The following is a 276,873-nucleotide window of genomic DNA, read 5'->3' as shown; positions in this document are numbered from 1 at the left end:
AAACACTGCTGGTTTCTTTTAAATTTAAGAACAGCCCTCAACAAGTATTACCATATTTCTCTAGTATATTTGCAGTTAAGATTCTGAACTATCTGGGACAAGTTGAGTCCGCTAAAACAGTCAAGTTTTTTAAGATTGTTCAGTTAGCACAGTTTAATGCATAATCAGAATTGGATCTGTTAAGAAGATACTGCAGTAGGGTAAAGAGAATTTGTTCTTATTGAACAACAAATCCTTGTAAAAATAATAGAAATATGGATTAGTGCAACTGTGTTCATTATAGAGTAAACTGCAAAGAAAATAATACACTTTTGGTTACTCTGAGCCTACTAATAAAATTCTGAGAATTTGTCAATGAATTTAGGTTATCTTGAACAGGCTCTGTAGTTATGAAACACACACTGATGTAATAATTAGTGACATACTTGGAATCAGAGAATTGCTGTTTGGACCATTGCCATCAGCAGATTGTTTCTGTGTCAGGATTTCAGCTCTCATTTCCATTCATTCATCAAACACTGGTTGAGGGCCAGGCACTATGCTGATCAACTGGTGATACTCCCCTGAACAAGATGCACACACTCCTTTCCCTTGCAGACCTTAGAGACTAGTGGAGGATACAGAAAAATGGGTAAGTGATGGTCATTGAACAGAATTAGTGTCATGATAGAAGAAATATAGGATACTGTGTTTGGGAGCTTTGAGAGTCACGTAATTCAGTTTTGAAGAGTGGGAGATGCTTTGGAAAGGAAGTGTTCCTTCCAGACAGAGGAAGAAGATGTGCTGGGCCTGGAGCTAAGAGCGGAGCGCACTCTGACGACTAAAGCGGCTCAGTCTGGCTTGTACAGGAAGCGTAAAGGTGTAGTGCGTTTCTTCAGGGAGTGTTAATGTGTCAAAATGGTATTTTTTGGCACTTTAAAAAAATGAATCCTTAACACAAAAGGATGTTTTAAAATGGTGTTTAAGAGTTCCTAGTAAGAGCTTGGTAAACAGGTTGATAATTTACAATCTACATTTTTACAGTAATTGTTACCCTTTTACTTCTGTGCTATGAGACAAACGCCTCTGCAATTTAATAGCTGTACGAGGTGCTTTGACTCACGCTATGAATTTCCATACTGTTAGCCCTCAGAGCTGCTCAGGCTGCTTAGTTACTTAGAGAACCACTTGAGTGAAGCTTTTTTCCCCAAAAAGGAAGCTCTAGCCAGCTTAGGGGACCATTTATTAAGTTGTGTAAGTCCAGACTTAGGTTTTAAAAGATCGTACAAAACATTCAGGTCAACTTTAACAGCAGCTAGAAAGTAGGCTTAGCAAAAGGGAAAGAGTGTGGGTGTTGGAGTGAAATTGTCCTGGGTTCAAATCCACTCTTCCTCACATACTGTGCCCTTTGAGCTTCAACTCAAGACGTCATATAAACTGCCATTATCTTATTAGTAAAATGGGATTAATAATTATGCCACCTTAAGGTTACTGTGAGGCTTTTATAGCAGATGTTATCTTGTATGTTAGGTAATTTTTAGGGAAAGGCTTGTCACAGAGTAGAAGCATCCTGTAAGTGTGTTTCCCTGGTTAACACCTATCCAGACTGCAGGCCTTGTGTAAGACTGTGTACCAGAGATACCTCTTTTATATCCATGCTCTGTTCTACTTACCAGTCCTATCTTTCACCCTCTTTAAAATCAGACCCAGATCTAGGTTTAACCTCACCAGTCAGTGTATATTTTTATCAGAACCTTCTGCTTTCTATCAAATGAATGTTGATTATGGTTACCCAGTGATGTACAGTAGTCTTCGAGAATGCTAGGGTTCAAAGGTTTTTCTGCCTTTGTCTGCCACAAATCCACCACAACATGTGGGCTCGTTCTTATGTTTATTGCTTTTTATTTTAATGAGGTTTTGTTTGTTGGGGGGGTTGGGGTTTATTTTATTTTGATTTTGGACTTATTTTATAAAGTCATAGGCTTAATTTCTACTCAGGTAAAGGCCCATAGGTTCTTAGGCATGGAAGAAAAGCTTGGGAAGCCTATTAATTCATGGTGCAATTCAGAATTATTTACATAAACTCTGTGCCCCTGAGCTTAATCTAAAGGTATAGTAACTTGAAGGATGCACATAGGAACGAAATAGTAGACCTGGAGATGATTGTAGACCTTTTACAAACAGAAAAAAGTGATTGGATTGTCTCTACATCTGTCCTCAAAGTAATTAACCTAAGAGGTCATTGCGTTAAGTTGTCTTTTATGGTGCTAATCAGAAGGATACATACTGTAGGAGATTGGGTCCCAGAAGTGGGGATGTGCCTCACTCTGGTAACATGAGAAATAAGAAATGTGAGGCCAGGGTCGCAGTGGGTTGGAGTGCGTCTTCGTAGTCTGCTGTCGTCCTCCGCTGAAACAGGAACAGGATGTGAGTGAGGACCTGGTGATGGGAGGACATTTCTGAAACACTGGAGACAGTGAAGGCGCACAGGGCAAGAGGCCGCGGCTCTGTCTGCCCAGAGACAGAGGGGCCCAGCTTGTCTCCATTGCTGTGCTGACAGGATTCCTCCAAAATACCTTGCCTAGTCCTCAAACACCTGGAAGTCTGAAACACATTGCCCTGGCACGTGGCATCTCGAGTCTGGGCGAGGAGCCACAGTGATAGATGACTTTGCAGTCTGACCTACAGCCAGCTTTGCCTCCGCCCTTCCTCCAGGTGATAAAGTGGCTCTGACCTCTCGGTGAGACTCAGCTGGGGGAGGGGAAGTTCTACGCACACTGTCACTTCTCCCGCATCCTCCTAATGGGGAAGCCTGCTCAGCAGGGAAGTGTTCTCAGTGTGAGACCCCCAAGACAGGGCAATGTCAGCATCACTTAGGAGCCTGTTAAAAATGCTGATTTGTATTTCCAAGTACTATGTACCTTTTCATGTACTTACTATCCTTTCAAAGGGCTATAGAACTAGTCTTAGGTCTTCTGTGTAACATTTTTAAGAATATTTCAGCATAAAAACTGAATTCTGATCTTTACTGTGTTCTAGCACTGATCATATAATTACTTTCAATAACTTTTTTAGTATATATTGGTCACTCTAGAATGTACATTCCCTGAGATTGAGGCTCTAATTCTTGTGATCACAGTTAAATTCCAAACTCTTAGTACAAGACCTAATACATAGTATGTCCTCAATAAAGATTTGTCAGAGAGAAAAATGCAATTCTTAAGCCTTATCCAAGATCTGCTGACTCAAACTCTGGGGATAAGACCCAGCATTCTGTCTTTACAAGCCATTGAGGTGATGGTTAGTCTCAAGTTTGAGACTCACTTCAGTAGAACAAAGAAAATGTAACTTACCTTCAGGCCTGCTATTTGACATCACTTGGGAAATGCTCCCTGCCTCTGCCGTCACCAGCAACACTGCTCGCAGGTGTACAGCAGCCTTGCTGGGCCTGTGTTACACGTGGACGTGAAGGTACAAGGCACGCTTCGTGTAAGTGAGGAAAACACTGCTTGGAATGCCAGCACCTGGTTGCTGTGGAGGTTTCTAGGGATGAATCCCTTAGTCTGCAGAAGGGTAAGCACCACCACCAGCCACGCTTTCACTCGGCACAGGGACGATTTGACATCAGAGCCCCCTGACAAGCCATTTAAGCTGTGCCAGACTAACATGTACATCCTTGTGCCTCAGGTTGCTAAGCTCCACTCTCCCTACTTCAGAGGAGACTTTTTAAGCATTGCTAATGTTTTCTTTTTTAATAATACAAGGCATAGATATGTTGATAAAAAGGGTAAAAAAAATAAAATACAGTTTAAAAGATAAAAATCACCTGTAATTCCACCATCCAGGGAGAACTGCTGTTACTTAAGTGTATAGACTTCCAGATTCTTTGTGCATTTATAGGTTTTTTTAAAATGGGGTCAAGTTGTACATACTGTTTTGTAACCTTTTTCACGTGACAGTACCATGACTATCCTGCCATGTCAAACATATTTCTGTATCTCTTTTAATGGCTGCATGGCGTCTTGTCGTATGTGCCACATTTTATTAAACTACTGTTTCTAGGTTGTTTCCAATTTTTCACTAATAAACTGCTTTAAAGAACAATGTGTTGTTACATCTGTGGTCTAAATATTTCCTTAGGATGAATACTTGGAAGTAGAATTGCTGGTGGCGAGTATGCCAGTTCACAAAAAGCTATTGTTCCTGCCGCTTTACCCCTTAGAAAACGTACCAGTTTACACTTTTATCGACGGTATAAGAAAGAATACTATTTCTTGGAGGGCTCCCAACTGAATGTTGTTAGAACCTTCAGTTTAGAAATAAAGGACAAGGAAGATAAAAGACCCAGCAAAATTAAAACCAAGATCGGTCTTAAGTTACCCCGACATGACATCATTTACTGTCCTACCCTCTGCGCTGCGTGTCGTGTGATAATTCCGAGCGTTTGCAGCGCTAGCTTTCCCCCGGCCTTCATTCGTCTCCTCGAAGCACCAACACCTGTTCACTTTCGCTGACATGGTAGGAGAGCCACCCCAAGTAGACTGGAACCTCATGATGACTTTGACGCGGGCTTACTGTCAGCTTCAGGGGGCGTGAACGTGATGGGGAAAGCGGAATCTGGGAGGTAGAACATTGGCCCTCCCACTTGGTTTCTAGCATTTTGTCGGTCAGCCTTTTTGAGCCTGTTTGTTCATCTCTAGGATGAGAATAGTACAAACTGTAGGGTTGAAAAATCAGCCAAATGACGGGCAAAGTGCTCAGTAGTTGGTGACTCACTAGGACGTCCAGCCGAGTGTGCTGGAGCGGTCACTGTTACAGCCTCAGCAAACACCGCTGCCGCTGCCAGATAAACCTGCCTTGAAAGCTGTCGCAGTAAGTGGACGTGACCTGGTACGTCCTACTGTACCTAGAAAATCTAGTTTTTAAAGGATCTGCCTCATTTTCCCACACTTGGGTATTCAAGGAACCTAACCAGATAAAACTAGGCAGGGTGGCCAGGGGAGCATTTCAGCAGTGTGCCGAAGTGGGAGTCGTACTGTGCTACCACGGCCAACTGGGCCTGCCTGTCAGCCACGCCGAACTTCGCCTTCTAGTCGAAACTCCGCCTTGGCCTACAGCTGCTTTTGTGCTTGGGACAGCTTGTCTTCCACCTGTGAGAGCCTGACAACGGAGGTGCAGCCCAGTAAAGGTGACGGTGATTTTCTAAGCCCCGGTGGCCCCCCCAGGGTGAGAATATAGAATTGATTCGTGCATGAGGGAAGTATTTTTAGAGAAGTATCTGAATTCTAAAAGTTGCTCAGCGGTATTTCCAAAAGATAGATGTCCCAGAGTTAACATCTCCAGTAATCTTGGCAGACAAAGCCCCAGAGACCATCCCATTTCACTTGGATGACCCCTGATACATTTAAATTAGCATCTAGTTTGTAGATTATAACACAGAACTCAGCCAAAAAAAAAAAAGTGAGTAGTAAGAGAACTTAAGAGGGGGTACAAGGAAGGAAGGCTATAGAGGAAGCTCCAATTTGTGGGAAGAACACAAATGATTAATTACGAGGTGAAAGAGGATGGGCTACTATTATCAGCGACTTCTGGGAGCCATGGGTACATGTTTCTGCCTGTCCTGCGTTCCAGTGCAGTTGTCTTAAACGAACGGTAGGACCTAGTCCCAGCAACCGTATACCTGGATGCCTGCTTGCCTTATGTATGTAGTTTCCTCTATTCAACTCTACCCGAAGACCCTCACTTTTTAAAAGTAAGTTCAGAGTTTCCCTCCTCTACGAAGTTATCCTGGGCTCCCTCGGCCAGAATTAATCATTCACCTATATACATGCAACTCAGCTGCCGCATGTATCGCCTTGAATTGCAGTTACTTGCTAACCTAGCTGAACTGAAGGACAGGGATTTAGTGTCCCCTAACTCCTAGGATGCCTAAAGCTGAGTTTCAGCAAACCCCATAGCTGCTAACAGCATTCTAATTTCTGCAAACAATCTATCAATGGTTCAGGCTTGGCACTCTAACATGTGTTTGCCCTAAGAAATGTTGCCCCTTTTGGACAGTAATATCATAGGAAATTCATATCTCCTTTTCTTTGAGAGTAAACCCCAGAATCTTAGCAATCATTGCTTTCCCATTGACTCAGTTTGGTTCAGTTTACACAGTGCTCATCACTGATTTGTATTTTGAGAAACAGCAGTTAATTAGGGAATGGAGATTTTTGCTACTAACATCTATACTTCAAGTTAAATTTAGGATCAGTCACCTCAACTCAAGTCAGAAGTGGGTTATTTACATCTTAAGCTTTTCTGTGTAAATGTCCTCTGTAAAATGGGCTAACTTTCCTTCCATTCTCTCCTCTACCTCTTTTCTACTCTTTTTTTTTTTTTAACCATTTCTGTACATACTCCCTCTCCCTTCTTTCAGAAAGGTTAACGGGTTCGGAAAATGCATAGCAGGAGAAAAGTACATAAATGTACAAAGGAAAAAATGATAAAAATAGTCCAAAAATACATGATGGAAGATCTCTCTCAATTGCTATGTCTGACGCAGACTCTAGCAGCCAAAGCAAAGAAGGAAGCGTGGTCAGACTTGACACTGACCGTTCACATGTGGACTCATCCTGGCTGCTCAGAAGAAGGCCACTCACAAAGAGGGCACCGAAGGCAGCGCCAGGCACCAAAGCAGGGTTAGCTTCAGGGGCCAGAGCTCTTGCCCTGGTTCAAGGATCAAAGGTTACATGACTGCCGAATGGCAGTTTTCATCAACCTGGGAGTCAAGTGAGCACAAAATGACCCCCTTTCACACCCTGAAATACAACGGCTCTGGGGACATCAGTGTCCCTAAGTCAGTCCTCTTCTCCCTTCGGCCTGCTGGTGCCCTGAGAGGGCACTCGGGCCACCCGCCTGCCTCGTTCCAGGACAGCTCTGGCCCTCCACCCCATCTCACACTCCCATCCCAACTGTCTCAGAAACTTCCTGTGCCCACTGCCATTGAAGCTGGCCTTTAGCAGACTGTAAGCTGGTAAAACTGGAAGGTCATTATTGGCCTCGGGGGTAGCATTCCACAGAAGTGAGCATGAGGTGCTGCTTTCATTCATTTAGTTTTCATGGTAGGCAATAAAGTGGCTCATCATGACTCCAAGTCTTACGCCGCTTACATAATTGAGCTCTTTTCCTCACCTATGCAGTCTCATGGTGACAAGGATCTTACCGACCCCTGTGCTTCTTACTAACCCCGAACCAGCAAGGGGCTGGGGAAGGCCAATCCCACTGCTGCAAACCTTGCCGACCCGGAAGCACGATGCCCCTTTGTCCCTCTGCTGCTCACCCATCTAGTCTATTTCTACCTTCACGAGAAATTCCCTCTAAGGGGCCATATTATTCTACCCAACAGGCTGGCTTTGATTAGAACCGCCTCACAACATCCACGTTTTTTAATATATTTGAACCTCAGTGTTGGGAGCAATCGAGTCCTATCCCATCACTGGGCCCTAAAATGTTACTATTATGATGCTGCCCAGACAGAAAGTCTTATTGCAAAACCCCGAGCACAGAAATTTAGACTATAAACTTTGGAATCAAAGAGGCAAATTTTCAAATCCCATCTCTGCCAATTATTTGCTGTGTGTTGAGCAAGCTATGTAACCTCAATTCCTGTTTCTTCATTTGTAAAAAATACAGACTGAAATGCTTACCTTCTAGATTTGTGGCAGGCAGTGTTTCTAAAAACACGATCCTCACACAGCAGCATCCGCATCACCTAGGAAATGCACGTGATTTGTTAGAAATGTAGATTCTCAGGCCCCTACTGAAACAGAAACAACTTGTGTTTTAACCGGCCTTCAGGTGACTGGATGCAGGTTGAACCTGGGGGACCACTGGTTGTGATTAAATGAAACAAGACATGAAAGAACTCGACTCAGTAACTGGCACATGGTATATACTTAATAACTTCTATTTTTATTATTATCACTCTCAGAATTTGTAAAGTGACAAATGGACTACATGCTAAGTTCAATTATACATATTTCTCATTGCCAAGATTTTCATAAGTGTCTGACAGCTAAAGATCTGAAGTTCTCTGATGAGAATATGGAGCACAAATTCTTATTTTTTCACATAGAAAATGAGCTGAAATTGTTTTCATCAAAAATTAGTCAACTGAAATCTGTACAGTGAATCACTCTACCTTTTTAAAAAGGAGCACTTGGAGAAGGAGTCAATATTTTCCTCAGAAAACAGTCCAGGGTAAGCTTTTACCTAGAAAAATGAGACACTGAAGCTCCGATGTTCTGTATCACAGAATACAGCCATGATCATTTTGCCCTGAAAGTTTTCGAAGCATTTGCTACCAATCGCATGTTGAGGTCATGAAACAATTTCAATTATGCACTCATAAAATGGCTAACTTTATTCCATGGAACTTCCTAATAAATTCCTCAGGAGAAATTTGTTTCATAATGTAACCCCCGGAAACTAAATGATTTACCTCCTAGTAGAGTGTTTGGATATAAACCAATTACATGTTGCAAGAGACTAAAGTAATTGTGGTTTGAGAACGGTTCCTCATAAGCCATTCTTTCTGAGAGCCTGTAGACAGCAAGTCCAGTAGAAATTACATTTGCGGTTATGGACCCTCAAGCAAATTACTCACATAAACTCACAAGCCCACAGATTTCTCATCTGTAAAATGAAAGGATTAAACCAGATGATCTCTAACGTCCTTCAAGCTCTTCCATCCTAAGATGCTCTAAACAAGGCAAAGTTGCTCATGTAGTAACTAATGCATAAATAATAATGCGGTAACTAATGGTAAACCCCAAATTATTAATTAACTTATATGGCATACACAATCTATTGGCAGGTAGTCAAATGGGTTTTTTTTTTTAATTGTAGAGAACAAAATTTTCGGTCTGAATTTTCTAGAAAAGGCTGCATGGTAACCTGTTAGAGACTCCCTCGGAAACCCCCTTCTACCTGGACTGGCAGGTTCCAACTGACCTCGACTTCGGACGGAAGGATCCACTTGTGCTCAAGCTTCCCAAAACGTTCTTACGGACAGTGGCACTCACAGGCTTAGGCATTAGTGCATTTTTACATCCCCTTGGGAAAAAACGCTAACAAACATGAAGCAGTTTAAGAGCATTACCTTCTTTAAACTTGGGGAGAAGATGGGTATTTTTTTTACCCCATTTCACAGATGAGAAAACAGAGTTTAGAGGGCCGCAAAGCCAGAAAGCGGCAGAGCTAGACCTCACTCGTCTTCCCAACCCCAAAACCCAAGCTCTCAATCAGTGTGTAATACAGACACCAATTTTTTTTTGTACATGCCCCCAAAGTATGATCAATAGCCCATTATTTCCTGCACTTCTGCATAATTTTTGGGGGGGCAGAAAAAAATGTTAACATTAAGTAGCTATAAATTACTGTTCAACAAACTAAAAAAATCTACAAGTTCTATCAAGCCAAGCAGGGATCTTTCAGCCCCGTTGCCACCACAGCTGAAAGGGCAGAGAAATCAGCCTTGGCTTAAATCAGAGGTTCTGAAGGGCAGCGCCCAGAATCTCTGGGGCTGCGATCCAGCCATCCTGTGCTTCAACAAGCCCTCCGAGTGAGTCTGACGCCCAGGGTTAAATAAAGCAGAGAGACTAAAACTATCTTTTTATCTTTTCACTTTAAAGCTGACTTACCTGCAGAAGCAATAAAAGAGAATTATGACAGTCCCTAAAAGACTACTGCAAGCCATTAAATTAAGCTGGAATGTAATACTTTACTGACTATCAATTAAATAGGCCATTACTAATGAGTCATTTGGTGAGTAAGTGAAAATGTTTAGAATATCATTTTGCCAGGAATAGGGGAAAGAGCCCATGGATTGGAAGAGTTTATTCCAAACTTCAGCCGTAAGGGAGTATGCTCCATAAATTTATCCCTTATAAAGATAATAAATCTATATAATCTTCATTTTTCTTTCTAGCCAGAATCTTAGTTTCCTCGGAAGGGCTTAGATACCCTGTTTGGCAGGACAAGAGCACAGCATTTTCTTTTCTTTTTGTTTTTTTTAATGCGCCGTTCGTTGGCATTTACCATACGCCAGTCACTGTGCGGGGCGTTTCACGTACGTGTCCTAATCCCTAACAACACTGTGAAGCAGAGATTGTTGTCTTCACTCTGCGGGTGAGAAAACCAAAGTCCAGGTAAAGACATTAAGTTGTGACCCTGCTATGCTCATTTCAAGGTCCCAGAGTCTCACGAGCCAGTAAATAATTCCCTGAGCTGTACCGCCCTTTTCCTCTCCCTGTTCTAACACTAATCCTCTCCTTTACTCCCAGGACTGTCAGCCTTCGTGCTCCGCCCGTTCCCACTTTTCCCTTAATTCCCACAGGATGCCTACGGTGCCTAAGTTTAAGCTCAATTTCTGCAAACTCTAGCCCTCCACCCCCCCGACAGCTGACCTAAGGGGACTGCTGAGACTCAGGGGCTGGCCCACGAGGGCTGGAGGACAAGAAATGCTCCCCCGAAAGGGGAAGGAAGAGCAGCAGGAGACACGACTGAACAGAACCTGGGGAAATGGGGCAACAGTGATGCTGAACAGAGATGATGCTGAACAACCAGCAAAGCGAACAATTAAAAATATAGTTGGTCAGTAGGGAAATCGGGTAAAGCACGGTCATTGTGCAAGCAGCTTATCACACCTGCTTCACTACCACAGGGCAAAACAACTGGTGTGCGGATTACTAAGTGCGGGGATGGGGTGGGCGGGGCAGTTATAACACAGTAGTAGAGTGCGTACTTAGCACGCACGAGGTTGCAGGTTCAATCCCCAGCACCTCCATTAAAAAATAAAAATAATAATCCGAGGCTAACCACAAAAGGTCAGAGAGTGGGCGGTGGCCCAGTTCCTGGGAATCCCAGCCCCTTTCCCAGGGTGGTTGGAATGGTCCTCCCACTTGTTAGCATATGGAGCTGCCCAGCCCATAGAAACTGGCTGCTCTCTCACTCCCCTGTCTTCGGAGATGCCCACGCTCTGTCTGTGGAGTATGTACCTACTTCTTCTTGAACCCGAGCGCCCACCCCTCACACCTTGTGGCCTTTCTCTTGCCTTTTGAAATAGCTTACATTCTATGTAGCATGTATCTCTCTAAATAAATCTATCTTTACTAAAAAAAAAAAAAGATTATAAATGAATAAACCTAATTATTCCCCCCCCCAAAGAAAATTTACTTAATTCATTGGATTAACTCGGTGTCTTGTTTTGTTAGGACAGGACTCCTTTACTCTCATGACAACGCTACACTTCAGAGTTTGCTGAACGCACAGCTCAGGTGTCTGCTCAGTGCTTCAGAGCTGAAGGAACCACGGGTCATATCTGTACTTCCCTAAAACGGAGGACATATATCCATCATTGGCGCATGCATTTCAGTTCAAAAATGGAAAAAAATTTCCCTTAGTTTGGTAATGGACAAATATTGGTACTGACTCAGAAACTTGTTCAGCTCTTCGCAGCCATGTGTCTACCTGAGAAACCCAGCTGGCTGCGGGGAAGAGATGCCCCGCCCACTCGTGGTCACATGCTTCACTGGGGCAGCTCCGCCCCACTGATCACAAGACCCGCAGTCACAGGCAGGCGGGGGCAGCGTCGCTTCGCTGGTCTTCCCTATTCCTTTCCCAGCTTCCTCTCTCCTAAAAGACCTATCTGCAGAGATGTTGCAACTTTACCAAAAGATGGAAAAATAATAGCTGCGATGATTTAAGTGCTTCCTGCACGCCAGGCACTGTGCTGAAAATGATTTGCACCCACATCTCATTCTAAAAACCTGTGCAGTGGGTACCAGTCTTATCTCCATTTCACAAAAGGGGAAATGAAGTCTCTAAAACCACACAGCTGATGGAGTGGCGCAGCCTGGTCTTTGACCCGGGGTTCCCTAATTCTAAGAGCCTTGCTCTCGATTTCCACACTGAGTGTTCCCGCAGTGAACTATTACATCACTTGGCCTAACCAATATTTAAAATGGATGGGAACAGAGGCTTAGTCTTTCTGTAGCCAAGACAGAATGCAGCTTCTCAAATGCAGCTGGACCAACTAACTACTCAAGCACAGCTTGGTGGTTCCTGCCCGCTGGGTGCTATTCCAGGCAATTCTTTCTCTTTTCTCTTGTTCCTTAACCTCACGTAGTGCCCACCATTCTGGTGCCTCCAGGACAGAGAAAGCCCCTCTCGGGGTGAGCAGGGCCCCCTGCTAGTCTCATCATTAGTGGAGAAGTAAGTGTCTCTCCTATTCTGTCCCCAGACTACTCAGCTCGCCCCACTAACTGGGCTTTCCAAAAGGTCTTTGAAAGTCAGTTACTTGAAACCCAAAGCACATTTATATGTTAAATGGTGATGAGGGTCCCAAGTTAGTACACCCAAATCCCTTTGGCCTAAATAAAACATACCTGAAACAGGATTAATAGTTGGAGCAGCCCAGAACAATGCAGCATTGCTGAAGACCCCTAAATTCCTCTGATCGCAGGCTTTTTCACGCCCTTTTGGTCCCAGGACAGTGACAAGTATGCAGTAGGAAATAATAATAGCTAGTATTTACGGAGCACGTACCAAGTGTTTGACACTGCTCCACATGCATTGTCTCACCTGACCTTCACAGCGTCCGCAGACAGTAGGCATGATTATTAGCCTCCAGAAACTGAGGCACAGAGAAGCTAAGTGACTTTCCAAGGTCACAGAGAGAATAAGCAACAGAAACAGGAACAGAGTCCAGACAGTCTGGATCCAAAAATGGGTGTGGCTGACCAGTGTGCTGTATTAGCCCAGCGGGCCTTTATTTGCTGTCTGACGGTCGGGAGAGGACCCAAGGCTGAGTGCTGGCTCTGCTGTGACACGAGCAGGGACACTGCACAAGCAAGCAGGTGGGGAGTGGCTGGATGGGAGCCCTGGGGGGGGAACCTGCCTCAAAGGTGGGAAAGAGCTTGATCGGGACAAACACATGAGCTTCTGTGCCCCGGGGAGAGCAGGGGTCTGGGCGGCAGCCCCAAGAAATGATGGAGAATAGGCTGTTCTTCTTACCACAGTGTCTGCTGCTGCTCCTAGCCGTGACTGTGGGTGCGTTAGTTACTGCTGTGTAAAATACTCACCGTGGCAATTCTGATCTCTAGGGCTGTGGTGGGAATCAGAGAACATTTCTCCAAGATCTGGGCACGGTGCCTGGCACCTGCTTCCTGGATGTGTCCTCTTATAATTATGACCATTATCATTACAGCATGATATCATCTGACTCTGAAAAACACCCAAATCCGCTGGGCAGCCCTTCCCAGGGGACACTGCTAAGGCAGGCTCGTGGGCAAGGAGGCCTCTTCCCTGCACGGTGACATAGTGCGACCGGCCCTCTGCTAACAGGAGTCCAGACTCCAGCCTCCTTTCCGGCAAGTCTCTTATCAGCACCACCACCAAGAGGCATAGATACTGGCTTGAGTCCCTCCTCTTTGCTTCTGCTCCTGTGCGCTCAGGGGTCAGAGGTCAGAGCTCAGCAGCCGAGAGATGGAGGCACGCAGGCTGGCGGGAGGGAGAAGGCAGACAAGCCAAGCCGGCCTGGAATCATCAGGCTGGAGGACAGGCTGTAATTTATCCTGAAATGGACTCTAATGGTGATGGTGGGGGTGTGAGGGTGAGACAGAGGAGGGAAAACAGACGCCCCTTGAAATGTTCCATCAAAGATCTAATGAACCATGCTTTCTGAATGCAATGCTGATCTACGATCTACTCGGCAGTTCTTTGAAAGGTCTCAGTCCAAAGCTAGCTTGCACTACTTCCCTCCTCCCTGCTGCCCAGGGAAGGATTTTGTCTCTGCCACTGCTGAGTTATTCTTTGATTGGCAAAAAACGAAATTAAACAAGTAAAGTCAAGATGGATGAATCCTAAACCTAACATTTGGGTTTGCCGTCCTCATATATTAGCTGAGGAGGCTTTTGGAAGACACAACAGAGACGTTCTGTGTAAATCAATAACAATTTTTCTTTTGTGTTCGAACCATGAATACTGACTAGCTAATTTTCATGGCGTCTCCATAAGATAAGTGAGTTTTATTATCCTGTTCCAATTCAATTCTTCTTCAGCGTTTTAATCAGCCTAGGCAATTTTATTTTAATTTATCTCCATGAAATGATTTTTGCCAGCCCCCTACATTTTCATCAGATTTTCTTGTCATAGCCGGATACAGCTGGCACAGGCTGCCAAGTGCTGTGGAATGGGGCAGACTGATGAGGACGGAGAACCAAGCAAGTCATTGGCATGGGCCACCTTGGGTGATGGGAGGGGCCAGGCGAGGGGGCACAGCGCAGCTGAATGAGTCAGGAAGAACAGTCTCGTTGGTGTCAGTACCATCCATAAAGGTGCTGGCACAGATAAAAGAAGAGAGCCCTGGCACTGCTCGTAATAGCGGAGGATACAGGGCATTTGACAGATGTGGAGGACCGTCCCCAGAAGTGGGTGCACCCCGTTCCCTCGCCTCCACGGGAGGAGTGTATTCCTCCATCCCGCTGATGCCGGGCTTGGCCCTGCGACCTGCTTTGTCCAGCGGGATGCTAGCAGGTGCAGCAGAAGCAGAGGCTTGCGATGTGTTTGCACAGCTGGGCTTCTGCCAGGCAGTAGGAGGAGAGCCTGGTTCAAACAGCATGAGAGGCTGGTGGAGCAGACCTGGACCACACCTACAGCTCCGAGCAAGCCCGGGCAAACACGCAGGTACACACAGCACGTTCGCTGGGGCTTCAAGGTCTTCACAGGTGCTGTCTCCCGTGCCTGAATTACTCTTGCCTGTGTTTTTCCAATGGAAAGCTAATGCCTTCTCATCCTCCCAGTCTCAGCTTAGCCGTTGCTTTCTCAGAGACCCCTGCTCTGGCTCTCCTCCAGTCAAAATGAGAGCCTCTGTTAATTCTTACTAAATGCACCTGGCTATTTTCCTTCACTGAACTTACCACAATTTATTCATTTCATGTTTGTCTCTTCCACTAGGTTACACTCCTTAAGAGCAAGGGGCACACCGTAGACATTGTTTAGCTCTGGCATCGTCCCTAGCATAGAGAAGGTCCTTCATAAATATTTATAAGATGAAACATACCAAGCACTCTGCTGGGGGTGGGGCTGTAGCCGCTACAGTGAACACAGGGGCCTCTCTCCCGGGGGCTTTGAACCTGCATGGCCAGGCCATCAGCCATCGCACAGCGGTGGCTAGAGCTACTTACCCCCTTTCTGCCTGTGGTCGGCTTGAGAGATTGAGGCAAGAAGTTAGCTATTGCCATATAACAAATTATGCCAAAATTTAATGGCTTAAAAGAACAATTATTTTATTTTCTCTCAAGGTTCCTGTGGGTCAGGAATTTGGGAAAGCCTGGCTGGACAGTTCTGGTCCAAGGTCTCTCACACGGTTACAGTCAGATGGTGGCTGGCTGGAATAGCTGGGGCCACTGCATGTGGTATCTCTACACAGGCAAGGCTGGGCTTTCCCACAGCATGGCGGCCTCAGGGTAGCTGGACCCCTTCCATGGTGGCTCAGGACGCTAGTACAAGTTTTCCAGCAAGCAAGGCGGAGGCTGCATCACCTTTTCTTTTTAATTGTGGTTAAAAAAATTAAAACTTTATCTTAACCATGTTTGAGTGTACAGTCAGAAGTGCTAAGCAGAGTCGCATTGTTGTGCAACCAATCTCCGGAACATTTTCATCTTGCATAACTGAAATTCTATACTCATTTAAGAACGCCCCATTTTCTCCTCCCTCCAGCCCCAGGCAATCACCATTCTACCTTCTGTCCCTAGGAGTCTGAATACTCTGGGTACTTTGAGTAAGTGGAATAATGAAGACTTGTCCTTCTGTGAGCGGCTTATTTCAGTGAGCACAGTATCCTCAAGATTCATCCATGTGGTACAGGGATCAGAACTTCTTTCTCTTTAAAGGCTGAATCATATTCCATTGTACAGATGTACCGCATCTGTTTATCCATTCGTTAGCTGATGGACACTTGGGTTGCTCCCACCTCTTAGCTATTGTGAACAGTGCTGGTATGAACATGGGTGTGCAAACATCTGTCAGAGTCCCTACTCGCCACATCAGCTTTTATGACTTAGCCTCAGAAGTCAAATAACATCATTTTTTTCCAATGTCATAACCCACTCAGATTCGGAGGGAGCATAGTCTCCACCTCTTGATGAGAGGAGCGAGGGGAGTCTCAAAGTCACATTATAAGAAGGGCATGTGGAATGAGAGAGCTTGTTCCAGCCATACAAGGCTCCAGCTAGAAACAGAAGGTAGGGGCAGGAAGGAAGGGAAAGTTCTTCAACTTTGGGGAAGGTTCTTCACCTGCGGAAAGAGAAAAAAGCTATGGAAGTTGGTGTGCAGACATCTACTGCACCAATGCAGGTCATCAGCAAAGACCCTGCTGGCAACCAGCCTTCATCCCAAACGTCCCTCCCCACTGGAAGGTAAACTCCAAAGGGACCGAGACTTTGGCTTTTTGTTTGCTGCTGTATACCAGAGTCTAGTGTGGTGCCTGACACATGGTGAGTGTGCAATAAAATTGTATCCAGTGAATGAATGGATTAAAGAAAATGGAAAATGTAACTTGAGTTCTGTGTTCTAAAGTGGAGTCAAGGTTGTCTGATATAGTCAGATGGCCCTGCATATAAATCCCAGTCTCATCCTTACCACCTGTTTGGCCTTCAAGGAGCTATTTAAAAGGGGAAATAGTGGATAGCAAGGTGACTGATGCTGAAATTCATAATCAGTATAATCATGGTAAATAGCAAGTTGGGTTCAAGTCATAGTATATTCATTAGGGGGCTCCTCAGAACTTGTGCCATCTACCTCCCTGTTCCATCAGAGGAGGAAGCTGAAGCCCAGAGATGTGAAAGGTCCTGCCTGAGGCTGCACAGTGCCAAGACTAAAACCATGGAGTCCCTTGACTCATCTTAAGCTATTAGATTAGCCAGAGCTCAAGGCTGCAAGTGACAGAAACGTGTCCCCATAGCATTACATCATCCAAGTCACAGCTGCAGCTGTGGTGGGCAGTCTCGCCTCAGGTGTATCCCTGGCTTTCTCTTTTCTTCCATCTCAAGGCTTTCTCTGAAACCACAGGAGTCCACTCAGTCCGCATACAGTTTCTCCGGAAAGAAGGAATAGTTTACGTCCCCAGGGACAACTCTTAATCAGATGTCCTAGTCTCCTATTGGATGGCTGGACATTTCTGGAAGCCATTCTGTAGGCTTCAGTTGGTCCCAGCAAAGTCAAGCTCCTGTTGCCCAGACCAGTGACCTCAGTGACGTGTACCTCATTGACTTCTTCCTTCTCCCAGTGCACTCTCCCTCTTCCCTTAGGGAATTATTTGGAATCACTTTCCATATAACTACGTTTCTCTATAAATGCTTGACCTGAGCCATGCTTTTGGAGGAACTTAAATTAAGAAGTCAAGCTATTAGTGAGATAGCCAAAAAATTGCATATGTCTGGTTATGCAGAGACTGATCCTAAGTGACCCCTGACGCCAAGATCATCTGCCCCTTAGAAGTGCAGCCTGACCATGGTCCTGAGGACAAAAAGGCATGTGCTTAGGGATTATGAGCTTCAGGGGGTCAGAGCTGGGAACAGCCTGCCCTTTTAGCCCTTTCTCCTGGGGGATGAGATCTCAGAATCCATTTCCATATGGCATGGCCTTCCCTGGCCATGTAAAATGACCTCCCCTTCCTATCTACTACTCAGATTCCGTCTTTTTTTGAAGACCCAGGTACACAGCATATACATGACAGATCTATATTCACATCTATCCTGAATCTAAATCCTCCATTAGAATGGAAGCTCCATGAGGGCAGGAATGTTGTTTTGTTCACTACTGTATATCCAGTACCTGTAAGAGTGGTACCTGGCTCATAGGAGGCACACAATAAATATCTTGAATAGATGAATTACAGTTCCACGAGAGAATTAGGTCCTAATGTCCCACCATCCATGGTATGAGTTAAGTTCTCTCCCATGCCTCAGAGATGGCACTAGCACTGTACCATTCTTGCAATGAGAAAATGTTTGAGAAAACCATCACTCACTCAAATCACTTTTTGTGTGTGGTGGTTCAAAAGAGGAACCCTGGTTGAGAAAGTCTAAGTTCATGAGTGAATAAATGGATGAAAATGTCTGCTTCCTATGAATTTCCTCCTCTGACCATCCCATTTCAGGGTCAGTTCATGACATGTTAACAAAATTAAAAGAACTTTTTATTCCCTTACGTTTTTGTTAACTCTCCCTGCATCTCTTAAGAATGTCTTGGGGCAGAAATGGTTAAGAATGAAAGTCTCCTGCTTAATGACGGGTGTGCACTTAGGAGAGGCTGGCTAGCCATCCCTGTAAGGGGACTTTAGGGAGCCCGTAGTTAATGGCTCTGTAAGCAGATCCAGCCTTTTAAAGGTTTCACAAAAGGGCACACACACAATTGAGGCTGCAGTTCTGAGCACTGTCTGGCCCTGATAAGGCTGGCTGGGAATGCCCTGTTCTCTCTTTTCCCCAAATCAAATGCTCTTTGAGAGCCAGCCAAGCATTTGAGACCAACCAAGCAGTGCTAAGTGCATTATCTTGTCTAAGCAAAGCATGAGCAATAAATTAAGATCCTAGCTGACCTCACTGGCTTAAAAAAAAGATCTCTGCTTTTACCTAATGTCTGGCCAGTACCCTAAAGAAGGATCTTCTTCCTTTCCTTAAAATTGCATTTAGGCTAAAGAGATTCAGTCCTTTCTGCAGTAAGTCCCATTCTACAAGGACGCTTCTGTTTCAGCTTTCTCTGGTCATCAATAAACCAAGCATCAGTGAGTGGAATGGGATTATTATAATTAGCTTAGGATCTAATAGGATAATTCTAGGAGCTGAGGATGCAACCTGCTAAGTAATACAGGGGAAGAGTAGATACCTGAAAAGAAGATCAGGGTTCTGACAGGAAGGAAGGAAGCGAGGAATGGGTACCGAGTGCGCAGCCAGTGGTGTGGTGATGAAGGATTTCGTAGATAGTACAGACTCTTCGGTGAAGATAATTTAAGTACTAAATACAAGAAAAAAACTTAAATGTCTAGAATTGTGCTTTCAGATCATCCCCATCAGCTGCAGTGCCCCACTGGTTAAAAGAAAAACAGGTTTTAAACTTAGTTGTTTCCTTCAAGTGTTGCTTTTTAACTACCGCATGTCACCTACACGTGAATTATATACATGAGACTTCACGCAACAATTGCAGTGGGAATCAGTGACAAATAAGTGATCATACGTCAGGTCAAAAATGCAAACGTGTGGACAGAGCACACTAGCTGGTCAGAGGAGAAAGCGTTTACCTCCAGGTAGGGGGACCCCGGGAGACAAGCCCAGCCCCCGGTACATAGGATTGCGTGGCGGTATCAGTCCTCCTCTGCTATTTCATCCCTCTGCACTTTCCTCTTGGATGTCTATTTCATTATTTCATTTATTTAAAAAACAGTTTATTAAGAGCCTATCACAGGAAGAAAGATGCGCTGAACACCGGGGTTACAAAGACACATAAGATAGAATCCATGTTATTGAAAAGTTCGCAGACTGATAACGGGGGAGACCAACGTGTGAACAAGTCATTGCCATGGCAAGGGAGACATCCTACAACAGGAGAATCGAAATGATTTTATAAGAGTTCAGAAGAGTGGAAAAAAACATTCTAACCCCTGCTTAGAAAAGGTGAGAGATTAACCTTGATTAACTCCTTCTTTGTTCACGTGGCTTAAAATCCAGATTCCTTCATGGGACTTCCAAAGCCTTTTCCATCCTACCTTATTTCCTACTCACTTGTCCAGTCTACCTTCCTTCTACTCCCCAACAAGAAAGATACTGAATCTTTTCAGGCTAAGATAGGTGGCCAAAGGTGTTGTCCCTGTCATCCTGTCTGTTCCTGTCCTGAAGTGGAGGCTGGTCACATCGCCAGCCCACCACTGGACACATCTGGTACAACCTCGAAGTCCTTGCACACGCTGTCAACACTGAACAAATGGCCAGGTATCCTTTCCCTGCTTTTCCGCTTTGAGCCATTTGAGCATGCTGTAACACCCAGCCCAGTCCCACTCCAACAAACCTCCTCAGATGGCTCCAGCCTAGCCTGGTCCCTCCTGAATCCCAAGAGTCAGTTGCCTTCAAATTTTCTTGCATATTCCCTTACAATTTTCTGAAACAACCCTATGTGCACCCTAGATAATTTTAAGCTGATGTCCAAAAAAAATGTTCATCATATGTTTAATTTCCAATGTATTCTTTTGATGCCTATGGGTTCTGAATATATTTTTGTCAAAATCTTGAAGACTTAGTTCATTCAATTTGTGAACAACATCCACACATAAGTTGGCAAACCCAGTTCTCATCATCAAATCTATCATCCTGATCAGAATTGCTTTCTGTCAGAAAAAGTCTTACTTCATTTTTCCATTCAAATAAGCATTTAATGCCCAGTCCTGTGACAACCATCTCACTCTTGGATTCTAACTAGAAGGTGATGGATGGATGAATAGATAAGCAAGCCCTCAGAGCCTTGCTGTGAGTTTGTCTCAACCCAGAGTTTGTCTCCCTTCAGTATTTCCTGCTGGCGCTCATAGGATTTCCCTCAAGAGCAAGGCATCCTGGAATTGTCCCCTTGTTTGGTGCCCTGACACAATGCATGTTCATAAGATTTAGGATGGGTGGGAGGTTTGTCCTTCATTTAAAGAAAAGTATTTGAAAGAGAGGTAGGAAGAATCAGCAGAACACAGACTGGGCAGGTCAGTTTTAGGAAAGGACACAGTTGGAAATTGAGGATCTAGAAATTGATTCCCTTAAAGATAATGCAAAGGTCCCATGGAAAGTCACTTTTTCTCCAATGGGTGTCATTCCATGGGTTGGTGCCACCATCCTGAGGTCCTACGAGGTGGCCTGAAGTCTAATTCAACACATGAACTTGGCCACTAAAGCATTAGAGCTTTCTGATCCACGTCTTGGCTTTACGAAACTCCCTCACAGTTACTCACTTAATTCCTTGGTTTTCTGTTTTCCATTACTACTGTGATTTATTTTCACTTTGTTTTCTGAAAGGACTTCTAATCCTCTTGAATAAAGAGCTTGTGAAAAATGACTTCAGCTTTACCTTTTCTCCCCTTGAAAAAGAAAGTCCTGAGCAGGGCATCTCCTCCTTGGTTGACAGTCATCTGGAAAACTAACTGGGTAACTTAAGGGTAAGCTTCTAAACGCAGAACCTGACTTTGGACTTGGATGGTCTTACTGATGAATGATGGTCAAACAAGTTATGAACTGGAAAAACCTGAGTAACTCCCGCTCCCAGCACAGCCCACACGCCCCTCTGCAGAGACAGAACTATTTATGGGAAAATACGCTTCTTCTTGCAGGGTGGTTTTCAGCCTTCCACTTTATGAGGTTTTCCTCCTGGACTTTCTAGAAAAGTCGAACATGCTGTACTAGAGTCTACAGTAGTGGGAGGTGTCAAGCTGTTCACTGAGTTCAAGCCGGTTCAGCCACATTTATGACGTTCTGTGCATCTACTAAATAAATGAGAGATACAGGATTTCTACTCTCAAGCAGCTCACAGTTCACAGGTGAGGCTAAGAGTCACACGTATGGTGGCGGTTATAGCGGCTGCTGCTCTAATCACCTCCCCCAGGACTGTCAAATTTTCTGAAATTTAAACGTGATTTTTAGGAGGCACTGGGAGCTGGCCACTTGGCTCCACTCTCTGAATCTTGCCTGGTTTTCGCCCTGGTCTACCCACCCCAACAAACATTCGAGTAGTTGAATTTTCCCTTCAGTAGCTGATCACTCTATTGAAGAACCTCACAGTAGCCTCTTAGTGTGACTTTATGGTGTGTTCCTGGTAAATTAATCTCTAATCTACCCTGACAACGAGATGCTATTTCTTTACCATTCCATAAACCGAATCCAGATTTTTCATCCTGCTCTGTTATATATGATGAGTAAAGTATCCTAAGTGATTTCTGAAGCATTTTCCCCTTCCTGGGGGCTTGAGAGAGGCAGCTTTGGGATATAGTTCCGGAGCTTCTGGATTTAGGTGTGATGCAGTGATAGTTGCTTCGGTTTTCACTGCCCTGTGGGCCAGCTGACAGGGACGTTGCTGGCCTCCCAACCATGGGTGCTTGGTTATCCTTTGAGGGGAGGAAGGCTTGAGGAGGTGAAATTCTCTTAGCTTAAGAACCTAATCAGGAATTGAATAAAATACTATTTGCAGTACTTTCCTGCATGATTCTCTAAGGCTAACAAGAAAATTTTGAAGAAACAGGTGAATGGTTCATATTTTTATCTAGATAAACTTTAATAAAGACATTGGGGTCATAGTACAAAGTACAAGCCTTGCAGGAAATTTGGTCCTTTCTAAACTATCCATGAGCATGTGGTCTGTGCCAAATGGTTTCGGACAGGACCAAATATCCAGGACCTTTTGGCGAGGACCAAGTGCCTCCATGGACACTGTGGATAGGACCCAGGGCCTGCTGACCGAACACCAGTACTTATGATGCTGGACATCGTGTTAAAATGAGATCAGCACTGAGGGCAGGAGGGATGTTTGTCCCTGGAAGTTCTGAAACATCCAATGAATGAGCCAGAACCTGGGCTTTCCTTCTGGCTGCCCCTTTCTTTCTTTCTTCCTTCCTTCCTTCCTTCCTTCCTTCCTTCCTTCCTTCCTTCCTTTCTTTCTTTCTTTCTTTCTTTCTTTCTTTCTTTCTTTCTTTCTTTCATGTATCAGATCTCTCAGGCTACATTTGATCTGATTCAAGCAAAGCAGAAAAAGTTAGGGGCAGGGGTTGTGGGATGTGGGGAGAGGGATCTCAGAGCAAAGATTTTAATCTTCTGCCAGATTAACAGTCTGGAAGCAAAAATGGGATTTTTCCCTCCATGTTTTTGAGAATAAATATGTATCTGAGGGGAAAAAATAACTAAAACATTCTCTTAACCAGCAGAGGAGCTGAGAAAGAGTCAGGTGCAAGCTGTGGCCAAGACAAGCTTTATTTCTCTCCTCCTCTGCCACCATCCATCCTTTCTCCAATGCCTGCACCACGACCCTTTTCCTCCTCCATCCCCACTAAAAATCAACCAAAAAAAATTGCTGTGATTAATGGCTAAAGGAGAACAGATGTACGGTCTTCATACATTTTAGGTTAGGATCAAACAGACACTCGATTCCTCCTTCCTAAGGCCCCAGCAGTAGCCCTCTGCCACCTGCCCCACCTCCTCCCTCTTCTGTCCTGAGGAATGCTAATTGAAGTTCCGTGGCCAGCACTGAAGGAGGACTTGAGCTGGCCCTCCCCCATGGACCCCTAAACATCCCAAGCCCCAGCTTCCTAATTGGACATGCCAGCAGAAACCAAAGCAAAGCAACTTCTGTAGGAGCAGCTGCCGAGGTCCGCTCCCCTCCCTCCAACGCCCATCGCCCCTCCTCAAAAGAGGATATTTTCCTGTTGTCACATTCTTGGGCAATATTTCAGAAGCTCACTCATCCTGCCACTCACTTCCCCCGCCCCCACATGGCTGCCCCCAGACAAGACATTAGGAAAGAAACATGAGAGATTTTATTTTAGCCTAATTGAACAATAGCCCTTATTTCATCTTGAGTAAGATAAATGGGCTGTCCAACTTCACTTCTCACTTTGTCTGTAATGAGGTTCCTCTCTCGACTGTTTACTAAAGTATTAAAAAGCACTTTGCAGCGCCTGCTGGTACATTCCATCAAAGGGAGTCAATGGAACAGATGAAGACATATGAGAAAGTCGGGAGATAAGGTGCCTTTTATGAAAGTTCAGATTCCAGATCTATTAGAAAGAATTGCTTCCCCCTGTGAATTCAGTAGCAAGAAATGGCCTTTTCTTCTTTGGCAGCAAAATAGCTTCTGTGGGGCAGGACAGCACTTGGCAGATTTTCTGAGGCTCAGACCAAGGTGGTTAACTAATTGCAGCCGTTAATGTCCAGGTGGTAAGGAGTTGCCTGAGTTGTGAGGTTCTACTAAGCCGTTAGCATCTCCTTGCTGGATGCACTTTTGTGGACCCTTCTCTCACCAACAGAGATGAAACACACGTCTGTTCTTGCTCAGGCTCTGCCTCCTGCTGTTCCTTGAAGAGACACGCACAGTCAGATGTCAGTTGCTACAAAGGTGAGTCCCCAGGGATGGGGAGTCCTAGGAGCAGACCCCGTTTGGAGTTTTGGCACTGAATGCTGTGTGACCTGACATGAGTCACTAAACTTCACTGCGACATAGCTTCTCCCCTTGGAAAACAGCAAGGAAACGTGTTACACTGATAATAGTCTGGTCTGGGTAATGAACAGCTGCCTGCTTGATGTACTGAGATTTGTATGTAAGAATCAAGTGTGGCTGCTTCATGGCCTCACAGCCACAGGGCTGTTCAGGGAGTTCCTGCATCAGCAACCTGAGGACCGACGGTGCCTGTACGTGTAATGGGGAGCAAACTAAGTCATCTAGACAGGGAAAGGGAAATGAAAGGCACGACTGGATGAGAACGGGGATCTCTTCTGCAGCTTCCCATGGTCTCTATGCAACCCCTTCAGTAAGGGCATCATTCGTTCCTGCCTCACTCATCCTGGCTCAGAGCCGTGCCACTTTCTCTTCTTAGCCTTCTCAAAACTTCTGTTTAATAATCGTTCCAGAATCCTGCCAAACTTGTAAGTAACCTACGACTCATAGACAGAGACAACTAAGAAATATGTGCTAAGAACTAGCTTAACTTTCAGGCTTGATGCAATCAAGCCCAAGTTTTCCCGGGATTTCTTTATTTTATTTATTTCTCCAACAGCATTAAGGATGGGCCTAATCGCATCATTCCTCATCATTACCTGCTTGTCCTGGGCTTACAAACTCTGTGTCTGAGCAGAGGGCAGTGGCCCATGGGCAGTTAGAAGAGGACATGTGTAGGGAACAAAGTTCTTAGTACTCACGGCATCCTCTCTGCAGAGCCCTCGGTCTGTCCGTCAGATCCCCCCTCACGGCTGGGTGGCTGTGCCCATTACTGGGGATGTTAGAGCAGGCAGACAGCTAGATATGAGCAGACAAAGGGGGACGCAGGCCAAATGGCAGGAACTGGGCCGAAAGGAGGGGCACAGGCCAAATGCAGGAAACCACACATCATGTAAACAGGGGTCCCTGGTCAGAGAAAGAAAAGCAGGAACCTCTGAGCTAAGTGGTCACACCTTTTGGGGTGATGAGCGGCCTGGAGGCCAACAAAGAAAGGTGGGAAAAGGCGGGAATCTCCAGTGTCTGAATGTGACCTTTTGCTCATTATGCCCTCATTACAATAAAATTAGCCTTGCAGATTAGAAGTACCCATCGTGCACTGAGGCCATGACACTTCTGATCCAGACTAAATAAGGACAAAATTCCCTCCTCCCTTCGGGAAGATGGAGTTGGTATGAAAATCAGGGAATACACTCCAAACCCTTCCGTCCCCAGTCAGTATTCAGCCCATTCATTTCTACACCCCATGTAACCAACTTGCCAAAGAAACTCAGGGCAGCTGCTCGCCTGAGCCTGCCCGCGCTCCCCTTGAGGGTGTGCTATCTCTCCCCTAATAAATCCTCACTTTACTTTCTTAACCGCCGCATGTTGTCTCTGAATTCTTTTGGGACAGGACAAGAACCTGGACGCCGGCTACATCCACCAGCGACAGGGACGGTGGTTTTATCGCATTCCTGCTCCTGGATTCTGCCCAGCACTGTCCCCACGTATTGCTTCAGCCCCAGACTAGCCCTCAGTTCCACAGACACCCTGAGGCTCACACCCTAAGCAGAGCTCACAAAGACAGGAGCCACCTCCCCGGTCAGGCCTCTTTGGCCAGGTTCTTGTGGCCTAACCTAGAATTTCAGGCCTCTCCTGGAGGTGTGCTCGGCGTAGGCAGGGAGTGACTTTTCTCTGGACACAGCCTCTTGCCTTGTTTCTCGTTCGGAATTGGGAAGAACCGTATGCTCCAGGTGCCCACCCATCAGGTGCAGCAGACCATCAGAACCGACACTGATGCAGGTGTTCAGCTCATCGCACAGTTTCCCACGTAGTCGCAACAAATTCGCACAATAATTGAATTCTCATTTTTCGGATGCAAAAACCACCGTGCTGCAAAGTCAGCGGACCTATCCAGAATCACCTCGTTGGTAAGTGGCCGAGTGACAGACTCTGGTCTCTGACTCCAGGGTGATGCCAGGCCCCGGCCAGGTGCCAGGACGCACTAGTGAGCAAGCCTTGAGCTTCGGGAAAACAGTTAACGAGCACTTCCAACTGTTCCTCGTGCTAAGAACAATTGCCACATGGTGGTTAAAAGCTTAGGCTCTGAAACAGATTCCTGCGTTTGAATTAATTCTAGCTGTGTGACTTAGGGAAGGTAATTAAGCTTTGCAAGCCCTGATTTCTCCACCACAAGATGGGGATGACATATTCCTATGAACCTTATAGGTTTTGAGGTCTAAATGAATCTATGTGTGCTCAGTACTCACGGTGCCCAATTAACATTAGCTGTGATTACTGGAAGCTCTGAAAGAAAGGGGGTTTTAACCTATAGGGATGGTGTGGGTTGGGGGCTGGTGAGGGTTAAGAAAATTTTCCTGAAACAAATGGAGTTTAAAATGAGGCCTGAAGGGTGAGAAGGAGTAAAGCTTGCAAGGCTGAGCGCACAAGGGGAGGGGGGAGGGTGGGGCGGGGGAGGGGGGAGTGTTGGGGAGTGGGGGCAGGGGCGCAAGTAAAGAGAACAGCACACGCGGAGTGTTCATCAGACTGCAAACTGAACCGAGAGTTGCCATATCTCATGACTGGCCCGATCTCAGATCCTAGATCTTTCTGGAATACTTGTCAGGGTAAAGGGTGGGGAGTTTATCAGGGAGAGAAAATGTAAAGCTTTTAGCCTCTGTCCGATCAGTCAACCAGCTCCTCCTCTCTGGCACGCTGGCTCTCACCCTCTCAGCAACACACAATGGCATGAGCACCGAACTCCAGAGAAAACCCTGGGCTGCGGCTCCGGCCAAGCCCCCCACACCCCTCGACCCTGGCGCTTCCATCTAATATCTGGGCCACAGATTCCTTCACGATAAAAAATGGCAGCAACGATTTCTACCTCAAGTGCTGTGAAGTCACTTTAATACAGTGTAAAAGCTGTGTGGCCCGCCTCAGGTGGAGCCCCCAGCTTTGCTACTGTGTGCCCTAGAGTAAGACTTCTAGGCACTGTGAGCCGCAGTGCTCGCATCTGTAAAGTGGGGATGACCGGAAGGAATAACGTCTCATAGGGTCCCCCCCAACTTTTTATTTTGAAAATTAAATCTATTGACAATGTTAAAGAATATCTTTATAACCTTCACATAGATTCACCAACGGGTGACATTTTGTCATAGCTGCTCATGTCTGTGTGTTGCAGACACCATGGCATTTCCCCCTTAAATATTTCAGCCTGCATCTCCAAGGAGTAAGGGCGTGCTTCAGTATATTCGCCGTACCATTACCACACCTAAGACATTTATCATGGATTTTAAATAAGCAGAAGGTACCCAAATTCCTCAATTATCCCCAAAATGATTTCTGTGTCTTCCTTAAAGATCCAGAATCCAATCAAGCTTCAAACACTTAATCGACGATCATACATCTTTTGCCTTCTTCAATCTAAGCGCTCTCACTGCTTTTTTTTTTTTTTTGGTGGGGAGTAGGGGACTTTTATGACATTACCATTTTTGAAATATTCATGCTAATTGTTTTCAGATTTTCCCTGGATTTGTTCCTTTCCTCGTGTTTAGATTTAAGTTAAACGTTTTTAGCAAAAATGCTGCACAGATTATGGAGTGACATAAGCAAGATGGCAAAATGGAAAGCCCCAGACCTTGTTCCCCAATAGAGATACTGGCTGAATGACAGTATACAGTCAAAAAGCCTTGATGAGAATGCCAGAGAGCGGTCTGGAAGTCATAGTACCCAAGGCAGGTTCAAAGCCAAGAAGAGCCACATTGAAATGGGTAAGGAAAGCTGTTTCATTTCAGCTGCATCAACGGATCTAGTGATGACAAACCCCGCCAACTTTCGTTTATCTGGGAAGCTTCGTTGTACGTGATGAGTTGCTTCCCAAGAAAGGAAGGGAGGTCCCGTGAGATTATGAGCGAATTTCTCAGCAGAACTATCCCAGACCAGAAGGGAGTGGAATGATACAGTCAAAGCGCTGAGATTTAAAACAACTGCCAACAAAGAATGCTCTATATCTGGCAAAACTGTCCTTCAAAGCTGAAGAAGTAAAGAATTTCCCAGAAAAACAGAAGCAGAGGGGGTCATCATCACTAGACCTACACTTACAAGAATTGCTAAAGACAGTCCTTCAAGCTGAAACCAAAGGATGAGAGACAGCAACATGAAAGAGGAGAAAAATATAAAGCTCTCTGGTAAAGGGAAATACATAGACAAATACAACATATTAGAATACTGTCACTCTGAGTTATAAATCATTTCTATTTCACGTATAGAATTTAAAAGATAAAAGCACACCTACCTTTTAGAATGCCCAAAATTAAAAAGACTGACCATACCAACTGTGTATGGGAATGCTGAAGAACTGGGACCCTCACGCCCTTCTGGGAGGATGTAAAATAACGCAGTCCCTTGGGAAAGGAGTTTGGCAGTGTCTTTAAAAGTTAAACTATATGACTCAACCAGTTCACTCCTAGGTATTTACTCAAGATAAATTAAAACATCTGTCCATACTAGGACTGCTACATAAACAGTGTACCAGTCTTAGTAGGAGACGTATTTGTGGCATTTGTCTCCATAGTAGGTTTATTTGTAATAATACCAAGCTGGAAAGAACCCAAATATCCATCAGTAGGTGAAAAGAGAAACAAACTGAGGTATAGCACAAACGGAATACGACTCAGGAATAAAGGGATGAACTACTGATACACACAACAACATGGATAAGATGTGGAGTGAAGGAGACCAGATGAAAAAGGGCATGTAAGTCCACTTACATGAAACTCTAGGAAATCCAAAATAAATCCTAGTGACAGAAAGCAGCTGTGATCGCATGGGGATGGGGAAATGGGAGTTGAGGAAGGGCTGGCCGTGGAAAGGAGGACTTACACAGAGGCAGGAGGAAGCTTTTGGAGGTGACTCACCATCCTGCCAGTGGTGATGAATTTTCACAAGCATATACATATGTCAAAACTAATCAAATTGTATACTTTAATCATGCATAGTTTATTGCATCTCAGCTCTATTAAGTTTTTTGAAAAAAAATTATCAGAGGGTTTCAGTATTTCTACTGGAGAATGGGCTTCAGTGTGTTTCCCTTAATATTCAGCCTTTTGGCCTAATACATAATTTAGTATGTACCACAAGTAGGAGTCAACCCACTGCACCTTTTCTCTGCTTCTATTGCTGGTATTGGCCTCAGTAGTTAGTAACCAGAGTTCCAGAGATCTGCCTCCACCCACAGAATACATCTCGACAGCTGCCAGTGGGTGGAGGCCATCCATACTCTTCACAACTGCTCCAACAGCTGAGGGAATCTGGCGGGGGCGAAGGGGGGGAGCGGGGGCAAGCACAGTGCAGGAGGCAGTGCCTCAGGGGGCAGGGGAGTGGCCCACATCTGCCCCAGGGTGCTGGGCTGAAACTCCACCTCCACTTGGGGTGAGACAGGGAAGACTTGTGTACCATAATGAGGCAGAAAACCCATCTTCGATGGCAGTCCAGCTCTCTCTCTCTTCTGTCCTATTGACCTCTTGGACTTTACAACCTTTTGGGGAGCCCGCTGTATTTATCTGTCTGCCATTGTCTGAAACTTGCTTACAGACAGGGGCTGGTTAGCAAGCCTGTCCCTTTGTTTCTTAAAGTCTGAGAAAGAGGATCTTTGACCTCTGTTTCTAAGCACTGTAAACAAAGGCCTTCTTGGCTGCCAATAAGCTCAAAGTGCTCATTAAGCAAGAAGTTTGTTGGCCAGTGGTTGAAATGACATCATGCTTCCTCCTGGAATTCAACTAGAGATAAAAATCAGGTCATTCAATTTACAAAGAGAGAATGCTCCTGTCTCCTGCCAGCATTCAGAGATGCTGGCTTTCAAAAAGAATGAGGAAGAGAAGAGAGAGCCTATTTGAACTCAGGCTTTGAGAATGTCTCTTAAACTACCTCCTCTTAATTTCTGATAATATGCAAAGGTTTTCCACTCCAGATCCCCTGGTGTCTGAGAGCAGAGGATGCTCCTTGCTTATCTTTTCCGAGTTTTCCAACTGAGTGTTGCAGGTGGGTCTTGTTAGCTGATAATGGGACAACCCTTCAGGGCTCCCTAACAAGGTAGAGTGGAAGGAAGATTATCTTCATCTTTTTACGTCATTGATCACAATTTGACGTGAGAAAGAAAACATACTGTGATCTTAAAGAAGTCCATTTGGATTCTTTTAAGATAAAACCAAGAAAAGGACAATTTTCAGAGAGTGCTGATAGATGTCCTGGGTTATTTATTTACTTTTAGACCTCTATAGTGATCTCATTGGCTTTATTCAATGATTCATGAATGGAGTAGCACCCAACCTAGCAGACAGAAAGGAGCTCCGAGGAGCTGGAGAAAATGAAGGACTTTCACAGGCAGAGGGAGTAGGAACAAGGAAGTTATACTAGCCCCAAAAGGTGGATTGATTATTGCAAGATTACTTTCATTTAGGGGGTGGCAGGAATCTATCAGGCAAATTACCTCACTAGTGCTGATCGGGTGATTCCTGATTGACTGGTTTAAGATTCCATTTCTGGGAGGGCTGAAACTGTAATTAAGTTTTGGTTTGATGACATTGCACTTAGCATAAGTGACTTTATTTGGGATCTGTTGTCTGGTTTTTAAAACTAGTATAATTGATGTTTTCACAAAGACCCTGTACCAGTAAGGGAAATCTGGAGACAATACACCTGTAACCAGTTTCCAGATCTATAATTTACAGATAATTTCACAAAAATACTAGGTGCAATTAATAAAAATTGAAACAGAAAAGACCAAACACCTACAGAAGAGGGGAAGTTTGTTTTTTGATAGTCTATGTTATACTTTTTAAATATCTGTATCAAAATGTGCAGCATTTCTTATTTAAAAAAAATGTCTTGGAAGTATATTTTGGTCCCAAACAAGTAAAATTAACATTTTAAAATACATTAAAACCATGTACATTTCACAACTTACTGACATACCGCTAAGAATGTTGAATTCATTAGACCGTAGATTACTTACAAACCATCCTAAACATTTTCTTGTTGTTCAGAAAAATGATTAGAAACTTGGAAGTAAGTGAAAAAGATTAATGGGTGACCTTTTGATCATGTTCAGGCATTTTCTAATAAGCCCATGTGGTACGTAACATTATTTGATTAACCATTACTTTTGTGCAGGAAGACATTTTCCTCTACCCTCCTAGGTTCTTCTGGAGGCCTAAGAATTAAATTGACATAACATAGATTATCAGGAAAAAAATGAAACAAAAGGTTGATAACATGTGTGCATGAAAGAGACACAGGAAAACTGAGTAGTTCACGAAAATGGTTTAAGCCCTCACCTTAAATACCATCTTCAGCTAAAGACAAAAGAAGAGGTTGGGGGTAGTAGTTTGTGACTTCAAAAGGGAGGGAGGTAATTTACATAGAGACGGAAAAGTATGTTTGGTAAACAAATGTTTGCCAGGCCATGCAGAGATGGTGGGACATGGAAAGGAATTTTAGTAAACAGACTTTCTAGTTTCTTCTCTATAGTTCACACTATATATATAGAGAGAGAACCTAGCTCACACTATAGTTATCTGTGGCAATAGCTCCTTTCCTGCACAGGTCCTGTATTTCCCTTCTTTTAGGAAGTTAGGGGGAAGATCAAAGATTCCTGAGTCTTCTGGGTCTTAAAAATAATCAGCCTAAATTCATCTTCAGACCAAAGAGACACAATCTGGAATGGCAGATTCTGTTCCCCTACATTACCAACTGATCAGGGGCTCAGATCTCTTATAAGCCTATAAAGTTAGAGTTTATCTCTGCAGAAAAGCTGATGCTATGATGATATCTGTTCCTCTAAGTGATAGTATAACTCAAAGGTTATGAAGTTACTGCCCTGTAGCAGGACATTAATTTTATATCTAATTTAGCAGTCTTACTCAGCATTCCTTTTTCTACTGACACTATACATTGAATCAGCTTTGTTATTCTGCCAGTTCCCTCATCAATGAATTAAATAAAACCCTGACATATGTTATCTACTGTTTGAGAATTATCATCTTTTTAATAGTTTGAAAATTATGCTTTGACACTCTACCAGCATTTAACAGAATTTGAAACAGCGGAATGATCCCATTTTTAACAAATAGAACCGTCTTAGGTTGAGTTCCCCAGAAGTGGACCCTAGGACAAGGGTCTGAGCACAAGTAGCTTACTTTGGAGGTACAAGGACTACTGGAAGGGAAGTGGGGAAGTGACACAGCTAAGTGAAGGGGCCCCGAACATGCCCCTCCGTTAAAAAATAATACGCCCTTTTGGCAGGTGGGTGATTTTGAGCTGAAGGCAATCAAAACCCAGCAGACTCAGTAGACGTGCTTAACTCCTCTTTAGCTGTCTAAAAGAAAGTATGAATTTTCCCATTTGTGAGGGAATTCTACGTTTATAAAGGAAATTTCCATTAGAAAGAGTACTTGTACCAAGAAGAGAGCGACTGTCAGAGATAACTTTTTTCACCCAAGAGAATTATCTGCAAAGCAAGGCAAAATTTATTTACCATTCATTTCCTTCTCTTACCTTCCAGTGAACTGCCTCTTCCCCCCATCTTCCGCAGAAGTCCAAACCCCTATTGCTTTCCTTACCTCAGGATGGAATATAAGACTTGTCAAACTGATGTGCAGGTGGGTAATTTAAAAATTTTCCCCTGCTAATTCGTCTTCTGTCAATTTAATTCTTAGACCAGCCACAGAACCTAGAAGGGTAGATGGGAGAATTTTTCCTCTCCTATGGAAGGCAGCTAACAAAGGGTTGTTCAAACACAAACAGAGGCATATTCAAAAGTTTAAGAGCTTATTGGGGCAAAAAACGGATTTGAATTGTGGTGCGCCAAAACAGAAATGGTTAGGAGTGCTCCACTGACAGCTAGAGGGAAGGCTTTTATAGAGAAGAGGCAAAAGCAACTGCATGACTTGCCATAGCTTATGTGGCTGTGTTACTTGGGAAAGCCTGATTCACTGTTAGCAATTTGTTGTCTTTAGTTTCATTTTCTTAACCTTGGGGCATTGCAGCTTATGTTTTGATCTGCTAACAAAGGCCTTAAAACCACCTCAGTCTAATGACTTATTGGTTTAATTAATTTGCGAGTGGATCATTAAGGCAACTCCCGTCATGAGGGACCCTGCCGCTCAAGCCCACAAGGAAACCGTAAGCAACTGTACAAAACACCGATGTCAGAATTACCCCACCCACGTGGGCGCTGAGCCGGGGAGTTTACACGCCAGTCCCTGTTAGTCATGCGCTGAGGACTGTTCCCGACCACTGCTAATTCTCCCGCACTTTCTGCCTGCTCAGTGGCAGCTTTTCTCAGTTTTGGAGACAGTTCTCAAACATGAAGAGAGAGACACAGGCAGTTGGAAATCTTGAAGTTTATTGAAATAGAGGAGTCCTGTTGCTGGAAAGTAGGTTCTTGCCTTGCTCAGGAAAGAATTCAAGTGCCAGGCGTGGTAAAGTGAAGGTAAGTTTATCCAGGGAAACACACATTCAATACACAGAGTGTGCTCTGTCTCACCCAGAACGGAGAGCAGCTTAGGAGATACACACTCCACGGGAAGAAAGGGCCACCTCAAAAGGCAAGGGAGAGCGCCACCACGAGGTACAGGGTAGTTAGATTTTATGAGCTCGGTAATTTCATATGCTAACAAGTAGGAGGGTTATTCCAACAATTTGGGGGGAAAGGGTGGAGATTTCCAGGAATTGGGACCCCGCCCACTTTTTTACCTTTTGTGATTAGCCTAGGAACTGTCATGGCGCCTGTGGGTGTGTCATGAGGCTCCAGGTCTGCTGCAAGTCAGACCTCCCGCCATCTTGGTTCTGGGTAGTTTGTCCTGTCCTCAATGGCTGTGTCATTCCTCCAACAGTTGTGCCCTTCCCTCCTGTCTCAATCCAAGGGATGTGGGTGGGCAGGGCACTTGAGAACTTTTTCCTATTAAAAAAAAAAGAAGGCATTTCCTCCTATCAGGAAATAATGTCATCCTCAAGGTACCAAAACACAAGTTAAATGCACCAACTTCTTTATAAAACAAAGGCAAAATATCTATGGGAAAATATCCAGATTTCAATCTTTTCATCAAAGAAATTTTCCTCATCATCAGTCAAATTCAAACCACTCAGAGCACAATACAGTTGATTTTCTAAGAGAAACATCTATTTCTAGACCATTGTGGGCTCTTGTGTAACACATTTGCCACCAGAAGGAAATTTAACTATGTAAGATGGTAAATATTCTTTTGTAATCTGAATGGAAATTTCTGATCAAATATTTTATTATCAGTTATTTTTACAAGACATATATAGAATTTTTCAGAATTAAACAAAGACCTTTACAAAGTGTTGTCCTAAATTAATTTTTTAAATTATTGATTTAGTGCAATAAAATAAAAACTAATAAATATCATTTACTTTAAAGGAGATTTCTAGATACAAAAAAGAAGAAGAAGAAGGAAGATTATGGATCCCACTGTTAGATTTATAAAAGGAAACCTTCTATGTAGCTGAATTGTTGGAACGTGTCCTTGTGAGGTTGGGGAACTTTACCAGTGATCCAGCTCAGCTGTGCAGCCCTGAGGTATTTGGAAGATCCACACTGAGGCCACACTGGCAAGGTAGTGTGTCCTGCGGACCCAGAGAGTGAGCAAAAATACCCCCACATAGGAGACATAGGAACAAAGTAATAAATTCTTACTTTCCCAGTATGTTTTCTATAGGTTTCCTTGACCCTTGATTGTCTGGTTCAAAGACCAGGCCTCCAACCTAGGAAATGAGGTTTCTTTAAAGTTCTGCTCAAATTCCAAAGGCACACATAAACTTCCACCCCACCCTCCTGGTGTTCACACACACACACACACACACACACACACACACACACACACACAGAAGCAGGAACCGAGCCTTGTCCCCTGGGACCCTTCCCTCTCTCCCCAGGTATTTCTAAGAAGGGATCCCATGTGGGCCCATGAAACCCTCTAACAGCTGCATCTCTCACAGCAGCCACCATGTGCTTTTCCTGCTTGGCTCCCCCACATTTCCTGTGACCAGCTGTCATCTTGTCCTCATCCCCCACCCACACCTCACAAAGACTCACTGGGAAACAAGTCCTTCTGCTTCTTTTAACCGAAGACACCAGTTGGGATGGAGATCTGTATCATTCATCCCTCCGCCTGCTCCTCCTCCTCCCAGCCTTGCCCTCGTCCGTAACTCTTCTCTCCTTCCTGAGTGACAAAGCTAAATTTCCCTGGCACGTCAAGGAGTACAAACACTTACAAATGATGATGGGAGAGAGTACCTTTAATCTGTCTTCCAGGGGTGCTAACCTGCAGCCGGAATTTACTAGTCCGTCCCCCAGCCTAGCCTCATGGATTACCGAAGCAACAAGAAATATCCGAACCAGAGGTAGCAGCTCCGGTTTATCTGATTTCTGTGCTGCTATCATTCAGCAAACGTCCTAACCTACATCAGGCACTGTGCTGTTGTGGGTGTCCTAGGAGCCACACAACTTTTTTCTTCATTCTTCCTATTGTGACCTCAGTTCAGACTAGCAACCCCCCACTCACCTAATCACCAGTCTCGCCCAGCCCCAATATATTCTTCATATTGTTACCTCAATAATTTTCCAACATAAACATTTGATCATGTCCCTCACTTCTCTTTAAAACTCTGTGAGGCTTTCCTTCTGAACTCCCAGTAAAGTCTAAACACAGTAAAAAGTTTACAGGAGTCCTTATGATCTAACTTCTGCGCATCTTTCCATGCGCATCTGTCACTGACCTCCCTGAAATTCCCCAGACATGCTAGATCCTCTCTGCTCACGACTCTCTCTGTTACAAGAACCCTGTTGTCCCACCCCTTCACCTTTTTCGCATTCCCACCAGTCTTCACATGTTCAGCCCGTACATGGTGTCCTCTTGGAAGCTGCCTCTGACTCAAGGCTGAGTTAGAGTCCCGCTGGGGTTGACTCCTCTGGTGGTATCTGATCCACCCGTGAGCCATGCTTTCTTCTGCGAGAGCAGACACTGACTTGCCCACTTCCCCATAATTAACAGTTCTCCTGTGACCCTGCTGAGGAGAGAGAGGAAGGGAATGGGTCTCTCTCCGCTGCTCTTCATAGAATCTCAGGATTGGAAGCGGCTTTGCAAAGCTGACCCATACAACCTCTCTCATGATGTTCCTACTTCCTGAATCAGTTCTTTTCTTTGGACAATTCAGCCTTTGAAAATACGGGGATCTGAATCTGGATCCTGGTGGTGGATTCAGAACCCAGTCCAAGTTCGTTTAGAACAGACCTAATCTCTTCCCCGTAGGAACTCTTCCCGCATTTGCAGACTACCGGCCGGCTGCTTCTCAGCTGTTCCAGGCGGCAGGGTTTTATGGTCCTTCACCACCTATTTGGTTTGCTCCGAAGCCCCCAGGAAGCCTTTACATTGGCGGTGAGCTTCCCGGGTGCCCCGCCCACTCCAGCTGCTCTGGGCCAAGCGTCTGCTGGCTGCGGGCTGAGCTGTTTCTTGCTGCTGTGGCCCATGGGGACTAAATTGGGGTTTTTAATATCCCTGCCAAAGCACCCCAGGGCTGGCAAGTGTTGAGCTTCCAAAAGCGTATCTGTGGTTATTATCCACCTCGAAGTCATAGTTTTGCTCCCTGGAGGAAAGGGAAGGCGTGGCCGCAGTTCTCTCTCTAATGGGTGTCCTGGAACGAACAGAAATGTCTAGCTGTTGGGGAGAGTCATCCGAGGAAGGAAAACCATCAGTGGCTTCAAGAACCGTTTGCAGAGGGCCTGAGTGTAAACACACATTGCCCAAGTTCAGAAGCCCAGGACGGCCCTCAGTTTGCTCATCAGGACTGCTGCCCCTCCCGCGAGCCCTTCCTGGGCTGCAGGCAGCGGGAAGGGGGAAGAGCGTGGATGCGAGCGGTACAGCGCGGGGGCAGCCCCAGGTCACCAGGGGCGGGACGGCTGCGTTCTGTGCCCCGCGGTCGCTGTGACTGGCCAGTGAGATTCCCCTGCTGGATGCTGAACTTCTTTAGGGTTCCGGAGCAGGCAAGAAGAGGGGAGAGCGGGCACTTTCTCAGATGAAAGGAGGCAACAGAGGAGGTTTGTCTGCTTGAATCACCTCCATTCCTTTGAAAAAACTGAAATATAACAGTTGAAGACAAAAGCAAGGGTCTATTTTAAAAACTGGGCAACAGCAGGCAGGGGCCTCCTCCGCTGGTCCTGCTAATATTCTATTTACACTGGCTCTTTGAAGGTGTTTCCTGAAGAATCTCAGCCTGATGCTAGGATTCCTAACCCAAACTGTCGTATCCTGAGGCACACAGCGAGCGGGATCTAGACAGAGTCATGCTCTTTAGGGAACAAACTGAGGCCCCTCCTTTTCTTAAGAGTAGAAAGTTGGAAGGTCCCTGGGTTTATGAGAGAGACCTTTCTCATCCTTTACCTGGTTAAGACCCTCGCCTCCAGGAGCCTTCACTCACCATTGTAGGCACATCTATTTTTCTCTCTGCCCTTAATTACATTCAACATCTTAACATCTGACCCATCTTATCTAATTATTTCCCCTGACAAAACCTGTCAGCTCTCTGAAGAGAAGGGGCTGAGAGCGGCTTGAGTGCTCTCTAGGGACCAAGCATAGGGCTGGGTACTTGTAATCCAGTCTCTCACAGCACCTCTGTGTGGTATTTCCTCTTATCCCTGCTTCACAGACAAGGAAAATTTATTTCCAGAGTGAACGGGAATAAAGCCCAGGATTTCCACTCAGGCTTGAGGGCCTCTCTCTCCACTACACCAGCAAGAATGCTTTCCTATTTCTTATATTCTCCTTAGCATGTGCTAGATATAGAAGAATAATTGCTTATTAACTACACATTTACCATGCCAATTTAAAATCTCTGATTTGTAGTTATCTAAGAGTATTTATAAATGGGAGAGGATAAGACATAATCTACTCAATGTCTAATGGTATTTTGTACTTCATTTCATGATTTACTCGTCTACATATGCTTGTAATTCATGCCCAAGAAGAGCCTTTTCCGATGCCTTCTTTTGACAGCTTTATTCCAGTGCTTCCTGAGAGCGACAGAAAGGGTTCTCAACAACCCTACCTTGGAGATGAGGGATAGACAGGAACTTCACTGCAGTGTCACCAGATGTACACTCTGTCTGTGCGTGTGTGTGTCTCTGTGTGTGTGTCTAGTTAGTTTATGAAGCAGTTACTATGAGCTACACAAGGGGTACCATTGCTCAGTTTACCAGCTGTAGAACTTGAGGCTCAGAAGAGTCTAACTTCCTCAAGGTCACATAGCTGGGAAGAGGCCACACTGAGATTCAGACCCAGGCCTGCCTGATTCGGAAGCCGCGGGCTTAAGCTGTGCACACGCTGCCTCATTTCCCACAGGGAGTGGTCAACAGCCCCGTCAGGGGAAAGACACTGAGAAGGGTCAAAGATAAAGCAAAGTGTAACAAATAGGAGAGGTTGACAGACAGCATATTTAAGGTGAAGGGAGTCTAGGAAAACATTTCCCATGTATAAAAATATAAAATTACTTTATGAATATTAAGCCTTGTACAAATAGTTTTGTGACACCAGTGACTGATAGAAAACACATTAACATGGAGAGCAGACGGCAAGTTAATACTCTGAATGTTAAAGAGGCTTTCTTTTCTGACAGCTTAGAATTGTTTTATAAATTTTTCAGAAATGTTAATAGGTGTCTGACATGAACGATGAAAGGAGGACTATTTAATATCACAAAATGAATTAAAGCTTTAAAATGTCTCTACACAATTATGAGTGGAAGCAAAACTGCTAAAACTGGAATAATGAATGGAGAGATTGCTACTTCAGAAAAGAACCAGAAAGATGTGAAAGTCACTCCTCCACAAAGGAAATGCTCTTAACTGGGCTGGGCCTGGACGGCAGGGTCCACACCTTAGCACAAGGCACTGCGAGGAAATGCAGCCGGAGCCTCTTAAAAGGGTGAGTGTGCAAGAGGGCAGCGTCCTGACCGGCGCCACCACCCCTTCTTTCTTTCTCCCCTCCCCTGGCCCTCAGCCTCCCTCTTCCTTCTAGAAGTGCACTTTCTGCCGAGCTGCTGAGAGCACTCACTGCATCTCACAGCCGTGATGACTCCTTCATCATACATTTAATGCCGGTTTCCAAAATTACCACCTTGTCAATGTAGTGCTTCTGAAATCATAGCTCTCCGTGGAGAAGCACTCATGGCGGCGGGTCCTCAATGAGAACTTCACTCTTCCGAGAACATGTAATGAAGCGGGCTTGGGAAAACGCTTCTAGCACAAGGTGTTTATTTCCTTCATCTGTAGCCAAGCCTACAAGGTAGAAATACCACCAACTCCAAGAACTGCATTCTGTAATTTAGAACGGGAAGAAAAAAGCCTTCCGTAGGAAGACATCTTAGACGTTCACTCTCCGGAGATTTGCAGATACTAACTGCTATATATAAAATAGATAAGCAACAAGCTCATACTGTATAGCACAGGGAACTATATTCAATATCTCGTAGAAAATTCTGGTGAAAAAGAATATGGAAATGAATATATGTATGTTCGTGTATGACTGAAGCATTGCGCTGCAAGCTGGAAATTGACACAACATTGTAAACTGACTAGCCTTCAATAACTATATATATATAAAGTTTACTCTCTATTTTTGGAAGGATTATAGGGGTTCGGCCACAGTTCTCAACTCATTGGGAGGAGCAAAAATTACAGATATTTATTAAATGTCGTTGCTTTTCGTTCATCAAAGGCTTATTCTTCACAGAGTTGAATTTTATCAAGTATTTGATGGAGAAGGACACTGAGGTGTTAAGGAATCTGAGAGCTGGAGAGTTTAGGCTTTAATCCTAGTAAGATAAATGCCATTATTATTGGGAGTGTTTGAAAATCCCTCAAAATGATTCTCTATTATGGTCTTCTCCCGGGTAGCGCTCTGAAGAGCTCTGAATGTTTTAACAAATTATGCGCTCTCTATGTGCTATGAAGCCATTAGAAATAAAGATGCGGACAAGTCGTTTTCGTGCCTTTTTTAAAGCAGCTTTGTTTACCCCACTCGAAAATCTCACACAGAATCCTACATCATAGAGCGAATAACAAGGAACAGCTCTGGTGCAATCCAGGTGAGGGGCCAGGACCACCGTCCACGCGTCCTCTCGGGCGCGGTGGGCCAGACGCTCTCACGTTCCGAAGAGTCCTCTGGAGCAGTTTGAAAACCATGCTACGTATGTCAGTGTGATTAATGGGATTATATATGGATAGTGAGATTAAAGGTGATTCATTTATTTCACTTCTCCATCTATATGTTTTTAAATTCCCATAAAAACATTTTTATAAAGAGGAAAAAATAAAATTTATTTTTTTTAAAGCAGACATACAAGGAGGCTCAGAAAAGTATAGAACTCAGGTTTCTGACTCTTACTGGGGGACAAGTAGGGGACAAGATAAAGGGCTCACCTTGATCACTTCTGGGCCACTTGAGAACAGAGCAACGCAAGAGAGAAACGTGGTCTTTCTGTGCTCAAAGGCTTATGCTTTCTTTTCCTTTATCCAGAGACGTCAGTAATAAATAAACAATGATTACTTTGACTGGCCTGGATGCCCTGCGAGGGCTCCCAGTGTACAGAGTGGCAAACTCTCTTCTACTGCTGTTAAAAATCCCAAGCACATGTGTGCTTTCTCTCTGGGCATTCCGGAGCTCTGGTCCCCAGCTGTACGGGCGTGGAGGGTGGTCAGTTTCTGGGTGTTTTTAAACTGCCTACAGTTTTCTCCACCTGAAGCCTCTGCCCCTGGTTCTGCTGAGATGCAGCCGTTGGTTTTTTTTTTAAAACAGGTTTCTGTTTTATTTATTTATTTATTTACTTACTTACTTACTTAGTTACTGTTGACATATAGTTGATTTATAATGTTGTGTTAGTTTCAGGCATACAGCAAAATGATTCAATTATACATATACATATATCTTTTTTTCTTTTTCAGATTCTTTTCCAGTATAGGTTATTACAAGATATTGAATATAGTTCCGTTTGCTATTCAGTAGTTCCTTGTTGTTTATTTATTTTATATATAGTAGTGTGTGTATGTTAATTCTAAACTCCTAATTTATCCTTCCCCCCAACGCCTTCCCCTTCTGGTAACCATGGTTTGCTTTTTATGTCTGTGAGTCTATTTCTGGTTGTAAATAAGTTCATTTATATCATTTTTTTTAGGTTCCACATAGAAGAGAAATGATATTTGTCTTTCTCTGACTTATTTCACTTAGTATAATAAGCTCTAGGTCCATCCATGTTGCTGCAAGTGGCGTTATTTATTCTTTTTTATTTTTAAACTCTCTTTGCCAGCTCCTTTGTTCAGCAGGACTATCTCATCTCTGTGCCGTTTCCTGGGCTGGTTTTCCCCTCATCCTGATTTCCCAGCAGGCCCCAGCCAGACCACATCTATCACTGGATGGGGCGTAAGTTGACAGTGGGCTCAAAGAATCAACAGTGCTGTGGGGTCATCCCGAGAGCAAATGCCCCTTGTAGTTATAAAAGTACTAGCTTTGGAGTCAAGGAGTCAGACAAAAATCCCTGCTCTGCTATTTACTTGCAGCACAAATTCTGCCAGGTTACTAAACCTCTCCAAGATTCAGGCTTTTTATTTTTTAAATAAGGATAATAAACAGCACCTGCCTCACAGGCTTGAGGTAAGGATACAATGAGATCATTCATGTAAAACACAGCACAATGCTTGGCATATAAGAAAAACACAAATGAATGCTATTATTATTATTATTATTATTATTATTATTATTATTATTTTAATATTTAGGTTCTAGATTCCAGAGCAAGGGGGGTGATGACAGTGGGAGGGAAAAGCACTGGACCAGCCCAGGACATGTCTGTTCTAGTTGCTGTACAAGAACAGGCTGTCGCCAGACAGGTCCTGGCAAGACACAGATGGTTCACTCAGAGGGTGAATTAAAGCGAGTTTCATTGAGGGAGTTTTAACAAAGGTATGGGGCAGGGTGAAGGGAACCAGCGAGAGACCATGAAGCATCCAGGGACTCACACAGCAGGAAGCTGTTGCCCCCTGCCTTCTGAAAGGGGCAAGGGTAGCAAGCATTGCTGGAAGCTGGTGGGAGCTGGAGCCCTGGAGGAGAAGCCAGCCCACAGGACCTGTGGTCATAGAGGAGTTCGGGCACTACCAACCCCCCCAGCCTAGCAGGACGGAGACAAGGCATGTGTTCCAGACTTCTCCCTCCTCCCTACCTCCAGCGTCCTGATGGTGCCTCATGTTAGCTGAACCCAACGGGAACCCACAGGGCAGGGAAGCCGATGTGGTGCGCAGAGCAGGACAGAAGAGGGTAGGGAATGAGAGCAGAGGGCTAACAGAGAGTAGCCAGCCCAGCAGGTTTATAATTCCACAAGTCTCAGAAAGTCCCCCTCTGCATTGGCCAGGTCCTCCTGGACTGGAAGGTTGTGCTAAGCAGGTGCATTGGCCTGGTAATAAATGCCCTAACTCCACTAGGAAAAGAGGGAGCCCAAATTCCTGGTCTAGGGTCAGGAAATGAGGACCCCAGGTGATCCTTGGGATATGGACTATGAGAATGATCTGAGAGGTAGCTTCAAAAAAGCAAAATCCAAACTACAAACCAGGTCCAACAGAGGTGTCAGCCTGAGGGAGCTGAACAGAGAGTCAGAATCCCAGGAGAAGGAAAAAGAGACCCCTTGGGTGACTTGATTGATGATAAAGTTAGAAATGGAGGTACTCGCTGGGACTGGGGACTTTCTGAGACGCTGAAATGCCATCTTCAGGGCTTTTCTAGGGCCCCTAGGGTTCAGGCCTGGATGGCATGTGATTCAATTGCTCTTCCGTTAATCAATTAGTTCAACAAGTATTTATTGATTAGCTCATCTGTGCTAGGCTGGGTGCCAGGCACTAAGGATAGTACAATGAGTAAGTTGCAAACCCTGTCCTGAAGGAGCTCAAGTCTGGAGTCAACAGCCAGCCACAACACAGTATGTATGACGAGTGGTCCTGAGGGATCACATGAGAGACGCCCACCCGAGGCTAGGTGGGCAGGGAGAGTTTCCTAGGGAGGGGACATCTAGGCTGACCCCGCACACTGAATGAGCCAGGGAGGACAGGACAAGAGGGAGAGGCGGGGCCAGCCAGAGGAAGCTTTCGTGTATTTAGGGAACAAAATGCTACCAATTCAGTGTGGACAGGTGGGGAGCGATGGAAGATGAGGCTGCAGGGGTAGGCAGAAGACAGCACTGTTTGTCAGGATGAAGACATGGAAGACAATGGGCAGCTAAAGAAGAGCTGTAGGCAGGGGGTGACATGACCATGGTTTGAATTTCAGCAGGACCATTCTGGTTTCAGTGTAAAGAGCAGGTGTTCAGGTAGAGCCAGTGGGCAGAACTGGACAGACCCCAGCACAGTTAGGGAAGAGCTGGCGGGACTGGATGACAGCCTGGATGTCACTGAGATTAGAGCCACAGATGAATGAGGCCCCACTGGGTATAAAGCAATGCAGGGAAATAATTCTGCAAAAACGTGCATCTCTGTTTCTGGTGAGTCTGCATGCTTCATAAGACTGAGACTGAACTGTGAAACAGACTACACTTCATATATGTATTATAGGCTTGCTGGCAGGTTGAGGAGGGGAATGTATCCATTCTATAAGATTGGGAAACAAATAAAACGAAACAGTTTTTGCTACCTCAGAAATTCTGAGTCCTTAATAGCCTAGAGCTGTTGATGTCCTAAACTTGGGATATAATCTACTGCGTTCGTCAAATCTATTGGACTCCCCCCTCCCACCATACAATACTTAGCTATACAGCACCTGTAATGGTGTTTCTCAGAATGCTGCTTCTCCAGGTGAGGCCCACAGACCAGCTCAAGTCCACAAACTGTTAACAGCCTTTAAGAACAGAAATCAAGACTCTTTAGAAGCTTTCAGTCACAATGTTGTGTCTTTCAATCTAATAATTAAATTATCTGGGCTTGTGTTCTCGTATGTCTGCTTTTTATTTTTTATTTATTTATCTTTTAATTGACGTGTAGTCAGTTACAATGTGTCCATTTCTGGTGTACCATGTTTCAGTCATAGGTTTCAGTTTCATGTTTTCAGTCATACGCATCATGTTTCAGTCATATGTATACATACATATGTTCATTTTCATATTCTTTTTCATCATAGGTTACTACCGATACTGAATATAGCTCCCTGTGCCATACAGTAGAAACGTGTTGTTTCTCTACTTTATATATAGTAGTTAGTATTGTATGCTTTTCAAATCTCATTTTTCTAGTGATTTATTTTTATTGTATTTTACAAAAGGATCAGTCAGCAAAGCATGAAAAATTTAAAAACAAACAAAACCCTTGTCTTTCTCTGTAAGTTGTTTGGGAAGCACCGTCTCGGAAGACACTGGGAGGCACATGGAGCTCTGAGGCTCTCAAACTCAGCTGCACACTTTCATCTCCTAAGGAGTTTTGAAAAATGCAGATCTTGGCTCCCACCTCCAGAGATTACGATGTGAGTCATCTGGGGAGCAGCCTGGACACTGGGGGTTAGAAGGCTCCCTGGGTGATGCTAACGTGCTCCAAGGCGGACAGCCCCCGGCCTCACGCTCGCAGGCCTGCAGGAGGCCCAAGGCAGGGACGGTGCTGCTCAGACCCGGCTGCACAAAGGGATCCCTGGGCCACTTTTGAGTGGACTTGAGCCTGGGCCCCACCCGAACTAATTAAGTCAGAATCTGTGGTGCTGGTTCCTGGGCACTAGGACTTCCATACAATAATTCTGGGCAGCCAGGGCCGAGAACCATGGGCTAGAAATTCTGGTTGCAGATGGAGACAGTTAACAGTGGGGAGGGCAGTTCGGTGCTTTCGCCGGGGCCTGGAGTCAGAGGCAGCCCTCGGGATTCCTGTCTTTTACCTTATCTGGGTCTACACAGCCAGGCAGCCGGTGCTGTAGCTGGGATATTGGAGGGTTGCGGGGGGAGTGCAGGTTGCATTCATCACAGAGACAGTGAAAGGCTGCGAGGTCCTGGCACCAGAAGCATCCCGCGTGCTCGGGCTCGGCTCCTCTCCTGCGCTCCTAGCCAGCGCTCTCACTTCTGGGAGACAGCACCACCATTTATGCTCATCTTCCACCCACCCAGCATGACCCCCGACAGGCAGGTTCCCTGAGAGAGGGAAGAAAGTGCGGCTCTTAATGCCCGAAGTTGCAGCCCTTTGTGCTGAGCAGTCAAGTTCAGCGCTTACAGCAGCTGCGTTTCAGCACATGCCCTCACTTCCTAGGTGCCCTCTGAAAGGGTCAGCTGCTTATTTCCATCTGTCACTGAAAAGGACGCCTTTCACTTGGGGAAAACACAAATGCATTAGGACTTGGTGTCTGAGAGGAAAACAGAGACGGGGGAGGGGAGACACCATATAGTTCACGACTGTCTTTGACATTTGCTGGTAGAAGCTGGGGACATAATTAAAGCTATTAAAAAATGCTTGTAGGATCATGATGGGACAGACCTGGTGGGAAGAAGGGCTAGAAACCAAGGAATGCAGGTGGCTGTAGAAGCTGGAGAAAAAAAGGAAAACACATCTTCCCCAAGAGCCTCCAGCAGTAACACAGCCCCTGACACTGATTTTACATCAGGGAGGCGCATCAGACTGACCTCTGCAAGATAAGTGTATTGTTTTAAATCACTGAGTTTGTGGTAATTGATTACAGAAGCAGTAGGAAACTAATACAATCACAAAATGAAAACAAGTGTCTTCACAACAGAGAATCTGACAGGCACTTCCAAAATGAAAGTGATTAACACCATCATAAACAGATCAATATACATTGTGCACCGCAGGCAGCATACAGTGAGAGGACACAGCATGTGTTATATTTTAGCTCAAACTGAATAAACTGGGTTTTATTATGAGGCAACATCAGACCATACAAATTGAGGAGCATTCTACAAAATGACTGGCCTGTCATTTCTGACAAACGTTGGGTGTTCAGGCCACTCAAGATGGCTGCTCCCTTGCTCTCCCCTGTTCACCCCCTGCCCGCCCAGTCCCTGCCTCGCCCACACCTCCTTACAGGGCTGTGCTTGCCCGTGTGCCCTTAGGCCAGAGCAGCTCCGCCTGCTAGCGTAGTAAGTGGAAACACCTGCCCTTGTGGTGCCTGTTAACCGGAGGGGCTGTGCGGGACGTGCCCCAGCGGCTGGTTTCCTGGTAACCGATGAGCCACCCTGACGTCAGTTCCCCTTGTAAAGCGTAGGCGCCGCCTCCTCCCTCGGGGTAGCAAAGGTTGCTGTCACGCCCTGCCTGTCATTTGCTGCACACGATGGGGTGTCGCTTCAGGACCTTTCTTCAGACGTGTAAGACTTCCCCTCTATGAAACCATGTCTGGCTCTTTCTTCAGTCTCCAGGCTGGGCAACTACAAAGGTTGCAGGATGTGGCCCAAGGACTGTCAAGCCAGTCAGGAGGCCAAGAGATTCCCGGGAGCGCGGAGATGCTGGGACAGGAGGACAGGAAAGGATAGTTGTAGGCGTGATCAGAGGAGGCCGCCCACTGGCATGAGGGGCCCTGTGGCGGCTGACCCCCATTAGAGGTGTCTTTCTCTTCCCTTACATTAATGGCATTTGCTTAACCTCAGAGTCTCTTTCTGATTTAAACGTAGCAGCCCCCTGCTCATTGGTTCACCACCTGCACAGGGATGGCTGGTGAACACAGACAAAATGCAAGGACCTGGTTATCTATCAAATACGTGGGTGTTATCTGACGGGGTAAGGCAAGTGTATGCCTCACCCCCCACCCCTGAGCAATAAGCCTGTGGCACAGGCCTTCGGGATATTAACTCAGGGACAGGCTTGTGAACTGGATGTGGACAGTCACCTGGAAGGGTTTGGTTGGGGCCTGTGGCAAAGGAAAAGAGTGCCTCGGGCTTCTGGTCCCAGCTGTGGGCGGGGGCAAAGCAAGTACATGGTGTGATGGAGACGCAGCTGTGTGCAGCCTACAGAGCCTTACAGCAGGTGGGAGACAGCGTAAGAGGCCTGCCCGAGTTGTGCGACACAAAAACCCACTGCTGAGGTCTAGAACAGCTATGTGTGACATACGGGACCCCCGTGAACGTCTGTAGTGAACAAGGAACCCACATTACCGGCCGTAAAGTTCAGGAATGGGCTGATAAAGATGGCGAACACTGGCCTTTCTACCTGCCTTACAACCCACCGCTGCTGAGCTAACGGGAAGGACAAACGGGCACTTCAGCCGTGAAGGCTCCCAACACGTGGACACATCCCAGGAGCGATCGTCCCAGTGCCTGCGCCCTGTTCGCCCAGACGCAGCTAGTCCACGGCATCTGAGGCCAACTGTCGGCCACGGAAGGACCGCTGCCAACTATTGGCCGGGACAATAGCTCCCTTTTGCCCCTGCCCAGGACCTACCCCCAGGGGACACATCATAAAATGGCCCTGCAGTTTGGGTTTGCTGCCTTGTGGGAACAGGGTTAGAAACGGATTACAAACGTCACCTGCCTTCTACCGGCGCACCTGAGACTACAAAGGTGATGTATCGGGGCCTCCCACTGGTAAAGGCACCGTTTCGTTAACCTCCTGGTCTGCGTTTACACACCTCGCCGGCGTTCAGCCCCGGCTGCGGGGACGGAGCGTGGACGGGCGGTTTAGCTCTGCAGGTCAGGACAGAAACCATGGGCAGGGCTGGTGTCATCTCAGAGTGCTGCTGCTGCCTGCATTTTGATTAGTGGTCGTGATCTTTCCTGTATTGTGCCTGTTAGACATCGTACAGGCTGCCCAGTCTTGAGAACAGAGTCCCTCCGCTCAGACTAGGGACAAACACAGTGACCTCGCTGAGCTTGCCTGTGGGATCTAAAGAGAGATGCCGTTGTCCTCCGCATCTGGGCTTCCGTGAAAAACTAACCCAGCAAGTGCCTGGCTCCAGAGTTTGCCCACATCTCGCACTCTTGTTACTCTGTAGCTGCTGCTGTCTGTATTTTAACTGTGGTGTCTGGCTGCACCGCCCCTCGACACAGCGGACCCCAGGGGGATCACAGAAGGGGGCAGACCGAGACCATAAGGGCCGTGCAGGGTGTGGAGGAGTGGAGTGTATGATCAGGCCACTCCAGGGGGCTGTTCTCTCACCCTCTGCTCAGCCCTTGCTCGACCAGTCCCTGCCTCACCTACACTTACTCACATGCCCAGGCTCGTGCCTTAGGCCAGAGCGGCTCCATCTGCTAGTTTATCAAAGGGAGGCATCTGCCCTGGTGATGGTTGTTAACCTGAGGGGCTGTGAGGAGCCAGCTGCCGGCTCCCCTGATGACTGATACGGCAACTTGACGTCAGCTCCCCCTGTAAATGGGAGCCTCCTTCTCCCCGGGGGTAGCAAAGACTGTCGCCATGTCCTGTTCACCGTCTGTCCCACATGGTGGGGTGTCGCTCCAGGACCTCACTTCAGACATGTTAAGATTCCCTTCTATTAAACCACTCACGTCTCTGTCACTGCCTCCCAGCTCGCTCTTCAGTCTCCAGGCTTGGCAACTACAAGGCTTGCAGCCTGCGGGGTGTAGCCCAGTAGTTGCCAAGGTTATGAAAGTCCAGGAAAGAGTGAGGAGTGAAAGATACTAGGAGAACATGACAACTGGAGAGCAACTGACGCCACTGCTCTAAGGGAGCTCCGGAGACAACCGGGAAAACCTGAATGGGGCATCCAGGAGGACAGAGGGGACTACTTTGTACTCTTCTTGTACCTTTTCCAAGTGCAACTGTTTACCAGAACACTTAAGTAGATGATTGTTACGCTAACGCCAGGGAGGTTGGTGGGAGTGGAGGCGGGTATGAAACTTGTGGTTCTGGACAAAATGGCACATCTGCAGGGTGGGAGGAGGACTGGTTTAGGGATAATGGTTTGAGAGGTTCCCTGACTTCACTGGTGTAGTCAAAGAGATTCACCTCCATGTTCCTGAATGGAAATCAGCCGTCTTTGCCTGAGCGCCTTAGCTTCGAACCAAGATCTGAAGACTTGCCAAGTTGGTCTGTCTGCTAATCCCGCCTCTGGGGCAGCCCCTGAAGGTGACTTGGGAAGCAGTTCTGAGAGACAACAGGAGCCTCACCTGGAAACTTGGAAAGCATCGATGTGATTACTTTAACTTAATTTGGTCAGCAGATGGCAGCAGGCAATTCAGAGAGAGAACCGGAGACAACCCGAACTGGGCAGTCCCACGCTGGCTGCTTCAGCGTGGGCTGGGAGAGGGCAAAGGCCCTCTGGCTTGTTGAGTTGTTGGCTGGATCTGAATTAAAGGGCTCCTGCCAGACAAAACCTCAGGCAGTGCAACCTCACTTTCTGAAAATAATGGGGGAGGGAGGAGGAAGACTGAGTGAAAGTCTTCATTGTGTTTTAAAGAAAGACGCTTTTTCTCCTTCCTAATAATGCAAAAGAGAAAAAAGAGGCCATCGCTGAGGGGGCCCTGAATCAGACGCCTTGAGAGTCCCAAACTTTAAAAAATTTAGACTCACAAGTTTTGAGGCCTAAAGTGACATCTAGTATTTGGATAATAAAAATAGGGCTTGGATTTTCATCTGTAAAGTAGGGATGGGGGTTTGAGAATTAGGTGAACGAATATCCGTAGAGTGTTTTGAACAGGGACTGGTACACGGTAAACATTCGATAGAAATTAGCTAAAATTATTTACTAAGCACTGTCCATGGGCCAGGCGTTGAATTGTTTTGTATTGTATCTTTTATTTCTTACAGTAGTCTTGTACTATCTCAATTATTTAAATTTAAGCACAGAAAACTTAAATTTGGTTAAGCATTTACGGGCCACTGTGGATTCAGCAGGAATGAGGACAAACATAGTCCCTGCTCTCCGGGAACTACTGACTAGCTGGTGCCGTACAGCTAGTTAGGACCCGTGTCAGGGCTTAAACCCAGGGCTGTGTGGTTCAAAACCCTCGCGTCTGCTGCCTTCCATGATAGAGACTTTTACTGGTGCCTCTTTTGTGTCAGGAATTTCACGTATTCAGTTTTCGTACCAACCCAGTGAGGAAGGGGTTGTCATCACCATTTTACAAACGAGGAAACATTACGTGCATTACCCAGTGGCCATGCTAATACGGAGTGGTCAGGCACACTGTGTATTTGAAGCCCGTGCTCTTCCCAGGGCAACGCAGTCTAGATGATTCATAGGATCAGAAGACATCCAGACCAGCATGACCGCATTCTGTCCAAAGGTTACAGGAATTCCAGAGCCGACAGGCTATCAAATCAGAAAGGCATCTCTGCGGGAAGGATCATCTGAGATCATCAGGTCCAGTGTTTTGTGCATGTTGGTGAGATAGCTTTGGTTTCAGCGCATGAATTCAGAATCAAAAGATCCAAGACTGAGGCTTTGCTCTTTCGTGACCTGCACAATTTTAAGCAAGTCATTTAGCCTTTGGGGGACTCCCATCTCCTCATTTGTGAATGGTAGATAATACGAACTGTCTGGGGAAACTAGAAGATTCAATACAATAACTTACATAAAGCCACTTTGTCCAGCCTAAAGGGAAATCTAAGAGTTATGTCTACCATTGCTAAAATTTTTTTCCTATTGAATCTAGTTCAAAACCTGGTCTTCAAGGTCTTTTGTGCTCTGGTTTTAACCATCTTTACTGTCTTATCTCCTGTTTTCTTCTACATGCTAAGCAGACATAGAAATCTTAATTAAAACTGGCTTAGGAAATTAAGGGAATTCATTGATTGATGATTGATTGGTTAATGGAATACTCAAGGATTATTTCAGTCTTAGGAGTAGACTGATCAGAAACCAGATTCTTCCTACCTTTCGGATGCCTCTCCTCTGTGCTGGCTCTATTCCTAGCCTCTCACCTCACGATCAAAAACTGGCTCCAGCAGCTCCTGCCTCTACAGCCTCTGAATTTCAAATCCAATGGGAAGAGAACTCTCACAGTTGAATTCTGGCTGGAACTCTGCCACATTCAAACACAACTCCTGTATCCGATTCTCATTGGTCCGAATTGAATTACACACCCATCACTGAACCAATCACTTTGGCCAACGGGCTAGACTTTCCTGATTAACTGACACCAGTGGGGGACCACACTTGAACATGAAGGTTGTCGATCTTTCTCATACCTAATAGGATAACTGCAGGCAGGGGTTATTCTCCAAGTACAATATGGGATATCATTTCCATTAGAATAATGAATGGTTGTGGTTGTTGAGTGGCAAAAACAGATGTCTCCCACACCTACACTAGAGTCAAACTGAACTATTTATAGTGTCTGAAGCACATCCTGTAATTCCCTGCTGACAGGCCTATGGTCACATTGTTCTCTTCTTCTGGAACAGTTGGTCTGGAACATTCTTCCAAACTCTGCCAACCAATTCCACTTGGCCCTGACAATTCAAGTACTGTTACTTTACTGCCCTTTTCCCGAGCACCAATACTTCTCGTGCTTCTCTTGTCATACGCCATCTTATTTTAGTTATTTATGTTTGTCTTAACTAACCCTAAATTTCAGATTGAATTCCTCATGTTAATGAAAAAAGACTTCTGATAATCTGCGGAGGAAGGAATTACTATGCTTATCAATAGTGAAGATGAGTACTTTAATAAATCACTTAAAATCTGAGTTAGTAGAGTCTAAGTGCAAGAGAATTATATTTAGAGATAGATTACCTTTTAACAGTAAGTTTTATTTTCAGTTTAAAGTTAACCAGACAAGCTTGCTTTGCAACCCTTATTGAAAGACACTGAGGCACCTTTTACACTGCAGGATATCTCAGTGTTGGAAAGTGAGTCATTCTGGGAATGGGTGGGAAGGGGTATTTCCCCTTGAGTAAACATAATAGGTAAATCCCCCCTCAGATTGTCTGTCCCTCATGGGTTTGTGACATCCTTGACACTTGTGCTGGTCCTGTATCTCTAGCACCAAGTCAATGCCTAGGACACAAATACTCCATAAATATTAAATGGAAGAGTGAAGGAATAAAAGCAATAATGATTAGGAAAAGTAGGTGCTTTTAAAAATGTTTCAAAAGAAATTCCCAGGCGTCAGTTTGTTTTGCTATCTTTTGCCATTATCTGCTTAAAACAAGAGCACAAATATAACTTCTGATATCAGGTTTTGAGTCATAGTCCATTAGAGTGTAGCACTGAAGGCACTGTCCACTGTCGAATGTGTCTGCCACTTAGTAGGCATTCAAGTGGTGAGGGAATGGACATAAAAGTGGCAGGGTGGACTGAAGTTTACTATGTGTCGAATTGTAGATCCTGAAGTCCTAAAGACTATACCGTCAGAAGTCTGATGGTCCCCTCTAAATGGGTAAAGGAGAGTTTTTAACTAATTTTCACCCTTTGTTGAAGTATGGTAGACATACAATATTAGTTTCAGGTGTACTACATAGTGATTTGACATTTGCATATACTATGAAATGATCACCGTAAGTGTAGTAACCATCAGCCACATACAAAGTTATTACAATATTACTGACCATATTCTTACACTGTACATTACATCCCTCTGCATTATTTTATAACTGGAGTTTGTATCCCCTTCCACCTGGCAACCACTCACTTGTCCTCTGTACTTGAGTTTATTTTGTTTTTATTTTTTAGATTCCACATATAAGTTAGATAATATTATATTTGTCTCTGTCTGCCTTGTTTTGTTCAGTATAATGCCCTTTATGTTATCTATGTTGTCACAAATGGCAAGATTTCATTTTTAATGGCTGAGTAATATTCCCGCGAGTAATATTCCCACTTCCTTCATGTGTTCATCTATTAGTGGACACTTACATTGCTTCCATATGTTGGCTGTTGTAAATAATGTTGCAATAAACATTGGTGTGCATATGTCTTTTCCAATTAGTGATTTCTTCAGGTAAATACACAGAAATAAAATTGCTGGATTATGTGGCAGTTCTATTTAACTTTTTGAGGAACCTCCATACTATACTCCATAGTGGCTGCATTGATTTACAATCCTACCAACGTGCATGTCTCCACATCCTTGTCAACACTTATTATTTGTTGTCTTTCTGATGACAACCATTCTGATAGGTGTGAAGTGGAATTTTATTGTGGTTTCAATTTGCATTTCCCTGATAATTAGTGATTTTGAGCATCTTTTCATGTGTCTTTTGCCATCTGGATATCTTCTTTGGAAAAACATCTGTTCAGGTCCTATACCATTTTTTAATCAAGTTGTTTGTTTTGATTTCTTCAGTGATACATTGGTTGTTTAGTAGCATGTTTAGCGTCCACATGTTTTTATATTTGCAGTTTTTCTTGTAGTTGATTTCCAGTCTCATACCAGTATGATCAGAAAAGATGCTTGAAATGATTTCAATCTTAAATTTACTGAGACTTGTGGCCTAGCATGTGATCTATCCTGAAGAGTGTTCCATGTACACTTGAAAAGAATGAATATTCCACTGTTTGGGGTGAAATGTTTTGTATATATCAAGTCCATTTGGTCTAATGTGTCATTTAAGGCCAACATTTCCTTACTGACTTTCTGTCGAGATGATCGGTCCATCTATGCAAGTAGGTTGCTAAAGTTGCCTACAATTATTGTATTACTGCCAATTTCTCCCTTTGTGTTTAATATGTGCTGTATGTATTTAGGTGCTTCTATATTGGGTATATATTTATTTACAGTTGTTACATCTTGTTGCATTGTAATGTCTTATTTATGTAATGTCTTTCTTCATCTCTTTTTACAGTCTTTGTTTTAAAGTCTATTTTTGTCTAAGTATTGCTACCTTAACTTTTCATTTCCATTTGCATGGGTTACCTTTTCCATCCCCTCACTTTCAGTCTGTGTGTGTCTTTAGATCTGAAATGAGTCTCTTGTAGGCAGCATATATATGGGTCATTTTTCTTTTTATCCTTTCAGCTACTGTGTGTTTTGATTGGAGCATTTAACTCATCATATTTAGAGTAATTATCTATAAGTGTGTACTTATTGCTATTTTGTTAATTTTTTTTCTGGTTTTTGTAGTTCCTTTTATTCCTTTTTTCTTTTGCTCTCTTGTGATTTGATGGCTATCTTTCATGTTATGTTTGGATTCCTTTCTCTTTTTTTTTTTTGGTATGCATCTCTTACAGATCTTTGGTTTGTAAATACCATGAGGTTCATATATAACAACTTATATATGTGTGTTAAGCTGAATTTTGAATTGAAGATTTCTTAAGTTCAAGCACATTCTAACCATCCTACATTTTTTACTCCCTTCCCCCTCAACATTAATGTTTTTGATGTCATATTTTACATCCTTTTTGTTTTGTATATCCCTTAACTACTTATTGTGGATATAGATGATATTTACTAATTTTATCTTTAAACCTTCCTTACTAGGTTTGTAGTGGTTGATGTTTTAGCTTTATTGTATGTTTGCTTTCACCAGTGAGATTTTTCCTTTCATAATTTTCATACTTCTAGTTGTGACCTTTTCCTTCCCACTTAAAGTTTCTTTAGCATTTCTCACATGCTGGTTTAGTGGTGCTGAACTCTTTTTAGCTTTTGCTTGTCTAAAAGACTTTATCTCTCCTTCAACTCTGAATGAGAACCTTGCCAGGTAGAGTATTTTTAGTTATGAGGAGTTTTTGTTTTTTTTTTTCATTCAACACTTTGAATATATTATGCCACTCACTCTGGACTGTGGTTTCTGCTGAAAAGTCAACTGAAAGTCTTTTGGGGGCTTCCTTGTGTGTAACTAATTACTTTTCTTTTGATGTTTTTAAGATTCTCTTTATCTGTAATTTTTTCACTTTATTTAGCATATATTTTTTATTTCAGTTACTATAATCTCCAGCTGTTTGGTTGTTTCTATTTACTAACTATTTGTTGAAATTCTGTGCTGATCCATTCTTTCAAGTTCACTGACCGTCTTTATCTCTAAAGATAAGAGCATCTTTATCAAGTGTGTTGAGCATCTTTACCTTGAACTCTTTATTGGGTAGATCCACTTCATTTAGTTCTTTTTCTGAGGTTCTACCTGGTTCCTTCATTTGAAACATATTCCTCTGTCTTATTTTGCCCAATTTTGTGTTTATTTCTATGTGTTAGGTAGGTCAGTTACATTTCCCAGTTTCTGAGAATTGGCTTTATGTAGAAAACATTGTTTGGGACCCAGCAGCGTGCTCCCCTTTGGTCACCATAGCTATGTGATCTAGAGGTGCCCGCTGTGTGGACTGTGTGGACCTCTCTATTGTGGCCGGGCCAGCTGCTGCAAGCACGCTGGTGGGCGGGCGGGCTGGCCTCTGGCCCAGTTGGCTGTGGGGCTGTGCCTTGTGTAGTGGCTGCAAGCACACTGGAGGGAGGGGTAGGCTTCCTGCTTAGGTGGCTGTACAACCTGGGGGTGCAGGCCTGCTTCCCGTCCACTGGTGGGAGGGGCCAGGCCACTGGTGCTAAAAGGCTAGAGGAAGGATTCCAGAATGACTCTTTCCAGTGCCTGCGTTATTGTGGTAAGACAAGCTCCCCAAAAGGAGTGCTGCCCGCATCCCCATCCCCAGGGGAAGGCCCGGTTGCCTTCCGTCTCTCTGGGAGGCTCTTTGGGATCAGCATGTGGTTCTGACTCAAACTCCTGTCATACTGCTGCCTCTGCCCTGGGACCCGGAGCATGTGAGATTTTGCATGTGCCCTTGAGAGCAATTCTCTGGTTACTATAGCCTTCTGGCTCTTCAGAACGTAAGCCCTACTTGTTTTTGAAGCCAAGTGTTCTGGGGGACCATCTTTCCAATGTAGGACCCCCAGGTTGGGGAGCCTGACGTGGGGCTCAGTTTCCTTGCTCCCTGGGGGGGATCTGTACAGTTAGGATATTCCTCCCATTTGTGGGTCACTGACCCAGGGGTGTGAGCCCCAATTGCATCACATCTCTGCCCCTCCTATCCATTGCATTGTGATTTTTTTCTTTATGTCTTTAGCTGTGGAAAATCTTTTCTGCTAGTCTTCAGGTCATTCTCATAGATACTCTGTAAGTGGTTGTAATTTTGATGTGTCCATAAGAGAAAGTTAGCTCTGGGTCTTCCTACTCTGCCATCTCAGCCACCTTCTCCAATGAGGAGTATTTAAAGAAGGGACTTTTTACAACGGTATCAACATAACCCAGACACATTTTCAATGCAACAAGATTCTGGGGGATGGCAATGCATCCCAGGGCTAGTGACAGCAGTGAGCCATGACTACTCCTAGATGAGACTGGGGTAGAGAATAGACACATCTCCCAAAACCAAAAAGAGCTGGATGAGGGGGCCACACAAGGAGCTGTGGTCTTTGAACCCAGCCACTGAGCCAGGGGAATCAGTGCCTCAACCTCCCTCTACTTCCATTCTTTTTCTGCTGTTTTCCCATTGGCCAGAGAGCAGGGAACCTGCTGATGTGGTCCATCCACATAGGTCAGCCTCCCAGGACACAGACCGGGAAAGAGGGGTGCAAGAGCACGCAAAGGATATTGACAGATTCTGAAGGTCTTCTAGTCCCGTGGTTATTTATTTACTTACTTTAGCAACAGAAACTTTTATTCTTTATATATTAGCCTTAAGGAGCCCAACCGTAAGCAACAGATATGATGGATTGGATGAGTGTGGAGGGAGCCCTTGTAGGGGGCCCCTCACTCTCTACCGCAAACTCTAAGGCACTTCTGCAGAAGCCCCTCAACTAGAAGAACATAATTTGAATGTCACTGGCATTTGAGCTGTTCACTTTACAGATGAGGAAACTGAGGTTCCCAAAACTGATTAACTTGGCCAAGAGTCATCCAGTGAGTTAGTGGCAGAGACGATCATTAGAACTCAGGCTTCTTGATCACCAGTGCAGTGCACAAGCACTATTTAGACACAGAGGGTGTGGCTGGGAATCTCCAGAAATGTGAGGCTATAAGGCTGGGGAGGGAGGGCAGCATAACTCAAGCTCACAGTTAGACAGCTCTAGGTTCCAATCCCGACTGTGGGACTTTTAGGACAATTTATTAAATCTCTCATCCTTATTTGCCTCATTAGTAAAGTGGAAATAAAAATGCCTTGTGTTTATAGCTGTTGAGAGGGAAAACTAGATAATATCAAATACGTAGTATAGTGTCTGGCACTGAAACCTGATCAATAATAAGTGGTGGTTGTTATTAATAGTAACCCCTTAAGCTTCTCTAAAATCACCCGAATGTTTCATTGATAGACTTTGAGAAATACCCAGGACCAGAATGTGACCAAGCACAAGGTGGAGGGTACAGTTTTATAATGGACATTTGTAGATCGTGCCTTCCTAGCATAATTCCCCTTGGAGAACCTCTCCCTTATTCCTAGTCCCCGTTACTTGGGGGTGCCGAGCCAACCCCAGCACCAGGATGGTGTGACTCAGCCTTAGCCGATCTGTGAAAAGCCATCCTCCTAGTGATAAAGCATCAATCCAAGGATGGGTGCCTCGCCCAAGTTGTCAGTTTAGAGTAAACTCTAGGATTTTGGCAAGAGTCACTGAAAAGGAAGTGCTCTTCTCAACTAGGACTGTTACACCAAGGAATGATACCAGCATGGAGCTGCTGGAGATGCTCATAAAGCCCAAGAGGGAAGCCACCTCAGAGGAGGATCAAAGGCGGGAGCTCGAGAGCCCTGATGACATCATCTGGGCCCCCGGGTAGGGGGCTGGCACAACATTTTTCTCGAAACAGCCGTGTGGCAAAGATTTTAGGTTTTGCTGGCTATAAGGTCTCTCTTGCAAGTACTCAGTACTACTGTTTTTGCTTGAAAGCTGCTGTGGACTGTTGTCTACGTGAAAGAACCAGCATGACTGTGTGCCAATAAAACTTTATTTATGAAAACAGGCAATGGGCTATCATTTGCCAACTCCTGCCCTAGACCATACCTAAAGCCAGATGACCTTGGGAGTTAGATTTGCCACTAAATTCCCTTTTTGGCTTAGTTTGACTTAGATTTATAGCATTACAACGAGACGAGTCCTGACACAAGTTTCCATTTGAAAACATGTGACCTTAATTAATCTAGTAGTTTGCATAATTATAGAGAAATTGGTCATTTCTTTTATCAAATAGAAACTTCTGGGGGAAAAAAAAACCCTAAATCCACTCTGCAATTGCTAGTTGTTTGGGGTCATGTGTCTTTGTCACAGAAGGTGGAATTTAACTGGTGTTTATCTCCTTGTCAGGAAGCAGAAACAAGTACCCCCACGAGTCTCTGCCTTAGAACAAGTGGCCCATAAGAGACCAAAATACTCAACTGAGTGACTGCAGGACAAGACGATCCCAGAGGCTTCACCCACAAACACTTAGGAACCCCTCAGAAGAGCTCTTACTTGGTGCATGTAAAAATGGGAGCGAGGCTTTATTGTGTGGAGGGGGAGACTTGGGTCTTCAGAAAAGTTAGGTCCAAACGTTCCTGCTGAGGGAATTTCTCTCCCTTCTTTGGAAATGACTTTGCTGTAAAGTGCTCGTGTTCCTTGGATCAGGGCGGCTTGTTCTATCCTTTCTGAATAATTTCTTGCAGTTGCTCAGACTTCCCTGCAATTAAGCTGACTTATCTGAAAGCCAAGCACTGCAGTCCTGATCTCAAAACATTAAGTGGAGTTCCTTCTGGCAAGTTGCAGATATTAATGAGTGTCTACTTAAGGAGTTTCAGTGTTCACTGAGCAACCAAACGTGTCAGGAGCAGCAAAGAACTTAACAGTTGACTACGCCTTTTCCTGACAATTGAATGGATCTCACCAGTGTGGGATATATTCAGAAGCACTAAATTGTACAGAGCAAACTTGAAATGCCATTCGTGTTAGAAGAATGAGATTATCGTAGTCAGTTTGGGCTGCTACAACGAAGTATCATGACTGGGTGGCTTGTAACTAACATAACTTTATTTCTCACTGTTCTGGAGGCTGGGGAGCCCAAGGTCAACACATCTGCTGTCTGGTGAGAGCTGGCTTCCTGGGTCCTTCCTTGTTGTGTCCTCACATGGCTGAAGGGGTGAGAGCTCCCTTGGGTCCTTCCTATAAGGGCACTAATCCACTCACGAGTGCACCACCCTCACGCCCTAAATGCCTTCCACAGCCTTCACCTCCTAATACCGTTACATTGGGAATTAGGGTTTCAACAGATGAATCTAGGGTAGGGGGACATAAACATTCAGCCCACGACAGAGATTAATGTGGGCTTGAGACTTTGGAGATGAAAAGTGAGGACATTCTGGGTAGAGAGAATTACTGGGACAAGAACTGTGCTGTGAATGAACATTCCATTTACTTCAACAAATATTTATGAAGCATCTCTTTTGTGCCAGACTCTGGACTCGGCCCCGTGAAGACAATAGTAATAAGAACAGGGTCGCTGTCCTCGTGGCCCTTGCCCTCTAGTGGGGTAGGCAGGGAACACCGGTGTAAGGAGACAATTTATTTGTATCAATTGTTAGAGACAAAGGTGGAAGGAAAGAGCAGGCTGGATGAGCTGGAGGAAGATGGAAATGAGGTGACAGCTTAAAGGGAGGATGTGATCAAAATCCCGTGCATTTTCATCTGTGGTATGCTGGTGGGGGGGAAGGGTTGAGGTGGGGGAAGCAGGGAATGGAGTTCGACTGTGGGATGGTGGTGGGAAGCCTGAACTTCAGCCTCGTGCTTCTTCCTGTCTCTTTTGTCTAATACTTTGACAACCTAGATCCTCTTTCATCTCAGACTAAGGGCAGGGAGTGTTTCCCTGTGTAGAATCTTGCAAAATGAGGACCAGTGATTCTGAAGGCAAACTGAACTGGCTCTGCTGAGCTGCGGACAACACATCATGGAGAAGCAGCTGTATCTTTTTAGTCTCTGCTGGTGATGTCTCTGGCGTCTTTGCAGCAGCTTCAGCAAACATGAAAATTACTCAGATTATGCATCATTTAAAGAACTTTGTCAAGAAAATACTCTTTTTTTAACGTCTACTCTGAGTGTGCAAGAAAAATCATCTTCAGGTGTACGATTTTCATTCAGAGTCTTTAAAACTGTTTTCTCATAGAAAATTGAATTTGAATGAGAAAGGATGTTAAAGAAACAGACATTTGTGGTGCTAAGCCCAAGAGAATAGAATCTTCCAATACTGCACAGGCATAGAACAAAAAAAAAGATTTCTGGATGGAGAAGGTGAGTTGCATGCTTCCTAATGAGTTCTGCACAAGTTTCAGATGTGACAGTGTAAGTAAACTCTGGGTGGGTGACAGGTGGGAGAGAACCTAAGGATGCATGGAGGTGACACTTGTAAGTTAGAGAAATGGAAAAGGGCCCTGTGGAAAACATAAGATATGAATGATGTCACTGCCACTTACTAAAAGGTTGTTTGCATCATGTTGAGAAACCAATTTAAGTGAGCCTCTAAGGAAGTCTGTTTCATAGATCAAAAATAAATCAGGTTGGGTGACTTATCCAGGACCCGGGACTCAGAGTTAGGAATGATTGCTGTTTTATTGTGCACGGGTTAAGTGGTACACAAAACACCCGATAAACGGGCCCTGTCCTCAGAGTCCTGGAGGGAAAGACCTCGGTTCTGAGAATGACTGTCATGAAACACCTGTACAGTCTAACCCATGAAAGGATTTTTGGCCAAGATGTTAAAAAATTTTTCAGCTGTGGGTACTTTTATATGGAATATGCCTTTTCTCTTGGCCAGAGTTCTTATCATTCCCTATTAATTATATCTGACCTTCATGTTACCTACCTGGCCCCTGCTGCCATTCGAGTTTCTGACACTTGACAGAGAGGAGGGGCAACGAGGGACAAGGTGTATTATCTGTGGGGTAGGCGGAGGAGACATAACCAACAAAGGACAGAAGAGAACTAGGAAAGCAAAGGGTGTTCCACGACAGAAGTGGAATGGGTGCAGAAAGTTCAAATAGAATGAGAACGAGGGATTAGCAATTAGGAGATTGCTGTTCGAGGCTGTAACTGGGTTAAGCGATGCAAGGAATTGAGCTAGGACTAGTAGCCAGTGTGGCTTTGACCAAAAAAATTAAAAAAGAAATTCAGACTTAAAATCCAGCCTTCTCACTGATATGCAGCAATCATCACCAGGCTTATGTTCCTAGAAAAAAATAAACTTCATTGACAAATCTTAGCTACATTGTCAGAGTAAATGTGAGTTTGATAGAAGGTTCTTAACCAAAGTCACTGGTGGATATGAAAGAGATGCCAAGAATTAGGTTAATTTCTTGGCACAAGAAAGCCTGAGGTCTTCTAGGAGCCACTAATGCATTTTACATGATTGCTTAATTTCAGGAACTCCTGACTCACTGTCCCTATAGAGTGAGAAGCAAAGGCTGGTCTCAATTTACAATCCTGTAAACCAGCTTTGAGTTGAGCAGAGATTATTCTTGGCAGAAATATGTCTGTTCAGTGCTGATTTTAATTTGAAAATGTCTTGGTATGTGTATGTTTTATTTCCTTTGAGGAAAAACAGGCTGTATTTGGGATGTTCTGGGAATATTTAAGACTAAACAGGCAAGGCAACACCTCCTGGCTTAATGTTTGAATGGGAAATGAGGGTACCAGTATCAAATCTACACAATCAGACAAATGAGTCCTTGATCTGTGGCCCAGGAGAAGCTTGAATAAAGAAAATGAGAAATCAGAACCAATTTGTTCAACTAGGGTACAGTGTTGGGCAATGCAAGAACCAGAATGCTCCTAATGTCCCTGAAAATTTAACCACTTACTTAATCCTCAAAATAATGTGGAGTGTTCACCATAGCTGTGATTAACCCTATTTCACAGATGAAAATGACATGAGGAAGAATAAGTAGATAATTGAAGCCAAACGCACACAGTGGGCTAGTGAAGAGCCAGGGTTAGACTCGACTCCAAATAGGAAGGTCCATGCTTCTTGAGATTGGTTTTCCCTCTGCTTCCTCTTCTGTTTTCCTCAGCCGCTACTCCAAACCTTTACAAGTCCTTTGCTCAACTCTTTGATTTCTCCAGTCCTGATGAATAAGCTTGCCTCCTGGGTCACTGCGGAAGCAGATGTCCCTGAATTGTCTCTATTATCTTCCTACCCTGTTACCCTCTCCCCCATCCTCATCACTTGTCCTCTACACTCTCCCTTCTGTTTGAAACCAAATCTCTCCACACATGTCTGTGACCCATTGCCTCTCCCTCATTTTACTTCCTCATCACTGGCACCTTCCTCTCTGTTTATAACACCCTCAAGTTTCTCTCAGGCTAAAAGTACCTCCTCTTTTGACTTTCAAATCCAGCCTAGCTTCTTCCCATCTTATTCCAGTTTCTCCAAACAGTTGTCCCTACTTCCCACCTCCCAATCTCGGCTCAGCTCAATTCTCCTCTCACTTCCTTGAAATCTGGCTGCTGGTAGTGTTATGGGCTGAATTGAGTCCCCTCAGACTCATCTGTGGAAGCCCTAACCATCAGTACCTTGGAATGGGATGAGGGCACAGAAGAGACAAAGCTCTAATGTATCCAGTGATCATAAGAAATCAACATGGGGCAAAATGTTAAAAAGAGGGCAGAGGGGCTACCTCTATAGGCAGTTGGCATCAGAGAGTGTGAGACTGAAGCAAATGTAGTCTATTCCAAGAGACGTCACATGAAGGGGAAACAAGAGTCAAACGCCAATGGAAAAACTGACACGGAGTAAGAGAATCATCAGATGTCAGTAACTTTTCCCTGTCCCTTGGCTACTCACTGACAAGTACCGTGATTCTAGCAAGTCATACATGATGGAAACCTAAGACGCCACTTGCTTTTGTCCTGTTGATACTGAGCCATTGAAAATAACTAAGAACCAGTACCTCAGCATTCTCGAATGCGCCCAGTTAAGAACCGAGGTGTTCTATCATATTTTCACATAGTTTTACAAATAACTGTGTAATGTCAGACAGGAAGAAATACCTGGCTACATTGAAGACAGATTCATCCATCATTTCCCCCTGTTCTAACAGGCCAATAACTCTACTGAACATGATTACATTAATTTGACAAGAAGTATTTCTTCCAGAGCCATGCTAGCTTACTACCCAGTAACTTTTCCACTTCCGTTTGCAAATCAGCTACAAAACATATTTTTCCCTCTATTGTTTTGCTTTTCAGAAACTTCTGAACCAACTGACATCATTGTTTACACTCAAAAGATGATTTTTTTTTTCTGACATCTGTTAAACTCTTCTCCTGTAAACAGTGTTAAGTAACTCGTTTAATCAGCTTTGATGGTATGCACTGTATACAGTCAGACATAAACACAGTCTTGTATGTTACGGCTAATGAGGAAAACACCACCACCTTGACAGAGACGCTTTGGCTAGGTGGCTATGAAGAGGAGCCTGTCGAAATTCTGTTAACACTGAAACTCTGTCAGTCTGACAATCTCTGAACAGAGGCCGTATGAAGAGCCTATAATCTAGACTTATGTTGATCCTTTTCTTGCAAATCTTTATAAGTGAAAGTTAACCATTAACACAGAGTATTGCAAGAGGTATGTTAGAGTTCTCTACAGAAAAAAATCAACAGAATCTTTTCCCCTCTCTATATAGAGATATTCAAATTCTTAAAAAACATTAAGCTTTGGGACGGTTAGTTATGCAGCAAGAGAAACTAGACTAAAAGAGCTTCATTGGGATCTGAGCTGTGATGAGTTCTGATACTGAGCAGATCGGCAAGGGGTAGAGCTGGACAGAGATTCACTGTCTATGGGGAAAAATAGAACAGTTCTGTATTGTTGGGCTAAGATGAAGAGATATGTGAATTTAAACTGGCTGAGTTAGCCACTGTTCATAGGGTTAGCTGAGGCAGGAAAACACTGAACTTAGATCAGAGTCTGGGCTCCAGGTCAGTCCAGATGTTCAAGCCAGGAAGGAAGGCAAGGAAACACATTTCAGAGCAGAATAGATCCCAAAATCTGGAATAGCAGACAGAGCTGTCTAGATGGGTCGTATGGGCATTCATGATGTGGGAGATCACGTAACAGGAACTGGGGGCTTGGCTCAGAAGTCTACAGGGAGGAGGGAGAACCAGCCTCAAGTGCTCTGGGACTGGTTACGATGGAGGTGGCGATGGAAAAACTGTCGTAGCTATTAAGTCAAATAGTCCCAAGGCTGAGCTCCACGTTCATCTCTTGGAGTTAGAACTGAGATTAGCGCTCAGCTTAGAGGTGGGGCAAGGAGGACTAGGCATCTCCTATTAGTCCATGTAACCAGTGAATATTCTAATAATTCTTTGAGTATAGACACAAATGAATATTGGAATCTGATAAAGTCTTAACATTTTTGCTTAGGCTTGTCTTTTTTGTTCTCAAGGCAAATTGATAGGTAGTTTTAAAGAACGAAATGTACGCTAGAGGCTCCTGAAGAGGTTAGTAGTGTACTAGATAAAGCACGTAAGTGTTTACGTAGGCGTAACAGTATTTGCGGATTGTGACTTTGGAGCGGATCTTACTGGGCTTTGTCACTCCTCTGCTTGAGGTTTTTTCTTTTTCTTTTTTTTTTTTCCTGAAAGCAGCAGCTGAATTCTTAAGGTAGCATGAGCTGGATCCCCCTCCCTTCCCAGCCTCCAGACTTTCTGTTAAGTCTAGGTCTTCGCACGTACTCTTCCCTCTAACTGAAAGGCATTTCAGCTTACTCTTTTCCTTCATGGCTTCTGTTCATCGTTTAGACCTTGGTTTAAATGTCACATCCTTCAGAGATCTCTAAAGTCACCAGTCTCCTTTGTAATTCTCTTCTAACTTTTTTCTTCATTGCTTTTACCATAATTGCATATATCTGTACCTTTGTTTAATGGTTGTCTCTCACTCTAGAATGTGATCTCTATTAGATGTGGGGACATTATAGTTCTTTCCATGACTGAAGCTGGAAAAGAGAAAAAGAAGTGAAAATATGGTAAAGTAACAGAAAGCAGAAGAGGCAGGAAAAATTGAGGGAATAAAACATACCACCTAAAGAATTAAAAGAATTGCAGTTTTAAGACCATTTAGTGGAGGGAAATGTGCTTAACACATCTCAATGACCCCTGATGACTGTAAAATGAGTACCCTTAATGAGCGATGAAGAACATAGGTGGTTCAGAAATTAGAACTGTTGTACACTGCTGATGGGAATGTAAAATGGTGCGGCCATCCTGGAAAAGTTACGCAGTTCCTCCACAGGTTCAACACAGATAATATGACCCAGCAATTCCGCTTCTAGGTTACGTGTCTAAGAGAAACGAAAACATTTCCACACAAAAACTGGTATGTCAACGTATATAGCTGTGTTATTCATAATTGCCAAAAGGTATAAACAACCCAAATATCTACCAAATAATGGATAAAATGTAGTATATTCATACAAAGGAATATTATTCAGCCAAAAAAAGGAATGAAGGGCTGGCACATGAAATAATATGGATGAACCGTGAAGACAAACTAAGTGAAAGAAACCAGACACAAAAGGCCACATACTGTATGATTCAACTTATACAGAGTTCGTATAGAGAACAAGCAAATCCAGGCAGAAATCATACAGACCACCTACACAGACTCTAGGACTGAGGGTGGGTGGGTGTGGGACTCACTGCCAGTGGGCACAGGGATTTCTTTTTGGAGTGATGACGATGTTCTAAATTTAGACTGTAGTGATGGTTTCATTACTTTGTGAATATACCAACAACAACAACAAAAATCATTGAATTGCATACTCCAAGTGGTTGAATTTTAAATGTGAATGATGTCCCAATAAAAATGTTAAATTATTACTCATAGTAGTAATTATGTTCTGTAAAGTTGCTGCAAGTACTGAATTAGCGAACACCAAACCATTGCTCTTAGGGGACACATGGGGTTAGGTTCCTGGAAGCCTCTGGTCACATTTTTGCCAACCTATCAATACACAGCCTTGTTTTATGTGTTTCTGTTTAAAGACACTTAATTTAAAATGTTGACTTACTAACGCTGAACTCATGGCCAAGAGCACTGTAACTCATGCCTGAACAAAGCTTGTTCAAAACATGTATTTGCTCCCACGGGGCACATCACAGCTTCCTTGCACTCATTAGGAACACTAGATAGCACTTCAGTGCTACACTTGGGGGCCACTTTAAAGAGCTAAATCACCAGCAAAAAGTATAAAAATGCAAAAAATGTGGCACGAAACAGACTATAAAAAGGACTCTTGTTCACGGCAGGAGCTGAAGCAAGGCAGACTGTCACTTTGACCTTGGCTGGGAATGTGTGCAAGGCGGGGGGACTCAAAGTTGTCACTGCTCTGTGCACATCCGTGAATGGCTTCAAAAGCACTAAGAATATTGTGATCGTGGGGTTACACTTTTAACGAGTAGGTGAATTTGCAAATACGGTTTTTAAAAAAAGTTTTGAATTTCAAGATCTAAACTTCAATCTTTTTATAATGCTAGATAAAATGCTATATGTATTTGTAGTTTCCAGAGTGGCTAACGGGAAAGAACCAGTTTTAGAAATTTGAGACAGCTGTTAGTTTTATTTCTTTGGTATTTCTAGATAACCATGTTTCCTGCTACTGATTCCTGGGCTAAGGACCATTTTGAAGGTAAAATATTTATTTTAATCAGCAAAAGTCTAATTTGAAACCTGGATCACAAAAGTAGGCCCTCTCTTCCAAGGAAAAGTCCTCTGTTACCACAGAATGTAATTAAAAGCTACTTTAATTTTCAAGTAAAAGAAATACAAAGTTGGACTAATCTCTAATCTGTACTCCTACTTTCCATATATTTGTAGACATGCTTTCACATGCTAGCTCCTGCCAATTTAAATTTCCAAAGTTTTGCAGTGTTTTCTTTCAAAAATATTTTCTACATTTTTATTAACTTTAATTTTAGATTGGCTTTCGAGTCTCAAATCCTCTTAAAACAGGATATGTCAGTTCTTGCTCATAGCTTCTTGCAAGAGGCTTTTGCCAAATTCAGGAATTTAGAGATAAATTAACCGTTTTAGATTATAAGTAACATAATTTTGGCAGGGGAGCAAATTTATAAATATCAAGTGACTACTGCATATCCATATTTGTGAACCTGAGTAAGCTTAAATGTCAGATTTTGGCTGTAAAATTGTACTTTTTGGGATCAGTATTTCTATGCCCCTTTCTTGGTAATCAAGATTCATGTCTTTAAAAAGCTTTTAGCCGTTTTTGGATTGGAATTGGCAAAAAAACAGTTGGAATTGGCTAATTAACTCAAACTTCCCAATTAAAACAGTGGAGCTTGATAGAGATACTTGTTTACTCATCAACTCAAGAACTTAAAGCTTTAAGTTCTTCAAAGTTCAAGGTTCTTCAGTCTCTTTTGATCTCTAATAATAACTTGATACAATAGGCTTCTCATTCTTCAGTCTCAAGGCCAGATATTCATTTAACCGGCCCCTCTTGCCCACAACAAATTAGTTTTCTCTGCCAATCTCAGCAGTTCTGAAGTTTCATCCCTTCCATCCTGCTACTCTTGTGAATGTGGTAGCAACTCCTCTCCTGCTGTTTTCCCCACTGCCCATGACTGGCTTCACCCTCTCTTGTTCTGAAGTAAGAACCACCACTGGGGACTAGTCATCACCCAGAGCCTCGTACTGTCAAAGTGATGGCCCTCTCCATTACCACGGATGATCGGAAACAGACCACAGCCTGTCTGCCAGGATTTCCCATAGTATTTTATTTTGACTAATCAAACTGCCCAGGATTTATTCATTCTCGGGTTGGCTCTAAAATGTCTTAATTTTAAATATGACACAAAATGCTAGTAAAGATTAATAACTGACCTCTGTCAAAATAAATATTCCATAAACATTTTCTGGTAGAGCTGTCTTTAAAAAGCTTTCAAATATCTTTCATTAAGATAACTTAATTCAAAATAAAAAATTAAAGTTTCCAGATTGAAAGAACTTGCCCTAAAATTGAATTGACACAATACGATATTAGATCACTTGAGAAGTTAGTAAAGAGGTTTATATGACTCAAAGTCATTAGGATGAATGCTGGTCTTAGTGAACCACCTTTAATGAAGAAGTCATTTTCATCAGATGGAAAGCTAAATAAGTAAAGAAAATCATTTTAATAGCTCATAAAAATTCTGTATTTTAAGAGCTACTCCTTATATGTCAACGAAAATCTGTTCATAAATGAAAGCACTTTTTGAAAAATTAAAAAAAAATCAGACAAATATAAAGCAGTATATATATAACAATAAGAAGTTATATTTTAAACAAAAAAGCTATTTGTGTCTTTTGGCTAAAAAAAGGCTTATGTGAAAAAGATGAATTGAGAAATGTGAAAGGACAAAGCAAAGAATTTCAAATTCAGATTTTAGAAACCTTTTATTTATATTTGGTCTTACACGTATTCATTTTAAAATTGACTCTGCTGTAAGAACGTAAAGCACAAAAATTTGCTAAATATCAGATCCACACAAATCCTCAAAAAGGTTTTCTGTGTAGTCTTCATTAATGCGAATCTCTGTGTGAATGTTTCACTCTTACCATAGATCTTGAATCTGTTTCACAATAATGAAGCCATCAAGTTTTTATGCAGTGCATTCATTATAAACTATAACATTTCTATTAAAAGGAAAGCTGGGTAATACAAAAATGAGAGAGGATCTGAGCAGCAGGCAATCTGGTGAGGCTCTGTGTAATCTCACCTGCTTTGTGGTTTTCTGTCACTGTGTTCAAAGAGCGCACAGCACACGAGGCAGAGTATTCACCTCCCTTATTAACCTCCCTAGTTTAAAAATCTGTTGTTCGTAAAACTGGACCGATTATCACAAACTATCATTTGCATAATTAACCACAGGACTATTACGAAGCATTCTGTTAGTGGTATCGACAAACGTAGGAGGATGGAAATTTATAAAAAATGGGTTTTGTTAAGCTTGCTGACTCCTCACATATCATGGGCTGTGCTGCCACTTCAACTTTTAATTAGCGGTTTAATGCCTCACAGTAAAAGACTGATCGATGGAAGAAAGCAAAACTGTTTTCTAGGTGCTGTAATATTTCATGTGACAAGGTAACAAAAGGATAGGACAGAATTTAAGCAAGATTTATATGCGTTCCAACTTTTCACTCAGAAATTCTTCTACACTGTCTGTGTTCCATTTGAGGATGCTGAGCTCCTCAGCAATGTTCCCATTGTCGTCCAAAAGCTTCAGCACAGGGTCTGAACCACGAACATACTACAAAAAAGAGGAAGAGCTTAGTGTCTTTCCAGTTTCAACCACAATCCAAACCAATTCCAGCTTTATTAAATTTAATGGTAATAGGCTTTTAGATATAATATCATGAGAAGTCTTCAAGAAAGTCTTTCAAAAAAGTGTAATGGGATTTCATAAAAAATGAGAATTAAAAAAAAATTTCATTTTACTTCTGAAGAGAAACACCAGCTGGGATCAAGACAGTTTACTTCGGATGTAAGCTTATTCTTGAATGTAATAAATATTGCACACACAACACACTCAAGCTCTCAAATGAGTTGAATCTAATGCAGGAGGCAGACAAGTTCAAAATGATTAATGAGAGAATCATGTTGAAATGGGCTGTGCATACAAATTACCAGACAAATTATTATTCTGTATTGGACTTTAAATTTTTCTTTGATTTAAGAAATCTGACGATTTTGTTATTAGTTTATAATTCAACTGGATTCTTGAAACTTCAGATCTACTAGTGGGGTCCAATGTTTTGCCAGAAAGCCCTGAGGAATTCTGACTCAGGGTAAATGTGACACAAATATGATCCCATTCGTTAAGCGATCAATCTTCAATGATACATTAAGTTAGAGCTGTGTAACTAAAAATGTAGCAGTGATGAGGAAGGGGGCTTTCAGCAATTAGACTTCCGTTTTTCTAGGTCTTCCAGGGCTATGAACTCCAGAGATAGAGACAAGCTCTATGATTATGAGCATCTGGTATATTCTCACCCATTTGTGGAGTTAAGAAATAGGCCCTCTTAAGCTAATGAAGCAGTAACATTACTCCTTTAAATCTTTTGGGTCAGGTTATGAACATAGATTGCTTTAAAAAATTCAATTTTTTTGCAATTCGTTTATTTAAAAACTCATTTCAGTTCAAAAAAGTTAAATTATAGAACACAGTTGCAAAAATCCTCAATATTAAATCAATCCAACAACAGATTACAGAATTATATACTATGACCAATTTGGATTTATTCCACATATGCCAACCTGGTGCACCATTTGAAAATTAATGTAATGCATTACTATCAACAGGCTAAATAAGAAAAATCCTATGATCATATCAACAGATGCAGAAAGAACATCCTATCACATGCTACAGTGTAGATAGACCTCCAGGACATTATGCTGAAGTGAAATAAGCCAGTAATGAAAGGGCAGATCTGTACGATTCCACTCCTATGAAGTATCTCAAGTGGTCAATCACAGAAACAAAGTAGAAAGGTGGCTGCCAAGGGCTGGAGGAGCTCCTCAGCAATGCTCTGAGAAAGAGGGGAGAGAATTAGTGTTTAGTGGGCAGCGTTCTAGTTCTGCAAGATGAAAAAAATCGAGATATGTTGTAAAACAGTGTGAATACACTTAGCTATGTTAAGTGTACAGTTTGGTAGTGTTAAGATGCTTAAGTTCAATGTTAAGTTTTGTTTTTCAACCACAATTAAAATTTTAAAAAGTGGGCAAAAGATCTCAACAGATAAATCAAAGAACATATACAGGTGGCAAATAAGCTTATGGAACGATGTTCAAACAGGGAACTGCAAATTAAAACAATGAGTAACATTGCATACTTATAACATGGATAAAATCCAAAACAATGACAATAACTAATGCTAGTGAGAGTGCGGAGCAGTAGGAACTGTCATTCATCACCAGTGGGAATGCAACGTGGTATAGTCACTTCAGGAGACAGGTTGGCAGTTTCCTACAAAGCTAAACAGTCTTACTACACAATTCAGTAACTGTGCTCCTAATTACCCAAGTAAGTTAAACTTATGTCTACCCCAAAATACACAGCAGCATTACTCATAATTGCCAAAAATTGGAAGTGACCATGTCCTTCCACAGGTGAGTAGAAAAACAAACCATGGTGCAACAGAAGACTATGCCTACTGTTCACGATGAGCTATCCAGCTACAGGAAAGACACAAAGGAACTGCAAATGCATACTGAGTTCAAACTGAAATCTGAGAAGGCTATCTGCTGTAGCCTCCTGTACCTACTGCATGATTCCAACTATATGACAATCTGGAAGAGGCAGAACTACACAGACAGTAAAAAGATCAGTGGTCGCCAGGAGTTGGGAGGGCAGGGTGTGGAGAGGAAAGAACAGGTAGAGCACAGGGGCTTTTGGGGGCAGTGAAAACATTCTGTATGATACTGTAATGGTGGATCCATGATCTTAAGCATTTGGAAAAACTCCTAGAACTACACAGAGAATAAGCCCTCACGCAAACTAGGAAATTTAGTTAATAATGTAACAATATTGGCTCATCAATTGTCACAATGTACATCATCAACGCAAGATGTTAATAAGGGAAGTTGAGGGTGGGAGTAAACGGGAACTTTCAAATCAAGTTTTCTGTAAACCGAAAACTGCTCTAAAAAATTACCTATTAATCAAAATATTTAAGTATTTAAATTAATGCTGAAAAAAAAGAATCCCATTAAAGTTACATTACCTTGATTTGTAGTCCTCTGAATAGTTTGGGTTTATCACTCCTGACAAAAGCTTAAGAGAAAAAAAAAGATTCAAATCATTCACTCTCAAATCCAAGCTAGCTACAAAGATCAATACAAAAAGTAGAAATAAACCCAATAAAAAATTAGCTCCCAGATATGGAAAAACCAACAAAATTAAAACACATATAAATGGCAAGACATCCCATACTCTTCAGGGGAAGACTAAATATTTTAAGATGATAATTGTTTCAAATTAATCGAAGTCCTAAATTCCAATGGAATTTTGAAAGCTTGACAAAATGACAGTAAAGCTCAGTTATAAGAGTAAATGTCTGAGGATAGTCAGGGCAGTTTAGAAAAAGTAAAATATAGGAGAATTTGTTCAACTGTTTATTAATATACTATGGGATACTTATACCACAGTGGATAAAACAAACAGATTAGGAAATCTACAGAGAGAAAAATATTTGTATTTTTCAATATGCTAAAGCTAACAAACCAGAGAGAGAGGTGGGGAGGGAGAGATTACAGTTGTGTGTGTCTGGGGAGGGTGTGTGTGAATTATTCAATAAATACTTTCAAATATCTACTGTATAGCAGACAGCAGAGATAAAGCTATATAAAACAGACGTAATTCCTGCTCTGGTGGGAGTTTAAGTCTTGAGGGGAAGAAAGGTGCTAAACAAGTAACTGCATAACTGGCCATTTCAGTCATGATAAGCTGTAAAAAAGAAAAAGTTCAGAAAACTATCATAGCATTTAACACAGACAACCCAGATACGTAATATAAAATTCTTTTCCTGTGCATGAGCCTAAAGAAAATGCTTTATAGATGTGCCTATAGAAAAAAGGAAACTTAAAGGAAACCTCAGTGCAGCAAAACACCACTATATGCAAAATTAAAACTAATTCTCCCCAATATGTTATTTTTATCTCTAAGACAGTATATAAAAGGGCTCCTATTAATAAGAATAAATAAATACTACGTAGAGAAATGAATGAAGGACAGAAGTGTACAATATACAAACACACAAATGGCCACGAACATTTGAAATGTCCAACCTCACAAATAATCAAAGAATGTGAAAACAACGAGGTAACCTCATTCAGAGTGACAAAAAATAAAAAGAATATTTAAGGTTAGAGACGGGGAAGAGAAGATTTTGCTGCGGGTTAGTTGTGGGAGAAATATAAATGGACACATCCTTCCTGAAGGGTATTTAGCAAAATGAACCAAAAGTCTTGGAAATCTGCAAAGTCCCTTTCTAGGAATTTCTTTATTCTGAGGAAATAATCATAACATGAAAGATAATGAAAGATACATTATATAAGGTCCTGCTAACCAAGTAGGGAAATTTCAAAATAATCTGAGTGTGTAAAAAGCTACTGGTTAAATAAATTAACATGGACCTCACTAAGGAATGCATTCAATCATTAAAAATTGTAACAATGTATATTTAGTGATGTAGAAGCAAACTCTTACATAAATATATGTTCGCAAATGAAAAAGCCTAGAAGTATTAAATAATATATTTTTTTAAAGATTAAGAAAATATACTTAGAACAATACACAAAGCAGTTCAAAAATAACTTCTTCCTTTAATAGGGGATTACACATGGAGCATAGGGTTTGTGGAAATTTTAAATGTTTTCCCTTTTGGGTTGCTGATCTGCATTTTACCAAGTCTTCAGTAATGATCATGTCTAATTGTCCAAGTTAAAGAATTTAGAATACATTTTTCTAAAATAAACACAAATGGGATGTTTCATTTAGATACCTGACAGTTCATAATACCAGGTCTGTTATTGTTTACATCAGTCCCTATTTTATAGTGACACACTTCTGAAAATTTATTTTTTAAACTTATAATTAACTAGCACAATAGACTTGTTTCATTATGAAGATCTTTATATACTTGCATTCAGGACAATAAAATAAAGATTAGTAAATACTGAAGGTTTTGCAGACTTCCCCTACTAAATTTATTTCAAAATAAAACTGATTATATTATTCTGGCTTATTAGAGTATCTTCTCTATTAATTTCATCCTTTAAGATTTGTCCAAATACCCTACAGACTCCTGAATCCACAAACAAAAAAGAGCTCATGATGTCCGGTTGCATTTTACACCACTCCATTGGCAAATGCTACATGCACACCTATGCAAAACACCATTTAATACACAGTAAGTGTGTTCACCATTACGTAAGAAACTTTCCTGGGGAGAAGGACTATTCTTAAATATTTTTTTCTATCTGTAACACAGCCTAGCACATTTAATAGCTTTCTGTCATTCAAAAGATTTTTAACAGGCTGGAATGAGCAAACAAACTTAAGAGGAATATTAAGATTAGTCACTAATGACTATTTTCATCAGTCCTTTTCTCGTCTCTCTGCTGCGTATAAATCCATAAGCATCCTAATTTTGAATGAGGGGAATAGCTATTAAATGTCCTGTAGGAGAAAATCACATTTTAGAGGCAGCAAATTAATCTTTTAACAGATATTTGAGTACTTACTATATACACATAGTGCTGGGATAGGCTATGTGAGGATATAAGGGACTTGCAAAAAGACCCCATTGAAACTTATTTTCTATTTTAGTTTTTGCTGTTTTAAAAATAGATAAAGGATATCAGTTTGGAGATTCCTAAAGAAATTAATTCAGTCACTCTATTTTAATAAAACGTTCTTATGCCACATTTAATTGTCAGTTACAAAGGCAGATTTGTAAATAATACTTCAAAGTGATCAAATATACAGAAATGATTAGAAAACAGGTTAAATGTTTGTTTTGTTCTCAAGATTCTTATCCGATGCCATCTGTGCAGCTGCTAGGACGAGTAAGAGCTAAGTTTTTCTATTCACACTGCTTGCAAAGTCATGGGGGACTCTCATAACTCAGAGGCTCTTCCAAGTTAATGATAAAGAGTACTAAAAAATCCAAACCTAGCCTCCTCTTCATTCCAAAAAGAGGATACGTGGGGATGAGGGATAATAGGAAGGATATGTCTTGAGGTCAAAGAAAAATGTTGGAACTATGTTATTCTCAAAATCATTAACAAGTAACAATATGAAAAGAGGCAAAATATACATGGCTGAATTTAATGATGTACCTCCGATCACATTACAAGCAGTCAACACACTTTACTGGCTTTAAGATTGAATAAATAAGGGCTTATGGCAGGTACGATTAAGATTTGTAAACTGCCATATAAATTGTATGGAATGATAATTAGATGTTTTCCTGTTGGTTAAAAACAAGTTTATTTGAATCAGACTATATTCTAAATAAAAATGTCTCAGCAGACCCAGAAACGACAATGCAAAGAGAAGAGCAGCAGCAACAAACAGGGGAACTGAATTCCCAACTGTGCTCAAGGGAAGCTGCTGGGTAGCTAAGAGTATTTCTAAAATAAGAAAACTTACTGTTGTATACAGACTGCCTGCGGTGCAAAGTCTTACGTCATTTCGGTCCTCCCAACAAGACAATTTAAAAGTACTTAAAATTCAGAGAACAGCAACTTAAGTAAGAGAATCTGGGGAGCCTGGAGGTACAGTAACGCACACAAGCTAAAAAGGCTATTACTTTTTATAACTTCACAGAGGGTAGAGAACCAACGTAAACACAGGCTTTTTACCAGCTTTCCATTTGTCAAAAGTAGAGGCACCTATGAATTAGATAAATTTAGAAGATCCATTCATTTGCTCAATAATTATTTGAAGTCATCTTAATACGAGGTGCAGATTTAGAAAGATTTAGAGTAAATTAATGATAAAAAGTTTTAACTATTCTGAGCTTTAAGGAGTTCCTTGTTTGGTAGAGGCAGAAGACCAGTAAATCAAATAAATACTTAACAAATTACGTGGAAACTGCTGTGAACACATGGGGAGAGTGAAAAATTCTGTCTGAAGGCAAATCCAAAATAAGACTCGAATTACATTTTGACTGAATAGGAGTTCATCACAAGAATGGGTAAGGGGTACATAAGGGGTATAGCAGGTCAGGAAGACACGCAGTGTGTGCAAAGACTTACGAGTTCAGAGAACTGCAAATAGTTCTGCCCATAAACTAGAGATGTGAACCTAGGGAAAGAGAATCCATGTCAGGACAGGCCTTGCATGGATGTCACTGAGTCTGATATTTACTCTGTATGTGATGGGGAACCACACAGAATTTTAAACAAGAGGCTCACATAATCAAATCTGTCTCATGGAAAACATTTTTTTGGTAGTTGTGTAGGAGACAACAAAAGTAAGAAAAGGGAACAGAGACAGACAGACAAGTGAACTAATCCTTTGGGATAAAGATGCTAAGTGGCTGACTAAAATCATAGAGAAGGCCAAGGGAGTAAGATATGAAGGTATTAAGGAGAGGGAAGAGACACAACTTGGTGGCTAACTGGGTATAAAGTGTGCAAGAAATATTAATCATGACTCCTGGGTTTCAAGCTCACACTTCTACTTGACGATACTACCATCTGTGGGAACAGGGAAGAAAATGGTAAACTACTATCAGAGAAGAGGAGTTGGTTTTTAAACATGCTGGGGTTAAGGCCTCTCTACCAAAAATGCAGGCCACAGTCTGTAGGATCGTTAAGAAATGCAGAATCTCAGGATGCAAACCATATTTACAGAGTAACACTCTGCATTTTAACAAGATCCCAGGTGATCGAGGTGACACATATGTACACTGCTTTAAGATACTATGAGCCACGCAAGGGGAAATGCCGATTTGCAGTCAGAAATGTGATACCTAACAAAAGAAAGGTTTGATTTAAAAATACAGATTGAGTCATCAGGTAAACACTGCTGCTGTAACTAAGGGAGCAGGATATCATTCAAGACAGTAAGAAAAAAAGAAAACATGAACACAGACCCGAACACTAACGTTGCAAGTGTGTGTGGTAGACGAGACGCCAGGAAAGGAGAATGGGAAGACTTGATAGCGCAAATGAAGAGGAGAGTTTCAAATGCTACAGAGTCAAGTAAGAGGTCATAGCCAGGAGGAAAAATGGCAGAAAGAGAAGCCAGCCTGTCACAGACTGAGGAATGGCTGGCTGGGAGCAAATAAAATTTTGCATACCATGAGGAGTCAGGCTGCAGCTATAACTGATGTGCTGATTTGAACTGTTTTTTTTTTTTTTAAAGATGGCCAATAAATGAGTATGTAAATACCTGTTGGTTAGTAACTGAAACTTATTAATGAAAGAGAGAGTATAAGATAGAACCACGATACCCACCATTTAATATTCTCAGTACTGGAATAGTGCTTGACATATAACAAGCACTCAATAAATATTCACAGAATTAGTGAACGACTTACTCTGTATGTTGGTGCTGGACACACATTAAGTGATTTACATGTTACCTCACTTAATTCTCAAAACAGTCCTGTAAGATAGGTATTAGCCAATTTTATACCATCTATTAACCCATTTTATAAATGAGAAAAATTGATGAAGACAGTACCAATGACTCAGTATTCCTTCCAGCAAAACTCCAAGGTCGCATCATAATCCTCGGCACCACTACCCAGTCAGCCACAGTTGGTCTGAAGTGAAAAGCTATTTGCTATCTCAGTTCTACATTATTTTAAAATTCCTGTGTCTGAAGGTTTACGATTCTAATACAGAGGCTGGCAAACTACGGTCTGTAGGCCATACCTGGCCTGCCTCCTTTTGTATACAAAATTTTGAACACAGCCAGACATATTCATTTAAATATTTTCTATGGACGCTTCCATACCACAAAAGCAAAGGTCAACAGTTGCAATGGAGACCTTGTTGCCTATAAAGATGAACATTTTTACTATCTGAACTTTTACAGAAAAAGTTTGCCAAGATCTACAAAACTAGGAAAAATTCACATTTTTTGAGACAGACAGACAGACTACAGACATATCCTTAACATGGTAAGACTCATGCTTGAGAAAGAAAGCATACTTACTTAACATCATCACTTTTGATGTCATCATAAATGATAAAAAAAAAAACCACTAGGTCCAATTATGAGGAATTATTACATATATTGCCTTCCCTACTTAAACAACCAGAACATGGAAAATGATCTGGGAATTTCCCTCCCTCCTCTACAAAGTTATTTAATTTGGACAACACATTTCAAATTTTAATCCTTCTCTCTTCTGGAATAATTTAACATTATTTTTTTCTCTGTTTTATGACATGGCTAATTTAAATTAAGTGAACTTAAAAAATATTAGCTCCTCATGGGCTCAGATATTGGTATTATACATAATTATATTAAATATGGTTATGGATTATAGAAGTAATCATTTTAATTTAAATAAGCTTGTGCTAATTAAATATTTACACACAGAATTAAAATCCAATTGTTTTCAGAAGGAAAAGATCGTATGACTCAATGTACCCACAGGTTTAATAATTTAACTATACATAAGAAATATGTATAAAAAATTAAGTTGCACTCCAAGGATGAATAATCTACAATTCAATCTTTTAAAGACTCAACTAGCAACTGTAGCAATGATTATAATGGACGTAGTAAACTTGATATCACCAACAGAACAGCTAATTGCAAGCTACTCTTGACCTCATGAAAATCTGAGTCACAAAAGATTATTAAGTCAGTAAATATGAATAATCAATATATTTAAAAAGGATATGTAAAAACTTTTTAGGAGTTAGAATGCTCACACTGACAACTTTTATTAAAAAAGCCAAAACAACTCTGGTACACTTCTGAGTTGAAGTGTCTGAGGCAAGATAAATCACAGAGTAAGGAATTTTCTCCCTAAGCAGAAGAAGTTAATGTTATATTCTGTGTTACATCAGAATATGCACTTATGCTAACAAACAATGTATTTAATTAGACATGCATCTGCTTTAGGTCTCATATACAGTGTCCCCAAGTTTAACTATTCAATTTTGTTTCTATGCCAAAAATGAGCAATATTTTATTATAAACAATTCCTGGTTAGCAATAAAGGGCATGTACTAATATAGGCAATTTTATAAAATACTAAACCCAAGAAATTCTCTTGCCATTAAGTAAACAAGGCAAGCAATCATGGGAAAGGCAGCAGAAACAAAAACAGAATGAGGTATATAAATAGAACACTTATGTATTTCAGTTAAAAAATACCCCAAACCCAACTTCATTATGTTTAGACAAAGTTCCATTTCATAAAACTGATTTTCAAGTGATGTGCAAAGACAGAATGGAAAAGCTTTAGTCCAAGTCTTTTTGAAGATACAAAGCTCCATTACTGTTTGATGTCAACCAAAAGAATACACTTTCACAATTACCTTTTCACATATTTATCTTTAATTCCTGTGAAGATACACATGTATGACTTCCTCTCTTCTGCACCTCAAGTTCTACGGCAATTAGTTCTCTTCTTGATTTGTCTACTCTCACTTAATGCAACTGTTCCTTAGGGGTTTTATATAAATCAATTTACATTTAAAATATACTAGATGATATATTATTTAGAAATATTATATTTCCATCTAGTAAAAGACAGTTTTTCATAAAATTCATACTTGGTTAAAAAACAAAAAGCTCTCCTTTTAAGAAAATAACCATTTCATCATGTGTTGTATTTAAATCTAAATTTCGTATTTTACGATTGCTTAAAGTAACCTAATATTCAACAATTCCTATCAAACTCCACCTCTACAAAAACATGCAGAGAGAATTCATATACTACTGAGAAAATATAACCTTACAGGTTCTTATTCTTGGGAATATTTAATGAAAATTATTCTTATGAATTGCTGACTTTAAATTATTAACTGGAATTTTACTAGAGTTAATTTTATGTACCTTGGACTTGAGGGAACCTCCCCAATTTTCATCCACAGACTTCAAGAATAGCTCCTGCATACAGCTGCAAAAGGAAAAACAGGAGTTAAAAAAACTGTATAAATTTAAAAAATACACAGGTATAAATATAAAATTTTATAGCATAAATGTTAAAATTAAGCAGATATACAGATCAAACAAATATCAGAAGAGAAAATGGAGATCTTACATATTAAATAGCAGAGGAGTTCAAGCCCTACTTTGAGTATTCTTAAACTTAGCCAAAAAGATGGAAGGAGATATGGAGACTTGACAATGAACCTGAATAGGTAACTTGTCCTAGGAATTTACTCACAAAGAAGGACTTCCTACGGTTTTTTTAGGATGCTAAGTTGAACACATGTATATATCCATCTATTCAACATAAATACTTAATGAGAATTCTTTTTGGTTGGTTTTAAAATTGAGTGATCGATGTTTTAAAATTAAACAAAACTCAATACCTTTAAAAAAGTAGAGTTTAAGTACTACGTAAAGATATTATAGACAAGCCAGTAAAATCTCATTATAAAGAACCTGAATGCAAATATTTCCCTTAATGAAATTCAGCTGAAATGGATTCAATGGTAAATACTGCTTTTCTAGCTATAGAACCTGTGTATTCTCTTTATACTAAAAGCTCATTATAAAAAACTCAGATGCAAATATTTTACTGCAATGAATTCAGCTGAAATGGATTCAACAGTAAACATCACTTTTTTTGTAGCTGTAGAGCCCTGCCCATTCTGGTATTGACTTGGGAATGCCTTGAGTCCAAGAGAAGGCAGGCAATTATAAGAACATACTATATCCATTTTATTTCTTCTTAGCTTTTAGGCTTTTTTTTTTTTAAATTGTAGGTCCAAGAGTTAAAGATGGATTTTATTTTCCAAGTTCTAAAATAGCACAAAAATCACATGCACTACGCATGTTTACTTTAGATAATACAGAAAAGCACAAAATAGAAATTTAACAATCACTTTAATTCCAACTCCCCTGAAATAATGACTTTTCAATAATTTGGTGATTCTGGGCTAGCTCAGTAACAGTTCTTAAGTTTTAAGGGGCTCAAAGATACTGAGAATCTTATGGAATTTGCCTTACTCCAGGCTGTTCATGGATTCTTTGAAATCACTGATGGATTTCAGATCAAGAACTCTGATGATCTTTAAGATTACTGAATATGATTTGGCTAGTCTTGATTAGACAGCCCCTCCCCTTCCCAAGTCTTTAATTAAAAAATATAAGACCATGTTACCAATAAGGTCATAAAAAGATGTTCAGCATCACTAATCATTAGGGAAATGCAAATCAAAATCACAATGAGATACTACTTTACACTCTTGAGAAGCTATTATTTCAGAAAACCAGAAAACAACAAGTGGTTGGCTGGAATGTGGAGAAAATGCACTCAGTGTGCACTGCTGTTGGGAATGTAAAGCAGTGCAGCCACTATGGAAAACAGAATGGTGGTTCTTTAAAAAATTAAAAATAGAATTATATGATCCAGCAATTCCACTTCTAGGTATATATCCAAAAGAACTGAAAGCAGGGACTCAAACAGATATTTGTATACCAACTATTATTCACAATAGTCAATAGCTGGAAGAAATCCAAACGTCTATGAACAGATGGATGGCTAAGCAAAACGTGGTATATACATGCCATGGAATACTACTACTCAACCTTAAAAAAGGAAGTAAATCATTACACGCTATAACAAGGAATAACCTTGACAACATTATACTAAGTGAAATAAGGAAGCCACAAAAGGATAAATACTGTATGATTCTACTTATATGAAGTACTCAGAGTAGTCAGATTCAGAGACAGAAAGTAGAATGGTGGTTGTCAGGGGCTAAGGGAGGCAGGAATAGAAGTTATTGTTTAATAAACACAGTGTTTCAGTTCGGGAAGATGGAAACGTTCTGGAGACAGAAGGTGATGGAGGTTGCATGACCGTGTGAATGTACTTAATGTCACTGAACTGTACACTTAAAAATGGTTAAAATGGTGAATTTTATGTTCTGTATATTTTACCAGAATTAAGAAAATAAAAAAACTGTAAAGCCATATTAAAATTTCGTTACTAGGTTTATCTTTTATTTATAAGTTGATGATCCCCTGGGAGTTCTCAGTGGAGACCCCATTACTTTATGTAATGGTATTTCTCTACATCACTGTTTCTCAATATTCTTCATTATCATGACATGTTGAAAATAATAATTGTTTGGAGTACTAGGGTAAGAGGAGGAGGCGGCTAATAACTAGAGATGACTAGCCTGGGAGCCCCTGCTCATCCCAGCCCCATCTGGTTGTTCCAAGGATTGATGGTCTCAGTATCCTAGCACACTTGTAACCCATTCATGGAAAGGCCTTCTCTGCACCACAAAACATGGACTCATTAATTAAAGATACTAGGAACATACTCTTTAATGAACAGGCAGCTTAGATGTGAGCTTTGCAAGGAAAACTTGTTTATCTCCTTCTCTCACTAGGAGACTCCTACTAGGAGTTACTCTCCTAGTAAACTTACACAGAATTCTGCCCTCGTCATAATGTACTATAAATATTCCATAACTTGACTGTGGACAGGAAATGTCTTATTTAATCACAATTCTCCTCAGAAATGGACACAAAGCCGTTCAATATGTGTGTGCTGAATGGACAGAATTATTCACTTAACAGAATTAAATGACTCTTTTTTTCATCATGTAATTTTAAAGCATTTCAAGCTCCTTTGACATATTTTGCAGATTATGCTTAGTTCCAGTCTAGGGAAACCAAAATGTAACTCAAAGCTGCTTAACATTATTAAAATTCAATTCTAAAAGCATTAATTTGTGATGCTAGTTTGGCCTTTTTTACTAATGAATTTATAGTGTTCATAGGAAAACATTTGTTTTTCATGGTGAATAAATAAACAACTACAAGTTGCGGTAAATTTTCAATTACTTGTAATCATAAGCATCTCTGGCAACACACAAATTCACACAAGGAAATATACGCTACTTAGAATTCCTCAAGGGCATAAAGTATGAAAGGATTAAAAAAGGTTAAAACTTGAAATTTCCTTGAATTTCACCTTTAGCACTTTTACTTCCTAAAGTAACATCACTGGCATACAAAAACACTGACCTTCAAACATTTGTGGAAAAATACCAACAGAAGAGAAATCAAAGAACAAGTTACATCACTTTTACACAGCAAGCTTAGAGAGCAAGCCGGCAGGCTTCTTTCCTGTACGCACTAGAGAAGCCTTATTTGTACAATCTAACTCCCGGCAGTATTCCATTAGGGTCATATTATACTGGCCCAAATAATTTAAACGGAAATATATGAACGCCTTTAGAAAAATATGAGAATGATACACAAAACTGCATTTTCCCCTTCGGAATCCACACCTATTTCCATATTACTTATTATTGCCAGGTTTTCCTAAACTTCAGATAGGGTCCTCTGGGTGGGAATCAGAAATATCTAACGGCTTCAGCTCTAGAACCAAGTTACCTTATTTGTAGCAGGATTTTTTAATATGCTAATTTCCCTCTCATTTAAAAATAATATTTTTAAATTCAATTTCAGCTTTGTGGGTGGCTAACTTTTTCACAATTTAAATAAGTATATTTTAAGCATTTCCAAGATTATTTGCACCTATCTCAATTTTAGATTCTGTACATTTCACATATTTTCCTAATAATTTGGGACAATGTCCTCCCTTTATCGCAGAAGGATTTCCCTGGTAATTTATTGTTGGAATATGATTTTTTCCCACTGGACCAACCTGTTGTTATAAAATTTTAATAAGGGTTTATAATAAGGTTTTCCCATATAGAAAAAGGCCAAAATATTTATTTTGTAGTGATAATGTTGCTATAATTAAAGTCTAATTATGTGCCATAAAATGGTTCAGATTTAACAGATGCTGTTTTTCACCAGGTAGCTGGATTCCTAGATAGTTTAACTTATAAAATCAAAGGCAACACATGTGAGTTATGTAAATTTTCTGAAGACTCTTTAAAAGGTGTTGCATTCTTTTTAATTATTATTTTTTGGGGGGAGGAGGCAATTAGGTTTGTTTCTGTATGTATGTATGCATGCATGTATTTATTTATTTCTTAATACAGGTACTGGGAATTGAACCCAGGACCCTGTGCACGCTAAGCACAGTGCTCTACCACTGAGCTACACCTTCCCTGCAAAGTGTTGCATTTGTTAACTTTTACTGCTACCATCATTCCACCACCATCACAGCAAATCTGTAAACCTAGTCCAAGTCAGAAATATTCTACTACTTTCCAACATAAGCACTTAATATATTTTTGTTGGTGATGAAATCTATGGCTCTAAAGAAACTTGACTATAACCAAAACCTTGAAATAAACTATTTAACCTGAGTCAAAACCTAAAGACAGCCAATCACAAACAACCAACTAGGCTTTCCGAAGAAAGGCAACCAATTAATTTACAGCCAGTCAAAAAATTTCCTTGCTTTGCTCTGCATCTTTTCTGTAAGTTTTGCCCCTAACTCCTGTAGGTGGGGCATTCTAATCAACCTCCAGTTTGGTACTGCTCAATTGGAATCGATTTTTGCACAACCTATTAAAAGTTTTAATATGCTTCAGTTTATCTTTTAAGAGTATAGTGAAAAAAGCTCAAGTTATAAAATCAAATGTGTATATGGTCCAATTGTGGTTCTGCCACTTACAAGCAGCATGTCCCCTTGGATAAGTCATTCTCTTCAAGCTTCAGTTTATAGTTTAAACAAGAGATATTCCCTGCCTTCCAGAATTAATAAAAGGAGTTAAAAAAAAAAACCCAAACATGCAAAAAGCCTGGATTCTTCAGATGCTCAATAACAACAGCGAATATTACAGTATTTTCTTTCACACTATTGGTTATGGTTATGTAAGCTGTGTACTTGAAACCTACTTTCACAGAGCTTTCTGTTCAGGGGCTATTCAGGGCTATTGTTCACTGTTCCCCTATAATTAGAATGGCCACTTCAAAATTTCTCAAGCTTTCAAATTCAAATTACCTTAGAGCAGTGGTTTTAACCCTGACCGTACAAGTATATTACCCGGGAAGATTCTGAAAATTACTGCTCCCTAGAACCCACCTCAGTCCAAGTAAATCAGGATAGCTGGGGGTGAGATCCAGGCATCAGTATCTTAATTATTATTACTAATTTTAAAGCTACCCAAGTGATTGTAATGGGCAGTCAAGGATGAGAATCACTGCCTTGGACTATACTCAACTATTAATGAGGCAAAAATTACACAACAATCAAACAATAGGCTTTTGCTCAATAGACTAAACCAAATCAATTCTAAAAGCTAAGCCAGGTAAACACTGACTAAAGCAAGACTAATGCTGTGAGACTCTTGTTCTTCTTCCCTTAATGAAGTACTGCTTGCAGTCATACATTCTTATTTTTGAAATCTTTTATTTAAAGCAAAACATTAGAAAAATAACTTTGACTATATATAATAGCAATATGATGAAATGCTCTAATGTTAAGTAGCAAAAGGGAAAATTTTGTCTGCTAAACAAAATTCAGATCTGAGGAGTAACTATTTCACAGGTCTTCTGAAGGTTTGCTCTTAAATAAAATGTACAAACTTTAAAATAAGAAGTATGACTATAATATGATGAAAGCTATAGATATTAGAGATAAATGAAAAGCAATTATGATATATCCAAATACATGTGAGCCACGCTGCCAAACACTAATCGTATCCAGCGTAATTTCTTAAAGTCAACTTTACTCCTTTCACACACAGATCTTCCTATAACCCTATCATAAGTTAAAAATGCATTAATATACTTAACATACCGAACATCATAGCTTAGTCTAACCTACCTTAAATGTGCTCAGAACACTTCCATTAGCCTACAGTTGGGCAAAATCATCTGACACAAAGCCTTTTTTTATAATGAAGTGTTGAATATCTCATGTAATTTAGTGTGAGTATCTCATGTAATTTAGTGAACAGTATACTGAAAGTGAAAAATAGAATGATTATATGAGTACAGATGGTTGTAAATATATTGGTTTTTTCACCCTTGTGATGGAGTGGCTGACTGGGAGCTGTGGCATCATAATACTGTACTGTGTACTGCTAGCCCAGGGAAAAGATCAAAATTCAAAATTCAAAGTACAGTTTCTACTGAACGTGTATTGCTTTTGCACCATCATAAAATTGAAAAATCATAAGTCGAACCACTGTAAGTTGGGGACCATCTGCAGTGGAAAAATACATCATGTATAAGCTATTTTTAGCAAAATTTAGCTAGTTAATCCTCAGGGAAAATGTTTCTACTTAAAACCACGAGTTCTAACTAAATCCAACTATTGAGCTGCTGATGTTTTAAATTTTAATTATCATCATCAAGTCATTCCTATATTTTCTGATATTTTAAAAAATGCCTGTAGTGCTAGAAACAATAAGTCTCCAATTAGACATGAACAAATAATTAGGACACTAAATTTTTTGGGACTTCGTAGTAAGCTTTCGTCAAGATTTCACTTTAAGTCACTGAAGAGCAGATGTATAAGGTATTTATTGACACTTTCATACACACTCTGACTGCTGACATTCTTGCATAGGAATAATGAGTGAATATGCAGGATTAGGGGAATAAGTTAAGCTTTACAATTATAGCAAACCAAGCTGTTAAATATAACTCTCTAATATTATACCTGAGATTAAACTATTCATTTTTAAGTGCTTTCTACTGAACTCTCAAAAAATACAAAGCAATGACTATGCCTAAGGAAGCTCCATAAGTTTAAAACTTAATCTCCTACACTGTTATTCCTTTTTTATTTTTAGTGTCTGCCTTGAGATTGAGAAAACTACAAAACTAGCAAGATAATATCTACCTTAATTTAAATTAGGCTCTAAAGAAGGTAAAAATACACTGGGGGAATTTTTCCCTAAAGATGCAACTGCTTTTCCAAAAATGCTCAATGAAAATGTACCCAAAAAAAGTTTCTTTAACATCACCACAATCTAAACTAGACCATGAAATCTGAGGGAAAAAAGGAGGAGGCTTCTTTCAATACTGTGATGAGGAACAGAATTTGTATATACCTAAAACAAAGAGAATTTTATCTGCAAGAGGTTAAGACTGTAAGGATGAGAATTTCACCTGGAAACAAATATACCCACAGATACAGACACATACATACTCCCATACATACTTTAGCTACAAGTATGAATAATTCAGGGTATCACTTCTACTGCTACCTAGGGAATCTCATACAACGAAAAAAATTATACAATGTTACTGTATTTCCTGAGGTCAAAATACTCAGAGAATGGTAAAAATGACCCTAAGCTTAAATATTTTAGTAAATAGTTTTTAAATAAGATCAACTAACCAATCAGTATTATAAGTATTATAAGTAAAAATATTTTTGAAAATGGTAAGCTATTTAGTACAAGTACTCAATAATAAAGAAAAAGCAATGTCTCTTTAAACCTAAAATGTTTGAAAATTATAACATATTCCTGTTAATTTGAAAAACTGAGATCCTGTTAAAATAGAGTTCAACACCCAAACATTCAATAGCCTCAAAAAACAAACATGAAGGTGCCATATATGGCAGCAAAGCTGCTTTTCAACAGAGAACTGATTGTTTTGTGTTAGTGGTGCTACTCCCACTCTAATACTGAACATCGCTGTTTGTCAAAAAAGGAGACAACTATGATCATCTTTAAGAAAGGTTACAAGTATCTGAAATAAAGAGAAACAATGGCACAAATTAAATGATGATTTCGTTCTCTTAAAAATCAAAGAATGTAATCATGTAATATATTTTATATTTAAGAACAGATTTTAAAAAAGCAATAGTAATCCGAAAGTTAAATAGTATATAAAACTTAAGCAGTATGACACTAGAACAAAAGAAACTAGATCACGCCACATATTTTTATTTTTTGCCCACTCTTTGGATAAGTATACTATCTATTTTAGAATCCATTATGGTGCTCAGATCAAATTCATGTCCTGCTAAATTAAAATTTAACACATATTTCTTCAAAAAGAAAACTAAAAAAGCAGTTTGTAGCTAAGGGATGTATGCTTTATTAAAAATTAACTCTGTTGCTGCCCCTTCTCCCACCCACCTCCACTGGCGTAAGGGGCCACCTTGTAGCTAAGTGGAAGTCTTTTGTAGCCTGTTGGGGTTACCAATTTCTCAAATAAGAATACTGGAAAGCATCCTCACTCATCTCTTTCCTCCTCCAGTTTAGTCAGTCAATAAATCCTGCAGACTTTACTGCCTAAATCTATGTCAGATCTGTTTCTTCTCCATTTTTACTACCAGGGTGTTAGCTTAAGCCCCTGTACCTAGCCTCTGGAAAATGGCAATGCAAGTTCTTTTGCTGACAACAGTATTCCCCTCTGCCTTATCAGCTATCACTTATACCGCCACCAAAATAACCAAAAGTTATTAAAATACAAATCTGATGTCAGTTCATTGTTTATAATCCTTAAATTCTGTCCCCTGCCTATGGACTAGAGTCTAAACCTAACAGGGCACACAGGCCCTATTTACTTAACCATCTTCATTTCTCCTCGTAAAAAGCTATCTGATTTATCTTAGATCGCCATCTCTCACATGATGACTCTGTACCTTTTCCGTAACTTCTTCTGCCAGAGATGACCTTCTCCTAATCATTTTCCATCTTATCATAAGCATCACTTTCTACATAAGCAAGTGGTAATATTTACCTGATCTGTCAAATGGTTATGCCCCTCCTGCGTGCTTTCACACTACACGAGTATTTTATTTACAGCACACATCTCACTGAGTTCTTCAATCAATGCATCTGGAAATAATAAATAAGAAGCAAAACTTTTCCCTTGCCTCCTATCTCTCATTCAATACCTTTTAAGCTGTTTGTTTTTAGTTCTTCTGTTGGTCACATCCATATGATTAATATGGTTAAATCTATAGTGCTTGATTATGTCAATTTTAAGAGATTTATTGATTCCTTCCTCCTTCCAACTTTTATTTCTATTTCTTTTAGTGGTTGTTACATTGGATATTATGTTTTAGCCCAACAAAATATCCTGCCTGCTGCATTCTAGCAGTCCAGTTTCCACGTCTATTTCTTCTTCGCCTCGAGGACAGTGACTTGTCTTATTCTGGCATTCTCAGAGACTATACTGAGAAGTGCTATTTAGTGTATAAACAAAGTTTCACTCTGAGGTAGGTATGTCTAAGAAATGTAGTTGTAAGACAGCCTGGATATAGATCATGAGTTACCTTAAGGGTTTGTTTTCCTTTTAAATACTACAATCTGCAAATGTGACAGACTGTTTTAAGATGATTAGATAGAAACCAATCCTAATTTGTAAATATCTAAAAAAAAACTGACTGCATTTTTTATATTAAAGGCAGATGAAATTCCACATTTAGAAAATATAAAAATAAATTTAAGTAATATTTTCAGTTCAATTGAATGGCTACACAAAAGAAACTTTAAACTTTTCTTATACAAACCTATGACACATATATTTATTGCCACTTATCAGCTGTACGACTGTAGGCAAGATCTCCATGCCTCAGACTCAGCTATGAAGTGGGGATGATAATGGTACTTACCTGACAGAGCTGTTGTGAGGGTTATATAATTCGCATAGTCTTAGAACAGCGTCTTCATATAATAAGAACGTACTGAATGTCAGTAGCTATTATTATTAAGTAAGTATTTGTGTCATTATTTAGTATTGTTGCTACTCAGGAGTCTTAGCGATTCTTACACTGCATTTGAACTGTTGCCAAACATCATTGAGGTCTTAAAAAAAGCTTCTTTGTGAACAATGTTTTAATATTATAATCTGTTGAATTATATTTTTGTTTCCTTTGAAGAAATCAGTTCATGTATTTGATGCTACAGACACTACCAAAGCGGAGCTATTTTAAGCAACTGTGAAATTTCTTTAGCGACTACAATTTCATGCACAGTTAGCTTAACCTCCATTTCATCCTTCTATGTTTTACACACCAGTAGCATTGGTTCTGATAGGATAAAGATTAAAACTCGCCACTGTTTTGAATAATGCTTTTTAAGATGACTTCTAAGTCACTCTAAAATTGGCTACAAAATTTCCATGTAAATTGAAAATAACTAAATGTTTCAATGTTCTTTTACCAGAATTAAGAAAAATCATGTAATTTATTTAAAATATTTGGTTGGGCCTTAAATAAAGCCAATTTTTTCATATATTATTGAAAAACACCAAGTAGTGGAAGCCATTAGCATCTGTAGTAAACTGAGGAGTAAAGATTTGATAATTTTAAACAGAAACTAGTAATGGGATGGTACTTTAAAAATTTTAAACTATAAATGCAAAAGGGACTTTCAGAAAGCCCTTAATGTTTATGTTTTATGTTTAATTCATTCATTTGCCTACAATAACTCTGTGAAGTAGGAATTACTATTAACATTTTCAAGATGAGAGCCAAACAGTATAGATATTTAAAAACTTGGGGCTCTGCCCAGAAAAAACCCACAGACCTATGGTCAATTAATCTTTGACAAAGGAGGCAAGAATATACAATGGAGAAAAGACAGTCTCTTCAGCAAATCGTGTTGGGAAAACTGGACAGCAGGATGTAAATCAGTGCAGTTAGAACACTTCCTCATACCACACACAAAAATAAACTCAAAATGGCTTAAAGATTTAAATATAAGACACGATAAATCTCCTAGAAGAAAACAGGCATAACACTCTCTGACATAAATCTTAGCAATGTTCTTCTAGGGCAGTCTACCCAGGCAATAGAAATAAGAGCAAAAATAAACAAATGGGACCTAATTAAACTTACAAGCTTTTGCAAAGCAAATGAAACCATAAGCAAAACAAAACGACAACCTATGGGATGGGAGAAAATATTTGCAAATGATGCGAATGACAAGGGCTTAATTTCCAGAATATATAAACAGCTCATACAACTTAACAACAACAAAAAAAAACCCCAATCCAAAAATGGGCAGAACTAAGCAAGCAGTTCTCCAATGAAGACCTACAAATGGCCAATAGGCACATGAAGAAATGCTCAATATCACTAATTATCAGAAAAATGGAAATCAAAACTACAAAGAAGTATCACCTCACACCAGTCAGAATGGCCATCATTCAAAAGCCCACACATGACAAATGCTGCAGAGGCTGTGGAGAAAAGGGAACCCTCCTACACTGCTGGTGGAATGCAGTTTGGTGCAGCCATTATGGAAAACAGTATGGAGATTCCTCAAAAAACTAAAAAGACTGACCATATGATCCAGCAATCCCACTTCTGGGCATACATCCAGAGGGAACTCTAATTCAAAAAGATACATGCACCCCAATGTTCAAAGAAGCACTGTATACAATAGCCAAGACATGAAAGCAACCTAAATGTCCATCAACAGATGACTGGATAGAGAAGCTGTGGTGTATTTTTACAGTGGAATACTATTCAGCCATAAAAAGAATAAAATAATGCCATTCGCAGCAACATGGATGGACCTAGAGACTGTCATTCTAAGTGAAGTAAGCCAGAAAGAGAAAGAAAAATACCATATGATATCACTCATATGCGGAATCTTTAAAAAAAAAAAAAGACACTATGAACTCACCTACAAAACAGAAACAGACTCGTAGACATAGTTAACAGTCTTATGGTTACCAGGGAAAGGGGGTGGGAAGGGATAAATTTGGGAGTTTGAGATTTACAAATGTTAGCCAATATATATATATACAGACTTTAAAAAGGTTTCTTCTGTATAGCACAGGGAACTATGTTCAATATCTTGTAATAATCTTCAATGAAAAAATATGAAAATGAAAAAAAATAAAGAAAAAAATAAAAACTTGGGGCTTTGGAGTCAAACACTTGAGATGAAGTCAGGTTCTGGCCAGATTACACCCTAGCTTCCTTCACTGTTAAATAGGGATAATACTATTTACATTACAGAGTTGTTGTGAGGATTAAAGATAATGTAGGTAAAACACTTCAGCACATAACCAAGGTAAAATAACAACTAAAAGGTGAACCAGTGTAATTATTACAACAAAACTGAAGATCCCAGAGTAATTTGTTGGCTCAAAGTCACAAAAGCCATTGAGCAATGAAGCTGAGATTAAAAATTCAACTCTTTCAAAAACTTTTATATAAAAGGAAGAAGAGGATAAACTTCTAATGAACCATACACATGTTGATATTACCTGGTCCTGTCTCCGGCTTGCAGTAGTGCATGTTTATGTGAAGGCAGAATATTATACACACAGAAAATGGAATGTTGCTACACAAAGCTGGTCAATTAACATTAGTCTAACTCCAACTAGGTAATGGAGTGGGAAGTGGAGGGAATCTAAAACTATATTCTTAAAATTACTTTATGTACTACTTAAGGTCTGTTTATTTAAAGCTGGGGTAATACAATCATTATGGAAGACAAATATTTAAACTTTCTAATATTATCCAAAAAATAGATTTTTCAGTGAAAATAGAATTCCCTTATCAAATACCTTAACTGTTGATTTATTTTCCAGAACCAGTAATGGTATGATTTGGTGACCTGCAGCCTAGGACTCCACTGGTATTCTGTGAGTGGGACCAAGATGTTCCAAATTCAAATAAAAGAAATCTCTTCTCAATCTGTAGTCTTAAAAAAAAATTCACTTTTAAGCTCTTCTCTTCCAAAATTCTCTTAAACCTCTGAAATCTGTTACTTAGTATTAGATTAAAAATATAAGTAGCAGAGGAATGTTAGTAGGAAAGTTAGAAATAACTGTGATTAGTTTGACAGCCTGCTGGTTTTGCAAAGTGATTATTTTTGTAACTCAAACATATAGTTCAATTTATTTTCTGTTATTTCTGATTTCAAAGAATACTGCATGTCTTCTACCTGATCTGCCATCTGAAAAAGTTTGAAAGTCAACAATATACTTTATTTTAAATTGACTTTAAAATATGGGTCTCATTCAATTTTCAGGATAGACTGTCCTAATAAAACTGAGTTCCACTTTACCAATGATTTTGAGTATTCTTTAGTGGAAAAACCTTTTCTCTTCAAATGCAGTCTTTCATATGATATTTTAAAATGATTAACAGGGTACACATTTTTAAAGTTCAAATTTGCACTTTTCTCCTTACTAAAAATGTGTCAAATTCAAAATTTTGAAATTTAAGGTTATGTTTGACATAATTTATTTCTGTGTTTTGTTGCATATCAGCAAGTAATTACAAACAGTAAAAGTTTTCATACCACTAATTCTGTCATCACAGGATATTTCCTCCTGATTCAGCTGATCCAGGAGTTTGAAAGTGGAATAGTAAGAGAATTTTGTTCCAAATGTTTTTTAACATTTTTTATTGATTCATAATCACTTTACAATGTGTGTCAAATTCCAGTGTACAGCACAATTTTTCAGTTATACATGAACATATGTATATTCATTGTCACATTTTTTTTTGCTGTGAGCTACTGTAAGATCTTGTATATATTTCCCTGTGCTATACAGTATAATCTTGTTTATCTATTCTACAATTTTGAAATCCCAGTCTGTCCCTTCCCACCTCCCGCCCCCTTGGCAACCACAAGTTTGTATTCTATGTCTATGAGTCTATTTCTGTTTTGTATTTATGTTTTTTTTTTTAAGATTCCACATATGAGTGATCTCATATGTTATTTTTCTTTCTCTTTCTGGCTTACTTCACTTAGAATGACATTCTCCAGGAGCATCCATGTTGCTGCAAATGGCATTATGTTGTCGCTTTTTATGGCTGAGTAGTATTCCACTGTATAAATATACCACTTCTTCTTTATCCAGTCATCTGTTGATGGACATTTGGGCTGTTTCCATGTCTTGGCTATTGTAAATAGTGCTGCTATGAATATTGGGGTGCAGGTGTCATTTTGAAGTAGGATTCCTTCTGGATATAAGCCCAGGAGCAGGATTCCTGGGTCAAATGGTAAGTCTATTCCTAGTGTTTTGAGGAATCTCCACACTGTTTTCCATAATGGCTGCACCAAACTGCATTCCCACCAGCAGTGTAGGAGGGTTCCCTTTTCTCCACAGCCTCTGCAGTATTTGTCATTTGTGGACTTTTGAATGATGGCCATTCTGACTGGTGTGAGGCGATCCCTCATTGTAGTTTTGATTTGCATTTCTCTGATAATTAGTGATATTGAGCTTTTTTTCATGTGCCTATTGATCTGTTCCAAATTTTTATCACTGGCAAATCTAATCCCTAGAAGATCGGAACTAGTATTATCCTTGATGTGTAAATGAGGAAACAGGTACAGAGTGATTAGTAATTTGTTCAAGATATGAACTTGAGGAGTGGAGGTAGTTTCCTATCAGAGCCTGTGCTCTTATTAATCACTGCTCTCAACTCTCCCAATCCAGTCAATACTGAACGAACAGCAAATTAGGTTGAAATAATTCACTTATTGGTTCATATATATGAGTAATTCGGCTAAGTGGATTCTTTCCTCCCAAACCTTCAGAATAGTAGTTCAGAGATAAGGCAGATATGAATGCAAAAGAACAGAAAGAACTAAAAACCAATTAAATCAAAATAATTTGAAGGAAGAAAAAAGACAGCAGTTGAACTACAAGGATTCTGGTGAAGCCACGATCTTAAAAAGAACGAGTAGTAGGTAAGGAAATATGGGCATATAAACAAGGAGAAATACAAAAGTTATACAGTAATAATGTTTGGAAGAAGCTGAAATCATTAAGATATGAAAATCTTAAATGAATGAGACAGAAAAAAAGCACCTAGCTCACAAAGTTCAAATTCACAGAGCTGGGAATATAAAAAACATGAGAAAAATAACCCATCTATTATAAGACTACATTTAATTTTATAAATCTTAGAAAATAAGTCAAAAGATTCTTAACAGAAAATAAAAGTGAATTGATCCCCCATCCCACCACAGAAAATCCCCAGAAACTTTTAACTCCTTGAAAAATAATGTTAGTGGTCAGACTGGAATCACTAAAAATTTGTGCTAAATAATTAACATCTCCCTTTTAGATAGATTCAGGAGGCTTATGAAATCCTTAAAATATAGAAATGAGAGTCCTATATTTATAGTTAGATAAATAATTACAAACAAAATATTACTAATAAATAACTGACAATATGAAGACAAACTTTCTTATTCTTTGTATTTAGGACATACAAGTTAAATATATGAAAAAGGTATTTACAAGCATCTACAAAGTTCAAGTATATTTTCAAAATAAATTTTTAAAAAAGTGACCTACTCTAACCTATTCTTAGTAAAAACAATCTTATTCAAGGACAAAAACTTGTGAAATACTGTAAGCTAAAGGCTGGGGATTCAGAAACAAAAAGTAGTCCTGGACCACAAACAGCATAATATACTGGCAGAGAAAGAAAAACCAAACAACAGATACACTATAGTGGGGGTAAGTGCACATCAAGGTGTCCTCACGTGCTCTGGGAATACAGAGGTGTAGCTAACCTAACTTGGGAGTGGCAGTGGTAGTGGGTAAGGAAGAAAAATGGGAAGATTTCCCAGAATAGGAGGCACTTAAGCTAAATCTTTAAAATGGCTCAAGCAGAAGTGGTTTACTCTAGTAACTGAAGGAAAAATAGCCTGTTCTGTACCTGAGAGTTGCTTCATCTGTCTGCTCCCTAGTGCAACACTCCACACAGCTACTGTGGCACTAATGGTTCTTACATTATTCCATAATCCTAGCTAACAACTGGTTGGTGAGCCAACTTGAGCCAGCAGTAATCCTTGTCTAAAATATTTCAAAAATGTAAACGGGGAAGAGTTAGTCCTTTTCTGGTGGGAAAAGCTATGAGATAAAACATGCAGGAACTGGCAGTTACTATATATTCCCATCACATGGAAAAAGCCAGTCAGTAGTGGAAAAAAGAATGAACCCATCCCTTCCATCTTAAGATTCTACACACAGAAAGCTGAAGTCACTTGTGCTACTTAGTAATATTAACTGTATAAAAATACCACCAAGATTTAAATATTTTTTCCTTCATTAGTTTCTTTTTCTCTTAAGCTACAAATTCCTACACTCTTCATAATTCAGTCAACATCCTTACTAATGTTTGTCAGCAGTACCTAGGCATACAGTTATGAGCAAAACTAGTGAAAATAGTAGTAAAGTAACTTATCAAAAAAATCTCATTCTAGCTAGTATTTGTGAGGCTTACTTAGGCTATTTGTGATTAAAAATGGAGGAAAAAATACAAGAGCAAATAAAAATAATAATGGAATATTTATTTGCAGAATGATAAAGGATTTCAAAGACATTTTCTGCTTTTATTGTAAATTTTTTTTTAACCAAAGTTTATGCTTCTGCCTATCAAAGGCTAAATTCAGCCTGCTAAATGAGTAAGCATGCAAAAAATGATCGGCCTCATCCTTGAACAAACCTATAAAGTATGCAACTAAGTGAGAACCAAAATGAGTATTCAGGTAACATTTCCTCATTATAAATTGCTAAAACATTCCCGTATATAAAACACAATTTCTCTCTTCTAAAGAATTTATATTCCCAATGATTTACAACACACACTGCCATGTTTAAGGACTTTTTAATGTTTTTGATGTAAGGCACTAGTCTAAATACTGCAAATTTTTACTTTCACTAAACTAAGACTAAATTAAATTATGATTTCAAAATTAAGCCTCAAGCCAGAGTTGAGACAGGAAAAATATTGTATATATTGTACCTATGATCATGCACCAATAATCTAGAGAGTAGCACTGTACAGATTAAATCAAGTGTCACTGCTACATTTGAATATGGTTTGCATCTAAATGGAGGCTTACCTAACATGCCATACTTTAATATTTCTAACACTATTTTAAGTGTTTTCCTATGTTTTAGTTCCACTAGGCTATTAAAGAAAACCATTCATTGATTTTGTGCCGCACTGTGCTAGCAAATGCTTAATGAGTATTGTATCTTACAGGTGAGGCACAAGGAGTTAAGGGGAAAAAAACCACTGGGTATAGTATAAAAGATGTATTAGGATACAGGTTCACCTGTACTTAGATACAATAATTATTTCAGATTGTAATTAGTCAGGCATATATTAACTGGTGGACTATTTGCCTACTACTATTGTTGCGCTGTAACTGATGAAAGGTGTGAAAGGTGTCAAGATATCACATGTAGCTCAACTAATAATGAAAACTGCACAGGAATATAACTAATTTGAGAAGCATGTGATCCAAGTTTGGTTCTGCTAAAATTATACTGGGGTACAATAAAGAGTTACTGAGAAAGGGCAATAGGTGAAAGTATTTTTTATATGCACTTGGTTTACAGTTTAGACACATTTGCTATCAAATGGAAGAATTTCTTAATATACCCTTAATTACAAGGATGTGTATGTGATAAAGATTGTTTATTATAAAATACCCCTTGTTATTCATCCTTGTAAGTTTGGTGTCTCAGGAAATAATCATTGTTGGCTGAGTAGTTGTACAGACCATAGAGTAATAGCTTGAAGATGAGAGGATGACACACTTCAGCAATTTGTTGCATGTGAATCTCATTAAGAAAAAAAAAAAACAAAGCAGAAAAACAAGTGGGAAGCGTCCTACAGAACTAGTTAAGTCCTATGTCTTAGATCTCTTTAAAATTTAGATTTTAGATTTAAAATTGAGTCTTAAAAACTTGTTTAGATTTTATTTACCTGCATTAAAGACTAATTTACATGGATGGAAATCTTCTAAACATTAAAACTGATAATTGGTATATGTGAATCAAGAAAATGAAGACATGGAAGCTGCTCTCAGGACACAGGAATTTCAGGTTCACAACAAAGAAGTCAAGTGTCAAATTTTGGTTGAATACTAACATTTTCAAAGCTTGTCTGCTTGCTTTTTCTTTTAGAACTATAAAACTACTCAGTGTTAGAAATAAACCTTTACTACCTAATAATAAGATACAATTACTGTTTGAAAGCTTTACAAACCGTAACGCCTCCAATAGGATTCACAATGTACAACTGAAAGAGAATATTAGAAGGAAACAGAGTGATGCTAACACTTTTTTCTCATCCAAACACAGGGACCTCATTAATTCAGTTTTATTTGGATAATGTAAATGATCTTTTCATGCTACTTTATAAACTAAAGAAGTCTAAGGATATAATGAAAAGATTAAAAAATTGAGGAAGTTTCGTATTAATTTGAACAGCAGGTAAAACCACAGCAGATTGTATTGGATATTACCTAACCTTGGCTGTTTTCAGGTGTTCAAGGTGAGATTAGGTATCTGAAAGTATTGGTAAGAGGTGTGCAAGTTAACAGAACATATCCTTTGTTAGCCAGATTAAAGGTTACAATTTACTGTTGGCACAATTGTGGGCCAGGTAATAGGTGCTCTACTTTTACCTCAAATTTCATTATAAGACTGGATTCTTATAAATGAAATAAAAGCATCACATTATTCTTTGGCTTCATGTGGCCAGAAGTGAGGAGGAGTGGATAGCTTTAGGATCTAAGCATGCTATAGCAATTCTGCTTCCCCTCTGCTGGACTGCCATGGTAGGATGGTGTCCCAGTATGTAACCATACTTTTCCTTCTTATTTGCTTTGATTGACCCAATGGGCCAGGCCAGAAATCAACTGAGTTTCCAAAACTACAAGATGTAAAAGCTAAAGACTTCTTTATTTAAGCTGACTAAGCAACTTAATATTTCACCTTACCTCAACTAAACCGTCTAATGGAAGAGAGATATTAGAAATACCTTTTTGGTTTCAAATTGTGCTTCTTCCTGGCAGCATCCTCTACAGTCAGGATCCAGCTGAAGAAGGTTGAACTGTCCGAGAAGGTCACAGGAACTGCAGAGCAAGTTGCTGGAGAAGCCTAATTCTCTGCAAGACTCTGATGAAAACTCTGCCCTGAACGCAGACACCTGAAAATAAAAAATAAGAAAACCCCCCATAATTCCACATTTAAATTACAAAGCTTCCAAAAAAGGAGAAACCGGGGTTGTCAAAATCTCACACACTAGTGATGAGTTAGTGAAATAGCCTCATTTGGAGGCAAATGTTTAATTGTTTTTAAACTCTATACTCTTATATGAGTTTTTGGTTTTTCCCACCTCCCACACAAATTTTTTCCTTAAAAATTTGTCATATTACAGCTTGGCTAAAATATGGATTAACAAAAAAGATATTATATGTTATTTTATGAGATGTATTACATATCTTTTGAAGAAAAATGAATTCCATTTCATTTTAAGAACTCAGCACCTGTTCACATGCTCTATGGAGTAACATTAAATTCTAGGTCCATACTATACCCTACAGACTTATCTACATTCATATCTTGCAGGGGGAGGATGCAGAAAGGGATGAAGTGAGGGAGAGCACGAGCACATCAAAAATAAAACATTAGGGTTTAGGTGCTAGCTCCACCAACTACAAGATGCATAGCACTGAGCAAGAACACCTCCCAAAGCTTTGATTTCCTCACTGATAAAGCATGGAACTTCCCACATAAAACAGACAGCGGTAAAGATTAAATGAAATGACTTATGTAAAGTAACCAAACAGAATGACTAGCAAAGAAAAAAAGCCTTCAAGAATATTAGTTGTCTTTCCATATCCATTCTTCTCTCACGTCTCAGTGATGGTGGTACACCTCCATGTCTAAAGTCAGTCCCTCTACTTCTGCTTTAAATTCTATCTCTGTCATTTCCACAGGGATTTAAGTTCACTGATAATTTAAATCGTCAGTGTATTCAAGCTCCATGGTTCTCATGGTCTCTCCCCATATTCTGTCATTTCTGAACTGTTGCTAGTCTGGGTTCTGATCCCACCACACCATTCAGCTAAACTTACTCCAAATCACTAAATGCAACGGCATTCAAAATTGTTCTGCTCCAACTGCTCCTTCCATGACTTGCCCTCCTCCTTCTTCTATGCATCTCTTAAATACTGTTGCTTCCCATTTCTATTTTTGGCATTCTCTTTGCTTTGCATACTTTCTATAGATGACTGCATCTTTTCCATGGCTTCAAATACTCATTTATTGAAAACTTCCAAGCTTCCAAAGCCAATGGCCCACCTGAGGTCTCATTTAGATGTTGCTCAGGCACTGCAAATTCAAACTCACCAACAGGGAAACTTATCTTTTCTTCTTCAATCTATTCCTTCCAGTGTATTGAGTATCTTAGCAAAAAGGCACCATTCTCCTTGACCATGTAGTTGTCCAGGTCAGTCATCCTAGACTCCATACTCTTCACCATTCTTACAACCAATCAGTTAATGCGTTTTGACAATTCTTCTCTTCAACAGCTCTCAAATCTGTTCCCGCCTCAGTACCTTAAGTGGTCAGCTAGTCTTCCCTCTCAGTACTTCTCCAATCCCATTCTACTTTTCAGCTATAACGAATTCCTACAGTACCTGGAAGTATAAAACTTCTACTCAAACATACATTTGCTCATACTTTTTCTACTCTAAGGCTCTTTCTCACCTTTCCATCTTGTTAACTTCTACTTATTTCCAAGACCCTGACTGGTGTCAGTTTTCTTAGGAAGGCTTCTCTAAAAAAAGTCAGATCTCAATCTTTAGTCGCAGACTTTTCTGAGAAAGAAATTTATGCAGAGCTGTAAGACAGCAGCTCTCATAACATCGTACTATGTAAACCTACGATTTTCTGAATCCCCGAAATATTGCAAGGGCATTGAGGACAAGCATTAAGTAACTTCTCTGCATTTCCAGCACTTGTGCTAGTTCTCATGTGTTAAACAAATGAATTGGTCAAAACCACAGCCTCAAGTAGGGAGAATTTCAGATTGTTTGTGATTGGTTGACCTTCCAGACTAAGGAAGTGTGTGCAAACTTTATGTAAAGTGCCATGTGGTGATTATGTTAGGCTTGGGTGGCTATATAGTTTCCAATGCAACTACTGAACTCAGCTATTGCAGCACAAAAATAGTCGCAGACAATAATAAGTAATGGATGTCTGTGTTCCAATAAAACTTTATTTACAAAAGCAAGGCTAGCTGGATTTGACTAATCGATTAGGCAGATTAAAATTCAATGGCATATCCCAAAGTAAAAAACTTTAAGTATTGCTGGCATATTCCTCCAAAAGGCTGACCATCCCAATGGCGTTATATTAAGTCAACATCCTAACTTGATACCTTCCTTGTACAACCATCTTTTACCTTATCTCAGTATTAATGTGGAATATACATCACCTTCAAAACAGATCAAGTATTTCAGTCTAGTGGGAGGGACCTAAGACACTTGCTACTATATTTTGTGTAACTTATCTACTAGTAAAGTGATCTGCTTGATTTATTTCACAGGTTAATATCTATTTTCCAAAGATGGCCACACCAAAATATGTATTTATGCGCACGCACACACACACTATCCTACATATGACTGGCAGTCTTACAGTGAGAAGTGGGAGTCTGTGTTCCCTCCCCTTGAATCTGGGAAGGGGCTTGTGACTGTTCTGATCAACAGAGTGTCAAGGAAATGATACTATGGGTATTCTGTGATTTCTGACGTCAGAAAAAGAAGAAACAATCTCCGCTTGGCTAGTGCTTGCGGGTGCCATGTCTCTGTTTCTCTACTACACTTGACTGTGGAACTCAGCCACCATGCTGGAAGGTGGCCTAAACTACAGAGAGAATGTGGAGAGGCTCATGTGGAGAGCAACTGAGGCCTCCAGCTGACAACCAGCATCAACTACGAGACATGTGAGTAAAAAGCCTTCACATTTTAGTCTTTTAGTCTCAGGCTGAGGTCTGAGACACCATGGAACATACAAGCCATCCTGCTGTGCCCTGTATGAATTGCTGACCCCACAGAATCTGAAAGCAAAATAAACAACTGTTTTACACCACTAAATTTTAGGGTAATTTGTTTTGCAGCCAAATAACTAAATCAAGTAATAAAAACGAAATCACTGTGAAACTGTGAACAGCTTATCTAATGTAAGCAATTGTTACCAAAGCCTGTTTTACAAACCAAGAATCTCAAATACTCATGTGATGGTAATATTTGGTTCTATTCTGGTATTTTCTGAGTACCTACTGACAGGGAGCAAGAACATTCAAAACACATATTTGAGTCTGATAACATCTGGAATCAAATACCAGCACAGAGCAATCTTGTGAGTTTCTGAATAGGAGTAATTACCACTTATCTCAGAGTTTTGAGGATTAAAGGAAAAAAAGTACAGAAAGCATCTAGTATCCTACCCAGTACATAGTGAGTACTTAATGTTAGAATCATTCCCACTTTCCACTGTGAAAGCACACTTAAAAACTGCAAAACACTACTTATTTTTAAATCATTATACTAGACACGGGATAGAGATAAGTGTAGCAGAGACTGAAGGTATCTTGAGTTTCATGAGTAAACTGACCTTTTTTGGGGTCTTCTATCATTGATTTTGCAGACCCACTGCTTTGAATCTAAGAACATTAGAACATATTTTTAACTTCATAGGTAAGTACAAAATGCTAAATAATATAGAAAAGTTCAGAGTTATAAATTATACCCATCCATATTTTTATTACCTAAAATAACTGAATAGCATTTAAATGTGCATAGTAAGGCCAAATATTAAATTTTAAAATAATTAGCTACCCTTGTAACAAAGACAGATTTTAAGGACAGGGTGGGATAACATTGATTGGGATACAACCATTTAACAGTTTACCTTTCTCGAATTCAAAGTAGGATTGACAAGCTAAGAGACTCCTTTGCATTATGTGTTGATTTATTTTTTGATATAACTATGTTCTTTACAAACATAAGGGCTGTTGGCAGGGAAACTGTATTAACTATATTGTAACATTACCTTTTCAGGCAAAAGCCTGATATAGCTATATACTTTATTATACTTACACATACACAAGATTAGTTGTCTCTTAACTTACCTTTATGCATAAACTCATAGGTTTCTCATGTAATTCTAAGATTTCAAATTGGAGGCAAAAGCAAATACAAGGGTTTACAGACAAACCCCATAAAAACAAAACCAGAAACACAGCCATTATAGCAAGCTCTTACAAAGCACCAGGTACTTTGCTAAACACGTTCCATCATTATTCCATTTAATCTTAATCCCCTATGAAATAGGTATTAGTCCTACTTTATAGAGAAGGAAACAGGCTTAGGATAGTTGAGGTAACCTAACAATATAGCGAACAATAGGTGGCAGCATCAAGATTTTAAGCCTGGCCTGCCCTCAAAACCCTTTACCACTGTTACTAACTACCACCCTTCAGAGAATCCATCATGTACCATTACTGCATGTACCGCTAAGAATAACAACGAAAATGCTGACAATTACAATTGTGCCACCATTGAAATAAGACCGATCCAGATGTTAAGTTGTGTAGAAAAGGGGGTAGGGGATGGGGTGTGGTGTCTCAGAATCAATGATACATAAAATCATTTTATACTGCCCTCAGTACACTGCCGTTCTGAATGAAGCAGTATTATGTACAGCTGAAGAACTGAATACCACTTAGTTCTGGGGCTCTCTAGAAAACAGCTCCCTCAGGCCATACTAAAATATTTTTTCTAATGCTTAAGCATACTCAGGATATATCTTCAGATTAAATCATTTTATATCCTCCCAGTGGTCACCTCGTTGGAATGCTGATAACTGTGCGTTGCTATTAACTTTAAATTAGAGCTTTTCAGGGGCACAGACAGTAATAAAAACTCAACTTGTCTAGTCAAAGGACTTAGAGGCGTCAGTTAACAAAGTAGGAGCTAAGTCCTCTATCCACACCAGCAGCTCAACTGCAAGGCACCAAGAAATTCTTCCTTCATTCTCTTTATTCATTTGTCAGGTTCCAAAGCTTTGGCTTATTTTTATTACTGTCAATTACTTATTCCACCTGGCCATTCTCCCCCCTCAGGCTGAAACTGTGAAATGCAGCGTTTTCTAATTTCTTAGTTTTTCCAGCCATCCCCTACACCTCCCTTTTCATTCTACTGCCTTCTTTTCTTAAAAACACTAGGCATTACAGAAGAAAGTGATGGGAATAAGCTTTAGGGAAGTTAAAACAGTTCAACAAAGATGAGTTGCTCAGGCTACCCTTTCTTTTTTTAGAGTCACTGTGTATTTGTAGGGGTTGCTTGGGTTCATCACTGCTCTATATAAAATACAGATACCCTAATGACTTTGAGAGCAAGAAACAAATTCAAATGAACTAGGAGGCCATTCACACTTCTGAGGGATTTAAATGAACAAACACTTGTGAGGTGCAATAAAAAATATGTAAAAGAAAAATGGTCCCTGTATTCCCTCTGGCTACATTCTATTTGGCAGGAGTGTGAAGACTGGAGGGATACAGACCACACACACAGCTTCGGTGCAGTTGTGAATCTGTGTAATACAGCACAACGTGTGATGACAGAAAATGTAAAGCAGAGGGTATATCAGACTTTGCAAATCTGGAAATGGGATGTAAGTTAAGCCTTTCATTTTATCTAAACACCTTACTTTAGGCCTGGTGAGAGAACATGGTTATGTGAGAAACACTAAAACTAATGACCCCAATTTTCCACTTCTACCTTTGTGCTCTCCCAGTAGAGGTAAATGCTGGGAATTAAGCCTGGATATACAAACAAGTATCAGGTCGAAGAGGCTCTGTTAAGGAACGCTGAGGACAGACTTCACCTTAAAAGCAGGGGAGCCACTGAAGAGCTTTAGTTTAACAATGACAGATCTGAGTTTTAGAAAGATGACTGGGACGCACTGCAGAGACTGGATTAGGAAATGGAAGAAAATGAGAAAGGAGACCAGTTACAGAAGCTGCTGTGGTAATTCCAGGCAAGCAAAGATGGTAGCCTGAATTCAGGTACCACTTGTGGAGAGAAAATTAGAAGTACTGGTTTGGAGATTTTTAAGGGTTTAAGGACTAACTGAGTTCAGAGAAGAATTTAAAGTGACTAATTTCTGGCTTGGGCAATTGGGAAACTGGCAAAATCAACCATTTAGATTCTGATAATTCAAAGGGTGAACCATGAGGCCACTATTTTTAAGGAGAGAGCGGTTGGTGGCCTAAATGAGGAATTAATAAAAAAAGTGGATGAATTTGAAAGATATTTAGGAAGCAAAATACGGATATGAGGTATGTAAGGAAAGGAAGGAGCTGAAGGTGACACCCAAGTTTCTGGCCTGAATTCTGTGGATGGTCACTGTGGCAGACTGTTTAATGGCTATAAATTCCTGCTATTCTGTTTTTTTTTTTTTTTTTGAGTTTTGGTTTTTGGAAAAAAGGTGGAAGACAGTTTGCATTCACACAGACAACAGTACATACTTACATTTACAGTTGTGACTCAGAACCACTGGGGCAACCTTTGCAATGTGATCATGTCACTGCTCTCATGCAGAAATGGGAGTTCATTTCCCCATCCCTGGAATCTTGACTGGTCTTGTGGTTTGCTTTGGCAGATATTATGAGGTGGAAGTGATATATGTGACTTTGAAGGCTATGCTTTAGAGGGCATTGCAGATTTTGTTCTTCAGGAGTGCTGCCCTAAGACTGCCATGAAAAGAAGTTGATGTGGCCTACCGGAGAACAAGAGATCACTGGGAAGAGAAGCAAGTCGTCCCAGTGGACAGTCAGCACCACTAAGAATGAAGCCATCTTGGACCCTTCAGTTCAGCAGACCTATTAGCTAAAGCACAGCTGCATAAATGAGGCCAGAAGAAACCAACAGAACAAGTGCTCAGCAGACCCACTGAACTATGAGAAATCGTTATATTAAGTCATTACATTTTGGGGTGGTTACACAGCCACAGATAATGAAACAGAGACAGGGAAATCAGAAGGCAACTGGAAATGTTAGTCTTTCTTTTTTTTTAAATCTTTTTTTGTGATGGTGAACGCAAATTGCCTAAGACTGACAAAAAAAAAAAAAACCCAAAAAACAAAAAACAAAAAACCAAAACCTCCTGAGTACAAAGTTTAGAGAGGGATCTCCCTATAATTTCTAAGGCACCAAATGCCTGTAAATGGAGTACTGTAAAGCTAATTAGAGAAGCAAAGAATTCACCTTTTAGGTAAGGTTGCAAAAGGAAACAGGCAGGCTCTTCAAATTCCTTGAAAGAAAAGCCCAGGTGTTTATAGAGACCTGCAGTATAGGCCTTAACTCCTCCAAACCTTGGATAAATTAATTAAACCAGGTTTCTAGGAGAATACTTTTCAGCAAGTTCAGTAAAGAGAACACCTGAAACTTAGTCTGATTAAAGAAATTTGTAAAAACTCCGAGTACAGTGCCTATTCAAACGTCTTATTCAGTTAAAACAGAGTAAAAACTTCTAACGAGGAATTAACAAACAGTAAGTTGTGAGTAAATAAGTCAAAATTAGCCTTTCCCCATTCAAAGATAAAGAACACATCTGTTCTGTTAATGGAGAAAAACGAAATGTAAAACCTGGTTAAACACTCCTCGATTTTAAACGAGATAAAGGCTATTATTTTAGAAAATCAATTTCAAAAACAAATTATGCTTCGGTATGGAGTAGCTGCTTTTATTGCAACAATGTTGTTTAAAAACCACAAATGGCACTGAAGTGCACCCAGCGGCATGTGAATGCCAGCAAACAGGGGTAAAAGGCCTCCTCAAAGTGACTTACAGAGACCACAAACAATTGAGAGAAAGAAGTAAAAAGGAAGTGTACCCTGGACCAAAGATTTGACGGCTTTCCTCCAAGATTTGGGAGTCATAAGTAACGGTAGTTCTTTGCATTTCTGTCCGTTTAAAAACAATCTTCATTCCTTTGCAAAAGTTTGTGCCTTTTTTTTCCCCTTTCACCGTGTCTTACAGATTGCACTCAAGAGAGTCTGAAGTCAGGAGAAAGAGCCGCTACAAACCGGGGGCAGGGAAGGCTAAGCATCAGACGCGGAACTAAGCCACGTCGCATTTTGGCAGCAGCAGTCGCCAAGGAAGTCCAGACCTCCCACCCTTCCCAAGTGTGGCTCCCAAACGCGACCGAACGTTCTGTCTTCCTTAGCGCAATCCCTCCCACTCGCCCTGGCGCTGCCGCGGAGGTGACCTGCACTCACCTCTTGAAGCACGGTGGCCAGCAGCAGGCGCAGTGCAAACGCCGGTCCAAGCCATCCGCCCGGCCCCGACGCCATCGCTGCCGTCTCCCGTCGGTCTCGGGCTGCCCAGAGGACCCCTCTGCTAGGGGCGTCCACTCCAGAGCCTGATCCAAAACAGGCGGCTAAAGGCCGTTGCCATCAAATCTCTAATTCTGCAGAGACGGGTATTAACTAAGGACATATGGAAGCGTCAAGGTGCCAAAATAGCTTCATATTTCATATAAACATAAAGTCACTGGGTCCTTTCGAACACTCGTATCAGGCATTTCCCTAAACTCCCCAAAGCTGTGCTTCTCCGGGCTCCTTCCTTTCATTCACGACATTTCGTGGAGCAGCCAAGAAGCCCCGCCTTCACCAGTTTCAGCCCGCCTCCTTCTCTAAGTTTACCCAATCGAATACCGCTTTGGTTAACACCTATGGCAAAGGAAACCAACCGTAACACGAACCGAGAGCGAACCGCTGGAGTTCTTCGGTCCAATAGGCCCCACCGAACGGGAGCAGAGGGCGGAGCCTCTGGTTGCCGAGCAGCGTACGTGGATGCGTGCGCGTGGTGGCGGAGGGGGATGGGCAGGGGGCGGGGCCGAGGGCGGCGCAGCCGCAGCCGCAGCGCTGGCGGGGAGCGCGCGGCCGCGAGCAAAGGAGGGAGGGAAGGAAGGAAGAGAGGGAGGCGGGGAGGCGGGCAGGCAGGCGGGCGGGCGGGCGCGGGGGTCGGGGACTGAGGCAGCAGAGGGAGGCGAGAGCCCGGCAGCCGCCTCGCGCTGTTTGCTGCGCGGGCTTTTGGAGGGGGCGGCCGTGGAGTCGGCCGAGAAGCGGGCACCGGCGGCGTTGGTGCTGGCGCCTGGGGGCGGGGGACTGGGGAGGCGAGAAGGGGGGTCGCTGCGGTGGTTCTCTCGCTGTCGCGCTCTCCTTGCCTTTTTCCCGGCTCGGGGGGCTCCTCCCGGCGTCTTCCTCGCCTCCGGGGCCCCGATCCCCGCCCCCCGCGGTATGTCTTGATCCCGAGCAGCGGGTTTCATGGGGCTCCTCAGGATTATGATGCCGCCCAAGTTGCAGCTGCTGGCGGTGGTGGCCTTCGCGGTGGCGATGCTCTTCTTGGAGAACCAGATCCAGAAACTGGAGGAGTCCCGGTCGAAGCTAGGTGAGGAGCCGAGCCACTCTGGGCTGAGTGGTGTGTGGAAGGGGCCGGGCCGGGGAGGCATTGCAACCCGAGCAAGTGGGCGTCCGTCTAACCTGGGATCTGGCTCGGCGGCAGGACTGAAAGGTTGCAGAGAGAGCTGAGACTGGGGCTATCGAGAGCACAAGCTCCAAGAATGGTGTGAATTGAGGTTGAGTGGCATGCTGGGCTCGCGAGGTCGCGGGGCAGAGGTTGCAAGATTTGGCTTCCCAGAGCCAAAGGGTTGCCCCGAAGTAGGCATTCCACAGGGAGAGCGACGGAAGACCGAGCTCGTTGGGGAACGAGTGCTGACTGTTGGAGGAGACAGACGCTCAGGCTTGCGTGCTCTCTTTGAAGTCGTCCAGAAAGCCCCGGCAGTGTCAGGCGAGGGGTATTCTAATTGGAGATGCGGGCACCGAGATACGGAATATTTTTGGGCAGGGGAGGTTCACGAAGGTGTAGATGCGCAGAAATGGAGGGAGATACTGTAATGATGGTGAGTAGAAGAAATACACTGTAGTGAGTTGCACTCTTGTGCTGGGGGCAGCAAGGGACCGCGCAACTGGAGAAATAGGCTGCCCAGGTAGGACAGAAAAGCAAATAAAAAGCTTCAATGAAGTTCTGAAACGTGGCATCCAAGCATTTAAATTCTTTTTTAGAGGCGCTAAACTGATGAATTTTTTGAGCTAATGAACAGGGATATATGTGCACGTTGCTTCGCGGCAATGTTGATGTAGTGAAGTTAGAAGACAAGGAAGCGCTGAAGGGGAATTACTACAGTGAGATTTAAGTTATGAAAGGAAAAGTAAGAGTATGCAAAGAAGTTTACCCTACGGTTAAGTACCTTAGGGAGTTATCAGTACTTAATTTCCATGGGAGAAGAGGTCTGAAGAACAAAAAGTTGGAGTGTGATGTGAAAAATCAGAAGAATGCACAGATAATAGGTACTTAGAGATTAGTAGGGAACTTTGGCATTTGGGAAGAACTAGGGATGGGGAGGGAGTGTTAAAAGAATGTCAGCAATACATTTTGATTAAAAATTGTACATGGTACTTAAAAATCAGCTGTAGAGGCTGTAATTTGAATGTGGAAAAGTAATGTGAAGTATTTTTATGCATACACTTTCACCTCAGCATCATTTAAAAGCAAACAATGAAATACCAGCAGTATTATAATTTAGACTAAGAAGTAACAGTTGATGCTCTGGGTGATGATTAATATTTAGGGAAAATGTATCAGAAAATAATTGTAATATTTCAAATAGTAGCTACTTCCAGTTTCGGTAGACTTTGCAAAAAGCCTTGGAGACATTTAAAATAGTATATCAAAGAGCATCAAATAAATCTAATTGAAGTGCAACTGAATTTGTGGAGGATCTAGAGATAATTTCACACCTCAACTCTAGAATAAAACTTACCCTGTTCAGTTTTGAAGAAATACCAAGTTTTTTTACTATGATTTTATTAATGTTTCTTGTATTATGGAAACATACTCACTTGAAATATTGAATGTTAGCCAATACACTCTTTCTTTTTTGTTTGTATCTATTTAGCAGCATTCAGGGTCATATTCTGGCCTGGTTAATGATCTAGTTTAACAGAAGAAATTTCTCCTCTTAAAGAAATGTGAAAGTTGTTATTAAAATTAAAATTTGTACTAGTTCTTTGTTGTATTGCTATTTGAATTTCTTAGACATATTTCAGTGGGTTGGAATAATTTCAAAGTTTGATTTTCCTTTTTTTTTTTTTAATACTTGAAAGTAGTTTCTATAGGCATAACCTGAATGACTTTAAAAAGAGTTATCTGAGGATGTAGAAAGCCACAGGTAGAAGATAGTGTTTTTTTCATGATTTTTTTCTTTTTACAAGAAAGAAACCATTAAATTCAATTAGAAATAGTGAACGAATATGGCTTAAACTAAGAAATTCTCAAAAATGAACAAGAAAAGGAGCCTCAGATACAAATACTAGAAGGAGCCAATAATTCTCTGGAGAAGCAAAATCATGGCAAATAAAATGTGTAACTTTATTTCAGCAGTCTTTTGATTAAGAAAAAAAGTCTTATGAAACAGGCAGTACTAAAACAGATGTTGCCAGTTAGTAGTCTTCCTTAGGAAAGGAACATGGAAGGAGGCATATTTTGACAACCAGATGCTGTACTAGGCAGTTTGTATGTGATGTTCTTATTTAATCTTCCAAGAACACCACAGAAAACCATGTTTTACAGATGCAGGAACAGGTTCATAGGTTATATAACTTGACCACATAGCTATTAAGTGGCAGAGCCAGGATTGGAACCCAAGTATGTCTGATTCCAAATCAAGTTTCCCTTTAATTAAATCAGGCTGCTTGGGACTTTATATTGACATTACACTAAAATTTAGCAGTTTGAATAGAATTTTTAAACTGTAATACCAGTGTTTAATTGCATTTATTGCTAAGAATGAGTATCACTCTTAGAAAATTCAATTTCTAACACAAAGGAATTAGTTTAGTGTAATGTCTGTTGCTTGTTTATATCCATATAATGAACATAATTATATTACCCAGTGGAAGGACTGAAATAGGGAAAAAAAAATCTCTGGTTGTTTTCTGTAAGTGTAAAAATCACAACATTAAAAGCATTTTTATTTTGGCGTCAGAAAAACTATTAAACATTTTGCTCTTAAAATTAGTTTTTATTGTTATCTTCTCTGTTGTAGTGGATTCCAAAGGATTGCATTTTCTGATAATGCCTTGTATGCACCATAATTTGGGAATATTTTGATGGTGAGATCTCTAATAGAGCAATAGATGTATTCAAAACTTTGATGTATTCATTGACCAGTTGGGACATTAAGTATATAAACAGAAATTCCTAAAAAAAAGACTATCACATAATAGTTTTCTTTTATCTTTTTTCCCCAAGGAATATGGCATGGTGATTTACATGTTATTTTGTATCATTTTTTAAAAACTGTAATATCATAGGTATCTTTCCAGGTCAATATGTATAAATCTGACTTACTCATTTTAACAGCTATCTAGTATTCCATAGTGTGCATGTTTCATAACTTATTAAGCCATTATGCCAATAATGAACATTCAATTTGTCTCAGTTTTTCTCCAGCCCGCCCCCCCCCCTTTTTCCTCTGTTTTCTTTCTTGGCATTATAAACAATGTTATGAGAAACTTCCTTATGTGTTTATTTAACTCCTTATTTGTTGGTATCATTTTTCAGTAGGATAAATTCTCCCATTAAGGGATGACTAGGGCAAAGAACGTATGTATTTTATAATTTAACAGATTTTGAAATCTGTTGCTTTCCAAATAATTCATTCCCCAATAGTTACAGTGATCTACGCTGACAACACACACAAGCGCTGGGTGCTTTTAGCTTTTAATTTTCGTCAAGTCTGAAGCTGTGATATGGTATGTTGTTGCATTGATTTAAATTTCCTCAGCTTTTAATTAGGTTGAACATCGGTTACTTATTAGTTCATTTTCATTTGTCTGCTGGGTAGTAGTTTATCTTATCAATTTTTAGGGTTTTAAAAAAATTATCAGTAGTGATCTTTTATCTGTCATGTATCTTGTATTTGTTTTTCTCCCCGTCTGTCATTTGTCCCTTGATTTTATGTTGTATTTTGCTTATGTAGAAGTTAAACAATTTACACAATCAGATCAGTTTAGGAAAGTTCTTACATTGCTTAAGAAGACTTCCCCCAACCAGGATTATGTGCATTCTGGATATTTTGTTAGTATTTTACAGGTTTTACTTTTTTTACATTTAGCTCTTTAAAGCTTTTGTATGTTTATAGAGATTTATTGTAATTTCTCTTGGTGAAGAGCCACTTATGGCAAATATTATATTAATAATTAATCTGTTTTTTTCCCACTATATGTTACAGTTCTTTTAGTCATATATTATGCATATTAGTTTTCATATGTTCTTGGATCAACTTTGGACTCCATTCTTTTCTGCTAATCAGAAATTCTTTAAATCTCGGGGACCCATATATAGCCTTCAAGGCATCCATGAATTCCCTGAAATTATATGCATAGCTTTCATCAGATTTGCAAAGGAGTATGCAGTCCTCTTAATGGTAAGAATCACTGGTGATTTGTAGTAGATGGTTTATATTTAAGGGAGTAAGTGTGTGTTTTGCTTGTTTTTAATATTACCGTATTACAACAAAGAACTTGTGAGTTAAATTTAGGATACAAGTACTTTAGTTATGAAAAATTTCTCTGTGATGTTATATTAAAAAACTTTTATTTTATTGAAATGTATACATAATTTTTCTAATGAGATGCAGATAACATGGAGTCAAAATGAAACCTATAACTTAGCTTACTACTCAGTTGCTTAGCTGTTACATAGAATCTGCATCTCAGAATTTTCTGCTTTTACAAAATAGTTCTTTCTGAATCTCAAGAGCACACTGCTGCTAATGCTGACTGATGGAATAGTCAATGAAACCTTTGTTATATGATGTTAGAATTATATGCTTGCAGTTGTATTTTCTGTAGGGCCTAGGCATTTAAAATACTTGTTACTCACATGCTTATAACCACCACATAAGTTTATGAATGCATTAGGACATAATCTTTTAAATGAGGACAGCAACTCAGAATGGATTATGTAGCCGTCTTCATTGGTCAAAATTATATTATTCCCTATATTCTTAAAACCCTCCTAAACTAATGAACTAACTCCAGGGCCAAGGTTGAGACTGCTGTTTGGAATTAGGTAGTTTTTAATGAGTGCCTGAAACCATACATAACTGTAAAATGTTCCCAAGAATGATAAACTTCTCTACCTATGAAATTGTATGAAAACCTCACAGTAGTTACCGTTTAGAGGGCTTTGGGTTAATTGGAACGCAGTTATTCTGGAATTGCTAAGTGGCGTCTCAACTTACGAGTCCTGGATACGATATCCAGTGCTACGGAGTAGTCAACTGAAACAGTTGATCTCAATTAAAGTAATCCCAGGATATCTCTCTACCACCCTGGTAAACCTTCTAAGAGCTTTTTGGCACTTAGTGAGATTGAAATAGCAATAAATATTCAAACACTGCTCTCCAGAAAGACCACTTTGAGGGATGTACTTACAGATGGACTTGATAATCATGGTTCACTGTAGCCTAATTATTTATAATTATCTACCTACCTTGCAGTAACTGCATTTATGTACTTCACCTTTCTGACTGTTAATTATTGATTAACAGCCTTTTGGACCACTTGTGCACCTGATCCTGTTCCCTTACCTACTGAAAGACATGGTTCCAGAAGTTCTCCCTCACTCTCCTATAGTCATCATTTCCTCCTTTTTTGATGGATTCTTCCCATTAGCATGTCCACATGCTATTATTTTTTCCCAACCAAAAACCAAAGTGATATTTTCTCTTGACTCCCCCTTGCTCAGCCAACTTCTGTCCCATATTTCAGCTTCCCTTCTATAACTTCCCTAAATCATATGGTCAGTTTTTGGTCTTCATCTTGCTTGATCTATCAGCAGAATTTGACACAATTTGATCAATTCCTCATTTTTGATACACTTTCTACTTGGCTTCCAATATATCATACTCTGTTATTTTCACCCCTCACTGGCCATTTCTCTGTCTCTTGTGTTAGATTCTCTCTCTCTCTTTTTTTTTTTTTTTAACTCTTCAACCTCTTAACATAAGAATACTCCAGGGCACTGTCTTTGGAACTCCTCTCTTTACTATTCCTTAGTTGGCGATTTACATGCTGACAACTTCTAAATATATATTTCTAATTGAGACCTTTTTCCTAAACATTAATTCATGTAATTCACCTGCCCATTTGAAATTTTCTTTGAGTCATTGATAGACTTCTCAAACTCAGTATGGCTAAAATGGATCTTCTGATATCTCTGTCCCCTGCCTCAACTCCCTCCCACCAACTTATTTGATCTCTGACCTTCCCTGTCTCAGTTGATAGCAGCTCTAGCTTTCCATATGCTAGGGTTTTACTTGACTTTTCTTTCTCTTACACTCTCCATCTAACTTGTCACAAAAAATATTGTTAGCTTTACCTTCAGAATTACTTCTAGAATATGACTGCTACTCAACACTTCCACTCTTTCACCCTAATTCCAGATACCATCATCTCTTACCTGAGTTATTGCCTTAGTCTGTCTGCTTCCACGTTTGCCTTCCTACAGCCTATTTGATACAATAGTAGGGCGATCTTTTTAAAATGTTAAAAAAAAAATCATGTCACTCCTCTGCATAAAACTCTTTAGATGCTTCCTGAATTAGAGTAATGCTAGCTGCTTTTAAAGCCACGCCCACAATTTTATTGGTTAAACACAATAAATGACCTTTCTTCCCCTGTACCTGTTTTAGGTGATCATTTTGGTGGATGGTTTTCCTCTTCATGGTGATTCAGGGTTTTGAGTGCCTTCTGTCCTGTAGTAAGGCCATCCCCTCTCGCTTTGGAATTCTCTGCTGTCAGCCTGGGGAAGGGGCAGGAGAAGGGTGAGGAGGTGACCCTTCTCAACTTCTTTGACCTCTTTCACCCTCAGTTCGTGCATGAGGACAAGTTACCGTCCTTATGCAGGGGGAGGAGGCTGGGAAATGTTTTTTTTAGCTGGCAGTCATTTATCAGCTGTAACTGTATACTGTGGAAGGTGGGGGACATACATAGGACTTTCTGAATCCTTTCCAATAAATCCTAAAATTTATTTAGACTTGTTTTGTGACTCAGAATATAAACAGTCTTGGTAAATGTTCTGTGTAAACATGAAAAATGTATATTTTGTTGTTACAGGGTAGCAGGTGCTGTAACTGTCAGGTCATATTGTTCCAGTCTTCTGTATCCTTGCCTTTCTTTCTGCCTACTTGCTTCATCAGTTGTAGAGAAATGGGTTTTAAAGTCTCTGGTGATAATTGTGGATTTGTCTATTTCTCCTTAAAGTTTTATTACTTTTTGCTTCATGTTTTTTGAAGTACTGTGATTAGCTGCATGAGTGTTCAGGATGTCATGTCTTCTTGATTGATTAATCCCCTTTTCATTATGAGATGGCCCTCTATCCCTGGTAATATTCTTTGCTCTGAAATCTACTGGGTCTATTATTAATATAGTCACTTCAGTTTTTATTAGTGTTAGCAGGGTGTAACTTTACCTATTTTAGTATTAATCTGTTTGTGTCCTTTTAGTTAAAGTGGATTTCTTGTAGGCAATGTGTAGCTGGGGCTTGTATCCAATTTCACAAACTCCCTTATAAATGAGGGTGTTCAGAGCATTTACTTTTAATATTAGTGGTATGATTGGGTTTAAATTTCTGAGTTATTTGTTTCTGTTTGTTCCATCTGTTCCCCTTTTTCTCTTTTTCTGCCTTCTTTAGAATTAACTGAGCACTTTTTGATTCCATGTCATCTCATTTGATAACTTATTAGCAATGCTCTTTCTTGTGTATTTTTAATGGTTCCTTTAGGGCTTATGGTTTACATTATAATACTTAGTGCATAGAATAAGAACCTTAGTCATTGTACTTCCAGTTTCTCTCCCCTGGCTTTACATTGTTGTTGTTATATATTTTACTTCTATTAGTCCTATGATACATTGCTATTATTTTTCTTTTAAGCAACCCATTATCTTCTAAAAAGATATGAAATATTTTTAAGTATTTTATATTTACTCATACATGTATCATTCCCAGTGCTTTCATCCCTTTGTGGAGATGCAGATTTCCATCTGGTGCTCTTGAACTTCATCCTCAAGGACTTCTTTTAAAATTACTTGTGCTGAAATTCAACTTGGTGATGAATTCTTTTCACTTTTGCATGGCTGAAAAAGTCTGTATTTGCTTTAGTGTTATGTAAGAAATTTTTGTTGAGTATAGAAGTCTAGGTTGACAGGTTTTCTTTCACTACTGTAAAGGCATGGCTCCAGTGTCTTGTGGTCTGCGTTGTGTGTGACGAGAAGGCTGCCACTATTCTTGTCTTTGTTCAGCTGTGCATAGTGTCTTTTTTCCTTTGACTGCTTTTAAGATTTTCACTAGGTTTTAAGTAATTATAAGTAGTTTTCTTCATTTTTCTCATGCTTGGGGTTTGTTGAGTTTTTGGATTTGTCAGTTTATATTTCCAAATTAAATTTGGAAATTTTTGGCCATCATTTCTTCAAATGGCTTTTATGTACCGTTTCCCCTCTCCTTCAGGAGCTCAAATCACACACATATTGGCTATACAAGTTGTCATAACAGTTCAGTGATGTTTTGTTCATTTTTCCCAGTCTTTTTTCTTTTTTATTGCTTAATTTTATTTTTTTTTATTTTACTATGTCTTCAGTTCACCAATTCCGTGTTCTGCAGTGTGGAATCTACTTTTAATTCCATCCAGTGCATTTTTCATCTCAATCATTTCTTTTCCATTTTTAGAGGTTCATTTTGTATTTAAAAAAAACAGACTTCTATTTCTCTCTTTAATATGCTTCTACGTTTCTTTATTTTGTTTAACAAATAGAATATTGTTATAGTGACTCTTTTGATGTTCTTGTTTACTGATTGTAGCATCTGTGCCATTTCTGGATTGCTTTCTGTTTATTTACTCTTTTCTTCATTATGGATCATGTTTTCCTGCTTCTTTACATGCCTGGTAATTTTTAATTTGATGCCAGACGTTATGAATTGTACCTTTTAGGTGCTGGGTATTTTCAGATGCCTAAATATACTCTTAAGCTTTGTTTTAGGACACATTCAAGTTACCTAGAAACAGTTTGATCTTTCCTAGGTTTGCTTTTACATGTGTTAGATGGGGCCGGAATAGCCTTTAGCCTATGATTAATTTTGCTCCACTACAGAGGCAGTAGTACCCTTGCAGCTTTTTTGGGGGTGCTCTACTCAGTGCCTGGTGTATTACAAGTTTTTCCCACCCTGGATAGTGGGAGTGGTGGTTGAGGGAATCCCAGAGGTTGTCCCTCCTTTTGGATGGCCTCACTTGGTTTCTTCACACAAATGCATCGGTTGGTCCCCTGCTGAAATTCTCTTTTTGCAGCTTTGTCCTCTTTAGCCCATTGCCCAGCAGACTTCAGCTGCCTTGGCCTCCCTGAGCCCCCAATTCTGGCTCCTTAAGTCAGGGAGGCTGCTGGGCTCCGAGTTCCCCTTCTCTGTGCTGTAGCCTGGAAACTCTGTTCAGTCATATGACTCACCTCATTTCCCTCCTCTCTCTTAGGGATCACCGTCCTGTACTGATTTCCTGTCTAATGTCCAGTGTCTGAAAACTTTGTTGTGTATTTATCTGTTCTCTTTCAGTTGTTTCAGGTTGGAGGGCAGATGCCCAGTTGCTCTGTCTGGGCTGGACGAGGAAACGAGGTGGCCTAGTTGTCTTTGATGGTGTGTCCCTAGGTTGACTTAAGGGAAAGTAGTGAAGTTGGATAATTTGAATTATAATTGATGATTAAAACTAGTATTATAAACTTAGGGATGAAATAATGTTTTATCTTCTCTGTTTCCTCATAATTTCTAGCATGGTATTGTGCACAGGCCCTTAGTAAATTGTTTACTCAAAGTTAGAGGCAAGTCTTGTCCACGATAGACACATCTCCTCCTTTCCCCATTGAAGTTTCAAGTAAATTGCAATGAATTCCTTAAGACGTTACCAATTTTACTGTAACAGCAAGAGACTAGTTCTTACTGCATCCCTTTAGATACAGCTGAGCCCAAAGGACACTCTTTCAAACTGGGCAATGAAGTCTCTGGCTCTTGAAGAGGTTTCTGCTTTTCCTGTCAAAATGGTTCTTGAGCTAATTGGTCATATCCTTGCTGGGGTGGGTGGATGAATAGTCCTCTTCAGAGACTTCTTTGAACTGTGTTCCTTTTGTAATACCCCTATTCTAAGCCAAGAAGTAGAGAAGAAAATCATAAGAGATGATGGTACAGTAGTAGTTATAATCACTATGTTGCATCAACAGAAAATGTACTTAGTTTACCTTAAGGTGAACATTATTGTTACAGTTACCAGACCGTCAACTTTGCATGATGTAATTCTTGCTAAAGGTAGTTAGGTTGTACTGAATCCCTATGAGTGTTACAGAGCATTAGGGATGACAATTTTTAATAGAAATTGTTGGATTCTCCTTTTGGGAGACAGTGGTTTGAAAAACTGTAAATTGATTTGATACTTATGTAGCAATTTAAACCTGAATTTAGAGGGAAAGAAATGCCCATTTTTCTAAATTCCAGTAGAGTTTAAGAATCATTCATGATCATATCACATGTCATTGATGTATTTCCATTATTTTTGGTGAAGTTTATGACATAGCTAAAAATAAGTCATTTGCACAGTTAAGCACACAGAAATGAATTTAGAGGCTCTTCAGACGTTGTCTGAGTTGGAAAATGCCTTAAAATTTTGCTCAGTATTGAGCAATGAGGCTAAGTGACTGTGCAGGTGCGGACTAGTTCTTGACGTATTTATTTCTAACTATAAATTATGTTTGAATTGATTTAGAGATGATATTGGTTCATTGATAACATATTCCTGGTGTATATTCCCTTTATGCTTTGAAGCAAGACAGTATAGGCAATGGGCTGATAATAATAACTTTAAAAAATATATAAAGTCTTAAAAAAAACTAGCTGCACAGCATGAACATTATAACTAAGATCTTACTGCAAAAAAATGAATTTTTATTTGATCTTCAATAAAGAGAGTTGTAAGTTCTATCCTATTCCTGTTCTTGCAAAGAGCTTAGTGATTAATTAGGGCTTATATGGTTCTTTACATTTCTAAGATGTGATAAAAAAAGGATAATATCTCAAATATTCAGTGATAAAGATATAATATTTTGAATATTTGGAGGAATGTTGAAGCTTTGAGTAAATTGAGTTCTTCGATTTAAATGAAATCAATAAAATCCTCCTTCAACCTTGCATTTGTTATTTAATCTTTGTCCATGTCAGACTGAAACTAGTTTAGCAGTCAGTTTTGACACGAAGATTCTTGATCAAATGTGACTGACAGATTTGTGATTATTTTGTATTTGGATGTTAGGAAGCTGCTTCCGGTTGCCAGTATGTTTTTATTTCAGCATAGCGTTACTGCTTTTTAACAAAACACACTCATGTCTTTATTAAAGTGTTGCATGTTCCCAGAGTGTTCTACATCTTTGGCAGAAAACCAGCTTAGCTCAGTTGTTTCCTCCGCAGAAGAACTGATTAGAAAGCCTGCCTTGACATGATCTTAAAGATGTTTTAATTGGCAGCTTCTTCATTTTGCTACATAGGATAGAATAAAAACCATTCACCATCGTCCTCTAGAAGGTAAATTTCTTATCTTCCCTTCGTGTTTTGAAGGTTAAAACAAGGGAAAAAGCAAACTTGTGATGATATTTTAGTGTCTCAAAGTAGGTTTCTCAGCAAGAAAAATTAGGAGTACGTGTGACTTTTTGCTCCTGAACCTGGGGATTGATAGTGATCACGGCCTCTGTTTGACTTGGGATGAATCTGTCCAGGAATGTGTGATTGATGAGATACATACCTTTTTCCTTTTGCCCTGGGTTGGAGCTCTGTGACTAAGTAAGCCTGTGACTAGTTAATAATCTAGTCTTCCTCATGACCACTCTGACTTCCCTTTGGTTTTTTTTTGTTGTTTAGAATCTCTCCCTACTTTGCCATTAGACCCATGTTTCTTAAATGGTTTTCTGCCCTTCCCACCAGTGGCTTGCTGTCATGACCTCTAAACCTTGTGCTGTAGCAGACAGTGATAACCAACAGTTGCTGAGTACTTACCGTGTACTAGGCATATTCTAAGTATTTTGTAAATGTATAACTTTATTTAATATAAATGATGCTTATTCTGTTGTTCTCAGTTGCTGGGAAAATCAAATAATTTTTCAAACAATATAGTGAATGTGAAAATGTTTGTAAACGATGAAAAGTATAATTTTAAATTGTTTTTAATAGTGATAATAATACATCTGCTTTCTCTTTGCTGTTGTTGTCTTTGGTTTAATGTAATTTAGAATTTACATTTCTTCCTGCTGTAGACTTTCCACAGTGCCCCACCTCATAGGCTCACACTTGTCTGATAAGAGTTCAGGTAAATCAGATGATGATTTTCCATGACTTACAGATTTGACATTCAGATTGGCTGTTCATTTTTTTCCTCTCTTATGAAGGAGTAAAAATCACTAGCAATTCATGTTATTATTTGCTCTTAAAGATAGAAATCTATTTGCTATCATATAAATTACAGAAAACTCCTGGCCTTTTAACATGATGAAACCTTCCCGCTTTCTTACTAGTTCTCAGCACCTTGGCTGTTTAAGGATATGTGCTTTGTGTGTGTGTGTGTTGGTGGGGGGAGGTAATTAAATTTATTTATTTTTAATGCAGGTACTGGGGATTGAACCCAGGACATCATGCAGACTGCCCGTGCACTCTACCAGTGAGCTATAACCTCCTCTTAAGGATATGTTTTTATAAAATGCAAATTAATTTTGAATTGTGACAGGGAAATTTCTGTATGAGTGTATGTATACACATGTATGGTAAAACAACTCTTTGGCTTCTGAGTGCTTTTTTTTTTAGAGCATTAGTAATGGTCAAATTAGTGGAGGAAAAAGCCTATTCCTTCCCTGTGGAAAAAGTTTTGCATGGTAGTTCCTTTATTGTCCGTTTTCCCACAGTGATTCATTGTCATATTCTCAAATAGAGGGGAACAATGTGTTTTGTATCCTTAATTTTAATTTAGGAATTTCAATTTTTTTCTTATTTTTTCACTAAGATATAGAACAGAATAGGCCGTACATTTACATTTATTGTTGAGATGATGAGAATCCCAAAGAACAGAATTCTTGGCTCTTACACAGCTTCAGAGGTTTCTTAACTCAGGTCAACAATTATTTGCTGTTCTGCAATCAGAAAATTTGGTAGGCCAGGGAGATGGAGACTGTGAGGGAGAAACTGCGGTGTCACCACCTCTGTCATCATATATTATTGTTATTTCTCCTTTCTGGCAGTAGAGCGTTATTCACAAGTGCTGGTCAGCCTTACTGAAGGTTTAACGTATAACTGCTATACACAGTTTCATGAATGAGCAGTGATTTGACTTGCATATTATGGTAACTTTTTATGTTTATGAAGAACTTTTGATTGCCCTAATTAGCAGTGAAAACATTTTGAACAAGATGCTGGGTTTTTTGGGAGCTCTGTTTACTTGCATTTAGCTGTACTTCAAGATTTTTCTGAATTTATTTCTTAGTGATTTTCCCTATCCAGGACTGAGGATGATAGAATGGAAGAACTCTGTGAACCGTTTGGATTTCACCTAACCTTCCCCCATCCTCAAACGAAGCTACTGTCTCTAGAAATAATCTTCCTTGAAATGAGGGGTAGTTTAAAAACTTACTAAATGAGAATAGTAGGTAATTTTAATTATGGTCTCATGTAAATGGAGTTGGATGTGACGTGTGGAATAGCAGGTTTTGAGATGAGTATTGTTAAATGTTTGCAGTCGACTTTATAAATTTGAATTATGCATTTTCACATTTATTATTCATTTACTTGTCCTGAAAAATTGAGATTTACAGATGTACATGTAATACAGAATGAGTGAAGAAGGCAAAAAGTAGGAAAAGAAGTATTTGTGTAAATATTAACTGCCATTTTAGTGGGGTTTTTTAAAGCCCATTTTGTTTTCTTTTGGACATTGAGGTATTAAAATACCAAAAAGATTTCTGTAGATGGTCTTTTTAACTACTGTGATATATAACCCTTACTTCAGATTCTGAGGTAAATTTTGGAGTAATATTATATGTGCTGCCTTTTTATTTAAGGAGCCAGGGGAAGCATACTCCATACTTGCATTTTGATCACAGAATAAAAGCGAAATGGGAAGGTCCTTTAACTTAGTGGTAACAAGGATGGTTTGGGAATTCCGTCTTCTAATCCTCAGCATGGAGGTTACGATATTGCATACGCCACAGGACTGTTCTTACGGGGATCCCAGAAGCTCTGATTGTGATATGAGGTCATTTTCAATGTAAAATCCATCGAGGTAGAATTTTTATATATTAATTACATTTTGACAGAGAATTTAAGACCATGCTATTATTTAGAAGAAAATTATTTATGATATGTTGGTAATCTTTTTCTTTGGTGGTTTTTAGTTTAAGAAAATCTGGTAAAGTAGTTTATAGCTGATTAATGTAGCCCTGTTAGGTAAGAAAACTATGGATTGACTTGACATTTCTAAGCTAAGTACTGTTAGATTAACATTAAAGGCTAATGTGAAATTGCCAAAGTGTAAATTACAGATAGTTTTGAGGAGAGCTGTTTCCTTTTTTAAAATTTTTTAAATCAAACCATTCTTCTCATTGTCCATGGTACAGTACATAAAATTTCACAGTTAATGTAATACACCCGTTTATTTTATATTCAAAGCAATCGATCCTTTACTTGCCCCCTTTCGAAGCTGTGGTTGCTTTGTTAAAAAAGTGTATTACGTCTGTTTTCATAATTTTCCCTAGATAACATTGACATTTCAATTTGGTGTGGTATTTTTATGTAATAGATCTTGAGGTTCTAATTTTGATGTAGTCCAAATCATTTTTCCTTTGGGTTTTTGCCTTTGGTTATATGTATTAAATAAAGATGTAATAAATACATATGTATATATAAAATCTTATCTAAATGTGTATGTGCTTAATGGTATTTTACCTTCATTTGTTCTTTCTGTAAGGGTATTCCTTTATGTAAATCTAGTTTCTGACGTGTATCATTTTCTGTCTCTCTGAAGAACTTCTAATATTTCTTTGAGGGCAGGTCCACTGGTGACAAATTCTCTCTGTTTTTCTGAGAAAATCTTGATTTGTCCTTTACCTTCGAAGGGTCATTTTGCTGGATACAGAAGTCTAGGTTGGTGTTTTTTGTTTGTTTGTTTATTTTTCTCCTTTCAACAGTAAATATTTCACTTCAGTCTCTTCTTGCATGGTTTCTGAAGAGGATTTTAGTCTAAGGCTTCATGTTGTTCCTCTTAGAAGGTGTTTTTTCCTCTGGCTTCTTTCAAGATTTTCTCTGTATTTGACTTTCTGCAGTTTGAATATGATATGACTAACTGTAGATTTTTTTTTTTTCAGTATATATCCTGCTTGATGGTCTCTGAACTTCATAGAACTGTGGTTCAGTGTGTGTCGTTTATTTTGGAGAATTATCAGCCATTGTTACTTCAAATATTTCTTCTGTCCCTTTCCATTCCTTCTTCTAATCTTCCCATCATGCATAGTTAGATTTTGTAATGGTCCCATAGTTGTGGATATTCTGTTCTGTGTTTTTGATTCTTTTCTTCCTCTTTGCTTTCAGTTTGCGGGGTTTCAGTTGGCATATCTTCAAGCTCACCGATTCTTTTTTCAGCAGTGTCCAGTCTATTGATGAACCCTTAAGGGGATTCTTCACTTCTGTTACAGTGTTATTGATTTTTGTCATTTCCTTTTGACTCTTAGGGTTTCCAAGTCTCTGCTTACAATGCTGACATTATCTACCTGTTTTTGCATGGTGTCCACTTTTTCCATTGGACTTCTTAGCGTTGATTAGTCATAGTTATTAAATTCTCAGTGTGGTAATTCTGAAGGTCTCTGTCAAGTTTGAGTCTGGTTTTCATGCTTACTTTGTGTCTTCAGACTGTGTTTTTGCATTTTAGCATGGCTTGTCATTCTTTTGTTGATAGCCGGACTTGATGTGTTGACTAAAGGAAAACAGGCCTTTAGTGTGAGGCATTGTGTTAGGAGTTCGGCTGTGTTTACTATTTGCTGTAACTGTGGTGTCAGAGGCTAAAATTTCCTTTTGGTTGTCTCTGGTCTTTCCAAGTAATTCCTGAGGCTTGTGGTTCTTCCAGCTATACCCCTTATTATATAGGTACTTTATTGATGGTAGGTAAGGCGGGGTTAGGGGGCTATGGGGAGAAGAAGCATTCTACAATCCTGTGATTAGGTCTCAGTCTTTTACTGAGCCTCTGTCTCTTGACTGTGACTTTCCTGAGTGTTTCTTAGCTCCCCTGCCCTCCCACCTCGACATTTAGGTGAGACATTTAGAGAAGAAATTCGGTATTTTCCTTCCCATTTCCTTCAGGTTGGTTAGTCTTTGGTAAAAAGTTTCCTTTGTGAGCAGGACTTTGTTTTAGAGAACAGAGAGCGCTAAGTTATTTCAAAATAGTTACTCCCCCTCTGCTAAGAGCATAAGGGGATTTTTCTCACTTCTTCATAGTGGAACTTGCTGCTGCACCTGGAGATAAAACTCAGGGAAGTTCCCCTCCCCAAGACTGCCCATTCCCTGAGTTTTCAGCTCTCAAGCGAGTTCACACTGAGCTTTCAGCAGTTCATCAGTTATAGCTTAAGTGCTTCTGGGGATACTTGTCCCAAACTATGGGCTTCGGCACCCTGTAAGCTGCGATTCTCTGTGTTTATCTGTCTCTCCAGTTCTCAGGCAGCAGTTTGCTTTGGATCTCAATTCTCTGATGGGTCTAAGAAGAGCTGGTGATTTTCCATTTGTTCAGCTTTTTTCTTGTCATGAGAATAGTAGTAATGACATCTAAGCTGTTTATATGTCAGACCAGAAACCCTTAATGATATTTTATAGGTTGTCACATAATTTTATTTTATTTTGGGGGCTTTTCTTTTTCAGTCCATTTGAAATTTAGGTTTGTAGGGATGTAGGGAATAGCATATATTTCTAGGCCATCCTGTTATACTGCTTTGTCTAATAATTCTTATGTTAGGGTTACAGTACTTCCAGTTCTTAGAGCTTTATATTCTTTAGTACCTGGTAGGGTCAATGCTTCCTGAATAATTCTTTGCTTTACTTGTCTGTTATTCCACTTGAACCTCAGAATCATTTTGTTAATAAAAGAAAAAAGCATTAGGATTATAAATAGAACTGCTTAAGATTAATCATATTTTTAAATAATTTTTTTATTGAAGTATAGTCAGTTTACAATGTTCTGTCAATTTCTGGTGTACATGTTTCAGTCATACTTATACATATATATTCCTTTTCATATGTTATTTCATTTTTATTATAAGTTACTACAACATATTGAATGTAGTTCCCTGTGCTATGCAGTATGAACTTGTTTATCTGTTTCATATAAAGCAATTAGGATCTGCAAATATTTAACTCCCATTTTATCCCTTCCTACCCTGCTTACCCTCCGGTAACCATCAGTTTGTTTTCTATGTCTGTGAGTCTGTTTCTGTTTAGTAAATAAGTTCATTTGTGTCTTTTTTTGTTTTTGTTTTTTGATTCCACGTATGAGTGATACCATATGGTATTTATCTTTCTCTTTCTGGCTTATTTCACTTGGAATGACGATCTCCAGGTCCATCCATGTTGCTGCAAATGGCACTATGTTATTCTTTTTTATGGCTGAGTGGTATTCCATTGCATAAATATACCACAGCTTCTTTATCCAGTCATCTGTCGGTGAACTTTTAGGTCATTTCTAAGGATTAATAATATGATTAGAATGGTAGTGTTATAGTTGGACTTCCCCATCTGGAAACATATTTCTCTTTGTTCATTCAGGTCTTTTACATTTTAGAAGTTTATAATTTACTTTGTCTCAGTTACAGAAGTTTCTTGTGAGATGTTATTTTCTGCATTTTTAAAACCTTTTTGTTTTGAAATAATTTTAAACTCTAATGGAAGTAGCATAAAAATAGTATAGAGTTCCTGTGTACCCTTTACTTAGCTTCCCTGAGTGATAACATCTTATAAAACTATAATGCCACTATCAAAGCCAGGAAATTGACATTGGTATGCTGTTAACTATAGACTTATTTGGATTTCACCAATTTTTACATGCATTCTTTAAACATATATATTTATATATGACATTATTATTGGAATGGCCTTCCACTACACACCTCTTCCCATCCCAACTCCCCTCCCACCCCCTTTTCTTTTTCTTCCTCTTGCTCTTTGCTGGAGAGCAAGAATGCTGTTAATTTCCAGGAAGCTGCTTAGCTAATAGATTTCTAAATTCTAAAGGTTTTTAAGTTGCTTTCATTGAATATTTTTAGGAATGTAATCTTATTTACTAATAATGTTATTTTTGTTTCTTTTTAAAGCACACCACATTGCATTGGCTAGATTTCTAAATTTTACGTATTTTGTGCCTGATTTTTATGTAATTTTCCTTAGGCTTCACCTTTAAGGAAAATTAGTGGCAAATGTGTATAATTGGTTTCACTAATATCTGGCATTAAAATTAATCATTGACATGTAATGAGTGCTTATACAGTGTTTCAGGAATTCTGATCACCTTAAATGAATCATCTTGTTTTATCCTCACAATCTCCTAAGACAGGCATCAGCATTTTCCCTGTTTACAGATGAGTAGTAACTGGCTTATGTTAAATAATTTACTTGCTTAAGGTCACATTGTGTAAGGAGTGGCTCAAACCAAGTTTGTAAATTTTTTATTTATTTTGCATGTAACCATTCTTTTGTATTAACCCCTATAAACAATAGAAAAGATGAATTTTAAGGTACTCAGATGAATTTGATTCTAGGGCATGCATTTATTCTATGGAAGATAGCATTCTAGAATTGAATAAATTAATTTTATAAAATTCAGGTTAAACACTGTTTGCAAACTGATATTTCAGTGTTTAAGTAGATATCAAAGATGTCTTTATTTTTTTAAAGGATAGAAGTACTAAGCCTGCTCCTTTCTCCTTCTGTGTCTTCCCTCCACCGGTATTTGTTGGAAGGTATAGCCAGTACTGAGTATCTAAATAAGGCAAAATTTTTTTAGTTAGATAGATGTGGAATTAAGCATGGTGGTCCAATGAAATTATTTTATCTTTAATTATGAGGAACAGTGTATAGTTAACCTTTTTGAAAAACATCAAAAGTTAACTCCTCAGCAGTTTAAGTTTAGTATGCATTCTTATTTTTGATGACTTTAAGAGGATATCAAGGCTTTACTGACTTAGTGGATGAATCACAAAATAATAGTATCTTTTATTTGAAAGGAGCCATGAAGGACATTTTACTTAATATTCTTCCCCATGTAGGAATGCTATTTGTGGGGAAAGGGTTAATTTTTATTCTTAGTTGCAATCTTTAACAGTTGTCTTAATTCTGTGTCACTCTTACGTTTACTGTTCTCAGATTGCCTTTTCTAATACCTTGTACCTGTATGTCCCTTTCACATCTGAGCTGATCAATTTTAGTGTGGCTGTATTGTTTTTCTTTAGGTGCTTTTGTCTTCCGCATTGGCATTCATTGGTACCGTCTACCTTTCTTACATTTATTTCAGTAACTTCATTAGGAAGAAGCTGTCAAACCACACTTGTGCTTACAGATCTTAACTATGTAATCAATCCTTTAAAATGCATTTTATTTTTGTCACTAACCTTTGTTATATGTGTACTCAAACAATAGTCATTCTCTAGTATCTAGCTAGATCCCTTGTTAGCTGTTTTTTGTCTTGCATGCCTTAACCCTGAGCTGTTACCGTAACATTAATACTCTGAAATCCTCTGGAAGGAAAGGTATGATTGTATGTTAATTTCTTCTGGTCAGAGGAAAGGTACTTTGGTAGAACAGGGTGCATAAAGTGTACTCTGTTTTATGTTTGAAGGTGGACTGTATCCAGAGACATTTTTTTCAGAAGTTCTGTGCTACGTTAATGAGAAACTGGGTGAGCTTAGCTTATTTACTTAGTTGTACACAGCTTGAAATTAAAATGTGCCTACGCTTTTCTATATGGCAATGGGGTATTTTCTGGACTTGATTAAAGCACTATTGCTTAATTTTTAAACAAGAATCTTTTTTTCCTAATACTTAAAATATCAATCACTTTCAATTAAATTGCTGTGAATAATTCCTTCTGTCCATTTCTCTTGAGCTTTTTCATTCTCTTTCCAATTGAGTTCTTTATACTTGCTCTCTTTTGACAGCGTTTTTTTTTTTTTCTTTTTTTGGAAGGCGAGGACTCCCTACACAGCTTTTGTGGTTCCCCAGTTATGAAAAACAGTGGGATAAATGTTCACATGGTATAACTTCCCTTTTTTGACTGGGATGGAGTGGATTAGTGAAACAAAACAGAACAACAAAACAGTGAATGTTGGCAAGTGTTCAGATATTTCGTTTTTTTCTCATTCACTTGGCTCAGTTCAGTAACTGCTTACGAGTAAGTTTTGCAGTCTTGGAAATAAGGAGTTGAGAATAATGTGTGGGTAACTGATTAGTATCCACCTCACAGAGATGTTGGATGGATTGATTCTTAGAGAGCCTAGGAAATGTCAAAACAGTATAAATGCAAACTACTATTATGACAAAGTAAAAGCTGCTTTGAAAAAAAATGTAATTCAGCTGGTAGAAAAAACTTCCTTTAAGGGAGAGACTGGATTTGAGTTTCTATATGATTTCTCATTCTGAATACTAATTAGTACTTGAACATATGTAAAACTTAAGTGGTTTTTTTTTTTAATATAGTTGTGAAGTGTTCATGCAGATAGATTCAGTTTAAATCTCCTGCCATATAAAATGTGTAGGAGGGCTTCTTGAGTTTTGCTTTCAGATGTATTTTCTCATTGATAGGGATGGATTTTCATTATTACCACTTGGACCTTTTTTTTCTTTAAGGAGAAGAGTGAAATATAATTCCTTAGGAAAAATAAATGTTTTATCTCACGCTTACTTCAGGGTACAGACCAGATGCAGGTATGTGCACTATTCAGTTGTACAGAAAGGTGTTTTCATCCCTCCCAGTTCTCTGGCTGTTGGATTTGCTATTTGTTTTTGTGGCGGGAAAATTAACCTGAGCTGAAGGATGTCAGGATCACTTAGACAAAAGTTACCGTGTGTTGCCCCACAAAACAAGTGGACTATTCAGTTTTTTCAACTGCGTATTGTATATGTGTTTGTGTTTTCCCTTTGTGGAATACCACAACGGTATAACAGGTTTATACTGTTAGGACCTCAGGGCAGTGTGTCTTAACCAGAGTTACTTGCGGAATCACCTTGGAAGCTTTCAAAAATGCTGGTGCCTGAGTCCTGCCCTTCAAAGATGGGTTTGATTGGTTCAGGTGTGGCCTGGACCTCAGCTCTCTAGATGGTTCTCATGTGCAGCTAAGGCTAGAGACTCATACTGGACGCATTTAGTTCAAAGGCACAGAAACATTTTTTTTTAATTAGCTCCTAAAAATCCTTGTCATAGTTACAAGACTAATGTATCATGAATATTTTAAATTACATTTTTGAGTTTACCATGGTCACCTTAAAATGAACATTGTTAATGCTCCTATATTTTGATAGTTATTTACCAGATTTGGTCAAAAGACCAAAAAGCCTACTAACAATGAACTGCCTTTAATAGTGAGCTGCTATTTCCTTCAAAATATGAGAAGTAACAAGATAGGCAGAGAAATGCTGTTGTCTTGGTCAGCCCCACATCTGACATCGTTCGGGGGGATGAGTAAAATCCCAGTTGGTCCGTTTCCAGCCAGCGTGGTTTTTCCACAAGGTGTCTTGTAAGTCCCCCATCTGCCTTCTAGTCCTTTTTCTCTCATTCTCAAAACCTGAGCAGAGGTTTTTGAAATTGTGTGTGCAAACATTACTAGAACAGATTCATCATTCTAACACTTCATTACTGTTTACTAAGTGTACATGTTTAAGATCTTCTATAGATAACTTCTCATATGTTATTTTCAAATTCAGTAGGCTATGGTGGTCTAATTAGACTCAAAGTGACATTCAGTGTTCTACTCAGAATAATTGATGTCGCTTAGGGGAAGGCTGGTGGCCGTCTTCGTATTTCAGTATATTTGGTTATGGGAAAATTAACTAAACCCAAAATCTCATATGATTTTGGAAAATGATGACTATTGAAAACACATCAAAAGGTAGAAAAGCTGCTCACATGCTGATCAAACGTATGTGGCCCAAACATCTATAATCTGCTATACAACTGGAAAAATTATATTAAGGATAATTTTAGAAGCGTCTCTAAGAACAGTTACTGATATGGGTAATTCTTGGCAAAATTATATCATAATTTGTATTTGGTACTTGCCTGTTTTCTGGAGTTTTTCCTACTCTGTCTGTAGTCCTGTGACCCTGTCCCTCTGACTTCTATGCATTACTCGATTTGTCTTCCTGTGAAAGGTGTAATATCCCCAGACCGTTTCTTCTCTCCCCTGCACTGAGGTTTCTCTCAGCTGTAGAGTTTTCTCTGGGAGGGGCAGGTGGGACAGGTAGGTTGAGAGGCAGACAAGGCAGTTTGTACCATATTTTTTCCCCAACCATATATTTAATTTATAGCCTGTGTACCCACCACTTGGATTTATTAAATATTAATATATTTCCACATTCATAATAAAACATCACAGATATGTCTAGGCCTTTGGAATTTCTCACTGAACCTGCTTCCCTCTCTTCTGCACAGGTAACCACTGTGTGGGGTTTATCTTTTCCAGAAATATTTTCATAAACCAAATCAATCTCTTAAGTAATGAATCAAAAGGAATGAAATTTGGAAGGGAAGTGTTTATGAGCAGAAACTAGATACCCCATCGAGGCTGTTAATAGTGATAAAACCAATTCTGCAGCTAGATTTTTTTCATCTGTCTATATCTGAATGTTCAGTGCTGACTGTTTAAAGATTTTCCTGTTAAAAAATTGTAAAAGCTTGAGAACCTAGGCTATAAGGAGACACAAAGGATTAATTCTCCTTTGTTAAAATCTACTAATGTGTGTCGAAATGTGATTATGGCTTGTTGACAAGGAACCCCTGGATGAACAGAATTCAATGTTTATGGGACTAGGTTGTTGGCAGGCACAATTAACAGTGCCAGCACCTCCAAAACCAGCCAGCTCTTTTATCTTTAGTAAATTCTGTCAAATAAGAGATCAATCCCTTTAAATTTTAGATAATGAATAGAATTCATTTAGCCTTTAATTTACAGTGCAGCTGAAATAGGTTATTGTTGATTAGATTATCTTGGTTCTCTGTGCTGTTGCATTTGGTTCACATGAAAAGGGCTGAAGTAATGCTGAAGAGGGTGGAACAAAGATTATAAATCTGTCTGGAGTTCAAAAATATGGGTACATGTATTTCAGAAATAATGAAAATATTTTGTATTATTTATAAGAAAACCAACATTTTGGAAGGCTGTTTTTTTTTTTTTTCTCAGGCAATTTAGGTATTTATTTGTGGGAAATGAAAAAGGATTCATGTGTAGAAAGGAGACAGATTTCCTACTTCCTGCTGAGGCAGTGATTAGTTACCCTCCCCCTCCCCCTCTTCTGGACCCCCTTCCCACCTTCTTCCGCTCCTCCCCAACCCCCCCCCCCCCCGCCCCGTACCTCCTTCCAGTCTCCTATCTAAGAAGGAATGAGCTCTTCTGCACTAAGGTAAGATTAGTGTCCTCCTCTGCTTATTTAAAACAGCAACAACAAAACCACCTTTCTCTTCTTCCCCTCTTCCTGCCCCCGCAAAATTAGTTTCATTTCTAAACTCTACCAAATGATTTCTTAATGTCTGCATAGCTCTTGGACTTGAAAGCTAGGAGTCATCCTTGATTCCTTTCCCCAGTCATCAGACTTTCCGGATTCTACCTCTTTACCTCTTCTAGGCTTCCTCTGAGCTTTATTACATTTCATAAGAAGCACGAAATGTTCGAGGTTTTTCCCAGCTTTAAAATACTATGATGACTTTTAAGATCTAAAATTAAATGTTGGAGTATAATATTAAAAGCCTGATAAAGGAATATTAATAATACATGTTCAATGAAAAGTACTGATTTTAGATCAGATTTCTTAAAAAGGATTCTAAAAATTCAGAATAAGACATTTAGAAATTTGTACTTAGTGTGAAATGTTAGTATCGATATTACATATGAATTAGTGAATATTTATTAATATGGCTTAAGTGTATAATACTGAACTTTACACCTAACTTTTTCTGAAGAAAAAGCTCTAAGTTCTTACTGAAGAAAGAGTAATAAATTTACTCTCATCAGTCAGTATCCGGGCAGGTGGAACTAGACCCACCAACTGCTGACACCGAGAGGACCTGGTATGCCCCCAAAGATAAAAATTTTATTTCAAAATTTTTATTTTTGAAGACTTCTTACAAAGGATTTCAAGAGTCACTTTGAAAGATTTAATGCCTGTCATTTCTTTTGGGGATCCTAAATTATGAAAAGAGACTTAAATAGGTTGACTTTAATGCAAATACTATAAAATTAAGAAAAAATTCGATAGTGGAAGGAGACGTCTGGGAGAGTGGATAGGAGGCGTGAACAAAGTTTTGAGTACAAGTAGCTTTTGAGGATTTGACTTTTGAGGTAGAGTGGGAGGTAAATTTGAGTATCTAAATCAGAAAATACTAAGTGCCAGACTGACATAAAAATATTTGACCTAGTGATTAAAAAAAATGAAGCATTAGTAAAAATTGACATGTTTTTCTAAATGGTATCTTGCTATTTAGGATTTTTTAAATGGTGGAAAGCATATTTGCTTTAAGGCTAGGGTGAGCCTTTGTCTCCAGCATAGCTATCCCAATTCTTGAATCTGCAAAGACTCATGAAAAATAATATTTTAAACCTTGTAGGCTTTTTTCCTGACATTCACTACCTCACATTGCCACAAAGCAACTCCGGTGTATACTGGACGCTCTGCTGTCTCTGCCCTGCTTTCATGATGAGTTTAGCTTCAAAATGAAGATTTATCCTTTTGGCCTATTTCTTGTGTTCAAGCTGCTAGTTTCTCCTTTGCACAAAGCCCGCACCTGTTACCTTGTATAGCCTTCTAAATTTTCTTGGGGGTTAATAATTTGTTTCCCTTTGAGCACCAGCTGCAAGCACCAGGGGTCTAACTGACTTTCTGAAAAGGAGTAGGTATTTGAAGTTCTCTTGAAGAAGAATGGGGTTATTTGATCACGGTTTTGAGAATGAATAAAAATTTGACGGGGAAAATTCAGGCAGGGAGTATGGCATGATCAAAGGTATGAAGATGGGGGCACAAAAGGTATATTCAGCATATGAGATGTAGTATGGCATGTTAAAAATGTACCATATTGTCAGGAAACAGTGGAATGCCATTGGGACGATAGGGAAGAGACCATGGAACACAGTGAGTCCCAGCTCATTGGGTAATATTACTTGTCATTTATTGAATATTTACTGTGTGTCCAAGTCTGTGTCAGGCCTTTTAGGAAATAACCTCATTTAATTCTTACAAGCAGTCTTATGTGGCAGACATTATCCTTTGAAGAAACTGGGGCTTTGGGAAGCTAAATAGGCTGAAAAGACTCAAGCAGCTAAGTTAGATTTGAATCCACATCTCTCTTAAAATATGCTACCTTACCAGTCCTCTCTAGCTGATTAAAGTTGCTTCGCAGTGACCTGTAGATTTTATACAAGAAATCTGCAACAAGCACAAACTTCTTATAGACGAGGTGATTTACTGTTATATTGGACTGAGGAAAGAACTATGATCATTCATGTGCCAAGCTTCAGAAGAACTTCAAATATAAATACGCTGCTACAGGACACATGAACTGATGGCCCCAGAAAGAAGGCTAAGTCTATTTTGGATAACAAAACACCTTCTTGATGTCCGAAACTCTTAAAACAAAAAAAGTCTCTGAGACAAATGGTTAAACCTGTGTGTTCAGGGAGACCCTCGTTACTCTATTTTAGGCTATAAATATTTGACAGGTTAGATCTGGACCAAAAAGTATCTGGTTTTAGTCATAATATGGGTACCTACCTTGGCTCCTTGAATTTAGAAGCTGATTCATATGTGTTTGTTTAGATTTTTTTCTAACCCAGAGATAGCATTATTTGTATCTTACAGGAATGTCAAACTGAAATATTATTGTTGTTGTAGTACGTGAATGTCTTCCATTGAATCACAGCCATTTTCATAACTGGTAGCATGTGAATTAAATAATTTTACCATTGAAGGGATCTTAGTAATTGTCCAGTGAAGTCTTCTTGTACAGATAAGGCAAATGAAGCATGGAACTAGGTGATGTGGCTTTGGTTACTTATTCGTTTAAGGCTGTTAGAACTAGAACTAGAACAAGAACTCTTATGACTAAACTGCACTACTGCCAGTATTTAACAAGAGGGAGTTCTGTAGACCAGCGCCTTGCTAGTAGAAGTTTCTTACTGCTTATGAGGCTGGAATCCTAAAGCAATAAATAGTCTTACCTGGGTAAGATATGGGAAGTTATCTGTCAGAATCTCCTGTGAATCTTTGACAAAATACATACATCAGCTGCTCTTTGAAAACCATTTGGCTAGAGAGTCCATGATGTCAAGAGCATCTCTAATCACTAAGCATAGCCCTGTGGCTGGAAACATGCAGAATATCCTTGTGGTTTGGAAATAGGTGTCTAGAAAACAGGTAGCTTAATAATCTAACTATTTGCACTGCAGATGGATACCATAAAGTTATTCTCTCCAGTGCTCACAAAAGATATTTGATTGCATTACCATACATGTTCTGAAAAACTAAGGGAAAAAAATTAGACTTGTGAGATCTCTGATTTTTCCACATGATTATTTTTACGGATATACAGATTCTGAGCTTTTATGGCAAACCAACTAATTAGCCTGCTGTAGTTTCAGGGATGCTGGTAAGAAGACATGAGTATCCGCATTCTTGTACCAGTTTCCTGAGCTCCTCCTACCGCAGGGGACATGAAGTGGGCTGGGTGACACCTGCACAACAGGAGGGCCGCATTGCTGGAGAGGAGCCCTGAGCGTAGGGAGCACATGTGTTTTGCTCCTAAGGGAGACACTGTCTTTATCTTCCATCTGTTGCTTTACAACCACCCTTGAAAAGATAGCCTGGAGCAAAGAGCTGTCAGTGCCTCTGCTTGCAGGGCACGGAGAAATACAAGAGACCAATGGAGAATTGTCTCCCAAAAGATGTTATATTATACTAGACAAACTTGATCACTGATTATTCTCAATCTAAATATGTTAAAATAAACAGGGTTTCAGAAGTGTGATCTCTGTGTACTTTGTTTTTATTTTGGAGGAAAACTGTTGTTGTTTGTACGTTACATGCCCCTGTAACTACAGTAACATGAAAGTTAACTTGCTTCGTTTTGATGAAGGGTATTCTGGGTAACTGGATTTTCTTTTAAAATATTCAAATTCCATTATGCCAAAAGAATACACCCTGTTCCTCCCCTTGCCCCATCTTTTTGTCTCAAAACATTTTCCCTCTGTGCTATTTCAGGAAGTGCCTAAAGTGTTCCTGTCATGGACCAGAATCTGTGTGCTAGCAGGGTATATACGTATGATTGTCCTGCATTCACAGTTGTTATATGCCAGGCATTTTTATTTTTATTTAACCCTCACTCCAATCCTGTGCCATTTAAGGAAACGAGACTGCGTAGGCTAAAGGTTAGAAGAATTTTCTTCAGGGAGGGAGCAGCATGTACAGGGGGTTTGGGGAAGACAGGTAGCAAAGAGCATCCCAAGAAGAAGGAGCAGTACGTGTGAAGGTTCAGAAGAAAGAATGTAGAATTGTGAGTATTTCCTGATACTGATACTAACCTAGTTTTAAAGCTGAAGTTTCAAATTCAAACCTGTTGAGGCCTTTGCAGGCTGTAGTCTGTCAGGGAGTGAAGTTCTGATTTTACGGATTTCAGTGGTTGTGCTTATCATATGTGAAACCTTCCATGCAGACTTTTAAAAAATCTTTTTTTTTTTTTTTGGTGGGAGGAGGATGGAGGAGGGGGAGAAATATTTTGCTGTTTATGTTTTAGTGTTAGAATGCTGCAGTATTAAAGGTACCAGTTTTTGGAGGAGATTGCTTACGAGTTTGCTGTTTAAAGCGTAGTTTTCATTACTGTGTATCAGTAATGAAATGTTCAAAATAGCTTTATTTAACTAGACCTCTATATTGCCTGTTGACCAGAAATCGTGGTTGGTTTTCCATTTGAAAAGCTTACCACTTGCTCCAGGCACAATATGGTCCACACAATATTCTTAAGTTATCCAGTGACGTTAGAAATTAAGGTTTCCCTGGTGCCATTCATTTTTAATCAGGATAGAAAAGGTGTTGCTAACTTTTAAAAAAACTTCACCTGTTAGAGGTTTTCATTAACTATAGGTTTTTTTGCAACTGATGCTTTTACTCTAGTACTAAAAGTTTTAGTGTATTAAAAACAGATCAGTTAACAGTTTAGCTGACCCTAGTTTTTCTAAGTGTATTTTGTTCAACAGAACTTTGCTGTAATTACATGGTTAATATAATTACAAAACATTTCTCAGAACGGTATATTTTTGATTGGAGGGTCATAGTGAAGACTAAGTAAAAATATATTCAAAGCACCTTATATAAAACTTGGTATGTAAAAGATTCTCAAATGGTAGTTACTATTCCTCTTACCACGTTATTGTTGTAAAAAGCTGATTAGATTTTTGTTGCATGTATTTGCATTTAAGGGGCAAACATGATAAAAATTTTAGAGTGGAGATTGTCTAAACCTATGTTGTCTAATAAACACCACCAGCCACAGATGGTATTTAAATTTAAGTTACATTAAAAATTCTGTTTCTTGGTGCTCCTGGCCACATTCCGAGTGCTTGGTAGCCACGTGTCTAGTAGTTGCTGTTGATGGTGCAGAACATTTTCATTGTTGCAGAAAGTTGTATTGGACAGTGCTGTCCTAACCTAGTGATTTTCAATATTTTCATCCCAATTAGTAGAACCTTTTATTCATGAAATTTTAACCAGAATCCAATACAAAAGGTGGGAAGAAGCAGAGATGCTCTTCAGGAGATCCAAGAATCACTCCACTACTCCACTTGACCTCCCCAAGGCCCTTGTAACACAGGGCCCTTAGGTCCATGGTTGGAAAGTGCTCCTTTGCTCTTTTTTTTTTAAACTACATTTAATAAATGTGGCTAGAATTATAGAAATAGAAACATCTGTAAATAGAATAAGCACCTCAGAAATAATTGATTGAGATAAGATGCTGGAACCATGGGGTGAAAGATTGTTGGGACAGAATGTGGAGAAATCTTACTAGTTTATTGAAACAAACTTAACATCATAGGATGAACTGATATTAAATGCATCTTGATGTGATGCTCCAAGAAGAATAAAACTTCGCCCATGTGGCATTTCTGTCAGTTTAAAAACAATGATAATTTAATGAAGAAACAATCAGATGAATTGATGTCAGGAATCTTCTCTAGAACAATTGGCTTGGACTCTTGACAAATATTGGTTTCATGAAAGACTAAATAAATAAATGGGGAAATTAAAGGAGACTAAAGAGATACGGCAATTAACTGTGTTGTGTGCTGGATCCTTTATTGAATATTGGATTGGAGGGTAGAAAGGATATAAAGGATAATATTGGAATGATTGGAAAAATTTGAGAATGGATGGTGGTGATAATAATAATAATAGATTTTTGGTATAGTAGTTGTATTGTGATTATAGAAGAAAATACCTGTGCTCTTAGAGGAGTACATATTGATGTATTTAGTTAGGAGTGAAATGTCATGATGCTGCAAATAACTTTCAAATGGTTGAACCAAAAAAGAAAGTGTGTATGTGTAAAGAAAGAAAGCACATGTGGCAAAATGTTAACAATCAGTCAGTCTAGGTTTCTCACCCTTTTGGTAATGTCATAGATTTTTTTTTTTCCACACCCTCCCATGAACCAGTTTTGCCCTTTGAGGGGCAGTATTTCCCCCACTGAGACTGAATGATATAGATGAAGAGTGTAATGGTGTTCACTGTACTTTCTTACAAACTTTTTTTAGATTTGAATTTTTTTGAAGTAAAAGGTTGGTGTTAAAAGAAGTTGCTTCTTATTCTGTCTGCTCAGCAGACAATTCCAAGAAATGACCCTCCATCTTTTCTGCCTGATGGTTGCACAGAATGGATTTGTAAAGTTGGAGCAGTCCTTTCAGGAGAAGGTGGAATTGCGCTGAACTTAGGATAAGCAGTTGTAAGTTGGTTCAGCCAATTAATAGGAAGGCATTTCAGACAAGGAAACAAAATAAGTAAAAGCATCTTAGTTTATATGTTACATATATGTTTCAGTGTTTGTTTCACCAGAATTTATTCACTAAGGTTGAGCTGAAAAAATTTTTGAGTTATAATTTGCCTACAGTAAAATGTATAAATCTTAAGTGTACAGCTTAATGATTTTGGGCTGCTGGGAATTTGATTCTCAGAATTTCCTCCTGCTTAAAGCCAAAAGTAAAACACACTAGTTCCTTGGAGGGGGCAAAACTATTCCTAGTGCATATTTCTGAAGGAAAGTTCTTAAAGGGGGCCTCATACAGGGAGTATGGAATGATGTAGTGTGTTTCACAGAGCTCGTTTCTTACATCACCGTAAGTGAAAGCTAATGCCACGAAGCTTAGGTGTAATTTTATTGGGGGTGAAGGGTGGGGAGCTAAGTAAGTAATCTTTACGCAAAAGTAAAACCTAATGTGTATCAAAAATGATATAAAGATTTTGTATAAAGATTACTTACTTAGCTCACCCACCCCGCCTCTCTATATATACACACACATTCATGAAATATATTTGTATAAAAGTTTGTATAATTATTATATATATATGTATGATTTCTTTAAATCTCTTTGTTAATAAGAATTGGGCAAGGAAAGGGCTTAAGCAGCAGTTATTTTGGGTTAACAACTAGGGATGGATTTATTATTTTAAGAAATAAATATAAGTGATATCATATGGTATTTTTCTTTCTCTTTCTGCCTTGATTCACTTAGAATGACAATCTCCAGGTCCATCCATGTGTGGAATCTAAAAAAAAAAAAAAAGACAAACAAATTTATTTACAAAACAAAAACAGACTCATAGACATAGAAAACAAACTTACGGTTACAGGGGGTTGGAGGAAGGGAGTGGGAAGGGGGTAAATTGGGAGGTTGAGATTTGCAGACGCTAATTAATATATATAAAATAGATAAACAACAAGCTCATACTGTATAGCACAGTGAACTATATTCAGTATCTTGTAGTAACTTATGGTGAAAAAGAATATGAAAACAAATATATGTATGTTCATGTATGATTGAAGCATTATGCTGTACACCAGAAATTGACACATTGTAAACTGAGTATACTTCAATGAACAAATATATATATATATATACCAAAAAAAAATATATACACCCCCCCCAAAAAGAAATAGGCAAGTGATAATTTCCTTTTCTGGAAATTCAGAATTTAAAAATTTTGTCTTTTGAATCCAAGGTTGTCCCACATTTAGAGGAAAGTAGGCCAATAGAGAATCTCCAGGTAAAGCCAGGATTTTTCTGAAGGACCAAATTTTTTTGTCTGATTTAATGTTGAAAAGGAATCAGTCAAGTCCTCAAAGTTCTTTAAAACATAGATGGCCTAGATACGTTTAGCTAGAAGATGGTTTCAAACAAATACTCCCAGTTGGCCATTGTGGCTGCAGGAAAGTACCAGTAATGCTTTCATAAAAATCTGGTTTTGAGCAGTGTGAACCTACCGAAAAGGAACTGTTGGTGAAAGGAACTTTTTCCCTTTGGATTGTCCCCTCATGATGCCTTTGCTTTAGTCAGTTTCTATGATCTGACTCTTTGCTCTGCTGTCTTGTGATTTTTTTAAAAGAAAAACCTATTGTTTAGGTGGAAGGGTGGTGTCTTTATAGGGTGCCACTTAAGAAGGTTTTCCTACCAGGAAAATACCGCTTTGGTCTGCGGTGCTCGTCTACATGGTAAATTACCCTGCATTTAGAGAGGTTTGTACTGCTGCGTGGTTCTCTCTTTATGCTTTGAGTAACGTTTTCTTGTTAGTTACACACAGATCTTTGCTAGTTGAATTTAGGGGATTAGGGGATGCATTCTGAAACTATAGAATAGAACTTTCCTTCTCATTCCTGAATCTTTGGACAATAAAAATGAATTGTATTTAACGTTGAAATCATTTATGATACTGTCATTTGAAATTGCGGATGAGAAATGCTGTGAAAAGATCTGCCACATTTTAAGCTTTATGTTGTAAAGGGGGAGATAATTTAACCTAAATTATCAAGAGTTGTGGGCTACAAGTTGTCAGTATGTGCAAAGTGAATTTTTAGGTAATGAGCAAATTTATGAGCATGTAATTTTCTTGAAAAAATTTTATCTTAAAAAGTAATGACAAATTATTAAAGGAGAGAACTCCTGACTTTTATTTGAATTCTTTACATGGATTAGATTCTTTAATTTGGTAATTTATTCCTTACAAAAACCTTATAAGGACAAGTAGTTAATCGACTCATTTTACAGAGAAGAAAACATGGCTCCAACAGAATAAATGGCCCACGATCATACATCTAACAAGTGATGGAATGAAGATTTAAGCTGAGGCAGTTTTACTCTTAACCACTGTGTTATGCTTCTCAAAATGTATGGAGCTAACAGTATTGTGATGTTACCTTCTATCTTTCTCCTAAGGCTACATTGCCAAGGTATCTGCTTTTTTAATTTACTTCGCTTTTTGTTTTCTAACCCCAAATTTTCTCTTGTTTTAATACTAATAAAATCTAGAAGAACTAGAAGAAATGTTAAGGGTTAAATATACTTAGGTTAAAACACCAAATCTATGTACACTAGCTGGGTGACCGTGGGCAAGGTACTTGTTTATATGAACTCACTTCTTTAAAGACGTTATAATAAGAAACTAATAAGGGAGTTAATAACTCATAGGTTTGTTGAAAAGATTGCAAATATAGTATTATTAGAATTATTGCCTTGAAGATATTAAGGGTTTAAAAATAAGCAACAACTATTGCCTTCACATATCTACCTGAAAAGCTAAATATTTTATTTTTTTAAATCCCTTTAATTCTTCTAAACATTTAAGGAAAATATTTATATCAGTTCTCTACAATCTCTTCCAGAAAACGGAAATAGAGGTATATTTCCTTACTTATTCTGTGAGGCCAGCATTACCCTAATACCAAAACCAAAGACTTTATAAGAAAGGAAAACTACAGACCAATGCCTCTTATGAATATAGATGTAAAAATCCTCAACAAAATGTTAGCAAATTGAATTTAAAAATGTATAAAAAAGAATTGATTACCATGACCAAATGAGATTTATTGCAGGTATGCAGGGCCAGCTCAACATTTAAGATGCAGTTAATGTACTCCATTACTATTAACAGGCTAAATAAATAAGAAAAATCATATGATCATATCAGTAGATGCAGAAAAAACTTTTGATAAATTCCAACACCCACTTATGATTAAAAACTCTCAGCAAACTAGGAATGAGAGAAATATACTCAACTTGATTAAAAAGAAAATCTACAAAATACCCTACAGATAACAACATACTTAATGGTGAGAACGTAGATGCTTCCCTGTTAAGATCAGAAAAAAAGATAATGCTGTCCCCCCTCTGACTGCTGCTGTTCTGCATCGTCCTGGAAGTCCTAACTAAGTAGTAGTGCAAGAAAAGGAAATAAAAAATAAACAGATTGGAAAGGAATAAATAAAACTCTGTTTGCAGGTGACATAATGGTCTATGTAGGAAATCTCAAAGAATCCACACGAAAATCTGGAACTAATAAGTGATAGCAAGGTTGCAGGATACAAGTTTAATATACAAAAATCTATTGCTTTCTAATATAGTAGCAGTGAACAATTTAAGTTTGATACTAAGTGTATAATACCACTTACATTATCACAAAAACTCGAAATCGGTATAAATCTAACAATTGGAATTTGAAATTTAAATGTGAACACTATTTACATTAGCACTCCAAAATCTGACATCTTTAAATCTAACAAATTGTGTACATGATTTTTATGAGGAAAATGACAAAATTCTGATGAAGAAAATCAAAGATCTAAATAAACAGAAAGATATTCCATGTTCATGAATAGGAAGAATCAGTATGGTTAAGATACCATTTCTTCCTAAATTGATCTATAGATTCAATGTACTCCCAATCTGAATTCCATGGAGTTATTTTTTTGGACATTGAGAAACTGATTCTAAGTTTATATGGAGAAGTAAAAGACCCAAAATAGCCAACACAGTATTAAAGATGAAAAAAGTTGGAAAACTGACACTCCTGGACTCATTATAAAGTGACAGTAACCAAGACAATGTGGTATTTAGTGAAAAAATAGACAAGTAGATCAATGAAACAATATAGCTCAGGAATAACAAAATTATAGTCAATTGATCTTTGAGAAAGGAACTGAGGCAGTTCAGTGAGAACATTTTTTTAAAAATGCTCTTCGAACAACAGAACACGCTTATGCAAAAAAAAAAAATCTGTACACAGATCTTAACATCTTTCACAAAAATTACCTCAATGTGGATCATAAACCTAAATGTTAAGCACAATACTATAAAACTCCTGAAAGATAGTATGGGAGAAAATCTAGATGACCACAGGTTTGGCAGTGACTTTTTAGAAACAATGCCATTATCTATGAAACAAAAAATTGATAAGTTGGATTTAATTAAAATGAAAAATTAATGGCTGTGAAAGATACTTTTAAGAGATTGAAAAGACAAGCCACAGAAGAGGAGAAATTTTTTGCAAAACATATATGGTAAAGGACTGAATCCATTTATTAGTTCTAATAGCTTTTTTTTGTTGGAGTTTTTGGGTTTTCTCTGTATATTGTATCATATTATCTGCAAGTAGAGACAGTTTTACCACTTCATTTCCAATTTGGGTGCCTTTAATTTCTTTTTCTTACTTAATTGCTTAATTTGCTAGAACTTCCAATTCTATGTTGAATAAAACTGGCAAAAGTCGCCATTCTCCTCCAGTTCTCGATCTTAGATGAAATCCTTTGAGCTTTTCATTGTTGAGTGTGATGTTAGCTTTTATTATGTTGAGATATGTTTCCCCTGATACACACTTTATTGAGAATTTTAATTATGAATGGATGTTGAGTTTTGTCAGAAGCTTTTTCTGCATCTATTGAGATGATGGTATGAATTTTATTCTTTGTTTTTTTAATATGAGGTATCACATTGATTGATTTGAGGATGTTGAACCATCCTTACATCCCTGGAATAAGTCCCACTTGATCATGGTATATGGTGTATGGTATGTGGTATATGATTCTTTTACTGTATTGTTGAATTTGGTTTGCTAGTATTTTGTTGAGGATTTTTGCTTCTATTTTTATCAGTGCTATTGGCCTGTAATTTCATTTTTTTCATGGTGTCTTGGTTGTGATACCAGGGTAATGCTGGCCTTCAAAAATGAGTTTGAAAGTGTTCCCCTCTCTTCAATTTATTTTTGGGACAATTTAAGAAGTGTACATATTAACTAGTCTTTAACTGTTTGATAGAGTTCCCCTGTGGAACTGTCTGGTGTTGAATTTTTTTTTACTGAGAGTTTTAAAATTACTGATTCAGTTTCATTACTAGTAATGGTTATTCAGATTTTGTATTTTTTCAGTCGTGGAAGATTGTTTCTAGGCATTTATCCATTTCTTCTAGGTTGCCCAATTCATTGACATATAACTGTTCATAAAATCTCTTAAGATTCTTTGTATTTCAGTGGTATCAGTGTGACTTCTCTTTGACTTCCAATTGTCTTTATTTGGGTTCTCTGTTTCCCCACCTAGGGAGGTGGGAGTGAGTGCTGCCACAGCCAGAGCTCTCCAGTTTCAGTGATGTGTTGAGATAGTGCCACATCACTCTAGGGAGCATTTCCACCATCCTCCAGCCCTCCAGCTGAAGTTTTTAGGTTTGAAAATGACTCTTCACATAGAAGTCTTGGCACTTTTTTAAACTGCTGTTATTTCACTGGGTTTCAGGGTGAATAAGACGGCATGAGAGCATTTTAAGAGGGGAGTCTCTGTCCTATAGCACTTTTGGGCCCTCAGATATCGGCATCTGATTTTCTAAGCCAGAGATTTTAGGAGTTCGTCTGTCTGGTGTAGATCCCAGGGGTTGGGGCGCCTTATGTGGGGCAAGCCCTCACTCGCCCAGGTAGAGTGCCCGTCTGATGAGATCCCTCCTGGCTGTGTTCAGCCACAGGTCTAGGGATTTTAGCAAGGGTGTTTCTCTGCCTCTCCTACCCATCTTGATGTGATCCTTTTTATCCTTTTTTTGTGGAGTAGGTGTTCAGCTAGTTCTCAGGTTCTTCTCAGAGAGCACTGATCCACATGTAGCTGTATATTTGTCATGTCTGTGGGAGTAGGTAAGTTTAGGCTCTTCCTATGCACCATCTTGAACCCCCCAATTTATTGTTTTTTTTGTTCTGTGGTCAGTAGCAGAGATATTAGTAGTAATAGACATATTATCTTAATGTATAACGAATTGTAAACTCTCCTGTACGCTTAGAGCTGTTGTTTTAGTGGTCATGATGGTTTTGTACTGGTATGTTTATACTAGACATGTTTGGAACGTCATGTATTTGTAGCATTACTGCTAGTGTTTACAGAGTACTAAGGGAGCCATTAAGTAAAGGTTGGATGGGTCTGGGTCCTATTTTAATTGATTCCCTGAATCTCAGTCTCATTTTGAAAAGGACTTTATTTATTTTTCAGTGATGCAATAAGGTGATATAAATAGCTAAGGAAATCTGGATGACTGGAAAATGAGCACAAGGAAGCTAAGTAGTTGTAAGGATAATATGAATCCTCAAAAATGTACACCATGACATCCAACCTTAAACGACCCAGAAAAAAGACTTCTAAAAGCCTTGAGTTTCCTAATGGCCAATGAAAAGAGGGATTAGGTGTGAAAGAGAAGTGGTGTAATTTTTTTGTTTGTTTTTTGGGGTGTAATATATACATGTTTCTAAACAGCTGTAGATAAGTGCCTAAATTGGAACATCTAGTTGTTGTTTTTTCCCAAGCATCCTGTAGAACAGGATTATGAAGTCATATACCCATTGCTAAAGGTTGTAAGTTTTGTAGTTTCAATTTTAAAATGGGGGTGTGCTTTTATTGTGGGTCCCCCTGACATCTCACGTTGATTGGTTCTTTCTATTATACTGTCCAAGATGGTTTTTAAGCTACTCATTTAATGCTAACGTTACTATATTTTTGTGAATCCCCAAACCACCTTTCAAGATTCGCACTATTTTTCTCGTATAGCTGGAGTTGTTATTGTAGAAGATGGAGACTTCAGGAAGCTGTTGTAATTTCTGCCTTCTTTTGGAGAATTTCCTTCTGCTTCCTGGTGACTCTTAATTTTTAGCCTCTTCATTCACTGAGTGGTCATTTTTGTGCCAGGTACTTTACCATTTTTGGACTTCTCTTGTTCTTCAACTCACTCTATTTGCTGGCTTTTCTCTGTTTGATTCCTTACCATTCATTAGTTCCCACTGGAAGCATGACATTTCTTTCAGAATATGTGAATCTCCATTGGGTCTTTCCCTGAGGACAGCTCCTTACTTAGTACTTTGTTTTTCCAGACGTGTCTTTCCATAGCAGCTCCTTGCTGCCCTCTTCTGGCTGTGATATTAGTGCATCATTGAGCATATTTTAATTTTTAATCCTTAGAATTCTAGTAATACCTTGAATAAACTAGTGGTTCTCAAGTTCAGTGCACGTTAAAATCACTTCGAGAAGTTTTTAGAAAAACTACCAGTGATTGGGCTCCACTTTTGGAGATTCTGATATAATTGATCTGGGGGTGGGGTTGGTGAGGGTTGGGTATTGGGTGTGTGTGTGTGTGTGTGTGTGTGTGTGTGTGAATGTGTGTGTATTTAAACTCTTTAGGTGATTAAAATCTCCAGACATTGATTAAAATCTAACCACTGGGGTAGATGACCCATGGAATCCTTTATAACTTAAACTGCTTAGATACAGTCCTCATGTTTCTACATATAGTGGATTAAAAATGTAAATTAAGGAATATAGGACTATTCCCACGCTCTTCAGGAAAGGCATAATTTAGACAACAATATGATATGGATAAGACCTTATGAAATACAAAGTCTGTATGGTGTCTACTAAATACCGAAAGAGGTTTTTGGATATACTCTGTTTTATCATTTGCCTGTTTGCTTTTAGATTCATCTCCAAGTTTTCACTTCCTTCTTTCTGCCTCCGGGGCTGAACCCATACCCTGGATTTGGCCATTGGAGGATACGCATACTGATGAGTATGGAAGGAGCCCTTATATGATTATTTCTTAGTTGAGTTAGAAACCTGGTGGGAAATACATACTTATCATGACTTCTAAAATAGAATTTGTTGTTCAATACCATTTGTAATTATCATCCTTTTAATAATACTTCTTGCCCAGTAATTATTTTGTTAAGAATCCAAACTTAAATTTGGATTATTTTTTTAAATAATAGAATGTATTCCATTCTTTAGATATTTAGGATTAGAACTATAGTGCACAAGGGAGTTGTTTAACAAGAACCTCTAGTTTTCTTTCAAAAGGAAGATTATAGTAAGTTATATTGGCTTATTTGTTATGGCATATTATTGAGAATTTATCTGATTAAGTCTCTTGATTTTTAAAAAAAAAAAAACCATTACAGTTCTTAGAAATATAATACTAAGGCAACAAACACTTGTGACATTTGCTAAGTTTATTAATATAATTATAGTTCGTCATTTAGTACTTGAACAAGATATAGAATCCTTTCATTTTTTTAAGTGGGATATTAGCTAGTTCACTAATATGTGACCATTTCACTGTATTTCTTTTGCTGTGGAATTCGTTTATTCACGTGTAGGCTTTGCATGATATCCAGAGCAAATGTGTGTATTTGGTAGCAGAGTCCTTGAAGTCCTGGCAAAAACATAATGGGTATTTGTATTGTTTTGACTCAGGTCATTTTAGTATTACCTATTTCTCTAGTCTTTGAAACATAAGTGGCTCTTCTAACCTCCTCTATTTCTGTGGACTGTTTCAGTGTCTTTGGTTTGCTTAAAAAAGTCATAACTTCATGCTGCTACATTTTAAGAGTTAAGACATTAAGAAATCATATATTTGGAAATTTAATTTCAACCCTGTTAAAAATAAGTGTAAACTAATTTTATTCTCTTGATTGCGTAGAGGCATGAAGTCATTGGTACCATTCAGCTGAGTAGTGTAGAAAACTAAGTTTTTTGCCAAAGAAATTGAATACTTTCATTAAATTCTTTGTACCTACTCCACATAAGTAAGGTTCTTCCAAATATATGATTTCTTGACATATGTGTATTCTTTAGGTAGGAACATCTATTTCTCATTTCTCATGGTTGCTGACAGGAGCTGCTGAAAGCTCATGTAAATTATCTCTTCCCCCAGACCCTCACTATATAAAGCTGTGGTTGTCAACCCTGTTTCCACCTAGAATTACCTGAGGAATTAAAAAAAAAAAATTGTGCCTAAGCCCTGTACTCAGAGATCTGATTTAATTGGACTAGGATAAGGATGGCTTTTAAACTAGAATTCTGGGCTTGGGACCTGGGCATTGGTATGTTTAGAAAGCTTTCCAGATGAAAATTTTAGTAATCATCCAAGATTAAGAACTATTGACTTAAAGATTATGGTAACCTTTGTTGGCCATATCAAAGCGCTGTCAAAGATGTCTGTTATCTTTATTTGTTTTGAAGAAACATTTGGAATAGAGGTTGCAGGCAAAGATTAAAAGCAAAGCGCAAGCTCTTCAGAGTACTGACAGTATAGCCCAGTCCAATCAAAACAGTAACTTAATTGTTTGCAGTGTTAGTTGCATAGCCTAATGGTTAAAAGAACGTCGGTCCTGGAACCACATGGGCTTAAACCTTGGTTTTTTTGTTTTTTTTTCATTTCTAGCCATTTGATACAGGATAAGGTATTTTATCACTTCACCTCTGACACTGGAGAAAATAATACCATCTACCTTATACAGTTGTGGATTAAATGAATTGCAGTATGTGAAGCTATTAGAACAGTGACTTAGTAAGCATTTAAAAATTATTATCCATGATGATTATGGTGGTGATGGTGGTGATAATCATTTGTTTTGATTACAGTTTTAACCAGTCCTCTATTATTAGATACATATTATTTTCAGTTTTTTAATGTTATAAATAATGCTATGATAAACAGTCATTTCATAAATTTTTATACATCTCTCCAATTCCTGGAAGTAGTATTCGTTGATCAATCTTATTTGAAAAATTAGCATTGGGAGTGTTAAAAGGAGCTTCTTAGATCTACCTCTCATGAGAATTATCTTGTTAGGTTGATGTGGTTATTGTTAATCCAGGTTTGAGCTTTATATGGGGACAACTAATTGGTCCTTAGAAAAATGCCACAACAATGTCTTTATATAATGTAAAAAAATTCCCCTTAATTTATCTACCACCACCACCAACAACAAAATCAATAGCCTGTATGTATTGAAGACCACATGGTAAATACAGTTCCCAGCCTTTTGCTTGTGTTATGATGTTGATATTTACAACAGACCTAAAAGGTGTTTACAGATGAGGAAACCGCTAGTACAAGGTCAACCAGGACCCGGAGGCAGTTTGATTTCACATTTTGTACTCCAAAATCCTAAGTATAAAGGGGGACTTTTCTTACTTGACTTAGAACAGTTTTACTTTGATTTACCTACAGAGATTCTCCCTTAAAAGCCTGTTCATAAACAAAGTTACATTAATCTTTCAGGTTTAAAATTGCTTTTTAGGTTTAAAATTTTATTTCTTAATCCTGTGCCCAGTTACAGGTATCTAGTTAGGTTCTGCTGAAGCCTCAGTTAGAATTTTTTTAAGAATAAATTTTCCTCCTATACATTTTCTTTCTGAAACAAACATCTTACTTTGTCTAATGGAGCCCATTTCTCTAATTCTGACTTGCTGCAGTAGCTTTGTAAACAATCGTGCATGTGTACAAAGAGGTGTGGGCTGAGGGAAGGATTCAGCTGCAAGTTGTTCCTTCTCAGCTAATTTCATAGAGTTCTTCTCAGTTCGAAGGTAGAAACGATTTAATGGTTTTCTTTTCTGAAGGCTAGACTTTTATAATTGTGTCATATTTTCAAACACAAACAAATGAATTACTTGGTATTACCAACATTTAGAATTATGATCATGGGATGTAGAGGAGCTGATTTTATAAATTCACAAACACAGTTTGATGAATTGTTCCTTGTTTAGTTGGCTTTTGATTTTTAGCTGGGACAATTAGGTTAAACTTGTTCGCTAACAAGAGTGACACATAAAATCTTTTAATGAAGAGCATTGGTTAGGATGTGTAATGTACAGCGTAGGGAATATAGTCAATAATATTGTCATAACTTTGGTAACAAATGGTAACTAGACTTGTACTGTAATATGTAAAAACATTGAATCACTATGTTGTACACTTGAAACTAATATAAGTCAATTAAACTTCAATTAAATAAAAGACATTACAAAAAAAGAATATTTAAAGAGACAACTTCAATATTTTATGACAGAATGATTACATCTTGTTTAGGTTATTCATTCTATCAATGGATGTTTTACAATTAATAATGTATTAATTCAAATAAACATGATTCGTATAATTTCTTGTATAAGCAATCTGAATACTAAGAAAAATATAGGTCATTTATGAATCAAAAAACTGAATGAATAAATCTGCTTAATGAAACCCAAGTTAAATGATTTTAAGCCTAATTTTAGCATTTATATTTTTTTAATTCAGTTTTGCCAGCGATGGCATGGGTGCCCATGTTTAAAGTTTTTTTGGTTCATGCATAGCTTTGCCTATTATTTATGAGATAAAAAAGCATCAGAAAATTATACAAGTAAAATAAGAGATGATACATAAGTGCAAATCTAGAGGCCTTAAATGTATATAAAAATGCCTTTCTTTGTTGTGATAGAGTAAACTACATGTGAACTGTTTTAATATTCGTATACATAATAGGTGCCAGTTAGCATTTACAAGTATCTCTATTATGGAAAAGGTCCTAGAGGGGCTTCAGCTGATCCTAGACCAGTTTGTTGATGGAGGGGCAGGTCCCTGAAATAAACTGGGCTTTTTGCATTTTCTTACTCAGGAGTTACTTTTGTAACGAATTTTATTAGTTCATTCTGTCAGCAAATGTTTATTGAGGGCCTGTTATATGATAGACATTGTTTTGGTTGCTAGAGGTACAGTGGTGGCCTGCCCTCCTAAAACAAATAAATCGTGGCTTGACGTAGAGGTGGGGCGTCCAAGAGGGCAGGGCCATGAATACATGCACTGAAGGTCTACAGAGCTCCCCTGGTTCTTGCATCCTAAAGCCTGATGATTTAATTCTTCAGTTTTGTGAACTACCCCAATACCTTCCGGTCTTTCCAGTAAGACTGCTTCCCTCTCACTCGTATGTATAATTTCTTCAATTTGCTTTAAACCAAAAGAACTTAACTAATATATAAATTGGACCTGGAGTGGGGTTTTATGATGGAATCAGCTTTGGTCAGAAGTCTACTTCTAGACCTGCCAGACTCCTGGCCATGAAGGAGTGAGATTTTAATACCAATGGGAGTTTCTTTACAATTCCAACCTAAGGAAATGAGCATTTCACAGTAGGAAGTTTGTGCCATTGTGTTCTCTACAGACAAAACAATCTCCCTCACAGTATGTACCCTCGTGGAACGTTGTGTTTGGTTAGGACTTTCAGATTTTATTCTATGTTTTCATTTTTTATTAAGAACTTGTAGCATTTTTTTGCAGAGAGATCTAGTACTTGTATTTAATAGTCTGTCTCAAGATGAATTCTTCATTCTTAAGAGACTAGATAAGCAAAACCATTCAAATCTCAGAAAATGTAAAAACTTACTTTTCAGAATAACTGGTTTTGTGTTTGGAACTATCTCTTTTAAGATTTTGACCTTCAGCTTTTTGTGTTTGTCATGGCTCACTTTTTAAACCTTAAATAGCTTAAAGGCAGTCACCATGTCACCACATTCTATACTAACTTACATGGAGATGATGTTCAGTAAATGTTGACATAATTTGAATTTAACAAAAATTGACCATATATGGTTTTATCATATGCTTGGTTTAAGTGCATTCATTATTGCAAGATTATGAGGTATGCTTGAGTTTGTTGAACAATAATCATTATTGAGGCTGCAAAGAACCAAAGAGCTTTATTTGGGGTCTTAAGAATTGCAGTTTTCAGACACAGGTTTGGATAAAACCAAAAGAGTGGTCTGGGGAAGAGGAAGAGTTGGGTTTATAAAGGTAAATGCCACACAGTGTAGGAGGGTTCCCTTTTCTCCACACCCTCTCCAGCTTTTATCGTTTGTCGACTTTTTAATGATGACCTTTCTGACTGGTGTTAGGTGATACCTCGTGGTAGTTTTGATTTGCATTTCTCTGATAATTAGTGATATTGAACATTTCTTCATGTGCCTATTGACCATTTGTATGTCTTTATTGGAGAATTACTTATTTAGTTCTTCTGCCCATTTTTGGATTGGGTTTGTTTTTTTTTGTTGTTATTAAGTTGTATGAGCTGTTTATATATTCTGGAAATTAAGCCCTGTCAGTTGCATCATTTGCAAATATTTTCTTCTATTCCGTAGGTTGTTTTGTTTTGCTTATGGTTTCTTTTGCTGTGCAAAAACTTATAAGTTTAATTAGGTCTCATTTGCTTATTTATATTTTATTTCTATTGCCTGGATAGACTGCCCTAGGAGAACATTGCTAAGATTTATGTAAGAAAATGCCTATGTTTTTTTCTAAGAGGTTTTAGTGTCTTGTCTTATATTTAAGTCTTTAAGCTATTTTGAGTTAATTTTTGTGTATGGTGTTGGGGAGGGTTCTAACGTCATTGATTTACATTAGGCTGTCCAGGTTTCCCAACAACACCTGTAACCATTATGGAAAACAGTATGGAGATTCCTCAAAAGACTAAAAATAGTCTTACCATATGATCCAGCAATCATACTCCTAGGTATATATCCAGAGGGAACTCTAATTTGAAAAGATACATGCACCCTAGTGTTCATAACAGCACTATTTGCAATAGCCAAGACCTGGAAACAACCAAAATGTCCATTGATGAATGATTGGATAAAGAAGTTGTGGTATGTTTATACAATGGAATACTACTCAACCATAAAAAGAATAAAATTATACCATTTGCAGCAACATGGATGGACCTGGAAATTGTCATTCTAAGTGAAGTAAGCCAGAAAGAGAAAGAAAAATACGACATGATATCACTCATATGTGGAATCTTAAAATAAGAAAAAAAAAAAAGACAAATGAGAAACAGACTTAAGCCTTAGAAAACAAACTCATGGTTACCAAGGAGGTAGGGGGTGGGAAGGGATAAATTGGGAATTTATGTTGCAGATACTAACAACTATATATAAAATAGATAAACAACAAGTTTCTACTGTATAGCACAGGGAACTATATTCAAAATCTTGTAGCAATCTATAATGAGAAAGATTAAGGAAATGATTATATGTATGACTGAAACATGCTGTACACCAGAAATTGACACAGCATTGTAAACTCACTATACTTCAATTAAAAAAAAAAATAGCCACATGGCTGTTAAAATTGCCTGGTGAGAATTGTGATAGACTCTGATGCAAGTCAGGAAATATTTGACTTTAGGGAATCAAATTCTTTAAGGGTAGGGATCCAATAAGTAGATAGACTGTTATGAATTATTTTATGGTCACGATTTGGTAATTATCTTGAGGGGGACAACGAATGGTCAAAAGGTCAAATTCTGTCCCAGTGAGATGTGCGTAAGTCACACTTCCTCATAGCCTCCTGTCTCCGTTTTAGAGAGCTCTCTCATCAATACCATCTCCATTTTTTATTTTCTTTTCACAAGTTGCAGAAAAATATTCAAGGTTCTCCCTTAGTTAACTTTTTGTTTTGAACTAATTTCAGACTTACAGAAAAGTTACGGAAATAGAATGTCCCATACCAGCTTCATCAGATATCAGCATCTTGCATAACCATTGGATGGTTATCAAAAGTAGAAAATTAACATTGGTGCAATCTTGTTACCTAGAGACCTTATTTGAATTTCACTTATTTTTCCACTGATGCCCTTTTTCTGGTCAGGATCCAATCCAGGACCCCACATGGGATTTAGTTATTATTTCGTCTTTATTCTCCCACAGTCTGTAATAGTTCCTCAGACTTTCTTTGTCTTTCATGACCTCAGTGGGGCTCGTCCGTTGATTTCTCATGATTAGACTAAAGTTATACATGTCTGACAAGAATACCACAAATATGATGTGTGTCTTTTATCATGGTGGTCATGAAGCCAGTATGTCTTACTAGTGGTGTTGCTCTTGATCACTGGGTTGAGGTGGGTTCTGCTGGGTTTTTCCACTGTAAAGCTATTATCTTTCCCATTGTAGTTAATAAATTTCTTGGGAGATACTTTGGGACTATGAAAATAACATCCAAGGACCCTTTATAGTTTTTTGTTCCCTTTAAATATTGACACTGATTTATCATTCAAGATGTATCTTTTTTGGTGTCCCACCTCGTTCAGATCAGCTTACTTTAATTCATCATTCAGAGACCAGATGTGCAAAAATGCTAGGAATGCAAAAATGAAAGAGACCCAAATCCCATAGTGCCACCTGAGAGTTGGCTTTGGCATCATATACACCTGACTTCAAACCCTAATTCAATTCTTGGAGTTGTGTGGAATTGTGCAAGTTGCTTAACTTCACTGAGCCACACATTATCTCACAGAATTAATGCTAAGAATCAATGTGAAATTCTAGAAAAGGCAAAACTAATCTGTAATGATAGTGCATCATTGGTTGCCTGGGGCCAAGGATGGGAAGTTGACCTTACAGGGGACTGAGGGAGCTTTTTGAAATGAAGGAAATATCTTACATTTTAATTATTTTTTCAAAACCCATCCCACTATACATTTGAAAGTAGCATATTTTATTGTATTAAATTATGCCTCAGTGAAATCTTAGCATGCCTTAGATCTAAGGCTCTTAAGTTACTCGTTTTCTTAAGTGAATTCCAAACTCTTAGGTTCTTCTTTGATCTCCTTAGAATTCTAAGCCTTTGGTCTACTTAAATCTTTTAAGTTGATTATTCAGGGAGTAGGGCTGTTGTTGATTAGGGGATCAGACTGACTGAAGTCAACTTCTTGGGGCTCTTTGTGTACAGAATTTTATCCTCCCATTTGCCACTCCAGAGCTACCTGGATCCTGATAAGCTCCTGGAACTTCTTATTTGGCTATCTATAGTTTTTGAGATTGATTTCCTTGGTGTGCCCCGTGTGTATGTATGTGTATGTGTGTGTTGTGTATATATGTACATGTATATGTATATGTGAGTGGATATATGTGTGAATATGTATGTACCTTACATTTAATTTATTCTGAGTACTTCAGGACTTTGGTAGAGAAATAATTTTTATATGTGTATTTAAAAATGTTACTTTCCATATAAGTTAAAACCACATTCTGTGAAAGGGAGATCGGCGTTTTACACTTCTGGCTTTTCGGATGTTGATACTAGGCAGAGGAGGGAGTGCTGTTGGGGTTTGTGGTGCTCACAACGCTATTGGCAGCATAGAAAAAGCAGCTTAATTTTGTTTTTCGTGATTGAAGTAAACTTAGTAGCTCTTCCCCTAGGAAAATCAAAGGCTGAAAGGGTAAGCACAATGACAGTTTTTAAGACAGTACTATATTTAAATAGAAATTCTGAATCTACAGATGAGCTACCAAATGATAGACTACTTAAAGGGAGAGCAGAGCTTTTGATCACATGTGTAGTTGGTGTTTAATACAATTCTTTTGATGGTATGAAGATGACCTTGAATGGTGCTGGATAAATTACAAATATGTGTTCTACTTAAATCTGAAGGAAGAAAATCAGGATTGGATTTTAAAATCAGATTTACCAGAGATTTAGCTTCATTTTAAGATACTGTATATTTTATACCTTCTGCCAAAATCATGTTTTTTTAAAAAAATGTAACTGATGTCATTTAGTAAATCTTTATGTGTCAGAATTATTAATAGAGAAATATTATAAATTTTGTTCCCAGGTTATATTTCTGTAGGAGCCTGACTACTTCTGGGTGGGACACAAGGGTTAATAAATAAAAATACTATCCTTCACTACCTATTTCTACAGGCTATATGTGTTTGACCAAATACTTTGGGAGATTTAAATAGCTCTCATAACATCCAGCCTTATAAACCCAAACTTAAAATGCCATGGCAGATTTTTTGTGTGTGTCCTAATTCTCTGGAATAAAGCCAAAATACACTTTTATTAAACATATGATTAAGATTAGACTTGAATGCTGGAATTTAAATATCTGTAGTGGAAACATAGTTTGGAATGATACATTTTAAGCTTCTGTCTCTATTCAGTAGCCAATAATTGTTAAGCAGTGTAAGTTGGAAACCCTTGGGGTGATAAATTTTGATTGAGAACTTGTCAGTCATTGTAGCAGCTGCTTTAGACACATTTGTATTTAAATAGGAGAAAGTGATCTGTTTAGAATTTTAAAAGTTGTTGCCATGGCAAAGTAACTTGCTATCTCATCTTTTATCTTTGCTATTGAAGTGATCTGTCTGGCTGCTCATTCCCAGGAGTGAAAAGGATGCACTGTTCTGTTGGAAAGCTTTCACTAGGACAATGCTGAATGCTTCCTAATGGGATATAAGTTAGAGAGGCTAAAGCTTTTTGAAGCCATTGGCTTTGTTAGGTATAATTAAAATTGATTCTTCTCAGTTAAAAACAGGCAAGATAAAGCAAAAATTTTTTAAAGGAGAAAAATGTGAGCCTAAGTTAACATTACTTTTGACTAATTCAATGGGTAATATATCCAAATTATGTGTTATGAAAATGATTTTCTTTTATTTGAATGGGTATTTCTAGAGCATTAGACAGTGTATAAATTGATCATTTCTTTGTAAAATTATATATCCATATTTTTTAAAGAAAGTGACAGTGCCTCATGTGCCCCATGGTCCCTCATTTTTCCACCTGTTCCCTTGAAAACCATGACATCATAATCTGGTTGGTTTAAGTGATTTTTGAAGACTAACGGTATTTTTGTTTTACATTAACTTATTTCTGATAGGAAAAATAGTAATTCACCTCTTGCCAGACTAATAATTATCTACCCAAACTCAAACCTAGTCTTTTCCTTTACTTGTTCTTTTCATCAGACAATATAGAATTGCTGAGAAAATCTTCTCACTTCATTGTGTATACCTCTGAAAGTCACATTCTTTTACTTAGGAAACCTTTGTTGGCAAATGACTGTTTGCTATTTGCCATTACCATCAAGTTGTGTGATTTTGACTCTTAATATATACTGTGTGCAGTATCTGAGTGCATTGTGAGGCTAACAGACATGTCTTTGATTAATTTGAACTATTTTGTGTCATACAGGCTTAGCAGTTAAGACACACTGCATATTTGTAATGTCATGTCCTGAGATAAGCTATTGTGATGACATTTACTGAGACAGAATTATGATTCCTTGGTCATCTGAGCATGTGAAAGACCATTTAATAAAATATCAAAAGTCTTGTATTTAAATGAGGGTGCTCACTTAATACTTAAACAACCTTTCAAATAGGAAAGGCCTTTAATCTCAAGCCCAAAAGAAAGCCAAGACAGTGTCATGAGTTTATTAAGTCTTGTCTCTCTCTTCTTTTGGCTATCTGGTAATGTTTTTAAGGAAAATTACTTAAGAGAAAAAATATATTAGCTGAAGATAACATTTTCTGTTTTTGAGACATACGGAAATATAGAGGTGTATGTCAGAAATTAAACAGTAACTGAAGAAGAGTTCAGAACATTGATTTGTGTGTTTGTACACATATAAAAGCTAATAAAAATCTTTGAGAACTCTATAAATATTTCAAAGTTTTTAGAGAATTTTAAGAATTTATCAGCTGTTACATACCTTGCATGCTTTGATCTGTAGATAATACTGGTCAGTGTCAAAAGGTGGAACAAATTCAAATGTATCTGTACTAGACAAGTTTTGCTGTAAAAGGTAAGGAATACTTAATATTAAAATTTTTCTAGTCTTTTTTTTTAAAGTGTATAATATCAATTTTGAAATCCTTGAGAAATATGCTATTCCTTACATTCTATTTCTGTATATGGCGTTAAAAGGAAGCTACAGGCGCCAAATGGAGTCACTTGTGCTAAGCTCCGTGTAACATAACCCCATCTGTCCCCCATAGGCGGGCCGCTTCAGCCTGGAGCAATCCACTGCTTCCCCCTTCTGCCTTTTGTACAGCTCCTTGGAGCACCTTTCTGCTTGCTAGATGGATGCTGCCTGGTTCACGACTTGTTCAGTAAGGCCAGTTAGATCTTCAGATTTACTCAGTTGAGTTTTTGTTATTTTCACAGTGACTGAGAGTCAGACTCACTGTATTTAAATAGACTATCTCAATTAGCAGAGGTTATTATGGTTGAATATTTAATAAATCGCTGACTGTATAATTTGGCGTGTTGCAGAAGAGCTGAACATTGCGATTATGTTATTTTGTTAGAATTACATTCCTAACTGAATAATTATACATGTATAATAATAAAGATGGAAGTATTTTTAATTGAGGATACAGTATATTGATAGTGGTAAAATAGATATTGAACTGTATCTCAGTTCCTTTTGACAGTGCTTTACCTAAAATCTTTTAATTGGAAGACACTGATTCCTAGGTTTTTGTTTTCATTATGAACCTATATCCTTATTTGGTTTTATTTTTATTGTTTATTGTGATAAGATAGACAGAACATAACCGTTTATCGTTTTGGCCATTTTTTAGTGTACAGTCAGTGGCATTAAGTACATTCACATTGTGTGCAACCACCAACACTACCTGTCATCAGAACTTTTTCATCATCTCAAACTGAAAGTCTGTACCCATTAAACAACAGCTCCCCACTTCCCACTTCCCCTAGCTGGTCGTAACCTCTGTTTTACCTTGTTTCTATGAATTTGACTGTTCCAGGTATCTCATATAAATGAACTCTTACAGTATTTGTGGTTTTGTGCCTGATTTATTTCATTTAACATAATGTCTTCAGGGTTCACACTTGCTGTGATATGTCAGAGTTTCACTGCTTTTTAAGGCTGAATATTATTTTATTCTATGTGTATGCTACATTTTGTTTATCCATTCATCCATCAGTGGACACTGGGGTTGCTTCTACCTTCTAGCCATTGTGAATAATACTGCTAATGAACACGGGTGTGCAAGTACCTGTTCAATTCTCTGCTTTCACTTCTTTTGATTATACACCATGGTGAGGAGTCACTGTGCTGTTTTCCACAGCAGCTGCACCCTGTTATATTGCCACCAGCAATGCACAAGTGTTATAGTTTCTTCGCATCCTTGCTAACACTTGCTTTCTGTTTGTTTTGATAATAGCCATCCAAATGTGTGTGAAGTATATCCTTGTCTGTCTTTATTTCTGCTTCAGATTATCCCTCTTTTCCCTGGATTTATTCTGTTTTCCTTAGACAGTCTTTTAATATAAAAGACAAACTACTACACTGTGTAAGCTGTGGCATGAAAACTTCTATACTGTTACTTTAAAGGAGAATTATCTCTGACAATAGGAGAATGGCTAGTTAGTCCGTTCATTCACTCATTCAAAAAAATGTGTATTAAATACCTACCTATTCCATGTTAGGCACTACACTAAGCAGTGAGTATGTACTAATGAATAAGAAAATCATGGCCCCTCCCTGAGGTAACTTGTAGTCTAATGGGAGAGAGAGACAACAAGTTAATGAATACACAAAATATAATAACTTGTGGAATATATCTATAAAACAGTGTGGCTTCAAAGACAATGTATACAATTTTTAGGGAAGATGTTTAGTAATAGTAAATAAAGCATATAGATTATAATTATATGTTTTATGTATACCAGTTATCTCATTTTAAAAAATGCTTGTGAAAAGAGGCTGTTAGATAATGTCAAAAAGTGGTAACAGTTGTTCTAAGATAATGAGCCATTTCATTGATTTTTTCCCCCTTTTCTCAATTCCCTAAAATTTCTGCAGTGTACATGTATAATTACTTTAGAAGTTATAATAATTACATAAAGGAGAGGGATGCTGTTTAATTCTGCTTTCTCTGATGTTGCCAATGTTGACCAATTAATGAACATTTTGTCTGCCTTGAATTTATGCCGAGTAAATTCAAGGTTTATTGTGATCAAAGAAGAATGTTAATTTTAGCTCTAGGAAAATAGTTTTTATTTTTGGTCCATTTCCTTCCAGCACTATCAGAATATCTTAGCCTAAATAAAAAGTACCATTTTGAAAACAGCTTAATTTTTATTAATGAGAACTTGTCATTTTTATCAACAAGGAAAGAAATAGTGGAAAATTCACTACAGTCAATTCTTTCTGGCTTAAAAAAAAGCATGAGAAATATGTAATACCATAAATATTACTGAATTTTGAATAACCCTATTTTTCTGAATTGATGTCACATTCTGATTTAAAGAGGACCTCTCATCCTAACAGGTGTAGGATAGTGCCTAGTGATAGAGCAGTGCTTCAGGAAGGAGCTCTGGAGAGGGAGCAGAGTGGTGCTATGGCAGAGGAGCAGAAACTGAAGCTATGGCAGGAGCTGAAGCTTCAGATGTCTTTCAGGGAAGAAAGGAAGAGGGCCAGCCAGTCAGCCTTGACCTTCGCCGTCTCACTCCCTTTCATCCTGGACTGGAATTCTGACTGTTGAACGCCACCACTGCTAGGGAACCTTACAGTGACCCCTTCTTCTTAATTTTTCCTGACCAGTACAGAAAATGCCCCCTCTTTAGAAACACAGTTTTTCTACTGAGTAATAACCATTTATTAGATGCCTGATAATTACCAAGCATTGCTGGAAGCATTGAGCATACAGTGCCTCTAACACTGTAAAAGAAGATGCTATAGATGGGAAGCCTGGGGCCTGGCAGTGTTACTCAGTTGTTCCAAAGTCACAGAGTAATATATATTTCAGGTTTAAAAAAGTAGTTATTAAGAGACTTAAGATAAAATAGCCAATAAGGCTTTCAAATGAATGCATTCACAGAATTCTGATTCATATGCATAGAATGTCTGACTCAAAATTACTAGCTGCCTATTGACCTGACCTGCCTAATTTATGTGATAGCTAGCTTTGAATTCCTTTTGTCACCTTAGCTTTCTCTAAGAGGAAGCATTTCTCAAAAGTCATTGTCCCTGTTGTCCCCGCCCCCCACCCCCCCCACCACATTGAAATCAGAGGAAATGGAGGTAAGGTGGTTAATTAGAGCTTGAAAGCAAAGGACGATGAGAGATTTAAGATATACTCAGCTTAATTTTGTTTTCTTGTGGGATTTTAGTAGCTTCATTTAAGTTAAATGTTTAAGAGAAATATGTGATATTTCTTACAGAAAATACTTTAATCCAGTTGAACACAATGAATTATTAAGTATCCTCTTAGCATTTGCAAGATGTGTAAAACTTCCTCAGTTCCCTAGATGTTGATACCCATTCACTTTGTCTTGCTACTATCCTTTAATTATCAGTTGAATATATTTTATATGTATTTTTGTATGAAGATGCTTATTGCAATAGTTATTGGAAGACGGGGTAGAGACTCTGTCTTAGCTTTGTCCATTAATACTGTAAATTGGTATTCTGGTTTATGAATCAGGTTGCTCTGTGTTTGCTTAATGTGAATTAGTTCCTCAAGTTGTTTATAAATCTATGTAAAGCCAGTTCTTTGGCTCATCTTAAGCAAGTTTTGTTTTTTCTCCAGTGCTCTTTGGGTAAAAAGTGTTGGAATTTGTTAATTTAAACCTATTCTGTGTGTTGCTTCTGGTATTTGTGGTCAGTTTCTAAAAGTATATACATTTCCGTACATTTCTAACACTGAACAATCCCACCTCAAATCTTGGTATACATTTACAGTTGATTTTTTGAATGTGTTTGAGGTTATTCCTCATAAAATAAATAAATAGTAAAACATCCTACATTGTTTGCTTGACAAAATATTTGATGCATTCAGTTTCATTAGCTTAGGGAAATTTTACCTGTAGGAATACCATATTCTCAAGCATTTGAAATCTTTCATATTATACTTCATGTTTGTTCCCCCTCTACCTTAACTCATGCTACTACTAATTTTTTTAACATCCATCACCACACATAGTGACATATTTTTTTTTCTCGTGATAACTTCTAAGATCTACTCTTAGCAACTTTCAGATGTATAGTACAATATTATTGACTATAGCCAACATACTGTACATTGCTTCCACAGGACTTACTTATTTTATAACTGAAGGTTTGTACCTTTAGATTACCTTCACCCATTTTACCTCCCCATCTAATAATTTTGATTTACAGCAACCATACAAAGGAAACCAACCATTTTTATTTACCTAGAAGGCAGGAATTGACACCTATTTTTTTTAAGAAAGTATCACAAATTATTCTACTTTTATGAAATCATCTTAAATTTATGAACTTTGCCTGGAAAACTGAGGTGTTTGTTAATGGGCTTAGCTTTATTTCTTAAAAATTAAAAAGAAAAGCCTCCCAGATTTTCAGAACAGCCCTAATTTCATACAGTCAGGGATCATTTTATCTGATGTATTCACTAAATATTATTTCACTTCTAAATGTATTAAAAGTAATTCATTAAATAATGTAATTTAAGGTTTATATCTTTTAGTGGGTTTTTAAAAGAACTTTTAATGTAAATATTTATGTATGTAAATTCACAAAAACAAAAAGCCTTTCCTGGCCCATGTTTGTTACAGTTACCTTAGCTACGTAACTTTGTCACCTAAAGAGTTGAGTTAGTACCACTAGATTAGTATCTTATTTCTGAGCAATTTTCCATCCTAAGTACATTATTACCCTTTCAGTCTTCTGATTCTCTTGTCTGTGGTAGGCATAATAATGACCGCCGTCCTAGTCTCTGGAATTTGTTTACATGGCATAGGGGAATTAAGGTAACAGGTAACATTAAGGTTGTTATCAATGGACTTGAAAATAGAGGGAGCCTCGTGGGTTATCCAGGTGGGCCCAGTGTTAAACACAGGGATACTTAAATGTGGAAGAGGAAAGCAGAGGTGTCAATGTCAGAATGATGCAGTGTGAGAAAGATATGTCTGTTGCTGGCTTTAAAGATAAAGCTGGAGCATGAGCCAAGGATTGAGAGCAGCTTCTAGAAACTGGAAAAGGCAAGAAAATGAATTCTCTAGAGCCTGAAGAGAAGGAAGGGGCACTACCTTTCTTCCCCTTGTTCCCATCACAGTTTACAAGGCTAGACAATATTACCCTCGAGATTGTCTCCTTTGTAGATATGGCTGATGGTGGATATATTAAGAAAGCTTGGACCATGATTTGACTGCATCAGGGTTCCCATAAGGGGCCGTGGTTGATCTGAAGCTTTATTTATACTTTACACATTCAAATTCATAGACCTACTTTGTATGACTTGCATTCCATACACAGACTTCTGCCATAAAGGTCCTGTTAGTAATTTATGCAACCATACTTAGAAATCAAAAAACCAACAAGAGTGTTTGAGGAATGGTGGTGGTGGTGGAGGGGTGGGGGGAGTTGCCTCCATCTATTGCACAAGTTTATCTAGTACGTAGACCAAAATTGTGTCCCCTTTGCAAAAATACAGCAGTGGTGTGTGTTTGTTTGTATGTCTGCCTGAACATGTCATTTTTAAGTTTTGTTGTCTTTATTTCTAGATAATTTAAACGTTGGTTACATACCCTCTTCATAAGGGCTTATAAATATAGTCTTACCACTAAGGTATGTATGCTTACTATTCTACCCATGTAGGTTCTATGTAGGTCATGTCCTTGTATTTTAACAGTACTTACACACACACACACACACACACACACACCCCTACATGGACACTTAAGTTTATAAATGTAGTGTTTAAGTATGTTAAAGGAAGACCTTGGTCCCATTTCTGTGTGAATTACATTATCTGTGAAGCCTTATTGCTCATTTACATAAATTCACATTTGCCAAATTACACCAAGAGGGACAACTTAATATAATCATTTCATAATCAGATAATCTATTCAATATGATTGCATTTTCTCTTCATGAAATTTGGTAAACTGGTGTTTGTCTGGATAAAAAGAAATGTTTCACACAATACGTAGTTCTCTACATTTTATTTTTCAGTGCTCTTCAGTTGGATATATGTGTATAGTGTGTAAAGAGAGTGGATGAGGTACATTATTTCATTACGGGCAACAAAATGCCTTTGCTTCATTATGTATTACGTCTTAATAGGTCCCATAGTGAAAACAGCTCCCAGTTGACGGTTGGCTAATTCTGCAGTGCTGAAGCACCTGTGATGATAAGAACTGTAATGTGAGATTGAAATGTTCAGCACAAAGATTGTTCCCTTCCCTTTCGGGGGATTCATCAGTTTCTTTAAAAATAGTTTAATACTAGTGATGGTTTCAGAAGGCACAGTGTGAAAGCACACTGTCATCTCTGAGATGTCAGAGTTTGCAGTGGGTTTCAGTGATTAAGCCTAATGCTGGGACAAGTAAAGCTACTGTTTGGGCTCTGCCTTTTATTACAAAATGGAAGCTGTATTGTTTCTTGAAGAATTAACAAACTAAAAATGTATGCTATTGCTTAACACTGATTTGCAGTATTTTGCTTGTGTATTTTCAAATAACAGAAAGTACATACTTACGTTGAAAAGGTTTTCTGAAATTCTGTTAACTGAGCAAGGATACTTAGAATAGGAATAGGAATATTTCAAATTTCTAACCATTCTTTTGACAAAACTTTCTTTGTAGCATTAACCAAACTAATTCAGAATGAAGAATAAAGTTATTGCTTGCTTAAAATTTTTTAACCTAGAAGAAAATGCTACATATGTTAAAGATAGTAAGTTTCAACTTGATAAAATTTGTAGGAAGTTTTTCTCTCTCAACTCTGTCATCTTACTGCTCTTAGGGATGAAAGAGTCCAAACCTGTATGGTTATTTAACTGTTGGATTTCTTGTTTCTCAGTTGGGAAATTAAAACAAAAATTTACTGTTGATTTTTATAATTGACCTGTTTGTTTTCAAAAGTACAGATTTAAATATAAAAATTAAATCCATTGTAGACCATTTACTCTCAGCATTAACATCTCTATATAAAAATAGCTACTCTCATTGCATATATGAGTTACCTTGGTGTTTAACAGTTCCGATGAGTATTAATCTGTCTACCGGGATATGATCTACAATGGTGCCCATTCTGATACTTGAAGGCTCTTAAAAGTGTCAACATTATATTTTATTTCTTTCTGTATTTAGCAGCTCCTTGGCGACATAGAGATGACATGGAGAGTAAAAGAGGATTAGGTTTGGACACTTAGGACTGAGCTGTTAGAAATTAGTTTGTCTAAAGGGAGAAATGAAATTAATGTCTCCTCCTGCCTCCCCTAGGCATTACTAGGCTATTTGGAAATCTCAGGTTTGTAATCTAGGTTATTGATTTAACATATTCCTTTTATATCTTTTGGAAGAACATTATTCTGGGGATACAATGGAGCTTACGTTCTTATTCTTGCTTCACTGGAGCTTACGTTCTTATTCAGGGATAGTGAAAAAATAAGCAAATAAGATAATTTCATAGAATAATAAGTGCTATGAAGGAAACAACAGAGGATGGAGTGATGAAGAGTGATCGGGGAGCTCCATGGATGATCGTATTGCAAAGGTGATCATTAAGGTGATGAGAGGACACCAGTGGTGTTTGGTTTCTTAAAATGGTAAGCTGAATTACTTAGATCAGCTTTTTCACTGAAATTAAAGAAAATACTGGATCAAATATATTTTTAAATGCTTCAAAAATACTTAAGCTCTAAAAAGATAGCCTTTTTTTTTTTTTTTCAGAACAGCCTATAACCTGATAGGGACTGAATGCCGAGCAGAACAGGACAATAAAATGGAAAGAGGTTTGTTTTTAAAGGAGTAACTAAGTATGGCCGCAGAATGTCTCTCATACATACTGTGTCACAGGTACACGTAGCCCACCGTGGCTGGACACGGTCCTGTCTGGTAGTGTCCCCAGGGCAGAAGAAGCTTCTATGGCTGAGGCACGTTATCTTACAGTGAACCCCTGCAATACCTTTTTGAGCAAGGAGCGAAGGTAGGGCACACAAAGAAACAGACAACTGAACTGAACCAGCAAGAGTAAACAGCAGACTCAGAACTCCATAGACCTCAGATATTGAAATTATTAAACACAGATTTAAAACAACGGTGCTTACAAATTATGACACACATGAAACTACCTGCAAGGAAACCATAAGAAGCACCACAGCAGATTTGTAAGGGAATAGACTAAAGTTTTAGAAATGAGAATACACAGTAACGAAGTCAGTGAGCCTTCTGGTTCAGGGCTTTATTGATTGGTTTGTGTCGAGTGAACCCACCCACTGAGATCGATTATAAAGTTGAGCCATGTGTGTAAAACAACCAGTTGAAGGCCTTGGAGAGCAACCAGTGCAAGCTGTGCTTGGGGGCTATGAGTGATTCTTAAAAAAAAAGAGAAGCTCTGAAGTGATCTCCGTATTTACTGTTTTTTCCCTTGAGGTAATTTTCCAGTTCTCAGTGCCAGATAAAGCTCAAGCAGAAAGAGGCAGTTTTACTGGGCTAAGGGTTCAAAGAAGCTGGGGAATGAGGCCAAATCCTGGAGATGAGACAACTGCAGAGGACTGAACATTCTGTATAGAATGTCCACAAATAAACTCCCCGAGAAGTATAGTCATTTAATACCTACTAGAGCAGGGATTCGGGGTAATACTCAATGTGAGGTTTCTGCCGTCTTGGGGGAGACGTATTTGGGTTCAAGTCCATCAAAGACTAGTAAGAGGCACATTTAAGCCATTATCTGTCTGTCTGTCTGTCTGTCTATCTATCTATATACACTGCTAGGATATATTCACATGTGTATAGTCTCTGTTTTTAAGAGCTAGTGATGAAAGAGTCTGTTTAAAGAAATAAAAGGCCAGACACTGATTTTTTTTGTCTTATAAAATATGGAAGAGTTAGGCTGTGTCTCAAATGCAAATATTGCTTGAGTTTTTTAGACTATGAAACAATACATCTTTGGGTCATAGTGGTACATTATCTGCCCAGTACAATGTATGATCCTTGTTAACGTTTCATTTGCTGTACCCAATTGCTACAGGAGGTGAGAAGTAATCAGAGGTCAAGGATATCCTTGTGTTGATCTATACATAATTCTTTAAGTCATTTTTAAAAAATTTAACTTGAAAGCTATGTTTCCAGTTCTTCTTTGCTCTTGTACGCAGCCTGCTTTTAAATGCTTAGGGACATTTGATGTAAGCACCAAAGTGTCCTCAGGATTGACCAGCACAGTTAATGCATGACCAGATGCATTCAGCGGTCACAGGGACATGAGCACTCAGGAGCGTGTTTTTTGTTTTTTGTTTTTTGTTTTTTTAAATAGGTCAATGCATTTTCTAGTTATTGCTGAGAATTATTTTTAAAGTACCTTTGCAAATATGCTTGTCTAAGTCAATAAGTCTATTGCGCTAGAAAGTTTCCAGGCAATACATAAAGCAAAACACGAAATAGTTATTCTCTCAAGGAACATAATGTCTCTATTTTACTTACTGTTGACAGTAATTTTACTTCAGAAGCACAAAAGTCATTCCTGTTCTCTTATTAGTGGGAACTGCTAGCTTGTTTTTTGTTTTTTGTTTTTTGTTTTTTCTTTTTTTTAAATAAGATTGATTTTATTTGGTCTTGAGGTCTTGAATTTTCTTAGGTTTCTGTTCCTACACACACACACACACACACACACACACACACACACACAGACAAGTATTTAATACAACTTTTAGAACATGTTCTTTTGATCAGAATTTATTTTTGCCATGTTTTAAGCATCTTGTATTCAATTTTTTAGTGAAATTCACTAAGTGTAGTACTTTGTTACTTCCGTCTCAAAATCTAATCTCAGGGTTTGTTTTTAGAAATTCACCTAAAACTTTGCTTCTCAAACTGTGGTCCTTAGAAGAGCATTCTGTGGCCATCACCTGTGAACTTATTAGAAATGCAGAATCTTGGGCCCCACTGTAGATTTGCTGATTTATAATCTGCATTTTAATAAACAGTGATTCCTGCACATATTGAAGTCCAAAAAGCACTGATCTAAAAGCGTGTTTCCTAGAGCCCCACACAAAGTACAATCAAAAATCAAAGTGTTTTTAAAGCTTTTAAGGACTATCTCAGAGGCGGAGGTAATCTGTGCTGTGCTTTTTAGAAAATAGTAATATTAATTTTGTTCCAGGTGGTTGTACCATGCCATTTGTTGTATCCCTTCCTTTCTTTTTGCTTATCTAATTTAGTCTCATTTCTTTGGCCCTCAGCTCTTTGCTGTACTTCTTAAAGTAACATCAGCCCTAACTTCTTCACCCGCGTTCTTATCTTACATTTCTGATGTTCACCATGTCCCAAATATACATATCGTCAAATTTTTCAAACTGTGCAAAATAGAGTGGTTCTTATGAAGAAATAATCAGCGCCCTCACGCTTAGGTACATAAGAAGAGGAATTAATATTTCCGTATGATTGCTTAGCATAAAATGGACAGGTAGTTATTTCTTAAGGCTGAAATTAAATTATATAAATGGAAACTAATAGATACTAACGTACGCACAATTTTAGGATGGAGGAACATTAAACATCCTACGTCCTCACCCTCTTATTTTACAGCAAAGGAAGCTGAGACAGGAGTTCAAAGTTTGGCATGAAATACATGCCAAAATAGTATGCAGAACACATCTCTTAGCTTTTGGGTTTCAGTCTAAAGTTCAGAAGCTTGAAGATATAAAATTTGCAAATTATGTTCACTTCCAATTTGGAATAAAAGGTTAGCACTTGGATTAAATGACAGCATTTGGAGTCAGACTGTGCACGTGAGTAGTTTTAACATAAAGACCTCATGTTCTGAAAAATGATCCAAGAGGAGGGTGTACTTGGTAGTGTGAGGTTAATGGATTGTTGGAGACATCTAAAATTATGTGTTTAAAAGCTTGTAAGATTTTTGCCAAGTTTGACTCTATGCATTTTTTCAACTGCCTTTTTCTTTATGTATGGCAAGCATTTTACCTTTTATGGCTTTTGTATGCTTCGGCTTTATAGCACAGTGGGAATGTATGCAGTTTTGCCTTCGGAAAATACTCTCCGGTTTTATGTAGTTATAACTAAAACAGTTTCAGCAGTTTTACCCGCAGTTGTTTTTACTTGAATAGTAGCCAAATACTACTACGATTCCAAAGATATTTGAAATTCCAGTAACTAGGAGTCAAAGTCAGTATGTACAACTGAGTCACTCTGCTGTACACTGGAAACTAACACAACATTGTAAATCAAGTGCACTTCAACGGAAAGTAAATAAAAAATAGATAAGCAACAAGGACATATGCAGAGCAAGACTCATCACCATTATTTTGTAGTATCTTTTAACGTATATAATCAAAAAATACTGATTCACTGTGCTGTGTACCTGAGACTACTATAATACAGTAATTTAGCTATACTTCAGTGAGAAAAGAATTATTTCTGAACCACTGAAGTATACTTGTATTTCTCTCATGAAACCAGAAATAAATAAATGGAATAAAATTGTGAATTTTTATTGAATGATTATTAAAATAAATCAAATTCTTGTTCCCCTGTTAAAAAACAAAACAAAACTAATGTCTGCAGTATGTTGGTTTCCAGGTTTGTTTCCTTTGTTGTTGCCGGTTTTTGACAAGGTTCATCAGTCTTTTTATTAATGGGAGGGTGGATTGGGGGCTCCCATGGGAGCCTGGGACACTGTGACGGGGAAGAGATGCCTCAGCCCCTACTGAGGAGGGGGTTTCTGCAGTTGACAATGGTCATGCAGACTCTACCCCCCAGACATACGAAGGGCCAGGGCAGTGAGGGGTACCCAGTGTGCAGGTCCATAGAAGCTTGGTCTCAGTTATAACGGGGGAACATTTTCGTGTTTATTCAAATGAGCGGAACCCTGGCGATCTTACTGTATTAATTTGGGGAATAGACAAAATAGATTAAAAGCTACAGCAAAAATATTTTTTCAAAATTTACTTTTCTGAAAGGCTAAAATGTTAGGATGGTCAGGAGAGTAGAGGTGCTATATAAGAAGACCTTTGGATTTAGTGTAAATAGGTTATTTCTCATAATCTGTTCAGATCTTTTTTGAATGAAGTTCCTATCTCTAAAACATATCCATATAATCTCTGAATGAAATTCTGTTAGTATCATGAGATTCAAATCTTTATTTCCTTTTGAAAAAAGAGTCTATTTTAGTGGTTGTTTTACAAACCTTCCTTGCCCTGTCCTTTTTCATATGGGCTATCTGGAAAGGATAAAATCCAAAATCTAATGTAACTTTAAGTATTTACTTTTAAATTTTAAAGAAAAATCCAAGACAGTTATGCTCTGAAAATTAAGAGAAAGAACCTTCAGAACTTTAGGGCTTGGAATAAAAAGCTTTGAAGATAAAGTATAGTTTTAAAAAGACTGAGAAGATTGTGTATTATCAGTTCCTATTTTTAAAAAAATAACTCTTCATTCTAAATCTTTTGGTAAGTGACAACTTCCTGTGTAGCTACTATCAGACCCTTAAATATTAAGTCTGTGTATCTTAATCTCAATGTAGTTTTTTTTTTTAGTTATAAAAATTCCTATTTTTTTCTTACCCTTTCAGCGAAATACTAATTCCTTTTCCTTTCTCCACTGAATATCTTGTATGGTCTACTTTTTGGTCACCAGCAATCCTGAAAATCCTTGTTTTACTCACGATTGGACCTTTTGGGGGTCACCTGAGGCCTTTTGGGAATCATTGCTTAGTCTAGAATGTAGACTTAGAGCAGTCACTCTTCCAACTTCTTAGCAGTGCGGCCCTTTTTTTATTTTATTTTTAAATTTTTTAACAACTTTATTGTGGCATGATTCCTGTACAATAGTACACATATTTCAGATATACAATCTGATGAATTTTGATGGATGTACATACCAATGAAACCACCACCACAGTCAAGATAGCTCACATTTCCATCCCTCCCCGAGAGGTGCAAATTTTGAATTCCCAACTTACACCTTCCCACCCCGTCTGGTAACTATAAGTTGTGAAACTCTTGAATTAAAATCTTTCATAGGAGTTTATAGTGTATAAATATGAGGCACAGAAGTGTACTGCTCTTTTGAAGCAGGGGGTACAGAGCTGGGGTTGAGCCCCAAAGACTTGTATGAGCAGGGGCAGTGCAGGACCCAAGCCCCTTGGGCTCCATGACGGCAGAATGGGTCTTTAGTGAGAGGTGAGTCAGGTGATGAAGGATCTTTGACCAGGGAGTACAAAATGTTCCTGCCTCATAAATTTTGAAGAAATACTTGGTTATGGTTGATTTCTTAGAAGTTGGCACAGTTAAGTCAAAAGCTGTTTGAGGTTTTGTGTTTTGTGTTAAATATGAAATTAATTGAAGTCAGAGTTCAGGAGAAAAAAGTAGAATAATGTTTACACAGTTTTGAAGTTAGTTGGAAACTTAACAGTAGTATTCTTAGTAGATGGGATTTTATATGCAGTTAACCAAAGTTTAAAAATAAAGTTTGAACGCATACAGTGTTCATGAACAAAAGCTATTGAGATTTTTTTTTTCTTCTCATGAAACAGCATTATAAAGTTAAGTGCTTGTGTTACCATTGGCCCATTTAATCAAATGTGCTTGGGGCACATATTAGAACAGATATAGTTCATTTTTGTAATTTCTTGTATGCCTCTCTTGAATTTTGCTTGATGCTCTTACCTTTACAGTTACTATTACATATGTAATTGTATGTTTTTTAGTCAGCAGCCTTTTGTGTTTTTACAATAGGATTCTTAGTATGTAGCTAAGGAATATGTTTACTTATGCCATTAAAAATAGTTTCCAAGTACTTTTTGTTATTCATTTATTGATTCAAAAGTATTTATTGAGTGCCAGCCATATGTCTCAAACATTAAACTTTAGCCCCTAAACCATGATTATGTCATTGTTGACTAAGGAGATGCTTCTCTGTCAGGAGTGCACCCTGCAGCAAAGACTGTTTACCAGCTTTTATAAAGCAGTACTTACTTCTGTTTTGGAGTCATTGTCATTTGAATTATGACAAAATAAAATTTTAGGTAGCAGTTTGAATGTGTTCCCTGAACGAATTTATGCATGGTTTGATATGAGAACATAAAAGAAAAAAATATCCTGGCTAGGAATATCAGGAGTGGATTCACAGTGAACACTAAGGTGCTTGTAGAAGTTCAAGATTTTCCAGGAAAGTTTCCGGGAATGAGAGCTAGAAGCCACGGAGTTCACCCTGTCAACCAGGATAGAAATCGACTCCATGCTGTTTTTTATAGGCCAGCATCAGTCTTCTACTTGAAATTCCAAGAAACTGTAATGTAAGTAAAGGGTAAACAGTTTCATTTTTAAGTAGAAACTCTCTTTGGAAAATCTCTTGTCAGTTGAACTAAAGATGCTTCTTATTTTCTATTCTTTGGTCTCATTTTTGACCTGTGGAGTTAACAGTCTAAACCTAATCTAATCTGGCCTTCATACATTGGCAATTGTCATTTTAGAGATACTTATGTTCCTTTAGTTAGCTTTTTTTTGTCTTTTGCTATAAAACTCAAATTTAGAAGCATCTTAGGATCATTTATCATATATGAATTCTCTTTTGCCCACTTAGAGGCAGAATCCTCTTCTGTATATGTTGGTTTTGTATTTTTCATGAGCTTTTCATGATTTATGCCTTGATAGTTTGAGAGCTTTTTTGGGGGGTACCTGATCCTATAATTTTCCTAAGTGTTCAAATAAATCAATCCTGATAATTTTTTAGGCAGAGAAAATATTTTAATCTATATTCATGTATTTAAAAACTCTTAAGAACTGTTATATTTATTGATACAGTGAATAGTAGGGTATAGTCTTTAAAAAATTAACTACAATAAAAGCCAACATTGAGTGATATTAAAGTCCTGTGTTTAAATAGGTGTCAGTGATTTACACCAACTGGCAAAAGAACACTGTACATAATCTCTCTGTAGCAGTCCTTGGATTCAATAATTAAAGATTAATGAATATATATTTTTGTTAACATTCATTAATAGAGAAAACTAGGGAGAAAAAAGATTCTAGGGAGATGCAAAGTAGCTATAAAGAGAAGAATCTTAAGAAAAATATAGTAATAAAATTAATTGTGCAGAGGCATAAATGGCCAAGTTCTGTACATTTGCCTCTGCTGTTTTTCCAGCCCACTCAGTCATAGATTGTACAACAGGAGTGAGATAAATATTTTTAATACTCTTCCATTGTAAATTATTACTTGTTGAGTATGTGCATACTTAGATTACTTTTGTAATGTATTTAAGAGATCCTTTTTTACTGGAAGAACTGAGATGCTCCTAAAATTTAATTAGTGAAAGATACCTTCTTATGCCAACCCTTTTTTTCCTCTAATCAGATTACGAAAACTGTGTATTTGGAAGAATTCTCCTCTAGCCAAATATATTTTTATTAGAAGTTTTTAGAATGAGTATAATTGCAGAAAAGTGTAGATTTTTCTTAGCAATTTTGTGAGCAGTGGAAAATTACATTACCTCTGCCTCTACTTCTTCCCATGTGGAGAAAATATCCTCATTACGTTTTTAATTGAGTGAAGAGAAAGATGTATTTCAAATCATATTATTTTTGTATAAGAATATGGTTTTTGTAATATTTCAAAGTTAGGTGAAACAGGAGAAATTCTTGTCCAATCTGTTATTACTAAAAAGTTTTAGAGAAATATTTTTACAAAATTCTTAAAACATACTGGCAAGTTTCGTATTCAGTGTCCCACTCAGATTTGGGGAAATGCTGACTGGTTTTCTTGTAATGTTTTTCATTACCTTAAAATGCACCATTAATGCCTAGGAATAGTAGTGAACTAATGAAAACTTTTAGCATTGACCTAGCCCAGTCAGCTTATTTTTTGCTGCCAAAATATTCAGCAGAAGACATTTAGTAGTTCTGTGCGCCACAGGAGTTGCTGAGGTAGGTCAGTATTAGGTCACTACCCAAAGATGCAGGGAATCCTTAAACCAAGGGCATCAAAGTAAAAGTGCACAGAGCACTTAGTGGGCAACAGAGGCTGGTTTGCATAGATAGGCTTTGCCTGCCTACTGATGGATGAGGTCTATTACCATGAGATTGTATTTATTAAAGGCAACACTTTGGCAATTCTATGCACAAGTGATTAATAGTCAAATGATTATAGATTTTAGTTAATTAGAAGGGTCAAGATGAAAATTCGGAATGAAATAGATTGAATCATTGCATTACACTGACATTTTCCACTTGACATTATTAAAGCTTAAAATTACTACTTGAAGTCATGCTATGAATATTCTGAGTAAAGTTTGATTGATTTTAGTCAGTTCTCCTAGTATATTGATTAGTCTGAAATGAGTTTTCAAATATTTGTTAACATAAGATAATGGCTTAATCTCTTTATTAGCAAAATTTTTGTTCACTTGTGCTGTTGAGTTAGAGAAGAAAAATCATCATTAATTTTTTAATATAATTTTTCTAGCCCTTTCACTATATGGTTACTAGTATTTTTTAACTTAAAACTTCTCCTTTTACTGTGTAGATTGAGTGAAATAACAGTCTTGTGAAAGAGAAAGCATTTTAAAGGAGTGCATTTTAACTAAGTGAGTAATGCTGTCCACGCAGTAGGAGAGTTAAATTCTCTTCCAACAATAACATAATAGCTTGTAGGTCAACAAATTCTGTATGGATTGTACCTAAATAACCTCTCAGTCTTGTTCCTTCAGCCACATGATCACACCAGAAGCTGATAAAAGTCATTTAGGAACTCATTCATCAGTGTTTGAGACTATGTTGTTTTAGCTTTAAAAAAAATTCTATATTTTAGAAGATGCTTTCATGTACATACCCTTACACACATGTATTCATGTGAAATCCTAAGAGATATATATGTATGTGTGTGCATCTTTCCATCTACTTTAGAATCTACTTTAGATTTCGTGGTCCTTCGCTTCCTAGCACATGAATAAAAGGAGCTACCACATGTTTAATTGGTAGCTCCTGCCAAGACTCCCACAATGATAGGCTTATGCCTCTGGTTATTATAGAGAATACACAGAAGGGCATGGACTCAGGCAGTAGGAGCCTTGCCCTGGTCCCCATGCACTGCCGTCATGGCAAGGCTGGTTACAATGTGATGGACGAAACCACATCTTCTGTTTAACTTCTCACCTGTTATCTTCAATTCAGAATTTCTTGGACATCTCCAGTGACATGCAACGATACAGTATTTTTTCTGTTGTAAGCCTACTGCACAATACGTGGCTTTTTGGTGTTTTTAAGCAGTATGTGATAGTGTGGATTAATGCACAGTGCTGATACTTGATACCATCCCCTCTTGGTGCCCAGGTCCTTGCCTTTCTTTCTTTTAAACTTAATGGCATGGAAATGCTGTGTTTATGTTGTGTGTGTGTGTGCTCCTGTACATCCATTCTTAAAACTGTCAACATTCTCAATCATGTTATCTTTATTTTCAGTAACATAAAACGGTACAAGTCATTCTACCTTCTAAACTTATTTGCAAAATTAATTTAGAAGTAAAAGTTGCTTCCCTAAATTGTAGGATGTAACAGCTAAAAAAGGTACTCAGTGGGGCGGGGAGGCTATCGCTCCGCAGTAGAGTGCATGCTTAGTGCGCACGAGGTCCTGGGTTGAATTCCCAGTATCTCCGTTTAAATAAATAAATAAAAACTTAATCCCTCCCCCTAGAAAAAAAAAAACAAAACAAAAAGAGGCCTAACACCTAGAAGACCTCTTGAAAAAGAAAAAAATAGAAAGTACTCAGATTTCTTAACTGTGGAGAAAGGAAAATAATACTGTATCAGAACGATGGTTACTTAAAGCAGGAATAAGGTCTAGTCTTCCTGACAAGTGATTTAAATCAAATGTCTCCATTAAATCTCAGAGAAGCCAAGTCCACTTACCTAAAATCTTCCCTAGATAGAACCCTAGATAGAATCAGCATATACGGGGGTGACTAAAAAAAATACGAAAAATTCAACAAGTCTTACATGGAGATCCGTCTCATTTTTCTTTTCATAACTCATGTTCTTAGGGCAAAAGAGTGCCGACATGATGAAGGACACATACCATTAGTTATGCCTTATATTTGGACTTTGGTAAATAAATTGTATCTAGCACTTAAGCGAAAGTGAAGACTGATTGCTTGTGCCATGATTTGACAAAGCATTTACACACTGTAATATTTTGAAGTATAATTGCTGAGCAAAAATGACATGCGAGTGCCTTATTTAATTGCATTCACTCCACTATCAGTTATCTATAGGCTTCAACACAATTCTTCAGTGAACTTTCTAAATTCAGCAGTTAGTAGCCTTTTAGCCCAATGCATAAATTAATGTTCTGACAAGCCTTTTAAAATGGCATGTAGGTGAATTTATTAGGAAATAATGCAGAATAAAATTTAAAAGACTTTGAATAGGTGTACTTTATATTTGGCTGGCTGTATCTTAAGAAGATTAGGCAATCCTCATTACATTATAAATTCCCCGTGGCTAATGTTAGTCTAGGTGCTAATGCTGTAACTCCCCAAATGCAAAATGCAGGAGTTTGAGATTGGGAAGCTGCTGTGTCCAGTATTGCTAGTGTCCAGCTGGCTAGTGCCACCGGCTAATTGTGTGCAACATGTATTACGTGTTTACCTTTCCCCATCCCATTATCCTGTATGTAAGTGTGATATTGACCTCCAGTAGTCTTTGGAAAGTAGTGGAAAGAAAAGGCAAGCAGGCTCAAATTAAGTGTAATCACAGATACCTGGGGGATATCTGAAAACACGGGAGCAACTGGCCTTGTTATGCTAGTTTCCTGATATTCGATTAGGCTAGTACTTGTAGGCGCAAAAGGACTTTGTATTGAACAGTTGCCATGGGTATGTACCATCTGACCGTTTAATGTCTGTGCTTATTATACTGGGTACCTCTCTCACTTGCCATAGATAAGGGTGTGTTAGAGAGCTTTTGCTAAATTGTAACCATGGACAACTCCAAAATTTCAGTGGCTTGCTTGCTCTCATTTACACTTTGCAGATCAGTTGCGGCTTTGGTCTCTGCCCTCTTTCCGAGACATATGAAGGAGGGGGGAAAAGAGTCATAGAACTTGAATGACAGCTCCTAAAGCTTCTGCTTGGGACCAGCACGTGCCATTTTCATGTTTCATTGGCAAAAAGCAGATCAGATGGAAGCAGAAAATAGAACTCTCCTGTAGGAAAAGTCCCAGTAAAGGCGGGGCAGCTAATATTAGGACAGTAGTAAAATTATCACACGGGCGTTAACATTCCTGTCTCCCTACCCTCACCCACCACTGCCCCTCCCCTACTGCTTGTGGTAGAGAAGTACAGAAGAACTTTTTTAGCTTTTATATGATTCTTGATTATTTTCCTTAATTACCACTTATGTATTACAGAGCAGAAATTAGGAACAGTAAAAATCAGAGACACTGGTGAATGTAGAGAGATTAGTCTACAGAGCATATCATGTTATTCATATTCATTCTGGTGACCTCTTCTGAGTCACTACCACAAAAAGTTGAAAATAATGTAGAAAAAAAGATCTTTCCCTCTTTTTGGCAGAGCTCCTTTCAGGGGATGAAGGAACCAATAGAGAAATTTAGATTAACAAATTACTTCATATTACACATTTTTATATCTCATGTCAAATATTTTCATATGTATTGTATTCATATGGATATAAATGTTCTCCTCTTGTATTCATATGGATATAAATTTGAAATATTTTAAAGTACCAAAGCTTTTAATGTAGGTTTCTTATTTATTATTTAAAATAAAAGAAAAGCACATAAAAACAGGAAGAGACTTCCATACTTTCATTCTGATAAAAGTAACATACATCATCTTATTTTTGCTGTTTGGTGTTCGTTTTTGGTATTACCCTCCAAAAGACAACCTGCATTCTGCTTGATACTTAGTTGTTACTGTCGAATGTTACTGTGGTAATATAAACTGAATTCAGTGTATTGTGTGCATATCATAATGAAATATTCTGCCTGGTCCTGATCAGAAAAGAGGTATATATTACATAATGCTAATCAAGCATTTATTGTTAGCATTTGGAAAAGGGCAGTAAGTACTATAATTTTAGTGGGTACATGTAGTATCTGTCAGAAATTTAACAGCCAGTTGCTTAAAACACAAATCACTGTACCATGGAAATTTAATTATAAGTCCTATTGTCTTTTTTAAAAAGCATCCCTTATGGTATATCTTAATATATTTTGGGTCCTATTTCATTTGTAGATGGTAGAGTTTTAGTTTTTAGTATACCAGAGTAGTTCTCTACATTCTTTGTTTCATCATCCCCTGCATCTGGTTTGGGCACCTTGAATTTATTTTTAATTAAAAAAATTGTTTTTGAGTTTTGCTTGGTTTGTATTTATTTGGTTTAAAACCAACTAGTGCCTTTTGGAAAGTAGACTCTTTCAAAGTGTTTTAAAGAGCAAGACCATTCATTCATTCAGCAGACTATTGACTGATTATAATCTTGTAGGTCATGGTGTTCTTCTGAGAAAGACTGATAATATATATACAATGTAAATGCTGTAGTGGAGGTTTGTGCTAGTGACTTTATATGTTATAAAGCCAGGTTCCATTTCAGTTATTAAACTGTTTTTGGTATTTGGTAGCATTTTAATGGTCTTACACTTCCACATGGACTTCTCGAGACCCACTCCTTACACTACCTCATTAAGAATTTAGCAACACCAGATCTGAAACCCTGTTCTCACATGTAGGTTTTCAGTACCTTTTCCTCCTCACTGTAAATGGGAAAAGTGCTTCCTTTATCCGTACAGATTAACGGCATTGTTGAGCTGAGGTCCTCTCATTGGAACGAAGTCGAACAAAGCCTGAAGAGTACTCCTTCCGCGTATAGTGACTGAGTCTTGGCATTGATGCGTCGTCTCAGGTTTTCCAGGCTCTTCTGCTCACCCTTCACTAAAACAGATAGAAAACAGCGCTTATGCTTCTTAATCAGGTTTTCTTAATCGGCGTTTTCTAAGATTAGAAAAGAAAATTGGTCTCAAGATATTGGGTATAGACACAAAACAGAGTTGAAAAGTTGGGTAGCCAGAGTAAACCCTTATAAGCCACATATTAAATAGATAGCTTTTTGTCCTCTTTAAAAAAATTTAAGTCCTTGATAGTTTCAGTTTGTCAACACATTTCAAATGTTATGATTGTAATAATAACTGCTGTGTTTAGTTGCTGGAGTAAATGAAGCAGAATTGTTGCTTTACTTGATGTAGTCTTCTGTCTAAAATTAAATCATTACAAATTCCAACTCATTTTGCATCACTGCAGAACATCATACAGTTAATCCAAAATATTTGTGGAAATTAAAAAAAATTCTAAGTAATATAATTTGTTTTACTTTTTAAATGTTAAACAGTTATTTATAACTTCTCGGAATATACAAAGCATTTGAGTCAGTTTACAAGGGGGAAATATTCTAGACTAGAAAAGATATTAATTAGAGGAAGAGAGAAAGGGAAAAGACTAAACACGTATGTAAATCATAAAGGCCACATTATTTATTATAGAGAGCTTTTAAGAAAATAAAAACGGGTCTAGCAATTTTAAAATGGCTTTTGTATTAATATGTTAAGTGTTATGTACTGTGAATTATTAAAAGTGCTGGATTTTCTGCTTAGAATTCAAAACCTATCATTAACAATTATTTGCCAGCCAATGAATGCAAGGGTCTTTGGATTCCAGGATGTGGAGTTACAAAATGATACTTAGACAAAGACAGGATTTTTTGTGTGTATGTGCCTGTTCAGTGTCTTGTGTCTAATGTTATGTTAGCTGCTTTGGGGAGGATCGGTACAGAAGATTGGTATACGTAAGAGAAAATAATGAAATACGAAGTAAATAGAATGTTAGTTCAACTAGAATATAGTACACTACAGACTGGTAATTTTTACCTTTGCTATTAAGTAAATAGAAGGTAACTATAATTGTAATAACATTTGTGTGTGAAACTAAAGCTATCTCAGCTATGGCTGAGATTATCTGGGTCGTAAAATAATGGAACTCATAGGTTGCACCAGAAATTAGCAGTATCTGCATATTGCTGTATGAATATGAATATTAAGCTATTAACAGTATGTAACTATATAAACCCATGTATCTGCAACTAACATATCTATCTTTATAGTTTATAGTGCACTTTTATATGTGATGTCTTATTTAAGAGAATCTTGGATTTAGGGTAGACTTTGCTGCTTTGTCTATGGTCCCAAGCTACTTATTTTTCTCTCTTAATGAGAGAGTCCATGCCAGCACTTCAGAGTTGGTATCCACAAGGCTAATGATGGTTACACTGTTCTCAGTAAATCAAATTTCTTAGTAATTCTTGGCTTAGATACTGAAACAAGGTTTGTCTCTAAAAATTCTGCAGAGGACTTTAATTCTTCTCACTTACATACCATCCAGAATCTGTAATACTAGTTCCTATCTCCTGCCTCCCACGCTCTGCTCACCCCTGCCCTATTTATGGTTTCTTTGTTTGTGGTTGCTGCCCAGTGAAAATGCTCAGGCTGCACTCAGGTGTATAAAACTCTGTCAATCAAAATGAATTTTCCTCCCCATTTCCCCTGTGCTCAGATTTTACGTATGCTTCCTTATGCTTACATATCCTAACTCACCTTAATAGTAATTTGACAAAGACTTCATTCTGGTCCTATTCCCACTCTGGAAGTTGTGTCTCTGTGCAGTTCTCCTTCTGGTAAAATTGTCCACTTTGGTCCCAACAACCTCGAACCACCTGTTACTGTTAGACCTGGTGTGTGCTCTCTTCCTTTTTCTGAGATAGTCTGTAGATTCTCCAGCAGATAACGTCATCAACATTGTAGTTGGTTTTTCCATTTGTTTTTGTGATTAAAAAAACACAATAAACACATAACACAAGACCTGATCTCTTAACAAACTTTTAAATGTACAGTACAGTACTTATAACTGTAAGGCCGATGTTGTATAGCTGATCTCTAGAACTTTTTTATCTTTTTGTTACTGAAAGCAACTCCTCCAGTCCCTGGCAACCACCATTTCACTTTCTGCTTTTATGAGTTTGGCTACTTTAGATACCTCACATAAGTGGGATCATGAAGTATTTGTCCTTCAGCAACTGGCTTATTTAAATAATACTCCATTTTGTGTGTGTGTGTGTATGAAACATTTTCTTTATTCATTTGTCAATGGACATTTAGGTTGTTTCCACCTCTTGGGTATTATGAATCATGTTACAGTGAACATGGAGTGCAAATATCTGTCTGAGATCTTTATTTCAATTCTTTTGGATAAATACCCAGAAGTAGAGTTGCTAGATTATGTGGTACTTTTATATTTAATTTTCTGCAGAACCTCCATACTGTTTTCCATAGTGGCTACACCGTTTTACATTCTCAACAACAGTGCACAAGAGTTCCAATTTCTCCACATCTTTAGGAGCATTTAAAAAAAAAACATACTAACATGTATGAGATACATAATATCGTGGTTTCTGATTTGCATTTTCCTGATAATGAGTGATGTTGAGCATCTTTTCCAATATCTGTGTATCTTTTGTTTGCCATCTGCATGTCTTTTTGGAGAAGAGTGTATTCAAGTCCTTTACCTATTTTTTAATGGAGCTGTATTTGTGCTATTGAGTTGTAGGAGATCCTTATATATTTTGGATATTGACCCCTTATCAGACATGTGGTTTGCAAATACTTTCTTCCTCTCTATAGGTTGCCTTTCACTTTGTTGATTGTTCTTTTTCCATGGAGATTCTTCTTAGTTTGATGTAGTGCTTGTCTACTTTTGCATTTGTTGCCTGTATCTATGGTATCTTATTCAAGAGATCATTACCATGACCAATGTCCTGAAGCTTTTCTCCCTATGTTTTCTTCTAGGAGTTTTATAGTTTCAGGTCTCACATTTAAGTCTTTAATTCATTTTGATTTGATTTTTGTGTATGTGTAAGATAAAGGTCCAATTTCATTCTTTTGCATATGGATATCCAGTTTTACTAGCACTATTTGTTAAAGAAACTATCTTCTCCCCAGTATTTAATCCTGGCACTCTTAGATCATTTGACTGCATATATGTGCCTTTATTTCTTGGCTCTCCCTTCTCTTCCATAGGCTTATATGTCTGTCTTTATGCCCATACCATACTGTTCTAATTACTGAAGTTTTGTAGTATGTTTTGAAATTGGGAAGTTTGAGACCTCCAGCTCTGTTCTTCTTTCTCATGGTTGTTTTGGCCATTTAGGGTTCCATATGAGTTTTAGGATTGTTTTTTCTATTTCTGTAAAAAATACCACTGGAATTTTGATAAGGATTGCATTGAATCTGTAAGTCACTTTGAGTATTATGGGCATTTTAACAATGTTAAATTTTCCAATCCATGAACATGGAATGTCTCTCCATTTGTTTGTGTCTTCTTTAATTTCTTTCAACCCTGTTTTGTATTTCTCAGTGTACAAGTCTTTTTCCTCCTTGATTAAATAAGAGTTAGGCAAGACAGAAATGAGTCCCTTAAGTGTTCCTTCCAAAAAGCCATAATGTTGGCTGCATGCTCCATCCCCCACCCCAGCCAACCACCAGGAGAAGTTCCAAGTCAGGGTGATCTGGGGCTCATCTGTTCTGGCTTGGTGGAGGAACTGTTGCTGGTACAGTGAAACTTTCTTTTTATCCATTTCAGTACAGCTATTCTTGGCTTAATGTTGCCTGGGGTACCGCGTCTTCTTAACTGGAATCTGGGAATCTTATAAAGGTCTTTTGGTTCTTCGTGTTATTGTTAAATTGCTATTTCCATGGGGAAGTGCAGGCTAGGATTTCTTATTCTGCCATCTGGCTGATGTCACTGCAACATTGTGCTCTTAATCCCATGCACAATGAACACTCAGTACATACTATATGCCAGGCTCTGGATGAGAAATTTGGGTTATAAAGATGAACTAGATATGTTTGTTATCTTTAAGGACCTCCTCTGGTTTGGAAGACAGACATGTAAATAGTGAATAATTGTAAAATGTGTACTGCTGTCATCTAGATGGAAACAATTTATTGTAACTTAATATCTAGAGGAATGATGTATTCAAGGAAGCTGAGATTTGAACTGGACCTTGAAATTTGAGCAGGAAGTTTAGAAGGACATCTCAGGAAGAGGGAACAGCCGTTAGAAGCAACCATGCAAGACTGTGTTAAACAGAGAACAGGGGAAAATCCACCAAGGAGAAGGAAATGGGTATAAATAAACTGGATTGGTTACTTGGGACTTGCTTACTAACAGCTTTGTTTGCCAACTAAGGCGTTTGGACTTAGAGCATCAGGAAGTTTTTTAAAAAAAATAGGATAAAAGAATAACCTCCCTTGCTCCCTCCGTTCACAAAATTCTGTCTCCCTTGTGGAACATGAACAACAATTAACAGTTACTGCATTTAGGGAAACCAGTGGCAGCATCCAAGTTAAAGATAAGAAAAAGTGATAACATGACAGTAGCCATGCAGATGGAAAGATAGGATTTGACGAAGATTTCTGGGATGAAGCCAAGAATTAGTAACCAAATGTTTGTAGGAAGCAAGAAAGAGATTAAAAAGGTACCCTATTATAGGGCCTATAGTAGATTCCTAAAGGCAGGAGAATGGAGAAATGAGAAAGCAACAAAGTGACAAACAGATTTTAAAGTATCAGTGATAGACACATTAGGGGAAAAACCCTCAAATTTCTGCTGCTTGCTTTCATTCTTGAATTTCATAAAGTCTTCAAAGTGAAAGAACACAGAATGAAGTAAATTTTGAATTAGTATTTGAGCCAAACTTAATTGAATTATATCCCTGCTAAGCTCAAAAGCATTTATGATACTACAATGCTGTCCTGCCTGGCTCTGCTCTTTAAAGTTCCCGCAGACACCTGCCTGGGTTTTATTCCCCACAATTATTGCATCTAAGACAGTTGATGTGATGAAATACAGAAAGAGTTCCCAAATTCCAAAACAAACAAACAGCAAAAAAAGATTTTGTTCTGTAAAATTTATTTATTTATAATCCAGAATTTGTTTCCATGTGGAAATTGCATTTAACAAACAATAACAACTTACCCAGAAAACTACCTGCTGGTGACATGAATTGCACAGGATAGCTAGAAAACAGACACTTTTATCTTAGGCGTATAGCTTAGCTCTTTTCGTTACCAATTTTGTCATCCTGAATAAGTTCTTGAACCTCCTCATGGTATAATTTGCTCATCTGTTGTAATAGTACCTACTTCGTAGTGTCATTGGTAAGCTCTTTGAGGAAATTTGTAGGCAGGATAGTGTCCCAGTGATAACCAGGTGAGATTAAAGAAAAATGACCCTGCATAAAAATATATTAGGATGTGTGGAAATAGTGACAATCTGATAATCTAGATATTTTGCTGACTTCTTAAAATCTGTTATAGAGAAACATTCTGCTTAATGAATTTCAAACCATTCTAAACATAAAATAGAGATCTTGAACTTCCTTTCTGTCAAGTCAACAGAGCACCAGTTCCTATGGTTTTGTTCAGTTAGTTATTAACTTTTACTTTTTATGAAAATTGTATCCCCAGTATTCTTAATAACATTTGAAAGGTTTAATTCTATAAGCAGTTTCTCTTTTCTTTTCACTCTTCAACTCATTCAACAGTAATAGAATCAGGGCATTGTTTTATAGGACAGCCATCTGTCTTACCTACCAAAATCAGCATAATTTAAATCTTATTATCATATTGAGCACCTCTATCATAGTAGACAAGAATTTTTCTTATTCAGTAGTAGCACCATCCAAAGCCAAAAGTAGTTTGTCAGGATGACAGATTTAGGTCTCAGGTATGTGCTTGGAGGAATTGATGCAGTAGGTTTCTTCTTTATACCTGGTTTTGGAGGTGCAAGTAGCATATCTAGGACATGTTGATTTATTTATATTTTTTAGTGGCCGAGGAAGGCTAACTTGAATTCATACTCAGTTCATTTTGTGTCTGCATAGTAACATCGAATTATGAAGGTGTTCCTTCAGTGTATGTGCAGTGCATTTATTCATAACTAACTGATTAATTCCTCTCCACAGTATTGTCTTGCAATGCTTTCAGAGAACAGAAATGGCTTAGAAGTTTCCCATATTTATTTTCTTCATTTAGGGACTTCTTCCCCATCATATTCTACCTTTTTATTGGCACTTGTATTCAAATCATACATTTTTCTATCACTGTCAACATTCAAATTTTGAAATAGCTATATAGCATGCCTCAGCTCAGCAGTACTTTCCTTTGGTATCAGATTTTTTTTGTTAGGTATTTTCTGGAAGGGCATTTGAAAAAAAAAAAAAGCCTTAAGGAGGCCCATTTGACTTTAAGTTAAACTTCCTGGTTTGGAGTGGTCCTGTTTTGAATTCCTATCATAGAGTTGAAAATTAAAGCCAGTGAGAAGTCATTTAGCTCTTTTTTCTCGATAAGACTGAGGGTTTTTCTCGTTGTTTCATCTTCATTTAACTCAGAGTCTAAAGCCAAATGTACCAGCCCACTCTGGATAGACACAGTTACCAACAGAAGGCGTAACTTCCAGGATTCTGGCTCCTCATCGGCGGTGCTTAGTCTTGCGGTTGTTACTTACTCACTTCCTGTTAGAAACCTGGATGAGGTGAGTCAGTTTTAGGGAAGATAGTGTAATGCAGTTGTTTCCCAAATTAGTCTGTCAGTCAGTTAATTAACTAACCAATTTGTTACGCTTTCTTACTCTCTCTTTCTTTTTTCCTCTCTCCCTCACTTCCTCTCTTTCTTTCCTCCTCCCCTGCTTCCCTCTTCCTCCTCTCAGTAGAATTATTTTTCAAGTGAAACGGCTTGGAAACACAGCACAACTGATCCTGTTCTTCATTTGAGCATAGTTAGGCTTGCACACTGCTGGCACACGAGCGGATGATGTCGGTAGAGCTGGTTTATGGTGGTATTTCCCAGCACCTCCCAGTTGGAGCAGTTGAATGCGAAACAGACTGAATGTTGAAACTGCAAACCTGCAGCCCATTCACCACCCACGCTGTCATTTGGTTCTGTTTGACTATGTACTGTATCTTTTTAGTGTTTATTCTCTGTGCTTCACAATTTTCATTCACTTTGCCCTTTTCTCCCATAACTCAGCTGTTTCTTATATCCTTTTCTGTCGAGCCATCTTCACTTCTATTTTAGAAATAATGCTCTATGTTTGCTAAGGTAATTATTTATTAGGAACTTAACAAGCCTTCTTATTAGAATTGTTTTTATGCCTGTTGGTTCTTTAGTCCAAATTGTATATGTTTTGAGTGGCCCGTACTAACACTGTTTTTCCTCCCAAATCCAGTTATGTGCAGTGTGTTACTTTGCAGAATGCAAGACTTTTTCCTAGGAAGTCTTACACTGTGGTCGGCCCTCCTTATCTGTGGGTTCTGCGTCTGTTCATTTAACCAAACAAAGATGGAAAATATTCAGGAAAAAAAAAATTCCAGAAAGTTCCAAAAAGCAAACTTGAACTTGAAGCATGCTGGCAGCTATTAACATGGTATTTACATTGCACTAGGTGTTACAAGTTAGATAATCTAGATAGGATTTAAAGTACCCAGGAGGATGTACATAGATTTCATGCAAATTCTGTGCCATTTTACATTAACAGACTTGAACATCCTTGGATTTTAGCTTCTGTGGGGGTCCTGGAACCAATCCTCGGAGGATATTAGTACCTTATAGCTTAAATGTCTGTATATAAACATGAAAAGTGAAGTAGCTCTGATTTACGAAGGGGAATAGAATCCCACCTTGCCTTCTCTCACTGCCCTGTGTATCGACTTGCCCTTGTTAGCATTCTGGGGGACTTTTGTCTAAAGACCAGGCAATCCATCTTTCCCTTAGGAACTCGAAATCCTCTCGTTGGATCCATTTGGGTTACTGGGAGAATATATAATTGGACTAAATCATCCTGGGGTTCTTGAAAATTACTGAGCTGTATCTCAGCTTTATGCTTTGCACTTTTGGAAGTCTTTGCAAAAGCTAGCTTTATGAATCTCTTTATTTGCTGGAAGATTATTGTTGAGGACATTACTCATTATATTATATAATGTAACATGTGAAAAATTTCTAAGAGAGTTTATTTAGGGAGAAATTATCCTCTTTCAGGAAATGATGTATTTCTTCATTTTTGGTAACAAAGATTTCTGTAAGGGATGGAATTTTTTTTTTTTTTTTTTTTTTTGCCTCAAGTGCTTGGAAACTTCACAGTTATGGCAGATATGTTGAGCCTTAAGGTTGACATAATTGCTTTCTTTTCCTCAACTAATTTTTTTCTTTTTATTGATTTTTTATGGATCTTATTCCAGATGTCTTTTTAAAATAAGCTTTCTCTTTGGGAAGAGAGGAAGTGTGTAAAAACATTCAGTACCTAAAAGTAAAGGAGCTGGACGAAGAGAGACTCATTAGTAGACTCTTATAATCTGGGTATGAGATGACAAGGGTCTGTTCGGGGGCAGGAATCAGGTAGAGAACTGCTGTAGGGGAAGGTATAGCTCCGTGGTAGAGTGCATGCTTAGCACGCATGAGGTCCCAGGTTCAATCCCCAGTACCTCCAGTAAATAAATAAACCTAATTAACCCACCCACCCCCCAAAAAAAAGCTGAAAAAAATTTCATAAAAAATGTAGAGAGCTGTTGTATTTCCATTCTAGTAACAGAGACATTCTGGAGCTATGATCAAGAGAGACTAGATGAGAGAAAAGTGAGGAAAAGGTAAAAGTTCACAAAGAAATATGTAGACGTTTACATAAAACACAGGAAGAGGAATAAAATTGAAAGCAGAGCTCCTAAATTTAGTTTTAGATAAACAGCTTTTGGTATGCATTGAAATGGTAATGGGTTTTTTTTCTTTAGTCTATTAACATGATAAGTTTTCATAAGAAGTATTCCAATTAATAACCATCCCATTAATTCTAGAATAAACCCTTCCTAGGCTTTCTTCCAGCTTTATTGAGATATAATTGACATAGAACATTGCATTAGTTTAAGTGTACAGCATAACGATCTGATGCATGTATATATTATGAACTGATCACCACAATAAGTTTAGTTGATGTTCATCACCTCATAGTTACAAAATTTTTTCTTTAATTTACAAGTTATGAGAACTTCTAAGATTTACTCTCTTAGCAACTTTCAAATATACCAGTATTGTTAACTATAGTCACCATGCTGTATATTACATCCCCAGAACTTATTCATCTTATAACTAGAAGTTTGTACCTTTTGACCCCCTTTGCCCAGTTCCATCACCCTGCACCCCCCCACTTCTGACATTCACCTTCTACTCTGTTTCGGTATGTTTTGTTTGTTTTGTTTTTAGATTCCACATATAAGTGAGATCATACAGTATTTGTCTTTCTCTGTCTTACTTCACTTAGCACGATGCCCTCAAGGTTCATTCATGCTGTTGCAATGGCAGAATTTACTTCTTTTTTTATGGCTGAATAGTATTTCATTTTGTTTGTGTACACACACACACACACACACACTTTCTTTATCCACGTGTCCACCGATGGGCACTGAGGTTGTTTCCAAGTCTTGGATGTTGTAACCCTGCTTGGTCTTGCTGTGCTACAACTACTACTACTACAATTTACATTTAAAATCTCCCAATACTTAGGATTTTTACATCTATGCTTATAAGGTATATTGGTCTGTAAGGTTCTTTTATTGTACCACGTGTGTCCACTTTTGTTATTAAAGTTGGTATAAGGTGTTAAATGCCTCAAAAATGGCATTTCTTTTTCCTTCTATAATTTGACTCTTCTAAAAAGATAGAGTTGGTAAAACTCACTGGTAAACGATCTAAACTGAATGCTGTTTGAGACAGCGTATGTGTTGTTGTAAAGATGGTGGAGATTTTCGGCTACAGTTTAGTTTCTTTCATGGGTGTTGATTTTTTTCAGGTTTTCTTTCTTTGAGGGGGGAAGTGGGGGTGTCAATTTTTATCACATATTTTTAGGTGCTTGGTCATTTCATATGGTATGCTGTATTCAAGGCATCTGAGAGTCTGGAATTTAGAAAAGAAGTTAGATTTAGTCATCAGCGTGGGAGTGAATAAGGTTTCTAGGCCAAGACTCTAAAATTAAGAGTGAAGGGAACCAAGAACAAAATTTGCGTTAGAAGCTTCTATGCCGTTCTCTCTTTTTTTTAATTAGCATTTTTCTTCACTTTTATCATATACCGTAGTTTAATCATTATAACCAATATGTTGTACCTTTTTGGCAAGGAGAACATTCTAAGTATCAGCTACTTTTGCTTGGCTGTGCCTACCAGACATGGTAGCAGAAGGGAATGTAAACAGCCATTAGGTCAAGAGGTTGAGAGTAGACTTGGTAAAAACGGTTACTTGCATGGTAACTAGATACAAGGTGCCTGTTTTTGTTTTTATGTTTTTACAAGTGTATCCTTTCTTCTGGTTTGGCCTAAGTTTCAGTGGGAAAAGAGGCCCCAAATCAGAAACTTCAGATTTTGTATTTTATTAAGCGGCCCCACTCAAATGAGTCAAATGTGAATGGTTGTTCTTTCATTATTAGTTCCTCAGGGAAACTGAGGTTCAAGGAATTTTATCTAAGGTTTTTCTGTCTTTGACTCTTTCACTTTTGTCTTTATTTTTAGTTTCCGAGATAAAATGCATATTTTACCTGAATTCTAGGAATCGTAGCTCAGTGTTCCACTCTCCAGTTTATTACCTCTTTCTCTGTAGTCACCCTTCATTGGCTGATCTAGAAAAATCGAGGCAAACCCTTTAATTGCTTGTCTTTTTTCGGTTGGCACAGTGTCAGATTTTGTTGGTTAAGGGTGCTGGCACCGTCCCATTGAAGGAGGGAGGGATCTTTCATGGTTCTGGAGTGCTTGCAGCTTCCCTGCCTCCTGCGGTGCACAATGGTCAGCAACACCTAACAACCAGCAGCTTCCTCCTCACCCTGTACCACCCCGACCTGCGCCCACCCGGCGGTTTTGCAGCCCAGCACCTCTGCCACTACCACTGTTGCTGTGGTAGCACCTGTAGTATACGGCAAGCAGCAGCTTCTGGGCGCTTTCATAATGGCGTGCTTCTTGTAGGACACCTCCCCATGAATGGCTTTCCTTCACACCCTAGCGGGTAGATTTCCAGCAAATTCTGCAAGTGCTGCGCCGCAGCAGCTCCTTTATCATCCAGGGCACCACGTGCCCTTTCCAGCTGTCTGGATCTTAGCAAGGCATGGGGTGTGGGGTTCTTTTTCAGTCACTCTGTTTCAGTCCTGGGGGTGGTGCTTGCTCCTTAATAGTTGCTCTTTTTATATTCTGTAGTGTTTTGTTTATTCCTTAGAAGTCAATCTGTTATTACTCCGATACTCTTAAGAATTAAGAATTCTTTATATTAAATTTTTCCTGTTTAAATGGCTGGTTGGTTTCTAATTCCCGATCAGAACTTGACTGAAACGCTGTGTAAAATGCAGGGTCTAATATATATAAATTACTAATTAAGGTGTTTCTTTAGATTTTATTTTTTAGTTGAAGTATAGTTGATTTACATTGTTGTGTTAATTTCTGGTGTACAGCATAGTGGTTCATTTGTGTACATATATATATGTGTATGTATATTCCTTTTCATATTCTTTTTCATTATGGGCCTATTACAGGATATTGAATATAGTTCTCTGTATAGATTGCTATTCTTGAGCACATGAGTGTGGAATATATTTCACCATAATGTTAGTTTTGATGACTTTATTGATTTCAAACTATAAGTTTTGAACTCAGAAGATATATGCGGCAGTGTGATCTTATGTCATGTGATTAATAGATTAGACATCCATCTACTAATGAGTTAAAAAAAACCCTCCTTGGAATTATAATCACTTTGCACTATATAGTTCTCTGCATAGATTTATTAATTTCTTTAGTAATTTTATGAAGTAGGTTGTAAGTATCCATTTTCTATAAGAAGACATTAAGGCTCTAGAGTTCAAAGGGTATTCCATAATAGCTTTGGATATTTCTTAACCATCAAATGGTAAATTCACTAGAACATACGTCACTCAGTCAGTTAAAACTGTTAAGCATGATGCCAGGCATGTCTGTTGTGGACACCTTACAGCCCTCTCTTCTAGGAGCCCTGCCCCCACACCTCACAATCTTGACTAACTTTATGAGGTATCACTTTATGTTTTCTTTTTCCCCAACAGCCACAGTACATTAAGTTGAAGGCATTTATAGTCCTGTGTCACATGAGCATCGCTTTAGCTTACGACATAGTATTTTGTTTTTAGTTGATTGCGAATGTTGATTTCTCTTTTTTTTTTTCAGTTTGCAAAACTATATGACAGGAAGTCTGTAGCTAAATATCACTTTATGATTTCCATCTGTTGAAGTACAATAGTGTTTATGCAATAGTCCAGATTGCAGTGTGACAGAAATGTCCTATTATAGCAGATAGAATCCTAAATGATCATTGTACAGTCTAATGAGAAAACATTTTTAAACAAGTACTTCACTTAATTTCAAAGCAGAGGAACTGAATAGTACAATTTGATGACAGCATCTGGTCTGCTGGGTGTGTTTGTGCTGTCAACAGTAAAAACTTTTTCTGACTCCCGTAGAAGTTGGTCAGTTCGCCCGTGTGTATACTACTAATGGCAGCTGGGCAGGCCAGGAGGTTGTATTAAGTCCCTTTGAATATCTTTAAAAATTTTTTATTTTTCTGTTACCATCAAGAGTATCTTCCATTATTTTGTGAGGCTTAACTGGATGGGTGGGGTGGTTATTTTGAGTTTTTTATTATTTCGCAGTGTAGTTTTTGCTAAATTTTATTCTGAATGTGTTCACATTTACTAAACAGAAATCACCTTCCTTATCATGTGGAGCTCTAGCCATTTCACATTTCCCTGGCTCTAAAGTGGAGGGGTAGAAGAAAGGAGATAAAAATGATGGTCTTTGGAGTGTCCTAAAGTGCCGAGTGATTCCAAGGTTTTTCGTTCCCACCATGTGTGTTTGCCTCTGTTCCACTGTTACAAATGCAGCTCTCATCCTCAGGTCTGACCAGCTGCTAGCTGGCCGTTTACTTATTTTTTCCTGCTCTAGTAGATGCAGTGCTAAAGCGAATCAACGCACTGCATCAGCGTGCTGCACCATCCTTCATCACAGAGCACCTCTGTGTTCCCCGAGTCTCAGATTTTAGATACTGCAGTTCTTAGTTTGATTGTTTTATTGTCCCTTTTCTTTAGGTCTGTAGTAGTTGGCTAGGGCTGCCATAGCAGAGTACCACACTCTGGGGGCTGACACAATAGGAATCTATTTTCCTGTGTTTTCAAAGGCCACAAGTCTGGGATAAAGGTGTTGGCAGCGTTGATTTTTTTTTTTTTTTTTTTTTTTAGTTTTCTGAAGCTTCTCCCCTCAGCTTTACAATGGCTTTCTTCTCCCTCTGTCTCCACAAAGTGTTTGTCTATGTCTTAGTCTCCTCTTTTTAAAAAGACACAGTCAGATTGGATTAGCCCCCCCAACCCCATGGCGTCATTTTGCCTTACTTACCTCTTTAACAAATCTTGTATCCAAATCCAGTGACATTCTGAAGTAGCAGAGGTTAGAGAGATGAATTTGGGGGCATGTAAGGAGACGACTCTTCTGCTTTCTGTGCCTGACACCAGATGTGTGACTTTGTCCACACCAACCAGTTTGCTAACTTCCAGACACCGACCGGGTGTTGTAAAATTCAATGACACTCCTTACCTGGAGTTAGCATCAGACCCTGCAGGCTAATAATGGCTCAGTCCCACCTCCCCCATGACAGGCAGAAGTTCAGGTTGTCACCTGTGCTTCCGACCAAACAGCTCCAGGTTGGAGGTTCCCATCCCCCCTCCTCAGGTTGACAATTTGCTGGAATGGCTCACAGAACTCAGAAAAAGTTGACCTACTAGATTACTGGTTTATTATTTTAAAAAATACAATTCAGGGACAGCCAGATGGAAGATGCACAGGACAAGGTAGGGGGAAGACGTGTGGGGCTTCTGTGCCCGCTCCAGGTGTACCAGCCTCCCAGCACCTCCACGTGTTCAGTGGTCCGGCAGCTCTCCCACACCCCTTTGGTTAGGGTTGCTTTTGTTTGTGTTTTTGTTTTTTATTTTTTTAACGTAGGCCTCATTGTATAGACATGATTGATTAACTCATTATCGGTTAACGATAAACTCAACCTCAGGCCCCACTCCCCTTCCCAGATTCACCTGACAACCAGCCCCTCATCCTGAGGTTGTCTAGGGGCTTTCCAAAAATCACTTCATTAACAAGTACTCAGATGTGGTTAAAAGGGCTTGTTATTAACAACACAAGACACTCGTTTCACCTTTATGGCTCTGGAACTGTTTTGGAAACAGAGGACAAAAGGCCAAATATTATAACAAAAGATTCTCCTTTCATTCTTTTTGCTTAGGAAATTACAAGGGTCTTAGGAGCTCTGGTGAGGGGCTGGAGTGAAGACCGAATATATACAGTTGACACTTGAATGACACAAGTTTGAACTGAGCGTGTCCACTTACATACGAATTTCTTCAATAGTCAGTGGTACAATGCTGCACAATTCATGGATGGTGGACTCTGTGGATGCAGGGGAACTTCAGAGGTGGGAGGCCAGCTTTAAGTTATATGTGTATTTTCAACTGCACAGTAGGTCAGTGCTCCTAACCTCCATGTTGTTCATGGGTCAACTGTGTGTGTGTGTGTGTGTATAATATTAATATTATATTATCACGAGGAGGACACAGTTCAGCCCGTAACAGGGTCATTAGCCTTCATCCAAATGAAGCATGACTATAAACAGTTTTGAGCATCAGTCTATGGAGATACTCCCAAGAGCCTCCGCCCGTGTCTTTAAAACCGAGTTCCTCTGTATCCTAGCTGTAGGATAGGGGTGGCTTTCCCCTCCCCTCATCCCAGACGCTGGCCAGGAGGTTAGTTAAGGGGTAACTTGCGGGATTGAGTGGAGAGATTTACCTGCAGGTTTCCTCTGATTTGTCTTTAGTATCATGTTCTTTCATTACATATGGATAAATTCCTTGCAGGCCCATCCCACTCCCAGCAAACGTGTTCTGAGTTTGCATGAAGTACACAGTTTAGACCTTGTTCAGAGACTGTGACATGGAGTTCTCCTTTCAGCCAGTAATTGCGTGCTCTGTGAAGGTTCCATCTCCTTCACTGAACCTCTTTTTTAGGATAATGAAGAATTATGGCCTTGTAAACCAGGGTACTCAGCCTGCTTGTCAAATTCATGATTCTGAAACAAAAAATAAGGTTTATCTGACAGTTGGTAGTTGACAATTTTTTTATAGTGATATTACAGATCCTTTCAACCAGAAGTTTTGTTCTCATTTATTTTATACCAATTAGAAGGTGGTATCCTGCTTCTTATGTGGCGTTCAGGGTCACAGAAGTGTCTGTAGGTAACACAGTTTTGTACTTGAAAATAATATGTGCGTACGGGAGAAGCAAGTATGTGGTTTTGGCAAGGACTCCCAAAATTCTTCCGAGAGATTAGAAAGGAGTAGTAAAGCATGGCTGAAGTCAGTAGGCCTGCTTTGCCAGAGATTATTTTAGTTTGACAGATAATTGACTAGTTTTATTAAGTGGAAAAATGGATAGTTTTATCTTTTAAAGATGATTTTTCATATTAAAGATACAATTAAAACATAAACTACCCCAAGGTACATGATATGGGAAAACAGACATCAGCATACGTTGTTATGAGAGAGTACAGTCCGTTTTGCTGTAATTTGATGTGTTCCTAAAAGTCACTGCGCTAGGGAAACAGGACTTGTGAGAAAATGAGGTTGGGGTACTACGCTCAAAAACTTCATCAGTGGCACACGTGAAAAATATGAGAGTCTAATAAATTTGTGACAGTGTTGCACATGTTAAATTGTTAAACTACAATAAATACGGTACTTTACCTTGCAGAAGACATGAGGTGTCCTTGCGGAGGTGGATGTTGGAAGAGTTGCACCTTGTGAGTTATTGTGAAGTGGTGGAAGGAAGACTCTCTGGAATGGGGTGGAACTTGTAACAACAGGTGTAAACAGTGTGGCTTATATCACAGGCAGTAAACTGAGGTAGCTGGTCGATGTTTGAGGTGTGTGCGATTAGTGTATTCCTACCCTGCTCAATTTAGCTGGGTGTGATCTTCCGTATTTATGTAGAGCTCCTGGAGATGAAATGAGGCCATCCTCAAGTTGTTCCCAGTACATCAACAATGTTAGAACAAATTCACATTTCAAAGTCGGCGTTATAGTGGAACTAATCAAATTGGTATAACTTTTATGGAGAGTAATTTTAGAACATATATTAAATTTGAAGTGCACATACCCTTTTACCCACAAATTCTAATTATCCTAGAGATAAATAAGTACTTATGCAAAATGATGCATTCACAAAGATATTCATTGCAGCAATTGTTTGTAATAAAAGAAAGTATAAACATCTTAAATGTCTATTAACAGATCAGTGGTTAAATAAGTTATAGTTCCTGTATTTTGAGGAATACCCTGCTGCTGTTCAGGACAGCCACTTATACAAACTGAAATGTGATGTTTTCAGGATATGTTTAGAGCAGTATGTATGATATACTATCACTTGCATCAAAAGGGAGCTTTTTCCTGTACTCAGAACATTATTCTGTTTTCACAATTTTTATTTAAATGTATCTTTGGGTGTCATGCTACCGGAACACCACCATCTTGGAGAAACTTCAGTGATGCAGAGCTACTGAAGAGACTGGGGAAGGGGGAAAACAGGACAAAGGGCAGACATGTTACATATTTAATGTTTGAAGAGCTGACACTAGGAGACATTAGTTTAAGTTAGTTGTGTCTTTCTCCAAAGGACAGACACAGGGCGAATTGATAGAAACGGTAAAGGGAGACAGATTTCAGCCTAATATGAGAGCATGCTAATCAATCGTTACTAACAATTGAAGGAGCATTGCCGTAAGGGCATTTGGTAGCAATAGTTTGTACAGAGATTCCAGTCAGGATTGAAGGTGAAATGGAGGGATCTGTAGTCCTTTTTTAGAATCAATCATTTTAATCTGTATCTTCTTAGGAACTATTGTGACCTTGGGCGAGAAGCAACTACTAAAATTTCCTTAACTATGAAACAAGTGTAGTGTATCGTATAGGATTGCTGTGAGGATTGAGAAAAGGTAAAGTACTCAACACCATGTTATATGAAGCTCTCAGTTAATGGTGACTGTTGCCATTGAAATGGGAACTTTTTTTTTTCCCAATATAGTGTTATACTATTTGGCTTCTAAGGTCCATTCTAAAGCTATTTTGTAAGTTTTATTTTACATATTGTTTTAAGTATACATTTGTGTATGTCTGTGATTGAATTATCATAGCAAAAATGTAATTTTGAATTGTGAGAAATTATTTGGTAAATGCCCCTATAGTGTGCTAATCATGCTTAATGTGTATTTTAATAATGAAAAGATATGTTTTGCAGTTAAGATAATTACCTAAGGTTAAATGGCTACAAATATCACAGTAGGGATAGTTCAGTCAGGGTTCAGTCAGTAAAACAGAAAATCACTATGCATTTCAACAGAGGGGATTTAATATAGGGATTTGGGTACATAGGTGTTGGAAGGTTGAATGAGCAGATAAATGTCATTTGCAGATCTCTAGCCCCAGGATTCCAGAGCAGAGTAGAGAAAGGTAAATTTGGAATTAAGAGACAATAACTTAAGAAATGGCATAGAGACCTGTAGAATATTTCTATTATCATAATTTGAATATGACATTTATATATTGCTTTCATGTCAAAACTTGCATTTTTGAAATCCTTTCGTCTCTAGAAGGGACTTAGCTGTACATACATTTTTCATCAATGATTTAGTTGTGTTGTTCTCAGAAATGAAGACTGAGTTCACTAAAAATTCCACACAGCTTACCCACCGACCTCAAATTTTGCTAGACATTTGATCTAAACTTTCATGAGTCTCTAGAAAACCTTTCCCTTCTTTATTGTATGTGATTCTCCAAGTGTTAAGATTTTTAAGATGTAACCTGAATTAAAAATTATAACCTAAAATCTGACTTCCTTTTTGCAATCACAGACTTATTATTTGAGTAAAATTACTAGTGTGGATTTTTTGTTTCTTATAGTTAGAACAGGGTGGACTTGTAGAGATAAGACTGTCTTTATGATTTAAAGATTAATGTTCTTATCCCCCTTTACAAAAGTGAGCCAATAGATTACAACTGCATTTTTCACTAAGAATAGTTTGGTATTTTTGAAGAGAGTAATTTTTTTTCCCCAGATACTGGTATTCATGGCAGATGAGCTGATATAATTAAGACACAACTCTGTTACAACTATAGACATGTCAGTTAAATTTCAGTTAGTTACATAGTTCCCACTAAAGCCACAGTTGTCTGTTGGCTCTTGCTTTCACTGAGATACATTCTTGTCTTGTAATGAAGAATACTCATAGTCGTTCTAAAAGCATGCTGTAGCCTGAAGCTTTTGTAAAAATATGCTAGGACCATAAAACACCTTTTCTTTTGCCTGAGGGCAGACTTTGGGTAAATTATATGAATTGGTCACACACAGCACTTGAGCGATCTATAGAAATTAAGTAGAACACAACAATGTTACATATGTTGCCAACAGTCTGAAAGAGACTGAAATATGCATAGAGATATTTTCCTTCATATTTTTATCATTGATGAAGATGAAAGTCAGTTACTTAACATTAGTTGAGAACAGTGCAGATCTTTGGTTGTGGAATACCACTGGAATGCCAGTGTCAGTGTTCAAGCACTGTATAGCTCTCCGCGTTAACCCTTTCTTCAGCTGGAATTCTGTCTAACTGGTGTTTATTCTCATGAGCTGCTTCCCCGGCCTTTATGTGGTATCTACTTTCTTTTATCAAATAAGGACAATTACATAATTAAATTGTTTGATTTTATGCTCTCACTCAATGTCTTGGATATTTGTAAGACAGACGCTATAATTAAATCACTTTAATGCTGATCAGTGGGAGGGAAGGACATAGTAGACAACATTTTTGAAAATTATAGGAAAGAGGCATCATTTTGGAAACCTGAATGAGGACTCAGCACCTAGAGCTTAGGTCATTATTTCTCAAATAGGAATCATATCCTAGTGGTAGATCAAAATAAGTGGTGATATGGCCTGAGAAAGCATATTTAACATGATAGCATAATTTTATACTGGGAAAATGAAAATTAAAAAGGTACTGTTTTCTAATACAATCTAGAGGAGTAAAATTCAGTAACTGGTGGTGATGAAATGCTGCAGATCCTCGACTGACAAGGATGGCAAAAAAATTTTTTTATGTTTATTGAAATAGGACATAAGTTTTTTTTTTCTTTATGTTTATTAGAATAGGGCATTAAGTGTTAAGAAATATTGCCTTAGACTGTATCTGCTTGTTTCTGGCATTAACTGTTACCTCCCACTTCTGCCGGGTCTAGTAAGATTCCTTTGAAAAGCCAAACAGTAGAGGATAACAATAGAGAATAATTACTTTAAGTAGAACATTCAGGCGCCTTTATTAGGCAAGTGATTTTCTTGTCAGTAGAACTCCAGATAGAAACCCCCAGCTGAGATAAATATGGGCCGTGGTTTCCAAACAGTGCCCCAGGGAACCGCAGGGTCTCAGGCCGTCTCTGCTTCAAGGCCATCTCTGAGGGCCAGGGTAGAAGCCTACTGGGCTTCCAATCACCCTTCAAATCAGAGTACTTTCTGTTTTTTATCTATTTGGTTTATTTGCAAACGAAGGAAATAATTCCATTGTCTTAAAAAAAAATAATTTGCCTAACCACTGATGAGCATCCCCGCAAATAGCACCATTTTCTTTTTCATGGTCGGCCCGCTCAGTTTGGGAAATTCTATTTTTCCAAAGAGCTTTCACTCTCTGTTCTTCCGCATGGAACTGACAGTGTTGTTTTATTTACTATCTTGTAAATAAATTGTGGGAAAATTAGTGAACTAAAACGTTGCATTTTGGATATATTAACAGTGGATATATACTACATATTGGATATGTACACCAACTTGCGGAGACCAGCATCCTGTTCTTAAGAGAATTTCTAAAGAGCAAATATTCTCTTTCAGTGGAACTGACTGCGATACTGCCATTCTTTCCCCAGGCCTAAGGGTAAATTAGCCCACCATTTTTAGACTGGATGCTTGAAAAGGGCTCTATGGAAAAAAAAAAAAACCAGTATAAGCTGATATTACTGAAGTTTACTGCCTCCATTCACTTATTATTTTTCTACTGAAGAATGTTTCCTCTAAAAAATAGTTTGTTTTAAACCTCTACTGAAATCAAGAGTTATTTTATACAAAAGTAACAAAACAAATTTGGCCCCAATATTTAATTCCTGGTTGAAATAACTGCATATCCTTAGTTTGGACATGAGAGAGAAACCTTCCCAAGCGGTCTCTTTTAGGCTGAGTTAATTGTTGTTGGGGCTCCTTCCTTGCTTTGGTTTGTGCTTTATTGTGGTGGTGACAGGATAAGGATGATGTCTGAGACAAGGCTTGCCTGGAAGCAGTGAGTTATCCCAGAAGTTCCTCACCCCAGTTTTCTACCTTGAGACCGTTCTATAACTCCCTTGACGTCTGACACAAAATTATGGGTTATAGTGTGCACTGCATCTCAGTTCATAGCTTTCCCTGGGCCGCCTGAACTCTAGGGTCTTTCGGGTCCCTGTATATAGAGTTAACTGTGGGCACAGGGTGGTTTAAAGCTGTTATTTGGGGTGTTCGTGTGTGTGTGTGACACTTTCTGCAAGCCATGCTGCAGCTCACCACACTAACCTTCAAGAATGTTTTCCTTTTGTCGCTGCTTTTCTCTGTAACATTCGGTATTTTCTTATTTCCTGCTTAATCAAATCTTAAACTAAGACTGAAACTTCATAATCTTATCCTATTCTTTTTATCCCCTAAATTTTCCACTGTATTCCAAGACTTATTGGACCTGAAGAAGCAGATCTCTGCCAGTTCTATTAACATGCCGTATTCATTACCTCGCCAGTGCTTTCACTAAGGTTACTTCTCTTTTCTGCAAAACCCTGTGCTATGTATGGCCTGAATTGTGTGGTCCTCCACTACCCCCCCTCCCCCAGTTTATCCACTGAAGCCCTAACTTGCAGTGTGATGGTATTTAGAGATAGGGCCTTTGGGAGATAATTAGCTTTATATGAGGTGCTGCCCTCATGATGGGATTTAGTGCCTCTGTAAGGGGAAGAGGCACCAGAGCATTTTCTCCACCATGTGAGGACACAGGAGAAGGTAGCCATCTTCAAGCTAGGAAGGGAGCCCCCGCCAGGAACCAAATGGACAGCACCTTGAATTTGGACTTCCCGGCCTCCAGGGCCAGAAGAAATAAATGTATGTTGTTGGAGCCAGCCAGTCTGTGGAATTTTGTTATGGCTCCCTAAATAGGCTAGTAACCCTGCTTAATTGCTTTCCTCTATCTTAAAATTCTACCCATTTTTCAAGCCCATCTCAAATCTTATCTCCTGTTATAAAAGGAATCCAAAGTCTCATTTATCCCCCTTTCTTCTGAAATGTATACCTTTTATATTATCTGAGCCACACAGTTGAGTGCTTGGTTATAGGCTGCCTTCCATTCTTCTTTAATGACTCCATGTACTCTCCCCTCTGTGTATTGGAGTCTAAAATAACAAAAAGGAGAGGCTCCCAACTGAGCTGGGGCAGGACAGACAGGAAGATGAAATTAGGGAAAGTGGCTAAAAGATGTATCTAGATGAGGAAGCTGAGGCTCCAAACGGTGAAGAAACATCTTCAAAGGACAAATATTAATGAGGTTTAAATGTATTGGTCTTAGAATTGAGTTTGACTTACAATATGTACACTACTTTTTGGTTTCGTGCTCCAGAAGAAAAGCAGTTTAGTAAAAATGAAAGCAAATTAGTGCACACTTTTTCTTTCAAATGAGTAGGAAGAAAAGCACTTCAGCGGTTCCAAATATTAACCCCAGCTTGCTCCCATTTATGCTTTTGCTGGTTGATAGGACTTAAAAAAAGAAAACCAAAGGTCTGGGCTCCTTGTTTAACGCATCCTAGGCACTGACCAGGATGACTGATTAACTGCTTTGTGGTGAGCATTAAACAGAAGAGAAAGATGATAAAAGTGGATTTGGCTTTTATGCTCACAGAATCTTTTCAAATTAGAAAAAAATATATATATGCCTTTCCACTTGACATGAGAACAATCAAGTTAATTTGGTACTAGCTTATTGCTTAAGAATTAATAAGTCAATATTTTGAAACCAGTATTTAACTTATTAATATTCCTTTTGAATTTTTCCTAAGTAACAGAAATTGATTCATTTGTATCTTAAGGAAGAGGTGATTAATCCTTCAAGTAACCTAAACTTAACCATGCAGTACTTTCTTTGCACTTCATTATTCCTAACTTTATTAATGAGAAAGCAAAAATTTCACAAGTGTTTTGCTCTCCCAGTGTCCTGAATGTAGCGTGGCGCTGCAGTAATTGCGACTGATCTTATATAGGGAGTAGAGTAGAAAGTGTATGGTATTGAACGTCAGTTCTGTGATTCTCAGGTCTTAGAAACTGAGATTTTATAAGTTGGTTGGTTCTCAACCAAGCCTCAGTGTTTTCATCTGCAGAATGCAATGGGCCTAGATCAGAAATACTTAATGTCCCAGCCCTAACCAAGACCTATTAAATCAGGATCTCTGATGGGGAAGCCTAGGTGTTCACATGTTCTAAAGCTTCCCAGAGGATTCTCCTGCAGAGCCAGGGTTGAGACTTTCTGAACTGGATGACCCACAATGCAGTGCTGCTCAGAGGGTGGTTCACAGACTGCCTGCCAGTCTTTGCACTGCTTATTTCCAGCCCACAAGGATATGTGCAGCTTGTGCCAGAATGCAGATCAACTAAAGCATTTGTGCACTATTTAATTTGGCTAAATTTTTTTTTAAGTAGCAAGACTTGATTAAGGAAGTAGTGAATTTAATTGACACTCCTATATAAGGTCCTTATTTGGTCTCAGATGAGCACTTGAGTAGCACTGCTTTCCTAGTTCTTAGTTTTGTGACTGAATATGACCTATGTAGTTGTTTATAATTTACTGGTTTAAATTGTTATTGCAGTATTATTTAAAATGACAATAAACAGAAGAATATTACTTAGATAAGGGAAATGGCAAAGTTTGAAATGTTAAAAATGTTGGGTCACAGTTTTTTAAAGAACAAATGTTTTTTAAAGAACAAGTTTAGGTGTCAGTCTTCTACCACCGTGATATTATAATTCTAATATTTTATGGCACAACTTCCTGCTTCAGTGCACCATTCTTTCTTCGTGATCACAAGAAATAATTGAATTACACATGGTTAATTATTAAAAATGATGGCAAAGCAGTTTTAAAATGTAAAAAATTCTGTGATATATTTAAATAGGATTCCATTAATGATGAGTGGAGAAAATTAAGAAAATAATTGCTTTTAAATATATCAGTTAATCAATAAACATTGTTCTGCAAGTAACTTAACTCATACCAAAAGGATTGTTCGTGAGTGGACTGAGAATAGCAGGCACACGAGAAAGTTTTCACTATTATAGAAAACCATTTAAAGTAATTGTATGATGTGAAACTTGTAAATTTATAAATGTCTTTATCTTTGAAGATAGTTTTATAAACAGTATTGGATGAAAAGTAATCTATTTTAGAAACTTGTGGGGTGTCTATTCTCTTTCCCAATGCTGCATAATTTTATATGTTAAAGGTAAAAAAATAGATCTGCATATTAAACTGCTAGTTTAATCAAAGATCTAAATTGTACCATTAACTTTTAAGACAAAATTAAGGCCATCTTTATTTCTGTTATTGATGCATTTGAGATTTTCTTCTTTTGTTATTTTGATTCATTTATAGAGTAGTATAGGAAATTATTTTATCTCAGAGCAAACACTCATAGACTGTCATAGATTATTCTAGATTGGTAGTAACAGCTCTTTAGTAGTGGGAGTTAATTTCCAGAATAATCAGGATTGTATTTATCCATGGTCCTGCTTACTGCTTAAAGCTCTATGATAGAAAGCATTTTGTGTAATTCATTGTTATTAACTCCAGTACCTAGGAAGGTGCCTAGCACACAGCAGGTGTCCAATCCATATTTGTTGAATGAATCTAGTCAGTGTATACACCGAATAAAAGTTACATGCAATATATAAAATAAAATGTGTTCAAATTTATCTTAAATTTTGCAGAACTGGACATCTTGAAAGACATTTAAAGAAATATGGTATTTACCCTTGAAGCACACTGATGCCACATAATGTTTGATGAATAAAGGACCAAAATCCACCGGACTGCTTACCTACTCAGAGTTCTTGTTTTGAATAAAAATACATTTTGTTTTGCTTCTCCTCTTATTGCTTTTTTTCCCTAATTATTTGATAGAGAAGGTAGTCCCAATAACAAATATTCTTGTCTTAAAAAGCTGTGAAACGTATATATGAAAGGCCAGTGTAATGAAAAGTTTTGAATAGGCTCCAGATTAACTCCCACAGATTTTCTGGATGAACAGCTGGTTCAATTTGACCATCTGTGATTACTGCCCTTTATAAAAATAATTTCCTTCCTTTCATCTGACTCATTCCCAATCTTTGGTTTTTTTTTTCTAATCCATTTAATGTGTTGTAAACTCAGTCTTCTAATCATGATGAGCCTCTGGGTTGAAAAATAATGATAAATGCCATTGTTTAAATGTTTTAATAAATTATGGAAGTTGAGATTATTTTTTGAATTATTATGGATGTTTGCAAGATAAATGTAACCAGAATAGTAAAATGAATCCCTGTATTTAACAGCAAGCTGCAGCAATTATCATCTCACATATAATCTTTATCCATCTCTACCCCCACTGGGGCGTATGTCAGACATCATACAATTTATCCATGAATATTCCTTTGATTACTGGCCCATAATTGATGAACTAGAATGGATGGAGTCCAAGAACCCTGTTGGGTGTTCAGAAGTAATAATAGGTAATGAAGAATCTTTGCTAGGAGGGAATATGAATTTTCTGTTGAAGTTCAAAGACTGTCATGTAGTATGTACTAAGACTCTGCAGTGTGAGTTTGAAATGCCCTCACAGCAGCTCGACAGTAAAACTCTGAAATTATCTTTTCTCTGATTCTTCAGTGCAGGTTTTAATTTAAAATGGTAAATTTTTCATTTGTATAATGCTATTACTGTGTTATGTGGACTTATAATTCCTTATAATGAATAACAGTGTGCAGTACCGCAGTGAGCAGCGAGCTTAGGCATGACACAGGAGTGGAAAGACAGTTTTCCTCGTTTATCATCTGAGACACTGCGGCTGAACAGATTGTATTACCTATCTAGTGAGTGATATTTGGCAAATAAGAAAGAATTAACTTTCAAAGATAAAAGAAGTCGTTTTTAATCTTGATCAAAGCTAAAAGTTGAATAGACCACCTACCCTTTAATTTATTTCAAAGTGTTAAAACAGAAATGGAATTTGTGATGAGAATGGCTTAATGAGATACCAGTGAAGGTCACAGTAAGTTATTATACCATGCCAAATGAAAATGTAAACTCTTGTAGATTGCAAATATTAGTATTACAGGGAAATAGCCATTGTACAATATACACTTGGAGAATCATTATTCTGGAGTAGTCGGGCACTTTTTTCCCTTCAGTGTTTGTCTTCTGTGGCCGCCGGGGTAACTATTATGTATGGTTTTCCCAGATTCTGAAGGGGAGAAACTAAATTAATAATGGGTTGATAATTTTATTCTTCAAGCTATTGTAATTCTTTTCACTAAGAAACTTTAAATTATTCACAGTTATCCTCAAGTTGTAAATGTGCTAATGAGCGTGACCATTTAAAGAACTACATTTTCAAAAATGCAAATATACTGTGTCAGGCTAGTAACATGAAGCTCTAAGAAATCAAAATCTCGTTTTGGAAAAAATCTTGAATTTTCTAAAACTTTTGAACATTCTGTCAGTTGAGACACTATTACAGTTTTACTAAAGTATTTATAGTAAGCTTTTGCTTTTAAAAGATTATTAAAAATTGGACTGAAGAGTTCAAGTGTCAGTAATCTTTATAAAATGAAAGAGGTAAAAATACCCATTGCAGTAGGCTGAAAAGCGGGTCCCCCAGAACCTGTGTATATGTTACTTTACATGACAAAAGGTACTTGACGGTGTGATTAAATTAAGCATTTTCAGATGGGGAGATTATCCTGGATTATCTAGGTGGTCCCAGTGCAATCCCAGGGGTCTTTGTAAGAGGGAGGCAGGAGTGTCAGAGTGAGAAAAGGAGATATGACGGTAAGAATCAGGGGGCAGAGTTGCTGAGAGGGCTGTTTGAGCATGCTCTGACACTGGCTGTGGAGGTGGCGGGAGATGGCATGAGCCCTGGGACGCAGATAGAGTTTAGAAGGTGCAAGGAGCTTCCAGGGAGTGGATTTTACCCTGGAGCCTCCAGAAGGAATGTAACCTTGCTAACACCTTGATTTTAGGACTTTTGATACCCAGAACTATCGAATAATAAATTTGTGTTCTTATGGGCCACTACATTTGTGATAATTTGTTAAAGCAGCAGTAGGAAATCAGTATACCCATGAACAGTTTTCAATAGTGGCATTGAACCCTTGGTATTGTACACATTACTTCTAACACTTTTTTTCTTTTTCTTACTTCTAACACTTTTTAGAAAATACGTCTTTCCTTAAAAACCTTATTCTCCTTTGCTATTCAGACTTTTCATGTACTCAGGGAAAATAAATGAGCCCTGCCTCAAATTGCTTATGTCTCTTAGAGCTAGCACATATTTGAGTTCCATGGCCTAGAAGATTTTCTGATGTTCTTACATGCCCATGAAAGAGTACTGTTATTAGGATAATTTGGTAAGTGGCGTCTTGGCTTGGTTTTCTTTTTTTTTTTTTTTTTTGCTGTCTTTTTTTTTTCCTATTGAATTATAATCAGTTTACAATGTTGGGTCAATTTCTGGTGTACAGCACAATTTTTCAGTCATACATGGATATACATATATTCGTTTTCATATTCTTTTTCACCATGAACTACTACAAGATCTTGAATATAGTTCCCTGTGCTATACAGCATAAACTTGTTTATCTATTCTATGTATATCTGTCAGTAGCTACAAATCTCGAACTCCCAGTCTATCCTTCCCACCTCCCTCCCCGCTGACACCCACAAGTTTGTATTCGATGTCTGTGAGTCTGTTTCTGTTTTATATTTAAGTTCATTTGTCACCTTTTTTTTTTAATTCTACATATAAGTGATATCATGTGGTGTTTTTCTTTCTCTTTCTGGCTTCACTTAGAATGACATTTTCCAGGGACATCCATGCTGCTGCAAGTGGCATTATGTTGTCATTTTTATGGCTGAATAATATTCCATTGTATAAACATACCACAACTTCTTTATCCAGTCATCTGTCGAGGGACATTTAGGTTGGGTTTTCCATTTTTGATGTAGATCATAGTGATCATCAATTTTTTTGTGCATCTACTGTGTAGCGATCATTGCTATGGAGGCCTTATATATTATAAATTCCAGAGTAACCTTGCAAGTTTGATGCTCCTTGTATTTTACAAGGGAGTTTGGACCCTGAATATGACCCTGTGACTCATTAATTTGAAGTAAATTTATATTTGTTGTGCAACTCTTTATCTTCCAGCAAGATTTAAAATTCACCTGCCCAGTACTGTTGTAAAACAGGTTGTTCAGGAAAGTGAGGATCTTACATTTTCAGCACAGTTGATTTAATTGGGAAGATAAAAATACTATTCACAGTATAGTTGAGATTTGAAATGGACTTGTGAGTAGGTTTCTGGCAGCAGTCAGAGGGAGGAAATTCCAAGTGGAGTGAACACTGAGCAAAGGCTCAAAGATGGGAAAACATAGGCTAGTTTATGGGGACATAACAGTTTGACTAGAAGATTTATTTAGGGAAAAGGTGGAAGGTAATACTGGAATAAAGTGAAAAAGTGCTTAGATATTCTCATTTTTATGGATTTTATTTTTAATTCAATTGATGAGCTAATTGTAAAATTATCTTAATCAGACTGTTTAATCTAGAATATCTGGATTGCAAGCTCTTTGAAGACAAATCTAATTTGCTGAATAAGTGAGTGAATGAATGAATGCTGACCCGTAGTTTTCAAGGAAAACCTTGGATAAGTTCAATATATGTGTTTTAGATCACAGTGAAGTGTATAATTTTTGAGAGATATTCATCAGAATGGTTAAATTGAAAGGTTTTGATTTTTAATAGATAAGCTCCAGTTATCTAGAAAATTCACTTGTATATGTCACTTCATTTCCCAATGTTATTTGTTAAATGAAGCATTACTCATTTTGGTAATTGAAGTTTTTTTTTCCTGTTCCAATGAAATAAATAATATAAATTCATTTATCTGTCTAACTTACCACATTTATAAATACTGACATTTTCTTTATGTGCTGCAAACTTTTGCTTTTTGAATGTGCTCATTCATTTTGTCATTTGAATGTGCTCATTTTCTGATTGTAAAAGAGGTACCTGAATGTTAACTGATGATACAATATTGTGAATTGTGAGTATCTTGGTGATAATTCTCTTTTGTTCCAAAAAATGAATAATGTCTTGTGATGTGAGACAGCCATTGAAGATTCTAAGTTGGTTTATGAGTTAGATAACTCTTACAATTACTCAATGCATCTTGCTGTTGAAAGGCACAAGTTAAACTGTTTTCTGTTCATTCCATTTATTCTGTATGTTTGTAATTATAATACAAAATAAAATTCTCTGGCCCAGTAAATCTGTGCATAAGTTGTCGTGAACATTTTTCTCTTAATAAAAACATTTTAGAGATACAGAAAAGTGCAAAAAAGGAGATAAATGACTCCCGTCAGAATTATCAAGTATTAACAATTTGGCATATTTACTTTCAGACTTTTAGACAAGCTACATTTTTAAAACTTGTATAAGTTAGTTCTTAAAATATAGAGCTTTTCAAATAAAGCTCAAGTTCCTTTTGGTGACCATTTCCAATTCTGATCCCTCATCTCTCTTTTAGAAGTAATATAACTATTATATATTGGATATATGTTTATCTAATATTTTTGGTAAATATTTTTACTCACATGTATGTAACCATAGAAAAATATTTTTATTTATTTGCAGAGGTGTTTATCATAGTGTATGTTTCATTCTACAGTTTGTTTTTTCACTTAATAGTTCTAACAGCTAGCCATATTGATATTTCTAAATCTAGTTCTTTTAAATACTATTTAGCATATATGTACCATCTTTCGTTTATTCTGCTGATGGACTTTTAAGTTTTATCTGTCTTGTTTTTTTTAACCAATTATAAGCAATTCAGTCATCAACATTATTGTTCATGTTTCTTTGTACACAGAAGCAAATGCTTTTCTAGTAAGTGCCTAGAAATAAAATTGCTTGGCACAGGACACACATCTTTATATTGCCAGATTGCCCTCAAGTGATTGTACCAGTTTGTACTCACAACATATTGTGTGTGTTTGTATGTATCTGTATAATTTTTATTTTTAGTAAATTTGGGATCCTATAGTGTATACTTTTGTGGCTTCTTTTCTCGTTTAACATTTTATTGGGAGCTTGTTTTTTGGTCAATGTTTCATTCATTCATCTAGTAGAATTTGATTTTGGATGCTTTTTGGAGAAGAATGCAGTGAAAAGCTTTATAGAATTAGTGATCAATATACTTTATTTTAACCAATGGAACTTTGCTTATAAATGTTCACAGACTTAACTATGCTCCCTCTTAATATCACAGTTAAAAAATAGTCAGATTATGTTTGATTAGGTCATGATCATCCATTTGATCAAGATGGCTTTGGTTGTTGGATGACAATATGCTGTATTAACACTCAGCTGTTATCTCACAATGAGTCTTCTATTACTAAGAAAAACAGTGAAATATATCAATGAATATACAGATGAGTGACGTCCATCACTACCACTGAAATAATTCTTTTCAGTATGTGAGACATTTAATAGTCCATTTTATTTTGTTTGGGATGCCACCCTGGAAACTCAATATACATGTAAGTAATTAAACAACTCTTGTATGTTATTCTAAAATCTACTTTTAGGATTCCTGCATGAAAATATTTCAAAATTAAATGTCAAATGAGAACTTAAGTTCAATAAGATTAATTGAAGGTTACAGAATTTAAGCTAAGAGTATTATATGGTACATATGTTCTGGAAAATCCTATAAAAATTATATTTAGAGAGACTATAGAGATAATTCAACCTTCACTCTCCATTTTCTAGAGAAAGAAAAATTTTGTTGAAGGGTCATGTCAGGCAAATCTGTCGGGAAAAAGGGTTTCTGTAAAGCCTTTAGCACTCTTACTAGTGTTCTCAAGGATCTGAAAAGCTCCATAACTTAATGTATGTACCAGGTTTTATCAGAATTTTTTTTATGGTCAAAGAATAGCAGCAAGTTAAATGTCTATCAGTAGGGTTGATTAAGTAAATCATGGTATATTTACACTGTAAAGTGCTTTGCTGCTTAAAAAAGAAAAAAAAAGAACAAGGAAGGTCTTTATGTTTTGATATGGAAAAATCTTTAAGATCCATTTATGTTAAAAAGAAATAAAGGCAAGGTGAAGAAAGTATATGTTATCCTAATTGTGTCAAAAAAGAAGTGTTGAGCTGTTTTAGCTCGTATATGTATAAAATGATTTCTGAAGGGATAACTAATAATACTCGTTATAAACTGTGAGGGATGGAAATTGGGTAGATGGATACAGAATCTCTTGAGACTTTTTGTTGCAGCCTTTTAGAAATACTGCTTCATGTTTGAATCACTCAAGTGTGTTGTTTTTTTTTTTTCCTTTCAAAGGAATCTATAAATTTAACATAATCCCTATTATGTAAAGTTGTAAATTGTTTAAATTTTCTGATGGAAAAAGTAAATCAGTAAAAATAATCATGAACCTTTTTTTAACCCTTATAACAAAATTTTAAGTGTGCAGTACATTATTGTTAGCTATAAGCACATCTGTACATCTGATCCCTATGACTTTTGTATCTTGTGTAACTGAAACTCTGTGTGCATTGAACAGCAACTCCCCATTCCTCTGTCCCCCATCCCCTGGAAACCACCATTCTACTTTCTGTTTCTATCAGTTTCACTACTTTAGATGCCTCATATAAGTGGAATCGTGCCATATTTGTCCTTTTGTGACTGGCTTGTTTTATTTAGCATAATATCCTCCAAATTAAGCCCTAGCTTGAACCATTTGATGAGATCAATTAAAACTGCTTAAATAACTGATTTAATAATCAACAGAAAGATTTTATTCTAAACTTATTGTAAAGCAAACCAGTTACTAGATTTACTTTCTTCATATCTCGAAGAACCAGCTGATGGAGATTTGGTGTTCACCACATCCTAATGTAGTAAGAAGTACAGATAGACAAAGACTTGATTGTCACAGTCCTGTCTTGGAACCAAATGGCATCTTTCTCTTTGAAAAATGTGGATGTGTATGTTTTTATATGCATAAAAATGCTTCCAAGAGTAGGACTTTACTAAGTGTTTCAAGTCTTTGTTTCTATATATCAACTTCAGTATTTTTCAATAAGTGTATATAAGTGTATCTGTAGCCACAAAATGCATGTATAGAAATGTCTATTTTTAAATTTTAGCTGGGTGACTGTATTTGTGCTGTAATATATTCTGTTAGTGAATTTTCTTTGAATTCCATAAGTAATGTTTATTTTAGAAAACTTGGATAAGTGAAAAACATCTTTATATTTTAAGCCTCAGGGCAATTAAGATAAATGCTTTAAAATTTTTGGAGAACCGTTGAAACTTGGGCTTAGACCAAATCTTTGGTAAATAATCAACAGGCAAGAACACCCAGCAGGAGAAGCGTTCTGTGGTAGTAATAGCACTATTCAGTTATATAATTTTGAAATGTGGCAGTACTTTTTATGTGGAACTGGAAAATAAGAAACTAAAGGCCAGTGAGGAAACAGCAGTTACAGTCCATACTCACGTTTTTGGACATTCCAGCTCTACTTGTTCTTAGCTTCCTAGTTGACACCATTGTCATTCCTATCATCTTTGTTATATTTATATGATTGATTCCCTAGAATGCAAATGTAGGAAAGCAACAGCTAGATACCAGGCATGAAATCTGCTTCTGTCTTTACAGAAGTGAAGGATGTTTTTGAAACTCTATTTAGAAACTCCACATAGGTAATTGTTTTCACTGTTCTTCTTTGAAGTGGGAAATGCTTTGATAATTGCCACAGGTTGTTATTTGAGGTGGCAGCAATTTTCTGGTTGTTTTAGTCTTTCTGAGAAGCTGTTCTTATAGATTGAATAAACTGAGGTAGTAAATGAGAATAAAGAGGAAAAATAATAGATCAGGCCTTTTTTGTTTTTTAAAGTAAGATAGAAATTATTTATTGCCTATGGTGTCTTCATGAAGAATCTAATTTTTAGCTCTTCTTAATCCATATTTTCTTTAATTCTTACTTTTAAATTTAAGAATAGAAATGAATGACTCTCTTTGTACCTCAGTATAGATAGGTATCAGCACATATATGCTTGGCTTCTGTAATTTTAAAAGCTTGTACCAGATGCACCTATTCCAAATAAAACTGTTTTCAATAATGTGAGAGAACTAGCATGTTTCTAAACTTAAGGGGAAAAGACAAGCCACAAAACTGTTTGTATGTTATAATTACTGTTTTTAAAAAGTGCAGAGGAGAAAACAGTAAAGAATGTTCCCAGATATTTACAGTGGTTCTATTTGGATGGTGAGGTTATGTTATTTTTCCTCTTCTTTCTAGTTTTGTGAATCCATCTTTTTCAGGATTGTATTGGCTTTTGCAATACAGTTCTTAGCCCCTTGTCAGGCTTCCCAGCCAAGATTTCCATCATTGGGAGGAGGAGACCCCAGGACGTCTGGTTTTGAAGGCCAGTGGGGCTTAACTCCAGGAACCCCATGGGACTGGGGGGAAACAGAGACTTCATTCTCTTGGGGTCTTGCATGTGCTGGGTCCAAGGGCAGAGGCAGTGATTTCATTGGAACCTGGGCCAGAATTGCCTCCTGGTTTTGGAAGGTCTCCTGAAGAGGAAAGGGATGGCTGTAGCTCACCCTAGGGACATAAAAGTTAGTGGCAGACATTCCAGGAGTGTTCATCTACATGAGCTTTCCTGGAGACTGCCGTCTTGACTGGATCATTGGCACCAAGACGTAGCCTTACCTAACAGCCTGTAGGCTTAAGTGTTGAGAAGCCTCAGGCCAAATAACATACTGGGTGGGAACGCATCCCCACCCATCACCAGAGTTCCTGAGCCACAAAAACCTCTAGGCAGAGCCCTACCTGCCAGGATCAAGCTTCACCTAGCAGTGGGCAGGCACCAACTCCTCCTGCTGGGAAACCTGCAAAAGCCTCTAGTCCAACCTCATCCACAAGGCAGAAGATAGCAGAAATAAGAAAACAACAATCCGAAAGCACAAACACAGACAAGACTCTACACTGGGATGGACTGGCTGGACCCTGGCCCTTGAGTGACAAGAGAGGAGTGTACTGCTGGGACATATAGGATGTCTCCCATAGAGGGCCACTTTTCCAAGGTCAAGAAACATAACTAACCTACCTAAAAATACAAATAGAAAGATAGATAGTATGAGGTGGCAGAGGAATATCTTCCAGGCCAAGGCACAAGATAAAATCCCAGAAGAAGATATAAGTGATGAGGAGATAAGCAACCTATCTGAGAAAGAATTTAGAGGAATGATGGCAAAAATGTTCAGAGAACTCAGGAGTATAGATGCACGGAGTGAAGTTTTTAGCAAAGAGTTGGAAAATATAAAGAATACTTAGAGTTGAAGAATAAAATTACTGAAACATGTAACATACTAGACTAGACACACAAGAATAGACTAAATGAGGCAGAAGAACAGATCAGTGATCTAAAATAGTAGAAATCACTACTGCTGAACATAAAAAAGAAGAAAAAATGAAAAGAAGTGGAAATAGTTTAAGAGAACACTGGGATGACATGAAGCACACTAATATTCACATTATAGGGGTCCCAGAAAGAGAAGACGGAAGGAAAGGACCTGAGAAAAATTTTAAAGAGATGATAACTGAAAACTTCCCTAATTTGGGAAACAGTCACCCAAGTTCAGGAAGCAGAGAGAGTTTCACACAGGATCACCTGAAAGAGGAACACACTGAGGCACATAATAATCAAATTGAGAAAAATTAAGGAGAAGGAGAATAGATTAAAATCAGCAAGAGAAAAGCAGCAAATAACATACAATGGAATTCCCTTAAGATTATCAGCTGAGTTTTTCAGCAGAAACTACAGGACAGAAGGGAGTGGCATGATATATTTAAAGTGATGAAAGGGAAAAACTTACAGCCAGGAAGAATCTATCCAGCAAGACTCTCATTAAGATTTGATGGAGAAATCAAAAGCTTTGCAGATAAACAAAAGCTGAAAGAATTCAGCACTACCAGAGCACCTTTACAATAAATATTGAAGGAACTTCTTTTGTCATCAAAGCACAAGAAAAGAGAACAAAAAGAAGAAAGAAAGAAAGAAAAAAAGAACTAGGAAAACAAACTCAAAACAATTAACCAAATGGCAATAAGAACATACATATCGATAACTACCTTAAATGTAAATGGATTAAATGCTCTAACCAAAAGACGTAAACTGGCTAAATCAATACAAAAACAAGACCTATCAATACGCTGTCTACAAAAGACCCACTTCAGACCTGGAGATACAGCCAGGCTGAAAGTAAGAGTATGGAAAAAGATATTCCATGCAAACAGAAACCAAAAGGAAACTGGAGTAGTAATACTTATATCAGACAAAATAGATTTTAAAATAAAGACTGTTATGAGAGGTATACATAATGTTCAAGGGCTCAATCCAAGAAGAAGATGTAACAATTGTAAATATATTTGCACCCAACATAGGAGCACCTCAATATATAAGGCAACTGTTAACAGACATAAAAGAAGAAATCAACAATAATGCAATAATAATAGTGGGGGACCTTAACACTCAACTTACATCAATGGACAGATCATCCAGACAGAAAATGAGTAAGCAAATACATTCCCTAAATGACATATCAGACCAGATGGACTTGATATCTATAGGGCACTCCATCTGAAAGCAACAGAATACACATTCTTCTCAAGTACACACGGAACATTCTCCAAACTCAACCACATGCTGGCCCACAAAGCAAGCCTCAGTAAATGTAAGAAAACTGAAATCATACCAAGCATCTTTTCTGACCACAGTGTTATGAGGTTAGAAATCAGCTACGAGAAGAAAACTGCAAACACATGGAGGCTAAATAATACACTACTAAACAACCGATGGTTCATGGAAGAAATCCAAGAGGGAATCAAAAAATACTTTGAGACAAATGAAAATGAAAACACAACAATCCAAAACCTCTTAAGAGGGAAGTTTATTGATTCAAGCCTACTTTAGGAAATAAGAAAAATCTCAAGCAAACAGCCTAGCCTTACACCTAAAACAGCTAGAGAAAGAACAACAAACTCCGAAGTTAGTAGAAGAAAAGAGACCATAAAGATTAGAGCAGAAATAAATGAAATAGAGACTAAAGAAACAGTAGAAAAGATCAGTGAAACTAATAGCTGGTTATTTGAAAAGATAAACAAAATTGATGAAACCTTTAGTCAGACTCATCAAGAAAAAAAGGGAGAGGGCCCAAATTAATAAAATCAGAAAAGAAAAAGAAGTTACAACCGACACCACAGAAATACAAAGGATCTTAAGAGGCTACTGTGAGCAACTATACACCAATGAAAAGGACAACCTAGAAGAAATGGACAGTTTCCTAGAAAAGTACTATTTGCCGAGAACAAACCAGGAAGAAATAAAAAATATGAATAGACCAATTACCAATACTGAAATTGAATCAGGAATTTAAAAACTACCAACATACAAAAGTCTAGGACCAGATGGCTTCACAGGTGAATTCTACCAAACATTTAGAGAAGAGTTAACAGGTATCCTTCTGATACTATTCCAAAAAATACTTCCAAACTCATTCTGCGAGGCCATCATCACCCTGATACCAAAACCAGACAAAGATGCACAAAAAAGGAAGAGTATAGGCCAGTATCAGTTATGAATATAAATGCAAAAATCCTCAACAAAATACTAGCAAATCAACTCCAACAGTACATTAAAATGATCATACACCATGATTGACTGGGATTTATCCCAGGGATGCAAGGATTGTTTAATATTCGGAAATCAATCAGTGTGATACACCACATTAACAAACTGAATAAATGCAGAAATCTCAATAAATGCAGAAAAAGCTTTTGATGAAATTCAACAACCATTTATGATAAAAACTCTAGCAAGTGGGCATAGATAGAACATACCTCAACATAATAAAGGCCATATATGACAAACCCACAGCTAGCATCATACTTCAATAAATGGTGCTGGGAATACTGGACAGCTATCTGTAAAAGACTGAAATTAGAACATTTTTAACACTATATACAAAAATAAACTCAAAATGGTTTAAAGACTTGAATGTAAGACCAGATACTATAAAACTCCTAGAGGAAAACATAGGCAGAACACTCTTGAACATAAATCACAGCAATATATTTTTTGAACCAGTTTCTGGAGTAATGGAGATAAAAGGAAAAATAAACAAATGGGATCTAATTAAACTTAAAAGCTTTTGCACAGCTGAGGATACCATCAACAAAACAAAAAGACCACCTTCAGAATGGGAGAAAATATTTGCAAATAATGTGATTGACAAGGGACTAATTTCCAAAATATACAAACAGCTCATATACCTTAATATCAAAGAAACAAGCAACCCAATCAAAAAATGGGCAGGAGACCAAAATAGACATCTCTCCAAAGAAGACATCCAGATGGCCAACAAGCACATGAAAAGATGCTCAACATCACGAATTGCTAGAGAAATGCAATTCAAAACTACAATGAGATATCACCTCATATCAGTCAGAATGGCCATCATTAAAAAGGCTACAAAGGATAAATGCTAGAGACAGTGTGGAGAAAAAGGACCCTCCTACTCTGTTGGTGGGAAGGTAATTTGGTGCAGCCACTATGGAGGACAGTATCGAGGTTCCTTAAAAAACTGAAAATAGACTTACTGTATGATCCTACAATCCCACTCCTGGGCATGTATCTGGAGAAAAATATAATTTAAAAAGACACATACACCCCAGTGTTCACAGCAGCACTATTTACAATAGCCAAGACATGGAAACAACCCAGATGTCCATCGACAGATTACTGGATAAAGGAGATTACTGGAATGCAATACAACTCAGCCATAAAAAGAATAAAAATATATCATTTGCAGCAACATAGATGGACCTGGTGATTGTCATTCTAAGTGAAGTAAGCCAGAAAAAGAAAGAAAAATGCCATATGATATTGCTTATATGTGAAATCTAAAAAAACACAAATGAACTTATCTACAAAACAGTAACAGACTTATAGACATAGATAACAAACTTATGGTTACCAGGGGATAAAGGGGGTGGGAAGGAATAAATTGGGAATTTGATAATTGCAGCTCTTGGGGAATGATGGAAATGTTAGCTATCTTTATTGTGGTTTTATGGATTTATACATCTATCAAAATTCATCAAATCGTACATCTGAAATAAGTGTAGTTTTCTGTACAGGAACCATACCACAATAAAGGTGTTAAAATTTTTTTCCCAGTCCATAAGTTGTCTTTTCGTTTTGTTTATGGTTTTCTTTGCTATGCAAAAGCTTATGAGTTTGATTAGGTCCCATTTGTTTATTTTTGCTTTTATTTCTATGCTTTGGTAGACTGCCCTAGGAGAACATTGCTAAGATTTGTGTGGAAGAATGTTTTGCCTATGTTCTCTTGTAGGAGTTTCATGGTGTCATGTCTCATATTTAAATCTTTAAGCCATTTTGAGTTTGTTTTTGTGTATGGGGTGACAGAATGTTCTTACTTCATTGATATTCATGCAGCTGTCCAGGTTTCCCAACACCACTTGCTGAAAAGCCTGTCTTTTCTCTGTTATATGTTCATGCCTCCTTTGTTGAAGATTAATTGACCATTGGTGTGTGGGTTTATTTCTGGGCTCTCTACTCTGTTCCATTTATCTATATGCCTGTTTTTGTGCCAATACCACCCTGTTTTGATTACTGTAGCTTTGAGGTATTGTCTAAAATCTGGGTGGTTTATACCTCCAACTTTGTTCTTTTTCCTCAGAATTGCTTTGGCAATTATGGGTCTTTTGTGATCCTGTAGAAATTTTAGGATTGTTTGTTCCAGTTCTGTGAAAAATGTCCTAGGTAATTTGGTAGGGATTGCATTAAATCTGTAGATTGCTTTGGGTAGTATTGCCATTTTAACAATATTAATTCTCCCAATCCAAGAGCAGGGGATATCTTTGTATCATCTTCAGTTTCTTTTATAAGTGTTTTATACTTCTCAGTGTATAGGTCTTTCACATCCTTGGTTAAGTTTATTCCTTGGGTTGTTTTTTTTTTTTTTTTCCCCTGAAACGATTTCAAGAGGGATTTTTTTTTTAATGTTCTCATTCTGGTGTTTCATTGTTAATGTAAAGAAGTGTAACAGATTTCTGTATGTTGGTCTTGTATCCTGCTACCTTGCTGAATTAATTTATTCTAATAGTTCTTGTGTAGAGTTTTTAGGGTTTTCTATATAAAATATCATGTTGTCTGCATATAGTGAAAGTTGTACCTCTTTATTTCTGTTTTGGGTACCTTTTATTTTGCTTGTCTGAAGACTGTGGCTAGGACTTCCAATACTGTGTTGAATAGAAGTGGTGAGAGTGGACATCTTTGTCTTGTTCTAGAATTTAGCCAGAAGGCTCTCAGCTTTTCACCGTATTATGCTGTGGCTTTGTCATAAATAGCTCTTACTGTGTTGAAATATGTCAGATCCCGTGTGACAATTTCTGCCTTTTCATTGGGGTGTATAAATCTTTTATTCTTAATGTCTAAACATCGATTTTTATAATTATAAATAAGGATTTAAGAATTAGAATAATTTTGTTCCTAAATCTTAATTTCCCTTAAAACTACTTTGTTTTATTTAGACTTATTATTTTCAGTTTATATTAGGCCACCAAAAAAAAAAAAAAGCCAAAATGGAGAAACAAACTTGACTCAATAAGAAATACCACAGCCTCCAAAGATGAGAAATTATGCTACTAAGATTTCTTCCATAATATCTCATTTATGTATAAAATGGAGAATGATACCTATAGGGTCATAAACCAGAGTTAAAAATTTTTAGCCAGGTTCCAGTGTTGTCCTATTATGCTTTGTAATGTTTCCAATTTGTGTAGGTTTCACATCACTCACACACGTTACCACCTTGGGCGCTTTGTAAAAATACTCATTCCTAATACTTCCCCGCCCTACAGAATTTGTTATGCCCTGGAATCTATTTTAATATAACATAGCTTTTCTTGGGATTTTTAGATTCATCTAGGCTTAGAAACCATGGTCCTACCCTGGTTATTTGACTCCTTTAATCTCTAACTTCTCTGCTTCTTACCCTCTCTCACACAGTCTTGGCACCGTTAGTGGAAAAAATCCTGAGGATTAGATTTGACAAACCTCAAATATCAAACCTACATGTGTAAACAGTCTTATATGTATGGAGCTTCAGCTTTGACCATGCTGAGTGTGACTTTGCTAAGTTAGTAGGGATCAAATCATATCAAACATTCCCTTATTTTTAAAATTGTCCTATCTTGGATTGCTCAGTAAGAACTGTATCTTCTGTATGGATTAATTTAGTAATACCATATGGTCTTCATTAAGCAAGTTATTTAATATCTACTCTATGCTGGGTAATAATGGTCACCACCATTTTTTTTCCAAGAAAGAAGGTAATTTTGTAAAAAATTGTGCAGCCCCTTCTTAAAATAAAAAGGTCACATTAATTCTACTGTGATTTTCCAGTTTCCACAATTTTGTTGGCCCCAGTGTAGAATTAGAATGTACTTATTTGTGTTGCCTGATTCAAATAGATTAATAAGTTTACAGAATAAACAATTACTCATCTCCATTAATTTCATCAACCCATACCTTTACATAAAGAGTATAGTTTTGTTTTTGACAGAGGGAAATAAGCCCCTCCCCCACATTAATGAATTTGAAGCTAATATGGGATAGGTGCAGATTGTTTTACAATAGTTTACTGTAAAGTACATATTAAAATGACCATTAATAGTATTGTGTGGAAAATATTGGCAAGATGAAGAATGTTCTACTTAACTGAGAATTTTATCTGTGTGATACTTGGATTATCAATGTGTCACACAATTAAAATACAATAAAACACACATAAGATCCAAGTCATCAAGTGTTAGTCTTCATTGATTGATACTACCATCTAGAATTTTCCTATACGTTAGGTCATTATTGAGAATACCAATCATCATTGCACTGTGGGCACATGAAATTGTCAGCTAGTAAAGAATTGTAGTTAACAGGACACTGGACAATTGACTGTTTTTTGTTACACAAGACAATGCAGAGGGAGAATTTTGGAAATTGACACTTAATTATGAAGTTCTCTAGAATCTTAAAACCTGTAACTAATTTTTAAAAACTCATTAAAAAAATGCATCCAACTAGAAAGCTATAGTGTAACACAGTTTCTCAGAAGATACAAAACTGTAAAATATAAAATTAATATTAAATTTTTTTCAGTCTTGACAGTAATGTGTAGTCTACCTGAACTTAACTAATTCTTTTGCAAATTAATACTGGAAACTGTAGTCTGATCAGAATTTCTCCATATACGTAGAGTGCTACAAAATGAATGCCTATGGTTCTTGAATGTATCCAGAAATAATGATTACAGACAAAAAGGGTAAGGGATAGTGAAAGTCAGTCAAAATGAATAAATGTTGCATATTAAAGGGTTTGATAACAGTTTATTCTCAGGAACAGTTGAAACATTTCCTTTGTGCATCCGTAATAATGGTTATAGCATCCTTGAAAGAGGAACTGCTAACCTTTGGGGACCTAATGGTTGGTGGGCAGCCATGAGGGTGATGGGACACTCACCTTGCTCAGCAGAATCAGTGCCATGAGTGAAAGGGTAACAGGTGTCTTGATTAGAACATCCTCACCATTTGGTTATACCAAGAAATTTAGTAGTGTTGTTTTCCACATCTGTAAACTATATCTAAAATTACTGCAAATTCCAAATTAACGGGGATGCAAATTAATAATTACATAGAAAAGAGAATATTCTCCCAGTATCTTAATAAACCACAATAGACATATTCTCTAGAACATTTATTCTCAAAGTGTTCCTGAACTATGATACCAGAATCACCTGGGAACTTGATAGCAGATTATTGGACCCTGAATGAGTAACTGGAGAAGGCGGGAAGTCAGCAATCTGTATTGTAACAAACCTTGCAAATCACCCTGATTCATGCTCAAATTGAAACCCACTGCTGTAGAATATGCTGTGTATCAAGCTCTCGTGAAATAATGACAAGTTTTCAGCATCACTAATCTCATTTTCAAACAGCTGCTGCATAGGTTTTAGTTAATGATCTTCACACCCAGCTGGAGTTGAGTCCCAGTTATTCCTTACTCTTTTTACTTACTCGTCAGTGGAGCACCAGGTGCAGTTGTTGAAGTGTGAAAATAATTCAGCTCCGTAGACAATATTGGCATTTCTCTCTTGATTTTGAAAATGCTTTAATCTTTTTGGTATGGCATTTATTTCAACAGTCGAAGCACATCTATTTTATAACAGTTTGGACCTCTGCTAAAAGTTGAGCAAATCTCTGAATCTTCCTGCCAGTTTAATATCAAAATTAATACTTTAAATGGGTTCCAAAGCTTACATATAATTACTTCCACCTACTGTATGTTTCCTGAAGTGTTTACATTTTAAGAACAAAAGTCTCTTCCCTGAATAACTTTCTACCTTCTTCACAACTTCCACATTTTCACATCTTTGTTTTTACTTTAAAAAAGGATACTAGCAGAGATTTATTTTAGTTAAATGCGTTCTCTAGTAGTAAGGCTCAAATATGTGCTTTGTAAGTTACAAAATTCATCAAGCTCTTAAAGCATTCCAAAGGTGTATCAGTAAGATGTGAAGCAAGGGTGTATGTCTTAAAACTGCTTTACGTGTCGAAGTGTAGTAAGTACAGATATTTAAAAGTGGACAGTATGGCCAATAAACACCTAAAATAGTCATCAGTAGGTAAGGGCATGATCTTGCCATGTATTTCAGGATTGCAGATGTACTTAGTATAGACAGTGCTGGTAACGTCCAGGCATCTGCTCGGCCACCTGTTTGTCAACTGGGCAACCTCTGCAATCAAGCAAGCATAATTATCTCTGCTGCTGCCCCAAGAGGAAATGTCAGAAAATACCAGAGCCCTCATGGTATTGAGATTGATGCTATGTTCCATGTACGAATGGAGAAAGTTCTTACATCCCCCCATCTGGGACGTACTTCATCACTTGTGGATCGGCTTTGTGTGCCTGTGTGAGGAGGCGGCCACCATGCACCAGCTGTTCCTGCACATCCTCTGATATATCTATTTCTAGGAAGCAACTGCCCACCCAAGGATGAAGCTTCTTAAAAACGCCCCACGCCTAGGTGTAGCCATGTGACTAGTGTTTGCCAAGGCTGTTAAAAAACTGTTATTTTTTTCTCTACTCTTCTCACATCAACTAGCTGGATGCAGAAGACTTTGAGGTCCTGAGGGAATGCCAACATTACCAGTAGGAAGGAGCCTGGTTCCTTGAATCATTGTGTACAAGGCCACCTACCAAACCAGGAGCACTCACATTGGTACTTGAACAAGAACTAAACTTTTGTTGCAGTAAACAATAGAAATTTTATTTATTATAGTAGGTGATGTTTCCCTAACTTAAATGATGCCCTGTGTATTACAGAGCCCTTCATTAAAACAGCTCCTTCATCATCATCTGCACTCTGTTTCTCCAAAAGCTCAAGACGCTTGGGTATACGGTCACCCATGGGGCTGGGAGCAAAGAGATGCCATATTACACTCTCCAGTCCAGATCTTTCCTGCCGTGTGCTTGCTCTGTCCTGTCTTTTAGACCTGTTGGATTTGGTAGTATTCTTACCTTAGTTCAAATTAAAGCCCTTATGAAAATACTCTTCAACAAACCACCTACATCTTTGACTTCTCAGCTGGAACTTCAGTGTAGATTTCCAAATGTCCTGAATTCCTCTCTTCTCTTGCTCTAATTGCTCTTCCTCCTGCCCTTAATTCTCAGACAACAGCATTGCTTCTGGCCCACAATAAAGCCCCAGTAAGTGGAACAGTTGTTACTGTGATAATTACATGCTTATCAGTGTTGCCTGCAATTGTCATAGGTTTTTTTTGAGCTGTTTCACACTACTGTTGTTAAATACCTTTATTATCAAATTATGCTAGTATATTTGTTATGTATCAGTGTAGTCACTCGGCAGGCTTTTGTGGCTTCCCCCATGACCCATCTCTACATTTTGAAAGCCTGCCCCATCCTTTCAAGGCTCAACTTATCCAGTGTATCTTTCTCCTTACATTCTTACCCCAATTCTTGGTTTCAGAAGCATTTTGCTCCCTGTTTTAGCATTTATTACAATGGTATTTGTTTGATTTTGTACAAACAAATTGTGTTAAAAGCTTTTAAGATGGAAACTTAAAATAGGAATAGATCACTTGAGAAGTATGTAAAAAGATGTGAGGGATGTTTTGAAATATCCTATCTTGGTAAAGCTTGAGGAAAGGAAAAAGCACATTAGCTGGAGTCCCCATTTTCCATCGGTATTCATTTCACGTCATTGCGATCTATAAAGAGTGAAGTCTTAAAGTAAGTTCAGCTGTGATTTTTAACAATGATATATTTTAAAGATAAGTTCTTGGAAAATAGTTGGTACTTCCATCGTGTCATCATGCTGTGTTTAACTGTGCAGCTGTACTCCTTCCTAATACAGACACAGACTGAATCTGAGACAGCCAGTTTACCGTGGAACACAGGCTCTGGCCAGGCTGACCTGGGATGGTGTCTTTACATGAGCATTCCGCTGATGATCACTTAACTTCTTGGAGACTCAGTTTCGTCATCTAGATGAGACCAGTAATAGTGCCTCCTGGGGTTGTTTTAAGAATCAAAACATAATGCATATAAAACGCTTAACACAGAGCACGCGTATAATAGATGATGCATTTACAACACGTAGCGAGAAGTCAAGTGTTAGCTATTAACAGTGTTTTTATTTCATACAGGTGATTAATTTCTCAAATTTCCATTTGGTTCTGCCTTATATGTCCTGTTTCATTACTGAGCCTATTTGCTGAGGCTGTCTGTTTTTTTCATTGGGTTCAAGCTTGGTTGTAATTGTTCATGAAAGCATTTTTATCATGACTGCTTTAAATCTCTGTTAATTCTAACATGTATCTCTGTCCCCTTGATGTTGTCATTTCTTAATTGTCTGTATTTATTGAGTTTGAGATGCTCCTGGTTCTTGATATGTTGAGTAGGGTTTGACTGAAACCTGGACCTTTTTATATTATGTTGTGAGACTCTGGATTTTTTTTTTAATTATTGAATGAAAACTTCTTTAAGTTCTATAGTACTTTACAATTTCCTAAAGTTTCACATGCATAATTTTATATAATCTCCTACTAACCCCTTTTGCCCTCCACTTCTCTGTTGCCCCTTCCCCTTCCCTCTCCCCATGGTAACCACTGGTTGTTCTCTATCTGTGGAGACTCTGGATCTTATTTAAACCTCGTGTTTTAGTTGACTTTTCCAACACCGCTCTGGCAAGGAAAGGGGCGCTGCTTTGTTGCTGCCAAGTGGAGGCAGAGGTCGGGACTCCCCGCTCAGCCTCCACCAACAGCCTCCACCAACAGCTGGGGGCTCATTGTTACTGGTGGGGAGGGTTGGGAGTGGCCTCATTACACAGGATGATGCTGGAAGTCCTGACTCTCCTCTAGGTCTCCTCTGACGCCGCCAAGTGGGGAAGGGAAGGGGCCTCTCATTATTGCCATGTAATGGGTGACGTCCTGGCTCCTTGCTTGGTCTTCACTGGCACTGCAGAGGTGCCTTGTCACCTACTGCCTGGGATGAAAGTCCCGGCTCCCTGTTTGGTCTTTTCTGACATCACTCCATCAGAGATACTGGGCACCTGATTACGGCCGTGTGAGGGTGGAAGTCTACGCTCCCCACCTGGCCTGTGAGAATGGAAGTGGGATCACAGTTTCTTCTGTGGAGTTCAACTAAAGCAGAGTGGTTATTGTCTAGAAAATTTCTGTCTTACTGTGCTATCCCTTTCTTGATGCGTTGGCAAGAGGGCAGGCTTTCGTTGGGTTTCTTTTTATGTATGCTTTCTTCTGGGTTGCCAGCTTCTACTGCTCTAAGTCTGGGATATATGAGGCTAAAGAAAAGTTAAGGAACTCACCACTCTGTTGTTGCTTGGGCCCCAAAGTCCTTAACTCGTTTGTCTTCTTCTTCCCACCTTTTAGAGTCTTATGTTTGTCTTGTACAAAATGTCCGGGGTTTTTAGTTGCACTTCATAGGAGGACTAGCAAAACAGGTTCATTCCATCTTCCTTGAAGTGGAAGGTGCTATCAGCTCTTTCTTATAGGGTGACTCACATAAACATACTTGCAAGTTTTAATGATATATACATGCATCCCTTGCTGACTGCCTGCAATCCACGCAAGAAAGCGTTTCCCAGTGTTCAGAGTCCAGCCTTCAGTCTTCCATATGAAAATTTATTTTGTCAGTCCCCATGGTGAGTGAGTTCAAGGAGACTGATTCAGTCAAAAAATATTCATAAGAAAAGGATGTATACCATCAGACGACCAATTTATTTAATTCATACTGATTACAAAATACTACTTCCACAAGGATCAGACAGTGTTTGGCTGGACAGTACATTCACAGTGAGTGGTGCTGAAAGAGGAATCAGTTCAGTAACCTTCTGACAGCTTGCTTTTTGGTGCAGCTTTGTTGCTTTCTGCTTCTCATTGTGTACACATTTTATGGGGACTAAATTACACTTCAGAACAGTATTGGGGGTTCACATAACTCGGGATGTAATCCTAGAGAGAGCTAAGGATCCACTTTAATTCAGATATTTGATGGCACCCAGCTCAAAGAGCCCAACTTACCTGCAGCTCCAATAGGCATGTTTGCCAGGGAGTCCTGACAAGTCAAGTTTTGTGCCAAGGCGCCCTCCCTGTAGATGTTTCTCCAGTAGACACTGCCAGTTTCTTCAGTCGTTTCTCTCTTCCTGCAGTCCTTGCTATGAGTAACCTTTTTTCTCAATATACATATTAGTGCTTTTAGACATTTTACCATCAGGCCTTGCTGTCCTGGGAGCCATTTTTTTTAGGAGTAATTTAACTGAGGTCAGGGAGTGCCCTGCCCATGGTTTCTAAGAGGAAGCTCTGAAATGCACAAGTCAACCTATTTTGAGACAGGTCCATAGCTTTCACCATATTCTCAAAGGGGTCTGCCACCCCAAAATCACTATGAGTCACTAATGCATATTTTTGCTTTGCTGTATTATGTGTATGTAGTTTAAATCTCTTATAAACCACCTTTATTATCTACTGAAGTCTTAATATTATTGTTGCCAATTTCTATGTTTTCTTTCTATGATTATAGATAATAAAAATTTGGTCATTTTTTCCTTGATGTTCTTTGCCTTTTATTTACTATCTATGTACCCATTCTCTAAAAATATATATTTTTTACTTTAACATGCCCAAGATTCAGTGTTTGAAGGCAAGGGAATTTTCTGCTCTTCCCATCTGCTTTTTTTTTTTCAATCCCTATAATCCTGAAGTGTTACCCACAGTACAGAAATAATGCAGATTTTGTACATTTGTGAAATATTTATTTTTTGCTGAGACTATTCACAATTAAGCTTTGTTCGTAGAGACGGTTATACTCATGTGTCCTTTAATTTGTACAGAACACAAAATTTATTTATCTATATAAATTATTTAATACATTGAACATTTGATTAAATATTCAAAAAGAAAAGGTGTTTCCCCAAACAATCTTAATGTTAAAAAAAAAAACTGGTCATGAAAAGATACATTGTGATTTCAGGAAAAAAAATCTTTTTTTCAGTTCTTTTTTTTTTTCTGTAGTCTAATATATATATCTTTGTGACTTCAGTGCTGTATAGGATTTAGTTTGGTATATGAACTCAGTGTTATATACTTAGCTTGATCATTACATTCTTTCAATAAATAAGCCTTTAATGCCCTGTCAATGCAAAAATTGATAATTATTGCTGTTATGAATGGTCTTTTAAAAGACTTGAGTACCTTGATACTCTGCCACGTGGAGAGGTTTGTGGAGGTGAGGTATGTGTCATGTTCAACAGGAGCCTGGAAGAATTAGAACTGCCTTGGAGTTCAGTGTCCGTCTCCAGTGTTGAGAATGGTAGTGCCAGCGGCGCCTGGCCTGCCTGTAATGTGTGACTCAGATCGCGCTCCATGTCATCTGTAGGCTGTGCGTAATGTGGTGGTTCTGAAATAGCTTGCATAGCAGGTTCACTGTCATTCATTACTCAAACATGAAAAATACATGACTTCAAAATGCATCTTTAGTATTTTAAATATACTGCCTCCATTTTCTAAGTGCATTCCAAGTATGCTGTAACTAATAAAGCTTCCCCATTGATTTAAGAGAGTCTCAGAAGAAGTTCTACTAATCAGGTGCAGAGCCTCTGTGATATAAAGAATTGGCGGGGGTGGGGGAGTATAGCTTAAGTGTATGTAGAGTGTATACTTAGCATACACGAGGTCCTAGGTTCAATCCCCAGAACCTCTATTAAAAATTTTTTAACTTAATTAAAAAGAAAGAATTGGAACTATCAAATACTTACTAAGTAAAGAAAATGGCCGTATTGCAAACATCCGTGCTGATTTTAAGTCTTGTCACAGGAAAAAGAAATAGTAGTTGCCATCAGCAGTAGTTACTGTTACTGTTCAACCAAGTGAGATTTGACTTTATAGACTACTATCAACAACAAAAATTCTCTTAATAGGCCATAATTTTTATTGTCTTGTTTGTTTAAGTAAAGTAAAAACATTTGAAAAGTAGAAAATGCCTGTAAATATATTATTTAAATGAAGTTACCTGAATTTATATCTTTTCCTAATGTAACAGATTTTTAAAAATTGTGTGAAATATGCAGTTCGTATGATTTAATTTACATAATGAACCAAAAACAATGATTAATTCTTAAAACATGCTAGTTTCATGCCCCAGCTAGAGTTTTAGCACATTAAAAATTTAAAAAACCACAGACTAAATAACTTCTTTAAAAAACATTTTAATTAATTTATTAGCTAATTTTCAAAGTAGTTACTGGTCATGTAAAATTTTATAAGTAAGTGGAGTAATACAAAAACTATTAATAGATTTTCTTTAATATTAAGTTTCCTATAGGTAAAATGGATAATCATTTGTGAAATAACACAAAAGAATCTGCTTCTTTTCCAAATACTTGGATTTCAGAAAAACTAGCGAAAGTAAACTCAGCATTGTTGGTTGTAGGTGTAGCCTTTGAAAGTAATTTCATGCATATCTGCACTGCTGTAGGAAGCCTCTCCGACTTCTGTCGGCACTTAAATGACAGCAGCACTGTTTTATTTTCCTGAGTAGACAAAGGAGAGTGTGTGGACATAATAGTGCCATAATAGTTTTGGACTATGGTGGCAGTTTGCAGTTGTTTGGAAGACAAGATTCCTTTTAGAATCATTGAATATAATAATATGCATAGGGTCTCTATAGATACGTGCTGAATTTAATCTGAGACAACTTCCAAATCCTACGTAGATGTCTGTAATATCACACAGCACCTTGATATATAGGAGCATTTTGGAAAGCACTGTCAATATGAAAAATATCATGCTTTCTAATATGTGATGTGTGTTTCTGAAGTCTGTCCTGATTTCTTTTACTTTCTATTTCTTCGCCTCGTGTCTTTTTCTCTTGCCCCTGAAATGTTAGTATTTCCTAAGATTCTGTTCTAAGATTAAGCTCTCTTTCCATGCTATGTATTCTGCATTATCTGGATAGTTTCATCTATTCCCATGGTTTTTCCAAATGTCTTTCCTCTACATGAACCTTTATTCTCAACACTTGACCTATGTGCCCAGTTATCTACCTAACATCTCCTGGATGTCCCACCCAGTCCAACAGTGTGTTCAACATGAATCTTATCTCTTCTTTCCCCACGTTGCCTACCAGCTCCCCTCCCCGAAAAAGGATACATGTAAGTGCATGTATGTGCTTCTCTTCCTGTTTTGGAAATCCCACTGCTAATAAGCAGCAGGCCTGGAACTTTAATTCAGGTCTGCATAGAAACAACCTAAATGTCCATCAACAAATGATTGGATAAAGAAGATGTAGTGTGTGTGTGTGTGTGTGTGTGTGTGTGTGTGTGTGTATGTGCGTGTATATATATATATATATATAAAAATATATATAATGGAATATTACTCTGCCATAAAAATGGAATAATGCCATTTGCAGCAACATGGATGGACCTAAAGATTATCATATTAAGTGAAATAAGTCAGACAGAGAAAGACAAATATCATATGCTATCACCTGTATGTGGAATCTTAAAAAAAAAAGATGCAAATTCTATTTAGAAACCCCAAACGGGGAGGGTATAGCTCAGTAGTAGACAGTATGCCTAGCATGCACGAGGTCCTGGGTTCAGTTCCTAGTACCAACATTAAAAATAAATAAATAAGCCTAATTACCTCCTCCCACAAAAAAAAAATTAAAAAAAAAAACACAGACTCACAGGCATAGAAAATAAACTATGGTTACCAAGGGGAAAGGATGAGAGAGGGATAAATTAGGAGTTTGGGATTAACAGATACTCATCACTCTATATAAAATAGATAAACAATAAGGACCTACTGTATAGCACAGGGAACTCCATTCAGTTTCTTGTAATGAGATATAATGGAAAAGAATCTAAAAATAAAATATGTATGTGTGTATATGTATAATTGAATCGCTTTGTTGTACACCTGAAACTAACATTGTAAATCAACTACACTTCAATAAAAATTTAAAAAAAATTTTTTAATGTAAAGAAAAATAATTCAAGTCTTCTGAATGCTAATCCTCAACTCAGAGCGTGCTCTGTAACGTCATGACTGTATCTTCTGAACCAAGATTTAAGATGCATGATCAGACAATATTTGAAGCCTGAACTTATTATTGTAATTATACCACACTGATTTTTTTATGTCACTTTACTTAATTGTTGGCAATATGGTAGGCAGATGCTAATGCACCTACAATGTAAAATTGCAGTTATGATAAGTATGAGACATGTATTATGAGGTACATATACATACATTGTGTGTGTGTATCTGTGTGTGTGTGTGTGTGTGTGTGTGTGTGTGCGCGCGCGCACATGACTTGACCTAGCTAGGGAGATTAGATGATGCTTTTCTTGCAGATGATGATTAAATTCAATGTGCAGTTTGAGGAGCTCACTAGGCAGGGTTAGCGTAGAGGGAAAACGGATGAGTTCAAGGCAGGTAAGAGCTCGCACAAAGATCTGGTGGTAGAGGGTACATGCTATTTGCATAATTGTCTTGTACAAAGTAATTTACAATCTTGTTATGTTTTTCCTCTTATTTCTTCCTTCCCCCTTTCTTGCTTTCCTATTCTAAAAAATATTTGAAGCTGACGTTTATACTAAGTAGAGAATAGTAGAAAAAGCAAAATGTAACTGCTTTTCAAGCTGCTTGGTAGATAGTGATTTGAATTAGGGGAACCATGGAATTTAAGGAATAAACATAGCCAGGAGTTAGCTGTAATGCAACACCAAAAAGAAAAAGGTTTTCTGATGGTGTTGTTTTTGCTCTTGCTATGGAAAATCACACCAGCGTTTATAATCACTGCCTTGCTACCTTTTGATAAACCAGGGAGTAACTACATGCTGAGTGATACATTTCAAAATCCATGCTTAAATTATAAGTGATTTATTTTCTGAGTGCATTGTTTTACTGTGGAGTTTAGTCTTCCGTGCAATCTGTCTTTGTGTGTTTGAGAATTAATTCAGGCTGCAGAAATTCTGTTAGAATGTAAAATGACTTTTGAACTACACTGAAGGGCTCTCTGCTCTGCAGTATTCTCAACTTGATGACTCTGTTTATTCTTTTGTTCCTCGTACGCATAATGCATTAGCCTTCAAAGGTAATTCTGAAATTTTAGTCCTCAGACCATTTCAACTGTTCTTACCCAGTTCTTGAATAGGAAAACGATGTTCCAGGAATAGGAGGTTATTTTCGGTGTTTTATAACTTTCTCATAGTGTCTTTTAAAACTGAGTTCATATCTGTTTTTCTCTGCAGAAAGGGCTATTGCAAGGCATGAAGTCCGAGAAATTGAGCAGAGACACACGATGGATGGCCCTCGGCAAGATGCATCTTTAGATGAGGAAGAGGACATGGTGATCATTTATAACAGAGTCCCCAAAACAGCAAGCACCTCTTTTACCAATATTGCCTATGACCTGTGTGCAAAGAACAAATACCACGTTCTTCACATCAACACTACCAAAAATAATCCAGTAATGTCACTACAAGATCAGGTAAATACCACGGAGGGGATGTGTAATGTTTCCTGACACTTCCTCATTCGAATTTTGTATTCCAAGGAGATAAAGCATTTTAAGGGATGTGTGTGCTGATTCCAATGAGTTGTTAAGTCTCTTGGGGGAATTTTAAATCTCTTGAGGGGAACGGTAGGTCAACCAAACTCATCTATAATTTTACATTCTTCACAGTGTTTGGTACATTTCCTTGCATATAGTGTGTGTTCAAATATTTGTGAAATAAATGAATTAATTAATAGCTTGACTTTCTGAAGAGAAAACTGACACTCTTCAGTATGGTATCCTTTTAAAAATGTGAAATATTTTTTAACAGATACCCTACAATGTCATTACATTGTCTCAACTTATGACTGAGAAGTCTTTACTTGATGAATCCCTCTTGTCTGTATGGCTCAATTTTGCGACTACACTCCTGAATTTCATCTTATCTTCACCATAATTTGTATAAATATTAGCTATAAACTCGTGGGGAACAGGGATTGTGACATAATCTTGCCTTTTAAGTTGTCAAGACTTTTTAGATAAACAGGTGGCTAGATAATTGTATGAAATGGTTTTAAGAAAAGTGGAGGAAGTTATCCCATGAGATGAAATCTACTCCCCTCTTTGGCAGCAGTCGCAGACATTTTCTTCACACATGGAGATCTGACTGTAATTATAAACAAAGTTCTCTCTACCAATATTGAAGGGAATGAGAATCGGGCTCCATGAGAAGAAAAGGTAATATTTGAAAATATTAGATAGGCTCAAATACCATGTTGGGGGAGCTTATTAAAGGCATCTGTGATAGTCACATAGTTTGAATGTTATTTATCTGTTTGAAAATAGCTGGACTTGTTCTATTGTCACAGAACGGACTGTACCCCACTTTTTAGCTTACCTGGAGTCCTCACACTGCGGCAGGAGAGTGACATTGATACACAGGCTAGGTTCGCTTTCTTGCTGGAGAGCTGTCTGTGAAGGCTAATTGTTTATGGCATATCATCTGCTCATATAATTCTTGGCTGTCTGTAGTGTCCTCAATTCCTTTTTTTAATAGAACCAAAAATCTACATTCATCAGCCAAATCAAATAACTCTTCTGTAAATGAGAAGAAACATGAGCTTATTTAGCTAAGTGGGTCATAAAAACTATTCATTATGTAATATTGTATGTCTCAAGGGCAAGTATCCTAAATTATCCATTTTTATACAGTGTGTAGTAGATTTTAAATCTATTTGCATGATTGCTTTTCAGAATATATCTTGGTTTAAAAAGAACATTTCTTAGTACTCACGTAATAATTTGATTTCTTCAGTAGTATTGTTAAAAAAATAAAGTGAGCTTGTTTGTTCAGATTTTAGAGTTGTCTTGTGTTCAGCGTTGCAAAGTTGTCTGGCAGCTAAAAGATTTCAGATAATGACACTGACTATTTTTTTTCCCATGAAATATAAATCTACAGGAGTTCATCACAGAGGCATTTATAAGCATCTTGTAGTGGTATTTTTTCCCAGTTGCATTTGGATGAGATAAAACTTTTGTTTCAATAGCTTAACAGATACACACACACACACACACACACACACACACACACACAGCAGAAGAGAAGCATAAACACTATCTTAAAGGCAACTGACTTACATAATGTGCAGCACTTAAAATATGTGTGGGGCAGAGGGGAAGATGGTCTTTTTAAAAAGTATTTTATTTATTTATGATTGTACTATGTAACTATTTTATTTTGGCTGAGGTAACTAGATTCATTTATTTTTGGAGGAGGTACTGGGGATTGAACCCAGAACCTTCTGCATGCTAAGCGTGCGCTCTACCACTTGAGCTGTACCCTCCCCCTGGGAAAAACAGCCTTAATCATTAGTTGACATACTTCAAGATGTCAGCTGGTAGTTCAACGCCTGGTCTTAATTAGAAATGGCTTATATACCAAATGTTCTAATACATCACATCTAAATTGTTTACTGGTCTCTCCTATACAGAAGCAGTTCTTCAGATAAATCATAGGTACCACTTCCCTTTCCTTTGCATGACATGTTAACATTTTAATTTCACTTTCAACCTAGTAAGCTTCATCGAAATGTAAACTTTTAAATTATACTCGGTGCCTTGAAAATAATTTTTTAAATATTTCCTGAACCGCATCTTGTGTAACATTCTTTGATTTTAATACCATATTTTTGCTGTCCTTGTGTGCTGGTCTCAGCTGCCTTCTTACTTAAATAGGAATTAAATGGCCTACTTTACTCTTTTTTCTTCCCTGAGAAGTAGTTTCTAATCAGTATCTAACTCAAGTGAGACCTAAAAGATGAGATTTTTATTAAATCTGCTGTTGTCTCCATCTTCCATTTAAAGCCCAGTTTACTCATAAAAAAATACTTGGGATGTAGTATTTATTCCCTCGCCTTCCAGTCTCAGCAGTCCAGTCTGCTTAGAATCTGCCTCTGGCCCAAGCTCTTTCCTAGATGTACCTTGCACTAGACACTGCGCTAAATTGTTTACATGCTTAATTATTTCCCTCAAAATTTCTCTCAAAAACTGGTGTAAAAGTATTCAGTGTGTCACAGCTATCTGTATTCTGCTGTCCTCAGAAACTGTTCTCAACGCTGCTTTTAGGTTTTCATTTATTTATTGAGTATGTCATGTATACAGAGATTCTGCTTCATTCTTTGGGGAATTATCAAGGAAATAAAAAGCAAGTCTCCATCTTTCAAGGAGATTATTTATAATTTACCAGAAAACGTAAAACATAGTTGCAGGAGCTACGAAGACTTTTCAAAGAAAACATGACTTTATGGTATCCTCACCGAAATGTTTAACCTGGACCTCATCTTGAGGAAACAGACAAATCAGTGTTGTAGAACATTCTCTAAAACAGCTGTCCTGAACTCTTCTAAAGTGTCAATGTCATGACACCAACGAGAAGAAAGGTGGGGTCAGGACTGGGGTGGGACAGTCTCCTCTAGCCTAGAGGAGACTGAAGAGACATGGAAACCCTGTGTGCTTGGTGACCTGTGGTTGGATCCTTGATCAAAATTGTCTGCTACTTGCTTTCAGATGGTTCAGAAAAAATTAAGTGTGTGGTGTGTGTGCATAGAGAGAGGGAAAAAAGGGCGAACCAGAAGTGGCAACATGTCACCCGTGACTCTTGGTGAAAAGTGTGTAGATGTTGACTACTATTCTTTCAAGTTTTCTGTAGTTTAGGAATTTTTCAAAGTTAAGAAGTTGGGATAAAATAAGAGGAAAAGTTAGAACAAGGAGATCAAAAGATAAACCTTTGAGAACATAAGGCATGAGAAGGCGTAAGAATGAGGTGGACTCAGTCATGAAAGCTGTATTTTTGAGATGAGCTTTTACTCCATTAATAGACAGGAGGTGGCAGGAGACAGGAAGTCAGCTCTTCCAGTGGACAAGTGAAGTTTACCCTGCTATCATGAAGAGATCTCTATACTAGAAAACACCTTGTCTTTAAAGTAGCTACATCTATATGCTTTATAGTAACGTTAAAGTAAGGTAAGTGGAAGTATAGCATCTTTTTGATCTTTCTTAATTTTCTTCTGCTCTCACATATTTAGGTCTGATCATATTTAACCCGTTTTCTAAGAAATTGGTAACATCTAGAATTTGCATTCTCTGTAGGACAAGATGGTAATTTTTTTTCTTTTCTTTTTAATTTGCTGTTAAGCCCATTTCTGGTCCTTTGCACTTGATATCAGCTGCAGATACTGATTTTTCAGAGCAAGTCTTTAGATGAATGCTTCTCAACCTATAATGTGTACATGAATCATCATTTAAAACACGGATTCCGATTCAGAAGGACTAAGATACGGCCTGATATTCCGAATTTGTAAAAAGGCTTCTTGCCAATGCCAAAACTGATGCTTCTGGTCCTTGAACTGTACTTTGAATAGCAAAGATCTAGGATGTGATTCTCAGTGAGGTGATGGGAAGATGTATATTATGATCTTCCCCGGATGGTGAGTTTCTTATCTTTAAGTTCTTATTTCTACCTCCCCACCAAAATCCAACTTCCTTACCTAGGCCTGCAGGCCCTTCTTAATCAAGCCCTTGTCCACTGCGTCAACCTCGTGTACCAGCCACGCTGGCCCTTTGGTGTGCTGGACACACCAGGCCATTCCCACTTCATGGCCTCTGCACTTGACGTTTCCTCTTAGTAGTTTCTTCTTGCTGCTTCTGGCTTCTCACAGTTGGCTTCATTTAAGGTTTCAGCCTGGTGACACCCTCATAGCAAAACCTTACTTGGCCATCCTAGATATAAACTCCTGTTCCCAGTTACTGCGTGCCATCACCTTTTCAGTATCTTTCCTATTACTTATTGATTTATTTGCTGACTGTCTGTCTTTTCCTCTCTTATAACATAAACTCCTTAAGGGCAGGGACCTTGTCTTCTTGTTCACCACTGTATCCCTGTGCTTAGAACAGTACCTGAGACATAGTAGAGAGTCCGTAATTTTTTTGTTGAGTGAATGAATGACCAAATGAACCAACTTAGATTCTGAAAGTAGTCCTTAGCTGAACATAATACCGCGATGATAATTACTGGCAGAGTGAGCCCCTCTGTTGAAGGCAGTATGATTGACCCTTTCCTCAAGTGATTTGGGTCACACATCCTCTCCCGCCGAGAAAAAAAAAAAGGATTGAACAATGCAGTTCTGAATTTTAGTGACAAGATTGTGTTCTATTGCTGTTGAACCTTTCTTATATTTTATCCAACTATCACTCAGGTTTTCTCTTAGCACAGAAGACTTCCTCTCTAGTCTCATGAAACTACCCACAGCTGTACAATGGATGTTTCACTATATGCACGGGTAGGAGTTCGGTATCTGTAATCACCCAGCTAATGGTAGTGTTCACTCAGTAGGTAGTAATTACAGAGATGGAGTTCGGCCAGGATGTTCAGGGTGACATTTCTACTTTTAGATAGTGAAAATAAGTTCCCTTGTGATCACAGATAATCATAATGTTGAGATTAATCTTATTAAGAATGTAGGTCTAGATACAGTGTTAGCGAGATGGTGCTTTATTGACTTTTCCTACAAGTGCTGGTTCAGGTCTGGTTCAGCTGATAAATAAGTCACAACACCACTCCCTGTGTTTCTTGTATTTTCCCTAAAGGCCTCTTCTGATCGCTTGCTAGCCTGCCTGTGCCTGAGTTATAAAATCTGATGAAAATTGCCGCTGAGGAGCTGCTCCAGGCTACCCATAAAAACACTTCTTTTCATGTACTGTATCTAACGACTACCTCTGGAATGTCCTTCCTGATAGCCCACTGCATTCAGAGTATGGAAATTCTCTTTGAATAAAGTCACTGTGGTGGCAAGTGGTGCAGGAGAGGCGAGAGGGCAGAAAATGACAGAGCAGGAACTGATGAAAGGGGGAAAGTGAAGATGAGAGAAGAGGCAGGGAAAGTTGCGAAGAACTGAGAGGATAAATATTAAACATGGCTAAAAGGAAAAAAGGCTAAATTAATACTTTGAAAGGAAAGCTTTTTAAAAATACGGTTCTTCAAAGGGGATGAATTAGACCGTTATGTCCCTGGAGATCACTTTTGAAGAGGAGATTAGGATGGTGTAGGATTTCAGTCGTTTATAAATGACACTTCTAAACGCTCAGCCTATTCTCCAGATTAGTGTGAACCACCGCTTTAACCTTATTGACATTATTTGTTTGCTTAGCACTTTTTTCTTCCCCGGGAAGGGTAGGTAAATCTCAGCTCAGCATCTTTTGATTTATTGCAAATTGTAAATCAGCCACAGCTTTATTAATGAGACTTTAACAGATTGCCTTAGTTAAATGTTGATGAGATGAAAGAGAAAAAATACATATGCACATACGTTAAGTCTGTGGCCTTCAGTGTTCTCTTAGTTGGAGATTAGAGAAAGATTCTGTGTGTTTTAGAGACTTTCACAGAGTGTAGAGAATTTAAAAGCACTAATAACCCACCGGAATTTACCTCGGAATGAATTTAGGAAAATAAAATTCAAAGTCCTACAGGGACATTTAGACTGGGTTCCTTAGTTTTGACCGGCAGTGTTTAGGGACCCCCGAGGTTACTCAAGACAATAAAAAGACATGAATAAGTCTTGTTGAAAAAGGGTTATTCAACATGAGAGTTGTGAACAGGGTAGATTGGAAGCTGAGATTATAATGAATGTAATGAGGAAAATAAGCAACTGAGAGAGAGAGAGAGATGTCAACAGAGCTCTGAGATCTCAGAGGTTGAGGAGTCTTGAGTGACTGGATCTGAGGGCTTTCCTCCGCAGTGGATGAAACCTGGAATTCTCTGTGTTCAAGTCTGTTGACCAGAATCACGATATGAATGATGTCTGTCTGCTCTTCTTTCCTTTCATATCCTTCTGGTTTCCCCTCCTTGTTTAAATTGGACAATAATAGATGAAGGAAGTTAGCTAGTGGCACAGAGGGTGATGGACCAAAATCTGAGGTAGGTGGTTCTTGGGCTTCAGTTTCTTTATTGATAAAATTAAAGAGTACAGGATGTCCTCGGCCCCTTTCCCCTCGAAAATGCTGATTGTGTAATTAAGACAGATTCAGACTGGTGACTGCAGTGGAAGATTCATGCCTTGTTCTGTTCTGCCTTCACCAGACTCTTCCCTGAGCCCAAGTGGAGGCACAACCCTTTTTCTTCCTTCGTTAGTTTTTAAACTGTGTTTCCTGAAATGCTCTGGTTTCTGTGTGCTTCAGGGTGACAGGAGAAGACTGAGTGGGCAGGGTCCATTCCGCTCCTGCCCCCCAGTCTGTTCTATCTATTGTTTTATAAGATAATCCTTAAAAAATCATTCTATTTCAGTGTACTTATTCCCAAGTCACGAAAACAGTGACTGTGACAGCATGTCCTTGCTAAAAGCTTCTGCAGACCCCAGGCCTCCTTTGCAGGCACTATAGAAACAAGCTTCAAGTTCCTAAAACCAAGACCTAGCTCCTGAGCCCACACACACGTGCTGGAGGCGTGCTCCTCAGTGTGGCCCACTGACCTGGCCAGCAGGTGGAAACCCGTGAGAAGTGCAGAGTCTTGGGCCCTACGCCAGACCTGCTGACTCCGAACCTGCGTTTTAGCCAGAGTCCCAGGTGATTCATTCGCGCACCAAGTTTGGGAAGCCTGGCGGCAGTCCAGATCTTACCCGGCGTCCCAGGCTCTTCGCCGCACAGTGAAGGGCACACGTTGGGTGAAGAGTGCCCTTAGGAGGGTTTAGTTTGATCCTGACCGTCCTTTGGAAGGGAGGAGGGGAAAAGGGAACGAAGTTTGTCCCTGAGTCTTTCATCACAGCGTCCTGTGATCCTCTAACATTTGGCTTCTGTAGCCCAGTTTTCTCAGACTTCAATCCAGCATCTCCTGTTGTTTTCCCTCTAACACCATCACATCCATACTAAATCTCAGCTTCTGGAAGATAGAGTGGAGTTGTAAATATGTCTTAAGCAGCCTTGAACCTCCACCTCCCATTCCTGTTTCCTTTTGCCTTCGATTTCTCCCTCATTTGGGGCTGAAATACTGGAATTGATTTTCACAGGGTCAAAGGCTTATATAATTTACCATTAGGTGGAAATTATAAGGACTTTTCATATTCAACAGGTACAGTTTCTTGAGGGTTCAGTTTGTGGGTCATCTAATTTTTTAATTTTCTGTCTCTTTTTTATTTGCCATTTGGTATTTTTGTTCCATTTGGGGCCTTACTTGAAGAACAAATAGGAAGGAACCCGGGAATCTCAATTTTTTTTTTTGGCTCTTGGTTTTGGTGGGGAAAAAACTGTAAATATCTACTATAAATATCTGAATTTTCTAAAGTGATATAATTTTGTTTTCTAACTGAATTTTCATATTTTATTTTAAAGTGTGTGTATGTCGGTGTGTAAAATAATGAAATAAGGTTTATTTCATTTCCCTTCTAAAAACTCCATTATTTCTTTTAGTGAACGAATTAGTGACGCCTTCCCTAAAAAGTAAATTCTACTTCCAGACTCTCCCCTCTCCTCTTAGTCCACATCCTCTGACATAAGGCTGCTTCTGCCCCTTTTCCCTCCTCTGTCCTTCCAATGGGCCTTATCCAGAAGGCAGCCATCAACATTCACTGCTACTAATTTACTGCAAAGCTGATAAGAAGTGTTCCAGAATATCTCCTTGTGACTAACTGTATTCTAAAATGTAAATGAAAGATTGATAAACTGTCAGAAGTACACAGTTGACAGGGCTGTGCGTTAGAGGCCGAGGTCCCAGCCTGTGGATGCTTTCAGTGCAGCCGAGGGCGGTGGGCGCCCACCCCTCACCCATCCCCGCACACCGTCTCTAGTCTCCAGAAGGGATTCTCAACCACTTGCTGTTTATCACACAGAGATTTGCTTGTCAAAAATATGTACCATTTTTCTTGGAGAAATTATGTATCACTGCTTTGCAGCTGGTTGATTGAGTTCTATATTCACCAGTTCTTTAAATATACTTACACTTAAAGGATTTTTTATATTAGCTTATCTTTTGTATGTTTTTAATTCCAGTGAATTAATAGTAAATTAATTACAGTGAATTGATATTTAGATTTTTTTTAAATTTTACCTGTATTTACCTCTCTAATTTTATTCATCTTTCTCATCAACAAGCTAATGGAGTCTGCTCTTAGCTCTTCAAAGTCTTCTGATAGTTGTCTTTAATCATTTGGCTTAAGGATTAGCGATTTTTGTTTTATTTGTTGAGTCACTGATAAATAGGAATTCTGATGAATAACAAGTCTCTGAGAAGAAAACAGATTTGCATAGAACACCCCTGTGCTAAAGTGCGCCTGCTTCAGCATGTGTGTTGGTACCCACCTTCCCCTCACCCCATATAAATGTACTTACTGCACAGTATTGTAGTGCTTGCATTTTTGTTTCCAGGGTCCTCTTTCACTCCTTTCTGAGTGTGGTGACGGTAGCTCTCTCTATGATGAATTAGTAGTTACTAATTCCTTAGCTGAAGACTGTATTGTATGTCAAGCTCTGTAATTGTCAAAGTGGTGTGTGACTGGTTATAAATGCCTCAGTGGAAAATATTTTGCTATCACCAGATTTCCTCAAGTTGTACTTTAGTAATGAATATGTTCTCCCTTTTCAGATGCGCTTTGTAAAGAATATAACTTCCTGGAAAGAGATGAAACCAGGATTTTATCATGGGCACGTTTCTTATCTGGATTTTGCAAAGTAAGTTATACCTAAAATGACACACAAAAGAATGCTTTGTACTTTAACAGCCTAAAAAGGAATAAATTCATTAAATTGTTATGATTTTGACTTAAAAAAAGTTACAGTTTTTGACTTAAATTATTACGACTTTGGCTTGCCTTTGCCACTTTTAGCTAAGTAATTTAAGTATACCTTCTAGTATTTTACTGCCCTCTAGTGTTCATAAATTGATAATTATTATATCAGTTTCAGAAATTCAAGGTAGATTAAATTTAGGTAATACCCTTTAAAGTTATTCATCATTATTATTTTTCTGCTTCCTGTACAGCCAAATGACACTATTTCAGGAGAGCCCCAAGTTTTAACCTAGAGGCCAGTTGGATTATGACTTAACCATGTCGTTGACCGAGAACAGAGAAAGCAAAGAAGCCATCACTCAGTTACTGGTTCTCCGAAGCGTCTGCTTCGCAGCTGAGACGCTGTCAGGTCCCCTTGGGATTCCTTGTTTTAGCTTTAAAGTTGGGATATATTCTAAAGAGACTTTTTTTTTAAAAAAAATGATTTTCCTTTATAGTGATTTGCCTGAAGCTGGAGATAAATAACTCTCAATTTCCATAATTTTGGGGAGGAATGGGATCAGAGTATTCCTGTCATAATTCTCTCAAGAAAAGTTCGTAAAACTACAGTGCTGGGTACAGTATCCAGCATTGTGTGGCTCCCCCTAGAGTCTGTGCCACAGGAAAACAGACTCAACGGTTGATGGCAGGGGTGAGGGGTGGTAAACTGGGAGCTCAAGACTTGCAGATACTAACTACTATATATAAAATAGATAACAAGTTTATACTGTACAGCACAGGGAACTATATTTAATATCTTGTAGTAACCTATAATGATAAAGAATATGAAAAGGAATAAGTGTACGTCTATGTATGACTGAAACGTTACGCTGTACACCAGACATTGACCCAACATTGTAAACTGACTATGCTTCAATTTAAAAAAAAGAAGAAAAAAACTCAAAACATCCAAAACAAACACTAATAAGAAAACTGGTCAAAAGGAATATTCTAAATATACGTGACTTGGTGAATCCATTTGAACGTTTTTTGGTAGCACGTAGAATACCATTATAGTAAAACCTCAAATCCAAATCTTTTCCCTAAGATTCTGCAATAACTTGAAAAACATTTAAAGTGTTTTTTTTAATTATTTCAGCTTAGACATATTTGCTCAGTCATTTCATTAGCATCCATGACTTCAAAGTAATAACACCCTGATGTGTCTGTCAACTTTAAAAGGGCATTCTGCATAAAATCTGAAAAGTAAAGTGATATCCCACTGTTATTTTGACCTCTGAAATTTGGAAAGAAAGAGTTGAATGAAATATCACTGATTCACACTGATAATAACTCTTTCACTTTTGTGAAAAGCGTGTAATTAAAAGTAATCCCCCAAATGGTACATACGTATCACAGTATGTTCTTCTTTCTAGTTCCTCCTGCAGCCCTCAAGATCTTTCAGTAAAGTGGTAGCTTTAAAGTCAGATGTACATTTTTCTATAAATGATTCATATGGCAATATTGAGAACATTTTGTAGGCAGCTTTAAAGTAAGCTAATTATTTTTTCTTTGCAGAGGCATTGAACCGATTTTATAAACGTCATTCATTTGCATATTTTCCCTCCGGGCTGCATTATCCTTCAATTGAGTGTTTGTTACCCTTTCACCTAAATGATTTATTTTTTTTCCACACACTGCTTGGTTTCTCATACTTGAGGTTTTCATTATTAAAATAATATATTGAGTACTTTTGCTTTTGGCAAAAGTCTTAGACTTAGAATGAAGCTAGGGTTCTTGTAGTTGAAAAAGTATAGATTCTTGGGAAGATTAATCTCACTGATTAAATACTAACATGAACTTTTAAGGGTTTGAATATTTTCATAATGTGTTTCATGTTATTGGGAGCAAAATGTATTATGAAAAATTGTAATAGACTTCTGTAAGATTTCAAACAAATAGCTTAAAAAATCAACTAGAGGAAATATATTTTGATGTATGGAGTCATGAACTATTTTAGATGTAACTTGTATCTTTAAAATAATTTTTAGTTTGACTGTCATACCACGAATGTGTAAGAAAGAGGAAAGAAACAGCGTGCTACCAATTTTTAAAATACCTTAATTTTGAAAACATATTCTTGACTAGTGTCATACTATACTGAGTCCATTAAAATACTTGCTTTCAGGAGAAAACGGTCGAATTTGGTGAAACAAATACTTAATCACATAGCTTTTCAGGTGCCTTAGCAGAAACACTGAAAGGAGTGGAAACCCAGGCAGTGAGATAGAGAAATAAAAAGTGAAAAGTTCCCTCTAATTTAGACTAATCACTAGAAAGCACACATTTTATTTGGAAGCCTAAGTCTGCTCAAGCCATACTTTGGTTATCTTTATCTGGTTTTATTCAGAACTTTAGAATAATAACAAAAATATCTTCTCGTTACATATTTGCATTCCTGTCCTGTCTTGTTCCTTTTTGTCATAACCCTGTTCTTACTTTTTTAAGCACACTTCCTTTCATTTTTCCCTTTTTGTCTTAACCGTATTCTTACTTTTTAAGCACATTTCCTTCCATTTTTCCCTTTTTGTTTTAACCCTATTCTTGTTTTTTAAGCACATTTCCTTCAATTTTTCCCTTTAGAGTTTAATTAGTTTTTTTAGTTGATGGACAACACAATTTTAAAATAATGTCCATATGCTAACATCATAAATTTAGAAATTTCTAATTTAAAAAAATTCTATAGCTTGGACATTTTCAAAATGTCCTACGGTACAGCCAATATAAAGTTGAATAAGTTGCAGATCTTGTCATGAGTGAAACCCCTTTCTTCCCTATAATTGTACGTTTTTTATTGTTTCTTTATAAACAATGAAAATATTACAGATTACCTTCCCTTTTAAATCCATCCCACTCATTTACCCACTTCCAATTTCTTCAAGCTTGCAAAAGAAAAACATTTGAACATCTCTTTCAAAAATCCTTCTCAAAACATTTTCCTTTGTAAAGAAAAATGTGCAGCTGAAGGCAAACTATTTTCATGCTGGTTTCGCTCAGACTCTGCTGAGACTTTTTTGTGATTTAGCTACTGAGGGTCACATGTCAGCATCTGTCTTAGGAAGATGTTTGGAAATTATTTTCGATACAGCAGTCAGTTTTATTCAGACACACGTCAGGTGTGTACCTTTGTGGCATCCCCAGGAGTGAGTCTGGGTTTTCATCACTGTCACTTGGTTTCTCATATCATCCCCGTTGTCTTTTTCAGAATAACTGAGGCAAATCAGTAAAGAAGCAGCTTTGTCGGGACAAGAATAAATAACTGAATGCTTCCCTAGGTCTAAAATATGCAAGAGAACTAACAAAGTGATGACATTTTAGGCCTGAGGAGAGTGTGGTAGTATATAGATCCACGTGAGATTGTCCCTTTTACCTTGTACTTCTCTGCTGAACTGGTTGAAACTGGCAGCATTTCAGCAAGCATATCACCACACTGTAGAAAACGTTTTTAAAAATGATTGTCACCGTCATAGGCGGTATGTGGAGGTTGCCTCGTTGTTCACCTTGTGTTGCTGGCTCTTTCTGCAGCCTCGGTCCTGCCGGCTGCCAAGGAGCAGCCCTTAAGTCAGACAGCTCCGCGTTAGCCCCTCAGTCCCCCACCAGCTCGGCAGCCTCAGCCCCACGCCTTCTGAGCTTCAGCTTCCCCGTTTGCAAAATGAGGATCATTCAAGTAACTACGGCACAGGTGGCTGTGAGGAGTGAACACAGTCACGTGTGGGGAGCTCTGAGTCTGGGTCTCACACAGAGCTGTCAGGGTCTTTTAAAACGCCGTCTTCTTTCGGTTACCACGCTGTCTTACGGGTGTTCTCTCCCGGCCTGAGTCTCTGCTGGCCCTCCTCATCCCCAGCTCCTAGGAAGGCACTGCTCAGGGCTCTGCTTTTGCCAACATTGTTCTCTTTTGGGGGGGTTACCCATTTTTATTTATCAAGACATCCAAGCAAGAAACCTTAGTGTTGTCTTGAACAACGCTTTTCTTCACCACATCTGTCTAGTCAGTCACCAAGTCTTTTGAACCTGGCTTTTTTCACTTAGTGTAATGCTTTTGACGGGCATCCAATTTGATGCCTGAATCAGTAGTTAGTTCCTGACCGAGCAGGATGGATGCGTACTGAGTAGTAAGGATGGAAGCGCCACAGTTGTATCCATTTACCAGTCTGGTTACCTCAGCTGTTTCTGGCTTTTGCGGATTGTGAGTAAAGCTGCCAAAATCATTTGCAGTCAGGTGTTGTGTGGACACAAGGCCTTCATTTCTCTTGGGTAAAACCTAGAAGTGGGATGCCTGGATTATGTGGTGACTCTCTAAGACCCTGCTAAGCTGTCTTCCTGAGTGGCTAAATTATTTTACAATCTCACCAAAAGTGCACAAGAGTTCCAGTTGCTGTGTATCCTTGCCAGCATTTGCTACTGTCATATATATATATATATATATATATATATATATATATATATATATATATATATATATATATATATATATTAGTTTGGGCCATTCTAACAGACATACACCCTTTTTAGGAGATAAATACTTTTAAAATCTTTCCTTCTTAACGTTAGTATCAGTGGGACCAACACATTTCAGCAGGTCATTCACTGTTTTTGAAACAAGACAGTGGGAACTTACCACTAGAAGGATTTGAAAAAGTTTCTGTGAACCCTTTAGGGATGAGAGAGTCCAGAAGAAATGTGCACAGTCCTCCCTTGGTATTTGAAGCTTCCACATCCCCAGATTCACCTGACCGTGGATCAGCGTCCCCAGTGAGAGACTGCCACGTGACTAAAAAGGCTCAATCTAGCAGGAAGCAGAGATCTCAAAGCATAATGCTTCCCAAAGGCGGTCCAGCCCTCTTTCAGCTTCACGACTGTCCATTTAGGCTTGGCCCAGCCAGCTGACAAGGTTCCTTTCACGTGTTCTGGGTGCGTGCTTGTTCTTTTAACCATCCTCTCGTCGGTCCATCTCTCAAAGCCGTATGGGGCGGTTGTGAGGAAAGGAGGCTCGCTGGTGCTCCTGGCTGTGTCGTGCTGTGCATGCTGACATGGCTGGAGTAAGGTTTCTGAGATGTCTTCTTAACCACCCTGCTGCTCAGATTATATTTTTTCCCTCCTGCTCATCATATAACTTTTCAGATTCCTACCAAATATGTTATTTACCTAACAAATCAGTAGTAGTTTTATTTCCTGGAGTGAAGATGGATTTTCTGCTCCTCCTCCCGAGCCTTCCTGAGGAGCAGCTGAAATGCCTGGCCAGGGTTAAAGGTCGAGCGTGCAACTACCCAACGTTTTATCCCTCCTGCACAAAACCACCTGGTTAGCAAAAGAATTAAACCTACAAACCTAAAGGACATTTGTTTCCTAACTAACTGAGCTGGATGGCCTGCTACTATTTTATCATGCCTATTTCCAGTTCTAATTCCTTGTCTCTTTGTCTGCACAGCCATACCCTAACCTACAAATAATAGTTCTGATCCATTTTCAGAAGAAGTTGACCTAGGTTATCGCATTAAAATTATGTTTCATACATAGAAGTGTTACCCAAAGTGGCGCCCCAGGAAGTCATTTCCCAGACAGCAAGAAGAGTTTTGTCAAGTCCCAGGTCCCCTTTTCACTTCTCCTTGGTAAACTGCTGTCTGTTCCACGTGTCGGGGACTGAGGGAAAGGAGGAAAGAGGACGGAAGCATTGGTGGGAGAGGTTCTGGGAGGATGTAGTTCCCAAGGGAATAGTTCCGGTGGATCGGTGGCTAATAATGGAGGTGACCAGTTGGATTCCAGGGAATCCCATAGTCTTAATGGAGTTGTTGCCCGGCTGTCCTGTGCTTTCCCCTTCTTTTACATCCCTGTTACAGGACTCTCAGCTCTCTCAGTTAAGGGAGCGACTGTGTATCCCTTCTGCCTGCCCTCCCTCCCTTCTTCTCACTAGTGAGTGCACCCTCCCACAGAAAGGCTTCTGTAAGTGGTTAGTTCCCAACAGTCTGTTCAGCCTGGTTCTACTATCCAACACCTATGTGCCTGACGTTGAGCACTAGTGACAGCCATGAACGAGACAGAAACAGTCCCCTGCCCTCCTGGAGCATCTACTCTAATGCATTTGCAACAATACTCCCTTGCATATACTTGTAGCAATACTGTTTCCTCTTTTAAAAATCTGTAAAACATTTTTTACTGCATTGTTGTTGGTTTTATAGGTTTATGGTTTGTTCAGTGAAAAAATACATCCTAAGTTCTGATCAGCCAACAACATCATTAATGTAATGATGTTTTGCAAAAAGAAAATTCTCTGTAGTTTCCAGTTTTTCCATATGTATCAAGTTTAATGACCTAGACTTACTTAATAGAAAAAGGCTAGAATTCAAGAGAGCTGACCCCTTTTTTTGCGCACCAAACAGTTCTTATCGAAGATAACCCGTTTGTAAGTTAGGAACTTCCTGTTCAGTTAATTTTCAGTAATTCAGAGGCTGAAAGTAACGAGTTATGCAGATACCTTGTTTTTTCTCTTCCGTGGCCTCTTTTCACTACTCATTTGCTTAAGAGTTTCATATAAAACATTTATAGGATGCCTGCTGTGTGTAAGACATGCATTGTAATAAGCAGAAGGAAGAGGAAAATGTAAAACTGGTTAGGTTAGCTGAATGCTTTTTAGTGCCTTTGAAAAAAGATTTTGGTAAAAAAAGGAAATTTAAATTGTAAGCAGTTAGCTAAATTCAGGGTTTCTGTGGACAGACGAGTGAAATAGCAAGACTGGTCAAAACAGGAAGCAGTTTCACTGTCTTTTACTCAGAGTCATACAGCTTAGATTTACTTCATCTCACACAGTGATTCCCATTTTAAGAGAGATTGCTATTTTTTTTTAGTCTTCCAAATAGTGCTAATCAGTGGGCAAGTATTGTATACTGGGCCCTGTGAAATATATAAAGGTAGAGTGAAGCACTGTGCCTACCCTCAGGTGGCTTATAATGCTCCTGGGGAGAAAGGGCTTAAAAGAGAAGCGTTAGTAGGCAAAGGTATAGAGTGAAATAGCAGGACAGCAGTAGCTCCTGGGTGCAGGTGTTAAAGGAAAGCAGACAGCATTACATGCGAGCCTCAGGAAGGCTTCCTAGACCTCACAAGATGTTGTTGCCCCCATAGTTGACTCCAAAACACCAGCCAGTGGCCTCCCCCACCAGCTTTACTGAGACGTAATTGATACATTGTTGATATACAATCTTGCACATTTGAGGTGTACAGTGTGACGATTTGATGCACATATATGTTGTGAAATGTTTACCACAGTAAGGTTAGTTAACACATCCTCACCTCGCATGACTGCCGATCTGTGGTTTTGGTGAGGACATTTAAAATCTATTCCCATAGCAACTTTCAAGTACACAGTACAGTGCTGTTAGCTGTAGTCACCGTGCCGCCGTACGTCAGATTCCGCACTGTGACCTTGTCGGCTGACTCAGGCCCTCTCCTGGTGCTCACGGCCTGCAGGGCCCACGTGACCTGCTCTCCCTCCACCCCCATCTCTCCGCTCCCATTCTCCGTTATTCTCCCCTTTCTGACTCTGCGGCAGCCAGACTGACCTCCTTGCTATTCCTCCAAAACGCCTGGCACTTAGCTGCTTCAGGGCCTTCAGACTTGGCAGTCTGAGCTTCCTGGAACCCCTTCTCCCCGGCATCTACATGGCTCTCTTCTCATCACACAATGATGGTGATGCCCTGTTTTGCACTGTGCTCTCCCCATGTCTCCGTATCCTCTTCCGCTGCACTGCTTTTCCCTGTAGTGTGTTTACTGTCTAACATTGGTATTAGTGTTTTTACCTTGTAACTTATTTAATGGTTTATATTCTCTCTCTCCCAAGTAGAATGCTAATTTCAGAAGGACAAGGAATTTTGTCTTTTTTTTTTTCTTATTCACTGCTCTATTCCTAGTATTAGAATAGTTCCTGGCATATATTGGTTACACACACACACACACAAAAATAGTATTTTTTGGATGAATTGATATAATAGAAGGAAAGAATAGAAAACAAGAATGGCATTCCAGTTAAGGAAGATACAATGAGCAAAGGCATGGAAAGAGAAACAGGAATACGTATGGTACATTGGTGAAGGTGGACGGGGTGGGCCTAACCATCATGCGTAGATGGTTTCTTGTTTGAGGATAGTTGAAAATAAAGTTAGGTCAGTAAAGTGGTACCCAAGGCGTAAGGCAAACAGACATTAGCAACCAGGCAAAGGAGTTTGGGTGTGATGTCAGCGTAAGCAGCAGAGTTATTTCAGGTTCCTAAGACGAGTGAGCCCATTAACAGTGTTTTAGGAATAGCAGTTGAGAATTGTTATGAAGATGGGTTGAAAGGGGAGAGACTGAATGCAAGAAAACCAGCTAGTTTCAGTCATCCAAGCAAGGGGCCTGCGAAGAGGGCAGTTGTGAAGAGAAAGGTCATGATGAAGACCGGTCAAGTCTGTGAGAAGGCCCACAAAAGAGAAAAACAAAAGGGCTTGTAACTGTGCTAAAGGAAGAATGAAGGAATGCGGAGCGTCGAGATAACACTAAGGTTCAAGACTGGGACGAGGGAGGATAGGAACAGGGACCAGCTAGGTAGGTCTGGGGTCTGCAAGGGTTGCTGAAGTAAAAGGCTTTTGTTTTCCCTCAACTCTCTATCATTCCTTAAGGAAATAATGCTGAAAACTTAAAGGCTTTTACTTCTATCTCATCTTTAAAATTAGCAGCAAGATCTTGTATATATTTCCCTGTGCTATACAGTATAATCTTGTTTATCTGTTCTACAATTTTGAAATCCCGGTCTATCCCTTCCCACCCCCTTGGCAACCACAAGTTTGTATTCTATGTCAATGAGTCTGTTTTTGTTAATATATACAAGATCTTGTGGTAGCTCACAGCGAAAAAAAAGTGACAATGAATATATGTATGTTTGACACATACATTGTAAAATGACTATAACTCAATAAAAAATGTTTAAAAAAATATATAAAATTAGCAGCCACAGAAGGTAGGCTCAGATGGTCGCATGTGTGTGGGCCTCTGCTGTATCCATTGATAGTGTTTGTCTAGCTTGATGGGCCAGAAATGAGGACTCATTGCTCCGTGGAATTGAAATGTTTTATGTAATTCTTGCCTGTAAAATTTTAAACTATTTTTCATTCAATTTTCCCTTCTCTCCTTTATCTTCAGTTGTAAATTTAAAATTCTTATTTTTTGCTGGATTGTAACATAAATAATCACAAAATAGTTCCCAAATCTCCACATACTCTATTTTATTTACATTAATTCGTGTTCTTTCAATATAGAATTAACACCTCAAACGTATAATTTCAGGACGCCCCACAGGGAATGAAAATGTCGATTTCATCTTTTACACTTTGTCCCGTTTCAGGTTTGGTGTGAAGAAGAAGCCAATTTACATCAATGTCATAAGGGACCCTATTGAGAGGCTAGTTTCTTACTATTACTTTCTGCGATTTGGAGATGATTATAGACCAGGGTTAAGAAGACGAAAACAAGGAGACAAAAAGGTAATATTTTAGTCTTAACATTTTTTGTAAAGATAATTGTTTATGAAATGCAGTGAACAGCGTGCTTTTAAAATTTATTAGTGGTTATAAGTGTGTTGCTTGCTTATTGAGGAAATTTTGAAAAGAACCCAAAAGTACAAAGAAGCAAAAGTCAAACTACTTTGTAGTTGATATTTTGACGTATATGTAATGTTTTGTCCTTTTAAAAACCATTTTACTTTTGTTCCAGAGCTGAATATTTGTTTTTTTATAGTCCTGTTAAGAATTTTCTACAAGGTCATTATAATTACTTATCATTTGAGATGTTTGTGTACATGCTTTGGTTCTCATAGTGTTGATGATAGCAGTTTATATTGATTTGTGATCATCTCTTTAGGGACATTCTTCTGTTAAAGAAGCTACTTGTTTCCAGGCAAGACGAGAACAGTAGCTCAAAAGAGTTCTTATTAGCAGGTTCAGATAGAGTTGTCTTCTATTTAAGTGCATCCTCCAGAGTTGCCCCAGAGTTGTTTTTCTAAGAAACCAAACTGTGTCACTTTTCTGGTAGAACGCCCTTACTGGGACCTCATTGCTCACAGGATTGCCCAGGGCACAGGAGAGAGAGTCTGATGTGACCTGAGACCACCCTCTCCACCTCATTTTCCCTGAGGCGCCCAGCGCCCCAGCCACGTGAGATGTCACCATCCTCCAAACTTACTGCTTTATACCTTTTGCACGTGTGTTGTTCCCTGTATTTAGAATGTTTCTGCTTCATTCTGGAAAACTCTTTGTCCACCTTCAAGATCCAACTCAAATGTTACCTCTTGTCCTTTCAAGGCTTCCAGACCACTGCACTCCATTCAAATCTCTATTTTTTAAGCATTTATTTTGTGGTACGAGAATTATTTGTTCACATGTGTGTCTTCTTCAGGAGGCTGTGAAGTTCCTGAAGCAAGGGCTATATTTCATTCACTTTTGTCTGCCCCGTATCTAGCGTGGTGCCGAGTTCATCTGTAAGTGCTGAGCAGATGGCTCAGCGAGGGAATTCTACACCTTCTCAACCCAAACTGATGTGTGGTAGTGATGCTAGATTCTTGATGTACTATAATAACTAACATCCAACAAAGAATTTTTTTCTAAGTTAGATGTGCCCTTTGTGTCACATGCGGAGGCAATTTTTTTGTTGTTTTACTTTTTTATGTTTTCTAGAAATTGTTGTTGCTTTCCTTTGTCTCAAAGCTTTAGACAGAAGGTTCTGAGCCAAACAGTACCTTTCGTTTCCCCCACTGTCCACTCATCTCTTAGTATCATTTAATCTTCTGAAAAAAATGTGTAATTATATTACTGTGGAGATTGGGCAAAATTTTATGAAATCTAATAATATAACTCTGTTGTGACCTAGTGCTTTAGAATTTATTGTTAGTTATTTCTGAATTCACTTCCGTGCTAACTGCTTGCTTTCTATTTTAATTTTAGCCCCATCATTTACACTAGCTCTCATCTGGTTTAATTGTTAGTATCCACCTCCCTCCTTCAACTAAAGGAGAATTAATGTTAGTAAGGAACGGATTCATAGTGACGTAGGTTCCTGCGTCCACCATTTGTCACATCACACCTGGATACCCTGGTTCTGTGGCTGCTGTCCTGTGTGGTTTGGGGAATTTGGTCATAATAATACTTAATAGAATAACAATAATAGCTCACATCTCTTGAGTGCTTATTGTGTATCCAGCTCTGTTTTAAGTCATATTGTGCAGTTGTTCAAGCGGGCTACACAAGCGTTCCATGGGATAGTTGCTGTCATTGTCTCCGTTAACAGAGAAGGAAGCCGGGGCACGGAAAGGTTAAGTGTCGCACCCGGCGTTACACTGCCAGTGAGGGGGGAGCTGGAACTTAAACCCCAGCACCCTGACTCCAGAGCTCACAGCTGTAACCTCTCTATATCCTTTAAAAAGGAGGGGGAGAATGCAGCATGTTACTCGATATTTTTATGAGAGATGTTCCAGAGAAAAATGTTCTACGGGGAAATTTTTCCACAGAAAAATCCAGGCAGATATTTTAACTTAATTTCCCTTTCATCTTTGAATGTTTTGGGTAAATATGCCCTCTCCAGCCTGGAAATGTAACCATTTTTCACCCTAATGATGATAGGGCTTGGATTGGCTGTTTATGTCATTATAAAATACATGTCAATGCACCTGTTTATTTATTTATTTTTGAGTGGATTTTTTTAACCAAGATTTTTTAACACCATGCATTGGTCATTTGGAACATACTAGTCCAGTTATGTGGACTTCCCAAGTGTTGACACATTTTATTATGCAGTGTCAAAAATTCACATTCATTAATATCACCTCTGACCTCATCAGAAAAGTCTTGAAGTATTGGGACACTGCCAGGCTTATGGTGACAGATGAAGTTTTCCAAAAATAAATTTAAAGTTTTTTATTTTTTTGCTTGAAAGCTTAACTTTTATCACTGGCTCCCACAGGATTTCTCAGTCTTGGCATCACTGTTGCTCTGGGCCAGACAGTGCTTTGTTGTGGGGCTGGCCATCGTAAGGTATTTACCAGCATCTCTGGCCTCTGCCTCGTAGCATCCCCCCGACACCCTCCGGGTGTGAGAACCCAAAATATCTCCGAACATTGCCAGATGTCACCCTGGGGTCAGAACGCTCCAGCTGAGAACCACTGTCTGTTGTTTTCTTTCAAGTGACGGGCACACTTTGTTTTTATATTATATTTATTTATTCATAAATAGTTATTTATATATATTTATATAAAAATATATTTGTTCATATAACCAAATACCCAAGTCTGAATAGTTTGTTTCTCAATCCTTTCAGCATGAGCCTTCTTATGGCTTCCAAAGAACTACGCATGGAAACCTCATCACTCACATTTTCTAAATATGTAAATATCTTTTATAAATATTTCGGGTTTGTATTGCCCTATAGATTATTAAACATTTTTATTAATTATTGTTTTGTCAGCAGAACAGCAAGGGAGTCACAGCACATAACTATATGCTCTTTTCCTAAGTGTAAGTAACAATCTAAGGGGCCAATCTGGTTATGTTTAAGAAGTCCCCACTGGTCCCAGAGACCCCAGTTCCTTCTCCAATTTGCTTTTTGTATTTCTTGCTCTAAAATAACTAGACTTCTTGAATTATAATGAATTTAGAATATTCTACCTAAAATATGTATTAATTTATAAAAGATATTAATGAGGTTAGAAGAAATCCATACTTAGCCACTACATGGTCCCACCACTGGCTTACAAAGTGTTGCCTCCCTAGTCCTTAGCAGTTCATTACCCCTGACCACGGTTTTTACTTGTGGAGCATGAATTTTACTATCCTGTCTCACAAAGGCATTTGAGAGCTTACTACTGTTTGCTTAGAAAGTATTTTATATGTAAAAAGTGCCACAGGAAAGCAAGGTAATATCTCTGCAGTTTATATTTAAAGGTTTGGTAACTTTTTGTTGTAGACCAGTCTCCTCTGTCTCAGTCATCAACATAAGGTGGGAGTTGAAACAAGGGACTGAATGAAATTTCCCTTGGGAGACACAGAGAGCATGAAGAGAGGACTAAATGAAAAATGGATGAAGAAGAAGAGGGTGTGCAAATCTGTAGCTCTGGGGAGTACCGACATTTAAGGAGTAGACAGAGGAAGGAGGGGAGCACACCGAGGAGACCGAGGTCAGAGAATCAGAAGACAAACCTGACAAGTCCTTGAAATGCATGGGAAAATAATTTCAGTTGCAAAGAGGCTAGTGAATTGAGGCTGTAAGATTTGTCAGCACAGAGGTCATTAGGGATGTCAGAGAAAGAAGTTTAAGTGGAATCAAAAAGATGGAGGAGTAAATGAGAGACGAAATTAAGACCGAGAGGAAAGACTGCTCTTGAATACAAGTTTGGCTTTGAAAGGAACAAAAGAAATCAGGAAGTATTTCTTTAAGATGACAGACACTTGGGCATATTAATATAGCCGAAGAGAGCAAGGGGTGATGATAGAAGAAACTGGAAAAAAATGGATGGAGCAGGATTTCAGAGAGGAGTGAGAATGGTAATCAAAGATAGGAGGAAATACTTCTTTAAATATGAGAGCAGTGGGGGCTGCAGATGCAGATAAGCTTAAATCTAAGCAGGAAATCACAGGAGCTCACTCTTAGCATCAGTTTTCTATATAAAATAAGAAGCAAGATCATTTGCAGAAAAGGGTTTGAATGTAAATATAATTTCCATCACTATCAAGCATCAAATTTTGTTTAATGATTTTAACCTTCAATTTTAGGAATTAAGTATCTAAGCTAATAATCTAAATAGTGTAAAGAATATTTTGATATTTTGTACCTGTAAAAACATCTGTATCTAGTTCACAAAGAATTGCTTTTTCTAAGCATTGACGGTTTTTAAGTGGAAAAGCTGACCATCACTTTTTGTTTCTCTGGTATACTGAACTAGGTTTTGTGGGAGAGGACGAGATCTGGAGTGTTTTTATGTCATTTGTTTTTGCTTTTTATTTTAAGAACTTGAAGTTTTGTAAGAGAGAAATATTTTTTCATAGAAAATTCTATTTCTGAAATGTGACCAAAATGTTTAGGAGAAGACTAGTAGAAGTTAGCAGCTAAGCGGGACAGTTCTGGTGACCAGCGTTTGAGTGACAGTCTTCTTCTGTGACATGAGAAGCCCAGGGCTCATGTCACTGTTGGAGTGAGGGCAGCAGTTCATCCTGAATAAGACCTTAGCGGACTGGTTCATCAAGTTATATGTAGTAAAGATGGTATGGAGTTGCGTTAACTTGGCTTCTCTCACTCGGAAATTTTATTCATCACATATTTGTAAAGAAACAGGAATTTCCGTTATATGCTAAGACCTAGCACATTCATATATGCTCACCAATTTTTGATTATTCATAGTTCTTATTTTTCTTTCCTTCTCCCTTGCTACTAGCCATCTCTGGCTTGTTTCTTTAAGTTGTTGGGAGTGAAACACCTCTGCCAAATGGTAAAAAGGAGCCATAAAGGAGGCAAAACTCAAACTGTTTTTCTACTTTTTATATTGTCTAATAAAATGTTTAATAGGTGGATTAGTTAGTGTAGATATTAAGCTTCTGAAACAAAGAAACCCAAATGTTTAAATAAGTTTTTTTTCTATCATACATTAAAAGTCTAAAGGTGAAGGGCCAGCTATAGAGCTGCTTTACTCCACATTGTCATTCAGGGAGCTGGGTTCCTGCCTTATTGTTGCTCTGCTGTCCTTTAGGGACTTGCCTTATGCACTTGGTTGAATTTGAGTCACCACCACATCTGCCTTCCAGCTCATGGGAAGGAGGGAAGTGAAGGACCACCAATTTCCTTTTAACCAAGTGACTCGGAACTTGCTCACATCACTTCTGCCCCTAGGCCACTGGCAAGAACTTAGTCATATGGCCATACCTAACTACACAAGAGGCTAAACTCTAGGACTGTGGAGGAAAGGAAGAATGGATTTTAATGGTAACTCTTAACACTGCTAGAGGAGGCCAGTACATTTTAAACTGCTGGTCAAAAATAGGCTTGAAGATTAGCTACAAATTGTCTTTGTTTGAAATATTAAAATACTTTTAACAACCCAGGATTAGGAGTTGGCTAACTAGAGAATTTGGGTTAAAATAGCCATTTTATGTGCATATTCATTTAAACAGTTTTAATTCCAATAGTGGATGTTTACATTCCCAAATTTGTCCCCATAGTGACTCTATGGAAACAGACAAATGCTATACAGGTCAAGGAGAATAAGGACCAACAAAACATTATATTTGACTATTAGGGAGGAGAGGTGGGGACAGAGACACACTCAGACATAGACACATCCCATTTATCGAATGCCTGCAGTGAACCAGTCTTTGAGGTGAATTCTTTTACATCCATGATTTTATTTCCTCCTCAGAGGAAGATTATGCCCTCCTTTTTGGATAAGGAAGCTAACATAAAACTTAGGTTTTCTGGGCTTCAGGATTCAAACCCAAGTTGTAGATCTTCTTCCTAAATCATGGCGAAGGTCATTTGTAAAAGAAATGGGCAGATCAGTTGTGGGCTGCAGTTTGCCGATGCCTCTTAAATGTTGGCCCAAGTGGAGATAATTATTCCACTATAGCTTCACCCATAGCCAGGTCTAAGGATTTGGGGCCCTATTCTCAGTAGATTTTTGGTTGAAAGGGACCTTTGAATTTGTCTAATTTTATAGATTAGAAAGTGAGGTCTGAAGGCTGTAAAGACTTACTTAAAACAGAGTTAAACATGGTTCTAGAAACTCGGCGGTCTGGACTCTGGGTGTGTTCCATTTCTACTCTCTCATCCTCCCTCTTCTCAAATAACAGGTGGTGTTTATAGATGTCTAATGCAAGACTGAGCTTCTCAGTTTGTTCTGTGGTATCTTGATGTCATTTCACATAGATAATGCCTCCTGTTAAAATGCCTGTGACAGACAGTAGGTACTCAAGAAAGTGGAGTTGATTTAATTGTAGATCCATAATCTGTGAGTCTCCCTTCTAATTAATTTAGTGAGATGCATTTGGAGAGGAGGGCATGCAAGTCATGAGAATCTGAGGTCATTTCTGCTTTGTACGATGATTTTCTTGTTTGTTTTAATAAGAAAGGGGGAAAAGACTTGTGTAGTCCTACTTCATATTCTTTACAAATAATTATTTCACTAAGAGTATCTTTATCCTTGTTTTTATTTAATTTCCTTTGGTAAGGGGATAGAAAATGTAAATACACAAATTCAACATAAACCACTACTTATTTTCAAGGACAAGTTATTATCTGGGGGAGTGTTCCATTCGTATAGTAAAAGAATCCTTGTAAACATTGGTATAAAATGAAGATGTGAGAGAGATCCGTGCTTAACTTTCTTCAGCATCTCAAGTATGTTTTTGTAACCTATCGCTTTAATTCACTGTCTCATCCCACCCACTGCTGCCATTAATTTAATAACTTACCACATTAAGATATTTGATAGGTGAGACTTGGGTTCCTGGCTCACATGTGCTGCTTTGTCTTTATTCCAGACCTTTGATGAATGTGTAGCTGAGGGCGGCTCAGACTGTGCTCCCGAGAAGCTCTGGCTTCAAATCCCGTTCTTCTGCGGCCACAGCTCGGAATGCTGGTAGGGAAATACAGTTAGCCTCCGTCAGTAATCTGTTCTCTCTAGAATCTGTTTCTCAAGGGGGAATGTGTTAGTCAGGGGCTAGGCGTAAGGAATGAGTGAGAGACTAGACTGAAAATAGCACGTAATTAAGTAGTGCCTAGTTTTGTGGTTACCTTTAAGTGCATGAAAAGGATTCTTATGTATAACATGCCTGCAGTGGTTTCTCAGATGCTGGTTTTTTCTCTTTTTTTGTTTTGTTTTTGTTTTTGGTATTATGTGCTTTGCTGTGTTCTAGTGGACCTCTTAATTAGGAGGCAGGGGTCATTTCATAAACCTCATTTTCTCCTGAGCTTAATGTTTCAGCTATCCATTTTAGATCAAAAAAGACTCACTGGGTAAATTATTCACCTGGTTAGACTGATCTGACTTTGAGAAATGCCAAGGTAAAATAAAGAGATTTTATTTTTTAATGGTTTATTTCCTCAGAATGTGCTGAGTTTTCAATTTAAAATAATGGTACATAGTGAATAGATGGAGCACAGGGGATGTTTAGGGCAATGAAATTATTCCATATGATACTGTAGTGGTGGCTGCATGTCATTATGCATTTGTCAAAACCCACAGAACGTACAACATCAAGAGTAAACCCTAATGTAAACTATGGACTCTGGTTGATAATAATGTGCCCATGTAGGTTCATCGATTGTACCAAATATGCCGCACTAATGAGGGATGCTGAGGGTAGGGGAGTACATGTGTGTGGGTGGGGAGGGCTGTGTACAAACTCTATATTTTCTGCTCAATTCTGTTGTGAACCTGAAACTGTTCTAAAAAAACAGTCTATTAAAAACAAACAAAAATAATGTACATATATATTTGTTCTAATCAATCATTTTAAAAGGAAAAGTAGAAAAAAAACAGGAACACATTCAAAGTTAGTATCTTCCTTAAAACCATGATAAAAGTTGAAAGGAATGCCTTCTGTTCTTTCCTTCATTATTTGGGACATATCATTGGGCTACTGGGAACTGTAAGGTCCTGGTCAGTCGATTACATCAAAGCACAATACACTTGATCCTTGATCAAAAGATTTGAACTTTGTGAGTTCACTTATATGTAGATTTTTTTTCAATAAATACATATTACAGTACTCCACAATCCACAGGTGGAACCTGTGGTTGTGGAGCTGGGGATCTGGAAGGCTGGCTGTAAAGTTACCCGCAGATTTTTGACTGGCTGAGTGGGGGGTTGGATCAGACTGGTGCCCATAAACTCCCATGTTGTTCAAGGGCCAACTCTAGGAGCATAAGAAAATTGTAAGCATAGAAAGGATGTCTTCTCAATTTTTAATCATTTTCTTATGACAGGAATTGGCAAATTGCAGTTTGGACACGTTTTTATAAAGTTTTATTGGAAGACAACCACATCCATTTGTTTGCTTGCTGTCTGCGGCTGTTTTCACAGTGCAAGGGCAGAGTTAAGAGATTGTGACCAAGACCGTGTGGTCTGCAGAGTCCATAGGGAGAGTCTGCCAACCCCCCATCTTAGAACAATAAAGAGTATTTCTCTATTGGGCATTATCTCTTTAGAAGTTCATTTTCATAGATTCATAGAACTGGGAGGGACCTTAGAAATCAACTATTTTACTTCCCCATCCCAGCCTTTTAATGGCTGAGAAGGCAAACTTAGAAAGGCGAGGTCGCCAGCAGTATCACACTGCTTAAAGGCAGAGCTTAGAGTTAGGATCAGCGAATGCCATTGCTGAAAAGAACTCAAAGGCATAGTTTCTTTAGGGCCAAATCTCCATTACCAGCCACTAGCTGACAATGTGAAAAATAAAAATAAAGGATTCTTAGCAGAACCATTTGCTTACCCTATTTCTATTTTTAGGAAATTTCAGAAAAACCTAACCTCATAAATTAAGATAGGCAGTAAACAGAATTGCTTCGACCTTACTAGAGAGCTCTCAAAGTGAATAAAGTTTCGTTTACAGTTGACCTTTGAATAAGGTGGGGGTTAATCCAAGTATAATTTATAGTTGGCCCCTTTGTATCTGAGGTTCCTTGGCATCTGCAGATTTAACCAACCACGGACCATGTAGTATTGCAGTATTTACTGTTGAAAAATCTTTGCATAGAAGTGGATGTGCACAGGTCAAATCCATGTTTTTCAAGGGTCAGTTGTAGTTGAAAAAAAATTAAATGCACTTACACTAAATCAGATGGGAGGATATATATGCACATTTTTATACTGCCCTCAGCTTTGTTCATATTAAGTATCCCCTAATAAAGTCTGAATTAGCACTGCATAGTTGAGCAGAAATTGTGGACAGGAGCAAAGGAAATTAGGAACAGGAGTGCCTCCCAAAGGACATTAATAAAAGGGCATTAAGGCTTCGGGTGAACATGTGTTTATCTGTTTTTTTCCATAACATACGTTATCAAAAGCATCAAAAATACTTAACAGATTTCACAACCAGGTTTTTTTTTTTTATTCCTTTCCTTTGGTTTTAGGAATGTGGGAAGCAGGTGGGCTATGGATCAAGCCAAGTACAACCTGGTTAATGAATACTTTCTGGTGGGAGTTACAGAAGAGCTTGAAGATTTTATCATGTTATTGGAGGCAGCTTTGCCCCGGTTCTTCAGGGGCGCCACAGAACTCTACCGTACAGGTACACAAAGGATGGGTTTCTTTTTAAAGTTGTCCTTTACTTTGTTTGTTGGCAACATGAAATCATATGTGTGATTTGAAGTTTCTTGAGTAAAGCACCAGAAGTAACTCTGGAAAGGCAGGCATATTGTCTGTTCCTCCTCACCATTTTCAATACAGAACAATATTTGGCACACAGATGGTGTCCATTAAATATTTTTCGAAGGAATAAACATGCATGAGATGATGATTCAAAGGCATTGTGGAACAGTGGAAAGGCAGCCTGGAGAGCCAGCCGCAGAAACGTGTGGTGGTCAGTGGTGCCGCCATGCCTTCCTCCCTTCAGAGTTCCGAGGAGGGCTCACGTTAGTCACGGTCCTGTGCTGTGTGTGTCACAGGACTCCTGAGGGTGCCCCGGCAGCCTCGACCGGATTCCACGTCTGCATGTGACTGCGCTCGTCTGGCTCCTTCTGATTTTTTTGTTGTTCTTTGATAAGATACACTCATGGATATTGATGGTTTGGGTACATGTGAGGGAGCTTGCTCCACCTGTCCCCTCACCTTTGAAGAGCGCATGTTAGAGAAATGAGAAGCAGTCGCTGATAAGGAGAGCGGCATGCTTGATCTGGTACATGGGCTAACAGATCGCTGTCGGGCCACCAAATCCGTTTGACAAAGTCTGTGAATGGAAAACTTGGTGTATGACTGAGGACCTGATGCTGTGGCTGATGGTCCATTGTTGGGGGCACAACTCCTCTAAGCTAGAATAAACAGGGATATTTTCACAAAATTTTACCTGTTTTTATAATTATTTTAATGTAATTAAATGAGAATGTGGATAAATGGTTTTATCACTATGACTAGATTTACTACTATAATTCACCTCATGTAATAACTACTGAACTTTGTAGTTCTGAAAGTTTGCAATCTTTATTTTGATTAAATTATAAAAGCAAAAGAAGACAAACATACAAAAACAAAAAACTTCTTTGCCGAGGGTGTGCATATGCCCTAGCTTCTAGCACATAGTTCTAGAGACTACAGGTTATGAGAAACTAGCACTAAGTTTGAAAATGGATACTTCATCATACTTTAAAAAAATAAACTAGTTAGAGCAGCTAGCCTTTGAGGATGCAGTGTTGTAAGGACAGCCTGTATGCTTTACGGAGCGGCGATTCTAAGTTTTGTTATTTGCCATCTCATTCCTTAGCAAGGGTAAGGATTTACATTATAAACGAATAAATCACAGTTCTAGTATGATTAGGGCACCATTCTTGCCTGAATGATATCAACACAAGATAGTTACGTTACCTGCCCTTCCATGTGCCGTATTAACCTAAACCAACTCTTCAAATAAAGGGGCGCTGGTCTTTTGTGTGTTCTCGGAATTCATTTACCTTGTCTTTTTTCCCTTTGTAAGTAGGAAAGAAATCCCATCTTAGGAAAACCACAGAGAAGAAGCTCCCTACCAAACAAACCATCGCGAAGCTACAGCAGTCTGACGTTTGGAAAATGGAGAATGAGTTCTACGAGTTTGCACTGGAGCAGTTCCAGTTCATCCGAGCCCACGCCGTGCGGGAAAAAGACGGAGACCTCTACATCCTCGCCCAAAACTTCTTCTATGAAAAGATTTACCCTAAATCGAACTGAGTCCAAGGTGTGGCAGTTAGAGTCTCCAGCTAAAACTTTGAGCCCGTCTTCACCTTAGTTCTCAGCTCCACAACTTGGACTGCTGATCGGTGTACAAGACAGTGTGTACTGAGCTGAGTTAGGATACAGTGACCTCAAGGAAGTAGATTCTGCCTGATATGTCAGTGGCCTAGGAACTTTAAGTTTCAGCTTTTTTTTTTTTTTTCCTGGTTAAATTTTGGTGGGAGTCATAACCTCCTGCCTGGACAAAACCTACACATCAGCTAACAAAAACACATAGCAGGTTTATACAAATTCAGAAAAGGTAAATACAGTTTCAGAAAAGTTCTGATACTCTGTTTTTGATAAAGCCTTTTTTTTTCAACTAACCATGAGTGAAGATGAATCCATTTGCTATTTCCACCTTCACCTGGAGGTTTGGGTCATACACCTCTACTGAATAGTGTATTAACTGGCAGTGCGTGCTTTGTTTCTGTTTTTGTGAATCACGTCTCATGACATTTGTTGGGATGTTTGGTCGTGTTTGCTGAGGATGTTTCTGCTGCAGTTGGAATTGCCCATATTTATGTGGATCATTTTATTTTCTTAAAAAAAAGATTATTAGTGTTAAAAATCAATTTAAACCATTACTAATACTGTAAAAAGAATCAAAGCAGTATTTCTCCTTCCTGTCTCCCCCGTATCTAGGATTGGGGAAACACTTCAAAGAATGTTGACATTGCCTGAAGTTTTAGCTAAGGCTTCCACACATTCATATCAAAAAAGTAAGTTTAGCATTTGTTTCTCCATGGGTTATTTATCAGCTGTAAACTGAGATACCGGTGACTCCATATTATAACTCCATCAGTGAGCTGTCGTATGGGTAGGGTTTTCCTACTTCTTCTGTACTTTTTCTTGTAGACTATTTTTACTAAGGTGCTTTATAATGTGTTTTAAAGCATTGCATTTACAAAAAAGAAAAAAAAGGAAAATGCTGTAAATATTGCATATTTTATGTATTTGGACCAAAAGGTTATAAGTAATTAGACAGAAGTGGTTTTGCACCAGTTTTATTATGTCGAGTAAGACCATCAGACCTACTGTCCTTGTATTTCTCATTTAACTTTACTGTTAAGACATCACTGAAATGAACTTCAGTAACCTTTCCATTTGGATAGACAGTACATTATTCATGATCGGAGGCGGTAGTTCAAGTGGAAAGAGTGCGGGACAAGGAGTCAGAAAACTTGGTTTCTTCTCCTGGCTCTGCCACTTACCATCTGTGTGACCTTGGGCAAGTCACTTAACCTCTCTTTGCCTCAGTTTCCTCATCTTGAGATGAGGATGATAATACCTGCTGTACCTACCTCACAGGGGTGTTGTGAGGATTAAACGAGATGGCATGTGAAAGCACTTTGAAACCTGTAGCGCGCGCTATAAATGTAAGGTGTTATGGAAACATCTTTAACGTATAGTTTACACCATTCATTTTTTAACAAAGAAGGAAAAAAGTCCACTTAAGCTGGTTGAAAAAAAAAAAGTTAACCCTCATATAAATTTGTGTTTGATAAATAGCTTCTCGGTGTTTTATCTTCCCTGTTTCAACAACTATTGAAATATTGAAACACCTGTGAACTCTTACAGATTCGTGAGCAGCTGCTTGAGTTCAGGAGGTTACCTATTTGGGGGGAAAAAAAAGACTTCATTAGCTGACTCAGGACAGGGGAAAATTTGCTCTTCAAATTTGGAAGATTTTTCTGTTTTGACTTTACGTTAACCATTCAGAAATGGTAGCTATTTTATACCTCTGGTTTTTAAGGTATATTCTATTTTGCAGAGTTTAATTTCCCTGTGCATTCTGTATCTTCTTCCACTTCTTGGAGTCACAGAGATAAAGAATTTTTAGAAACATTTTCTAAAAGGAGAATCTTTAATATGTTTCGTTTAAATACATGTTCCTGAACAAGGCCTCACCAAACGATGAAAGCATTTTAGGCAGGTTGCTTTAAAGGTTATCAGTTACATGGGAGGAAAAAGGAGGGAACAATGCTTATTAAAAGACACGTATAAACAAAATTAAAGTTCAAGGACGTTGACAGAAAGAATCACTTTAGCACCCCTTGCCCCCCAAAATAGGAACATATTAAGAGGACACCAGCAGGCATACTTTTCTTATTTGGCTTTCTTTCTTTTTTTGTGTACTTAATACTTTTTTCAGATATTTATTGAAAATACATATGAGTGATTTCCTTGCGTGAAAGTGAAGCACCAGCTCAGGACAGGGCACCCGACACTCATCTGCTGAGGAGCCCCAGGAAGCAGGTTGTTCTTGGAGCACATGCTGACCTCCTCTTGAGGAGCATCACTTCCTTTAGGTTCCTGGAGTAGCACATAGCGCACTAGGTCTGGGGTCAGTAAACTTCGTCTATAAAGGTCCAGAGAATGAAGAGTGTTTCAGATCTTGCAGGCCATCGGTCGCCTTCATGACGACTCAGCTCCGCCATCTCAGCACGTAAACGAATGAGCATGGCTGGGTCCCAATAAAACTTTATTACTAACACAGGCAACATGCCAGATAGGGACCATGGGTTGTACTTCACCAACCCCTGTAACATGATTATGGAGAAATCACTTTTGAACCTGTACTCTAGGGGCCTCAAAGAGTTTATATACTTCCCCAAAAGCTCCTAACATATATCCAAAGAATAGCTTTCTGATTCAGGCGGCCTCTCCCACAGATTCATAAACTTTTACGACATAGATTGCTTCCAGGTGGGCATGTTTTTCTTTCCCAGTGTAGCAGTTCAGAATAGGGGCATTTACTCCGTCACCTTTTAGGGTGGGTTAGAAGCATCCTTCCGAGAGACTGGGGAAGGGCTCCATCTAACTCCGTGTGGTCCAGTGTCGTCCTAGGAGTCTGACAAGCGCAGAGTCCTTATGATGCCTAACTTTATAATCAAATCAATAGAACCACTGAGACAATAATGTATTTTTTTAAAGTGGCAAATGTGGTTTTCTTTTTTTAGCCTTTGCGCTTTTTCAGTCTTTTGATCATAGGGGAAAAAAAATTTTTTTTTATATAATACAAAAGCAAATTAACCACTTTGAATTTTAAAAGATGATGTTCGTGTGTATGTGTATATATCTATATATCTATATGTTTATTTCCTGAAAGAAGAAAAAGTATGTTTTTGTTCAACTTGTATCAACTCCTGTTTTCTAATTGCTGTGAAATGGCAACTGTTGATAAATTATTGTGACTGTTTTAAAACGTACTGGGGAGGATATATTTTGATTTTACCCAGCTTTAATCTGTAAAGTATCACTTAAATATATCTGATAGCAACACTTAAAATATTGCATGGGGGTTACTTTTCTATCATCCATACGCATTTGTGCAACTTGGAACATATTGGGTGCTTCCGAATCCCTGATGATTGGGTTTAAATGACTGAAAATCAGAGAAAACCTTAACTGACTTTTAAACTTTGCATTTTACTTTCTACTCTTAAAAATTCAGTTAATGCCTATAATTTGAAATCTACTGTTGCTCTTTCTCAATATATGTCCTATTGGAAATTCCTAAACTTGTCAGTGCCATCAGTGATTTACAAACGTATTTTGATATTGCAAATGATTTGCTCATTGTATTTGCATAGCTAGAAAGAAAATAGTTTGTAGACAATGATTCTCTTTTTCTAATAAAATGAAATAAAAATTCTAAAAGCACTAGAGAATTTAACTAAAGGCTGGTTCCCAAATGCATAGCTGGTACTTTAATTTATATTCAGATTCTACATAGAGAACATGTGTGTAAACCATCAATCCAGGTTTTCCCATTGATCATTCTCCAACACACCTATGGTCCCAGAATCCTTTACTACGAGAAGCACCCAGTACTGTAACCTTTTTACAAAGTCTGGCTGTAAGAGGCCCAGGTGCTTCTACTTCATGATCTGAAAATCCGCCTCTTCATAAATGAGTGCCATTTGCTTTTGAGAGGAAGCAAGGCAATTGCTGTTGAATTTTTGCATCCATTTACCCTCCGCAAAGCTGCCGGCGGATGCCAGCTAAACTGCTGTTCAGGCAGCCTTTTGAGGGGATACGCCGCTCTGCTCCAGATGCACTGCCAATTCAGCTCCTCTGGAGTGGAGCTTCCTTTCTGATTTCCTGGGGTGGGAATTGTGAAGACTGAACTGGGCAATCAGCCAGTCAGATTTATCCTGTAACTTAAGTTCGCGCAGCTTTGTGACCTTTGCAGTACTATTTATAGAAGGATCCTGATGGGCATCTCTTTAAAACGCATGGCAGGTGACCCTGTGAGGAAGACAGACTGGTCCTGTCCACTTGATTTTTTCAGACAGCTTCTGTAGCTTTCCTTTGGGAGTCAGGTGTGTGGGCATCTCTAAAGCAGTGTCGAATGTAATTTTGACGAACGTGGATTGTATATTTTGACTTTGGTTTTATGAATACACAGACAGCTAAACAGTGCCTTTTTAGCCCTCACAATCCATGTTGGAAGATGCTGGCTCCTTCCTCTGTCTGCTTTCTCTCTCTCTTCTCTCCCTCCCCTGTTCAGCTGATTCATTTATGCAATACTGTTTCCAACTTGAAACCATTTTGTCACATCTGTTGGAGAGATAATCACTCCTTTTCCTTACCATTCTGCCAGCTTTCTGTTGTCGAAGTGTTTCAGTTGACTACCTGATGCAAAAGCTATAAAATAAACACTCAGTGGGAAGGGGAAAAATGGTTTGGTGTCCTGTTTTTGTATCTTCTTCCGTAGCCTTGACACTGACAGACCTCAGTGTTCAGCGTCATCACCTTAGCCCTCAGGCATCACTGTCCCCGAGAGGGGTGTGCGTCCCCTCTGGTCTGTCGCGGTTTTCTGGCCGATTTGTGACATGCACACTGACAGGCCTCTGCTGCTTTCTGCTTTGGACTTCATCATGGGAACTGAAATTTCAGAGAGAAAGTTTCCAAAGTAGACTTCGGATGGATATACTTAATTAGAAAAAAAGAGGAAATAAGGAAAGAGCTATCAACTTAGAATCAAAAGGGAATTTGAAAGAAAAAAAGTTAATCTGATTAACATTATTGCACAGTTGAGACACGTCTGTAACGTTTCTTTGAGAAATACACATTTCTGATCCTTAAAGGAGAAACTCTCAAGTGCACAGATTCCCAGCTCTCAGCCACTGGCTCATTGTTCCCAGCAAGTATTAGATGATACTGGGTTGAAATAAAATGCCAGTTCAGTGACACATTTTCTCAACAGGGAATTTGTCTGTATCCACAGAGGCAGAACAGAGCACGGATTTGAGAGTCAAATGGACCCGCGTTTAGCAATGTGACTAGTCAGCGGGGAGAACAATATTGGTGTAAAGGTTGGACAAGACAAATACCAAGTGCTGGCCCAGGACAGACTAATAACTGGTAGCTTTTCTGTGCTGCGTGAGAGTTTTGTCAGGAAGCCGGCCTGCCCTTCGGGCTCTGGGGAAGACCAGCTGTGTCACTTTAGAGAAGGTATTTTTATAAATATTTTTGAATACCACTGAGTTTTACTTTTTACTGACCACCTGTGAATGTCTTTTACTTTTTATTTGCCTATAGCATAGATACTCTTGGTTCTGATCCCTACTGTTGTTTCTACCTGCAAGTTTTCTATGAGAAAGGGGACGGGGGCTGCTGATGATTCTAAAGGAGACGGGACTTACTCGTTCCAGCAGGGGCCGTGTTCACATATTACTGTGTCTGAACGGTGCAGACTGCGAGGTTGTTCGTGTGTAAAACTGAGGAGGCCTGGAGTGTGTTCTGCAGTCTTTCAACAGCAAGGAAGGTACTATCCATATTCTAAGCAAGGAGGACATTTGCCTTAGTCAGAAGTTAGCTGGTCATGCCAGAATCCCAGGCTTTTAAGATATCTGGAAAATAAACTCAGGATGGAGCAGTCATTGCCTTCAGCGTATTTTCACTGCACTCCAAGCATCACCAGCTCTTTTTTTTTAAAGCAGCAGTTGAACTTCCTGGACTTTCTTCCAGGGGTAACAGGTGCAAAAATGCAAATTCCACGTCTCTGTCCACTTGTCTTCTCTCTCGGAAGGCGTCGGCTCACCCGTTCTGTTTCCCCGCCTCCATCACGCCCTGGCTCACCTGTGTCAGCCTGGCAACTTGCAACCAAACAAAAAAATAAGAGCAGCGTCCACAGCAAAACTGACGTCACAGTGCGAGTTTCCCCCACTGTGTATTTCAGGAAGAAGCAGATGAACAAACAAGGGAGAACTACACAGTCACTGTTCACTTTGAGGTTTGCTTTGTTCTAGTAACATTAGACTAAAATACACTTTAAAAATATTTCAAGGCCCGATTTAAGGTATGATGGACTTCTAGGTACTCTATTTAATTCTTAAGACCTGTGAGGGGAAACAACAGGAAATATGTAAAAGGATTTTTTTTCCTTTCACTTGTTTTATTCTGTGAGGGAGAATACTTAGTCCCTTGAACAGATTATTTTTGGACTGAAAACAGGGACAGTGGGAAACCATGAAAAGATAATCCCTAAGAGCTGGCTAGCCGGTACTCCTTTCTTCCCGCCTTTCGGTCCTGTGTTTATTCAAACCAGATGACCGGCTTGGTAAGAACACCATATCCTTTTTTTGTGAGACTTGATAGCTTTGCTTCCCTTTTCCTTGAAAACGGAGCTCTCATCTGATTTCATCTGATTTCTAAGGTTGAGTACTTGCCTCCTTCTCTCCTTCACCCCCCACCAGTCCTTCACCACATACATGCTGCTTCTGGAGATGCTCATGAGGCTGGACAACTGGAGGGCACTTTTGAAGGATGCATTCTCATGGTACAGAGCTCTGAGGGGCTGGGGAAAGGGCAGTTTGCAAGGATGTGAGGACACGGGCTCTCCAGCACCAGCACTGAGCAGCTGTCTGACCGTGAGCAAATTAACATCCCCACATCTAAATTTCCTCACCTGTAAAATGGGAATAACACTAATAGCAAGACTGAGTTTGAGGATTAAGTGAGATAATATATGTATAAACTTCTTAGCACTTACTTGGCCCCTGCTATGTAGTAAACACTACGGAAGTACCAACATTACCATCTATGATAAATAAGAAAGTAAAAGATGAGAGACCACCTACTTGGACATGCTGTGTTGAAGCGTGTACCCACCCAGTCACCCACTGACATGTGCCGGGCAGGAGGGAGATAAACGATGAGCAAAAGAGACATGGCCTCTGTTTGTTGAGGATAGAGGAGGTAAAGAAGAAACACAAAGCAAAAAATCATGCAAGAATCTCTTCCTCCCAGACAAACCACCTCTTTTGTTGTTGATGTTGTTATTAAGGATTCATAACCCACTGCCCTGGACCTTTTAATACGCTTAGCAGCTTCCTCTCTTAGTTTCACCCTTGAGCTAGCAGAAGCGCCAACCTCACCCAGGTAATCAAGTTCTAGACACCTAGTCCCTGTTGTTTTGCGCTAACGAGTAAACTCGATCTTTATCTATATGCCAGGCTTAATTGCACGACAGGTGAATGTGTCCTCCCACTAATCTAGACACCGAATTGGGTTCATAAGTTAAAAGGATAAGGTTTTACTGCCAGAGCCATTGATGACATTCAGATGTAATTTTTAATTCCAGTGCATTTTAATTCCAAAGTCACTGAAACAATGAGTAACACGAACAAAGCAATGTACCTAGTCCCAATCTACAAAGGGGCTGTATTCTCAGAATTCAGTATAAACTGGCTGTTTGAAATCCATGTAGAACCAATATTATGCATGTGGGCCTAACCACACGTTCATCTAAACGCTCGTGGATTTATCCCTTCATCAGAGCACAGCAACCTGAGGGCCATGTCCTTCCAGGAGCTCGCTGTCTTTGTCTGCTGTTTTCCCCCAGTGATGGCTGTTTTCCAGATGAAAGTTTATGAAACAGACTAGTGTCTGCCCAAGAACCCAGGATCATAGAGACAGGACTCACTGTCTTGCTTTCAAATATTTGATTCCCCTGTCTCTTCTTGCTCATTAAGATTTTACCTGGGTTAGGCGAGCAAAGAACCTCCCGCAAAATTCCCTACTGCCCCGTGGTTTGATGACAGAGGCATCTTGTGAAACCAGCCAACTTCAGCCCCGACCTTATCTCTGTGACTGCCTGAAAGCTGACGCTCCAAAGCTGAAGTCATGCCTGGAAACGCTTCCCATCCTTAGCCCTGAGAGACCTCACAGGGAAATAGTGGGATTGATTTTCATCGCAGTGTTTCAAAGGTTTGGGCAACTAGATTACCAGATTTGTCAGCCTCTCAGTGATGCTGGAGAAGAAACAGGATGAGCCTTGAGTTCAGTAAAACACCTCCTGCTCAGGTCTTGTTGCTCAGTACTACCCCCCCACCCTCCATCCCCAGTGAAGAGGCGACATGATGCCAAGTATTTTGAATTGTAAGAATGTTAAGAAATTCCTCTCCCTAAGCAGTCCACTGAGAGGCTGGAACCAGAGTTGAGTTCTTTCTTTCCCTCTCTCTCTCCTTCTCCTTCTTCCTTCTTTCCAATTTAAATGTTTCAGTCTCTTAGGAGAAAACTTGACATCAAAGATACTCTGACACTTAAACACCTAATTAATGATTTTTTAAAAGATGGTGCCTTCTTAAAGTACCAAATTAAAGCCTTCGTCTGCATCTAATTGAATACTGGAATTTGGCAAAGGATAGACCTACAGTCCCCAAGTGATCTGGTGTCTGAACTTTGGTTTCCTTTCACAAATATGAACCAATTTGACCTAAATCAGGGTATTTCACATCGCATCCCTAGAGATGTCATTTGCTGCAGTAACATTTAGTTTATATCTGTTTTTACTGATTCTGGGTGTTTCCTTAATAACACAGCCAGGTTAAGATATAGAAGGAAAAAAAAACAATGTAGAGAGTCATGCATGAAAAACTGACGTTTTTAAGCATCGCTCAAAACTGACTGGCTGAGGTATACCTTTTCTGGGTAACAGCTCACCAGTAATTCCATCTGAAGTTGGCAGAATGTTTCTGAAAATGACGGAGTGGAAATAAGTGACATTTTATTCAACCAAGAGTAACCAGAGACTTATTTTTTTCCTTGAAGAGTAATTTACATTCTCCAGAGGCTTGGTAATTAGGTCTCCCGGCATAGCACAGTTATCTGACCAGACCGTCCTGCCCATCAACAGTGGAAATGCGGGATGCTGATGCATTCGTGTATTTTTAAAGGAGGCGATGGACTTGAAACTCCCTTCTCGCTCTTTCTCACTCTGTTTCTCTCTCTGCCTCTCATCTGGGGGCTGTTCAAATAAAACTTTAGACAAGAACGAAGTTTAAAAAAGTGGGCCAGTTACATGCTAATGGCTCCCCACTTGATCATTTAAACTCTGGTCCAAATCCAGATGGGATCAGATGCCCCTGGCTGCAGTCAGACAGTCTGCAATGCTTGATACGGATCTTCTGAGTGGACAAGATGAGATTAGATTTGTCTCTCTGGGATCCAACACCATTCATTTTGTGAGGAAGTTATACTGGAGGCCCGAGGACTGCCAAGAGCAAAGTGGAAACAGAGCCCAGTCTTTCCCTCTTATCAAGATCCACAGTTGGTTCCACATTAAGCAGTGGAGGGAGCTTGCTGGTAAAGGATTGAATAATGAATTGGATTGGAAGCCAAGGAGGTCTCCGCCACCCACGCCTGGAATGTGAATTTCATGTGTTGTAACTTTATTACCATTTTTTGTTTAATGGATGACAGAGACTGAAACCTCTGGCACGGAGTCGGTGGCTATTTTGAGTTACTGCGTTTTTAGATTTAATTAATATTCACTGAGCCCCACTGTGTGCCAGTCCCTGCACCACAGACCTCTTCGTGCCCTGTGGACTTTAACCCTCAGAACAGTCCTCGCATTTAACCCTTCACAGCTGTCCAGAGCATTGTGCTTCACAAGGCTCCTTCATACGGATCTCACTACCCTCTCACTTGAAAGGTGGGCGTCCTCTTCACTTCACGACTGAGGATGCTGACACAGCTAGTCAGAGGAAGTTGGACGCACCCAGACGTCATGAGTCTCCCTCCACCAGACTCTGATGTCCTTCTTGTCTCTGCCTCTTTGCGTGAACAAGGACTCTGAGCCAGGGTAACAGCTGCAGTGGCTCTCGACGTGGAATCCTGTCTCTGGACCGGTAGTGTGACCCGGGAGCTTGTTAAAGGCTAATGAGCCCAGGCCTCCTGCGCAGGGTCAGCAGTCTGCGTGTTCACAAGCCCTCGGGCTGGTCCTGACTCAGACCAAGGTTCAAGGCCCACTAGCCTAGAGCACCAGCGCTAGGCCGACAGATGAGGTGACAGGCTCACCGAGGCTGTGACCCGTGCAAGGCCTCTCCTAATGAGGAAGCTGTGAGCGAGGATGTGGCCCAGGTCTGTCTGGCTCCAGCGTCACCTGTTTTCTGTCTTGGCTTCCGTATTCTAGCCTAGCTTAGATTTTCCATTTTAGACAATTCTTTTCTGAAATATCCTCTGGGAGGGAGGAGAGAAGGTCAACAGAAGAAAAGTGTCTCTGCATGTATCCTTCTGGAGTAAGGCGCCCATTCTGCCCCATCTAATGGGTTTCTAGGTGAGACGAACAGGAGGGATGGTCCTCAGAAAGGCTACTGGATGTCCGAGGCCAGGGAATCCAGGAGGACAGCTGAGGGTCCGAAGCAGCCATCCAGAATAAGCACATTTCACCCGGATCCTCCCTGGCCCAAGTTCCTGTTCCACTCCTAGTAGTTCCCTGTGAAGGCGTTAATGGCAGGAGGGCTCGCTGCTCCTCGCCTTGCGACACCTGTGTAGCTATGGCTTGAGGTGCTGTGGGAGTCCCTGCAGCTACTTGAAAATCCCTGGTGCTCTCCCCACTGGCTGAGGTCCGCTGTGCGGCATAAACAAAAGCACCCACGTGCCTCCCATAAGTTTCTTCTGCAGTTTTCTTTTTTCTCCTTGAAATGAAGCAAGGGGCCAAACCAAGGCTTAGTCCCCAGCTCAAAGGTCTTCCAGAGAAATCTGGACTGGTCCCCATCCTGCACAGCAAAGCCTCCCTTCCCCAGGCTCTGGAGATGAGCCAAGCAGCGGCCGAGGCCTCGGGCGCAATGCATTCTCTTCAAAACATTCTTTTTGAAACTGCTGTCGGTGTAGAGAGCATGTCCTGTCTGCGGGCACCGTGCTAAGCACTTTCCCTGTGTTATTTCGTCCTCTTAAAGCTCCAAGGAAGAGGCTACTATCAGCTCCATTTTACAGATGAGGAAAATGAGGCTCACATAGGTCCAGACGCTTTCCCACAATCACACAGCTGGGGAGTGGTGGAGGCAGGATTCAAATCCAGGTCTGACTACAAATTTCTAGCTCTTAACCATCATGCGACACAGGCTCTGACAGCTGTGACAGGCTGGGGAGAGGGTCTGTTTTGAAAGTCTTGCCACATGTCTGTTCCAGCCTCTTTTCTACAGCCCCACAGGGCTTGGCAACAGGGGAAGTGAGACCCCGGGGCGACGGCCTCCTCCATGTGGGCCACAGCTGCGGCTGCAGCTCAGCAAAGGCCTCCAGCAGGAAGGCTTGCAAGGGTTGGGAGGGGCACGTTTGGGCCATTTTGGGTTTTGGAAAGGTGTCTTTCTAACTTCTGACTTCATACTTCATACCCCGTCCATAAACGGGCATTTGCTGTTGTTGCTGTCTAAAGGGCAACCAGATTCCCAGAGTCACTGAAAAATCGTTGTAGGCGCTTCGGGTCTGCCCCTCCACGCGCGGGCCAGGCCGAGTTCTGGGTCCCGGGCCCGCCAGGGCGTCTCAGGAATTCTCCTGGGGCTCTCCGGTGCTGGGAGCGACCCCGGGTGCAAACCTTGCCTTCGCACAGCAGCCGCCGCGGCAGGAGGTTGTCCAGGCTGCTCTGGGGAGGGAGAAGGTGCGGAGCCTCCGCCCAAGTGCTGCGTGGGGCAGCCTTGGCCCGGATCCAACATGGGGACCCAGCAAAATCTGGTCTGCCCCCTGCCGGTTGGCCCTCGCTGCTCTCTGCCAGGGCTTACGGTTCACACACTCTCTCCCAACATGTACCCAGGCCCTTTCTGCAAAGGAGGGTTTGGAGAGATCTCTGCCTGGTGAGTCTCACCCTTCCAGGGTGGGAGGGCAGAGCTGGAAACTTACAGTGTATACAAGGCCTGCAGCCAAAGGAATAAAAACCTCTGCTTCGTGGGAGCCCGGCACCCTGGAGCCGGGAGGGGTGGCACATTGGCAAGTGAGTAGGAGGGCCTTCTGCCCACAGAAGGGTCACTTCATAGGTGGTATCTGCTCTGGACTACCCAGAGACCCGTGAGTCTGGTTCCACCCCTGCTACTGCCTCTCCCCATCCCCCTGTGCAGCCACCTCCCCGGCCCCCCAGCTCCCCTTTGTGTTCAGGGGCGGTTTCCCGGCACCTCCCTGGCTGACAGCACGGGCCCATCTGAGTCAGACGGAGCCTCCCATTGAGTCACTCAGGCCTCTGGAGTCCGGGTGGCCCAGGCCTCCTGCCAAACCCACGACTGCTAATAGCAATACGCTCATAATGGCTTTTCTACTTGAATTTCCTTTCTTCCAGGAGCCCCAAGGTCTTTAACAAATGCAAGATGTATGCTGCAGGCCAAAAAAATAGAAACCGAGGGCAAATGTACACCTTATTCCAATTCCCCTCCTCCTTCACGGCCTGGCAAAGTTGCTCTGAAGGGTGGATATTAAAGATTTATAAACTTTGGTGGGTGGGTATGACTTGGGGAAGGAGACCCGAGGCTTCTGGTGGCCTCAGACCCCACCAGCTCTCCCATCTTCTCTTTCTCTGGTTTGGCAGCTCAGAGTCCTTGGAATTCCATTTGGATAGTCTAATGGACTTGTGTCTGAGAAGAAGAGATGAAGTTCAGATGATTCCGTTTGCCTCTCATGCCCCAGAGCTGTGCTTTCTAAGCCCAGCTTCTCTGTGTGTGGCTTAGGAGACAGCGGGGAGTGAGGCAACATGGCTTCCAGTTCTGCCTGCCCTTTTTCTCACCAGGGGTTCGAGCAGTGCTACAAGATTTTGTTGAAATACTATCTAACGATCAAGATTCAATCTTCTGGTTCAGATTTATTCTCCACACTGATGACAGAATGTCTTCCAGAAAGAATTTGCTCCCACCCACCAAAAAGTCTCAGTGGCTTCCCACCACTGTGGGAAGGAGTTTCACCTCCTTTAAAGAAGAATTTAAGACCTTCTATGATATGTCCCTAACTCTCAGCCTTGTTTAGCACTATAGCTCTCTTGTAACCTGGGTGCACCAGACCACTCACATATACTTTCATGCCTTTATCCAGTTTCTTTTCCCAGTTCTCTATGGAAATCCTTCTCACCATTCAAGGCCTGGATCAAAGAGCATTTCTCTGTGACAGTTTCTTTCATCCTGACGGTCAGAATCTATTATTCCTGCCACGATAACCACAAAGCTCATTGCTTGTGCTTATGTTCAATAACAGTGACGTGTGAAGCACATGCTTTGGATGAGACAGGCTTGAATTCAGATCCTGGCTCACTCACTTACCTGCCATGTGCCTTTTGGAAAATCACCAATCTCTAAGTTTCTTTGTGCTGAAAAAAGTAAAACCAAAGCCAACCTTACCTTACAGAGTTTTGAAGATTGAATGAGGTCACATCTATAGAGTCCTTGGGAGAAGAAAACCGTGGGCAAGTTGAAGGCTTCAGTGTTTCCTAATGTTGGGTTCTTGGTGCCGTCACCTGCCAGCCTCCCCTACTAGGCAGCCAGCTCAAGGTGACGGTGGTCAGGCCATCATGACATTGGTACCCTACTCAACTTCAGCATCGTGTCTGTGCATAGTGGGTGTTCAGTAAACATTTAAGACTTTTGTAAAGCACTTAATTTCTTTGCTCCTCAGTTTCTCTGTCTCAGAACAGCAGTGACGAAGAGGAGCCAAAAGAACATTCCGGGCTCTAGAGAAAACCTGCCCAAGCACCCCTCCTGGCACAGGGCTGGCTGTGAACTGGAGAATAATGGCTCTCAGCTGAGCAGCCTCGGCCTCTCACGGGGCCCCCGCCACGCGGTGGCTGTCGGGGACAGAGTTACACCTCCTTCGAGGATAATGAACACCGCCCCCCACTCCTCTGGGAGAATGTTGGAAGATAAATGAGATAGTCCACCTGACAGCTTTCCGAGCTCTCATGAAAAAGATAGCCTTGAAATACAGGATACAGGTGTGCCTCGCTTTGCTTTGTCAATTGGTGGGGTTTGATGAAAATCTGCAACTATGAAACAGACAAATTAAGGGGTGAAAATTAACATCACCAACAGCCTCTTGGCTTGACAAAAAGATTCACAGGAGGATCCCTTTAAATAGCCAGCTCCCCTAGTGCATTTAAAATATGACTCAATTTATAAAGAATTTGATTTACATATACCCAGTCAGGAACTCGTCTACTACAGAAGGGGAGGCACATATGTTTTTTATAATAAAGATTGATAACTGTGGGGTTTAAAAAATATAAAATAGTTCTTTTCTTCTCGTGATCTTTAATCATGCAGTTAACACTTCCACTGCTAGGAAGCTGCTCTGAAAACTACAGACGTGGTTGTGGAGGTTGGGACAGACCCTCTGGAGCATACCTCCGGGAGAGGGCCGGCCGGCCGGGGCTCTGCTCGGCTGACACTGGTGGAAATAAAGAGCCGGCTTGAGCTCACATCTGAAGGCAGCATGCTGTTCCCAATTGGGTTAAAGCCTTTCCAACTTAATATAAGATTAAAACCCACCAAGTGAATCTCTAACGTCTGGAAAAGTAACACATCAGCCTTACTTGGAAGAGGGACCGTATAGAACGGAGGCAGAAGCTGGTAGACCTGAGTGAGCTCATTGTTCAAATTGCCTCTTTAGGAGTATTTAGGCATGTTGTGTGTGTGCGTGTGTGTGTGTGTGTGCACACCAGTCGAAGCTTGGCAGGGTTGAGGGGAGGGTGCTAGTTGGAATAATGACCTCCCAAAAGTGTCCCCGTCCTAAGTCCTAACCCCTGCAGCCTGGGAACGTGTTCTGCTCCACAACAAGGGGGAATTAAGGTTACAGAAGGAATTCAGTTTGCTAATCAGCTGACCTTAAAATCAGGAAATTAGCCAGGATTTTCCAGGTGAGCCCAGTGTCATCACAAAGATGGAGGAGGAAGAAAAATCCGTGTCAGGTGATGCAATGTGAAAAAGACTCGACGTGCTGTCTCTGGCTTTGAAGTCGGAAGGGAGACCCTGAGCCAAGGAGTATAGGCAGCTTCTAAAATCTGAAAAAGTTAAGAACGTGGATTCCAGAAAGGAACGGAGCTCTCATGCCACCTTGAGTTTAGTCTTGTGAGACCCATTTTGGCCTTCTGACCTCGAGAACTTATAGATGATAAATCTATAAGTCACTGAGTCTTCAATAACAGGCTTCAGCTATGAAATACTGGGGGTGCAGGTAAGTGGGGTGGTTCTCCAGCTCACTGGGCCCCTCCTGCCGAGGAGGAGGCAGGAGATGTGTAAAACCTCTGGGTACTTTCCTGGACGTGGGTGCCACCTCACAGTCAATGGCTGCAATTTCCCGTGCCTCGCACCACGTTCTAACCAAGAGGAGAGAGGCAGGGAAGATCCCCACTATGGGCCACGCTCAATCATCCGATGTGCCACACAAGCAGGCAGACGATGTAGACCTTCTCAAGTCCCCGCTGACTCCTCTCTTCCACTTAACTTCCCTTTTGTAGGCCAGCCCCTTAAAGCAAATATGGCGCATACACGAACAATTCCAAGTTTCCCCCTTCCTCAAAGTTCTTATGTTTCTAGGCCCCTGCTGACTCCAGAATCAAGCAAAGCCCTGTTTTTTATGCACCATCCCTCTTGGAACTCCACCTCTCCGCTCCTCCCTGGCCTTCCCAGAGCAGGCAGGGGTGGCTGGCTGGCCTGACAGCCTGGAAAGCCTGGAACATGATTTCTGCTGGAGGGGCAATGGGACACGGGTCTGCCTTTGAGATCTGCTGACCCCTCCGAGGGGCCTGCATGCCCCCCCACCCCCCAGCCCCCATGACAAGTGCACTTGGGTGGGCTCCCTCAGGGAGCATCTGACCAGTGGGCAGAGGGGGAGTAAGGTCCACCCAGAGGAGAAGGAGCAGGAAGTCTTGTTTGGTTATGAGTACAGCTGCATTCCCCAACCCAGCTTTCTCCAGTGATAGAGCTGATGTTTTGATTCCCTCAGCCAGTTCCAAATCTACCCTGCAGTGGGGAGCAATTAACTAGTCCCGAAGAGTTCTCTCTCCTTAAGAGAATCAGGGTTCCAGATTCCAAAATCCTCTCTGGTGAAAGAAATACGAGTGTGAGTCTCTGCTCTCTGTGTGAAGTGCAGCCAACTAACTTCTCATTTTCTTCATCTCTAAACTACGGCTAGTAATTAGTACCTGCCTCATGGGGTTGCTGTAAGCATTAAATGCAATGATCCCGTAAGCCCTTAGCATAGTCGCTATTTTATAGTAACAGGAGGCGAGGGGAACTATTATTATTGTTGTTATAAAAGGATGGTGTACATGGACCCTTTCTGTTGTAGTCAGTGTAAGACAGGTGCCAATTTCTTCCATTTTTTGTAGTGAGACGCTGACCACAAAAGCACAGTGTGCAAAGGAGGCGGCCAGAACCGGTGTTCCAACCACTGGCTGACTGACCATCAGAAGATTTAGAGGCCAAAAAAGTGGCAGAGATTGGAG

At 38.9% G+C, this 276,873-nt stretch overlaps 2 protein-coding genes across 4 annotated transcripts; one reads left to right on the top strand and one right to left on the bottom strand.

The window, feature by feature from the left end:
- Window positions 1-68,532: 68,532 nt before the first annotated feature.
- On the bottom strand, window positions 68,533-107,141 carry SELENOF (selenoprotein F). Of its 2 annotated transcripts, XM_015240666.3 has the most exons (5): window positions 106,793-107,141; window positions 98,480-98,647; window positions 79,693-79,756; window positions 71,882-71,931; window positions 68,533-69,408 (listed from the first exon to the last, which is right to left on the bottom strand). In XM_015240666.3, the coding sequence occupies exons 1-5, from the start codon at window positions 106,865-106,867 to the stop codon at window positions 69,277-69,279; spliced, it is 489 nt and encodes a 162-aa protein (XP_015096152.1). In that variant the 5' UTR covers window positions 106,868-107,141; the 3' UTR covers window positions 68,533-69,276. The 2 variants fall into 2 exon arrangements, with proteins under 2 accessions (XP_015096152.1, XP_015096153.1); XM_015240667.3 differs by lacking the exon at window positions 71,882-71,931 and having other exon boundaries at window positions 106,793-107,139.
- A 287-nt stretch (window positions 107,142-107,428) lies between these two features.
- HS2ST1 (heparan sulfate 2-O-sulfotransferase 1) lies at window positions 107,429-261,677 on the top strand. Of its 2 annotated transcripts, none has more exons than XM_006205921.4 (7): window positions 107,429-107,966; window positions 229,654-229,892; window positions 239,026-239,111; window positions 248,577-248,715; window positions 255,748-255,845; window positions 258,341-258,498; window positions 259,900-261,677. In XM_006205921.4, exons 1-7 carry the CDS (start codon window positions 107,843-107,845, stop codon window positions 260,124-260,126), a joined length of 1,071 nt encoding a protein of 356 aa, XP_006205983.2. In that variant the 5' UTR covers window positions 107,429-107,842; the 3' UTR covers window positions 260,127-261,677. The 2 variants fall into 2 exon arrangements, with proteins under 2 accessions (XP_006205983.2, XP_015096150.2); XM_015240664.3 differs by having other exon boundaries at window positions 259,897-261,677.
- The last annotated feature ends 15,196 nt before the right edge of the window (window positions 261,678-276,873 follow it).

Source organism: Vicugna pacos, chromosome 13 (genome assembly GCF_048564905.1).
Source record: "Vicugna pacos chromosome 13, VicPac4, whole genome shotgun sequence".
Taxonomy (NCBI): Eukaryota; Metazoa; Chordata; class Mammalia; order Artiodactyla; family Camelidae; genus Vicugna; species Vicugna pacos.
This window is presented reverse-complemented; position numbering and strand designations above follow the sequence as displayed.

Coding starts and splice junctions, on each gene's coding strand:
- HS2ST1 (XM_015240664.3), top strand. CDS start 107,843: ATGGGGCTCCTCAGGATTATGATGCCGCCCAAGTTGCAGCTGCTGGCG. Junction 107,967..229,653: donor GGAGTCCCGGTCGAAGCTAG/GTGAGGAGCCGA, acceptor TTTTCTCTGCAG/AAAGGGCTATTGCAAGGCAT. Junction 248,716..255,747: donor GAAAACAAGGAGACAAAAAG/GTAATATTTTAG, acceptor TCTTTATTCCAG/ACCTTTGATGAATGTGTAGC.